Source organism: Schistosoma haematobium, chromosome 1 (genome assembly GCF_000699445.3).
Source record: "Schistosoma haematobium chromosome 1, whole genome shotgun sequence".
NCBI lineage: Eukaryota > Metazoa > Platyhelminthes > Trematoda > Strigeidida > Schistosomatidae > Schistosoma > Schistosoma haematobium.
The window spans coordinates 68,437,080-68,725,437 of record NC_067196.1 but is presented as its reverse complement, the minus strand read 5'-3'; the positions used below and the strand labels follow the sequence as shown (position 1 = coordinate 68,725,437).

At 33.2% G+C, this 288,358-nt stretch overlaps 9 protein-coding genes across 17 annotated transcripts in view; 2 read left to right on the top strand and 7 right to left on the bottom strand.

Moving 5' to 3' along the window:
- Positions 1-28,262: 28,262 nt before the first annotated feature.
- Positions 28,263-28,628, bottom strand: MS3_00010204 (uncharacterized protein; the record flags this gene model as incomplete). The annotated part of the gene is made up of 1 exon (XM_051218567.1): positions 28,263-28,628. The coding sequence occupies one exon, from the start codon at positions 28,626-28,628 to the stop codon at positions 28,263-28,265; it is 366 nt and encodes a 121-aa protein (XP_051074952.1).
- A 2,210-nt stretch (positions 28,629-30,838) lies between these two features.
- On the bottom strand, positions 30,839-31,246 carry MS3_00010205 (uncharacterized protein; the record flags this gene model as incomplete). The annotated part of the gene is made up of 1 exon (XM_051218568.1): positions 30,839-31,246. One exon carries the CDS (start codon positions 31,244-31,246, stop codon positions 30,839-30,841), a length of 408 nt encoding a protein of 135 aa, XP_051074951.1.
- Positions 31,247-31,775: 529 nt separating this feature from the next.
- Positions 31,776-32,189, bottom strand: MS3_00010202 (uncharacterized protein; the record flags this gene model as incomplete). The annotated part of the gene is made up of 1 exon (XM_051218565.1): positions 31,776-32,189. The coding sequence occupies one exon, from the start codon at positions 32,187-32,189 to the stop codon at positions 31,776-31,778; it is 414 nt and encodes a 137-aa protein (XP_051074950.1).
- A 168-nt stretch (positions 32,190-32,357) lies between these two features.
- MS3_00010203 (uncharacterized protein) lies at positions 32,358-46,391 on the bottom strand (the record flags this gene model as incomplete). The annotated part of the gene is made up of 4 exons (XM_051218566.1): positions 32,358-32,814; positions 33,085-33,487; positions 40,585-40,630; positions 46,389-46,391. The coding sequence occupies 4 exons, from the start codon at positions 46,389-46,391 to the stop codon at positions 32,358-32,360; spliced, it is 909 nt and encodes a 302-aa protein (XP_051074949.1).
- A 16,014-nt stretch (positions 46,392-62,405) lies between these two features.
- PROC1_1 (Pyrroline-5-carboxylate reductase) lies at positions 62,406-99,746 on the top strand. Of its 6 annotated transcripts, XM_051209492.1 has the most exons (9): positions 62,406-62,468; positions 65,904-66,017; positions 68,206-68,270; positions 70,747-70,825; positions 71,143-71,172; positions 77,973-78,149; positions 82,935-83,150; positions 97,300-97,443; positions 99,003-99,564. In XM_051209492.1, exons 4-9 carry the CDS (start codon positions 70,778-70,780, stop codon positions 99,135-99,137), a joined length of 750 nt encoding a protein of 249 aa, XP_051074944.1. In that variant the 5' UTR covers positions 62,406-62,468; positions 65,904-66,017; positions 68,206-68,270; positions 70,747-70,777; the 3' UTR covers positions 99,138-99,564. The 6 variants fall into 6 exon arrangements, with proteins under 6 accessions (XP_051074944.1, XP_051074945.1, XP_051074946.1 ...); XM_051209493.1 differs by lacking the exon at positions 71,143-71,172 and having other exon boundaries at positions 62,406-62,743; positions 99,003-99,563; XM_051209489.1 differs by lacking the exon at positions 70,747-70,825 and having other exon boundaries at positions 62,406-62,609; positions 99,003-99,549.
- Positions 99,747-101,898: 2,152 nt separating this feature from the next.
- On the bottom strand, positions 101,899-128,792 carry CHN2_1 (Beta-chimaerin). 2 transcript variants are annotated; one of them, XM_051209486.1, is made up of 10 exons: positions 128,680-128,792; positions 128,478-128,636; positions 118,481-118,884; positions 116,087-116,557; positions 113,344-113,937; positions 112,335-112,444; positions 110,514-110,644; positions 108,790-108,927; positions 103,515-103,626; positions 101,899-102,940 (listed from the first exon to the last, which is right to left on the bottom strand). In XM_051209486.1, exons 2-10 carry the CDS (start codon positions 128,518-128,520, stop codon positions 102,547-102,549), a joined length of 2,397 nt encoding a protein of 798 aa, XP_051074941.1. In that variant the 5' UTR covers positions 128,521-128,636; positions 128,680-128,792; the 3' UTR covers positions 101,899-102,546. The 2 variants fall into 2 exon arrangements, with proteins under 2 accessions (XP_051074941.1, XP_051074942.1); XM_051209487.1 differs by lacking the exons at positions 128,478-128,636; positions 128,680-128,792 and adding an exon at positions 118,919-119,058 and having other exon boundaries at positions 113,344-113,561; positions 113,610-113,937.
- Positions 128,793-141,627: 12,835 nt separating this feature from the next.
- Positions 141,628-151,536, bottom strand: MS3_00001959 (uncharacterized protein). Its single transcript, XM_051209485.1, has 4 exons — positions 151,354-151,536; positions 151,189-151,311; positions 142,010-142,148; positions 141,628-141,816 (listed from the first exon to the last, which is right to left on the bottom strand). The coding sequence occupies exons 1-4, from the start codon at positions 151,498-151,500 to the stop codon at positions 141,737-141,739; spliced, it is 489 nt and encodes a 162-aa protein (XP_051074940.1). The 5' UTR covers positions 151,501-151,536; the 3' UTR covers positions 141,628-141,736.
- A 9,327-nt stretch (positions 151,537-160,863) lies between these two features.
- Positions 160,864-255,138, top strand: MS3_00001958 (uncharacterized protein). Of its 3 annotated transcripts, XM_051209482.1 has the most exons (27): positions 160,864-161,188; positions 176,711-177,330; positions 177,862-179,884; positions 189,622-189,815; positions 195,539-195,634; positions 195,687-196,416; positions 198,739-198,957; positions 200,094-200,281; positions 204,990-205,118; positions 209,081-209,166; positions 209,836-210,002; positions 210,369-210,592; positions 213,651-213,830; positions 214,995-215,378; positions 216,753-216,898; positions 219,362-219,518; positions 222,695-222,867; positions 224,838-225,141; positions 229,052-229,200; positions 231,510-231,605; positions 233,042-233,277; positions 233,776-233,918; positions 237,723-238,007; positions 241,489-241,824; positions 244,791-244,900; positions 251,732-251,887; positions 253,759-255,119. In XM_051209482.1, exons 6-27 carry the CDS (start codon positions 195,857-195,859, stop codon positions 253,843-253,845), a joined length of 4,515 nt encoding a protein of 1,504 aa, XP_051074938.1. In that variant the 5' UTR covers positions 160,864-161,188; positions 176,711-177,330; positions 177,862-179,884; positions 189,622-189,815; positions 195,539-195,634; positions 195,687-195,856; the 3' UTR covers positions 253,846-255,119. The 3 variants fall into 3 exon arrangements, with proteins under 3 accessions (XP_051074938.1, XP_051074939.1, XP_051074937.1); XM_051209483.1 differs by lacking the exon at positions 195,687-196,416; XM_051209484.1 differs by lacking the exons at positions 160,864-161,188; positions 176,711-177,330; positions 177,862-179,884; ... (3 more) ...; positions 198,739-198,957; positions 200,094-200,281 and adding an exon at positions 204,355-204,808 and having other exon boundaries at positions 253,759-255,138.
- Positions 255,139-276,572: 21,434 nt separating this feature from the next.
- The window catches only part of LMX1B_1 (LIM/homeobox protein LMX-1.2), a gene marked incomplete at its 5' end in the record, with an annotated part of 12,805 nt that continues 1,019 nt past the window's right edge, over positions 276,573-288,358 (bottom strand). Inside the window, 5 exons of the mRNA XM_035733697.2 lie at positions 276,573-277,281; positions 279,457-279,616; positions 283,143-283,220; positions 284,325-284,476; positions 286,195-286,931. Coding sequence (XP_035587819.1) covers positions 276,791-277,281; positions 279,457-279,616; positions 283,143-283,220; positions 284,325-284,476; positions 286,195-286,931 — 1,618 coding nt within the window. The 3' untranslated portion in view covers positions 276,573-276,790. The remainder of the gene's footprint in view (positions 277,282-279,456; positions 279,617-283,142; positions 283,221-284,324; positions 284,477-286,194; positions 286,932-288,358) is intronic.

Below are 288,358 nucleotides of genomic sequence, written 5' to 3'. Positions count from 1 at the left end.
ATTACTTAAAAAAAAAGAAAATGTCCTAAAGTCAAATAAAGTAATCTACATTTTGTGTTTACTGAGTTTAAAGAAGCTAGGAAAGTTAAAAATAAACAACATCCTAAGAAACTATTTATTTGAAAAATGAAACTAGCTATAACACCTAACATTAATCTGTAAGTTGTACAAAAATAACTAAATAATTGAGAAATGTACTTTATGAGAGAATCGGTTATGTATAAAGTAAATTACAGCTTTTGACCAAAAAACATGAATTTACATTTTTAGAAAATTCAAATCTGTAAACGATTTTCTTTGCAGTTTCGAACATTCAGAATAACTTTAGATAATCCCTTGTAAATATATAAAACATGTATCACTTCTAGTCTTGGAATTAGGGATATATATATATTGTCAGTTAAAAGAAAGGGTAAAATAATAAGTTTCAAATCTGTAAAATGAAACAATCTAACGAAAAAATAACCAAAATCTTTATTAATAATGGAAACTAACCAACATATTCGTTAATGATAGAGATAAATTCAGACTTTACTTAACATTATGGATCTATTTGACGAATAAAATAATATCGGGTTTCATAAGCATCAACAAATCGTGTGGGTGTAATTAGGACTATTATATAATTTTAATCAAATTATGTGATTCATTGTGAAATGTCTAATATTCTAATAGGAAAAGATGTACCTTGTAATCTTTCTGTTCTGTATCACTTGAATTCAAAGAAACGTAAGCTAATTGCCAGTCTAAAAACGGTGTATTTTTCGGACGATCAGATGGCAATATTGATGAGTGCCAAAGAGGATCATTTGCGCTGTGAATAACAATAATAGATAGTATTCACCAAAATGTTGAACAATTCCAAGTACAATTTTCACATTGTAACTCAGTTTACTTATAAACACCCTAAAATATTGTCACACCTACCAGACAGTTGCAAGACCACCAGTACGATGATGCTTAGCTAATTCACAAGAGCTAGAAAAGGAATAAATACATAGAAACAAACAAATAAGAGAAAGTATTTGTTAACATCGAAATTTGTTTCTTTTAGGATTTATTCAAAAAAAGATTTGAAGAATAGATACAGATTAAGATGGACCGGCAAAAAATAACAAACATACAAATTCATTCAAAAGGCCATCTCACGAATAACACACACTAAATTGTGCAAAGTATGAAGCGCAAAACAGAAAACCATCAATATGTCTAATTAATTAGGTGAAAATTTATTTTATATAAGTAACCACAAAGTTAAAAACTCGAATGTTTAAACGATCGACTTTAATTACAAAGATTATCATTGATGACACAGACATTTCAAACAACACACAGCTAACTTTTATTATCTTACCAATATAAATAGCTCTAATATTTCCAATCAGTTGATCTCCTCTCCACTTTAATAGGATTAATAGTTATGTTTTTAGTTGTGATATAATATCATCATCCATGGAAGATGACAACCTATTCTCTCAATCATCTTTGACTTATGATAAATGTAGTCCACAAGAATAAAGGAGATAATTCAATATAAGACATGTACATTCAAATACAGTATAACTATTGAAGTCATATCAGTGGTTTAAAATATTAAATAACAGAATACACAATAAATGCTGGCTCCCGCATTTCAAATCAATCAGTTATGATGTTTACAAAGAATTTAACCCTTCAAAAAATATCAATACACATACATCAGATATCAATTTTACATACAGGAAAATAGATTGAGGTTTAAGAAAATTCTGTTACAACAGAGGTTTTCTCGTAAATTCAATCAAGAGTATGTCATATAGTCCAATAAACACATCAGTATACTAATTTAAAATTAAATTACATTGTTGATATAATTGGCGAAAAGGCAGCCTTGTTAACTACTTAATTTCTTCCTTATTAATATCCTTGTATATAGCCTAATAATGAATTGGTTGAATGCGCTATGGAGAATTATAGACTGTCATTCAACAGCCCCATAAAGGAAGATTTATTCTATTAAGATCCTATGAACACTTTGGTGAGTAAAATATCTACTCAATCATGTTAGTCAAGTAGGAATTTTCTTGTTAACCTAACGATCAATTTTCCAGTCATAATAATTGCACAATAAAATAGTCATTATTCAAAGATATATGTGCAATTATGACATTAAGTAAAGATTTACAAAAAAGAAATACAGGTAATAGAATTAACCTAATTAATAAACAAATTAATTGCCCCATGAGTTAAAAAAGACAATAAGGTGATATTATCATAAGTATATAAAAGTAAAAATAATCATATACAAACGAAAAGTACTAAACTGTTATTATTAACCTGGAAAAAGTTAAGGTACCAGGATCGCAGCCACCATCACTATTTCTCGGAGTAAATTGGAAAAAAAACTTAGAAACTAGGGTCAGCCATTAAGGTAAAAACTCTACAAGACAAAATATTTTGCAATAAAAATGGTGCTACTTGAAAATTACCAAGAATTTCGTTTAGTTTTACAGAAAAATTGCATACCTTGTAATCTACATTTGATTGTCTATTGAAATCCAAAGAAATAAAGGCATTGTGCCAGTGTTGCTTCGCAGAATAAGTCGAAGAATTATACTCCCAAATTGGGGTACTAGAACTAAATATTCAATTGAAATTTCTTAAAAACTAAAGAAAACAACTTACCAGTAAGTTCCTACACCACCTGTTAACTGTTCCCTAGTTCGTTGACAGTCCCTACGTTAGAAAATAATAGTAGCAGAACAGTAAAACTAGCTATAAAGATACATAACATGTGAAATTCAGGTGACATGCACAAAAAAATTAAAACCAACTGAAAGTTTAAGTTTGAAAGAGAAAATATAACAAAGCACACAACCATACAAAAAACAACCTACAGACATCATATCAAACAAATAAACAATCTCCACAAATCCCCATATTGATAAAATAATCAAAGTGGATAGAATATTGTAGAAAGAAGAGACTAAGACACAATTATATTTGAACCAATCACATGTTACCTAATACATTTACTAACAGAACTTGTACAAATAAACCTTAATCACTCAAACACTGCAATACTACTACTACACAACTTATTAATCTCATTAAAAACAGTATTCTCATTGCAGTTCATGTAATTTTGAACAACTAATCATTGAACACCATAAAGAACACATGATTAATTGAAAAGCTGAAAGGTCATACAAAATTACAGAAATAATGACATATTAAATTCATCAGATGTACTATTTTACTAGAGAAAATAAAGTTCATTCTAAGTTCATGTTTACTCGTTTATATATGTTTTTTGTCCAAAAAAAAACAAACCTGCATACCAATTAACTAATAACCTTATTAAATAAATAAGCAGAATAATTTATTGATTTCACCATAGGGTATGAAAGAGAAATTCTACTGTCAGGGTTTACAAAAAATCTAGAAACTATTGTAGTTGAAATTCACTAATGTCTATTCATTTATCAAAGAATATAATATATATCAATATGTTAATCAAAGGTAAAGGAACATAGAATTATCATATTTATTCTTATCCATATCAGAATAAAATTTGAAAACCTCATTCACCTATATAAAGTTATAGTTTACACTGACTAGTAGTAAATAAGACAAGAGAGTGTATTGGATTAATCTATTTTAATTTACCTTTTTCTATAAGAAAACAGTATTGTTGAAGATAATGAAATATTTATGATTGAGAATTGTATATTCCTTTCTTACTACACATGACAATAATTCCAAGCAATTACAATAAGTCGATATATTTTGGTATGTTTCGTACTATCTGTATTAATGAATACCCATTATTTAAAAAAGTATAATCAAATAAATAAACAAAACACAATGAATTTCAACATTTAACATAATGCATCGTGAATCGGTTCTCATATTAAAATTATATACCATTCAATAATAGAATAAATTAAATAAGCCGAGTCATACAATTTATTATCAGTAAATTACGTGAAAATAGTGAAATAATGAATAAATGTTATAAAACAATATTCATGTTATTACTAAAAAAAATTTAAACAGAGAGTAATCCCTAGTGTGTACATCACGAAGTGAGTGCATGGACCAATCGTTAATTTGTCCAACTTTTAACCGCTAAGTTATAGGTTCAAGTCCGGTTTCATTCACATTAATTTGGTAAGCCAACTAGTATCACTAGCTCCCATACATAACATTTGGCTTAAAGCTAAATACAAAAAGCTGTATTTGATGAGTTGCATTATCATCAACAAATATGAGATTACTCTTAAGAACTACAGACAGTTTGAACTCACTGGATAAAACTTAATGAGGAAATAGATGAAGTAATAATTCAGAACTAGACAGACAAAGCACAAATACGAGAAAAATAACTGTTATCTGGATTGCAATTTCTAATTCTAACTCTAAATCTATTTGATTCATAACAATACACACCGCTAAAATAAACAGTATAAAAAGTGCTAAGAATGAAGACAGATTATGTAATGAGTCAATGTAGGTTGGACAGATGGTGTGAAGCTGGGTTAAATAAATCAAGCAAGTTCATACATAATAAATTAATATTGAGAGGTTCTCATTGAAAAATAATTGAAATGATAATAAGATAAACATTTCATGTACACTAATTGAGAGAACAAAAGTAAATTGAGGTACGTATTTTTGTCAATCAAGTTAAATTGTTTAAATCCATAATGAGAAACATACAAGATTTATCCAAATTTACGTTCCGGTTTACTCAATCAAAACTCATTTTAATAAAACTGTAACTTAAAAAAAATTTGGTGATGTCATCGATAAGAATTCATTCATGTGAGACAGCAATTCCGGCGAACTAAGGAAATATCAGTTTGTACGATTCATATGTGAGTTATCATCATAACGAAAGTAACCGTCAATCTAAATGAGGTATACATATTCAAACGATGAGCTCTAAGATCGATTTATTTTGTGAGAAATAATGACCCTAATACACAGTACAGCTAAAATAAAATGTTGTGAACTTTGACAGTATATCAACAGCTTTGTACAAACTCCATCCTAGTATGTCACTGCATAGAAACGATTTAGAAATACTATTCAGAAAACTGAACAAACACTATGGAGCAAAACAGCACCTTAAAATCAGTAGATTTAGATGATTTTGAAACGAGATCAATCTTAACATTCATCCAATGAGAATCGAGTTCGTGATGAGAAGGTGACTGCCAAAGTTGATCATTTGAGCTATAGAAAGGAAATTCGACGTTATAAAGACTCTTTCCATAAATTAATTACCAAAATACTCCCAAAGCTCCAGTTTGTTCACGACGAATTTCTTCACAAGAACTATGATGTTTTGAACAGTAGCAAAAAGCCATTAAAATAAATAAAAATAATGATTACAAATTGTAAGTATAACAACATTTAGCGATATAGTAATCCATTATAGATTACAAGATGTAGGGTATTAAAGAAAGCACAGGAAAGTAACGAGAGGAAGGAATTTTATGTAGTGAACAAGCAAACATACACTGAACAGTTTTATTCCAATGATGACCATATTCACACAACGACTCAATTTTTCAATCAGAATAATATTTTATGCATTACACTTTTAACTTGCTTGAAAGAAGAATAATTAATTATTCTAATTTGAGCAACCAAGTACGGGTTTGCCAATTAATTGTTTTACACAAAAACTAGAGATCAATAATTTGTGTAAATTAAAGCTGAAACACCACTGTTGAGACTAGTTGACTAATAATTCAAAAAAAAATGTTTAATCGGCTAAGTCATATTTAGTTATTTATAACATGATAATAAGCAGTGAAGTGTGAAGAGTAATTTTCAATAGGAACTACGAAAACTTTATAGAATCCCAGTTATCATTGAGAAGATGAGGAAATTTCAAACAAATCCAATCTATTGTAAGATAAAACTGTTTGGTTGAACAAATAGTAATATAACCATTGAACCATAAATGAGATTTAAAAGAGCTTTACAGACATCTAAAATATTTAATACCACTCTATTGATAATTTCCAATAATTATTTTGATTAATAAAATTGTATTACGAAAAAATATACAATGATTATCCGTTTGTGTAAGATCACAAGATTAACCCATAAGGACCTTAATTAGAAGAAACAATGATAATTTACATGCATAATGAATGACATCATAAAAAAATGGTTAAGTGTAAACAAACGAAAACATTTCAAGAAAAACGAATATTTAATCACCTTATAGTCATTTTCAGAATTCAATGATATCATCGCCTTAAACCAGTCATTCGATTGTTTATGCTTAATTATTTGATGAGAAGGCAAGGTAGAATTCCAAATTGGATGATTCAAGCTTAACAAGTAAATGAGAAAGATGATGGAATAAAGAAAAAAATCCACCTACCAGAAAACTCCTTCATAACCAGTCCCTTGTTGTTTTTGATTCATACATTCTCTAAATTCAAATTGAATTTTAATCTCAAATTAAATAATAATTGCTAACAATAAAAAAATAGACTAAATCCAGATTTCGAAACAACTGAATAGAAAGATAAGAATTTCAGAAGTGGAAAAACAAAAAAATATGGAGAGGAGGTAAAGGAATGGTGTATGACGTATCAAACATACCACAACGCGTCAACATCGACATCATGCTAACAAATCATATTAAATGTTAATGAAAACTAATTAATAAACCGAATAGTAGCGTTTTATTCCCGAAGTTGAATAATTTCATAAACACAAAATACACATTATTGTCAGCATTAAACTTTCGTCAATATATTGTATTTCTATTCAAATAAACAATAAATATTCCTAATTAGAATTCAAACAAAAATTCAAATCATAAATTGACAGAGTGAACAATTTTAATAATAAAGTCAGTGGTGTGAATAAAAGGATCAGAAGTAAAACTAAATGAATTGGGGTTCGAACCTGTGATTTAGCAGTGTTAAGACTCGATCTAGTTCATATAATTACAGATGAACTATTTTGCTATATTTCCTGAAACTATTTTTATGAAATATCTACACTAGGGAAAAAGTAATACAGAAAACTTAAAATAAGGAATATATTGTAGTAGACCCTTTCGATAACAACGTTCGTTCTAACCAAAATTAGGTTTTTGATAAACAAAGACATTAGTAGTTATTAATAATTCGTTGTATGACTTCTCTCAGCTAACCTTATAATCAGACAGTGTTGACTCAGACTGATTGGTTATTTGTTGATCAAGTTGAATGAAAACAATATTCCAAATAGATTGATTCAAATCCTGTAAACTATTAGATTTCATCGATGACCAAATAGGTTTATTGGCACTGGAAAATTTAGATAAAATAAAATAATGAATATATTGATAAAATATACAAACAAAAGAAGAGAATTTATCTTGACCGAACTGACGAACAAGTAGTTTTATTTTCACCATAATGACCTTATAGCATGTTTATAAAAGAAAAAATTAGAAGATTGAATCTCAACTTAATCAACAAATTCACGGGATGAAATATACACTTCAATATATGAATAATTCTGTTAAAGATTGATAAAAATGTAATGATAGAAACACCAAATTCAGCGAAGGGATCTTTTTTCAACAATGAATCTGTTGAAAAGAGATATCTTAAATGGAAATTATAAATCTATCGAGGAATGTAATGCTTGAAAATCTGAAAAGTTTAATGCATGACTTTAACTAACAACTACATACTTGAATTCTTTAAACTGGGCTACAATAAAATGTAATACAGAACCTATGCTAACATTAGTTACCGTAATATGCAAGCGTAATGTCTCTTTATTCAACATGTTATACACAGTCACTAAGAGGAACTTTAAAAGACTAGTATCTTATTGAGAATCCCATTATTGATAGTTAATGTTTAGTCGATGAATTAATGCACTGTAAAACACATGCAAAATCAAAATTAGGTAACACCTACCATACTACAGCTGGATCTCCACGGTATGTTACACGATCACATGCTCTATAAATTAGGTAAAATTTTATATTACAAATGTAATAATTGATTATTACTACAGGTTATGCACTAATTGAGTGAAGGTGAATAATGGAAATATAATTTCAACAAAAAGGAGTAAAGAAAAGATGACGTTAAGAGGTATCGAAGAAAAAAGAATAACACAGGCACTCTTCAACCATCTTTAGGTTTTTTTCAATAAAAATCAAACAGAACGAATATAATATGTAATAAATAGTTTGTATTTTATAAAATAGGTTTTATGATTGCTTACTATTATACATTAAAACATCATAGCAGTCAATAAATGTTCACAATGATGATTTAGAAATGTATATAATGTATAATAAACTTTATACCTTTTTAATTTAGATTGTTAATATTAAAATGTGACAACCTAACTAACATGAACACAGATTTCATTGATTAAACTTTGAATAGTATAAAGAAAAATGTATTAAACACAATAATACATGAAAAGAATGTTTCATAAAAATAATCCATTTTAACCAGTGTTAAAAAATTATTTTATAACTTTTATGTATTTATAAATGTAAAAGTAAATTTTCAGAAAAACTGAAAAAAAAACTAAGTTAGTGATATAGCACAACAACTATAATTGAATTTTAATACACGTATATTTAACAATGAATTATGATTAATGTTCAGAGAAAGGAACAATTATCATTGTTTCACCTCAAAGTTAATCAATAAAAAGAAGTATAATATGAATATATAACTTTACACATATTTATGTACTGAATTATGAGTTGTAATTTTTGTGATAGTTTAAGTTCAATGGTTAAGATCATGACTCAGTTGAAGCTAGACCACCATGGAAAACCTGGAAGCACTGGATGGCCGTTTCGTCCTATTGTGGGACTCCTCAACAGTGTGCATCCACGACCTCGCCCCCTGCGAGATTCGAACTCAGGACATAATGGTTTCGTGCGCGAGCACTTAACCACTAGACCACTGAGCCGGTATCCAACGGTGTTAATGTCTAACTTCAACTAATCCACGATATTGAGCGACACATCCACCATTGTCATCAGTGAGTTTCTATCTCACATGGTGGTCTAGCTTCAACTGACTCATGATCTTAACCATTGAAATTACTACAATCTCCACAAAAACCCATTTGATAGTTTAAGTATTCATATTTATCTGACCTATATGAAAACTATGACCAATGTTTTGTAAACTCAATAAACTAGATAGTAATAACAAATTTTGATGCATATATATAATACCAGAGTATAGTTCATTTTACGAATATACCAAACGGGTTAACAACTCAGAGTACTAATAATAATAATAATAATAATAATAATAATAATAATAATAAATCCATTGAGACTTAGCAACTAGATACACAGGGATGTATAATCACTAGTGAGTGCTATTCATACTACTTAAATAATTTCAAGTTTAATGTTCTAATCACTAGTTCGACACGTCTTAGAAATAATTGGAATATCGACTATGAGAAGTTCGTTTATGATATATGATTATACAACATTAGTAAAAATTCTATTTATTAAGTGTACTTGTTTTAAGAAAAAATGGAATTCATGTAAACGAACATCAGTGGTGTTGGACAAAAAAACATGTGCATGAAGTATTTCTATACAGATGAAATCCCTTTCAACTGTCACAGATGAAATAAATTCCCAATAGTAAATGAATAAGACATGAAAACAAAGCTTTTCAATAGCTCCATATTCTGTATGTAAACCGGAAAAATTATCAACAAATGTTTGACAAAACTCGGTTCTCTTTGGTTTTAACACTTCTATTATTATTATTATTATTATTATTATTATTATTATTATTATTATTAATTTTAACGAAATATATATTTAAACAAAATAACGTATATTTCGATCAGTACGCACTTTATAACTTATGTCAGATGATACGGAAGAAGCGGGCAGATCAATTTTCGCAACAGACCATAATACGTCATTCGATATAACATTGTTCGACGCATATTTTGATGACCACAGATCAACATTTTCGCATGTGACCGATGATTTACCGAATTCTTGAGTACTATGCTTTATACATGATCTTGTAAAGTAAATAAAAATTTATTTTTTTAAACAAAAAGCCATTAACATTATACATATACTGCTTATAAGACGAAGAAAATTGAGGATAAATTGTTAGGTAATTGATAGGGTAAAATGAAGAAATAATAAATAGAAATACATACATTCAAATGACTTTCACAGACTACCATTTTGTCCATACATCATAATTAGAACTAAACGATAACACAAAGTACGGGTATATACCTGGTAAAGTAATGTACTCAAATAAGAAATAACTATAGATGTCAAAACTTCATGCAAACAATCAGAAATCACACTTGTACGCGTAAAGTATAGAATTTTAGACTTCACATATTGGTGGTTTTATTCTATGGATTTTAAAAAATCATGTTACCGTAACTTTTTTTTCCGAGAAAAGCAAAACTAGTAAAATTACATGCAGAGAATATGCTTCATTTAAGAACACTGATTCTAAATAAATGACAGACACTAGACCTTTATCAGTTTATGCATGTACTTACAAAATATGAATAAATGTTGTAATCAAAAATGTTAACAATAGATTACGTAAGTAATGAGGTAGACAAATTATGACTTCACACTTCCTAGAATACTTCTTGTAAGTAAAAAGATAAATTAACGTAAAAATGGACAGGCCTAAGAGATAGTTCGAAAATGTTAACTTTTATTTGAATGATATATACTGTGAGGTAATACTGAGGATATTTTATTCCAGGAATTATCAATAAGTGTGCATATAATAGATTTCTGAAGTTAAATGTATGGTAGTTAAGAAAAAAAATAAATTTAGATGACGTGAAGCTTAAACTACAGATGGGCCCCATTATTGCGCTAATTATTCCTTCTATAAAAAGAGAAAGAACCCATAGAAATGAAACGATTAGTGTGTGCTATAAGATACTATACGCACACATACACACCCTCACACCTTATAACTTGAATCTGTTGAAAGGATAGAATCACGTTGTTGATTTTGATGTAAATCAATTTTGGCAACAGACCATACATTTGAAGGATATATACGTGCATTATCATTTTCATTTGATGACCATAAATCATGATTTTTGCATAAAACAGCAGATTCCCCACGTTCATAAGTATTTTGCTTAACACATGAACTTTAGAAAAGAGAAAAATATAAATACAGGTTACTTTTCAACAGATTAATTCAAGAGTATACAAGAAAAATCGTAAAACAAAAGAAGTAAAAGCAAGTGAAAAGGGAGAGGAATTTGTGAATAAAGAAACAAGCAAATATAAATCACAAGGAAGATGTCAAACATAACGCAAACAATCAGAACAGTTATTAGGTAATCAGTTTCCAGATAGTCTTTAGATTGCTATAATACTTCTTTGCATTAACTAGTGAATTCGGTTGCCTGAAATTAAAATATAACTACTAAACTAGTACTCACCAGTACGGAGTAATTTTCTATTTCAATGAAGATAATGTTAAAAATAAAGACATGGGTTTTACCATTGATCAAAGCTAATTAAAAATGTTCACATACATACACACCTTGTAACTTGAATCACGCGTAGATGCAATCTCTTGTAAATCAACTCTAGCTGTTGACCACTGTTCGAAAATTTTACTCAAAGACTCTGAAGACCATAATTCTGTATTCTGACATGTTACCGAAGTTTGACGATTTTGTGAAGTACCATGCTTGATGCATGCACTTAAAAAATTAATTCGGTAAAATATATATTTATTAATTATATTAACCATAAGGAATAAAATGTAATTAAGTAAGAAGTAGTCATAAATAAAGTTTAGAAAATAAAAGGTTTTAACTCAATCATATTCACATACAACCAATCAATAAAGCAATCGCAATATTTACTGAATTGTCAGAAACTCAAGAAAATCCATGAAGCGTACCAAAGTTAATGAAAGAAACTCAGTCAGACTCACAAACAACATATATTCAATTGCTAATTACAAAGTCAGAATGGACGAATTGCCTTTTTTAAAGCTGTAAATCATTCTTCGAATCACTGAGTTTACAAAAGAACACAGAAACATAACTAGTCTATCATTCAAAGTTATACAAACTGTTTAAAATACCGGATTCATAATTTGACAAAATATGTTTTAGAATAACTGACAATAACCATTTATATGCTAAGTTACTGAACAATTCGCGAACACACACACCTTGTAACTTGAATCAGAAGATATTGTAGGCTCTTGTATTTCAATCCGAGTTGTAGACCATTCACTAGTTAAATTATTGAGAGAACCTGACGACCATAACTCCGTATTCTGACAGATAACCGAAGTTTGGCGATTTTGTGAAGTACTATGCTTTGTACAAGCACTTAAATTAAAAAATATAATTAAGAAAATGACATACTAGAAAAATGAGCATACACCTAAAAAGAAATGGATTTTTGAAGATGGAAAAAATTAAAGAAAATTAACAAAATAGTAGTAGTATTCATAGTCACGCAAACTTGACTCAATTCAATCACAATACATTGAAGTATAACCTCAACATTCTCGGGAGATAAACTAAACTAGAATAATAGTTAAACAACTGTAAATATGCTCTAGAAAAAATCAAGGTTCAATGTATTTTAAATTGAACTTATCATAATATTAGTTTATGATCACTAACATTTTGGTAGAAATGTTGAAATTAGCCTCCTACCATACACAAAAGTTATGTGAAAGGTTGTATCAGTAAGTCTTTGTATTTGTAATGAAATTCATTCGGTTCGCCATTATTATTGCGATCATTATTATCAATAATACGATTATTATTACCATGAATAGTAATAATATTGTCCGACTATTGTAACCATATAAAAAATTCTAATAAAACTTTACATGTCAAATGAGTACTTAACATAAATATTATGAGATTTGCGATAAAGTAGAATTAGTCAATTGTGAAAGCTTATACAAAACAATCAGTCAAAGAGAAGAAAGAACTCAACTGGGATCCACTTCAACACACAGAAATTTAACATTCATCCAATACCAAGGTTAATTATACGAACTCAGTATGAGAACTTTAAGTGTAAAGTGAGAATAAACTTCTTAAATAATTAATCTCTAAGAATGATATCTAAACAACAACAACAACAAAAAATTTAAACCACATAAACTAGAAGTATATAATACAAAATATTTTCGAACTAAAATACTATTTGAAGGAAATATCGCTAGTTTTGTTAGTACAGTACAAAGAGTAAAACAAATTGCGATATAGTATAAAACACTAGCAAATTATAATCAGAAATACAAAGATCATTTACTATAATGAGAACGTAAAAAACGATGAAATTACTATCCAAGTACTTAGAATTTCAAAGAGTTGTAAAGAGTCTATTCAAGAAGAAACTATCCCATAACAATATGATATAATTCATTCAAATTAACAGCTTAAGAAGAAAAAATGAACACATCAATACAAGTATACTTATTCACATGATAGTTCATTTCACAAAGTTAATTGAAATGGAAATAAATAAAATTTTGACCTGAAAAAACAATGAAAACATCTATGTACTAGGTGGAGATTAAACATGTAAATACTACCCTTAAACTTAGTCATGTTTACACTACCTTTATACAATAAATAAATAAAAAACAAAAAGAAAGTCATAATCATATAAAACTAGACCTTAATTTCATATACAAGAAGAAAAAAACAGGGGGAATAATTAACCAATCAAAAAATAATTATATAATATATATATATATATATATATATAAAATAAATTAAACATTGACCTTATAATCAGTTACAATTTGTTCATTTGAATCAATCAATGATAGAGTAATTGTTTTCCATAAAGATGTTGAGGATAACAATTCACTTTGAGTATGAAATGAATAATCTGACGTCCATAATTTTTCATTTTCACTAGAAAAATCAGTATAAATATTAATGATTTAAATAATTATAATTATGGAAATTATAATGAAAGAGTTAGCTATAAATGAATTATTATTTTATTAAGCAGACAAATATTATTTGTAAATGAATTAATGTATTTCTTTACATTTAATAAGAAGTAAAGATGTTCATTTTTGACTGGATGAAATATGAATCTTTTAATGGTAAATATCAAATGAAGACGATTATGAATATTTTAAAGACAGATAATTGAATAACTTAATAAATAGGAGCTTTATTATATATTCTGCTTGCTGTCTTATTGATTCAATCAAACTTAAACAAAGATAACACTTAATCCCGATTTACTTTCACTCTAATCTACAAACATGTATTTTCCAATTATTTGTAGTGATTCATTGAATGAACAAAATTCGTGAAACTAAGCGATGAATTCATCATCCACAATAAACAGCCGTCTATTTTTTTAGGCAGAACACGTTGGTTTTAGCAATTCACATTTGAAGATGATTCAAATGTAATCGGTGTAAAAAAAGGAAGTGAAATTAGGTTTTAAAAGTAAATAAAACAAAATTAAAAATAATAGGCGATAACACTTGGCGAACACAGTGAACATTTCAAATAATGAAGCTTTATCTCAATTTTTGACATAGAACCTAAACGTTCTTTTGAGATATTCACTGCAATTTAACTTTTCGGATATACAACAAAACAACCGATGAATTTTTTTGCAAGATACGTTTAACAGCTATGAACACTACTAAATAAGTGATTAAGTGAAATGGCAGCTCATTTATACAAACACAATAACAGAAAACATCTGAGCGAAAAATAAGTGTATAGCATACAATGAAATATTCTGTATTTGGAAGAAAGTAAATCCACTACACAGCAACCAAAGAGAAAATACAATCATTAGCAGTCTACTGTGCATCGAAACCAAAAATAGTATCTAACTAGAGGAAAAGCCAAATTCTAAGCGGAAATATTTAAAAACACACACATCTCATTTGCATAAATGATTAAATATATGGGTAAGTATGTATTTGTTTAAGACCTAAACATCCATAGTGAGTTAATAGTGTAGTGATGATGCATGTATAGAAAGTATTAGTCACACATGAATATTTCAACAAAGGTTGGAGTAAAAAACGCGATATAACGGTAAAATTATCTTTCAGTAAAGTAATGCATTATTGTTGTTGATCTACGAATGTGGATATAAATGGATACCTAAAACAAGAATCTTAGTGGGCTGACAAAACATAACAACAATGTTGTGGCGAATTTCAATCATTTACTTTCCATTGAAACCTAACTATTAACATACAGAATTGGTATGACAATGTGAAAGCAGTTGATTAATTAGTAGAGATCCGAACAACTGTTACATTATTATCCGTCATTTATTATTATCGGTAGTATGCTAATCTAAAACTATTGCAAAATCCAATCCAGAACACCAAGATCACACAAATAATACGTTGTTTGTCAGATGAATATTTAATTTTAACCCTAATGAATAGATAATGTCAACTATTCACCTACTTCAATCGGAAGGTTCGTTCCTATTATCAACACACTTAAAAATGTAATCCATAAATCTGAGAGAAGAGATAATAATAATAATCCGCCTCCTAAAGAATTTTTAAATCCATCAATTAGAACAATGAAATACTATGCAATTAAGCACTGAGAATAAAGTAAAAACGAAATCAAACTAACTACTGAGCTTATTCACTTTTTTCAAATATTACTTAGTTACTAGTATTCCAATCAAGAAAACTCCTTGACTTGAATGTATGAACAATGTTGAAAATTCCTTTGGTTTATAATAAATAATCTAGAACCTATGCAATTGTCGGGTTCAAATCTGAAGAAAAACGAAAATTTAAATGGAAACCAAGCTTTAAAGTAACTGTATAGCACATTAAGCTGTGAGAATAAAAGAAAATACCTCTCATATGTATTATTAAACAAATCCAAAGCAAACGATTTCAATGGACTCATAAAATGAAGTTATCTACGCATGAAACAAAAAACTGTTACTGGCAAAGCTTAACTAAATAGCGGAACAAACTTGAGATTTTAACCGATTTAAGTAAACAGGAGGCAGAAAAATAAATGAGTAACTTATGATGTTAGATATTAGGGACACGATACAGGTTTAGTGATGAAAACACTAAACTTAATACAGAATCTTGATTAGAATACTAATTTCTGATCATATACTGATAAATGCGTTATGATTTTGAGGTGATTCGCAGATTAGCCATTTGACTCGGCGGTATAATTCACCATTTACAGTGATTTAAATAATTTCTATTTTTCAAAAGCAAAACAAACACAGAGCACTAGCTAATACACCTTAATACAATGTAAACAAAATGCAGATAAATGAAAAAGAAATAAAAAGTAACACGATGATATTGGCTAAATAATTTTAGTTAATAAACAAAACAAATGGTAACTGGTTTCAGTTAGGTTAAGATGTATTATTTTAAGAAAAAAAATGAGGGAAAACTAAATGATAAGCAGAAAATCTAGTTATAAATAAATGAATATTTCAAACAACTTTATAATATGATAGTGGATTATTCATTCATGTGATAGACATTTTTATTTATTTATCTGTTTATCGGAAGCAGTTTAAGCTTACCACAATAATGATTCTTTTCTTCCATCTATAGTCTTTTTAGTGCATGATCTAAAATATGAAGTGATGAAATTGGAATGAGTCAAGTATAAAACTAACTATACGAATGACGACTTTTTTAGAAAATGAACATATATTGGAACGAACAGTAATTAATCAAAGAAATAAAACTAATTGGAAGATAACAATAAACATAGTTTAGTTAGAAATAAGTAAAAGGACTGAATATAGATGGGTATAATTATTTCTATTCTATTTACAGAGATTATATATATAAAACATTATGAAACAAAATTTTAGCACACACATTAAGTCACAAAACAAACATTCAATAAGCAAAGAGGCAAGTGGATGTCCACACGTAGACAATAAAAGACAAACTTTATGTATTAGAAAAAATGAGTTCTTAACCACATAGTTTGAAGTAAGTAAATTATAGAAATAGTTTAGAATTTTTAGACGGATAATGACGATTCTATGAGTAACAAACTTGTTATTATAATATAAAATGAAGATTTGTGTCAGGTTCTAGATTGCTTATGGCTGACCGATTGCATGATCTTAAGACATACATAGAAACACTACGATTAAATGAATTCTTTACGATCATGAACAATAATAAGAAAATATTTATCGTTCAAAGAAAACTGCACACCTTGTAATCTTTTGAAGGGAAACCCAATGATGACTTAAATGGAATATCCACATATATCATTTTCCATAACGCTGGATTATTCTTGTCAGTAATAGTTTGCCATAACAACTCACTTTTACTAAATCATAATATATAATTATGTATACTATCCTGCTTACCAATTTTGTGATTGCATAACAAGAGTTCCATCAACTTGCTCAGCTTGTTGAGAGCAAGCACTATATATAGAAAAAAGGGATATTTACAGAATAGGTTTTATAAAAACAAAGAAAACCGTATCATGAAATATGATACATACTGTTAATAGTGACAATAAGTGATGATCAAAGATAAGTGAAACATGGACATTATGTTTCGTCATGCATACACACATACAAACACAAATGTGCATTCATCCATCAAATGAGTACTATATTCCAACAAAACAACAAAATAAGAATGATGAAGAGGATTCACAATGTTACAGAGAGAATCATGTAAAGAATTCGAATCAAAAATATTGATACACACTTTGTCAGTATCAAAAAACAGAATAGTGAACTAAAGTAAAAAAACAGTAGACACAACTATTACGCATATTAGAATGCTATATTTACATGGAAACTTAACTTCCGAAAATTTCTACAGGTAACTGCAAATAGTCTTTTTAAATAAATTCCGTTTTTGTTGAAATTCTATGCTTATAATAACAACAACACAGAAATGTACTGCGTTGGGACATTATAACTTATCAATTTTGTTAATTATCAAGTTTATTATAAACTGTAGTGGGGGTAATTGAATATTAAAAGGTAGGTTTTTCACAAATCGCATTGCTCTAAAGTAAAAACAAGTATTCAAATATTTGGTTAGTGAAACGAAGACAATTAGAAGGTAACTGACCATCGTCATAGTCATCATGACAGATCAATAAGTAGAGATCAATCTAGAAGACTTATGATATTCACACTTATAAGTTCTACACTTTGTTATTAGAGATTTACAAATACTACCTACATAAATATAAAAAAAGTATCAGACCATTATATTTAGTTATGCAACGTTGGTTTTAACGAATTCTTAATGAAAAACTAGTCAGTCTACTACATATGAAATAAACAAAAGGTCACAACAACAACAGCAACGACAAAACATTCAATCATTAGAAAAATTCATTAGCAGGTTATATTTATGTAGGGATTTTGAGGGAAAAGCTTTGACACAAAAACAGAATAGAATAAATTTAGTTAAACAACTAATAAAATTTAGGATAAGAATTACGTGGTGAAAATATACAAACGCATCTGTTTAGTAATAAACAGTTAGGCATGCAAATAGCCCATCATTCGTCTAACCGATTCCATAAACAAACACTTTAAATATTAAATAATAATGAAAAAAATGAATGTATACATTACATGTAAAAACAAGTTGATTAGAAAGGTCGCTAACTTCAGGCATTATAATGAATCAAAAGGGATTATGAAGTGGGGTTTTTTTGTTGAAAACATGTACTGAATTCGCAGGCTTATTTTATTGATTTATCTGACCTCATACAACAATAAAGTAGGTTAAGAAATAAGGATGCCTAAACAAACAGAAAAATTTAAAATTGTAATATTCCCATATTGTAAATTTAAATTAAGCAATGAATCGATCGTCACAAGTTGAACTTAAGTGATTGCTTGCTATTTGCGAATTTGTGATTTGTAACAAAGTTTAGCTATTTAATATAACACAAGTTGAAATCATGAGCCGATTGAAGCTAGACCACCATGGAAAACCTGGAAGCACTGGACGGCCGTTTCGTCCTAGTATGGGACTCCTCAGCAGTGCGCATCTACGAACCCGCCCCCTCGGGATTCGAACCCAGGACCTACTGGCTTCGCGGCTCAGTGGTCTAATGGTTAAGTGCTCGCGCGCGAAGCCAGTAGGTCCTTGGTTCGAATCCCGCGGGGGGCGGGTTCGTGGATGAGCACTGCTGAGGAGCCCCATACTAGGACGAAACGGCCGTCCAGTGCTTCCAGGTTTTCCATGGTGGTCTAGCTTCAATCGGCTCATGATTTCAACTTGTGAAATTTCTAAAAATCTCCACAAAACCCATTCTGATAATATTTAATATAAGTTGGATAATTTGAATGTAATCGATCAGCATTCAACCGATATTTAAGGCTCCGCTAGTGAGAGCCGACTATTTGATTTGCTTTTCGTCAATATTCACCAATCATAAATCACTATTGTATTATGTGAGTCAGTAACGTCAACGTGACTCAGGATAAAACTAAATAATAGGTTAAAATACAATTCCAACAGACTGGATAAAGTAACACGATTATTTTGGCAACAGATGGAACTAAATTATGACTGCTTGACTACTGAGTAGTGACCAATGTAATGTACGTCAAGTGCTTCTTAGTACTGGTCTAATTCTATCGATGGAATTAGTGTGGTGTGTGCGACTTATATTGACATAAGTAGTAGATGATGTTAGTCGTGAACAAAATGTCTGGCAGCAGAGAGACAAGAGGATCGAACAGTAAAGAATGGAAACAGAATGCAATTTGTATGAAAATGCAAGAACAATGAAGTCTGAGTCATTAGGATACAATTGATGGACATTTTGCAAATTAAGTATTTACTATTTGATTGTTAGATTTTATTAACAAGTCCTATAAATTTGTGTCAAATACATTAGATTGTCCCCACCCGTGTTCTGTTCACTAAACTAGTACTAACGAATGAAATGAATCTATGCAACCGAATAACTAGTTATAGGTCCTTGTAGTAAGATACGGGAGCTACATAACGATGCTAAGCAATAATTTAAGTACATAATGGTCTACAACCTAACGTTAAACAAACACACAACAAGATGTAATTTGCCACACGCAGTTTATATCAGACACTAGTACACATACACACATATTTATACGCAAACATACATACAAAACTCCACAATATCAAACTAGCAACGTATAGTACTGCCTGAAACCACACCAAACTTCAACATAATTTCCATCGCACAAAACATGACGAACGACACTGCTTATTGATGTTAATCAACAAACTAATTGGGCTTCATTTAATTCAACACCTATACGAACATAAACAAACACATCCTTATATACACATGCACGTACATACAGCAAACATTTACAAACACATACAGTGAATATGAAGAGAACATCATAAAGCGACATACATAGTAACAAAAAATTATATAACAATCTAAAGATTAAAGAATAGGCCTAATTAACGTGGAAGAAAGATGATGAAATACGATATAAATCCCTATGCCTTAGATAACCTGAAAAAGATATTGAATTACACTTAACTACAACTAATAAATAAGTTGGAAACACAACAAAACAACGACAGTCATCCAACAAAGATGAAGAGTAAAAAGATTGAATATTAGAATATTGAAAATGGAAGTAAAACATCAAAGAAAAGAGGATAAGAATGAATAATATCAATTAATATATATATATATATATATATATATATATATATATATAATTCGATCCCAATTTTTGATACAGCTCACCTTCTGTATCGAAACTTATTAATTATCAATATACTCAAATGCATTGATAGTAATATGAAATAACAAAAAGTTATTAACTGAAAAAAACCACGCATATCCAGAGATGATCACTGATTGAATTACTAAAAAAACTATAAGTACAAATTCAAGAAGTTACAGTGAAGAGTGGCATTGATTTTTTTCCTGCAGGATGTTCTTTTATTACATATTACTCGGATGAAGACTATGAAGTAAATTAATCTTATTAGGATGGCAGAATAACAAGTTGCGATCCCGTCACAAGGTTGATGAATTTCGGATCCCGTCAATAAATATGATGAATGGTTATACTTCAAGACGTTTTCCTTGGAACCAACCATCAGTTGACCTGGGTCGTTGCACATAGATGACAAGAGTGGGAACATATGTACTAATAACCAGTACACAGATTGACGGACAAGAATTCTGATTTAACGCAACAAAAGAACCCTTCATTAATGACGAAATTCAGAGACTGATACTCATAATAATTCGTAGAACACACGAAAACACTTCGAACAAACCAAAAATGAAACTGCCGAATGATAAGCATCTCCTCCAATCTTACCCTGAAGAATGTCGAAGGAGAGTGAGCTGAGGGATATATCGACTGTAATTTACTGTGGGTGGCTGTATTGTTTGTTTGTTTTTACTCTCAATCATGTAAGACAACTCTAAGCATTGATAATCGATATGCGATTTCAGACGATGAAACTTATCACTCCAAAGTCGTCCAGAATAAACATCTGCAGAACTAGTATCGATTCCAAATGGAATCGATCTCTCTGTTTTTTCAGGATCCCCTTGAAATGCAGATAAAGACATACAAAGAATCCCATTCACTAAACCATGCTTAGTTTTTGAATGTTCAATTCGCCAATGAGCTTCACTATTTCGTGGGTCGGGCATCCAACGGCACATTCCAAATTTTTCAAAATCACAATTTGCAGGCGAAATGGGAGATGAATGTCCATTGAAACGCTTTTCATAGCCTTTAATCAATTAAGCAAGATACAAAGGTAATAAAGTTTAAGAAAAACTTTCAGATCACATAAATTCAAGCCGCCCAAAGGAAATAAAAGTGAATTTGAATAAGAGATAAGAGGAAGATAAACTGTACAATTATAAGTTTAAGAATTACTTAATTAGTTTACTGCTTTGAATTGAGCTGTTGCACGTTAACGAGGAAGAAACTTGGATAAAATTACATAACAGTACAAATATCTTAAATGCCCCTAAATATATCCAGTCAGATAATCCGACCTGAGAAAATATGAGGTATTTTGGTGGAGAGGTAACTATCAAGATGAAATAAAGTTATCAAAGTCGAGAAAAAACGGTTAGCCAACAACTCCTAGTCATTTGGTCGGACAAAAACTAATCCGATGAACTTCAGTGCTGCTTTTTATATTTATCATAACGATCAACTGAAGATAACACTATAAACCGATATTGAGTAATCATACTAAAAATTGTTCAAATCTCAAGAATAATAACATTTATCACCATTATCAACATGAATGAATTACATCAATGTGTGATAAAACTAAGGTTTATTTAATTGGCTAATGATATGCATTTTATGAGAACGACAGAATGTAGGTATTGACTAAACACACTAATTTGATGTTGGCACATTTTCATGTGAAACACTTTAGAATTATAAAAGTTGGAATTTTTCGTCTAACTATATAGTAAGTACCATTAATTTAACCGAACACTGGTTCATTTTAAGGAATAGAAATGAAAAGGTAATAAAAAGAATAAATATAGACGACGGCTATTCCAACTATCCAATTGTTAGCCATATTATATCTCCATGAGAAAGAAAATCAAACTTTGCTTTGTATACCGATCGATTTAAGATGAGTTTCCATTAAATGCAACTCATTTTCGACAGTTTTATTCAATAACTTTCAGTGCATGTTAGTTAGTTGATTTTCACTATGATTACTTATTTTATGACAATCACTCATTTAATATAATTCCGTAATTTATAGTCACTGAATCAATATGTAAATGAATTAGCTTTGATGCAAATCCAGTCCTTTTGGTCTCATACAATAAGATTAGTCTTTTGGAGTAGCTGGGATGAAGGGTTAGGAACAGACAAAGCTGTTGTATCGTAGAGTTGTTAGTCATCACCACATATTCTACATTTGAAACACGCCTGGAACAAAACTGAAGATAATCATCCAATTTTCCAGTAGAAAGAATCCAATAATTAGTTGAATTGAGAATTCCTTCAAACACAATACAATAATAAGTATCTGCAAAATGATTAAAGATGACTCCGTTCATCATTTGCTTTTTTTTTACTCACTTTTTACAATGTCTACATACTTTCTTCATATAACATCTAATTCTCTCGTGACTCAAATACAATTCCATGTGAACATTAGTTGTTGCGTCTGTTCTGAATCAAAATGAAGATAACAACAAGTTTTCTTAACCACAAAATCATTGCAGTGAAATCTCTAGAGATTATTGAAACGTTGTTTCGTTTGCATAGTAAAGACGATATTGTTAACCGAAAACCATGATAAATTTTTATGACTAATAATGTATTTTCTTGCTGATTCATATAAATTTTACTGAGCAGATAATTACCGAACTGCAGTATGAGTATAGAGTAGCACTTGATAAGGATAACAGATCTTACCCATCTGAATGTCTCATAATTGTTAGTCGACCTTTATGCGTTATTTTTGGTGGTATGAAATAGGTGAACTGCAGGCATTGTATCTCATGATCTTTTAGTTGCTTGCTAACACGAACATGACCACTCCATAAGCGAGCTGAAATATCTGTCTTAAATTTCAAATCAGAAACATCTTGATAAATTGATAAATCTGGATTCGGTGAAAGACACATGGCTTTTGTCTTGTAATCAAGTATATCCACCACTTGCCACAAAGCCAACACATCTCTTGGATCCATATTCCATCCACATAATGTTCCGTCTTCATAAGTACAATTTAAAGGATTACGTATAAGTTTGGACTTTGGTCGAATTAATAATGCAACTGAAAATAAAGTTGATTTAAGTCAATCTCTTTATTTTGATAGAATAGATAAGAATATTTCATTGACAAATCATCAAAATCAACAATCGCGCACAATATTGAAGCCAAGCCGAATTTCAAAAGGTAAGTTAAAAATGAAGGTATAATAAATGGAAATAGAAAATGAATTTAGAAAGGATGTAGGCGGATTTCATAATTCACTTTGATTGGTAACTTTATTATTTTAAAATTCACCAATCGAAATCGGCATGATTGTCCAATTATAAGTCAAGGATCTAAAGTAGATAAAGAACCAATAAACTTGGAAATCAGGTGAGTTTTCAGTTTTACGTTATATTTTGAAGGTATTCAGTTTATCAAAAAAACTAATCCAGTTTTTTGGAAAAGAGAGATAATTCTTTGATTTATTTGTAATAACTGACGTGAATAATCCAGTTACAAGTATGATTAACTACAGACAAATTAATAATTTATCTAAAACCGCTACACCCACAAATAGACGTTAATAAGTAACAAAAAGCAGCTTACCCTGTAGAATGTTTCATAAGAGTCAAACGTACGTGAGGAAGATGCTTATTAAATAAGACGATATATTTAAAACCAAGACACTGTATCCTATTTGTTGGATGCGAACGCACTTGGCCACTCCATAAACGAGCTGAACCTTCTACAATCAACTTATCTCCAGACTCCACAAAAAATGGACTAGTACTCAAATGTAGGCAAGCAGCATGTGTATGAAATTTAGAAAGGTGTATCACCTGCCACCAGGCTAAAACATCTCTAGGATCATCATTCCAACCACAGAAATTGCCTTCTTCAAAACTACAGTTGACAGGATCATTTAAATACCGAATATCCGGGCGGTGAGATACTACACCTATAAAATTCAACAGATGATGAAACCTTAGTGAACATTATTGAGATTAGCCGTAACTAATAGATACATAGTCAAAACCAAGCCGTCTCTAATGGAAGGAAAATAAGCAGAAGAGATGAGAAAAAGGAAGGCTTGAATAATAAAATAAATTATGAATCATTGAAACAGATAGCAGCTGATAATTCCTCAAGAGACTTTGTACAATGAAAATAGGATGGCAGTAAAAAATGTAATTTTCAAGCTGAACTGAAGCACCAGATTGCTGCATCACTAGTATATCTCCAACTTGAGGAACTGAATGACTTTGAAGCAGTTGCTATTATATTTGGGAACCTAGAATTAGTCCGTTTGAATCCACATTTAGAATGAAAGTGTGAGCGACCCGAAAGAAACATAGAAGGGAAAATATGACGTATTTTTCGTGTATTATGAAAATTAGAAATAAAGTGAGTTGAAAGATGAAGAACTGATTTTCCTTCTATTCAGGTGAATATTTCTTACCCAGAAGAATGCTTCATTAAAGTGAGCCTTGTTTTGGCAATGTGTTTAGTGGTGATCATAAACTGAAAACTTAAGCACTTTATTGAATTGTCAGGATCATGAAACACATGACCACTCCACAAACGGGCTGAAAATTCATGAAGTGATTGGACGGCCACAGTTGGTAAGATTGATCGACTAGGTGCCTTGGATGGAAAAAATATCTTGTTCAACTGCATACACATAGCATGTGTATGGTAGTCAGAGAAGTAGTAGACTTTCCATGACGCCATTTCATCACGTGGATCATCTTTCCATTTACACAGGTTTTTTTGTTCATAAGTGCAATTCACTGGGTCTAGGCCAGGAATCAAGTTACACAAACCAACTTGAATATCTGAGAAGAAAAATATGAAATGTATGATGCAGGCAAGAGGCAAAAATAATGTAACCTTCAAAAATACACATGTAATGTAATTAGTAATCGACTCTTCAATGCATTTTAATTTTGGTAACCGAATCACAATCAGTCATATGATCTAATATCACTAAATTAATATATCATCAGTTGAGAATTCCTTAAGCTGGGAAGCCTTATGAGTTATTTTCTAAAACATTCGTACTAAAGCACAGCAGTTTTGTGGACTTCCTAAACAGGAACGAAAATACGAACTGAAAATAAAGAAGACAATTAGGTATATGTTTGAGTCGTTATGAGTAGTCTTGAAATTCCTCACCCAGTAGAATGCTTTAGAAGGCTAAGATTTATAAGCGAATCATCAACTGAGTTACTAGTAGACGGGTCGACATTAGAATCGTGTAACTGGATTTTATACTGAAACTGAATACAACGTAAATCATTTTGAGGATTGTTCAATGAATATTCCATGTAATCATTGTTTTCATTAGAAGTACTAACAGGTTCGACTGTTTCACTCCACAAACGTGCTGTTAAAGAATTCTGTTGAGCACCATATATTTTTCGAAGACGATAAGTGTGTATATTTCTTGGTTGCAGACATATTATTCCATTATTTAAATCCGTAGTCATATGTTCATGCTTCCAGTGAGCTTTGTCATTTCTTGGATCACCTTGCCAGTGACAAAATTCCATTTTAGCATCATCAAAATCACAATATAACAGATTATTCCAATTAGGTTGAGGCACATTTTCATACTCTTGACTTTTTAATTTAGGGAAATTTATTCCTATAACAAAGATGTACAGAGAAGAACATTGAGATCGAGTTAGAAGCCAAATACAGAAAAAAATGACCAAGCCGCTTATCTTTAGCAAGAAAACAACAAAATTGAATAGAGCAAGATTTGTCAGTAAAGCATCAATGAAGTTGCAGAATGAACTCAATAAAACATAGTAAGTGGGAAGAAAGTGAACTGCACAAAAATAAATGTAAACTGTCAGCCATTGGTTAGCCAAATTCACAAATAAATAAGTTCAAATCCATAAGTCAAAACACTGCTTCATTGAATTTTTCAGTCACCAGGATGTTATACAATTCAAAAACAACAACAAATAAAATAATACAGCATTCTTCTAACGGTGATTTAATCGAGACTTGGTAAAACCCATTATTGTTAGAAAAAGGTTAGCGTGAAACCGATTCGTAAACAACTTCATTTTATTTCCTCACCCCATTTGACGACGTAATAACGATAGTTTCGGTAGTCTATCATCCACACCGTACATATTCAATTCTCTTCCACTCAAACTAATATGATCTCTCAATGAACCAGAAACATATTGTATGTTATATATCAACTGTATACAACTTGGTTGCTTCATAATTGATATGATTGGACTGAATAAACGAGCTGTTATATCGTAATCAGACTGATGGTTATTTGATTTTCCATGTAAGGATAAACAAACAGAATTTCTTTCTACAGTTGATATTTCACTATTTTTTGAAAAGTCTTCAGACTCAATCATCACCAGTTTCCAATTTACTGGCCAATTATTTTGATCATTACCCCAATTACAAGTGGATTTCTTGAATTCACAATCCAAATTCATATTCGTTTCTGATGAATAATCCAATGATTCAATTAGTTGAATAGCTGAAAACGTTATGAAGTAAATATGTTTATTAGTTTATTAAATGTTTGATGAGAAGTTTTGTGAAATGAAGTTGGTAGCTAGTGATAGTTGAGTTGTATTAAAAATGAATACTAAAGAAAAGTAGAATAAATTAAAAGATCGACAAGATCATTCATTGTTGCAACTCTTCTCTTGAATAATTTAAAAGTAATAGTGGTATTAGTAGCATAGTCATCCAATAAAGAGTACGTCTTACCCCATTTGACGACGTAATAATGACAATTTAGGCATAGTGGAAATTCCATCTGTTAAAATTTCTGATGAATCCATACTAGATGTACGGCTGGAAATGACGATGGTATAAACTAATTTTAAACAAAGGTTATTGAAAGTAGAGCTCATTAGTGAACTAAAAAGTCTTGCACTTAAGTCCATCGGTTGAATTGATTTAGTTGCATCTAAACAAATAAGTCCAGAACTTTCCTGATTAAAACTTGTACTGAATCTATCAGTTAATTCAAGCTCCCAGTTAACAGGCCAATTATTCTGGTCATTAGACCATTTACACATGGATGAATCAGTAAAATTGCAATCCAATAGTGACTTGTAAGACTGATAATTACTGAACACTTTTGATTGATCTGAGAGCACCAAATACGTAGATGATGAATCAACAATAGCTGTGGAAAGATTGATAATCAAGAACTTTTTGACTATAACATTCGATGGGTATTATAAGAGAAAGCGCAGAAATAAGGAATGATTTAAGCCGTAGAATTCAACAACTGATATAGGGCAAATAAATTTTAATGCAAAAAGAACACTAAAGAAATTCCTTTTGGTGTAATATCACCAGTTGAGACAAAATAGAATAGTTATTTAGGAAAAGCAGTTTTATTTACTATGAGGTTAGGGTATACAATTTGATGAATAGGAATAAAAAATCTAAATAAAAAGTATAGATTTAGATAAATTGATAGAGAATAGCTAAATAATTTAGATGGATAGATTATACAGAGGTACATGTGGGTATATATATATGATCTCACCCTTCACGACGCATTAGTACAGACAATTTAGGCTGTGACTGATTATCAGTCGGGTTTTGCAGTAAACCATTGTCTAAATGATAAGATAAACTTAAACACTTCGGTTTTTGTTGCTCAGATAATTTTCTAATTCGTATTAACTGACTCCATAGGCGAACCGTTAAATCAATCACCTCCGTAGAATCATCATTAGAATCTTCTTTATTCAACTCCAGACATAAATGTTTATCTCCTAACTGATTATGATTATCAGTAGGTGATATCCAATGTTTCCATCGTCCACGCCAATCGTTTAAATCATGTTGCCAATTGCATAAAGGTATTAAAATATTGTCGAAATCACAAGATAATGACTGGTCCATTAGTAAATAACCTTAATAAATAAGAAGATAGAAGCTGTGAATGATAGTTTTTTTTAGATAAGTTTGTAAAAAAGAAAGAAATGACAGTTATTCAGTGGGAAAGGGTTGAGATTATTTCTTGATAGTGTTAGCACAGAAAACATTTAGAAACGATAAAGGTTATAAGAATTCCAAGACTAGTTCCAGTGTTCAGTTTCCTATTCGACGAAGTTTTGATTCAATGGGTCCCACGTATATAACATTTCCCCACTGAGCCACTACTTCGTTCTCACGAAAGTCCTATTACAGCTTAAGACAATTCAATAGTTCGGATTCATAGGATGAGGTTGTATATAATAAACAAATTCGAAATCTTTATTTTTTATCTGAAAATTCACCAACTAAACATTATTACAGTCGGTACTAGTTAGACCTAAATTGAAATTCCTACATTCATATTAGTTTACTATACACATTTGATTTAGAATAAGAGGAATTTAGCTAACCAAATACACTATCTAAATTTCTTTTACCTACCCCCAAGTAAAATACGATGAATTCTGACTGGAAATACAAGTAGTAATTTCAGATTTAAATGTTTGTGAGCAGAATAACAATAGAAGTAAAAAAAGTTTTCCAAAAACTTTATAAAGAAGTAAATGCATCTATACATAACTAAATACAGTTTGATGCTAAGAAAAATTATCTACAAGAGATTAATTCTTGTCTTCGAAAATATATGATTGGAGTAATGTAACTATGAAACACTCTCAAAGTCTAAATGTAACTCTATGAATGGGATATGTAGTAGCCTAGTAAATAGGTAGCGTGGATCGATAATTCGCTGATTTAGGAGTCCAGTACTCAGCCAGTTGACCAACAAATTTAAAACACCTAGCCTAGACAAAGTTTAAAATCCAAATCGGTCAGTTAGTCATCTAACAGTACAGTGAAATGAAATTATTATAACAAACTCCAGAGAATTGGAAGTAGTAACAGTATCAGTAGTAAAAAATATCAAGCAAAAGCAATATGAGTCGAGAAGATTGAGTTTGCGGAATAAGAAGTATAAGTATTTCAAAACAAAGGGTAAATGAATAAACACCATTGCAACCGATTCGGAAACATATTAACCAACTTCTCCAAATATCGATTACGATAATCATCAGGACCCCAAGAAAGTAAGTTAACGTAAAATTTGCGAAGAAATTCACAGCATATACAATACAGTACATCGCAATATTCAGTTTTAAGCTGCTTGAAACCAGTCTAGAAAGAAGCCTCGAAGTAAATGAACCTTTTGAATTTGGGTTACAAAACCATTAGAAATCAATGAGTAATGGATAGATGTTTCGTCCTAGTATAAAATGTCTCACCGGTATGCACTCATGACCTCACTAAAGATCATAATCACAAAGCTCCAGAGTTTGCGGGAACTTTGGTTTAAGTTGAACTCAACAAAGTTCTAAGAAATAAATTTTGTGTTGGGTGAACAAATAACATTAATAACGTTTACAGGTTAACTTATAAGTTGTTCAACCAATTGCAAGAAATTATCAGATAAGAGAAATCAGACGAATATGAAAAAAAGAGTGAACAGTTGGTTTCATAATAAAGAAGGGATGACAAATTGAACCATGATTTAGAAAATTTAAAATTAACAACAAATTTCAACATGCCATTTAGTAAATAAACATCCAACTGCCATAGCTAGTAATATAAGCATACCCTCGTTGTCGTTTTAAAAGAGCAAGACTTGGAACTTGTTTGACTTGCATATTGGGGTAACCACTGAAAATATTGTATGAAAATGTAAGGCATTTAAGATCTATAACGTTCATTTTATCATTTAGACGAGGATTTCTAGATATCGAAACAACAGGTGGACTCCACAAGCGTCCCACAAATAGATCCTCATTAAGATCGTTTTGTGTTGGAGTCTGAAAACAAAGGACATCTTCTGCAAGAGCTGATGACCCTGTCATTTCCGAAGGTAATACTTCTTTCTTCCATCTCGCTTGGCCCCAGTCATTTTGATCCATTGACCATGAACACGGTTGAGTGAAGTTGCAGTTCAGAAGAAACGGTGTGGACAAATGACCTTAAAGTGATGTATATAAAAAGTATACTGATCGACAGACAAATAAACAAAGAAAACTTAAATAAATTTTTCCAAGTCGCTCCAAAACAAAGTGAAAAAAGCGAAAAAGTCAAACTAACGAAGTATCATCTCACCCTCTTTGACGTTTTAAAACAGAAAGATTTGGCACTCTCCGAACTTCCTCCGATAATGGACTGAACGCAACAATATGAGGGTAAAAGAAACGAAATGAAAAAGAAACACAACGCGGTTGTAAATCAACTGTGAGATTCATGGAAGTATCTACATCGTTCTCCGATGAAGATTCATCTAAAATGCCGATGGATGGACTCCATAAACGAGAAGTTAACGTTTCAGGTGTCTTAAGACTAGCAGATCTATGCAAACACATAGCTTGTTGTGAAACAACTTGATTATTATTCATTGACGGTAATTTATCCATACGCCATTTAAATCTACCCCAATCGTTTTGATCTACAATCCAGCTGCAGTATCCTTTGTAATCACCAGATCCACCGTAGCACTGCAGTAAATCCATATTACTATTTGATTTAGCTGCATATGGAACGGAACAAATAAATGGAACAATGTATTAATGATACTTTTCGAAAAAGCGTTGGTTGAATTCACTGAAACAAACAAGCGTAAGTAGCTACATAATCCGATCTATTCGGAAGCTATGAAATCACTTGAAAATAAAACCAAAATCGGAAAGTAAAACGAAATGATTTCGAGAAGTTAGTTCAACTTGAATGAAACACAACATATTCGGAATGACTAACACTACTAAGAAATTTATATTTTAATGAAGTGGAAGTGTGAAAAAGAGCAAACTTCACATGAAATAAGGTTAAGCACGAGGATTTTCAACAGCTAGTGACATAAAACATAATCGGCATTGCTTGTTACTCACAGGATACTGCAAAAAATCACTTGGTTGAATTCCCATCAATAGGATAAACAGTTACGACTCTAAAAAGATGAACTTGAAAACAAATTTATGGATCTCAAAGCTATTTTAGTCGGAAAAATATCAAACATATTTCCGTCTGTGTATTTTTAGTTGCTCACCCCATTTGACGACGTAATAACGATAGTTTCGGTAGTCTATCATCCACACCGTACATATTCAATTCTCTTCCACTCAAACTAATATGATCTCTCAATGAACCAGAAACATATTGTATGTTATATATCAACTGTATACAACTTGGTTGCTTCATAATTGATATGATTGGACTGAATAAACGAGCTGTTATATCGTAATCAGACTGATGGTTATTTGATTTTCCATGTAAGGATAAACAAACAGAATTTCTTTCTATAGTTGATATTTCACCATTCTTTAAAAGCTCTTCTTTAGAACTCATTGCATTTAGTCGCCAATTTACTGGCCAATTATTTGGATCATTACCCCAATTACACATTGATTCCTCGAATTCACATTCCGAATTCATATCGCTTTCAGAAGAATAATCCATCGATTTGATTACTTGAATAGCTGAAAACACCATGAAGTGAGTATATTTATCAATGGATAAGAACTGGTGTAGAAATTTAATATAAACGATAATTACAAATAGTCACGATGAAACTTCACTCTATGCTTAAAGGGTGAACATAAAAAATAAATTTATGAGAGCATCATCTCACCATCTTTGACGTTTTAAAACAGAAAGATTTGGCACTCTCCGAACTTCCTCCGATAATGGACTGAACGCAACAATATGAGGGTAAAAGAAACGAAATGAAAAAGAAACACAACGCGGTTGTAAATCAACTGTGAGATTCATGGAAGTATCTACATCGTTCTCCGATGAAGATTCATCTAAAATGCCGATGGATGGACTCCATAAACGAGAAGTTAACGTTTCAGGTGTCTTAAGACTAGCAGATCTATGCAAACACATAGCTTGTTGTGAAACAACTTGATTATTATTCATTGACGGTAATTTATCCATACGCCATTTAAATCTACCCCAATCGTTTTGATCTACAATCCAGCTGCAGTATCCTTTGTGATAATCAGATTCACCATAACAAATTAATTTATCCAAATTCAATTTTGCATTTGCTGAATACAGAAAGTAAGAAAGAAATATTGAGCTGTTAAACGGCTTACGCAAAGAACAGTACACTTTATGTGAGAAAGTTGTGGTAACTTTCATAGAGACATAAATTGAGTTCATCAGAGAAATCGAGTAGTTTATGTACAACAAGAATAATTATTTGTAAAATTACAAAGTGACAACCTCTGCACTATCAAGGTTGAATAGAAGGCTAGTCAATATTGAGTAACTAAGAACTCACACATCTTCATATCAAATAAAATAGATTATTTTAAAAGCAAATGAAGAATGCAGAATAGCAAATCACCCTTCTTGACGACGTAGCATGGCTAATGATGGTTTCTCATCTCTCTGGTTGTTTAATAACGCTTGTTTTACTCCTATATCGACGTGATACATAAAAGTGAGGCAGTGTAATTTGTGTTTTGCCTGTATTGGTGGACTCCATAATCTGGTCTGAACCGGTTTATTCATCTTTGGATTTGAAAGACTACGTAAATCTGACGGTGAAAAGCTGTTAAACCAATCGTCAGGAGTTGCTTCATTTGCATTCATGCAAAGCATACTTGTCGATAGTTGTTCATTACTACTGATTGATTGTTTATTTGTAACCAACTTCCACTGATGTTTCCAAGTGTTCATATCATTCATCCATCCGCAAAGACTTCCATCAAGTGTACAAATATGCATCGGTTTGACTTGAAAATCAGCTATGAAGCAGAGAACATACAGGAGAGTTATATGGTTCCTAAATAATACATTTTCAATTTATGTTAACAAAAATGTGCGTGAAAGAAGGTACAAAACCCAAACTTTAGGATTATTCACCCTTCACTTCTTTGTAAAACAGCTAAAGAAGCTTCCTTAGTCGAATCAGAAAAGAGATTTGAATCCTGATGATAACTTGATGACCCAAACTGAATAGAGTATACAAACGTCATGCATTTTAATCCTAATTTGGTTGGAATAGATGCACTCCATAGTCTAGAATGTATAGCTTTCTTCGTGGTAGAATCTTTCAGGTCATTTAAAAGATGAGGTTGGATAATCCATGGTGAATGTCTGACTGCCATGTTTGAACTATCTGACCCTGAATAAACAGCACTTGTAAGACAGCAATAGGACTCTTCTGATGTAGTTGGAGATACGCCATTGTTATCAGTAGTGTGCCAGTTTGGTTCTTCAATCACAGACCAATGGTTTTGCCAACTATTTGGATCGTTAGTCCAATCGCACAGATTTTTTGTGAAAGGGCAGAAATAAACTGGATCAATCGCTAGAAAAGAAAGCCGGATACATAAGACACCAAAAATCCTGACCCAATGCTAAATAGTGTCTAGATGATATACATATAATAACGATTTCAAACGAAAGCGACACCAAGAGAATACTTTAAAGAGCTGTAACAACGGATGCGTTATATTGGTCGGAATTTTCAGTTCCCAAGGCAACTATCGAACAAAATTAATCTGAGATCTTATCAGAAACAAAAAATTTACTATTATTCTTCCCAAAGCATCCTACCCATGTTGATGTGTAAGTAGTCTGAGAAAATCATTTTTTTATTGAATTTGAAGAGAACCTGACCTTGTTTGCACAAATAGATGGTAGTTTCTAGATTTTGTACACAAACACAAGACAATGAAGTTGATCTTTACTTTGAATAAGAGGAGTCCATAATTTGGCATTAATAAGCCCATTGGAGTTTAGTAAATCACTTGGTTTATCTGAACGAGATCTTTTTCATCTAATGGACTAGGAATTTTGTGTCTTAAAAGGTTTTTGCGTTATCCAAAAACAGGAAGCATTGGTTAACAGAATTTCGACTCTCATCAAATCTCAATAAGTTTCCCAACTGCTCTGATCATTTGCCCATCCACACAGATTACATTCAAATGAACACTGTTGAACAGGTTCAACTGGTCGAATTTTATTACGAGCTATGAATTTGAATAGAATATACTTTGGATAAACCTTCATTTCTATCCGGTTTTTATCATTGTATTGCATAAGATGCAATCATACAACGGAAAATATTCATGTTGTGGTAAAAGATAAGTAAAACACATTGGAAACTACTATGTTACTACCATACGATTTGACAAACAACCTTACCCCTCTGAACGACGGAGTAAATTTAATGCAGAACTAGATGACGAAGAAAAATGAGGTGAATTTTCGAATCGATACATGAACGATAAGCACTTAACGCTATCTAATGAAGTGATAGGTGGACTAATTATTCGAACAACTGAATTAATTTTCTGTGAACCAGGGAATTGACCATGATGATTACGTAGACGCGATTTAGTACGTGAATTAAATTGAGTACATAGAACTAATTGGTGTTTTTCTTTCACCGAATAGTCTCCTTTACTAGCATAAGAAGTTGGGCGCCAGTTCGCAAGCCAATTATTTGCATCGTCAATCCATTCACATGAATGATTTGATTCAAAATTACACGATAACCAGTCATTTGTAATTAGACCTGTAATAAAACTTAATCTATACGTTACCATATCTGTGACCTGATATATTTGCAATAAATTGTTAAATTTCTTAAGGACATCTTTAACACACTGTCAAACAAAATGTTTGTCTATTTTTTAAGTACATGGAGCCTTTAAAAAACTTTTACACTTTGCACTTTTCAATGATCTTTCTTAAACTGATATTTACGTCTAAAATTATTGTTTTAAATTTTCATGATCAGAGAAAGGACAAGGAGTGTTGCTGAAGAAATAATTAAAGAGTATTACAAAATCTAGTAGAACACCAATCAAAAGTTATTGATACGATCACCTTTGAATTCTGGTACACAAATCGATTCGCTAAACATTTTGATAAGTCAGTTTCTCACAATAAAATGACTACTTTTGGAATTTTTTGGATTAGATCTAGTAGCAGCGAAAACAAAAAATATGCTAAACTCTTGTATTTAATGAAAATATTGAGGTATCGGCTCATAATGCACTTCTGTCAATAAGCATTGGTCAAAGTGGATTAATCAAACCCTTATAGAATAACTAATTGTTAACAATAACACATAAGACAACTATTATCCGATTCATTTAGACTGTTCATATTTCATCAAAAATCCCACTCTTCTTAAGTGTAAACATTGATAACTGAAAGGTACTGTGCAGGATTTGTTTGGATAACACTCTATGATTGTAAGAAGTAACTAAGCAGAAAACAGGGATATATATATAGACCTTAGTGGTATTATCAATAACACCACCTTTCTGGTTCTTGTAGATGAAACACCAAAGTAACCAGTAGTGATTTCCATAGCTCATGCAACAGTAATGGTTAGCAATACATCTCCTAATAATTTTTAGTCAGAATACGGTCTCTGACACTATTTAATTAAACAACAATACAATTCCAAAAGTTCTGTGAAAGGGGAGTATCAAATATATCTATCCCTATTAATTACTAACAACCCAACAGGGAAATATAAACGTCCATGGATTCTTCCAAATAAGGATTCAGTAAAGCTATAAGTGCTAATTGTTTCTTTCGAACTACAATTGGCGTATTTCGTTTGCCACTACCACTGATAATGCTACTAAACCAATATATATGTATCATTACCAAGGTTTGATTTGATAATTTCGAATAAATTGAGCATTGGGTAGATTGTTATAAATAAATAATATATTTGTTTAAGGCACTATACTGTATACAACTCATTGAATGGCTACGTATTTAACAAATCCTACAGATACTGATTGTCAAGACTGTAAAGTCAAACTGCCAAATAATATACCCGATTACAAAATGTTTTGTCTGGTATAATAGTAAGATTGCATGTTATATAAGAATTTTCCATTTTATCTTTTCTGTTAAACATATGTATACACGTGTTAATATTAACACACATAATTCACATAAGAAATACAAATAAGGTTAGATGTACAATCATCACAGAAACTATCCGATAGAATGAAGAACACATAATAGTATTGACTTTCTGTTATCCGGTAGGAATTAGGTAGTAAATCACAAGTGTTTCCAACGTGAAACATTACAGGAGAGAAGGGAAATACACAAGCATCAGAACATGAAATATACACAGATAATAGTACACAGTAAGCATTGTCAATAAATTGGAAAATCCGTAATTGACAGAGTGTGAAGTTTAAAAGATGGCGGATATCAATATTCAATAATACCAGAATACACACTCAGTTAATTATTCTATCCCGACAGAAGCTGCTACCTTGACGCGGTGGTTGGGCTTGCCTATCGTGATGACCCAACCAAGCTATATTGGCTGGAACATATGCTCCTGTAGGTTTTACCATGCCAGGCAGGTCGATTGGAGAACGATAAGACTAAAAGCAGCAACTCAAGGTCTGAGGGCGAAGTCATACTGCTAACTGTAGAGAGGTGTGACAGCAGTAAGGTGTTTCCCTCGGACAACCAGCATCTACAGCTATGCTGCCTTCTAACAAGGAAAGAAAGGGGTTAGAAAAGGTCGACCCTACAAATGTCACACCTCACCTTACCTCACGGATTTCCGTCTCCGGCGGTAAGGCCCTTTGAAGAACGGAGCTAACACATTAAAAACCTCCCATGAAAAAGCCGTGCGCAACCGACCTCAAGCAGTTGTCCCTTGGGCTCTGCGGTCACGCTCCCAGGACCCTAAAGCCGACATTAATCCGAATTCCCTTTCAGGTTCCTCAAGAAATACCCTTCCACGGTGTGGGCAACTGGGAAGTGATATCAGCCCTCATACCCGTAACAGCACATGAGACCAAGTTGGTCACATTCAAATCCTTCCTACTCCTCTTAATACCACTTTTATCTCCATGACTAACCCTTCCTACGTCTCTTTATCACCTCGCACCGCTAGGGCAAACGATTCGAGTACGCGGAACGTTATTCCTAGTCTCCTGAAACCACGCTCTAAACTACACGAAGGAGCTGTTAACGTCCGAACACTGTGCCAAATAGGACAGCAGGCTTCCTTAGCTAAGACTTTAGAATCCCGCGCAATCGATGTGTGCTGTCTCCGAAACGCGCATACAGGATCCGAGCAGCGTCATTCATTTGACCTCACCATGCCAAAATAAAGAACCGGGTCGATTCACACTTCGTGTATCTGGAAGCCCTGATTCTGCTTCCCGTGGCCTCGCCGGCGTAGGTATAGCATTGAGTCCTAGGGCAGAACTAGCTCTCTTAGAGTGGATCCCAGTAGACAGTCGTTTGTGCGCTGTCCGACTAAACGGAACAGTAATGATCCGAAAAGATTGGAACACTCGTCGTTGCCTCTTCGTCGTCTCTGCCTATTCTTCATCAGTTGAGATGGCTGGGACACGTGTTACGTATGCCCAACGACCGACTGCCTCGGCGTGCGATGTTCAGTGGTATAGGAGTAGGTTAGACGAAAGCTAGGGGCGGCCAAACCAAAACATGGTACAAGTTCGTGAAGTCACTGACAAGTGGAATGAGTCATGTTGGTAGGTGTAGACTACGTGGTTGGGGACCGCGAGACGATAGCAACCGATGGTTAGAGACCCTAAATGACATGGCTCAAAATCGTTTGCAATGGCGCAGGTGCTAACACTCTTTGTGTTCTCCCAAATTTTGATCTCCTTATTCCTCCTTGTCTCTTTTTTTTCTCTTCCCAAATTTATTTCACTGGATTATACTCTTTAAATAACATCTCCAAACACTAATTTTCCCGATTACTGCTTATACTCTTACTACGTCTACCAATACGGGATTTGAATCGACCACTGCATCTCTGTGCTAATGTGGTGTGGCAACTCGAACTGATGTACGTACGTACGAAGTTCTACGTTGTTATTGACTGACTGACTGACTGACTGAATTATTCTATATTATGAATTTTCGTTAGTTTTCTCTATAACGTAGAATAATTGTTTTGCAAATTTTTTTAGCCATATTAAATATATATACCCACATTATATTTTTTAGATGCATGGACATACAAATTTTGAATAATACCGTCTCCTATTAAAATTTCGGTTTTATAGGACTAAGCTAAAGTAAAATACGATGACTATTCAAAACACTATAAAACTAGAACTATAAGCTACGTTTTATTCAACGCCTTATTCTCCCGAAACAAATTTGTTACTTTTATTGAAATCATGAATCTGTCGATCCTAGACCAACACTTGAACTCGGAAGCACTGAACGGTCGTTTCGTCCTCTCAGTAGTGCGCATCCACGATCCCGCACGCCGTATTCAAAGCCAGGACTATCGGTTTCGCGCACTAACGCTTAACCTCTAGACCACTGAGCCAGCATCCAACGATGTTGATTTCTAAATTCAACCAATCAACGATGTCACGCGACTATCTTCCATTGTCTTCGATAAGTAACTGCACACTTCTCAGGAGTCCCATACTAGGATGAAACGGCTGTCCAGTATTTGCAGGTTTCAATGGTGATTTAACATTGATCGGTTCATGATTTCAATGAAATTCAACAATCTCCACAACCTCAAACTGAAAATTACTGTTTTTAGAAAGTACCAAAGGCTAACTGAAGCTAATTAGAATGTTGAACATAAACAATATGTTAGATGGCTAAAGTAGGTACATAATTACATATTTTTAAAATAAGTAGACATAATTGTACCATAACACTTACACTCAACAGCTAATTTTCCTAGAAAGCTACTTCCAGTGTGATAGGTGAACGTCGGGAATATTTTGGTGGCCACATCATTAAACCGGCGAGTGAAGTAAAGGACCTAGGATTAATTTTGAATCATACATTTTTCACATGGTGACTACGTATTACATATAATAAGGCTTAAAGACTTCCGCCACTGCACATCTACACTACTGTTTTAGTTGCTGTTTTAAAAAGTAATCACTCTATTATATTCATGTAGTTAACCAATAACCCTGTGCATCCCCAAAACATATTATTTTTAATAGTCAGGAAATTAATAAAGCAGAAGTGGTTTGAAAATACGACTTAAGTATTTGTACTGCAAATAAACGAAACCGAAACATGGATTTTACACTAGTAAACGAATAATAATAACAAAATGGAAATAAACTGGAAGCTTGAAGATAAAATCTCACATAAAAGCTCTCAATTTCCATACAGAATGTCACGGATCTTTTTGATTTTTTGTGTATGACCATTGATCTGTTTCACCCTCGAAATAATGAAAACACATTCTTACAACTTTCTGGACTGAACATTTACCAGAAACAAATTTATGTACTCAATATTGCGTCACACTGTTTATATGGGGGTTAGTGATACTACTCAGGTGTTTTAACTGAATTACATAAGGTACAGTTCACACCTACAAACTAGTAGTTGAAATTCGAAGGTTCGAATCGCATTTCTGTGACAGAAATAAGTTAAATCCTATTTTCCCCTATAAAACAGAAGATACTTTGCACCAGATCATAAAATTATAAATCTCTCTGATATATACTGATTCGATGAACGAATATATACCAAAAACTGATAGAAAGTCGATTAAATATATTAAGAGAACTTAAGAATGATCTGAATATTAGGTAGACACTCTGTAGGGAGTTGATGATAAAACTACCTTTACCCTAGGGTTACAGCAGGATTATATTTTTAGGTCTACATACAGTAAAAATTATAAGTATAATAAAGTATCTGAAGCATGAAATTGAAGAAAGAAAATGGAACGTTACATAATCAACGGAACATTAAGAAATAAGAGGAAAATAGGAGCGGCTTGGCATCATTGTTTAGAATCAGAAACTTAATAATAATATCACCAAAAAATATAATAAACCTAAACTTCTACGAAAAACACTCAGTAACTTACCTTTCACTGACAAAGCAAATAGAAACAGAATGCTACAGACAATTTTCTAAAATACAAAACAGAACAAAAATATTTCGTGAATAACCAATATTCAATTATATTTGGTCAACTAGGTGAAATGATACATCAAATAACTAATAAGTTTTGAAAATAATACATCTGAAACGACTTAGTTCATGAATGAATCTAATTAATTGATCAGTTAGGTTTTCAATACTGACAACCCGTAAAATAAGTATTTGAGACCAGTATTGCAGGTTTATCCATTTATGGATATTCCGTATATATTTGGGTTTGTTTTATGTATTAAGAAAAGTTTGTATATAACTAGATATGACTATGCGGTTCCCAAACTACTTATCGAACGAAACTCCAGATGAAAGATGAAGTCCCAAGAAAAGGCAACTGATAATCACCAGCTGGATAGAAATAACGGCAGTAAAAATCATAGTTACACGCTACTTGTTGTTATTACCTCCGATGATAACTGTCGACCACCTTTATTAAACTGAGTGAATATGGATGGAAGGGACTTAGGAGAGTGATGTTTGTGTTTAAGTACTTTGCTTACAGTTAGACACGAAAACGAAAACGAACAAACATATTTCAATATTACTTTTAAACCATGAAAAATGATCTTTGGGAAGAGTCAGTATGTATCCCATTGTTTAGCAAGCTGATATCATGTTGGTTGAGCCTTCCTACCACAGTGAATCAGCAGATTTATACTAACTAGAAAACATGTTCTTTAATACTTTATCATGATAAGAAATCCAGTTTAAAACGTAAGATCAAAAGCACATTACATTACAGTTTGGATGAAATATGACTTATTTACGAGGTACAGGTTTATATCCTCAGTTTCGAGACACTTTACTTGTGTGATGGCTGGTGTAACCATTTGACAACCAAACAGAGTGAGGCAGGGTCAAAGTTTATGACAAATAGGTTGAAAGCCAAGGGCCGTAGCCATTAAGTCACTTCTTCACTCGTGACGGGTTTGATGGCAATCGTAATTATGGTTAAATACTAGGCACAGCAATAACAGAAACCTTCCCTGTGGGAAACGATAGAGAAAGCTGGTTGAAGGCCTATGCTCCTCTACGAAGAATAACAGGTGTAAGCAAGTAAGTCTCTGTGGGAAGACGAAGTTATGACATATCAGTCACTAAGAATGTTTTTGGTTCTAGGACTCTGTTCTGCCAATGTCAGAATGGAACTTTCCAGTAGCCAGTACGCTAGAACAGAACCATCCATAACTGGTCTGAAAAGATTTGAATAAAATCAAATAAGAGAACCAGATTATCGTTCTCCAGTGGTTACTGAATGGCAACTGTGAACGAATAAACTTAACTACTAGTTTTTAAAGCCCTGCGACAGATATTATTTGTCGTTTGGATGAAGCTTCAATACAACAAACTCTAAAAATACGTAAAGGTTTTGGATACTACAAGAATGTATCCATCAGAATTTTGTGATCTCTTGGATTCAGAGATTACAGCTTTAGCTTTAATCAATGTTCTTCAGTTAAGGGCAGCAGTCGACTGCTCCCAAATACCCTAGTACAGCCGAGAGTGGGGAGAGTCCTCTCTCCCTCTCGAAATGCCCTCACATGGCCACACTATACAGCCACTACCAGGGAAGTCCTACTCACTGCCTTCTCGCGGCATTACTGTTGTTTACCAAATTGAAAGAACAAGAAACGAATGTCCAGCGCTTAAACCCGGTTGGTAGGTATGAAGGATCCACCTAGAGGAGTTGGACAACCCTGATTTCAAACCAATGTTGCATATGGGCTCCGGTATCCTGAAGGAACAAATGGCGTATGAACCAATTGTCGGTCACCGGTTACCATGGGACTGCATCTTCTGACGCTGCTCCATTGCTTTGTGGATTAGACCTTTATGTCAAAGGCTCCGGAGGTGGCCCACAAGGAAACCACCTGCTTCGGTCTGAGCACCCGGGCACTATCATAGCCCACACACAAATAAATTGAAATGACAATAACTATTGGAAATGCTGTTTTTAATTCAATTAAAATTCAGATAACTGAAATCCATTTGATAAATTTTATTGTTTTTATATATACGTCACTTTTCTACTCTTTTATTTCCACTTTGTGTATCCTTATCTTTCAACTTATACAGCAGCTCGCCTATGGTGGAAATCTAGTTCTATCTAAACGATCTCGAGTCACCGACTGGTCGAAAGTTGAATGCTACCACTGAATACGAATACTGAGACATTCTTTCTGAAACCATGTATACCATTTAAACTGGCTTCCTTTAACGTTCGCACGCCCCCAAATGCCCTGGTATGGCCGAGAGTGGGGTGGGCTCCGCCCTCCCTCTCAAAATGTTCTCACACGGCCACGCGTATACAACGTCTGCCAGGGAAGTCCTACTCAATGCCTTCTCGTGGCGGGGGTGTTGTTTGCGAAAATGAGAGGACGAAAAGCGAATGTCCGGCGCTTTAACCGGATTCCAAACAAATGGTGCACATCGGCTCCAGTATCCTGAGGGAACAAATGGCGTATGAACCAATCGTTGGTCAACGGCTACCATGGGACCGCATCTCCTCACAATGCTCCACTGCCTTGTGGGTCAGACCTTTAGGTCAAAGGCTCTAGGTGTGGACCCCTAGGAAACCCACCTGCTTCGGTCTGGGCACCCGAGCAGTATCCCAGCCCTCAAACAAATCGAAGGATTTATGTGGCGCATATCTATTTGGTGCCTCCTTGTACCAATGTTTATATGTTTAAATAAATAATAAAGAAATAACGTTCGCACACTAATGCAGATCGGACAACAGATAGGGTTGGCTATGTGGAGGCCTTCTGGTTAAGGAAATGACTATTTTGTTTACAAAGGTTTGAGAGATAGAGAATGTTCCGACATCATGGAATGAGTCGATAATCGTCCCTATCTTTAGAAAGGGTTCATGTTGTTCCTGTAACAACTATCGATGGATAAGTCTATTTCCGATTGCGTCCAAACTATTAGCTTCCGTTATACTTCGTAAATTTTTCAAAACGCGAGAAAGATTGACTCGCTAGCAGTTGGCTGGTTTTGTTCTGGTCGAGGATGTATTGGTCATATCTTCACCCTCAGCCAAATGTTAGGACACCGTCATACTTATCACCGGCCAAAAATCGTAGTGTTTCTTGGCATTGAGACCGCCTTCGATTCGTTGGGCAGGACTGTTCTCTGAGATTGTCTATCAAAGAAAGGTGTGCCTGAGACGTTTATTAACATCGTAGAAGCCCTATATACAAAGGCTTCAAGCAGATTGAGGGCATACAACCACCTCTGTCTATTGTTCTATTCAAGTAGTGGAGATTAGACAGGGTTGCCCAATTTCACCATCCCTCTTCAACTTTGCTGTCGATGACGTTCTGGAAACAACTCTGATGGATGTAAGTAATGGATGTGTGAAACTGTTGCTGGAGAGAGAATTCACGACCTTGAGTATGCGGATGATATTGTCTTACTGTGCAATGACACCCAAGCCATGCAACACGCACTTGATCAGGTGGCAATTAGTGTCCGTCGGTACGGTATGTGCTTTGCACCTTCGAAGTGAAAAGTACTTTTACAAGACTGGCAGGACCTGATCCTGCACTCACCTCGGGTAGTGAGCAGATAGTAGTCGAGGAGTTCGTGTATCTGGGTAATTGCGTAAGTACTGGTGGTAGCGTGGGTGATGAAATCAATTCACGTATGGTGAAAGCCAGAGAGGCTTAGGCCAATCTGGGCCATCTTTGGCGCCTTCACGATGTTAGTCTGGTTGTAAAAGGTTGGGTGTACAACGCGTTGGCGAGAGCAGTTTTTTATGCGGATCTTAGACGACTTTCTGTGTTAGATCATCGTTGTCTCGAAAGGATTGCTGATATCTAGTGGCAACATCATGTTAGTAATGCAAAGGTTCGGCATCGCCTGTTCGGGCACAGAGACAATAATGCAATTGGTGTCACTATCTTGAAACATCGACTTCGATGGCTTGGACATGTTTTACGAATGTCGTCCCAGAAAATTCCATGTCGTGCATTATTTGGTGATTGGTTGGAAAAATCGGAGAGGTGGTCAGTGCATGACATGGTGTCGTGGCATGAAAGAAAGATGTACAGGACTGACTTTTGTTGGTCCTTCACGACTCTCTGGTTTGGGTCCTAATGATGGTACAACACAACGGCTAGAGACGTTATCAGATATGGCTCAGAACAGAAGTCAGTGGAGATCCTGTTGTACATTTATTTTACTTTCTTCATGAAAAATGTACGTAACTTCTTTAACTAGGATTCTTTCTGGTTGTACCTTTGCTAATTGAACTGCTTCACCCATTATTATTATTTCACTATCATACGCTAATTTCTGTTCGTTGTTGTCCCACTTTTTACTATAAACACCTTATATTTTTTTGTCTCTTTACATTCTCATCGTTATTGTGATACACATGTATTTGGTGCCCCTTTGTACTAATATTTACGTGTTCAAATAAATAAATAAATAAATAATAACAGTTGACTCTCAACTAATAGGTTTTGTGTTAGTGTCTGAAATGGGTATCTAGCAAATATATCATAAAACCAAAATATTATTGCTCAGACATCCGTAGTTGTATTTAAATGTACAAAACATTATCTACTTAAGCGACTATGTTGAAAAATATCCCTCACTTCCTATTCCGAAACTACATGTAGTCGTCTAAGAACATGGTAAGGTATCAATAAGTCACAAACAATGCTAACTTGAAGCATTTTTTGTCTTTGACACACACAGGAAATTTCCTTATTATGTTGTTACTAGCGCACTTTAGAAACCCAAGTGAGAAAAATATAAACCTGTTAGTCTCACCAACCAATACTGAGAGTCCAAAAAAACATTCAGCGTTTCAGGAATTGACTTCCTTCCTGAAAGCTTTCTCATCGACCTACAGTACACAAATGTTTGCAAAAGCTGGAAAATTCCCATTTTTTATTGCCTCAAGCAAAAATGCAAGCATGTCTGAAATTGGGTTTGTTTCAAAATACAAATTGCTGCTTCATGACTAGTTTGCGTCAACATCCAAACTAATCATATGGCACGAATTCGAGCAAGTCAATTCCTTTACAAATCTCAAAGGTCACATCAATCATGATAGTTCAGTAGCTGACAAACTACTGGCACAAAATTAGAAAGTTTGTTTGGCTTTTATTAACTTGCATCATCTATGGCGTAGAAATATCCGTCTGACAATTAGGGCACGAACAAACCGTCCAGCCGTTTGTTCAGTTTAACTTTATTGAAATGAAAATAGGACCTTAGAAACGGAGAATATTTGCAGGTTACTAATATTTAATCGTGGATGGCGCATGAGGGATGTAAAACTTACAGGATACAAGCATTATTAAGTGTATTATCATAGCATGACGACACAAACAATGTGCTTTTGATAGCATATTAACTGTAATAGCATATATGAACGCAGTGTGATAACCTACTTGAATGTCCTTAATCGAAGTTTGACTACTTTAAATTTAATAAAGGTATTATGAAAATTTTACTTCCGAAATCAAATTGTGCGATGCTAACATTAAGAAAATGAAAACACACAGATTTTTCGACATTAATCCATGTGCTTGAATTTTAGTCTCTGTAAACACTACATAACCAAGTACGAAAGTTAACTGTAAATATATATCCAGAACATTCTAGACTAAACAAAATAAACAAATACCTTGAAATAGGATCAGTCACTACAAAGGGTGTGCGATCTGATCACTTTTTTTTATAAACACGAATATGTATAAGGAAGAACGAACTTACCATCTTGGAGCTTAATTTGATAATTCCGCTTGACCTTAACACAAAGATCTTTTGTACAAACCGGCTTTCTTTTAAAGGCCGTCAAGGACATTGTACCGTGTTGGTGTGACAACTTATTAGGCAACCATCCTTTGACAACATAGAATTCAAACCCAGACTGAAATATAAGGAGTTCGAATTCCATAAATAATGCAGCATCGAACTTAATATGTAATTCTTTGGAGTTATTAAAGGACGAAACAAAAGTACCATTTCAGTTCTAAAGAATCTATCCTGAGCTATACGTTCGGTAGATTACTTTTTTTGAGTCTCACTATATTAAATAGTTACCTGTGGTTTTGCCTCAGCTTACTATTCGGTTTTTTTTTGTTTTTCACGTATAGACTAGTTTCAGTTTATATCACTCGTTTTGTCCATTTTTGTCTGTTTTCAGTGTGCTTTTTAGTGTTTTTTTAAAAGGCTTAGGCTCTTGCAAGCATCTATAACATAGTTTGCTTCAACACAGTCATGAAAAACTCATGCAAACGTCCGGGATGCCGTTTTGCTGTCACAACTGGCATGCAGTGCGACGACTGCAAAGGTTGGTTCCACGAAGCATGCACAGATCTGACAGCAACTTCTTACAACAAACTCAGCAAGTCAGACCAAAAGTGGGTATGTGTCACGTGCAGCACGGACGCAGTTGTCTTGCTGAGTAACATCATTGTCCTACTGACAGGTCTTCGGAACAAGTTGTCAGTTAACTTGGATAACACTAGTAAAAAATCCGGTCGACAAACAAGAGCGTGTGACGGACTCAAAAATAGGGATGTCGACAGGCATACCAACGATGGAGCATCCATCAACACTAATGACGACGTGTTGAGGCTCAGCACCATCATTACGTCGACAGTACTAGACTCCCTAAGCAAACTCGGGTCTCCCAGCTCAGGGTCCCTGGACACAACAGTGGTTCCCAAAAACCCTGTAGGTGATTCGACCCACGTTAAGAGAGCCCATAAGAACCAGGTATCACCGCCTAAGCCGAGCAACCCAAGAGTTGCTGCACGGAAAATAACTGGTAATTTAGTCGCACAGTCTACCCCCAAGACTGTTCGTCCGGTCAATAAAGAGCCCATGATTCATAAACGCACACTGACCTCCAAACAACAAGTTACTAAACCTGAACCCATCGTGAAACCTGGTAAATTAACAACAGTTCGTGACGATTCTCTCATTATCATGAACCTCGTTGACAATCCTGACCTTCCTCTCAGTCTGCAGGACAAAAACGACAGGATGCTCTGGGGTGAATTGAACAAGAAGCTTGAACTTCCTAGAATAGAGCCTTTAACGGTCACCCGGCTCACTCGAGGAAAGGATTCTAAGCATCTAAATCACCCGAGGCTTCTCCGAGTAACATTTAAGAATGCTACCGACGTAGAGGACGTCTTGCTAGCAAGTCACTTGCTGAAATCAGATGGTAACGTAAGAATATTGCCCGACATACCGTACTCTGAGCGCAATATCATACGAAACATCCCTAAAGAATCTCACGAGAAGTTTTTCCGCGGTAGAAACATAATTGTTCAAGGTATACCGGAAAATGCAGACCCTACTCAATCACATTCTGACATCAGGGAATGGAAATTCATCAAACAGTCCTTGAGGCTCAAACACATACTGACTCAGCATGTGACGAGACTAGCCAAGAAGGACGGTGATTCTAGACCCCGTCTAATGAAGATAACCTTCCCATCTTCCCACATGGCGGCTGCAGTTCTGGAAGCATTCCGTGCTAATAGACGTCGATTGCCACCTGGAATCCACATGCACCCGGATAGGCCATAGGAAGCTAGGACCAAGAACATAGGCAAGTTGGAGTTGACCATTCCACTTGTGGACTGTCTAAACGATAAAAAAACGTGTAAAGGACAGGGCCTACCACCTCGGCAAACCTCATATAGGTGGGCTACCTGTCCATTCACATAAGGTTCATACAGAAAAACAGGACGAAGCTCACGCGTTCCAAATTGAAAGCATAAACTGCTTATATATGAACGCCGCGAGTCTACCAAACAAACTGGATGAACTACGTGAACTTAGCAATGCTAATAAGGCCCATCTGATAGGAATATCTGAAACCTGGATATCTTCTCAGTTCTCGGACCAAGAGTTAGCATTACCTGGGATGGCTTTGTTCCGCAACGACAGAAAAACAGGAATTGGGGGCGGAGTAGCCATATACATAAGCTCTTGCTTGGAGGTGCACCAAGTTCACAACCTCGAGTTTAACAATCTTGAGGAATCCATATGGTGCTCTGTAAGATTGTCTAGTACTTCGAGGTGTCTAGTCGGAGTCATTTACAGAAAGCCAACTGCCGACATCGAGTACGATAGTCGTATGCTGGAAGGACTATCCCGCTCTATCCGTCTCGGTTTCACACACATCCTGATTCTAGGGGACTTTAATCTCCCTAGAGTCAACTTCGCGGAACACACGTACACTGGAGGCGACAACTCAATTGAAGCTCGGTTCTTCAACCTCATCGATAACTTGGGCTTATATGAAAATGTGAGGTCGGCAACTCGTTGGAGAAACAGTCAGACACCATCGCGCTTAGACTGTGTATTCACTAACGAAGAATTCCTAGTCGACAACCTCTCAATCCTGGCTCCTCTGGGAAAGAGCGATCATGCCGTCATAGCCTTCAGTTTTGTCATCAAAACTAAGCTAAGGTATCCCAACAATAATTTGCGTTGGAATTTTAAACGGCTGAATGTGCCAGCTCTACATGACTATCTACAACAGGTGGTTTGGGATGTTCACCCTCAACTCGATGTGGATGGTCATTGGGACTTCTTACTGCACACGCTCTTATGTGCTACAGACCATTCAGTTCCTCAAACGGTTCCCAAAAGCTGCAAGCCACCTACAGTAATCAAGAACCGTACCCTTCGCCTGCTAAGCCGCAAAAGGCACTGCTGGGCGGAATACAAACGAACTAATAACGATGGAGCGTATAGGCAATATAAACATATCAGGAACATATGCACGAAGGCTATAAGAGAAGACAGGCTTCAGTACCAGACAAAGCTTATGGACAAATTTGCCTCTAACCCTAGAAGCCTATTCCGTTATGCAGCCTCTCTTCGTCAAGCCAAAACAGGAGTTTCTCAACTGCTAGGTCTTAACGGCCCGACCAACAACGATGGCGACGCCGCTAACCTTCTGGCGGCACATTACTCTCAAACATTTCAACCGGCTGACATCAACTTTATTGACGACAGTTTCATCTGCAGTTCCACAGGACTTTCCGAAGTAGACCTAAGCGCTGACTTGGTGTTCCGGAAATTGCAGCACTTAAGATTAGACACTTCTCCTGGCCCGGATACGGTTCATCCTGCCATACTGAGAGAGGCAGCCTCAATCTTGTCAACGCCGCTTAGCGTGATGTTTTCTCACTCGCTTAGCCGAGGCAAATTACCGGAAAATTGGAAGTTGGCTCACATCACACCAATTTTCAAAGGTGGTCGACGCAATGAACCTTCAAGTTATCGGCCGGTGGCTCTTCTGTCATTACCTTCAAAACTCATAGAGTCCCTGATATGCGACGGTTTAAATGACTATCTACTGTCCTTAAATTTCTTCTCACCCCAACAGCATGGTTTCAGGAAGGGTTACTCTTGTATAACCAACCTGCTGACTGCGGTGGACAGATGGACAAGCATCCTCGATTGCAAGGGAAAGGTTGATGTCATCTACCTTGATTTCTCAAAAGCTTTTGATAAGGTTAACCACATGTGTCTTATCAACAAGCTCAAACGACTAGGTATCAAACCACCCCTAATCGATTGGCTTACTTCATACCTAAAAAATCGACACTTTAAGGTTAGGGTTAATTTCACTTTATCTCAGGCTATGGAATGTCCTAGTGGGGTCCCCCAGGGCTCAGTACTAGGGCCTCTTCTCTTCTTGATCTACATAAATGATCTTCCTCAACAGGTAACGTCAGATTTATTACTTTTTGCCGACGACGTGAAACTTTGGAGAGAGATACGCAACCAAGACGATACACAGGCACTTCAGGAGGATCTGACTCGACTTCAAAGTTGGGCAGATGATAACGGACTTACCTTTAACACTTCAAAGTGTAAAGTAGTCCATCTGCGACATGTTGCAAACTACAGTTACAACTTAGGAAACTCCTCTCTAGTAGTATCCCAAGTCGAAAAAGATTTAGGAGTCCTGGTGCCCCATGATTTGAAGTCTTACGCCAACTGTGACAAAAATGCCTTCTGAGCAAACCTTGCACTGGTAACGTTGAGGCGCATTTTTGGCCAGTTTGACGGAAGAACTTTCCACACAATCTTCAATAGTTTCATCCGTCCCCATTTAGAGTACGGAAACATAGTACTCCCCCCTCACTCCAAAAGGACAAGGTCGCTTTGGAGCGTATCCAGCGGCGAGCCACGAAATCAGTTCGAGGACTCAAATCTAAGCCTTACGAAGAACGCCTCCGTTCACTAGACCTTTACCCATTAGAATATAGGCGTCTTAGAGGTGATTTATTAATGGCTTATAGTATTCTTAACACTTCTGGACATCCTCTTAAACACCTACTTAAGCTTAGTTCGAATAACAACCTAAGGGGTAACACCCAGAAACTGGAGACACAACACAGCAAGACGGAATGTAGACACAATTTCTACTCCTTAAGAGTTGTCAAAAGCTGGAATTCGCTGCCAGCCGAGCTAGTCCAAGCGACTTCTCAGGAGTCCTTCAAGAGGCAACTTGACCTATTCTTAAGGACCAAGAACAGCATCACATTATGATTTACCAATCTCTTTTCCTCTTTTATTGTTAACATACCTAGGTTCCTGCCCAGAGGATTTGGTGATCCCCTGCTACTAGACACGGAAGCCTGTTAAGCGAAAGCTTCTTCTATTCCGTCCACAACCATTTGAACCATTTGAACTGAGTTGATTGTAGAAGAGGGCTTCATAAAAGTTTCCTAAGTACCATTGAACAAACAGCGGTGATACTGAGTCAATTTTTACAGAGCGAAAGTCACTACTGTCAAAATAGGTATATGCAATTGTATTTTCCGTAAGAATATAACGTCTCATAACATTTGTTTTCAACTTGGTTTCGTTTGTACTTCTTCAGATTGGTACCATGCATTCAAAAAACTGTTGAGAGTGTGGTTATCAAAATTTGCTCATGGTGAGTATGCAGTCATAAGTGTGGCGTTGTCACCTTCAAATAATCTGAGGGCTGATTCACATGTATAAGTTCAAGCCTATGAAACTCATATAGGCAGATAAAATTGTGATACACAACAAGGATGTTGTATGCTAAGAGCTGAAAAAGACGGGCAACAACTACCGTGTTACATGTGCTTTGACAAGTATGAGATATGCCTGTTTGTGGCGGTAAACGTCGCCCCAAAATGAATGGTTTTGTAAGTCTTCGACGTTGATCGTTACCTTCTTAGTTTAACTGAACACATCCTAGCTGAGTGTGTTCGGTCACACGTTCGTATGTAAAGGTTTTTACATCTTCTAAATCAATTGTGGTTTGATTGGTACATTTTTTATTGTGTCGGAGAATTTAGCTTTTCCCTTTATGTATGTTGAAACCTACTGCTGCTGAGGCTGCTGCTATACTGGTCGTCTCTTCCTGCATTTGTTGCTGCGAGTGCGATAGGAGGGCCAGATCATCTGCGAAGTCTAGATCGTCCAACTGCATCCTAGCTGTCCACTGTATCCCATGCTTTCCCTCAGATGTTGACATCTTCATGATCCAGTCGACCACCAGGAAAAAGAGAAAGGGTGAGAGTACGCGACCTTGCTCGACACCGGTCTTTTCATCGAACGAGTCTATCATCTGCCTACCATGCACGATTTCGCGGTTTAATCCATCATAGGAATTCTGTATGATATTGGCTATCTTCTGAGGCACTTCGTAGTGTCGAAGAAGCCTCTATAGTGGTGTCCTGTCCACACTACCAAGTGCTTTTCCGTAGTCAACGAAGTTGATGTACAGTGATGAATACCATTCAATTGGTTGTTACTCAATGATCCGTAGTTTGTATAAGCAAACATTGATAGTGGTTAGCAGCGGAATCTAGGAAGCACGTTGCGTCATATGTGGGACTAGTCAGCTGGATGTACCTGCATCCCAGAGTTGATGTTCACTCTGGAACTCGAACCCAGTACCGTTCGCTTCAGACGCCATTGCGTTATCCACTCAGCTACTGAGTCCTGATTGCTACCTGCATGTGCAGCTAATTAGTCCCAAATAGGACGAAATACGCGACCTGTATTCCACTGCTTGCAACTATCCATCTTTGCTTATAAAAGCTTGTGAATTAAGGCGATATCGAGGCATATGCACAGTATGCACATATGCCAATTACAGACTGATCAATTGCAATCTTAAACCTCAACGGGAAGGTACAAGCAAGGCAATACCAAGTGAATGATCTGTAGTGTTCCGATCTATCCTTACGGAATCCAGCCTGTTAATTTCGGAGTTGAGCGTCTACGGTATCCTTCATACTATTTAACAATATTTTGTGTGACAACTTTCCGTGATATAGAGAGAAAAGTAATGCTCTTGTAGTTATCGCACTTGCCGAGATCGTCTTTCTTTGGCATTTCGAACAGAAGTCCTTTTTTCAGTCTGTTGGTACTTGTACTCCATCTCAAATTTTGCTACGGAAAATGAGGAGTATCCTTGCAGTTGCTGCTACATCTGCTTTCAGTGGCTCTTCTGTTATGTTGTCTGGTCCTGCTGCTTTTCCGCTCCTGATTTGTCTGATGGTCATGCTAATCTCTTCAATTGTTGATGGGCCTGTAGAATTATGGCCCACTACGATATTAGTACTGCTCTAACAATAGACCTAATCCTAAAGTGGTAGATTTGTCGTGATATAACTATCTAATCTGTAAGATTAGATACACTGACTCACCGTACCGTAACAATCATCAATGCATGATGGAGAACAAGCTCAGGCTAGAGACAGAATGATATATTTGATATGAATAGAGATATAAGGTAACATTCAACAGGGACCACTGCTATAAGGCCGAGCCATACTAGCCAATCAAGTAAAATTAATTCGATTCATTGTTTCCGCCTTCCCTCATCGTTGGATTTTTCTCCGCGTTAAATATTGAATATCGATTTTCCCAAATTGTCTCATGTTAGGGACGAATGCGCCTACACTACTCTCCCACCTGGAATGTGTGGTTATGTCCCAATGCCACTACAGGCCAACATCGATTGGGGGGTCCGTGGATGCTGCTCCGAAATTGGATGGGTTCAATGGGGCTGGTCGATTCAAGAGTTCTTTGAAGTGTTCTACACACCTGTTTCGTTGTTCTTCAATGTCGGTGATTACCTTGCCTTCTTTGCTTTCCACTGGTCATTCTGGTTCACGGTGATTTTCAGAGAGTCTCTTTGTCGTATCATACAGTTGTATCATGTTTCCTTCTCTTGCATCCTTTTCACCGTCATTGCTAAATCTTTCACATATTTAAGTCTGTTAGTTCTGACGCTCCTATCCACTTCCGTGTTTACTTATGTGTATTCAGCTTCTGCCTGGGCTTTTTCTGCTCTTGTTCGACTGGTATTGATTGCTGCTTTCTTGTTCCTCCTTTCTTGAATCTTATCCAGTGTATCAACAGTGATCCATTCCTTGTGATGGTGCACCTTGTGGCCCAGACACCTCATGGCATGTTGAAGTGATTGCCTCTTTTATCCCCTTCCAGTTGCTCTCCATAGTAGTTCCCCCTCCATTGAGTGAATCGTAAAAGGCATGGAACCTATTACTGAGGACTATCTTGAATTTGTTGAGCTTGTCAGTATCCCGGAGAAAAGCCGTAGTAAACTTTTGTGATGTTGTCCGCCTCGTTGTTCGGTGGTTCTTGAGTTTCAATTTCATCTTGGCGACCAGCAAGTAATGATCTGATGCTATATCAGCTCTTCTCTTGGTTCTCACGTCTTCCATCGTCCTCCTGAACTTCTTGTTGATGTAGATATGGTCGATTTGGTTTTGCGTAATGTGATCCAGTGAAGTCCATGTGGTTTTGTGAGTGCGCTTATGTGGGAATATAGTACCGCCTATGACCAGTTTATTGAAGGCACATAGGTTTGCAAATCTCTCACCATTTTCGTTCCTTTCTCCCAGTCCGTGTCGTCCCATGACGTCTTCATATCTAGTGTTGTCCATTCCAACCTTGGCATTTAAATCTCCCATCAGAATGGTCAGGTCCTTTGTTGGGCACTTCTCCACGATTGACTGCAGCTTATTGTACAATTGGTCTTTAACATCCTCACTGTAGGCGTTGGTAGGCGCATATCATTGGATGACGTTCATTGTAGTGTCCTCTTTCTTTGTCTTGAAGGAGGCTTTAATGATCCTTGGTCAATGAGATTCCCATCCTATAAGTGCATTTTGTACTTGTTTTGATAGCATCAATGCACCTTCTTGTGTATGTGAGACATTTTCTTCTTCATGGCCAGAGTATAGCAGAAGCTACTCTCAAGCTAGCGGTCGTTGTCCAACCTGTGTTCAATGTGTTTCACTGATCCCAAACACTACCACGTTGTATCTCTTCATTTCTGCAGCAATTTGGAAGACTCTCTCAGTCTCCCACATTGTACGAGTATTCTATCTACCTAAATAAATGGTTGCTCAGGTTGTCAAAAGGGGCATCAGCCTCGTGACTACCGAAGGAACTTGGCCTTCACCGTGAGGCGTCACGACTCTTCTAAATGAAGACCTTTTAACTCCCAGGGCAGAGCTTAAGTGGTTCGAATATTTTTTCTGGTTATCTTTTTTTAGCGAGTTAGTTTTCTAGGGGGTGGGGTCGCTAACTTTGTGCCTAACCCTCCTCTTTTACCAGGGCTCGGGACCGGCAGTAGCTCAAAAGGTTCTCCAGGCGGAGTTAGCGTAAATATAGCATGAGTGTGTCAAGAACTTTATAAATGAAGGTGGTTCTAAAGAAAGTCAACAGTATTGGATTTTGTGTAGTTTCAAGGAGTATACTGATACAGAAATGGCTATCGAACTTTTTGTCAAAGCTATTTCCGCCCGTTTTTTCATTGATTTTATACAGTCATAAGCAGGCTTCATTTTTATCTAATTGTCTAGTTTTGCTTTTAATAGGATTTCTTAGTAGGAAGTGAAATTAATTCAACGTCACCGACACGATTTAAGGAGGAAGCCATAATTTAATAAAATGTTCTACCCTACAGATATAGGCGAATTGAAGTTACCTCCCCACCATCATGTTTGCTGGTCATTAACGCCATCCTCCTTCATTTTGTGGTGTTTGGCCCTCTTATGTTTGTGATGTGAATGAATATTGCTCTAATCTAAGCTCCTTGTTGGAATACACTGTCTCTACTAGTTCCATGTTACAAGAAAATCAGATGGGTAAAGCTTCTGTAATATGGGTTAGACATCCACTTAGGATATAATATATTTCTGCAAGAGCAGGTGCACGCCATTTTTACAGATATGATCTACAAACCACATTTATTTTTTCACAATATCCGTGGTAAATAAATATAATCAATAAAAGTTAATATCAGTCCATTCGTTCACATATATTGAACAGTCTTCAAAATATTTTCCAAAGTGACATCGCGTCCACGTTACACACCAGATCCAATCTCGTCATAATTGTGCTAGTGTTTTGGTCGTGCTAAGTATTTACGCAATGCAACTTTTTAAGTTTATAGATGTTATAAAGTAGATTTGTAGAGCGCTTAGTGAGAACTATGACCCTGGGAAAAATCGTACGTCTTGTTTGTTCTAGATGTTAGAAGTTACATAGCTGTGCCCTTAGAGCAAGATTCTGAAAAAAAGAGACAGAGAAGCAGCAAGGTGCTTGGATATGAACGATAAGCAATACTTAACATTTTGTAGTGGAACAAACAGACGTATGATAAATTATTAGATAAAATTCATACTAGCTCTTGTTGCTAGAGTGAAATGTGATAAGAGGCTCCGGATGGGAAAATGCAGTAATAAAGAGCAGTGAGTTGTGATGCTTATCAAGGTGGAGTAAGTTCAAATGAAGGAAGGGAAGTCAGGGTTGGGATAAGGAGGGCTGTTTGTTAGAACAGAAAGTGCATATAGAGAGTAATGTTTTAATAAAACTAATAACTAAATCTTTTATTGTCTGGTATACGTACCATTTTACAAGCTTACCAGGCATTTACAAATTATGGACTGTGGGTAAGGCATCATTTGACTACAGTATAAAGTATAGGTTGCTAATCAGAGTACAGGCTTTAATAAGGGCATACTATAGGATTGTTTTTTACCAAAGTAGGCGAAAAGGTATAGAGATATATGAGTTATAGACAAGGCAAGGAGTGGTGAAATAAAATTAATGGCAAGTCAACGTAGTAAACAGGAGAGTAGAAAGCTGATGTGGAGTAGACAAGAACGAACTCACATTAACTTGGTGCTGATGTTATTTTGTTCTGTCCTGACCGGCTGAATGGTAACAGGTTCCATAGATGCAAGACAACTGTTATTAGGCAGTCGATTATGCGGTTCTTTTGACTTTGCTATGAAGATAACTTACAGTATAAGTTGTAAAACGCAGGCAAGATTACATGTGGTTTAGAGATGATAAAGATAGATAGCAAAACAATGAATATGCAAGAGTTAAGAATTGTAAAATTTTCAGAGTAAGAAAACAAAACATTGAGCGACTCACAAGGATTTGGGATATTATGAGCATTTTGTGATCGGCCACAGTTGGTCAGCATCCATGATACTAGTTAGTCATCTGCCCTGGCAGAAATATATTATTATTACTTGTAATGGGAAAAGAGAACATGACACTTAAGAAGAATAATGCGATTTCAACCACTAGAGAGATTCAGAACCTGAAAGTGAGGAGTAGGAGCGTAAGTGCATAACTAATAATCAATGAATAATGAGAGAGGGTAAACCGTACGTTCTGTCATTTGGTTGTATTCATATTAATGACAATTGGGGTCCGTTATATTCATGATCAGTCTAGATGTTAGGCAGTCCATAATAAAGTGCCTCATTAGTGGGCGGTAGTTCACGGAATAGTTGCTGAAGCTCTTTAGTGTCAAGTAATAGTGTCGTTAGTCTTTTGAACTTGATGGTAGTGCCACAGTTATGGATAGGTATTGGCAACCTATTCCATAATAAATTATACCGTACTGTAGAAAACGTAAGACGCAATATTTTTTGGCGTTTTACTGTAAGCAATGTATATATGTTGTTTCTGAATCTGAAGGCTGGATCATGTATCATGGTTAGGTAGAAGGTTATAAATGTGAGTCCATACATTTATTTGTGATGAAAGAGTGAAACATTCGCGTCTGACGCAAAGTCGGATTACAGGGATGAAAAGAATTTAGGGAACAAAACTCCACAGCTTGTTAAAACGGAACTCGTTAAGAGGTCAGTCATTTTTCATAAATTAAGTGAATTTTTTGAGGGGAAACGAAACGTTACATTTGAACACGACCTAAGCTACATTAAATCCTTAATGTGCAAGCTATTTCCGGAAACAATAACAGGAGTTAGCATGTATAGGCTTAATAGAATAAGACAAAAAGTGAATTCTGACTATACTTGGGGAATTCGCCTCTTAAAATTTACCTTTGCCTCTGCTAAAGTGCTGATGTGCTGCAGGCTTGAATGTAAGCGGCAAGATAATGAACGTGTAGTACATGACTTTCCCCAAGACCAACTTAAATCCTGAACAAATGGGCGTAAAAGCTTTACTATAGGTGGCCTGGATGCTCCGTCAATAAATTGAAGGAGCTTGGAAGTAAGGCAATTAAAAACGTAGTTCTCTTGAAAACTGTTAGAGACTACAATCACCCGGGCTTTATACAAACATATTGGAGATCCCGCTAGATATGATCTACAAAGCTTCTCTCTCTGGGCCCTAACATAAGGTGATGATGTCAGTCAAATAACTTGCCCTTCAATTATGGAGAGAAGTGATCATGCGATCACATGATTCAAGTTTATGGCTGATATGGTCTGTCAAGCAGTTGCGACAGCCCGTCTTAATAGATGGAAGGCAGGCACGAAGGTTGTCTAATCTGCAACCTTGGCTAAAAAATGAAAAATAGTCAAAGGTACATCGATATAAGAGACAAACTCTTATTTCTGGCAGCCATATAATCAAGCAGCTCAAACAATTGTACCGAAAACAGTTCCGAAGGAGAAAAAGCAGGGCCATCCCTGGATAAACTGCGATATTTGATGTTTAATAAAACAAAAGAGAAGTGTTGGAACGTCATTATAGCTTCCGCACAGCGAACGCGATAGAACGCTACAGGTCAGCCCGAAACAAGTATATAAGCACAATCTGATAGCTCGCGGAAAATATGAAAAGTAATTATCACGGTCTGTAATGGAGCAGCTGAAGAGACAATTTTCGGGCATAAACTGCGGAACAGGTATGCAGCGTTGGATTCCCGACCTGATTATAGAAAGTGGGTCTCAAACGATAGGGAAATCAGGATAAAGCGGAGGTCATGGCAAACCACTGAGGGAGTTTTCACCCAAAAGCCTCTTCTGGACGGAGGACTATAGCTAAATAAAAAGTCTATATATCGTCTGCTAACCGTGAACTTTGATAAAGACGACGCACTCAGGACCCTTAGCACCTTAGACACGAAAAGGTTAACAGAACCGGGTGAACTACACCCTAAGATTTTGCGAAAAATTGCACAATGTACCGTATCCCCATTGACTACGACGTTTTTAAATGTCGTGTGGCCAAGGTAGATTGTCTATAAACAGAAAGGATGAAGTTGTCACTTCAATACATGTGACAGGATCATGATAACTCCAGTCAGACTACAGGCTTGTCAGCCTCATCAGTATTGTAGTTAAAATACTGGAAAGGATAATCAAAAACACCACAGTGACAATTGTAAAAATCAACCACTTGTTAAACAACGAACAACAGGGTTCCATGGAAGGATTATCTTGCGCGACAAATCTCTTTTAGCGAAAGGCAATAAATAGAGGCTCCAGATTATGGAAAATCAGCGGATGTTGTCGGCGTAGACTACAGCAAAGCATTTGACAAGGTGCCGCTAAATAGACTTCTCCTGAGGCTAGAAAATATAGGCATTACAAACCTCTCCAGAAATGGATTAATGATTTCTTAATAGGTCGCAGACAGAAAGTAAGAATAAATTCCAAACGCTTCTATTGGAAATCAGCACTTAATGGAATATCTCAAGGCTTTGCCCTTTATATTTTATACTATGTTTCAGTGAACACTCAAGTATAGTCCAGTCCCTGATGCCACTGTACACTGATGATGTTGTAGTGATCTACTTTTATGAAGAGAACGAGATTGGTGTAATAGAAACATCTATTATTATAGTCAACTGTACCACTGATTGAATTACTTTACCTTTTCGTTTAATTGTACCAAAAACAGACTTTTTTTCACTGTTTATAACCTTGAATGTACGAGCAGTAATCTCGATTGTGAACTTTGGCACGATTTCGGTATTATTTCAATACCACGAGATCACTAACAGCTATGTCCTAACTAAAATCTATAACTGTCCATCTAATATTTATCCTACGGAGGGATTTAACCTGTCAACTGAGACTCGTCAATACCATAATGTAAATATCTGGCGGTAAATAACAGGATACTCAGCTGTATGTGCATTTCAGGCGGACTTGGTCGTTCTGTTTAGCTGGTTTAAAAAATTGCTGATGCTTATAAATGCGGCCAAGTGTATCTATATGCATTAAAGGGATACAAAAGTTAAATAGGTACAGAATAGGGAAGTGCCTGTATTCGTTGTTCACTCTCACAAGGGTCTTGGAGTGACTGTGAGCCATGATCTTAAGACCACAACTCACTGAACTGAGGTCTCGGCTAAGGAGATTAGAACCCTGTGGTGACCTACTTTTATTAACATAACGCGACTGGTGTAATGGAACTAATTACTATTATAACCAATCGTACCAAGGATTGTTTTACTGTACTTGCTTGTCTTATAGCGACTCACGTGCAATTGAGTTTAGTTCAGTAAAGGCCTTTTTTGACCTATTTAATGGACAAAGTCATCCATGCTATAACAACTTGTTGTACTGTTATTATTATTGTGCTTGTATAAAATACATATGCTTGAACATTGTTTAGCGCCTACGCATGTATTCATTCTGCTAGCTTTACTATTAACTGCTTAATCTATTCGCTGACTCATCCATTTTCCTATATATATATATATATATATATATATATATATATATATATACATTTGCATCCATTCACTACTACTACTGCTACTGCTACAATCGTAGTTCACTCGCTCATTCATTTTGCCTCTCTGCTGTCTGGTCCGAATTATCTACTAAATAAACTATAGTAGCTGCTTCTTTTTGTCTTCTGATCTCAAACACCGTTGAAGAGAATACGATAACGGTTCGGGGGTGATTAGTTATCGAAGCACAGCAACTACAGTCTAAATGTACTAAGAATAAACATTCTTCCGTTTCTTGTGACCTTGCACGAATTCGTTACGCTCAGTAACCACACTTGGACTCCCTTGGCACGATCTCGATTTTCTTTCGATACCACGAGATCGCCAACAAATACATCTCGACTACAGCCATCAACTGCCTTCTGACATTTGGCCTACGGGGAATCTTATCGGTTAACTGGCAAGTAGTCTTCCTGTAGTGGTGATCATAGTCAATCGCGACTCGACGCCACACTACAACCCTGTGGGCTTTAAGACGGACATTCACGATGTTAGACACTAACATATTCACCACAGTATACACAAGCTAAGTGAGATCTAAACTTGTAAGTTTTGTTTAGGCCACGAGCCTTTGTTTACAAGGTGACTCGGATATCCCGGAAAAAATACAGAGTGCACCTACCAATGAAATTCAACAACACCGGGGTTTACTATACAAAGCGGGGCCTGAAAAGCTACATCTCTTTACTCAGTCCTAGAACAGATTAAGAGGTGATCTGATTTTTATTCATAGACCACTAACACAGATGACCTGAGTTGAATGATTGAGGGCCTACTGGAGATGGACGAGGATGGTGTGACGAACCAGCTAACTTTGAAGTCACACCTCGCAGTCAGTATCTAACTTGGATTACCCTTTCGTCGTACCAAGGTACTATGGCTGCTCTGAAAACCGTATTGCACTGTAGCGGTAAACAATTCCCCAAAATAAATAGCTCTGTAAGTTTTCGACATTGGATGCTGGCCACATTAGTTTTATTAGACTCACCTAGCTGAAGGTGCTCGGTCATGTATCCGCACCAGATCACGAGTGTGAACTCCGTGCTCAACAACCCCTGCAATCGCTAGGTAGATTAGATCAGACGATCCTCGGTATATTGATAGCCTATCAAATATGTCTTCGAACCTCTTCGCTTCTGACCTTGATTTCACTTGGTGGGTACGATTCGTATTAGAAGGTGTTACTTTTAAAGCGTTGTCAAACTCCGAATACCTGTGGCATCTTCAACACTAAGGACGTTGTTGTAGAAATATATTAGTAAAAGTGGGTACAACTAAGAGATTGCGATGAAAACCGCATGAGCCAGTCAATAGAGTGCGTTGGTTGTCCTTGAACTTGATTAGGATTCGTGAATTTTTCGATATTGAGTGACCTAACTGTCGAATTATTTGGCTAGGGTCCAGTGGCATTCCATTGGCTCTACAGATGTATGGTATGATAAGTAATGATTTTGGACCAAATATATCTTCTCTTTTTCTTCCTACAAGACTGGAACAACTCAGAGGACATAGTAGTAGAGTGGAAAAGCCAAGAGCGAACAAAATACCCATGGCATACAGGTCCTCACTCAGAGTCAGCAATTCTTGGAACCTGTTGCTGGAAGCAGTGGCGGCCCCACTTTTAATTGCATTTTTAAAGCGAAGACTGGACACTCACATAAGCTTACTAGGAAACGATTTACATAGGGTGTAGACCTTCTGTCCTTATACACGAATCTGAAAGTCTGAAGGTCAATCGTGCAAATGACCTACAGTCGGCTTGCGGTACTGTTTTGAGCTGGGTGGGTGAAGATGCCGAAATAGTGTATTGCATAGGTATTTTCACGTTCGCCTATTGTATGACCGGTTGTACTGAGTCGGAACAGCAAGATTTGGAGCGTGAATAGGATGTTTTTGAAGTTGTGGGAAAGCTTGCCCATAAGGTGCTTAAAGCTTCTTGTAGTTTTCTTAAAATGTCCGTAAAGTTCAACTACATCAACTAAGAGTTATTTTTTCCAGCTTTAATATTGCACTGTGCGAAGTTGTTTCTCGAGATGTTGACGGAGACTAAAAGTCAGTATGTCCCAAATATCTTGCCATAGTATATCCTTTTCATCTCCGTTAATTTATTTCCTGTCAATCCAAGATCTTAAATAATTAATTCTGGATAATCGTCCTGGGGTTTCACTTATTTCTGCTGTTTTCTGTACTATAGGTTAATCATTTGACCACATGTTCAACTGCTGATCAAATTCATAAATACAATATAAATTGGGGTTTATTTAGTATATAATTGTCTTTTGACTTGCAAACAGGTCAGTTTAACTGATCGATGTAGTGCAACTGACCGGAAATCCAAATTCAATACAAAACCGTTGGGAACGTAGTGAAACAGTGCAAAATTGGTCTGAAATTAAATAGCTTCATATCTGTGGTTTACACAATTTTCCCGTAGTTTTTGTAATATTCCAATCTAATTTCGGAGACCCATAATGCTACTTACACATTACCGAAATTTAACACAACCAACACATGACATTCAGTCGATCTTTATCAGCCGAAAACCTAGCAAGGATGAGCATCCAAGTCCTCACACCTCGTAGTAAAGGAGGGGGTAGGAAATCAATATCAAAAACAAAAGAAGTTAGTTTCAACTTTCATGGAAATCTAGGGCTAGGAACTACGGTTCAGAACGAACAAGCAAGACTGAAGAATGAGAAGTTAGGAATGGTATTGAATTTTAAAGCTGGCGGAAAGCAAGGGATTGACGCAACTAGATCACTGTAACTGATTCCGAGCAACTCTACTTAGCTTCTCTTACCAAGCAAAAATTATAGAAAGTCGACTGACCTATACTATACTTTTGAAGTGGCGTGAAAACAAATGTTTAGACTGAGAACGTTAACAGTGGAGATTGGTTCTCATTGAAAATTCCGTTAGAGGACTATGTCGTTGTGGGAAACAAACCTTGTACCTTCAAGCATTTGATCTCGGTATATGAGCTCCATCAGGCGGATACTTCCAAGCAAAAAATATAGCCACATAATAGCGGAGTAGCCGTACTGTTTCCAGAGCACAAACATAAAGTCATGTCACTATAAAATAGTGACCGAAACTTACAAGGTTTTCTACAGAAAAGGTATAAGTCGAATATGATCACTCTAGTTACCATACTGCAAGGTGGTTATAGGATATTTGGAAATGAACTAATTTCTGGGGTCCCGTGTCTTGGATGTGAAACTAAATAACATGTTAATGTCGCTATTAGTCTTCCAAACACAGTAAGACTTGAATCACTTTGGAACAAATGATGTGATTAACTGTGGTCTTTAATTTATGATCAGTGTGTTTCACTACTCCCTCAAAGACTAAAAGTTGGGTCATTCAACCAGAGGAGAATCGGACCATGATAAAGCTTGACCAAGAGGTTGCACCATTTCACTTTACATTGAGTAACAACGCGGATGGCCTGTACTAACTCAAAAGTTGCACTGTTATAACTCACAGGATCAATATTCATCATATATTTACACCCAGTATCGTAGACTAAAGGGTGATTGCATCCTTCCACTCTCAAATGTTTGGATCAGTTCACTGGCACATAAAATAATATCCCCAACAACCAAATGATTATGTCTGATAGTCTTGATATTATTCGTGAATGAAGAGCATCTAGGTCTTCCATGTTTAAGGTTTTGAAACTATCATTCGTTCAGTTTCTGTGGACTAATCCTGTCTTTAGGATGCTTTCAGGACATTATCTAAATTTGACGTGATCGCAAATATATCTTTTAAGGGTACTAACTGGAAATCGGGATTAACAAGGTGCATGTAGTCATTTTCTGTGTATCTCTATTAAGAAATGTTTCCCAGTTCACGGTTGAGATCCTAAATAGGAAATATTTCAACTGAAATCGTTTTGCTTTCCTGTTAACAAAGACAGCCCACTGTTTGACTTCATAAATTACTCTTTCGTTCTATATCTTTTGTTTTCATTATTTACGAACTCATTCAGTTTACTAACGTCTACAAATGATCTGGTGGGACAATAAAGTTAAAGGTTAAGATAAAACATCGACATTGTTTCAACCATGAGGAATAGGATCGGAAGTTTTAAAATTAATGTGTACGTTTTGGAGTTTGTTGCTCCCAAAGTAAATTTAAAGGTACTTCAATAGTCCTCATTGGGTTGGTCGGTATTGTGGGAAAGGATCGTAGTATCTCTAGATTTAAAATGACGTTTTAGCCATCATCGATGTGTCATGATAACCGCTTAACAAAATTTGTACTCTATGGACCTGAAATGTTTATTGAATCACGTTTTTTTACCTTTATGGATAGGTAATTATTTATGAAACAATTTGAGCGATATGTACTTTGAGTAAAATCTTTGCGGTTCACAGTGATCGTAATCATTGTGGATAAAATTTTTAAAAGGACTTTCTATTCTTCACATATGTTCAGAACACTAAGCTTTATTGGAAAAAATTGTACTGGAAGGATTGTATCACGAAACGAGAATAATATTGACTTGATTTTATCACAGCTGACTATAAACATCTCATCATTAGGTTAAAGTACTCAACCAGGATTAGAATTTATAGAAGCGAAATTCTGTTGATGAACATCCGTTTGCAGAATGTGCTCAAAACTCTTCAACATCATAGATTTGTTAGACAGTCAGTCAGTCTAAAAATAGCTATCCCGATCAATAATATTTCATTTTTATGTATCATTATTTGTAGTGACTTAACAGTGTGCATGTATACAATGATTTAATTGTATCATCAATAAAAAAATGTCATTGATTCCAAATACAATTGACCTTGGACAGTGATTTCTTTATATCCATACATATTCGTGCAAAACATGATTTGTTTATTGATCCGTATATATGTATATGATAAACATAATTAAATAAATCATTTTTTGATTGATGCACACACTTTGGCGATATACGCTAAATTAATTAAACTAGCGATTATTAGTAGTTAATCAGTTTTCAGAATAGCTTGACCATTCATTCATCCACATGATGTTGCTTAATTGTTGTATTGTTAAAAAATCTAATCTCTTCAAAAATATTATTCATACTAAACGTTATGGCAAGTCTTACATGTTAATCGTCCTTTTATATAGTGGAAGAACTTTTAAAAGTATATATGTCGACATATTATGCTCTGTATTTTCGATTATCTTCTAAATATTTAAAGTTTTTTTCATATTTTGTTTTTGAGGTAATCATAAAGCAATGTCTGCTGATATAAAAACTGTTCTGGCTTCCAAACATTACGGTTTTATGGGGTCTGGTAATATGTCTCAAGCATTGGTCAAAGGTTTTCTAGCCTCAAGTACGTTTTTTTATTTACTTTTATTATGTTTTTTTTTACATATCAATAATTTAACGTAGTTCTGTAAGCTCTGTATTTTCTTTTTTGTTCGGTTATTTGATATAGTTTATTTTGCTTTCATACGAGGATAAGATTACTAACATGCGATTTTTAGATAAAATTAACCTTTAGACTAATTGCCGAGTCTGTTCCGAAACCATCTGTTTTCTTGACTGTGAACTGTTAGTTTGTTCCCAGTAGTTATGAATGCTCTATTTCATATTGTCTGGTTATTTTCTTGCACTTTATGTATTTTGTTCTTGTTCGAAGATCAAAGTGTGTATGTTTAGAAAATATTTACTTTGGATGTCCTGATTGTCAAAATAATCAGGCCATATGAAGTGGTTTAGTTTGGTGAAGACGGTGACTAAATGCAGAGTTTTATGATCACCTTAAGCAACAATGGAAGCGTGTTTGGGATGCGGTTCTCTCCCTCCAAATGTAAAATGTAACTTCAGGATTGGGTCGCATCATCGGATGAGCTGTTGATAAGAAATGAAGTAGTTGGATGCATCGATTTCTCCACTTATCTTGGGAGTCTCGTCAGTGCTGATGGTCTGGTGTTTGACGAAATCTCAACGTAGATTCAGAAGGCTCGACTGGCTTTTGCCGAGTCGAGTCACTTGTGGTGTAGGCAACATATCCGTCTGCCAACCAATAGATGAGTTTGCTGTGTAGCAGTTCTCTCCGTTCTACCTTATGGGTATGGAACATGGCCATTCAGAAGAGAATATTCATAGGTCACTGGTATCCAGTCATAGGTGTCTTTGAAACATCGTTCGTGTACTTTGGGAACACGGAGTAAGCAGTGCCTGGGCTAGGAATAAAGTCTAAGTTAAGGATGGCAAATCGATTGAAGAGGTAGCAAATCTTCATCAACTGAGGTGTTTGGGACATATCTTACGTATTTCCAACCACCGCCTAACTTGACGGGTGACTTTTTGTGGCGTAGGAGTTGGTTGAAAGGAAGCTAGGGGTAGCCAAACCAAAATATGTCATCAGTCCATGACGTCAATGACAATTGGACTTAGACGTGCTAATAGATGTAGACTATCTGATTGGGATCGGCGTGATTGTCGTAACCATTAGTCATATACTTTGAATGACATGACTCAAAATCGTTTGTAATGGAGCAGGTGAATTCGTTCTTTGTCTTTTTCCAAACTCTTAGATTCTAAATTCCCCATAACCTTTATTTATTTTCATTTCACTAATTCATGTTTTCTCGAGTCATATCTTCGATGCCTTTACTATTCTGAGATTTGATCTGACAATTTCATTTCTCTGTGCTAATGGGGTATGACAACTCGAACTGATGTACGTACGTACCAGGATCTACGTTGTGATGATTGTTCACAAATGGGAGATATCTTCCTTATTTTCTCACTTAGCCCTCGGCATTCCAGCAAGAGAAGTTATATGTTGAGTAGAATTATTTATTAGATTGACCGAAGAATATTGATCAGATGTATAGTTATTTGTGTATAATGAAATTTACAGTATTTTTAGAAATAAGGTGGCAAAATGGTATACTAAAACAAACGAAAAAGCTGAATACTACCAACAAACCTTAAACTTGAACCCCATCAACTGCTTGTGAGTTTAATCGTTTTATGATTTAAAGTAGATTGGTGGTTTGACCGTAAAATCAATTGGCTACCAACTACTAAGTTATGGGTTTAGACCCTACCCCACCCTCATTTAGGTAATTAGATAGAATCACTAGCTCTCACACAGAATATGATCGAACACTGAGCACACGAACTTAGTTGCTAAGTTACTTTAATTAATTGTGATTAAAAATGTTTTCTCATGAAAAATTAACAGTACACAGAAAAGACGAATAAAAGGTTATTTCATCAATTCAGAAATAATATTCCTCAGTAAATTTGTACGAAGTGCCCATTTCTTCAGATATTACACTGATCACATAATTTACAAGAGGAATATAAAACATCCTATTAAATAAAGTAATGGCTGATACGTTGGATTAAGAGGGTTTTTCTACTTGTGTTTTGTAAAGTGATTCTATTACTAGTCATCGTCAGATTTTTTAATAACAAACTTGTAACATTTTCGAGTCCTTGTACTCTGTTATAAGTTTTGTGTACAATAATTTTTCGTAATGTTCTTTTTTCTGAAATTACAGATGTAATCACTGGTTCGCAAGTTACAATGACTGATCGGTATGGTTTATCATTTCCAGATGCAGAGGTATACTTTGTGTACAATATCATTCTTGTATATTTTGAAGATAACACTTTGTTAGATTAATTTATCCTTAAAGTGTAGATAACTTGTGTTTTTGATGTAGACCAATTTATTTTATAGCTTATTTCCATTGATAAAATTGTTTCAATTCAACAAAACAAACTATTAAACTTATTATTTATGTGGTTTAATAGTATGCTTTGTTTTAATTTGTGTTATTTTTCGCGAGACTAACTAATAGTGGATTTCAGATAGTTATTTTACATCCCTTTCTGATACTTGTTAACTAAATGTGTACATATTTAATGTTTTATTCAAGAACTATTTACAGTGAAGATACTTACAAACATTAATTCTATTTTTAATATCTTTGGTTAATAGGTTGAATTGTAACAATGAACGCCTCCAGGTAGTAATAGATTTTAAAGCAATTAGTCCCTTTTATAAATTTCGATAGAACAATAAGAAGACGGAGTTGATCAACTCCGTCTTCTTATAGTAATAGATTGTCAAATCTGGTAAGATCCCGAACAAGCGATTTCCAGCTTACTTTCCCAGTGACCATTTTCTGTACCAACTAAAATGAGAAATGCTGTTTGTTCTGTTCACACAACAGTTAAGTACAACACTTAGTTATATGTAGGGTAGTGGTTAGAGGTAGTCGATAGCAAACCCTGGACCTAGGTTTCGTGCTATTCGGCACTTGTTAGTAAGGTGTACCTGTAATCTTGAGGGGTTTGATGCTCCCTGGCGGACTCAAACCCAATGCCTACATTGCAATCTGGTCAGTAGAATTCGATTCGCACTAAGAAGGACTTGACACACATGACCCTGGTCACTATCCAGTGATCAATCAATTGCAAATACTTAATGATATGACTTCATGAAGTAAAAAATCAGCGAAGATTTTGGCGAGACTATAATTTATGGAAGAACCAATCAGATTTAGAATAACAAGTCTTGAATTTTGGCGCGAAATTCATCCACCCATTTGTCTAAATAGCGTTTTGGCACTTTAGGTAATGTGAGTTCGTGATGAAAAATCATAAATCTAATTCCTAACTATCAACTGTGAATCATAATCCTTATTCTTTAAACTAATTCACAACCTTCATTTACCCTTAGTAAGTAGGTAGACATTCTCAAGGTCACTTTGGCGTCGCTCAAATGTCGTCTATAAGTTATAGTCTCATCGAAATTTTCTGTCAATACAGCTATAGGGAATCTATTAAGGGAAACCTAAAAGTATCGAAAACGTGATAGACGCAACAATGTACAACATAAATTCTCAAAACAATAATCGTTTGAATCCTCAATATTTTGATAAAACAGTCAATGAGGTCTTTTTCTAGCATTTATTTGCTTCTTGAGTTTTGGTTTCATTACTCAAGAGAACACAGGATTCTTCTTGCTATTTCTCCTCAGCTTGATCTGTCCATCTTACCGTGAATAACTCTTCATTTTTTATGCTCATTCGCATAAAGATAAATGTGTTAAGCACAAACTCATTAGTCAGAACACTCGATTTTCCATCACTAAATAACAAGTTATAATCTATTTTTATCTAGTTTAGTTCAAGCAACCAGCTCGAAACGTTAATGCTCAGCCATAAAGTGTGGACCGAAAACGAGTAGGTAAACCTATACTTGTTTACTAGATTTTATCGATTAGTTATTGGTAATGTTCATTACCTTCTTAACAGATGCTGAAAATGTCAGTCAAAAAGTAAGAATCACTGCAAATCCTCTTTAGTGAATTACTGTGACTACTGGGAATTCAGCTGAGATGTTGAAATACATCAGTAACTATTAGAAAGATCTTTGTCTGCTTAAAACTGTAAAAGAATCAATCCTATAGAAAAAGCGAAACAATTGCCAGTTTTTTTCTTATAAAATATAGGTAACGAGCAAACACAATTTGAAGTTATTTACCATATAAACATTTGAGGGCTTACAGTTACTAAAACTCACCTGTTACCTGTTCAGAGTTATAGTGTGAATTAGTATGAGTATATTGTACGTTGGTCTTCATCATTTCACTTTGTTATAATTGTTTTACAGGTATTTTGTTAACAATATTTAAAAAATGTATTTAGTGATTAGATCCAAAATATGGTATAATATTGGTTTATGTTCTATGATCTACAAGAATTCATTATATCTTTAGTTCACTGTTTAATTGTTGTCATAAATGACGAGAAAAGAATGCAAATGGTTCACACTGCTTAATTCTTCAATTGATATATTTCTGGTGCAATATATCTACCACAGTTCTTTATGCTTTATACTGCATTATCTGAGCAAATCTTGATAGAGTTGACTGGGGAATATCTTACTTCCTACGGATCGATCCTGTTGATATCAAACTTTAATCTGAGTATTATGTAAGGCGTAAATTGAAAAAAAGTTAAAGGGATTTTCCCACTGTATTCTCTGACTACGCTACAAATCGATTAAATAATGATTTTTATTCTGTTTAGGGAAATAGGTTGACTTATAGAAATCAAGCACATGATAATCCCTTCCAAAAATGGTAAATGCTTGTGTACTGTTGTTAAAGTAAGTAGAAATACTAACCTTATTAATTAATGGTTCTGTGTTCAGTCGAAGCGATCTGTTTTTGTTTTTGAGTTTTCTTTAGACCTAACTATTAGCATTGTTACTTTCTTTGCAAAGCAAGCATTAATTACCGATGAACGGATGTAAAGACATCTCTTAGGAGATGGTCGGCTTTACATCAATATTTCTAATCCTTTTTATATATTGCCATGCGTAGTTAACCTTGATTGCTCATAACAACAGCTTAATATTTGAGTTCAATACTGTCTTAGTTTGTTTTGATTACCTATGTTTGTTTTCTACGCACATTTGTTTAGTTTCTGATACCGCTGAAAGCTCTATGTTCTGTAAGTTAGAAATGGCGTGGTGTGATTACATACCAGTATTTTTACTAAAAATGTGCAAACTACTGATTTCATTTTAGTAGAATAATGTAATTGTTTGCTATTTTACCAATAATTAAGCTTTTATGTGCTAACGCTAAAATTCACATTGTTTTAAGGATCTAACTACTGGTTTTTAAGGTGGTCGATTGTCCTTGACATGGAACTCAGCGCTTAAACCTTTTACTCCCGAAAATATTGTTACTTTATCGAAATAGTTGTAAATGGTATTGGCAATTGGTGTTGAAATGTAAGTTGTATCGTAAACATCTATATCTAACACCACCGTACTCCTTTTACTCGTATCATGTGTCAGGTATATGTTCCATGGTTTGAGATAACTGTCAAGACTTTGAGCTAATTTACTTCGTTCTTAGGTTGTTATTTATCGCTTATAGAATGATGGCTGGCTTCCACTAATATGTGGTGTTGCCAAGTTGTGTAATTTGAAATAATTGAATCGTTATTCACATACAGGCACATTGCCAGAAGAAAAATTAATTTCATTGCACTAAAAGTTTTTAAATAGTATTTAGTAAAACGATTATCAAGAATTAGAGAGTTAAAGATTTTACGACTAACGTTAGCTGTTTTCGTCCAAAGGCAATCTAATCTGTGACTCAAATAGTTTAGTTCAAGTGTTAAAGTTGTCATAACATTTACAATTGATCATCTACCAATACGACTGGGTAGTTACCTCTTAAGAATAAACATCTTTCCCTCTCATGCTTACCAAGCAACATTATGGTCACCGTTTTCATAGGTAGAATCAGACATATCTGTTTCTTCCATGTTGTCATGATGCTAAAATTAAAAAGGAGGGAATGTTTTATGTCATAACTTGAAACGCCGGTCGGTATTACGTGTTTAATTCACCAATCAGAATTTTAATTGAATATTTCCTATTTCACGTCTACCATTCCGTTCATAAGCTGACCCCTTAGACGACTAATTATATGTCCTAACCTGCATAGTTAACCTTAAAACCCATCCGAACTAAGCTTTTATTGGTGGTTATCTGCAAGCTTTCCCATATCGTTTATCTTGAGTTTGAAGAGTGTTCATCAGCCAGCTTCTACTAAATAATATTTCCAAGCACACGTAGGTTTATATGCAAATATACTGGATCACATCACACCATAAATTGAAAAATCACAATGAATCATCAATAAGCCAGAAGTCGCTTTGAATATGTTAAGCTGTAAATAATTCATTGGCAATAAATTAGGAATAAGAAGTAGTATAGTTAATGGGTTAAACAAGAGCTTATGACAAACTGAATATATAAACATTGTAATTCAGTCGTTTAGTGATTATACAATAAAAATGTAAATAATAGTAATCCATAAAATAGTTCCGAGAGTGATCATTTCTTCAATCTTCGTTCTGATACATTTTATTACCAAATAGAATTGTATGTTCAGTTTATACTGTTTATTACCTTCAGGGTTTATTTGCATGATTTTCGATAAGAAACTGTAACATCTATAGCTAATCCAATCAGAACTGAAATGATTACGCATCGACAATAATTACACTATCACGAAATCATTTTTTTCCTATCAGAGTTGTTTTTCGCATTCTATCAAACAATTGATTTCTGGTGATTTCGTTGTTTCTTTTCTAATCTGATATTTAAAAAAAGCATAAATAACTTATCGTATTGATCAAATTAAACAAAGTTTTCTGCCTTCGTTTTTCAATCACACAAGTAAATTGAATCTCAGTTCTTTGTTTATTGCTGTATTACCAAATATATGAATGAACAAATCTTTGATTATTAATCTTTAATTAGCATGTGGTTATTGTCTTATTTTTATGGGGGATATGATCATCAGCTTTTTAGTAGCTTTGCTTTCATTTTGTTTTTTTTAAAGAAAAACCATTATTATAATGTTTTTGTTGCATTTAAAAAATGGTGTGTATGTAAATTTTTGAACGTATAATGATCGTTAATCCTTGTTTTGGTAGATTGACGTATTTTCGGAATGAGCTAAATTACATAATACCTTGTTGCACAGTGTATTACGTTAATTCTTGCGAAAACGCAAGTGAAGGTTCTTGCACTTTTTTGTAAAAAAAATATCAACGTTGCGAGAGAAATTAGTCTTCATCGAGGTCGAAACCTTTGTCTTCTAAAGGTGTATTGTGTTCAGCTTATGAATATGTTGGTGAACATTTTTGATTACAGGTGAAATCAATCATGGTGTAGGTATTGTTGAGGTTGTACACTGTTATCTTTATCAAAGGTTACAGTACGCGTCAAGATATTTTTAAGTATCGGCTATAAACAACTCACACATGACTGAATACTTATCTTTATTAAAATACACTGAGGATATCTGACTGTTGGAAAACTAACTTTTCACAACAATACAGAATATATAGTTGGATTTTATAGTTACATGATCATTGTATATAAAAGTTATATCTATTTACAAAACGTGTATATTTATTACGTAAATGTCTGAGAACTGGATTTTATTTATTTGAACACATAAATATTGGTACAAGAGAGCGCCAATATATATGCGCCACACAAAACAATGAGAATTCGAAGAGAAAGAAAAAAGGTAAGGAGCGTGAAAAAAAAGAACAATAACGAAGAGGTTGGTGTAAGGTAGTGTAGTAATAAGAATAGTAATAATGAGGGAACGGAAAGGTACAATCAGAAGAAATCTTTCAGTTAAGGGAGACACAACCACTTTTTATGAAGAAAGTAAAAGAAGGTTACAGCAGGTTCGCCACTGGCTTCTATTCTGGGCCATATCTGATAACGTCTCTAGCCACTGTGTAGCACCATCTCTCGGACCCCAACCAGAGAGTCGTGAAGGACCGACAGAAGCCAGTCCTTTACAGCTTTCTTTCATACCACGACACCATGTCATACACTGACCACCTCTCCGCTTCTTCCAACCAGTCCCAGAGTCGGCAAATAATGCACGACGTGGAATTCTCTGGGACGACATTCGTAGAACATGTCCAAGCCACCGGAGTCGGTGTTTCAAGATGGTGACATCGATTGCATTATCATCTCTGTGACCGAACACACGATGCCGAACCTCTGCATTACTAACATGGTGTTGCCACTGAATGTCAACAATCCTTCTGAGACAGCGATGATCGAACACAGAGAGTCGTCTGACGTCCTCAACTCGGAGAGGCCAGGTTTCACAAGCATAGAGCAAAACTGCTCTCACCGACGCGTTGTAGATCCGAACTTTTACACCCAGACTAACATCAAGAAGGCGCCAAAGGTGGCCCAGATTGGCATAAGCCGCTCTGGCTTTCACTATACGTGCATTGATCTCATCACTCACACCCCCACCAGCACTTATGCAGCTACCCAGACACACGAACTTCTCGACTACGTCTATCTGCTCACCATCCAGGGTGAGCACAGGATTGGAATCCTGCCAGTCTTGTAGAAGTACTTTGCACTTGGAAGGTGCAAAGCACATACCATACCTACGGACACTGATTGCCAACTGATTAAGTGCAGATTGCATGGCTTGGGCATTATCGCACAGTAAGACAATATCGTCCGCATACTCAAGGTTGAGAAGTCTTTCTCCAAGCAACAGATCCACACCACCATTACTTACATTCATCAGAGCTGTTTCCAGAATGTCATCGATGGCAAAGTTGAAGAGGAATGGTGAGATTGGGCAACCCTGCCTAACCCCACTGCTCGAATGGAACAATGGAGAGAGGTGGTTGTATGCCCTCACTCTGCCTGAGGTGTTTGTATATAGGGCTTTTAGGATGTTGATAAACTTCTCAGGCACACCCTTCTTCAATAGACAATCCCAGAGAACAGTCCTATCCAACGAATCGAAGGCAGCCCTGATGTCAAGAAACACTACGATTGTTGGCCTTTGAAAAGTATGACGGTGTTCTAACATTTGGCGGAGGGTGGAGATATGATCAATACATCCTCGACCAGAACAAAACCCAGCCTGCTCCTCGCGAGTCAATCTTTCTCGGGTTTTGAACAACCTACGAAGTATGATGGAAGCCAATAGCTTGGACGCAATCGGAAGTAGACTTATCCCCCGATAGTTGTTACAGGAACGACATGAACCCTTTTTAAAGATAGGGACAACTATCGACTCATTCCATGACGTTGGTACACTCTCTAGTTCCCAAACCTTTGTAAACAACGTCGTCAATTCCTTAGTCAGAGAGTCACCACCATCTTTAAAAAGAGCCGGAGGTAAGTCATCTGGGCCAGGTGATTTGTAACGCTTCAAGAGTTGGAGTTCCTTGCGGACTTCCTCCTCGTTTGGTGGATCAGTCGTCACCGGCCATGGAGGGCAGGACGGTCTGACCGGTGTTGCCGGAGCAGCAGGCCAGTTGAACTGCCCTTCGAAAAATTCTGCCTATCGTCCAAGACATCGATGGATGTTAGTGATTGGCATCCCATCATCTTCGCAGATTGTTTCGCTCACACCAGACTTCTTGCCACCAGTGGCTTGGATGAGTTGGAAGAGCTTCCGGTAGTTACCAGATGCAGCTGCTGCTTCCAGCTCATTAGCACGCTTCGACCACCAGGCTTCTCGGTCCTTACGCAAGCTTTGCCCAATTTTACTACGTAACATCCTTCGTTTGTGGTCAAACTGACGGTCACTCGGAGTAGACTGTCGGGCTTCAATGAGTTGTAAGGAACCTGAAGAAACCCAGTGCTTAAAAGCGGGACGTTTCGCGAACCCACAACTGACTGTACCCACCGTTTTCATGGCGTAATGCAATTGCAACCAATGCTCATCTATACTTTTCGGTGGAATGGTAGCTAGCCTAGAAACTAGCTTGGTTCGATACTTACTTGCAACAGAAGTTGCAACCAGCTTGCTAATATCAATCCGTTGGTGGCGGTCACTTCGTTGTCCACTGAAAAGTAAGGTAAGATTGGCGCAGACCAAAGCATGGTCAGAGTCCAGATAGGTACTCCAAAAGGAGCGGCAGTCTTGTACACAACCACGCCAGCGGTAGCTGATCGCGATGTGATCAATCTGAGTCTAAGCTTGAGATACAGAGGGAGGACGCCAGGTGGCACATCGGCGATGACTGTTCCGAAAGTTAGTGCTAGCCAGAAGCAGGTTGTGGTCTGTGCACAGTTGCAGTAGACGGTCCCCGTTATCTGACCTGCGACCACCAAGTCCCCATCGGCCACATAAACGACTCTCTTCTGTGCCTAAACGCCCGACCTGAGCATTCAAGTCTCCGGCTAGTACTACAATATCTGTCGAACGCACTTTGTGGAGAAGAACAGATAACTGGTGGTAAAACTCATCCTTGATTGCATCCGAGCTGCAATCTGTCGGAGCATAGGCGGAGATGACGAAAAGACATCGTTTCTCACGTCGATTTCTTCTCACTTTGATGGAACTTTCTAATCTCACAGCGCATAAACGACTGTTAATGGGGATCCAATCTATTAGTGCTGCCTCAGCTCTAGCGCTTAGTGCGACACTAACGCCAGCAAGACCAGACGAAGATGCCACAGGGTCCCCGGATAAACGCACGTAAAACTAGCATTTCGAAGCGACAGATGGAGAGCGAATTTGTAGTACTTCACCAGAGTCTTGAACACGGGTCTTGGATAGACAGCAGACATCGATATTAAGACTTTCTAAAGACATAGCCAGCCCTATCTGTTGTCCAACCTGCATAAGTGTGCGAACGTTGAAGGTAACCAGTTTGAATGGTGCACGTGGTTTCAGAAAAACTGCTTCAGTACTCATATTCATTGGTAACATACAATTTTCAACCGGACAGTGACTCGAGAACATTTAGATACAGTCGAATTTCCATCAAAGACGAGGCGCTGTATAAGTATAAAAGAGGGTGAATAATGTGGTAAATAATAATAATCATTTGATTGTTATTCGAAGCGAGAAAAGTAGTTTCCATAGATATAGAGAGTTCATCATTTGCGTGTGGGCTGTGATACTGCCCGGGTGCCATCATTTGATGTTATTTGAGGGAAGCTTTTGATTCATGAAGGGTTCACTACACAATGCTTGTATGGACATAGATCGTAAACTATAAGTCAACAAATACGTTATTCAAAATAACGTACTAGGTAGATTTCAGTTCTATAAAGTTAAGCAGTACGATATATTCCATTTCAGTCTCTCTGTTAGTTGCTTTTTTAATAAATATGAAAAAGAAACAATGTAACGGTATTTCGAGGTTAAGTTGTTTATATAGAAAATGAACAGCTGACTTTTAAAAAATTAGTTTATTTTGTGATGTATGATTTATTTTCCATTCATCCGTTAGTGACATTCCTGACTGTTGACTAATCCAACTAGACAAAGGAAAAAAACAAGACTGTAGGAAACCGTGTTATCAAAGGTTGATATCTAAGTACATATAAATCGTCACTATTTGTAGGTAATCAGCGTGACCGGAACAGGGAAATGTGGTTGATGACTTTGGTCATATGAATAATTCACTGATCGTAACTTACCCACACTTGCATTTGATTTACTAAGCTACCTGGAGACATCATTTAATTCTTCTGGATATATCGCTCTTCAGTCTTAGAACGTATGTCCCGCTTTTCATTCAAATGAACTGTTTGATGTGGACAACTTTTGTTTAACTTATCCTAGCTATTGCCTGTTGCATTCCGGACTGATTTTTGCCAGCCTAATGTATTCAGTAGACAGTTGATAACTTTCGTCATGATGGCGAAACTAATCTTAGTAGATAACAGTTTACTTATGCTATTGAATTGTCTCATCTTTTTCGAGTAGAAATATGGAGTAGAATATATACAAACAAATGAACCAATGGTTGAAAAAAGTGATGTCGTGTTCGCCTGCGTTAAACCACACATATTACTACCAGCTTTAAAAAGTCTATCCGATCGTTTAAATGATAAACTTTTGGTTTCTATTGCTGCAGGGATTACACTAGACCAAATACAACAGGTAAGATTTCGAAAAATTCCAGTCTATATAATTTGTAGTTGTCATACTTTACATATTACATTCCTTGTATGATAATTAATAATGTGGCTCATCTTTTGAGTATAGATTTATGTGGTGAACATATGGTGCTATGGTTAGTGACAGCTAGAACAAAAATCAAACTATTGGTTGAAAGCTAAGTCCTTAACTTGCTAAGCCATTACTCTACCTTTGTGCACTTTTAATACATTGTTACATAGATAAACAGATAGATAGGACACCGTGAAACCTTATATAAAGGTACACTGGTTTACATTTTCAAAATTTGCAACCGTAAGAATAAAGGAGAAACCGATAGAGTGGGAGCAAACAGGCGTAGAGTTAGTAATGTATTTAAAATTCAATGGAAATGCATCTGCGCCAACAAGATCTGAATAACTCATTCACTTGGCCAATATATATCCAGTATTCTGTAGATTTTGATCTTTAAGTAATTGTTTGGTTTATTCATCTCATTAAGTCATGCTAATCTCAATAATCCTAACACCAAAAAAGATCGATTACATTAGGATAGAAAAAGCTGTCAGATCACCGATTTCTACAAGTTATCGTTCTGCAGTTGGTAAATAATCAATTAACCAAATTTTAGACTTGGTATGTAGTTTGAAGTAACAGAGGTTACTCAACGATCAATCTGTTTTCATTGATTTTTGGTCAGAAACATTTTGTATACCTTGTCATTATTTCCATCAACATGCCTTGCTAGCTGAAGTAGAGTTGGAATAAGGAAAGTCTTAGCATCATCAGATTAGATTATCTCATCAATCGAAAACGCTTCTAACAATTAATGTTAATCCCGTAAAAGAACTACCTGATCAGAAAACAATAAAGGTTAATGCACTTAGTATCGTTTGCTTGAATATTCCCATTGATGTTTAGGACTACAATTGATCAGTCTCTTATTAGCATATGTGCATACTGTACGTATTGCCTCGATTTTGCCTTAAGTCATTAGCATTATAAGCAAAGATGGTTGGTGGCTATCAGTGGAATTCAAGACTGCGAGGCAGCTGACGAGTCCCAAATAGGACGAAACGCGCGTCCTGGATTCTACTGCTAGCCACCATCCATCTTTGCTTATAATACTGTTTAATGTTATGTTTTTTAATTAAATCGTCTAATCATTAAACTTTCATTATCTCTCTAAATAATATTCTCATCATAGATTTTTAAAAGTAACCATGCACTAAAGGTATAAATAAATGTGAACTTGGCCACTACTCAGTGGTCAATCAATTGTATCTCAATCCCACGGAAGATCAGTCACAGTCCGAATAACTTAGTCATAACGTCCCAGACTACGTATCTGTGTAATATGGGATCGAATCGACCACGAAGCATTGGTTCCCTACAACTTATCGGCCCTTGCTTTCTGACCAGTACCGAATAGCACGAATTATAAGTTCAAGTTTTCCTGTTGATTATTTCCAAGTATCTGATATCACTAACAGCAATTATTATACTGATGAAAAATGAAGTATTGCATTTAGTTGAATGATTTATAGAGAACATTAGTTCAATTAGATATTGTTTTGTTGAAAATTTAGATCATCAAATGATCTCGTTATCTGTAAAACTGTACTTTGAATTATGTCTACTAACTGCCCGATCACAAGATCATGAGTTTGATTATTTCTCAGTGACACTGACATTTTGTTTCCGTAATCATCAATTGGAGTTAAATTAAAACTAGGTTAACTTTTTAATATGATATCAGTGACATTGTTGAACATTGAAACTGGTTACATAAATGCATTTATTTATTTATTTATTTTAACACATAGATATTGGTACACAAGGAGGCACCAAATACATATGCGCCACAAAAATCTCATTCGATATGTTTGAGGGCTGTGATACTGACCGGGTGCCCAAACCGAAGCAGGTGGTTTTCTTAGGGGGCCACACCCCGAGCCTTCGACCTGAAGGTCTGATCCACAAGGCAGTGGAGCATCGTAAGGAGATGCAGTCCCATGGAAGCCGGTGACCAACAATTGGTTCATACGCCATTTGTTCCCTCAGGATACTGGAGCCCATGTGCACCATTGGTTTGTGATCCGGTTAAAGCGCCGGACATTCGCTTTTCGTCCTCTCATTTTCGTAAACAACACCCCCGCCACGAGAAGGCAATGAGTAGGACTTCCCTGGAAGGGGCTATATACGCGTGTCCATGTGAGGGCATTTCGAAAGGGAGAGCGGACTCTCCCCACTCTTGGCCGTACCAGGGCATATATACATATATTCCCATCATAATGATATATATTAGGGGAATAAATTGGGACTGCTTTTTTGTCCATTTATTTTATTTACTAAAACAAGCTTCATTTGCTTTTTCACCATATATTCTATAATATTATATATATAATGTTCAGAATACTATGGAAAAATCAATCTATCAAACAGTTTTCTTATAAATGTGTCTAGCTAAAAAAAGGTACCCATTATTTAGATTTAGTTCTCATTCATCTTTAACATGTAATTAATAAAATAATAGTTAGTAACAATTATTTTTTCTAAAAAAAATTAAAAAATCTTATTACGTAATAAATTTACTTTAATGATGTGTTACAATAATAATAGTAATAACCAAAAATATATTTTTTTTCGATATTTAATCTTATTAATGAACAATTTTCATGTGATTATTGTTTATAACATACATTATATGTTATTCATAATGCATCATTTACATCATATTGGAAAACTATTGATTTTTTGAATAAAGTATATAAAAGTCAAAACAATAAATGAATTAATATAATTTCTAATATACAAATTTGTATAGTTGTTATGAACGAGAATATAGTTGATGGGGGGGGGGAACGACCAACTATATTCTAATATAAAATTACAGAATGTTTTGGTAAAATATGCAAACTATACATTAAACAGTTCATTGACAAATTTCCATTATTTGTTTTTCATATTCTGTATCATTCTTCTGATTCACAATTCTTTTTTATTCCGTTCCTGTTCTCTTCAAGTCACGCCTTTTGCCGCCAGGTTTTCCACTTCCGATTGGTGTTACATACTGCTTATGTCGGTCGACATAAGTAGCATACACTGTATAATCATTAAGGTTCTTTGTTAGATATTTTAAAGTGCATAGCATGGGATTATATTATTATCTACTATCTGATGATTATCACAGTTCACACTATTCTTTTTCAACTTAAAAGATATATTCGTCATGTTGGGAAGGTAATCAATAAAATTTCACCGTAAAATAGGAAAAACTAAATCATATTCACCAACATTCAATCGGTATTATGTTCATTAGATCAGCCAAGAATCACATGTGAAGTTTCCTTAAGAATAGTAAGACTCAGTAATTATTATCGCTAAATCTTACATATGTTGAGGACATATTGTTATCAACTCATAGTTTTAAAAAACCGTACCTGGCACAAACTTAGATCTTTTGAAGAAACCCTTGACTTACAGCTGTCTATCTTTTTTAGTTATTCATGGAGAAGGGAGAGTGTCTAATAATATTCGGAATGGCTAAGTTTAATAAACTAAGTGGCTAATGTGGTTATAAATCTTTCACTTACTTTAGCTCTTTTATTTTTTTTTACTTCAGAACTACCCATATTCTTACATATCGAAAACAAGTAATGGCTAGGTATCCTTTGTCGCAATATCTCAACCAATACTTGTTCAAATTTTCATCAGATTGTTGAATGTTAAGATCGTTACATGTCTTTTATTTCAGAAAAGTCTTAAAATATCGTCTTGCCTGTAGCGCATCATATTTACATCGAAAATTCTTGGTCTTTATCTTTGCATATATATATATATATATATATATATATATATATATATATATATATATATATATATATACCTATCTCGAGGTAACATAATTTCTGAATAATTATTCAGGTCTGTCAAAAGATATCATTAAAGATACCAAATGCGTCAGCATAAAACTGAAACATTCGCAATGATTCTACCGTCAAAAACTGTAATTCCCTTTATCCATATAGTGACTTCCTTCAACTTGATTTTATACCGGTGAATCTGATAAACTTACTTGTCGTATTTATGATGGTACAATCGATTTAATAAAACCATTGCAAGCGCGTGTTTCTAACTCGTCATTTATGAACTCAATCAACCCCGAAATTCAAAATGAGTGGATTTTAAAAAACCAACAGAACCATTAGTCAACTGACTAAACAAATTACAGAATTAAAGTATTTATTCATATTTCGAATAATCAGTTAAAATAGTGTGAATCAGTTACTTGTCAGATCACAAATAATTGATGAAGGGTAGAAATAAATGTTATAAAATTATCAGTACGATAGTAATCTTGTTTATCCATGTTTATCGGATACTTAATGCTGACAACTACACTGTCCTAGCATTCCCTCTTCTAATTTAAAGCTGTATTGTTTCTTGTTAGTTAATTATTTTTTAACATAGCTCTTAACAGCCAATTTTATTTAACCCAGTTTTTTTTATCGTGTTTTACACTTATAAACGGTGTTTATTATCAACTTTAATATCTGTGTTTAGTAGTTATGTAAGAGTGGTTGAATGAAAGATTTGATTATCTGGAATTCTAAATTGTTTTGTACAGTAAAATATTAATTCAAGTAACATTTATCATGATTGTTCTAAATATTACAGTTAGTGACAAAGTTATATATATATTTTTAAATAAATGATTTCAACTCCTAAAATATCTTTTCTTTATATTAAATCTTATGAATCTGGTTATATTGATATACTTTATAGGCTGTGCCGAAATCTACTCGAATTATCCGTATTATGCCTAATACACCATGTCTGGTTGGTGTTGGTACTGCAGTGTATGCACATACATCTTCTGTTACTGAAGAAGATATTAATTTGATTTCTGCCTTATGTTCATCAATCTTTCCTGTATTTGAAGCTATCCCGGAATCTTTATTTAATGCAGCTGTTGGAGTATCAGGATCATCTCCTGCTTATGTAAGTTTATTCACATAAATGATTTATCTATTCTTTTGAAATACAAAAAAGTATATTAATCACTCAGTAATTAGATTGTTATTTTCACCTACTCCAGTAATACTTTCCACTAACTATAAGATATTGTATATGCCGGCGATCGATCGCTCACTCAAAATTTATCCAATCAAAATACTAGGAAATCCAGCCCGGATACCTTGCATACTTAGTATTGGTCCGTATCATCAGATTCAAGATCTCACATGATTACATGCATAAAGTGCAAGATAACAGCTCTCCATATAGAATAAATTTCTATGAGTACAGAAGATTAGGACATCTGAAATCCATTTATAGCAAAGTAACTGTACATAAGAACTTTCGTCTAAATTTGGACGAATAGTTTCAGAATATTTGGGCGCCGAGTTAATATGAGACATTAAAGAGGAAGAATGTATTTGTAAAATCTCAGCGCAAGAATTTGAAGTAAATCCAACGTTTCGCCTGGCAATCTGGTCCAAGCTTTTTCAAGGAAAATATAATCAAACAAAAAAATTCTCGAATAACTGTACGTTAAAAACGTTAAAATATTTTGTAATAGTTAATCAGCCAAAAGTGATCTTACAATCGCGATGATATAAAATAACTTGAATTAGCTGTTTGGTAATAGAAAATTTGCAAACTAGTTTCACCCCGTTCAATAGTTGGGTAGTTTTCATCAAGAACTGGTGAAGTATATAAAATTATGGGGGACCAAATATACGTTTGATCTTAGTCTGAGACTTCTTAATGGTATACACTCACGGACCCGATATGAAGTTTGATCCACGACTAGTTAGCTTTCATAGTAAACATGATATTTTTCAGCCATTGAGTTGAAATTCGGTAGCCGAGATTCCCCAACTTTAGTCGGTCCGATATATAAATTGACCATTATTCAATCATTGTTAATAAAAGTTATATTTGAAAAAAATAATCGTCCTTTCCAACTTATAGTTGCTGAGTTTTAACACTTCCCGTTAAAAACTAACATATATTTGTGTACCTCCCTAACATATACCAACACTTAATCACTCTTCGTAATAGCTAACACTATTTGTTTACCTTGAGTTATTTTCGAAGAAACTGGGATTTTGTTTTAATACTGATTTACACACTAGACAGAAGATCCCATATTCATCACATATTCGTAACACGATTTTCATTTGTTTTATTATGTATCATTTACAAATAGTTATGAATGATGTCATTGTTAAAAGCCATAATCTTGTACTCTTATATGCTTCATTGACTTTTGTAGGTGATATATGGTTACAGTAATAATAAAATTAAATGCTCAGAATAAGTTACTATATACCATATAACAAAGTAGCAAACTACAAGTGAAAGTAACCGATCACATAGTAGTAATAGGAATAGGAATTGCAGAGAAGCCACAAAGGAATTGTTTTATTCGTTAGAACTATGGTTTAGTAGATAGAAAAAAAAACTAGATAATTCGACACCATCCTAGCATTATAGTACAACTGAATAATTCGATACAGATAAAGACCAACAATATAGTTTTATAGAATTTCTTATTCTTCACTAACTCAAAGTACCCAATCATAAAGAAATTTAAACAAAAAATTATGTATGGTCTTGTGAATCGATCATTAAGAAAGGGAGTTTTTTTCTAGCGTGAAATAATTTTGAATTCTTGCTTGAAGTTTAAATATTCCTTGTATTTAACTAATATTCTGTTGGAATTCTTTCAGAATAAAGCATTACCGACCATTAAAAATGGTTATAAATGATATTTCTCATGATTCTTGTGAGGAAAGAAAAAATACACCATATTATATGTTAGTCTCAAATAAATCTTAACAATCACGAGTGTGCTATGATGTATAATCAAAGATGGTTGTAAATTCTGACCACATAACAACTGTCAAATATCAATACAAAATTTCAATTTTTGTTTTGCTATCTATCATCTATCTGTAAGGCAACAACAACGTGTGAATTCAATTAGTAAAAAAAAGTTTTGCACAAATGTGACGAAAAATTTACTACATTTTTAAACATTTTCATCCATTTAAACTTTTGTTGTTGTACGTTTTAAAGTGAGACTAAGGGTTTATAATATGATACAGTCTTGTGTGCCTAATAGTCATTGTTCTTGTAAAGTGTAATAAAATTGAATATTTCCGTTCTAGTCATTTCATATTTAAATGTTACAGGTTTTATATTTTATGTTTTCTACTTTATATACTTAATTTTTATTGTCTGAATCTTTCAATCTTGTTTCCACTTAACACATTATGCTGTCAGTAAACGGTTGTAAAAACTGTTGAGTTTTCACATGAATTAATTGATGTTAGACCACCATTGAAAAACTGGAAGCATTGGTGACTGACTAGCTTCGAGAGGTAATTCTCGGAGGCCATAACCATTGGAGCTCATCTGTGTCGGGTAGAGACAGGTATCTACCTCAGTACAGTAGAAGATGGTAGCTGCGAGGCCGCCAAGCCCCCACATGCCCTGGTACGGTCGAGAGTGGGGAGACTCCACTCTTTCTCTCTCGAAATGCTCTCACATGGCCAAGCGTATACAACCACTACCAGGGAAGTCCTAATCACTACCTTCTCGCGGCATTACTGTTGTTTACGAAATTGAGAGGACGAAAAGCGAATATCCGGCGCTTTAACCGGGTTCGTGGACACGGAGAGTCTACCTAGCGGAGTTGAAAGTACCTGATTCCAAACCAGTGGTCCATATGGGCTCCAGTATCCTGAAGGAACAAATGGCGTATGAACTTGTCGTCACCAGCTACCATGGGACTGCGTATCCTGACGTTGCTCCACTGCCTTGTGGATCAGATCTTTAGGTCGAAGGCTCCGGGTGTAGTCCCTTAAGAAACACCTGCTTCAGTTCGGGCACCCGAGCAATATTCTAGCCGTCACATAAATCGAATGATTTATGTGGTGCATATGTATTTGGTGCCTCTTTTTACCAGTTTTTATGTGTTTAAATAAATAAATAAAGATGGTCGCGCAATGTTATGGATCGATTGAAGTTAAACGTCAACACCGTTGGATGCCGGTTCAGTGGTCTACAGGGTAATCGTTGGTTTGGGAGACCGAAGTTCCTGGGATCGAATCCCGCGTGCGAGATCGTGGGTGTGCACTGTTGAGTAGTCCCATACTATGACGAAACGACCGTTCAATGTTTCTAGACTTTCAATGATGGTCTGGCATTGATCGGTTTACGATATCAATATTATACTGTCGTTTTGTTTGAAACATTAAGACATGTATGTTTTTTTTCTATATGCGACGATTGTGATACACTAATTTTAACTCTATTTATTATTTCTGAGTTATTTTTACCTTTTTTGAATCGAAAACATTGACATCACTGGAAACCAGAGTGAACTGAACGATCATTGGTAATAAGTATGACTACCTAGTGACTAATTTAATGAAAATTTAATAGTCATATGCTGATTAGTGTTTAGCTTAAAAATAGATTGCTCAAAGTTTATATTGGAATCTATAATGTATGAAGTAAATAATATCTAGTGGTTATCATAGTGCTTCAGCTATGATTTTGAATTAGGTTTACAGTTGTATAATGAACTTACGCTGTGGAATAATTCCTAACTAGCCAATGAATTCTGATTGTTTCTTCAAATGATGTATTGATTTACAGTAAAAAAGTGCAAATGGTAATAAGTATTAAGTTGAATACGGGAATTTGTGGAGATCGTAGTATTTTCAGAGTAGAATTCACAAGTCGATCTAAGCTAGACCATCATTGAAAAGGTTGAAGCCGTTTCGTCCTAGCATGGGACTCATCAGCTATTCAATTTAAACAATATAAAAAACAACAATAATAATAGCTAATTTGAGGAATTTCATAGTTTATTCATTTATATAAATTGAACTAACTATATTCATTTCACCATCGAATATACTTCTTCCTGATCAGTCGTTAAACAATTTAATTCATCTTTCGGTCAGTGATTTATGAAATTTATCATCTGAATTTCCACCAACACCGTACTATAGTTTATACAGTTTCTTTTTCCAAGAGTTTCATTGTAGTTTTATTTATTTCAAATTGAATATATTAAAGTGTTTAGTTTGTTCTAATCAAGTGTAGTTTGTTATTTCAATCAGTTCAGTAGCGTATTGTTCATTAATGTAAATTCTAGTAGTGAATGACATAATTAAGTGTATCATCTCTACCTCTATGATTCAGAATTTTTCAAATTCACCACCATCTATTAATGTTTCTAACCATTTTATTATTTTAAAACTAACGACAGATTCAATGTTACGTCTTTCTTTCTTTCTATCGATTGATCCAACTGTTTATCTATTCATCAAGGCAACTATAGTTTGTCAATAATTTATTGCGTTGTAAAAGAATAAATATGAACATAAATAAATAAGTTGCACTTCTATGTTCTTAACACTGAATAATTTATTATTAATATTCAATGCAAAACTGTCTATTCCTTGATGCAAAAGCGACAATCATTATCGTTGTCTGGATCCGAATTTTGTTTCTTAAAAAAAAACACAATATCACCGTCTCGAACCTATGGACAAAGTAATAAAAGTAGTACCAGTAGTATGATATATATATGTTTATATATATTCAGTCTATTCTAATAATCCATTCTTTGTACCTACTAATATCCTTACTATTTTCTACTTATAAAATTCAATATTTTGGTTCTGTCAAACATATGTTTATTGTGAGACAAACGGCATTTTACGGAATTGAATATTTCCTGTGGGATTCAAAAGGAGACGGTTATTAACCTTTTCTTGCCTTGGTCGACATGTACCTCGTATTAGTTATGTGTATATGTGTGCATCATGTAAAAAGTTTACAAACCTATCTGTTTCATGATTGAATTATTGTAGTGTTAATTTCTGATTTGTATTATTTCTCCCTGTACTGTTGTATTACTAATTTACGTAGAATATTATGTGCAATTGTGTCGTTTAGAAAAAGATGAAAATTTCTGAATCCATGTAGATTTTTCAAGGAAAGGAAATGACTTTCGATAGTTAAGTTATGAATTTCAAGATAGTCGTTTTACAATGCTGTGTGTTACTGAGATGTTTTCTACACTAAAATGAAGATATCTACTCTTTTGTTCCCAACGAAAACAAACCTTTTGTAAAATCATTTTTGCACTTGTTCCAGAAATTCAGAATTCATTAACTTTCAGCTTATTTGTTCCGTTTGGTTAAATCTTCCCGTCGGTATTTAGGACTGTAATGGATTAGTCTCTTTTAACAAATATGCGTTCTATGCAGACAGCCTCGATCTTATCATTAAGTCACAGGAATTTCAATCATAATTAGGTGTTGGCTAATAACGGAATCCAGGATTTGTGCTTCGTCCATTTTGGGACTCATCAACTGTGCGCACCTGCATTCTATAGTTGATGTTCACATCGGGACTCAAATCACATAATTTGTAAGTCCATCTCCATTGCACAAGCTAGTGGCTATATCGACTTGCCAAATTCATAATGTGTTGAACGTATGAAGCGAACAGTACTGGGTTTGAGTCCCTGCGTAAAAATCAGTATTGGGATGCTGGTATATACAATTGACAAGTCCCGAATAAGTTAAAACGCGCATCGTGTATTCCATTGCTCGGCACCATCCAAATCTGCCTAGAAAATATTTTGTTTTTTGTTCAAACTAAAATTTATAATTTCATTTAGTTAAGTGTTTGGATAAGTAAAAACAGGAATTTAGTCTATTTAAGTTGGATTTACTCGAATTCTTTGGTTGAAACGAATACATATGTATTTGTTTCACTACTTAAAAACATTTAATTACTTTTATGTAAACAAAGTTTGTTGTAAATACTCAGTAAGGTTATTGATTTCAATTAAATATCTGTGTGTAGGTTACAATTAATTTTGCACTTGTTAAACAATAAGGTTTCACTAAATAGAGTAGTCTTAAATGAAAGTGAAAAAAACCATTTGACACTTTTCTTCATTTTATCAAGACACTGAAGAAGAATACCGCAACGGTTCCATAAGTTAAAAGCAAGTCTACTATAAATAAAAAGCATATCGTCTAAAATCATTGTAATAAATAAGACTAACATTCATCATATTTTGTTTAGGTTATTTGATTAGTAAATTTCATCCTATAATTTATTTGATGTTACCATATGCTTGTTTATATATAGGTTAATGCTTATACTATATAGTTTCCAAAACACCACGTTTACTAGTACAACATGTAGACAGATGTCACAAAAAGAATTTTTAATGGTTTTATTTTGTATAATATTAGCATTACCAAGTATATTCTTCATCTTGAAATTGACCCATGTTTAATTGTATAGTTAGCTCTCAGTTATTCTTCAAATGTTTCCTAGTTTATGGTAGGTATTGTCTTCCAACTGACCAGTATTTCTATGTTATAATTCACCCATACTCTTCGAATTCAATTATCATGAGACGTAGATCGAACAAGGTTTCTTGCCGAATATCTTCAACAACTTAGCAACTTGGATCCTATTGCTTAATACAAACATTATTGAATTATTTTTCCATATCATTTTCTTTTTGTTATATGTTGAAGTACCTTTAATAGAACTAACTACAATAATCTGTTTTATTAAAAAAAGCCCGAAAATCTTATCAAATGTTGCATTAATTCTATGAACGACAAAAAAGAATAAAATTTACCATAGAAATAGTTAACAGACAGTAGAATTACGTTGGTTCAGCAGAGTGATGTAAACTGTAAAATATAATAGAAGTTTTTAAGAATCAATTCAATAAATGAACACTTTATTTCGTTGACTCGTGGTTTATATCAGTCTATATTTACTGCTATCACTCAAACAATCAACACTAATAGTAAATGAAAAAGAAGGGAGTTTATTTTATTAGATAGAATAATCTAATGATATCAGTTTGAAGGAGGCTTTCGTCGAGTAATAAAATCAACTGAATAATCATTGAAAATCATGAAGTATTGGACAGTCATTTCACCGTATCTCAAGGGCTGTCTTTGATATGAAATTACGATTATTGAATACGTACTGTTTCTCAATAGTGGTTGCTGTAGGACCTCAATGTTCGGGATTCGATTACTAATATGGTCATGTTTATGCACTGCTGAAGGGTCAAACAAATTTCTCCGATTCTAATCGTTTAATAACGGATATTTTTCCGCTATATGGATTATATGTAGAATAAACTATTCTTCTTAGATTATCCAGCTAAATAATTTTGGTAATATGAATAGGTAAACAGCCTCCGCATTAAATTAGTTTATAATATTTTTCACTATCAATTAATTTGTAAATTCATCATAGCATGTTTTCACTTTTATTATCAAGTGTTTTGTGTGAATAAATCACACACTAACTTAAAAACCACTTGTTTGAATCATGAACTACAACGAATTTTCCACTCGCTATATTCATTTTGCAGAATTTACTCCTTCAGTTAAAATGTTTCCAGATAGTTTACTTTTCAAATAACCTCTGCTTATTAGTATATTAGATGTTAATTTTTAAAATAGGCTTACTAGAGTAATACTTAATGCATATAACCTGAATTATTTATTAATAACATATTCCAAGAAATAGCTTTCAACCCACCGGTCTATTGATATTTTTTTTCACAAAGATTATACCAGCTTTCTTCTTTTCCACGATTTCCTTACCCTAAATAACCAATGAACGATTACACTGCACTATATAAACTTCAAGTGGTACATAAGTTCATTTAAATTCTTTTTAGCTTTTACTTCTGAAATTCAGACCAAATCTTATTCAACCATTCATCTACACGACAATGTAACACAATCATGTGAAGTTTTTCTGCGCACTAATGGGTACTAAATTCTTAAGATTTCGTTTGTATAAATTCCTGAATCCGGTTCGACAAAACACCTATGATGCATTATTACATAGTAATCCTAATTATCCACATAATTCAGCTACACTTGTTACTCGTTTACCATTAAAAATGTCTGTTGAAACGTCATGGAAAACGCAGATTTTCTAGTAATTCTACCATTGAATAGCACTACGTATTATCTTCCAATAAAAATAAAAGTTCTCATAACATCACTATACATAGTATTCTCAGCAACCTTTCGCTCTTCATATAGTCTTCAATTAGATTATTGACCAAAATCATACATAAGACTACCATTTAATCAATCTGATGTTGACTAACGTCGAAAGAACCTGTAAACATATCCCTTCTATTCTGTTTTGTGGCCATCTTGAGGATTGCCTAATAGCGACGACAACACTAGTAGTCTAATCGCTTTACTGTGTATGATTTGCGGAAACAAAATATTTTACAAGGTATGTCTGTCATCTTATTCATTATTTGGCTTATAGGTTGAATGAAAAACAAATTTGTTTTTTAAATTTTTCCTATCACATTATTTATCCAAATATAAAACATCTTGTCCCAATTAAAGTCGGCTAAAATTTAGGAAAAAACATCAGTTGTGCCTTTTTTCAGCAATTAAAATAGGATAGACAGTATTTAAAAGGTCATAGTAACGAATAAAATCAATAATGTATTGTAATTCTTCCTTTGTTCAAGAGTTTTCTTCATACTTCATTACGGTCTTTCCCTTATTACCAAATGTAACTAAAGCAACAAACAAAAATTATGTTCATTTAGTGTATATGTGTATGTCAATCTGTACATTAGTCATTTTGATCAATATTATTTATTACAGCTTATTTATACATCGATCATGGTTGTCTTTCTTATGCATGCAAGACTTAATACCTATGATAGTATGTATTTGTATTCGAAATGATTGATAGCTTGTTGCCAGTTCTCTCTCGGTGTTATTACTTTATGTAAAATAATTGGATATATTGACTAACTTTTTTGTTAATAAATTGATGTTTAATAGTTATTATATCAAAATAAACCATTTATGATCTTGTTAGACGCAAGTTTCAATGGTTAATTAACATTATTCATATGGGTAATGAATTATAACGGTCATGATGCTTTAAATTGCTACATAGATAATATATATATATATATATATATATATATATATATATATATATATATATATATATATATATATATATATATATATATAAAAAACAGAGAACAACTTTCAATTCGGTCCACATATGTAACTACGTTTTAAAAGAGTTTTAGAGTTAGTGTAATTTTTTTAAACAAAGGTGGGTGGTGGCTAGCAGTGGGATACAGAACATGCATTTCATCCCATTTGGGACTCATCAGTTGGTATTACCTGCATCCCAGAGTTGGTGTTTACTCCCGAACTCGAACCCAGTACTATCTGCTTCAAACGCCATTGCGTTATCCACGTAACTATTGAGTCCATATTAACCAAAAGAGGGACTGATCAATTTCAGTTGTAAACGTCGACAGGAATATTCAAAAACCCAATTCATATAAATTAAAATTCACTCCATCACAGAATCCAGTGACTATTTAGACTCAGTAGCTAAGTGGACAGCGCGATAGAGTTTCGAACAAAAGGTTCTGGGTTCAAATCCCGTAGTGACAATAACTGTAGGATCCAAGTACGTTCAGTTTACAAGTCCCAAATCGGACAAACGCTCGTACTGGATTTTATTGTTAGCCACTATCCATCTCTGCTCCAAATCTTTGTGACGTAATGTCTATACCGAAGTGATCTGCACAAGATACACGTTTGTCAAAAGAGACTGGTCCATGACAGTCTATAACATCAACGGAAATATTCAAACAACCAATACATATGGTATCATTATTTACTGTTAACTTAAATTATGTGAATACTTTTAAGTTTATTGTCTTTATTTTCTAATATTCCAAATAGCATTTCCAACTGGTCTTGAAAAACATCCTATTTATACAGGAGATTGTTGACCGATTAGACATTTACTCAAAGTTAATTAACAGTTATGCACGACTCCTTAACAGTTCACCGCTGTCTTTTTAAAATTGTTCCATTTGAAATTACCTAAGCACCAAATCATTAACAAAGAGATCTTGATTTTAAATCCCACATCATTCACCTTAAGTGCAACAGTCAATCAGGGAGTGAAAATACTCTTGTTCTGACTTTATGTAAAAGTGGTATATATATATATATATATATATATATATATATGCATATGATAATCGAGTAACGGGATCGTCATTTTGTTCGACGTAATAAGTCTTTAGTATTGTATGGAGTAGGCTGCAAAATTATCTTCGAGCGATTGCACGTTCAATTTTAAACTACGAAAAAAATGTTCTCAGTTTGTCTAAATTTTACATTTTCAAACTCGTTTAAGGCATAACTAGATCTTTAAAAATAAATCTGTCAAATGTACAATACGGATTAAGTGATTTGTAAGTGACTTTAATTTAATATGTCGCTCTTTTTATGTGCTTCCAATAACTTATTCAAAGTCTGTAATCTTATTGGTAAATATCCTAAAGCCTCCTGGAAACGCATGTAATTATTATTCGTAATCAAATCTATAAACCCTAATTTTATTTGAAACTTTTTCTCCCACTGGTTAGGGTTGATTGTAGTCATAAAAATCGGTTAACACTTGTGATATTTTGTCTAAATGACATTAAAAAAACACCATGCTAATCGCGCTTGAGTTCATAATATAATTTATGCAAAGCGTAATTTGCCTTTCTTCTTTCAGTGTCTATACTATGTTAAATATTGTTTTATTTAAACTTATTTTCGTCCTACAATCTTTTTATAGAAATCATATAGCGATTGAAGGTAGTGTTTTTATCAAACAGTCATAGACGGTATCATTGGGGCGCTGATTTTCTTCTATAGGACTTGTTATATCTGTATGAAGAATAAAAGGATGATAACTGCTAGGAATTATTTATGGACTATTATTGCATATATTCTTATTCGATAACTATTAAGTAACCAGATTATATATATATATATATATATATATATATATATATTCGTACTCCTTTTATTATTAGCTTTTATTTGATCTATCGGCTACGGTTATGCGACTTGCCACTCTTAATTTGTCCCCAATTTATTAACTACAGTCTCCCATACTTACAGGCACTTTTGACTTGATCTTGTACAAATAATATTTTGCATTTTTTGATGTGGTGTGGTCTAGTTCGCTTGTGTATAAACTACGTATGTCTGAAATAAACGATTCATACAGCGGAGGCTGATATAACTCTAATGAAAGTATGTACAAAGAGTAGAATAAAACATGATATTTTGTTTCTTTTACCGACTAATATTGAATTGTAAAAATGACTGTATCACTAAAATCACTAGTTATTATACTATGGTGCTTGAGGCATCGTTTCACGTGTCCCGCCTCAAAACATCTCAAGGATACATAATTATGTTTACTATTCAAATTATTGCTTTGTTTCATTGGTTATTAAGTAGTAATTGAAAAGTATAATGTTACTTAATGTTTTGTATTTTGTATAAACTTATCTTTGCAAAAATTCATATAAAGTAACAGTCTCTTTACGCTAGTAACAGTGTAGATTTGTAGAAATTATTTAGTGATGTTTCTTATTGTCTACAATGTGATTTTATTGGAGACAATATATGATAAAGAATTCCTACGGGACTTTTTTTATATTGTAGACAGAAAGAATTATTTAAAACTGAATAGGTTATTTGATAACCTTGTAAATAATTAAATAAATGTCAATACTAACACAAAATTGAACGTATGATGGTTTATTTATATACTTGAAAAAAGATTCTTACAAATAGATATACATTTACTGGCAGTAAATTTATGTTTTCCCCATCGGTATGATTAGCATTATCAATCACATGCATAATCTTAATTACTTAACTGTATTCAAATTTCACTAGTTGAAATCATGAGTCAATTGAAGCTAGACCACCATGGAAAACCTGGAAGCACTAGACGGCCGTTTCGTCCTAGTATGGGACTCCTCCGCAGTGCTCATCCACGATCCCGCACTCCGCGAGATTCGAATCCAGAACCTATCAGGCTTAACCATCAGAACACTGAACCGGCATCCAACGGTGTTAATGTCTAACTTCATCCAATCCACGAAATTGCGCCACCGTCCACCATTGTCTTCGGTGAGCTGATATCTCACAACAGACCTGGCTGAACTCCACTGGTAACGGCTTCTCACTAGAACTCCAGGAAATGCCTCTTGAAGTCAGTCACTAGTGAGTAGCTGAGAAGTCCCATACTCGGACGAAACGGCCATCCAGGTTTTCCATGTGGTCTAGCTTCAATTGGCTCATGATTTCAACTATTGAAATGACTAAAATCTCCACAAAACCCCTTCTGTATTCAAATTGTTCGCATTTCTAAGTTCTACAAAATTCTATCAACTTTTTAAATAACTTGAGTGATTCTATTAGTTTAATTATGAGTTGATTTATAAAATTCTACTTATCGAAAAATAATTATTTCCTGTTTGTTAACGTTTTTCAAAATTATTGTATTTCGATAAAATTATCTTATTATTAGGTAATGGACAGAATGGATCTAGATAAATGATTACATAATTTAAACTATAATTCTTAGTATACTAAGGTTTATTGAAACCTTAGCTATACAGAAATTGAAACCCCATTTATGCGTTCAAAAACAATTTGTCCTTACCCTTAACCTACCCTGGTAATACTGATTTATTATCCAGAGTGGTTGTCACGTTGTTTTTGTGTACTTCATTTATTTATTTTTCTTTGTTATGGCTTACCTTTAACCCGTCTAGTTGACCTTTAATTTTCATATAAAAATGTCTTAACAAGTATATGTATGATCAGATTATTCGAAATGTATTGTGCAAATATATCTCATGATTCTGATAAACTTCGTCTTTTCATTGTATTATCGAGATTTATCAAAGGGACTAATTGTTTTAAAATTCTTAGGATAAATTGTTCACGATTTAGTTTCTTTTTCAATTAGCAAGTATTATACTTGTTATGAAAACTAATTCAACTAGTGGTATCCAATGTTTATATTAAACAAATTTAATAAACATGATATAATCATAGTACTTTTTCAGTACACTTATTAAAAACGGATTAAAAAACTATAAATATACATTTGACTTTCTACTCTTTTATGTTAGATACTTATCTTGAATGTTCTTTCTCTCCTTCTTACTGTTTCTATTTACTGCATGACAAAAACAAACACACGCAAAGTATCAACTCTACAACCGCGTGTACTATCATGTAATTTATTGATTATCATATATTCATTACAAGACATTTATTCATGATTATCTCCATCTATTTTTTCCTCCTGAAATCGTTATTTTGTCTATATTGCTAATTCAAGTAACTTTTATATTCACCATCTTCACAATTGTCACATGTTCTTTATTCGTGTCATTCTTAATCACATTGCATTCGTTTTCTAAATACAATAACATAATTTATGATTCATAAATATGCATAATTTTGTGGCCTAATAACATTTTAATAATAAAATATCAATTCATTGTTTATATAAATGTTACTTTCTCACTGTAATCGAAATTCGTTTTAGATTACTTTTTTTCACATAGTATTACATGTGTGTGTGTGCGTTTTTCTCCAGAATAATTGTCTGAAATATATCCATAAAAGTTGTTATATGCTAACTAATTTCACTATATCATGAGTTAATTTATTCTTGAAGAAAAGCCATTCATTACAGATTCTGAAAATCATTGATGAAGTAGTTTCTATTCTAAAAGTAGATAACTTTTGGATTCCTTATGATATTACGTAATGTAGTTATCGAATAGTGATATATATTGTATAGTCTTCGTCTCTAATAGTCCTCAGTTTCTAATGCTGTTGAGAGCGATTAGATGACTAAATTTTCCTTGTATTACCTTGATCCGTCGCAGGATTATGGGTATGCCTTACTGAGGAATCCTATACTAGGACGAAATATCTGTCCAGTAGTGCTTCTCACTTTTCCCATGTACCCTAACTAAGTTCAATCTGTAACAAATAAAATAATTTTCACAAAACAAGAATATGTACGTGTTATCATTGTTATTAAATTCAAATCATTATCACTTAATAATTATCCTATTCCTTTTTTCATTGATTATCCGAAACTATAATTGCATTTTGAAATGTATAATTCTTATTTGTTTGTCTACTTTTTTCCCCATCATTTCTTATTATAGATTTATATGATCACTGAAGCAATTACAGATGCTGGTGTTCTATTAGGTTTACCACGCCCAATCGCACAGAAACTAATTGTCAATACTATATTAGGCTCAGCTGTAATGATGCAAAAAACTGGCAAAAGTACAACTGAATTAAAAGTAAACTGTTGTTACATTTATTATATACATATATACATATGTACAAGTTGAAACATTGAACGTTCTTAGTCAATTAAATTATAATGGTAGCATATGTATTGACCTAGCATCATATAATAATGATTAGTGTATATCAAAACAATGTAATAAGGATACATTTTTCTTTAATGACTCAATTTATCAATACTAGTATCTTCAGAAAAGTCTTTCTTTATACCATAAATGTGGTGAAAATTTGCTTTAACAATGCCTTGATCTTTTTTTTTAAAAAAAAGTGAAAAACTGTATCACGTAATCACAACCGATTAAATACAGTTTTGTTGTCATATATAACAAAGTTTATACCAAACAATAATTAATCTACTAGAAATCATTTGAGATGATTACAAAACAGAAATCAATAATAGTAAAGTAACGTAACATTTAAAATATAATGTAAACTAGTCAAAACGATATCAGTGAGATCGATAAATAACTCATTCAGAATGGGTACTTTCAATCATCATGTAATTTGAACTGGATAGATCATTGGTTGACATTGGGGGGGGGGACTGGTTTGAGTGTTAGATTTCAATTTGGTTTTCATAACTTCTACACCTTGAATACACCAAAGACGTAACGATTATATTTTTTAATTAACTGCATTTTATATACGTTTCAATGAATAAATCTAATAGTTATGATTAATAGGCTTATTCATTTAAATGAAAATTCAATTTTCTACCGACCACCAGTTTTAAACTATTGTTGTAAAATATTTTCATTGAAATGTATTATTTTATGATTTGCATTTCATGTAGTGTATTATTGAATCTGTTTATATTACTGCTATGATTAATTTTTATAGGTTTATTCCAAATTAATAGAATCAAACTGTATGTTGTCATTTTATTGTTAAGCATCAAAAAATGAGAAAAATATTCCAGCTAAACTATTATATGTCCTAGGACTTAACAGCATGGTTGTTCCTAACGGGTAACCGGGGTAAGTTAGATTTAATTGTTCACAATGAGGAATACGTTTATGCTTCCATGGATCTCCATTAAAAGCAGTAGCGTTCAGAAAAATTATGACATATTGCAAAAATTTAGCACTAGAGAAACTTTAATTATAATCGGCATCAAGGAGTTGTGTTTCCAATCTTTACAGTCACGTTCCATAATCGATAAAACTATCAATATCAATTCTATCCTTTTAGTTATTTCAAGAAGAAATAATCTTAGATGTATGATATTAGAATGTGTCAGTCACTCACACATCTATAACACTACTGAAGTTTAACATAAATCTAGAAAGCGTTAGGGATTTCGGAAAAATGAAGGAGTTGAACAACTCAAGTATGTAGATTATCATAAGCCTCAAACAAATAATCCCATCTAATAGTGTCAAAAGAAAATCTGTTTTTTAGTGTGCCCTCTACTGACTGATGAAAAGTATTTTACAGTGGTTAATGATAAGTTTCGTTTTCAAAATTTTGCTAACTGTATTTTTAATTGTGTCGGGATGATTATATTATAGTTTTTCTTTATTAAAATATATATATCTGTGTGTTTGTACAGAATGAAGTTTGCTCACCTGGCGGGACAACAATTCAAGGTGTTTATGCTTTAGAGAAAGGTAATCTACGAGCTACACTTATGGATGCAGTGCAGAAAGTTTGTGCACGTGGAGAAGAATTAAGCAAGAAGTCCTAATGTTTTATGCACTACTTTCCATAGTTCTGTTACTCTATGAAGTGTGTGTAATATTTCTTCTATATATTATTATAAACATCATATTCAATAACAATGTTTGTTGTATTTAAAAGTGTGTATCTGGAAAATTTTTCAGTTACGATTTATTGTGGTATTAAAGATCCTTGTAAGGGAATTTTACTCAACTAATAGAGGACTTCCTTACATTCTCGGCTCTGTACACTTTTCTTTCATAATACAGTGTATATTTATTTGATAATCCTATAGATAGGCTACTTCAATCATTAATGTTATAACTCCAGTGGCTTATTTTCAGTTTTTAATTATGTATTTTTTACTGTGAATGTTTTCTTGCTGGTTAAATCAATTACTTGAACGTACATCTTGATACTAAAATTTAGAAAAAAGTGAATTCGTATTTCTCTGTTTGAATTGTTTTTCAGTACTTTACTAACTATTCTCTGTTGTTAATTAAGTTAAGTTTAAGTAGAGATTTCTGTGCACCTACTAACTTGGTTCCATTCATTTATTAGAAAAAAATGGTAAGTTGAGATGATCATTGAATTTCAATATTTTTATCGATAAAAAGACCTGAACACAATATAAGTATCAGCAGTCTTAGTTGGATAGAACATTAATGACTAACTAGTTGGTTATAAGGTAATTAATATTAAGATGAATAGAATTATTAATTCAAAAAGAGCACCATTGTTAATTGTGACCAGGTCAAATTATTAACTCAGCTGATTATATACGTTATCATGTCAGAGTGACTATGCATATATAATATTGTTATTTGTAAGCAATGATGGATAGCAGTGGAATCCAGGACGCGCGTTTCGTCCTATTTGGGACTCGTCAGCTGGATGTACTTGCATCTCAGAGAGTTGATGTTCACTTTGGGACTAAAACCCAGTACCATTCGCTTCAAACGCCATCGCGTTATCCACTCAGCTACTGAGTCCTGATAGCCACTTGCTTGTGCAATGGGGTGAATTTGAGTTCACTTGTTATTGGAAACGCGCGTCCTGGATTCCACTGCTAGCCACTATCCATCATTGCTTACAAATAGCTTGTGAATTAAGGTAATATCGAGGCATACGCACAGTATGCACATATACCAATAACAGACTGATCAATTGCAGTCTTAAACCTCAATGGGAAGATACAAGCAAAATAATACCAAGTGAATATTGTTATTTGCAAATCATAGTATATTTAAACGAACTCTTTGTTTTCTTATAAACTAAGACAACAAACAGTTCGTAGAAAGTAAAAAACTATCAAGAGATTGTCAGGTTGATTGATCGAAGCTTAAAATTCGTTATGCCATAGTTTTGTGATAATAAATTATAGTCACTAGGTTATTTTGGTGTGTAGTTCTATGAAATAGAAATTCTGAATGATATTCAATTCTTGAAATAATAATAAATTAGGCTTTTTGTCTAAAACGTGTTTTTACCTCGGGTTATACTGTTTCTGTCCATGGATGTGCTGATATAGAGGTATTGATTTACGTTATCAATCACATAATAACCAGATGTACATTAGGTTCGAAGTCAAATGAATCGATCGAGTTGGTTACTTATAAAAAATATGTAGGGTAAACACTGTCGAACTTTAATATGAATGTACAGGAATTAATTGGTCTTTCAGACTCCACATACGTCCAACCAGTTATTCAATGGATGCAGATATACTTTATTATAGTTTGCTGCATACATCGTCAAGTTTTAAGGCTTATGTTGTAAAAAGCATATTCCACATTGTCATATGACTCATATATATAAGCAAAAAATATGGTGCCTGTAAGACATCGATTTACAAAACTAATAAATAACTTTGTCTAGTATGTTCAGGAAAACAATCGGTAATTTTTTGTTTAACAAGAGAAAAATATCTTGATGTCAAACAGTGATTATTCAAATACAGTGAAAATTTTTCATCCGTTTGTTGCTTGGGTTTAATTTTATTTACAGCTGGTGTATGCTGTTTACAACATAATCGAATAAAAATTCACTTTTTTAGAAAGAAGAAATGATTGTGAATAAATTACAGCTGTTAACATCATACACGATAGAGAACACACTGGTAACTTTCAAAAGGCACAACTGTTTGCAAATTTCAGAAAATTGAAATTATTTTTAGACGGTTTCATACAAACAAAAAGATACCACGAAACTGGAATTATAATGACTATACTTGTTTAAAGAACGTATAGTAGAAGTATGGAGAAACAGTTAGTACAATGAAATATGGGCAATATGAAGAATTTTTTCTACTATCATATAACCGGTGACTTTTACGTTTGCCTGACAAAATAACTTACTGAACGTTATACAGATGACCGACACTAACTAATAACTGCTAATGTTTATTTTGTTCTAAGTAATTCATAGGTCAAAGTCATTTCAAGTTTCCTACAGTCATTCTCAAAGTTAATAAGCAATGCTCTGCAAAAAAAGTCAAGCTGAGACTGTGCATAAAACCTGCGTAAAACAGTCAACATATAATTGTTCTTTTTTGGGTTCGCTCATCTACATTTATATTTGAACTAGTAACCCAGAAATCATAAACATTATCACTGACTCACTAAACATATCTACCATACGACTGTTAACGGTATCACTTCACCGTTCAGAAATAAGTTGACAGGAAAGATGTGAACAAAGTAAACATGACGAGCTATGGACTCAAAAACAGATTTAACCTTCACTATTTAATAACCCATCAGGTAATGAGCTATTTTTATAAAACACAGTTTAATAATACAGATATATGTATATGTACAAAGTGTTATTTCGTTTTCTTGTCTTGCACTGTCAGTCCTATTTATAAAAATCAAATAAAAATGGTACCATCATATAAGTTTATCAATAAATAATGTTTAAAGATGTCTCAGCATAATCCCCACATAATAAGAGCTGGACAACAAGCATATATTCAAAGGTAGTGAGTTGAACAATAAGATAAGATAGAAATACACAATCAGATGTTAGAAACACGCTATATTTATATAAATAAGCTTTTAAGTGATCATATAAACTCGAGATTATACTGCTTGCATTTAAATGTTTTAAAGTAAATAAAAGAAAAGAAACTGGAAGACAATAAAAGTATCACTTATGAATGATTTCTCTAAAACAAGCACATACATTATGGAGTTCAAGAAATGAGTAAATATATGTGTACAAGTTTGTTAAGAACGTTTTGTGAAATGCAAAAATGGACACAATCAAAAAGTTATATAAAAAAATGGTGGAATGTGTTAACAAATATTTATTGATACAGAACAATCAGAGAATAATATAATGGTAAGATAGGTAGTAAAAAATATGACATTTCACAATAATTTATTTATACTGACACAAAGAGATACAGAACGAGATCGATAATTGTTCATCCAATTTCATGGGATAGGTGATAAAGTTGGCACTGTACGAGTATCTGTGGATGATCGACTTCTTAAAAAATTCCATTTCTTATAAGATGGTATACTAGGTGGTGATACCGTAGTGACCGGTGGAATAAAATTATTATTGGTAATGATTTGACTATGACGATGGGATGGTGAATGGATTGCATTGTCTGCTAATTCAGTAGGTCTACTAGCTAACCATCGTCCGCTTGATGGAAGTAAGTAAGTACAATGTTTTATAAGTAATTCTATTAAGGTATGTTCAAAAAGTGTTCCAGCTAAACAACTTATAGGATCAGTATAAGATGAACTCAGTAGAGTAGGTGATAGGACAATAGCCAAATTAGCTGCAGTCATCATATTCACATCTTGCTTTTCAGCCACTCTGTAAAAAATATTTTAAAAATGAATATTTCAACATCAAACTTTTAATTATGTGTCAATTGGAAAAAAACTATATTACTAATGAGAGTTCAATATACACTCCTTGAATAATTTCAACGTATAAGCAAACTTAATTACGTATTTTGGCAGCTAATATTTTTCTGTACTTTTCGGATTGTATATTAGATACAAATTTCCTCGCAGAGCTATGTAATCCAGCTTCCTTCATGTTAAGTTGTGCTTCATTTCAACAGACAGCTGTTCGTTAGTAACCTCATTCAGACAATTAATGACAAAACATACTGATGAGGACAACTAATAAGTGAAAATACGAGTAGTTTGTACTGAAAGCCTTAGTTTTGATAAAACTCTCTCATTTTCCATAATACAATGAAAACAAGAAGGCTATCCATGCTTGTAGGATTTTGAGGTGGTGACAAGGTGAAAAAAGAATATGATATGATCAATAAGTGATTAATACATCAAAAAAGCTCGAAAATATATTAAGTGATTGAAACCTGGTATCATTACAATACTAACAATTTAAACATTTAAAAAAGTTTATTTATTATTACCTGTGTATATGGTTTATAAAATAACGCAAACTTTCATAATGTGCACCGGGTAAGCGAGCAAATATTTTTCTTAACAAATCTAATTTCTCTTGTTCATTCAGTCGATCATCTCCTACAAATGAAGTGTATATACAAAATTATTATCAAAGTTGGTATATCTGTAAAACTGAATAAAAACAACAGCTTGATCTAGTTGGATTCCGAATAGATAAAATAATTATCAATTGACCGAATTCAAACAAATTATCTACTACTGATTAGCACACTCCAGCAAGAAATAGAATTTTAAAAACTTATAAAAATAAATAATGATGATGTATAAAATTTCTAAACCTACATTTTATGTGTACAGGTTGGAAAACCCTGAACCCAGAAGACTGAACAGGCTACGAAACCATGACTTAATGATTAACGCCCTGATATAAACACTAAATCATTGATGAGAAGAGCGTTTTATGGCAACTGATAAAGATTACCGCTTTTGTCTAACTATTCAGTCATTATGATGTTTGGTTTTAGAATGTGAAATTTTATTTCTACAATTTGCCTAATTAATAGGAAGTTTATATAACACCAAAGATGACAGCAAAAAACAATCTAGGGGGAATCGATCAATTAGAAACTAATGTGAATTCTTAAAGCTCATGACTCTATTCTACCAGGAATCTGTTAAAAATCAGTTGAAAATGTTGTAAATCTTCATTGGTTGAGGTTGTTAGAACAAGTATTATGTATGCCTGATCACTGCTACCTCGAACGGCGACGCCTTTTAGTCCGAAGGTAGGCTGCAAGAGACCTTGAGGCAGCCTAACCAAAACAGCATCGGTTCATGAAAACTGACTAGCAGTAGACAACTTGGTTAAGGTCTGTGTGATAACAGCGACCAGTGCTTGGAGATTTTAGGAGACCTTGTTTGAATTTGTTTACAGTTACAGTCACTGATTAAAATTCAACTAAATTCTGCACCAGGAAATTGGAAATGAGCTAGTGATACTACTCGGTTGCTTAAACTGCAGTAGGTGGAGCGGTGTTCAGTCCAGGAACTTAGTGGCCAACGTTTGAATGCCTTAACCATTAGGCCATAGCTCGATGCAGTCATTTTGTAAAACTCAACAGAATACCTTTAAATCAACTGAAGGTTGCATGCACTAACATTCTTACTATAAGAAAACATAACAAATTTTAAAGCTGACAGTGTATTATTAAATCACTTAAAATATGTTATGATTTTTAAAAAATTCGATTAAAAAAATCGGCTTATTAGATTTGTGTGTTTTGGTTTATTCATAACCTTTTAATTGTGTGAGTGAAAACTTCCTGACGCATAAACAGAAAACTTTTAACAGAATATATTTTTTCCAAAAAAAACTTAAGGGAAATAATGAACGAAGGGAAAGGTTGATAAACATGCTATTCTTCATACTAGTAAAACAGTATAAAAAAGATATGGAGACGCAGACACACACAGACACACGAGCAAAAATACATTCAAATTAGACTGTTTTTTTTCTTAAATTTCTCGCTTCAAACAGCACGAAGACAAAATATTATTTTTAGACTAATTATTTTTCGAAAAACAAAGAAATCCGTTTTCATAGAAGAGGTACACACAAAGATAGATTGAAAGGAGCTAAACTTACTGATATGTGCAAAAAGTAACAGAAGAAAACACTAAAATAGTTTTGCATTTGGTTTCATATATAGTTAAGTCAAAAGTAATAACAAAGTTGATTGATGAATGGGTCCTGTCTAGTATCCAAAGGAATCAAAAAAATATTGTGGTACAAATGTGAATTGTATAGAATAAAGACTACTATTCTCATATATACATACTTTTAAAGTATGCATTACCACCACTTCATTTAGAGAATTGAAGTAAAAGATGCAAAATACGAAAATTCTAAATACAAAAAGAATACATGTAGACACATACTTGGACAGAATCTAATTGCTCTTCATCTTTCTCAGGTATGCAAGCGCATATATAAATGTTCTCGTCATTAATCAAACATAATAATACTATCAAACCAAATTACTTATGGAAAATGTATAAAACCGAATTATCTGTTATTAATTTATAATTGTTTATATGGTCATTGAAAGTGATGACGAATTCGACAGATCTAAGTGAACCAATGATAGGAGGATGCGCAGAATATGCGTCAACAAAGTACAATCGCCAGAAAAACAAAATTGTTAACTTGCCTCAATTATCAATATTTGTTATGTATTAACAGAATTATTAGACAAACACTCAGTGTCAATAAAACAAATGTCTCGGTGTTAATTCGGTATATTATATCAGAAGTAAACTAAAACGTCGACGATGATCTAGTTAATTCAAAGTCACATACATACTGTAGAAACATTACTACAGACCCAAATTTGTATACGTTAACTAGAAATAAATTAATTTTATCAGATTTGTTGAAGAAAAGAGATGATGGCTAACAATGGAGTCCAGGACGCAAGTTTTGTCCGATCTACAACTTGTCAGATAAACGTACCTAAATCCTACAGTTGATGCTTACTTTGCGGCTCGAATCCAATACCGTTTGTTTTAAACAGCGTCACATTACCCATTTAGCAACTGAGATAAAACCAATTTACTGTTTAATGCAAAATTACTGAGTGATTTCGCAAAATATGAATACCATACATTGAGTACATCATTTGGACATCTTCCTTTAGCTGCCCTTTACGTGTCTCATGATTCTTTCAATTCTGTTTTTATTTTAATTGCTCTCTGTTTTCTTTCCTGTTCTCTTCAATTCAATCTTCTGCAGGCAGGCATTCCACTTCCGACTGCTGTTACTTACTAATATTTGTCAACATAAGTGGTATGCACCACGATACTACTGTTAGTCTAAATCTATTTATCTTTGAAAAAACTTGTGACCAAATAGCTATTCTAAATAAGACCTATATATGCCAATAAAGGCTGATCAAAATTCAGTCATGAATATCAACAACTTCATAATTCAAACCCTTTCTGATGGTAATATGTAAAAGCATGTCTGAATTGTTTTTAACTATGCATTCCACCTTAACATTACTAGTTTATTATTGAATCAAATTTTTCATATACAAATATCATTGAATAAACAACTAAATAAAAATGATCTAAGATTAAAATGGGAAAATATTTTCCACAGATGATATCGATTTATTCGTCCATAAAAAACCCGAAAAACGCTAAACTTTTAGTAATTTTGCCTATTTTTTATTTTTAAAAAAAAATCAAGAGCACATGATATAGGCATAAAATGTAGAGCAGAAAACAAACGAAAAAAATAGACTACAATTTCTTTATACAGGGAATCTCGGAAGTCACAAGATCATGTCTGAAAATATTAGTTGTCTATGAATATCTATGTTGCATTACAAAAAGATATAAATGATGCAAATATGAGGAATTAGAATATTGAAAACCAAAGGTATGAGTATGTTCATTTAAACTCTATAATAGATATGCAGAGGTTAAGCCAGTTTTATCAGTCATTAGCCAAAAAACAGAATAGTTTATAAGAGTAAGAAAAACTCAAATAACAAAGTAGGACGATCAACTAAAAGATGTTTTAAAACATCTTTTCCTGCACTCTACAGTAATAATCAGCAGGTCAAAGACCACTCTAAGAGAAGTACATTCATTAAAAGCCACAAAAAACAAATGAATGATTAAGCTCACTGGTAGTCTAAATGGTCATTTAATTAGACGAGTGATTAGAAGAAATGACGGGAGATCTTGTGTGATGCAAAGGCAGCTTGGTTTTACTAAATACCACAATATTAAAAATCAGTATCTAGTATTAGCTAGTAACACACTAACACAGATCTACTCCAGAAGTACCTATATTCTAAATGAATACAAGTACGTTTACTAACTGTGCGGGTTGAAACATTTATTTAAAAACATAAACATTAGTAAAAGGAGGCACCAAATACATATGCACCACACAAATCATTTGATTCGTGTGACGGCTGAAATAGTTCCCGGGTGCCCAGACCGAAGCAGGTGGTTTTCTTAGCGGACCACACCTGGAGCCTTCGACCTGAAGGTCTGATCCACAAGGCAGTGGAGCAACGTCAGGATATGCAGTCCCATGGTAGCCGGTGACCAACAATAGGTTAATACGCAATTTGTTGCCTTAGGATCCTGGAGCCCATGTGCACCATTGGTTTGAAATCAGTGTTTTCCAACTCCCCTATGTGGGACCCTCCATATCCACCAACCCGGTTAAAGCGCCGGACATTCGCTTCTCGTCTTCTCAATTTCGTGAACAACAGTAATGTCACAAGAAGGTAATGAGTAGAAGTTCCCTGGTAGTGGTTGTATACGCGTGGCAATGTGAGAGCTCTCTCGACTCTTGGTCGTACCAGAGCATCTGGGGGCCGATTGAAACATGTTTTATCAGTATACCTTTTTGTGTACGGTACTTTGTTACGATAAGAACAACAAAGAAGTAATAGGATAAAATCATTAACTGACAAGTATTTAAGAGAGCAGGTTCAGTTTGTAATAAGTTTATATCAGTCATTAAACTCGTTTAGTATTGCATTTTAGAACAATGTTTTATTCACTAATGAAAATGCTTCAGATAATATTGAAAATTTCAATAAATCACATCAACTTAGGTCTTGGGAATTTGATGTTACTTAATGTTGTATTTACTTTTTCCTCTATTGATGATGTTGGATTCTCGCTAGCTGGAAGGTTCGATTGAGAATATTGCATCGTTGTTCTCAACAACAACTTCTTTCCTTTCTAGTTAGTTAACATGTAAAGTTAAAACAAAGCGAACCGTATCATTTAGCGAAAAACCAACAAGGCATTACTCTCAAACATTTATTTCTTGTCATTGCTTTGATGTTTAAATTGTATAGAACTAATTGGGAGCAAGAACAAATTGGGACCGAAAGTAAAAAGACAAACACGTATTGAAATTTTATCCATTCAATTCATTAAATGAATTTAGCTGGGGAATAAAAATCAATGATATATAACCAAGTAAGCAACAAGATTAGTCATTGATATTTAAAATGAACTTCAGTGTCCATTAAGAAGACCTAGTAAATCAGACGTATATCATATAAATATACACTTCTGACAAAGTCATGATTAAATTGTTTCGGTTTTTAAACAAAAAATTCTATCTAACAGTTTTCTCTACTGAATACGATTGAAGTGACGAACAAACAAAAATCAAAGTAATATTTGTATATATTACTGATTCATTGCAAGATTAAAATATCATGTAACTTTGTTTTTACTTACTAACAACATCCAGTAAATCTGGATATGCTTCATAGGTGATTAATGGAACAGGCAATTGACGCAGAAATGATTTAATCAAACTTGTCAAAACATTGATATCTCGAACACGTGCCTCAGATACATTTGCCAATTCCGGATCTGAGAGAAAGACATTTAAACAAGTAAATATGATATATATAACTAATAAATAGCATCTTTGATCCTGAAACCAATGTGATTCAAATTTAGAAGACGAACATACAATCCCATAATAATCATGCTAATATTTGACACACACAAATTTAGTGAATTAAAAATAAACTACTTAATTCATAGACATATATTTGCGCAGAAGTAAGATTTAAATTAACCACCAATTTTGGAAATTTTCTCCGAGTTATATCGACTAAATTACGTACAGGTCAAACAATTACATGACAAATTTCAAGAGTATGCTGAAACAGTAAAATAAAACTACTGCGTTGACTCATACATTGTTTCATCTTCTCTCGCTAAAACAAAATTTTTAGTCTTGCACACTTTAGTCATATCAGTACGATATTTTGAACTGTACTTGATCAGTAGATAAACGATGACGAGATGTGAGGTGAACCACTACTGCATCATATGATTAGTGTTCAATAGTTTTTATTGAAAAACACTAGAATTGAAGTAACATATTCGCTCTACGAAAAATGAAATGGTCTTTACTTATCACGTCAAATTTACAAATGAAGTATATTAACCGAGTTGCGTCAAACGCGTTATAATTAATGTCATGTTAGGTATTTAGATAAAGTAGTACATACCTATTCTTTTAAATAATTCGTATCGATTTCAAGATGTTGATAAATCACATTTTGGATTAGACTCAACAACCTTTCTGTGCTTTATGGAAAAATCAGAGTACATTTATTTGCCAAACAATAAACAGAAACGCATACACTACGAAAAAACGATTGTCTAGTGTTTTCTGGTGTTTAATAGTTGTCTAACTTCGTTTAGTGTGAGATGTGAACCAAATAATTCACAAAATTCACACAGCCGTATGTCAATAATAATCAGTTGTAATTAAAGTGGAGTCTATGAAAAATGTGTATCGGCTTGAAGCGTTATGGATACCATGAAGTAGTTGCTATCAGATGAGGTAAAAAAAACCTCAGGGAATCGGAATAATAACAATTGACATAAAACGTGACCACTACAAAACCTTAGGATCTCGCCGTGGACTTAATCGGCGGTCCGCTTGGATTATCTGCTCATACCATCTAGATATTTCAACAAATTACCTGTCTCTTGTTTGTTTCAACACATCACATGAACTATTCAGGTGCGTTTACGACCTTTCGGTGTGAAAGTTACGAAAAATTACAATCAGAGACATCGTGTTGGCTGGTAATATGCGTTGGAAAGAATGAACATTATTCAGATGTCGATTCCTGAGCTGCTAACATCTGACTGGCGGTCACTCAATATTTATCGTCAGGATCAATCAAGAAATAAGAAAAGGAAATAATTTGCACTGAGAATTGTATTTTGTACCGAAAATATAATATCGAATAAAACCATTAATAATAATAATAATAATAATAATAATAATAATAATAATAATAATATCATAAGAATTGCCAATACTTCTTTATTTGCATTTGTGCAAAAATACATCTCTGGATTGACAGTGCAAGAAAAATAAAATATGAAAGATGAATAATTCATAAAACGTTATTTTGTTCGAATAAACTAACCTTTATCGAATTCAGTACGTAATTCTTCCACAAGATCATAATTTCCAGGAATACGATAAAGGCCTTCACAACGCAAACCATCTCGACGTTCTACTTCTTGAATGCATTTAATTAGCAGAGTTGGCACAGTCCTACAATAAAAATATCAGGGTTGAATGGATATCTACGAAAAACAAAGATTGATCTTCACTGCAGAATAGTTTTTCCTTTGTTGCAACTTCTACTAGTCATAAATATGATAATATATCAAAATATATCAAAAATATTGATAAAATTAAAGTTACTTAATTTATGGTTGGTATGTGATATTCATGCAAAATTAACCCAAGTAGAAAATAATAACACAGGATAAAATTTGAGCATAAAAAAAACTAAAATCGATGGACGAAAATTTAGGAATAATACTCAACTTGAGATCTAGAAGAATACATGGAATCAATATATGGAAGTAAATACATCAAGATATCAAGATAAATGTTTACGCTCACGAAGGATAGCAAAAAGAAAAAAGGGTTATGTTAATACTACATGTAAGTTAACTACAGAATCCAAGAAGAATGATAGTCTCTTTTACTAAACAGTAGGCTTTGTTGACAAACATTACCACACAAATTCTAACAATTGAGTTATCTAAACATAATTGATGATTTCTATTATCTGTTTACTTTATAAAATTATAAATTGAAATAACTAAATAGTCGTAGGCACAGAAATACCATAGTCAAACTTTTTAATAAGCTGTGAAATAACGGTTAAAGCGAAAGCATGCTGACATGAGTGTGCATCTGTTTATATTATTCAGCAACAAAATTTAAATCATCTGGATAAATGATCAATACGCAATTATACATATAATGATGAAAGATAGAATGGAATTATGATGTATGGATACTTCATATAATACACATTTCTTAAGAAACCAAGAACGAGAGCACCTTTATGCAAAAAAGTGGAGTGGTTTGTGATAACTATGTATGAGAAATATTGATCAGTCAGCAATCATATTGTTATCAATTTAAATGTACGAATTATATAAGATGTATATTTCCAGGGTATGACCCACATCTATTTCTCTAAAATAGTTACATTTTCGACCTACCAAGTAAAAACTCATTAACAATATATATATATATATACTGGAGCCATCGTCAACAAAGGTTCTGCAAATAGATTTGTTTGAGATGGTGGAGAAGATTTGTAGCCCAAGTGGATGATTTTGATGGATTTTTACCCTACTCAGCTGGACAGGGAAGAAGAGGATAAAAGTAGTCTTGTCCACTATATTGAAGTCAGAGTTGCGAAACATTGGTACAGAGCACGAACGTATCAGGTTCCGAACACTTTATTCTGGTAGAAACGGTTTGGTATATCGTTGATGGAAAACTTCTTAGTCTGTTAGCACGCTTTCTGATTCTCTAAAATTACTCTTGAGTCTCATTTTCAATAAACCTTTTAGATCTTTCGTCAGGACTCTCTCAACCAACGACGTGCTAGAGTGCAGTTAATCAGTTGGTTTCACAAGATGAGATGCCCATAACACACAAACAATTAATAAGGTGAGATATGTTCATGAAGAGCAGGTTTATGTGCTTCGTCTTGAGCCCCACTTTATGTGTCAGGACTTTAGACCATCCGAGAGCTCGAATCTAGAGATCAGTGATTAACAGTTGAATGTGTTAACGACTGGCAATCACTCAATAAATACTTCAGTCCCTAATATAAACACATGGAATACGATTATTGGAGTGATATAAATTACTCTTCAGTTTAATGACAAACAAAAATCCATTTTTGAGTAGCACAAATATGCTGAAAACTTACTTGTTTTCAGCTCTTGCCAAATTAGTCAAGTCCACACCGAACACTCGCTTCATTTGTTTAATATCTGGTACACAGTCACACGGTACAAGATCAGCACATCGTTTATGAGCCTTATGAAAAATAGAGAGTAGATCAACCGTGAATATATACAAATATATGAAGCGAAAAAATGAAATGAGTGGAAAATGAACTGTACGAGTATGAAGAAACAATGAACATAAACAAGTTTGAAAAATGCTAAAAGTCCTACTGATAAAATTAAAGATAGTGATTAAAGTAGATGAATTTGCTCTTTTAAAATGCTTTTATTGACTAGTCGTTCGCTGTTTTATTTCTGATTTACTCTAGATGTTTAATCTTCTTGATATGCATTTAATAGTGTCAACTTTACTTGGATTTTGTAATGAATTTGTAGACAGGTGACTACGGTTTCTTGAGTGCACGTCTACTGAAAACGACAGAACAGACTTCAGCAAACTTCGTCGGTAAACTTGAACGACTACCATATCATCGCAGACATTTATTTACACTACCTAAGACTTCTGCTCACCTACAAAGCATGCACTTCCCTTTCAGTAGTCTACTTTTTTTTAATCATAATTAGCTGGAAGTCATCACACCTATTCCTCATCCTACGATGAAAGTTTTCATGCATTTTAGTACAGTATATTCACCTACAAGTGAAATTAATTCTAGTCATGACTTTTGTCACATAAAGTATATACACAGTTTTTTTACTGGTCAATACTATTGATTCTAGCTTGTAAACAGGTGAAGAGAATTCGCGAAATAAATGAACTCATATGATTCCAATACGCCAAATTTAACAATAGACAGAAATGTATGAAATACTAGATTTTTAGATTTTAATTCAACTGCTGAAACAACAACAATCAGATGTCTTATTTGCAACTCTACTGATACTTCAGATAATATGGTTTCGTCTTATCAAACATGAACACTCTATTTACCTTGGAAGTTATCCAAGTTAGATTAAAAAGTAGCGTACCTGAAATCCACAATCTACACATTTCATGCCCTGAGCAACGAGCCCCCATATAAAATGAGTACAATAATCGCACCAATGAGGTCCACGATAAGTATGAATCCTAAAATTATGTGGTTTGACATTTGAAATAAAAGTACATGGATCAGGTAAACAAGCCATAGGCAAGTTATATCGTTCCTGAAGATTACGCATAGCATCATTTTGTGCATAGTCAGAATCTGTAAAGGATAAATCATTTAGCTGTTGTTTTGGAGAAGTTGACGTACTCCCATTAAGTTTGGAACTTTGAAATGAAACTCCGTTTGAAAAATAGTGGTCAGATAAATTACTACCAAATGAAATATGTCTTGGACCAAATGATTCGGAAGAAAATTCAGATTCCAACTCATATGACTGAGCACTCGGTAGAAGACCCATGTGACTACTAGAACTACTATTTGTACAAGAACTTAAACTGCTTGATTCCCCAGAAAAACAAGTGGCAAGAGGTGCTTGAATTAAAACTGAATTAACCGAAGAACATTGGTCACTTGAAGAAATAGTTTTAACAACGGTCGCACAGCTAGTTGCTGTTACTGTACTACAACTGGAAGCCTGAAAAAGTTAGCAAATTATGATTTCATTATAAAATGAAAATATAACGACAGAGAAGTATTAAACAATGGGTATTCACGAAAGGTGAAAACAACTGTCCCTACAGTTATGTCGACACCCATTTATCTACCAAAAACAGGTTTGTGTCAGTCAGTCAGCTATAACGTAGGACCAGGCATATATATGTATTGATTCAAGTTGCCACAACTCATTAGCACAACATGATCACCAAATTCATAGAGGTAGTTACTTCCATGATAGTAATATATAAAAGAAAGACTGTGTATAAGGATATAGTACAAAAAGAAAGACTTAGTTGATAAAAAGAAAGATATAAGGCAATTTTAATCTCACGGTTTAAGGAAAGACAAAGAGTGTATACACCTACGCCATTGTGGTCAATTCTGAGCCATGTCACCCAGAGTCTCCAGCCATTGGTTATGATAGTCGTACGGACCCCAACCAAGTATTCTGCATCTACCGACATGGATCAAACTAGAAGTTAGTGACATCAAGGACTGATGCCACGTTTCGGTTTGGCCGCCCTTAACTCTCTTCTAACTATCTCCAACACAGGTTTGTGTACTTGACTTTAAGCCACTTTTGTGCATAAGGATTAGGGGTACTTCTCTGATATTTAAATCGAAGACAGAATGAAGTTCGAAATGTTACATAATTTATGCTTTTCTGTAAAATGATTGTAGATGGGTACAGTCTTTAATTTATGATATTTATCTGATAATAATACCAGTGATCAACAATGTAGGCAATACAAATAAGACAGGGAGTTGAAAGTAAACAATGACCTTATATTCGAGACTTAAAAGAAATAATGAATGCATCAGTATTGTTGTTGATTTTAAAACTTGTCATTTAGTCTTCAACCAACGATTATGGCCACTACAAGGACCATATGCACGAGGTTTTCACTTTCCTAAATGGCTCAAAAGAGGTCAGTTATTTCACACACTGACGCTATGACTTGGAAAAGTATACCACAGATTTGTTATGAAACCAATACTCATATCCGTCATTATAATACAGAATAATCATTGATTAAGATCAGTCAGTAGGAACTGTATCTAACGAAACTAGCCTCAATAATACTTTACATTGTTTGATTGATGGATATCGCCCTTGATTCTCGAAAACCACTACTTCCCTTGTTGTAGTTGACTGAGTTCCCTTGTTATATCTCAATCCATTTAAATCGGCCAGACTTTAGATTTATTAAATATTGGAGAAACTATATTAACCACCTGAAGGCTACTGGTAGATGATGACTAACTTCAGTATTTCATCTACCGTTTCTGTTGACTACTTCGGATGTATTGCAAATTTATAGTTATTTATAAGATTCATATTGAGGTGGTCTTTAAGGGTAGTCTCAATACTGTTTACTGTAACCTATGGTCCGTAACCTTTTCTTTGTTCCATTTATTACATATGAATATAAAGGATTTTTGGGTTTGGACAATCCTTTTTAAATCCTGTTCTATAATGTAAATTTTACCATCCTTAATACCACTATTATTCTAATCCATTTATTGTTAATCCCGTTAATACCATCTCGCTTTTTAAATTTGATGTGACAACCCAAGTTAGTATACATTTGTGCTAGGTTCTACACTGATTAGATTCCCATCAGAACTTATCTTTTATTTCTCTTGAGTGCTAGTGGAAGCGTAAGCGATTTACACTTTATGGTTCCCTACATCGTGAAGGGTTTTCTTCTGGAGACTGAAAATATAACTAGAGGCACGACAGCAAACTACATATGAAAACAGTTTGAAGTTACTTAAATAAAAATATCCTAGGTGCTAAACAACTATTAGGCAAGGCTATAAGTAGTGATGAAGTCGGGTGTAGCTGGATCTAACTGATGACGTTTCCAGAAAGATCCGAAAGTAGATAAAGGATTGCAGCTGACTTCTTCAAAGGAAGATACTGTACTTCGAGTTAAAAGCGTCCCCTATAGTTTGGGATATTGTTCGGTTTGCTTTATACAATGTACATGAGTAGCACTCAACCAATTATCAAATGAACAATTAACTTAAATTGATTGAAGGGCAAAGACGACAGTTGAAAGGCATAATGTCCATATTCAGAAATATGTATAGAAGTATTTAAAACATTGTCATACACTAACTTGTGTTGTGTGAGATGAAGTAACTCCAGAGAAAGACTGTGTGCTGCTCACAACTTCATGCATATCTCCTTGTGGTCCCAACCTTAGATGAGAAAAACCTACTTCAAAAGTAGAGGTGGTAGTTATTGGGTCAGTTTGTTGTTGTATTGGGCTACAAGCATTAGACTGTTGAACAGCCAGAGGGGGATAATTCCGGTAATTTTTGAACCCATTTTTATCATCAGGCCAGTCACGAATAAGTGGTTTCGTAAAAACGACGGACTGATATTTGGAACGGCTATCAAGATGACTTGCATCCATAGACTGACGACGACAAGATAACTGTTTGGAAGTGTTTGCATAGCGTTGAGAAGCTTGGAGGTGTTTTAACGGAGAAGGAAGAGGACGTTCGTTATTCATCACTTTGTTTTCAGAGGACTTTATGCTAAGGCATGCTTCTACTGCCTGAGAGTTGAAAGTGTGATAACGAACCTGAAATGAAAAAAGAGAAAGATAATAAAACTATAGTCACTTCTATGAATTTATATAGCGAGATGAAGCTTACTTCAAAATATGTCTCTAGAATAAATGTCAACATTATTGACTGAGAGTTTCAATTTATTTTTATTATCCATAATGAACTGGTCTTGATAGAATCGGTTCACAAAATCCCTCTACGGATAAAAAAACACTAAAGGTAACGAGAACTACTTTTTTGCTGAGATGAAGGTAAGAACGTGTAAACCAGTCAGTCAGTCATACGCGACGTATAACCTGGTACATGTATACATTGTTTCAAGTTACCATACCATATTAGCACAGTGAAATGAAATTGTTAGAGCAAAGCCCATAGTAGAGTTAGTAACAGTATTATTGGTGGTAGAAACGATTAGGCATAGAAGAAATGAATCGAGAACAAAATATGGATTAGCAGATTAACAATAATAATAATTTATAAGGAATTCAAAAACTTTGAATCTAACGAAAGACAAAGTGAATGCACGTGCGCCAATGCCGACGATTTTAGGATATGTCACTCAGTCTCTAACCATTGGTTGCGATAATCGCGCGAACCCCGACCAGGCAGTCTGTACCTACCTACATAGCTCGATTCAACAACCAGTGTTTTCATGGACTGGCCCTAAGTTTTGGTTCCGCCCCCCCCCCCTAGATTTCTTCTGAACTTATCTTACACCACCCATTATCACTCGTCGAGGTAGTCAATGAATGAGCATGGATAATACATGTTTTGACCATATCAGTTGAAGACCTATCATCTCATCAATCGATTTGCAACCCATATGTGGTAACTTGCGTCTAGCTCCAAATTGCGAAACCTATGGCCCCGATATACATGAGCAATGCTTCGAAGATATATGTGATCGAATATTAGTAACCTACGAATACATTTTAAGGGCCACATTTTGCGGCCATAAAATATGACAGTGAACTGCCTTAAATACCCTGGTACGGCTAAGAGTGGAGAGTCAGCCCTTCTTCTCGAAATGGTCTCATATGACCACGCGTATCTATCCGCTGCCAGGGAACCCCCACTCACTACCTTCTCGCGGCATTACTGTTGTTTACGAAACTGATAGGATGAAGAGCGAATGTCCGGCGGTTTAGCCGAGTTGGTGGATATGGAGGGTCCACATAGGAGAGTTTGAAAACACTGATTCCAAACCAATAGTGCACATGGGCTCCAGAATCCTAAGGAAACAGATGGCGTATTGATCTATTGTTGGTCACCGGCTACCATGGGACTGCATATCCTGACGTTGCTCCACTGCCTTGTGAATCAGACCTTTAGGTCTAAGACTCTGTGAGTGGTCCGCTAAGAAAACCACCCGCTTCGGTCTGGACACCCGGGCAGTATCACAGCCCACACACAAATCAAGTGACTTATGTGACGCATATGGATTCGGTGCTCCTTTGTATCAATATTTATGTGTTAAAATAAATAAATAGAATAAAGCATACGTAGTATATATTTAAACTAACTCGACGAAGGATCGAGAAATAAGACGAGTGATGTACTACCTCTATTCAGGAATGCAAACCTGACATCATATAATATAAGTGTAGGTTGGATATCTTTTAACGACACACGATCAACTACTAGCAACTCTTCACAAGTCTTTTACTTTCAAAGACTATGCTTCACGAAATCATAAAATTGCGGTAGCCTAACATAAACTGAGAAATAGCAAGCTATCCAACTAGAAACAACTAGTACATGAAGTCCCCATGGGTAGTCTTGAAATCAGTGCTCTCTATTTTACACTAAGGTGATCATATTACCTAGATGTATGTATGATCAGCAAACGATATAAAGATGTGAGGTAAAAAAAAAGGGAAGTACATTGGCGGGATTTGTAATTACCTGCCCAACGGCTGGGTTAAGAGACAACATACCTTATAAAACGGCGTCTTTTGATAAATGTTGGCTTCTGCAATTCTCTTAAGAACATCTGCTCCGCGTGTTTCCACATAAAAATGAATAAGGCCATCAGCGACAAGGAGTTCTACAGTGTCAAATTTAGTTTCTCCAACAAAGTGCTGCTTGGTTATGGGATCAAAATACAACTTGAAGTTTTTTGCCACTTTATCGAACCAAATGACCAAGGTATAGGCGTTTTCGGCACGTTGACTGTCTCTGATAAGATAAGAGCCATCATGTGCATTAGAAAGCAGCTCTTCGGTTTCCTGACGCGATATTGGGCCATGATATTCAACACCATACTGGGGTGGGCAATGATTTAAAACTCGATTGCAGGGTATTACATGTGGCGAAGGAGCTTCACGCTGCAAATTGTATACTAAACAATAGTTAACTGTGGTTTGATAACTTACACTTATTTTTCCAGATTCGAAGTTCAAGACCTCTATCTGACATCACATCTTATTTCACAGGTAGAACCATTAGTTATCACAAAATTATAGCGGACCGAGACTAACATATGCACCGGAACATTCGACCGGCCGCTTAAATTGTTCAAAACCCTCGCGTCTCTTATTGACAACAGTCATGTGGAGATATGCATGACAAGCTTACTTTGTAAATAGTTTTTTGATTTTATTTATATTTATTCTGTTAGTTCTTCATAGCCTGTACATTTACCAATAAATGATTGTACGTGTTGTTTAAGTGTATGACCTTGAACACGCTTTCTTCCTTCGTGTTGCACCCATAGCATGGCACACGCTGTTACCTACTAACAAATACACTGCTATTTACATACCTCTTGTTCTTCATTGCTCATGACTGTGTTAACTTAACTCTAAATCAACTACCGTCTACATTTATAGGCTAAAACCATATTATACCGTTTTATACGTTTGGTTATATCACTGGAAAGACATCAATCTTACTGGAATCTTCAGTAATCTATAATTGTGGATCTTGGTACCAAACTCAACCGGAACACGCAAAAACCTGCTGAATTAAGTAACGACTCTAATTTTTGTTGTTTTTCGAACATAAAACTGGTATATACTTACATTACAGTTTGTACTTAATAACTTTTGGAGTTCATATATTATTTGGCCCACCACAGTTACATAGTGTAACTAATATCTATTACTGTGGGATATTTACCACTTATAAACTCAAAACCTGTGCAAAAGAAGTAACGAATTCCTTGTTTTGCTACACAGAGCACGGCGTGATCGACACACGTGCACAATTCCTCGCAGTAGTCAAGGCACTACCGCGGGAATTCAACAGGCACGTAACACCTAATATGTTTACTAGTGATGATTTTGGACACTAAGAAACAGTGAAAAGATCTATCCTTAAACGCAGAGACCTAACCGATCGACAAAGGTTAAACCAACTCCTCAATAACATAGACCTGCAGCACGGTTCTGCGACGGACATGTTGCAAGGGATGAGAGAGTTATAGGCCCAAGAACTTTCGACGAAGGCCTATTCAAACAACTTTTCTTGTCTCAATTTCCCCAACAGGTGCAAGCGGTTCTGGTCTCGTTTCAGAACAACACCTAAGACGAGCTGGCTGCATCTGCCGATCGTATCTTAGAAATTACGAAATCTTCTACTACCAAGGTATTTTCAGTCAAAGAAAGGCCTCACACGACTCAGAATGACATAACAGAAACAACTCAGGAAACTTCCAAGCTGGCACGTGTTAACGGCAACAGTAGCCGGCGAACATAGCCGTCTGCTATACGTTACAGATGTGACGACGAGAGTTCGCTACCTCATCGACACTGGCGCAGAAGTTAGCGTTCTCCCAGCGAATCCCAACGACCGGCTTAACGAATCGGCTCTAAACTTACAGGCGGCAAACGGAAAACCGATCGCTACGTATGGCAAAAGGTACGTTTACCGTAACGTGGGTTTACGCAAACCCATCCACTGGATCTTCGTTGTTGCAGATGTTTCTATGCCAATCATTGGTATGGACCTTCTACAACACCATAATCTAATCATCGATACGCGCAAACGGAGGCTAGTAGACGGAAACACTAATTTATCCGTTTGCGTAACTTCTTTTCTGGTTGCAGATTATCCCCAGTCACAATCAAGCATACGATAGACCCACTTTATCAACCACTTCTCGATAAGTATCCTGGGATTCACCAAACAGTGGCCCGCACCTTCGTCGAACGATGGGTAGTAAACTTCGGCTGCCCTTCAACCATCACTACAGATCGCGGACGTCAGTTTGAATCTGAACTTTTCCGTCGTCTGACCACACTTCTAGGAACCACTCGCTTCCGAACGACCGCCTACCATCCACAAGCAAACGGGTTGGTAGAACGTTTTCACCGACAACTAAAAGCTTCACTATCAGCTGCAAACGTTTCACAGTGGACCGACGCTCTTCCACTCGTCTTACTAGGTATCCGCAATGCAGTGAAAGCTGACATTGGATACACTGCAGCTCAACTCGTTTATGGAACGACACTTCGACTTCCAGGAGAATTCGTGGATCCTTCATCCTTTTCAATGAACATGGATCTAACCTCCTACACGAACAGGCTTACAAACGCAATGCGTTCAGTTAAACCTGCTTCCACTCGACCCCAATCAACTGATGTTTTCGTTCAACCTGACTTACGATATAGTACACACGTTTTCGTTCGTCGAGATTGGCATCGACGACCATTCGAATCAGCATACGAAGGACCCTTCAACGTGAATCTACGTACTATATAGTCGATAAGAACGGAACAAACGATAGCATCAGCATAGATCGCCTAAAAGCAGCGTATTTAGAAGGAAATCCTATTCACGTCGATTTCCCTTCGGTACAGTCGAACGACACGACTCCTACACTTATAATTCCTCAACCGACAACCGACACTAGCAATGATGCTCCGAATGTATCTGAAAATAAACTTAAGACGACGCGTTCTGGAAGAAGAGTAAGATTTCCATAACATTTAAATGACTATTGCACGTAAGACACTAGTTAACATTTTGTTTCATCTCGATTTTCCATGGCATTATGTATAACATAAGAAACATTTTTGATATTGTTGCTTGAGCGATAAGTTCCTTAACTGTGAAGAATGCTTTTCGTGCGGTGTCGTCCAGATTGATGGATTTCTCATGTCCACGAAGTTGATCGGTAAGAGGCTTCATAAGTAATGCGCATTTAAGTATGAAACGTCTATAGAAACTTACCAGGCCGTTGAACGTGCGTAATTGCTTGACGGTGGTCGGTTCTGGGTAATCCAGAATGTCCGCCCACTTTGTTTCTATGGGGTCGGATACCTTGCACATCTATAGTGTGTTCGAGGAAGTCTAATGAATCAGTTCCGACTTGGCATTTCTGAATGGATTTGGTTATACGCTTTAACCAAGTCGATTTTCGAAAAGACAGTTGTACCTTTCAAGGTAGCTGTCAAATCGTGAATATGAGGCAACGGGTAACGATCGGGAATGGTTTTTGCATTCAATCGCCGGTAATCGCCAGTTGGATGCCAATCGTTGCTGTCCTTTTTAGGGACCATGTGCAACGGAGATGCATATGGGCTATTTGACGGTCGCATGATTCCTAAGTCTATCATGTGATCGAACTCGTTTTTCGCCAACCTTAGCTTCTCAGGGGCTAGTCGTCGTGCTTTAGAGAATACAGGTGGTCCTGTAGTCGTGATGTGGTGTGTAACGTTGCTGGTTACACACGGTAGTTTCGGTTGCGTTTGGTGAATCCCGGGATACTTATCGAGAAGTGGTTGATAAAGTGGGTCTATCGTATGCTTGATTGTGACTGGGGATAATCTGCAACCAGAAAAAGAAGTTACGCAAACGGATAAATTAGTGTTTCCGTCTACTAGCCTCCGTTTGCGCGTATCGATGATTAGATTATGGTGTTGTAGAAGGTCCATACCAATGATTGGCATAGAAACATCTGCAACAACGAAGATCCAGTGGATGGGTTTGCGTAAACCCACGTTACGGTAAACGTACCTTTTGCCATACGTAGCGATCGGTTTTCCGTTTGCCGCCTGTAAGTTTAGAGCCGATTCGTTAAGCCGGTCGTTGGGATTCGCTGGGAGAACGCTAACTTCTGCGCCAGTGTCGATGAGGTAGCGAACTCTCGTCGTCACATCTGTAACGTATAGCAGACGGCTATGTTCGCCGGCTACTGTTGCCGTTAACACGTGCCAGCTTGGAAGTTTCCTGAGTTGTTTCTGTTATGTCATTCTGAGTCGTGTGAGGCCTTTCTTTGACTGAAAATACCTTGGTAGTAGAAGATTTCGTAATTTCTAAGATACGATCGGCAGATGCAGCCAGCTCGTCTTAGGTGTTGTTCTGAAACGAGACCAGAACCGCTTGCACCTGTTGGGGAAATTGAGACAAGAAAAGTTGTTTGAATAGGCCTTCGTCGAAAGTTCTTGGGCCTATAACCTCTCTCATCCCTTGCAACATGTCCGTCGCAGAACCGTGCTGCAGGTCTATGTTATTGAGGAGTTGGTTTAACCTTTGTCGATCGGTTAGGTCTCTGCGTTTAAGGATAGATCTTTTCACTGTTTCTTAGTGTCCAAAATCATCACTAGTAAACATATTAGGTGTTACGTGCCTGTTGAATTCCCGCGGTAGTGCCTTGACTACTGCGAGGAATTGTGCACGTGTGTCGATCACGCTGTGCTCGTGGAATTCGGCTTCTGCGTATCAGAACCAGGCCTCGATATTGTTGTGCCAGAATGGCATGAGTTGGAACGAGGTTGAGGACATGGTTTTAATCTTAAATACCCTAGGAATCTGTTCAGTTATAGGGGAATATTAAGTATAATAATACGAGGGAAAAATATAGATATCCTGAGACACGGAGAAAAATTTCACACTGTATAAAAATTAATAAAATTAAGGCAATAAGATATAAAAATCCCAAAAGGAACAGACTCACAGTTGCAATTAAGTGTACCAGATCACGTCGGTCTCACCAATGATGATGACGCAGGTATTCAGTGTTTGACAACGCTTTTACCAGCAACACCTTTTAATATAATTTGTACCCAGCGAGAGAAGTCAAGAGACAGAGTCGAGGAGATCGGAAGAGTGTATTTGGCGATCACCAATATATCGGAATTCTCTGATCTAATCTGGCTAGCGATTGCGGTAGATGTTGAGCACAGCGTTACCACACGTGATCTGGTGCGGATGTATGGCCGAGCGCCTTCAGCTAGATGAGTCCACTAAAATATATGGTCAGCATCCAATGTCGAAAACTTACAGGGCTATTTATTTTAGGGATTTATTTACCGCTACAAAACTGATGTGTGGTGACAAAAATGCTTTTAATAGCTGATAAACAACGACGTCCAAAATACTCGATAACATGCTACATCTGCGAAAAACTCGTAGCTTGAATTTTTTACCGTCCCGTTTTAAACTCAAACTGTACGTAAATTATTCTTTTACCAAAGTTGAGAAGGAATCTGTGCTCTTTGAGGTCACCACTATTTGTTCTGTAATCAGTAAACATCCAATTTTCAGTTTATCTCTAAGATAATTAGAAGTATTCGAATTAATGTAATAACTAGGAATTCCCGAAATAGTATCAGTTATTTCAGATAGAAATAGGTGAGCACAAACGAACACATCATATTTGTAATTCGTAACTAGCGGGCCATCAAATACAAAAGAATCATTAGTTTGTACAAGTATCACAATCTCTCAGCTTATTAATTCTTGGAAGAATCTTGTTTCCCTTTATAAAACGACGATATAATCTGTTTTGCCATTGAATCAACCTTGCGTCTATTCTAACGAGTGAGTGACTCAATAACTATAGAAGAAAACTGAATCGTCCCCTCAAATAAACTTTTAAACATAATTGTTTCTACGCTTAATCGCTAGACGTTAAACAATTTACAGAAGAACGTCAGGGTTGCGGATGATTAATAATGATATTTAGATCGTAGGGGATGGTTCGTCCATGAAGGTGTGACCCCACATTGTTTCTCTTTTGTCTTGATATCAAACATATATTAACGGTAGGATCTAGCTGTATTTGCATGTTATACATTCATAAAACCGGTAAACTTAACTGGGGTAACAGGAATGGTTAGGGTAGATAAGGTTGTGACTTCGATTTGTGATCATGTAGATGAGACAGTCATGCCATGAGGATTTTAAGAAATTAAACCGAATCTATTATTGTTGTAGCGTAAATAAGTGCTTCGATGGCTTTTATAGTCCTAAATGTATTCCTTCGGACTGAATATCTTCCCCATTTTTAGAGTGAATTTTCCAATGAGTCTATTTTGCAGTCCTGCTTCTGATCATTTGTAATATGAGTCATTAATAACTGAAGTATGATACCAGTTTAAAAATGGGTCACAGAAGTTGAGAGTGATTACGATGCCATAACCCACAAGGTCGAAGTAATCTGACTTTCAATGTTTTGAACAACTTAGTGATCTCCCTAATTATAAGGTGTACCATTTATTCTCTCACACTTTCTAACTACTTTTATGCCATCAATCTATAGATCGTTACGTTTTAAGAGTCGAAACATTTGTTAATATATCATACTGAGAAAAACACTGGTCAATAGGTTTCTGCTTCCGTACATGTTTGGAGTGGAAGTTTTCTCATTTTCAAAGGATCAATGCTAATCTGAAACAACGTAATATCAATCAACAATGAGCATAGCCTTACTGCCTTTAGGGGTTATATCTTGATCTTCATAAGAACTAATTGGTTACTTGTTCAAGTGACACGGAACACATCATAACATGTGTGAACACAATGTCCAAGTATATATTATGAAAAGTGGTGGGACGAAAAGCTTGTAAAGCTAACTTGAGTAACTTTACTACTAAATAAATTTTAAAAATTTAACATTTGAAACTGTTAGTCAAATAAATTACATTACTGTTCATCTATGAACTAAAATATTGTTAGCGCTCTTCAATAAAGATTTTGATTACATATTTAAGGAATGCTAGGAAGAAGTGTAAATTATTAAAGCTACCATCGCATTGCAAATACTACTGGTCTAAATAGGTAGATCCGGTACAGTATGAGTTTCAGAATTTATTGAATATAATCGCATGATGAATGACTTTTCATTTGTAAATCTTAAATAAATTTTAGTTTTGAATCAGATTTTTAGAAGAAATAAACAATCGTCTCCCGCCCGCAACTCAGAAACCAAATACAAAATCCACTGTTAAGAGTTTTCCTCTAAAAATTTAAATAATTTTTGAAATGATTAAATTACCTTTCATTAGATTCAACCTCTGATGTTCAATTTGCATTAATTTGTATGCCATTTGATCTACATTGTGAAAATCAATAGTCATATCGTTTTATTGTCGGCATTTTAGTGAAATTAAGATATGAATATGTAATAAACTCTTTACTGAAACTGGTTAAGAAATCTTAAAAACATAACTATGTTTATGAAATGAGTAAGAATGATTTCACTTTCTATGTTACAACCAGGACATAATAAATTGCTATCTTCCATATACAGTACCTAAGATAGGTACACACTTACAGACTGAATCACAAAATGTCAATAAGCACGAAAGTCACAGGAAATTAACAACCACTATGCTTTGTTTAAACCACTGTTAATTGAAGAATATGATTTTATATGTACTTCACTTGGTAATTAGTTTGGATAGATAAAACCTATTTTTTTCACTGAACCAATCAATATCAATTAACCGATTAGTCAAGATGTTTAGCTGAAATGTAACTTTATGGGGATCAACTCAAACTTAAAAATTAATGTATGGTAATTATTCACTTCATTCCTTCCATAGTTTATTGGACATACAAAGAAGTACTTACTTGTTTCATGACATTTTAAAGCAAGATATGTACACTTAGTATTAATGTTGTAGATGAGTGGTGTTCGTGGATTGGAGTTGCAAGCTACAGTGCTTTACACTCACTCCAAATGAACACTGATATTATCCTAAAAGGTGTTTCTTTCATTCCCACTCATAACTTTTCTATACTTTTATCTATTCGATAATGGTAGTGCTATTTCTCTTTCGACTGTCCAGTGCAAGTAATAATCAAAAGTCTTAAACGGTGTACAATGTATCGGAATGAACATTTACTGACGAAAAACTCAATTAAATGATTATACACAAAATTCACTTACATATGGCTTGGTTTAGATCATGACTAGCGCGATTAGATCTTTCGGAGTTGCTCATTATTATTATTATCCTCTAGAGATAGTTGGCGTAAGTTAAGTAGACGAATCCAGTTTTAATTCTTTTGACTTTTCCATTCATCCTAATTCTGTAAGCACTTCTGAATTAACAATTCTAATGATACTCGCTTTATTTAATACAATGTGTTTGATTGTATTGAAGATTTTTCAGCTCAAAATATGTACTATTACATTAAGATTGTAGTTTAATAACAATTTAACTTGTGAGAATCAGCTGTCGTCTATATTCATCCCCAGGTCTTCACGACCAGTTTCTCTACCATAACATTTTTTCATTGCTAAATATATATAATTTATGAATTCTATGGGAATCATCTCATTTCTGCAATGGGCAGATGACAGAGAATATATGGGGACCACCAGACGATACTTTTTGATTTTCTCAGTAATTTAATTCGTTATAGGTTGTAAACATTTCGTGAATGCCTAAGTACACCCGGTTAGCAGACATAAACAATAACTTAATTAAAACGAATCTAAAACAGGAAAATTTATGGCGATAAATGCACGTTCGAAGAAATAGGTACTCTAGGAGTTGGAACAGGCTGTCGATATTCAGATGAATAGGGCTTGTATAAATGTGAATTCTGAGTCTCTAAAAAATTCTACATACTTGCGAAGAGACCAATAGTTAAATATGAAATTTTGAAGGAGATATAAGATATTTTGGGTGTGGTGAACAACTTTTCCAATTACTGAAAAATTTAATGATTAACTGTCATTTACTTCTATTTGTCCTGTGCGCTTATAATACACAGCTGTGCGATTACATCGAACACTGTCTTGGACGTCTTTTCTTCTCTGGATTTGATTTACTTATTAGCTATTCTTAATATTATGAGTTCCAAATTATTCCTGATAAAAAAGGTTCTCATGAAGAATCAGAAATATATATTTGACTCGTTATGAGTGTGTTAGTTCACAGTGGTTTTTTTATCTTCTCAGTAGTATAGAGCCTTAATTAGAAAAACATTTTGGTTTATCCTCCGTTCATTTCATTCCGGCTCCTTCATTTTAGTGTATTAATTTATACAACTTACAGATATTTAAGTTTATGCCATTATCAAACAATTTGGAACGCTTGACTTGTGCTGCTTCTTTATTGATAGGTATTTCTATTCATAAGCATTTAAATGTATCTCTCACATTTTGACATATTTCCTGGCTGTCACAAAAATTCCCTTTCATTCCCATTGCTTTGACTTCATTATATGTTATGGGGCCCATTATTTTGTTGTCATTTAGATCAGACGGTGTTATCGAAAGGACTCACCACTTTAGTGACCCGAGACCTGACTCCAATTTGACCATATGAATGATTATTATCCCCTATCCTCGTGTATAGTCATCGACTTAAATCGCGTTAGTCAGTAACGAAATTAAATAAGTCAAATAACGAGAATGGACTTTTGAGTACATGGAAAGTCCGAATAATGTGGGAGACCGGGAAGAGAAGTCAAATAGCAACGGAAATGAGAAGATACAATTTGGCAGTACTGGGAATCAGAGAAACCCACTGGACACAAGCTGGACAGAAAAGGCTAGCTACGGGAGAGATGCTGCTATACTCTGGTCACGAAGAGGAAAATGCTCCACACACTCAGGGAGTCGCTCTTATGCTGTCCAAAGTGGGGTGGGCAATTATTTAAAACTCGATTGCAGGGTATTACATGTGGCGAAGGAGCTTCACGCTGCAAATTGTATACTAAACAATAGTTAACTGTGGTTTGATAACTTACACTTATTTTTCCAGATTCGAAGTTCAAGACCTCTATCTGACATCACATCTTATTTCACAGGTAGAACCATTAGTTATCACAAAATTATAGCGGACCGAGACTAACATATGCACCGGAACATTCGACCGGCCGCTTAAATTGTTCAAAACCCTCGCGTCTCTTATTGACAACAGTCATGTGGAGATATGCATGACAAGCTTACTTTGTAAATAGTTTTTTGATTTTATTTATATTTATTCTGTTAGTTCTTCATAGCCTGTACATTTACCAATAAATGATTGTACGTGTTGTTTAAGTGTATGACCTTGAACACGCTTTCTTCCTTCGTGTTGCACCCATAGCATGGCACACGCTGTTACCTACTAACAAATACACTGCTATTTACATACCTCTTGTTCTTCATTGCTCATGACTGTGTTAACTTAACTCTAAATCAACTACCGTCTACATTTATAGGCTAAAACCATATTATACCGTTTTATACGTTTGGTTATATCACTGGAAAGACATCAATCTTACTGGAATCTTCAGTAATCTATAATTGTGGATCTTGGTACCAAACTCAACCGGAACACGCACAAACCTGCTGAATTAAGTAACGACTCTAATTTTTGTTGTTTTTCGAACATAAAACTGGTATATACTTACATTACAGTTTGTACTTAATAACTTTTGGAGTTCATATATTATTTGGCCCACCACAGTTACATAGTGTGACTAATATCTATTACTGTGGGATATTTACCACTTATAAACTCAAAACCTGTGCAAAAGAAGTAACGAATTCCTTGTTTTGCTACACAGAGCACGGCGTGATCGACACACGTGCACAATTCCTCGCAGTAGTCAAGGCACTACCGCGGGAATTCAACAGGCACGTAACACCTAATATGTTTACTAGTGATGATTTTGGACACTAAGAAACAGTGAAAAGATCTATCCTTAAACGCAGAGACCTAACCGATCGACAAAGGTTAAACCAACTCCTCAATAACATAGACCTGCAGCACGGTTCTGCGACGGACATGTTGCAAGGGATGAGAGAGGTTATAGGCCCAAGAACTTTCGACGAAGGCCTATTCAAACAACTTTTCTTGTCTCAATTTCCCCAACAGGTGCAAGCGGTTCTGGTCTCGTTTCAGAACAACACCTAAGACGAGCTGGCTGCATCTGCCGATCGTATCTTAGAAATTACGAAATCTTCTACTACCAAGGTATTTTCAGTCAAAGAAAGGCCTCACACGACTCAGAATGACATAACAGAAACAACTCAGGAAACTTCCAAGCTGGCACGTGTTAACGGCAACAGTAGCCGGCGAACATAGCCGTCTGCTATACGTTACAGATGTGACGACGAGTTCGCTACCTCATCGACACTGGCGCAGAAGTTAGCGTTCTCCCAGCGAATCCCAACGACCGGCTTAACGAATCGGCTCTAAACTTACAGGCGGCAAACGGAAAACCGATCGCTACGTATGGCAAAGGTACGTTTACCGTAACGTGGGTTTACGCAAACCCATCCACTGGATCTTCGTTGTTGCAGATGTTTCTATGCCAATCATTGGTATGGACCTTCTACAACACCATAATCTAATCATCGATACGCGCAAACGGAGGCTAGTAGACGGAAACACTAATTTATCCGTTTGCGTAACTTCTTTTTCTGGTTGCAGATTATCCCCAGTCACAATCAAGCATACGATAGACCCACTTTATCAACCACTTCTCGATAAGTATCCTGGGATTCACCAAACAGTGGCCCGCACCTTCGTCGAACGATGGGTAGTAAACTTCGGCTGCCCTTCAACCATCACTACAGATCGCGGACGTCAGTTTGAATCTGAACTTTTCCGTCGTCTGACCACACTTCTAGGAACCACTCGCTTCCGAACGACCGCCTACCATCCACAAGCAAACGGGTTGGTAGAACGTTTTCACCGACAACTAAAAGCTTCACTATCAGCTGCAAACGTTTCACAGTGGACCGACGCTCTTCCACTCGTCTTACTAGGTATCCGCAATGCAGTGAAAGCTGACATTGGATACACTGCAGCTCAACTCGTTTATGGAACGACACTTCGACTTCCAGGAGAATTCGTGGATCCTTCATCCTTTTCAATGAACATGGATCTAACCTCCTACACGAACAGGCTTACAAACGCAATGCGTTCAGTTAAACCTGCTTCCACTCGACCCCAATCAACTGATGTTTTCGTTCAACCTGACTTACGATATAGTACACACGTTTTCGTTCGTCGAGATTGGCATCGACGACCATTCGAATCAGCATACGAAGGACCCTTCAACGTGAATCTACGTACTATATAGTCGATAAGAACGGAACAAACGATAGCATCAGCATAGATCGCCTAAAAGCAGCGTATTTAGAAGGAAATCCTATTCACGTCGATTTCCCTTCGGTACAGTCGAACGACACGACTCCTACACTTATAATTCCTCAACCGACAACCGACACTAGCAATGATGCTCCGAATGTATCTGAAAATAAACTTAAGACGACGCGTTCTGGAAGAAGAGTAAGATTTCCATAACATTTAAATGACTATTGCACGTAAGACACTAGTTAACATTTTGTTTCATCTCGATTTTCCATGGCATTATGTATAACATAAGAAACATTTTTGATATTGTTGCTTGAGCGATAAGTTCCTTAACTGTGAAGAATGCTTTTCGTGCGGTGTCGTCCAGATTGATGGATTTCTCATGTCCACGAAGTTGATCGGTAAGAGGCTTTAATGCGCATTTAAGTATGAAACGTCTATAGAAACTTACCAGGTCGTTAAACGCTCGTAATTGCTTGACGGTGGTCGGTTCTGGGTAATCCAGAATGTCCGCCCACTTTGTTTCTATGGGGTCGGATACCTTGCACATCTATAGTGTGTTCGAGGAAGTCTAATGAATCAGTTCCGACTTGGCATTTCTGAATGGATTTGGTTATACGCTTTAACCAAGTCGATTTTCGAAAAGACAGTTGTACCTTTCAAGGTAGCTGTCAAATCGTGAATATGAGGCAACGGGTAACGATCGGGAATGGTTTTGCATTCAATCGCCGGTAATCGCCAGTTGGATGCCAATCGTTGCTGTCCTTTTTAGGGACCATGTGCAACGGAGATGCATATGGGCTATTTGACGGTCGCATGATTCCTAAGTCTATCATGTGATCGAACTCGTTTTTCGCCAACCTTAGCTTCTCAGGGGCTAGTCGTCGTGCTTTAGAGAATACAGGTGGTCCTGAAGTCGTGATGTGATGTGTAACGTTGCTGGTTACACACGGTAGTTTCGGTTGCGTTTGGTGAATCCCAGGATACTTATCGAGAAGTGGTTGATAAAGTGGGTCTATCGTATGCTTGATTGTGACTGGGGATAATCTGCAACCAGAAAAGAAGTTACGCAAACGGATAAATTAGTGTTTCCGTCTACTAGCCTCCGTTTGCGCGTATCGATGATTAGATTATGGTGTTGTAGAAGGTCCATACCAATGATTGGCATAGAAACATCTGCAACAACGAAGATCCAGTGGATGGGTTTGCGTAAACCCACGTTACGGTAAACGTACCTTTTGCCATACGTAGCGATCGGTTTTCCGTTTGCCGCCTGTAAGTTTAGAGCCGATTCGTTAAGCCGGTCGTTGGGATTCGCTGGGAGAACGCTAACTTCTGCGCCAGTGTCGATGAGGTAGCGAACTCTCGTCGTCACATCTGTAACGTATAGCAGACGGCTATGTTCGCCGGCTACTGTTGCCGTTAACACGTGCCAGCTTGGAAGTTTCCTGAGTTGTTTCTGTTATGTCATTCTGAGTCGTGTGAGGCCTTTCTTTGACTGAAAATACCTTGGTAGTAGAAGATTTCGTAATTTCTAAGATACGATCGGCAGATGCAGCCAGCTCGTCTTAGGTGTTGTTCTGAAACGAGACCAGAACCGCTTGCACCTGTTGGGGAAATTGAGACAAGAAAAGTTGTTTGAATAGGCCTTCGTCGAAAGTTCTTGGGCCTATAACCTCTCTCATCCCTTGCAACATGTCCGTCGCAGAACCGTGCTGCAGGTCTATGTTATTGAGGAGTTGGTTTAACCTTTGTCGATCGGTTAGGTCTCTGCGTTTAAGGATAGATCTTTTCACTGTTTCTTAGTGTCCAAAATCATCACTAGTAAACATATTAGGTGTTACGTGCCTGTTGAATTCCCGCGGTAGTGCCTTGACTACTGCGAGGAATTGTGCACGTGTGTCGATCACGCTGTGCTCGTGGAATTCGGCTTCTGCGTATCAGAACCAGGCCTCGATATTGTTGTGCCAGAATGGCATGAGTTGGAACGAGGTTGAGGACATGGTTTTAATCTTAAATACCCTAGGAATCTGTTCAGTTATAGGGGAATATTAAGTATAATAATACGAGGGAAAAATATAGATATCCTGAGACACGGAGAAAAATTTCACACTGTATAAAAATTAATAAAATTAAGGCAATAAGATATAAAAATCCCAAAAAGGAACAGACTCACAGTTGCAATTAAGTGTACCAGATCACGTCGGTCTCACCAATGATGATGACGCAGGTATTCAGTGTTTGACAACGCTTTTACCAGCAACACCTTTTAATATAATTTGTACCCAGCGAGAGAAGTCAAGAGACAGAGTCGAGGAGATCGGAAGAGTGTATTTGGCGATCACCAATATATCGGAATTCTCTGATCTAATCTGGCTAGCGATTGCGGTAGATGTTGAGCACAGCGTTACCACACGTGATCTGGTGCGGATGTATGGCCGAGCGCCTTCAGCTAGATGAGTCCACTAAAATATATGATCAGCATCCAATGTCGAAAACTTACAGGGCTATTTATTTTAGGGATTTATTTACCGCTACAAAACTGATGTGTGGTGACAAAAATGCTTTTAATAGCTGATAAACAACGACGTCCAAAATACTCGATAACATGCTACATCTGCGAAAAACTCGTAGCTTGAATTTTTTACCGTCCCGTTTTAAACTCAAACTGTACGTAAATTATTCTTTTACCAAAGTTGAGAAGGAATCTGTGCTCTTTGAGGTCACCACTATTTGTTCTGTAATCAGTAAACATCCAATTTTCAGTTTATCTCTAAGATAATTAGAAGTATTCGAATTAATGTAATAACTAGGAATTCCCGAAATAGTATCAGTTATTTCAGATAGAAATAGGTGAGCACAAACGAACACATCATATTTGTAATTCGTAACTAGCGGGCCATCAAATACAAAAGAATCATTAGTTTGTACAAGTATCACAATCTCTCAGCTTATTAATTCTTGGAAGAATCTTGTTTCCCTTTATAAAACGACGATATAATCTGTTTTGCCATTGAATCAACCTTGCGTCTATTCTAACGAGTGAGTGACTCAATAACTATAGAAGAAAACTGAATCGTCCCCTCAAATAAACTTTTAAACATAATTGTTTCTACGCTTAATCGCTAGACGTTAAACAATTTACAGAAGAACGTCAGGGTTGCGGATGATTAATAATGATATTTAGATCGTAGGGGATGGTTCGTCCATGAAGGTGTGACCCCACATTGTTTCTCTTTTGTCTTGATATCAAACATATATTAACGGTAGGATCTAGCTGTATTTGCATGTTATACATTCATAAAACCGGTAAACTTAACTGGGGTAACAGGAATGGTTAGGGTAGATAAGGTTGTGACTTCGATTTGTGATCATGTAGATGAGACAGTCATGCCATGAGGATTTTAAGAAATTAAACCGAATCTATTATTGTTGTAGCGTAAATAAGTGCTTCGATGGCTTTTATAGTCCTAAATGTATTCCTTCGGACTGAATATCTTCCCCATTTTTAGAGTGAATTTTCCAATGAGTCTATTTTGCAGTCCTGCTTCTGATCATTTGTAATATGAGTCATTAATAACTGAAGTATGATACCAGTTTAAAAATGGGTCACAGAAGTTGAGAGTGATTACGATGCCATAACCCACAAGGTCGAAGTAATCTGACTTTCAATGTTTTGAACAACTTAGTGATCTCCCTAATTATAAGGTGTACCATTTATTCTCTCACACTTTCTAACTACTTTTATGCCATCAATCTATAGATCGTTACGTTTTAAGAGTCGAAACATTTGTTAATATATCATACTGAGAAAAACACTGGTCAATAGGTTTCTGCTTCCGTACATGTTTGGAGTGGAAGTTTTCTCATTTTCAAAGGATCAATGCTAATCTGAAACAACGTAATATCAATCAACAATGAGCATAGCCTTACTGCCTTTAGGGGTTATATCTTGATCTTCATAAGAACTAATTGGTTACTTGTTCAAGTGACACGGAACACATCATAACATGTGTGAACACAATGTCCAAGTATATATTATGAAAAGTGGTGGGACGAAAAGCTTGTAAAGCTAACTTGAGTAACTTTACTACTAAATAAATTTTAAAAAATTTAACATTTGAAACTGTTAGTCAAATAAATTACATTACTGTTCATCTATGAACTAAAATATTGTTAGCGCTCTTCAATAAAGATTTTGATTACATATTTAAGGAATGCTAGGAAGAAGTGTAAATTATTAAAGCTACCATCGCATTGCAAATACTACTGGTCTAAATAGGTAGATCCGGTACAGTATGAGTTTCAGAATTTATTGAATATAATCGCATGATGAATGACTTTTCATTTGTAAATCTTAAATAAATTTTAGTTTTGAATCAGATTTTTAGAAGAAATAAACAATCGTCTCCCGCCCGCAACTCAGAAACCAAATACAAAATCCACTGTTAAGAGTTTTCCTCTAAAAATTTAAATAATTTTTGAAATGATTAAATTACCTTTCATTAGATTCAACCTCTGATGTTCAATTTGCATTAATTTGTATGCCATTTGATCTACATTGTGAAAATCAATAGTCATATCGTTTTATTGTCGGCATTTTAGTGAAATTAAGATATGAATATGTAATAAACTCTTTACTGAAACTGGTTAAGAAATCTTAAAAACATAACTATGTTTATGAAATGAGTAAGAATGATTTCACTTTCTATGTTACAACCAGGACATAATAAATTGCTATCTTCCATATACAGTACCTAAGATAGGTACACACTTACAGACTGAATCACAAAATGTCAATAAGCACGAAAGTCACAGGAAATTAACAACCACTATGCTTTGTTTAAACCACTGTTAATTGAAGAATATGATTTTATATGTACTTCACTTGGTAATTAGTTTGGATAGATAAAACCTATTTTTTTCACTGAACCAATCAATATCAATTAACCGATTAGTCAAGATGTTTAGCTGAAATGTAACTTTATGGGGATCAACTCAAACTTAAAAATTAATGTATGGTAATTATTCACTTCATTCCTTCCATAGTTTATTGGACATACAAAGAAGTACTTACTTGTTTCATGACATTTTAAAGCAAGATATGTACACTTAGTATTAATGTTGTAGATGAGTGGTGTTCGTGGATTGGAGTTGCAAGCTACAGTGCTTTACACTCACTCCAAATGAACACTGATATTATCCTAAAAGGTGTTTCTTTCATTCCCACTCATAACTTTTCTATACTTTTATCTATTCGATAATGGTAGTGCTATTTCTCTTTCGACTGTCCAGTGCAAGTAATAATCAAAAGTCTTAAACGGTGTACAATGTATCGGAATGAACATTTACTGACGAAAAACTCAATTAAATGATTATACACAAAATTCACTTACATATGGCTTGGTTTAGATCATGACTAGCGCGATTAGATCTTTCGGAGTTGCTCATTATTATTATTATCCTCTAGAGATAGTTGGCGTAAGTTAAGTAGACGAATCCAGTTTTAATTCTTTTGACTTTTCCATTCATCCTAATTCTGTAAGCACTTCTGAATTAACAATTCTAATGATACTCGCTTTATTTAATACAATGTGTTTGATTGTATTGAAGATTTTTCAGCTCAAAATATGTACTATTACATTAAGATTGTAGTTTAATAACAATTTAACTTGTGAGAATCAGCTGTCGTCTATATTCATCCCCAGGTCTTCACGACCAGTTTCTCTACCATAACATTTTTTCATTGCTAAATATATATAATTTATGAATTCTATGGGAATCATCTCATTTCTGCAATGGGCAGATGACAGAGAATATATGGGGACCACCAGACGATACTTTTTGATTTTCTCAGTAATTTAATTCGTTATAGGTTGTAAACATTTCGTGAATGCCTAAGTACACCCGGTTAGCAGACATAAACAATAACTTAATTAAAACGAATCTAAAACAGGAAAATTTATGGCGATAAATGCACGTTCGAAGAAATAGGTACTCTAGGAGTTGGAACAGGCTGTCGATATTCAGATGAATAAGGCTTGTATAAATGTGAATTCTGAGTCTCTAAAAAATTCTACATACTTGCGAAGAGACCAATAGTTAAATATGAAATTTTGAAGGAGATATAAGATATTTTGGGTGTGGTGAACAACTTTTCCAATTACTGAAAAATTTAATGATTAACTGTCATTTACTTCTATTTGTCCTGTGCGCTTATAATACACAGCTGTGCGATTACATCGAACACTGTCTTGGACGTCTTTTCTTCTCTGGATTTGATTTACTTATTAGCTATTCTTAATATTATGAGTTCCAAATTATTCCTGATAAAAAGGTTCTCATGAAGAATCAGAAATATATATTTGACTCGTTATGAGTGTGTTAGTTCACAGTGGTTTTTATCTTCTCAGTAGTATAGAGCCTTAATTAGAAAAACATTTTGGTTTATCCTCCGTTCATTTCATTCCGGCTCCTTCATTTTAGTGTATTAATTTATACAACTTACAGATATTTAAGTTTATGCCATTATCAAACAATTTGGAACGCTTGACTTGTGCTGCTTCTTTATTGATAGGTATTTCTATTCATAAGCATTTAAATGTATCTCTCACATTTTGACATATTTCCTGGCTGTCACAAAAATTCCCTTTCATTCCCATTGCTTTGACTTCATTATATGTTATGGGGCCCATTATTTTGTTGTCATTTAGATCAGACGGTGTTATCGAAAGGACTCACCACTTTAGTGACCCGAGACCTGACTCCAATTTGACCATATGAATGATTATTATCCCCTATCCTCGTGTATAGTCATCGACTTAAATCGCGTTAGTCAGTAACGAAATTAAATAAGTCAAATAACGAGAATGGACTTTTGAGTACATGGAAAGTCCGAATAATGTGGGAGACCGGGAAGAGAAGTCAAATAGCAACGGAAATGAGAAGATACAATTTGGCAGTACTGGGAATCAGAGAAACCCACTGGACCCAAGCTGGACAGAAAAGGCTAGCTACGGGAGAGATGCTGCTATACTCTGGTCACGAAGAGGAAAATGCTCCACACACTCAGGGAGTCGCTCTTATGCTGTCCAAAGTAGCACGAAATGCACTTGTAGGATGGGAATCTCACGGATCCAGAATCATCAAAGCATCATTCAAAACAAAAAAGAAGGGGATCACAATGAATATTATCCAATGTTATGCACCCACCAATGATAGCAACGACGACATTAAAGATCGATTCTATGAGCGGCTGTAATCAGTCACAGAGAAGTGCCCAAGAAAGGACCTCACCATTCTGATGGGAGATCTAAACGCCAAAGTCGGAATAGACAATACCGGATATGAAGATATCATGGGACGACATAGACTGGGAGAGAGGACGAAAATGGGGAAAGATTTGCAAATCTGTGTGCATTCAACAAATTGGTCATAGGCGACACAATATTTCCACACAAACGTATACACAAAGCTACATGGATCTCACCGGACCACACCACAGAGAACCAGATAGATCATATTTGCATCAATAAAAAGTTCCGAAAAACAATGGAAGATGTGAGAACCAGGAGAGGAACTGACATAGCTTCAGATCACCACCTAGTTGTGGCCAATTTAAAACTGGAGCTAAAGAAGAACTGGACAAACAGCACTACAAAGGTTCAATACAGCCTTCCTTCGAGATACTGACAAACTCAATAAATTCAAGATAGCTCTCAACAACAGGTTTCAAGTCTTACAGGATCTACTGAAGGAGGAAGAAACTACTATGGAGGACAACTGGAAAGGTACCAAAGAAGCATTAACTTCAACATGTCAAGAGGTTCTGGGCCTCAAGTAGCATCATTATAAGGAATGGATCTCTATAGAAACACTGGACAGGATCAAAGAAAGGAAGAACAAGACAGCAATTAACAACAGCCGAACACGAGCAGAGAAGGTCCAAGCACAAGCTGAATACATAGAAGCAAACAAACAAGTGAAGAAGAGCATTAGAGCCAATAAGCAGAAATACGTGGAAGAACTAGCAACGACGGAGGAAAAAGCTGCAAGAGAAGGAAATATGAAACAGCTTTACAATACAACTAAGAAACGTGCAGGGAAATATAGTAAACCAGGGAGACCGGTCAAAGACAAAGAAGGCAGGCAAATCACTGAAATTCAACAACAGCGGAACAGATGGGTAGAGTATTTCGAGGAACTCCTGGATAGGCAGGCTCCAATGAATCCACCGGACATCGAGGCAGCACACACAGATCTTCCTATAGATGTCAATCCACCAACGACGGAAGAAATCAGGATGGCCATCAGATAAATCAAGAGCGGGGAAGCAGCAGGACCCGACAATATTACCAGCTGAAGCACTGAAGTCAGACATCGAAGTAACTACAAACATGCTTCACCTTCTATTCAAAAAGATTTGGGAGGAACAAGTGCCGATGGACTGGAAAGAAAGACACCTCATCAAGATTCCAAAGAAAGGAGATCTGAGCAAATGTGAAAACTACAGAGGCATTACACTACTGTCAGTACCAAGAACAGTTTTCAACAGAGTGTTGTTGAACCGGATGAAAGATGCAGTAGACGCCCAACTTCGAAATCAACAAGCTGGATTCCGGAAGGATCGGTCGTGCACAGACCAAATTGCGACACTACGGATTATCGTTGAACAATCAATTGAGTGTAACTCGTCATTGTACATCAACTTCATTGATTATGAAAAGGCATTTGACAGTGTAGATAGGAGAACGTTATGGAAACTTCTTCGACACTACGGAGTTGCTGAGATTGTCAACATTATCCGGAACTCATACGACGGACTACAATGCAAAGTCGTGCATGGAGGACAGCTGACAGATGCGTTCCAAGTAAGGACCGGAGTCAGACAAGGCTGTTTACTCTCTCCCTTCCTCTTTCTTCTGGTGGTCGACTGAATTATGAAGAACTCGACATCTGACGGAAAACACGGAATACAATGGACAGCTCAGAACTAATTAGACGATTTGGACTTTGCAGATGACCTAGCCCTCCTATCGCATACACATGAACAAATGCAGATAAAGACAGCCAATGTAGTAGCAGTCTCTTGTGGAGGCCCGTTATTTTGTCGTCATTTAGATCGAACCATGTTGTCGTAAGGGCTCTCCACTTTAGAGGCCCGAAATCTGACTCCAATTAGATCGTAATGATGATTGTTGTCGAAATATATATGTCGCCTATCCTCGTATATAATCATCGACTTTAATCGCGTTAGTCAATAACGGATCTAGATAAGTCAAATAACAGAATGGACTTTTGAATACATATATTTTGTATATGAAGTGAATGGAATAGAGAGAAGAGAAACGACGCGGAGTGGAGATGGTTGGTAAGCCAACTCCCGTTTAACCAAGCGCCATTCCTACACTTCAAGAACATATGGAACTCAAAACAACTGTCTGAAAACCAACATCAAAGTCACAATCTTCAATACAAATGTCAAGGCAGTTCTACTGTACGGAGCTGAAACTTGGAGAACTACAACAACCATCATCAAGAAGGTACAAGTATTTATAAATGGTTGTCTACGCAAGATACTCAGCATCCATTGGCCGGATACCATCAGCAACAACCTTCTCTAGGAGAGAACAAACCAGCTTCCAGCTGAAGAAATTATGAAAAGACGATGGAAATGGATAGGACATACATTACGCAAATCATCAAACTGCATCACGAGGCAAGCCCTAACCTGGAATCCTGAAGAGAAGAGAAAAACAGGAAGGCCAAAGAACACACTACGTCGGGAAATCGAAGCAGTTATGAAAAGGATGAATAATTACTGTAAGGAGCTGAGAAGGATTTCGCAGGACAGGGTTGGATGGAGAATGCTGGTGAGCGGTTTATGCTCCTTCATGAGGAGTAACAGGTGTAAGTATATATATATATATATATATATATATATATATATATATATATATATATAAGGTGATAGGATAGTTTTCTCTTCTCCGCCCTCAAAGCCATTCAATCACAATCAGACTCACGCATTGCTAGCTTCAGTGTTGTACTAAACAGCCTACCGCGTCAAAGCCTTAAACTAGATTGAGACAAATTCTCTTTTGTATGTAAGTGGGTAGACCGACGAAGGATGTAACAATGCGAAACTTGCTATCCCATATGCTTGTTTTCCAAAGAATTAAGCACCTGATTAGCATATTCAATAACTTTATACATCACTGAAAATAACCTAAAATACTGATTCCATGATTCTCAATGATAACCACGGATACACTGAAATCACTGGACAGAAACTATTTTTGAATGTGTATCAAAATCATACAAGCGGAAATACAAACATATGCTGAACGGAAACTCTAAGATTCAATCTACAGTTAATCAAATCGACTGATTTCATAACTGAGACAATTCAGCTACAATGCAGAAAGAGAGAATATGGTACTGTGGTGTGTGCTTCTGATGTCGACAGATACAAGTAGTATGTATCATCAATCGAAAGTGAAATACCTGGCAGCAGAAGGTTAGGAAGATCGAAGAAAAGAGAATGAGAATGGTTGCTGTGGAAATGAAGGAACAGTGACGTCTGAGACGACTGACTGACATTTTGTAAATTAAGTATTTACTGCATGGTTCTCAGATTTTACTAAGATGTTCTGCAAGTTTGTGTTTAAATACATTCGATTGTCCCCACTCGTATTCTCGTTCACTACAACACTTTCAAAGCAACACGAACAAATCTAGGAAATTAATTAGTGAAACCAAACTGTTACGAGTAGTACAGTTTTTGGAAAGTCAAAATCAATACGACGTAATTTGAAAAAAGATTTATTTATCTAAAAAAGGGCACATGAGGTGAGAAGGCAGGTGATCATACAGTTATGCAAATGTCCAAATCAAAAAGATGTATAAAATGAAATGTTATTTTTTAATTGTCAGCTTTAACATATCTTCGGTGCATTCAGATAATTGTTCAGACAAAGCGTTAACCGTGGAATTATCTAAAAGAAAAATTACATGAGTATAACTTTAAGAACGTAATCTAATCAAGCTTATTTATACATAAACTCATAATCAGTTGTAATGGTTAACTTCCATCAGTCCAAAATCCATAACCGTCTAAGTGAGGAAGGGAAGCATATCCTTTCCTTATTAAACATAATACAGATAGGAATCGTACAATAGATAACTCACACTTTGAATATCTTCGCGTCATACGATTAGTACTTTCAGGAGTCTCTTCGACTAACACAACAACTTTTCGAGTAAGCACTTCAGGTGACTTCAAAGGGAACAAGGGACAGGACTTCTGTTTTTTGAGAGAAGATATCGACTAAACAGGGAGAAATCAATTAAATCAGAAAACAGATGATGTAAATCTACTTCAACAAAAATACTTTTTACATTACTAATATTTAAAACTACGTAGTAAAATAGTAAAATTAGGAGAACAGTCCGTCAATGATGACGTAGGACCTGAAACGAATGTGTATTGATGCAAAATGTCACATATTACGTCACCTCAGAAAGAAAATGGACAAAGTGAAAAGCAGCAGGGGAAATAAGACCCGAAATAAAAAGTTGAATTCAGAAACATGGTTCAGATTGAGTAAATCAGATCAAAGAATGAAGGGATACGATGATACAACTCGAAATATATTGGAATACAGAAACTGAATCCAGGTGCAGTATTAGGAACCGATTCTAAGCCAAGTTATCCAACGTATTTGACATTTGACTGAGATTATTAAGAGACCTCAATCAAGAAATCTGTGCCTACCGACAGCCAGCGATTTTACACGTTGACAGAACATCATCCTCAGCCTGCCAACTAGGATTTTAAAGTTGTTAATCGGCTTTTATGTTTAAGACAGAATTACGTGAAATATATCTGTTAATATGATTGGCAAATACAATATGCAAGGTAGCTCAAGTATACGTGATTTTGCATAACTTATATTAACCATTTTGTAAGTTCAGTGGCCCCCAAATGCCCTAGTACGGCCGAGAGTAGGGAGAGTCTGCTCTCCCTCTAGGAATTCTCACATGGCCACGCGTATATAGCCTCTGCCAGGGAAGTCCTACTCACTGCCTTGTCGTGGCGGGGGTGTTGTTTACTAAACTTAGAGGACGAAAAGCGAATGGCCGGCGCTTTAACCGGGTTGGTGGACATGGAGACTCCACCTGGGGGAGTTGGGAGACCCTCATTCCAAACTAATAGTGGACATGGGCTCCAGTATCCTGAAGGAACAAATTACGTATGAACCAATCGTTGGTCACCGGCCACCATGGGAATGCATCTCCTGACGTTGCTCAGACCTTCAGGTCGAAGGCTCCGGGTGTGATCCCCCAAGAAAACCACCTGCTTCGGTTTGAGCACTCGGGCAGTATAACAGTCTTTACACATATTAAATGAGATCTGTGTGGCACATTTGTATTTGGTGCCTCCTTGTACCAATATCTATATGTTAAAATAAATAAATAAATATGTTCAGTGGCAACATCACTTCAAACTTATTTTAAAAACAATGGTTCCAGTTAAACTGATATTACTCCGGTTTGTGTGTCTACATAAATTCCCCTGGACGGATATTATATATATACCGAAACATTCACCTAGTAAACTGAAAATATTGCTTTTTTATTATGTAGTGTTGACAGACATTTGAATGATATCATAATTGCATGTGGAAAAATTTTCGGAATAATCATGTTATAATATAAAAAACAAAGGACCACATATCCATTAAGAGAGGATATTCGTAGGTGTTTTCAAAACATTTCTCGTGTAAGGAATAGGGTACTAGGTAAAGATGGCAAGTCGGCTAATGAGCTAGTAAATCTTTATCAAATAAGGTGGTTGGGACGAGTTTTACGTATTCTCAACCACTGTCTACCTCAACGGGAGTTGTCTGGTGTACGAGTAGGTCATAAGAAAGCCGTGGGCAGCCAGACCAAAATATGGCACCAGTTCATGAAGTCATCGACAAATAACTTGAGCCATTCTAATAGGTGTAGAGCACCTGGTTTGGGTTTGCGTGATTATCGTAACCAGTGGTTAGAGACCTTGAATGACATGGCAGGTGCATCCATTCTTTGTCTTCTCCCAGATTCTAAGCTGGATTCTCCAAAATATTTCCTTGAATCGTATATTTGATACCTAACTTTTTTTCTATTACCACTAATACAGTTACTACGTCTACTACTCTGGAATTTGTCTACGCAATTTCATTTCTCTGTTGTAATGGGATATGGCAACTTGAAGCGATGTAAATACGTACCAGGTTCTACGTTGCGTTTGTCTGGTTGATCACAACCCAACAAATAAGTAAGAAACAAAATGCTATGTTAGATCTATGTACAACCGTTTCATGAAAAACAGATAAGTCTTACGTGAACCTACTAAAAATTCATCAGAAAACGAACAAATTTATTATTAATACTATTGTTATTATTTTTAAACATAAATTTGAGCAAGTTATCTAATGTTTTTATCAGGGAGATTCGAATTGCTGAAAATAAAGTAAAATCCAGATCGACAGGTGTGACGCAATGATACAATGTGATCAAGCGATAACTGATCAGAGGACCGGATAACTGGCATACACTTACATACGAACTGCTAACAGGGAAATAAATATGATTCGATATCAAAAGCAAATAGAGGACATCGGTTTTATAGGTCTCTCACTCTACACTGAAACGAGACCTGACAGTTAGGCTAAATTCCTGTTCATCATATCAATTGGTGACACTTCACAAGGGTAATAAATCGCCAAAACTGTGAATATAGCCAATTTTTAGTTGTGCTTTATGAGAGAAATTTTCAACAATGGTAAAAGTTAAGTACTCTTCATTGATATATGACGAATTTCTGAAAAATCCTAATTGATTCACGGGCACTATTTAAAAAAAGTGGCATTTTCCCTCGCTGAGTTAAATCTATCGTTTTGATCGTTTATTATGCATCAAGACTACTGTTTTCACTTAAATTGGATTAATTCCAGTAAAAGTAACATCAACAGTATCGTTCTTGACAAAAGTAATTTTGCATCTGCACTTATATTGAGCACATCAGTTTTTCTTATTTGTTGCATTTTTGAACTTAACAGATCACTTTTTTCTGGTTACCAGCTTTTGTTTCAACGTTTTTTTGTTTCTAGGTCATTTGAATACCTTTGACTGGTGACTCGACAGCACAAACGAGGCGACTGCCAACGCCCAGGCTGTCGATAACCCGTGGAAAATGGCATGCAGCGTGATGAAGGCAAAGGATGGAACAATGAAGTTTACACGAATTTAACACCCACGGCTTTCAAGCGGTTGAGTAAAAATGGGTGAGTGTGGTTATGCCAGAAATGCTGCTCGGATGCTCAGAGGTTGCTATTCGAAGCCAATGCTATGGTGAACGATGCTAAAACGTATATTAAGAAGCGCAACCGATATGGATATAATGGTGATCGCTCTTTCGATACACGAATCGATGTGAAGTTGTCCCAAATAATCTCAGAAATGATTGACTTAAATAGGCCGTAGGAGGGAAGAAAGGCTACAAAGAGGTCTGTCAGAAGTAAAAACTCAAGAAAGGAGGTCTTTTGGTGCCCTGTTCTCCAAGTAGTAGCAGTAACGAAACACCTAGAAAACCCAGTCATATGGTTAGGTCCATTTCTAGAAGGAAAAACAAAAGCCGGACCACCCAAGTCATCTACAATCATTTAAAACCCCAAACTGTGGGTAACGCAACTGTAACTGCTCCTCCAGTGAAAACTGATGAATGAGTACAAATCAAGAATAAGAAACGACCTAATGTCGTTGAACAAAAGCTAGTTTCCCTGACAGTAGTTGGGAGATCGAAGGCTGATCACAGTGATAGGTCAGTCACCGTTTATAGAGTCAAGGAGGGCGAAATCTCTGGGCCTAGAACTCGCTTTGAGCTTGACAGTGGGTTAATAAAAGGTACACATAAGTTCAACTCCCAGGGGTTGAACTTCTACCAGGAGATTCACTTGTTGACTTAGAATATGCCGATGACATAGTTCTATTTGGTGAAGACGACGACAAAATGCAGTCTTCTGACCACTCTAAGCAACAATGCAAGCATGTTCGGGATGCGATTCTCCCCCTCGAAATGCAAAATGTTGCTTCAGGATTGGGTTGCATTGACACCCGAACTATTGGTAAGGAGTGAAGTAGTTGAGCATGTCGACTGCTTCACTTATCTTGAGAGTTTCATCAGCCCTTGTGGTCTGGTGTGTGACGAAATCTCAGCACGGATACAGAAGGCTCGACTAGCTTTTGCCAACTTGCGTCATTTATGGCGTAGGCGAGATATCCGTCTACCAACCAAAGGACGAGTTTGCTGTGCAGCAGTTCGTCCCGTCCTACTTTTATGGCAGTGAAACATGGCCGGTACGAGTAGAGGATATTCGTAGGTTACTAGTATTTGATTATAAGTGTCTTCGAAACATTGCTCGTATATCCTGGGACCACAGAGTAAGTAATGGAGTTGTTAGGAAACGGGTACTAGGTACAGATAGCAAGTCAATTGATGAAGTAGTGAAACTTCATCAGTTGAGATGGCTGGGACATGTGTTACGTATGCCCAACCACCGACTACCTCGACGTGCGATGTTCAATGGTATAGGAGTAGGTTGGAAGAAAGCTAGGGGCGGCCAGACCAAAACATGGCACAAATCCATGAAGTCACTGACAAGTGGACTGTCATGTTGGTAGTTGTAGACTACCTGGTTGGGATCCGCGAGATGATAGCAACCGATGGTTAGAGACCTTGAATGACATGGCTCAAAATCGTTTGCAATGGCGCAGGTGCATCCACTCTTTGTGTTCTCCCAAATTCTAATCTTCTGAATTCTTCATGTCCTTTTCTTTTTTATCTCTTCCAAAATTTATTTCACTGTATTATACTCCTTGAATAACATCTTCAAACCCTAATCTCTCCGATTACTGCTTATACTCTTACTACCTCTACCACTACGGGATATGAATGGACAACTGCATCTCTGTGATAATGTGGTATGGCAACTCGAACTGATGTACGTACGTACGAAGTTCTACGTTGTTACTGACTGACTGGCACTTAACCCTATAATGGATCAAGATATCTCTGGAGTCACCTTGCTGAAGGTTTGTAGATTAGGTATCCAAATGGACTTGAAACAGAACCAAAACAGGCTGCTCAAATTAGTATTTAAACCTCCCAATGAAAAACTTAATACCACAGAATACATATAAACTAAAGGGATCAAGAGATTTTGTCCGTAAAAACTTGACGCACGCGGACTGTATAAAAAGACGAGAGGCCAAAAAAGAACTAAAATTAAGGTGAGATGCTGGAGCGAAGAACCTTCAGATTGTGAACTTTCAGGTGGTGAAGCTTTGACAGGGAACTATCCTAAAGCCACTTTGGGTGCAGTACGAGACCATTTAAATGGTCTTCAGATCTGTTACATAAATGCCCGTAGCTTGCTCAACAAGCGATCCGAGCTAGATGTACAGATACTCTACCAAAAGGGAAGTTAACGCAGTCATAGAAACTTGGCTGACACAGTCTACAGACAATATGGAACTTGATTTTGAAACTCACATTAGTAAGAGTCGACCCAGAAGTGTAGAGGAGCAGGAGAATCTCTGTTCACTGGAAACACTATCCCATTTACCGTTATTGATAACATATCCCATGAAAATGGGACGTGCGAATTAGTTATTTGACGCTTGAAATGTAAAGGATAAGAGCTGTCGATCGGTTTGGTCTAATGAAGTTCAAACGATGAAGCGAATGAGGTCTTGCTAAAAGAATTCAACACTTGGTCTTAGCAGACTCTTGTTATGACTTCTCTTATTACAATACAGTGACTCTTATTGCTTAGTACTCTTGGACACTACTTCACTCAACAAGTCCTCAAATCAGAACGCGGTTGGATGGAAGTAGGAATCACAATAAGAAAAAACTTACTATATTTATAATTTTTACGTAAGATTCTAGAGTCTCCAAGTATCCTCAAGCGCTGTACCGAACGCGCTTTAGTCCAATCTACATCCCGCGAACACCTCCCCTTTGAGCAGATTCGCGGGATCTGGTGTTATGGTTCGCCTGCAACCGTATGACTGCTCTGTGCTTTTGATTTGTCCACCTTCTAGGCAATAAAAAAGTGGTACTACTCTTTGCTTGCACAGAGACTGGCCCGTACTTCGGGTGTTTTGATTTGAAAGGTGTCCAGAAGAACATCAAGAGGTATTCTACGTCGGGTCTCGTTGCTGACAACTGAAGCTGCTTTCAATTGGTTGGCATGACTCACCCAAACTTCTGGGCCAACTAACACTTCGTAAACCACACTTTCTTTCTTTTGTGAGATTCGACTAGCTATTCACGTAGGATGTTTGTCACGATAGTCCATAACAAGTACGTTTTGACCCACAGTGAACGGTCGTCTATGTTCCCCATGATGTTGATTGAATTGCTTCTTCATCGATGTTTCGTTGAGGCTCAAGATCTGGTGTCGGACCAATGGTATCAAAATGTGCTCTTATTTTTCTGCGAAGTAAAGCTTCTGCTGGAGATATCAGAATTCAACTGTATTCCATCGTCGCCAACTATTAGTTATGAAACCGCGAGACGATCAAATAATTGACGTTGTTTTTTGAATGAGCAGCTCGCAGTTGGATGTTCCACGAGAAACATTTCTGGACACTTGTTGTATGCATCAACTACCAGAAGTTAAGTTTGTCCATGATGTGGATCAGCGAAGCAAAAGTGTATACACTGCCACGGTGACTGTAGCATTGGCCATGATTGCAGCTCTGCCTTCCGCGGTATTTTTGTTGTTAATGAGCATTTGGTACACGAACTGGTTAGCTTCTCCAGTTGAGTGTCTAAATGCGGTCAGTATACATAACTTCGTGCTAGAGCTTTCATGCGATTTATTCCAGGATGTCCTGCATGCAACTGTTCAAGAACCGTTGGCTGCAGTTTCTTTGGGATTATGACACGTTTAGGTTCGAGAACCCTATGATCAATATGGAGGGCCTTTAGCCATGTCGACGCTAAAACCTTCTTGACTTTGCATAATGTTTACGCGTCATAAACTCAAGTATTGCACACAAACAGCTAACCCCTACCTTAGAAAAAGACGGTGAGTTGTTGGAAAAAATCCGAAGAACCGCAACTAAGCTGACTCCCAGAATCACAAAGTCCCATATGACGATGGACTGGCTAAACTAGACCTATTTCCATAGTCATATAGAAGGACCAGAGGCAACTTGTTCATAGTTTTTTTAAATTACTGAGTGATAAGTTCGATTCTGATATGCTCTCAGTTTTCTTGTCTTCCAAAGAAGAGAATTTAGGAAAACACTATAAAAGTTTACAGGCTCAGAACAAATTACTTCTCAGTTGAATATCGACTTTCCCATCGAATTATCAATGACTGAAACTCGTTACACCAACACGTGATCGAATTCTTAATCGTCGACGCACTCAAAAGGGATGCGGAACAACTGGGAGACTACCATTGACAGGACTAACATAGGCCACCCAACCTCCTGTCTTTTGCAAACTGAAAATGAGTGTATTGTTCATCCAGACAATAGTTCGACACAATCTAAATGACTGGACAAACCTAAGGTAGTTTATTTCGTACAGCGCTTAAAGACAAAGACTCTCGAAACCAGGTTTAGTCCTGCTTATTTGTGTAAAATTATCGGAATTCCTAACACCACATGAGTTACATAAAAACAATATATGTCAGCTTATGATGATTGCAGCTAATTTTAAATCGTCTTAACACTAAATGTAATGATAATTAGGTTGTCTATTAGCAATTTTATTAATATACCAGATATATAGAGCTCATACTTTCAATAATTCTTGTGATTACGGAATTCGAAATATAAATTATTCGGAAGGTATTTAAAAGTCCAGATAATAACCTATTACCCATGAAGAGATTATTCGTATCCCATAAATACGAAAAATGGATGAAATAAGCTTGTTTGTAAGAGCAAAAACTCGAGTGGCTCACCCAAGAACCTTATGCAATACCAAATAGAGATTTTATACTCGGCCAACCAGCAGCTTGTTAAACGGCGAACAACATGGTCCCAGAAAAGGATTATCGTGCACAACAAACCTTATAGCAATAGAGAAATGGACAGTTTCTAGATATTGGAAAATCAGTTACTGCTGTCTACACAGACTTCAGCAAAGAACTGGTGAGGTGCCAAAAATTATACTACTCTTGGAGCTGGACAACCTAGGAATTCCCTGAACTCTCCTAAAGTGGGTCTAGGGTTTCTTCGTAAGTCGAAAACAAAAAGTAATTAAGAATAAATTCTAAATTCTCCTCCTGAGAACCAGTACACAGTGCAATATTGAAAGGCGCTGTCCTAGGTCCTTTACATTTTATACTGTGTAAGTCAGCCTTCAAGCATAGCTGGGTTCCCAATGCTCCATTGCTCTGACGATGTAGAAATTTGGCGAGAAATAACACGAACACAAGCATATGTACTTGAAGCAGTTTTGAAATTCTGGTTAGGTAATCCAAAACATGGCTGATACCTATCAGCGCGGTCAAGTGTGCTCACACACACATAGGGGACACAAAGTTAAATACGTACAACATAGGGAGTCAATGCCTATCGTCTGGTCTTGCAATGATCTTGTGGTAAAAGTGAGCCATGATCTAAAGACCATGGTTTACTGCCACGCGGTTGCAAAAGGATTCAGAATCCTATGGGTTTCAAAACAAATGTTTACCAAGTTGTACACTAATATGTTTACTACAGTATATACAATCTCAGTGAGATCCAGAACTGAAAACTGGATTCAGGCTGATAGCCCCTATTTAAAAGGTAGCTCGAATAACTTGGAAAGGGTATTAAGAGCAGCTATTCTTGCGATTACAGAACTACAAGGTTCAGCATACACAGCGGCTTGAGAAGTTAGACCTCATCACTGTTCTACCGCAAATTAAGAGATGATCTGATTTTGATGTATAGAATATTGAGAAGTGATTCTGGATCTCATATATCCTTTTATTCTTACTAGATCAGGATAACTTAAGACGTAGCAAGCCGGTACAAAAGTCAAGAACGAAAAAATACACGTGGTATACAAGTTTTCGCACCGAGTCATCAAAACCTAGAACCTCTTACCAGAAGAAATGGTGTCTGCACTTTTAACCGGCTTGCTCAGAAGCTTGCTAGAAAAGGACGAACAAGCTCTAGGCTGACTAACATTAATACACAAATCCGAATCTAAAAAGTTGTTACAGCTCATTGATAATACAACATAACTATCAGTGAGCTTTCTTTGAAGTAATTTAATGATTAATTTCAAAAACAAAAAGGAAACGTACATTAATCGGAATTGGCCCATTTAATAAAAATTGTAACTCTGGTAAATGTTGACGGGGACTCGAAGTACTCCTACTTATTGGTCGCTTCTTTTCAACTTTTACAGTTTTAAAGCATGGTTCAAACTATGATAAAAAGAATCTTTATATTCAAGAGATTCGACTAACCCAAAAGTAAGCATCATTGGTAGGCGCTCTTTTTACTTCCGGATAAACCTCAGAGCATGTTTTATACACAGTCTCGCCTTTCGGTTTGGAAAAAGGTACATTGATAAACTCTAAAGGGAGTCGATTTGGCTTCTTCGGCCTTGGCATTCGAGGCTAATGACCTTAAGGGTTCATAATTCCCACTCTTAACACAATAACGTTATTTCGTGAAACTGAGTACAATTACTCATATCAGTTTTATAATCTAATCTAAAAGGAGGCTATTCTGAATCATAGATTCTATTTAAAAGTGTCTTCAGTTATTTGTTACTCGAAAACCACTGGTAACCAAAAGGTTGGTGTTTCTACCCAGAAAAGCTTGAATGTTTAAATGTTGACGAAACAAATCGCTAGTCAGTTGTACAGGAATTATCACACCTCAGCTTTACCTAAAGCTTTTTCTTGATGTCATCCAGAAAAACAATGAAAGCCGATGACTAAATTATCCAGGTCACAGAACTTGTTATGAACAGTATCTAAAACGTCGTTTTGCTAGATGCGATGTATTCTTATCAGATAACGTATCTGTTCGTCATGAAACGAATCCCAACAGTAGTCAGCGTAGTGGATATACAACAATATACCCTAACCTTATATCCTCTTGATACGCTGCCAAGGTGTAAGCTGACCCGAACAAGAGTTCTTATTTTTGAAAGTAGGAAGGTGCTATGAAGACCCGAAAAATTCCCCTAAAAATGCCCATAGGGGCTCTAAAATGCTGGGAAAAATTTAAATGGAAGTGATTAAAAAACATCTAGAAAGTAAATAGTCACGTGTCACATTTCTGACTGGATAATTACCTATCCTGCTACCATGTTTAGTGGGGTTAAGAAAATTTCCAGAAGCCCAAGACCATCTGAAACTATAACTTTCCTCAATGTTCTGTACAGAAAATAACCTTAGAGTAAAGCGTTTTTTTCTAAATATTTCGTGCTTTTTCTTTCGTGTTCAAGTTGCGGTGTAGAGTTAGGCTGGTGTTATTACATGAGCTTAGGAAACCGACTCCAGATTATTTACCAAAAAATCATTTAGTTAAGGAGTTGTCGATTGACCACAACAAAAATGTTTATCATTCCATAATTAAATAAACCGATTCCATAATTACAAAAAACACTATGAGTAATTAAATCCATTTGAGGTTTTTGGAAATAGTGAAATGTAAGCCAATATAAATTAGCACTGGGTTATAGATTTTATTATGATGGAATTAATAGTTAAAATATGATTAAAGTTTCGATAGTGCAATAGGAAAACATTGTTAATCTGAAAGATGTAAAGCATTTGTGTAATACATTTTGAACATTCTGGCGATACAAATTCTCTAAAATTCATGGTGTATATACATCACATTTTTCAACCCAGCTACACTCACACATTACACTATCCAGATTTCTAAAAGGGGTTTATCGTATTACTGAAGTTTTGACGAATTAGTATATCTTTTTGGATTCCTAGTCACAATTTTTGTTAAGCTTACTAATTTATGTGAACAAATTCCAAAAATCTTACTGAATAGAAGCATAACATCAACGATAAAGTTAACAACACTAACAATATGCAATTTAAGTATTACTGAATAGTATTTATATTTATAACATAGGACACAAAAATGCGTGAAAATGGTATTTCTCTTTTTGTGATTAATCTCTATTTCAGATTCGTTTAGTATTAAATCATAAGATGATTAGTTAAGTTATCGTTAATAATGATCTATTTGTTCCTCATTTGACATCTTCCTCGATATTCGCGTAGAAGATTTGAACATATTCAAAAAGTATATTTGAATATATTACAAAAACAATTTTTATGGATCTTTCACGTTTTAAAACTGCTAGTTTCATTAAATACAAAATAATGATATAACCATTGAAAAATCAGCTTATTAATTAGGAATATAATTGCTGAAATGAACTTTTTGGCGTTCGATTTGAATAAAGCCAAAATATCAGTTGGGGCAGAAGAATATAAATTAATCTTATTTCGCGGTTTCTCGGCAGATACTTAAAAACGTATTCGTGTGATATTAAGATAATGACATAATATGGAGTAATAGACACTGATGACGGGAAGAATTGGGATAATAATTATTATCAATCATAACTATATGTATACATATATGCAAATAAGATTGTATGAAGTCATTAAAAGATGGAATTCAGAAACTCGGAGAAGATGAAACAATAATTATACAGAGACTGTAAACCAATAAGATGACTTTTGTTGTAATCATAGAAGAATCGAAGAGTTTATGTAAGTTTAAGATCCTTCGAAAACATATAAAATGATGAGCAAATCACAATATTCTATCTTAATTGCTTTATCTGAGCTGGATGGTTTGTTGTTTATATGGAAAACGAATATATGTATCATTCTTCAAAGGCCCTAAGAATAATATCATTTGTTTTTTTTTAATGAAACAAAGATTTATTAAAATAAGCCATTGTGTCATTGAATAAAATTAGAGAGAACTCAGCGAAGAAAATCTCCTTTTCGATGAAATCATTTAATTAAGCTGCATATTCACATTTATAGTTCTATGATAAATATATGTCCATTGAAGGATAGAAAATATTGAATCATAAATTGATTCAGGACTCTTATTATCAAATGAGATTACGCAATAATCAAGGGGTAAGAGAAGAATGGACGGCTGTAAATAATTGACGGGATTGAATTATGAAAGATTATTGTCTAATTTAGTAGTTGAATTCATCAGTCAATTGAAACTAGACCACCATGGAAAATCTGGAAGCATAGGACGGCCGATTCATCCAAGTATGGGACTCCTCAGGAGTGTGCATCCCCGATCCCGTCTGCAGGATCCGAACCCAGGACCTGTCAGTCTCGCGTGTGAGCGCTTAACCTCTAGACCACTGAGCCGGCATCGAATGGTGTTACTGTGTAACCTCAGCCATCTAGGACGAAATAGCCGTCAATCGCTTCCAGGTTATCCATAGTGGCCTAGCTCTAATTGACACATGAATTCGACTATTAAGTTACTAGAATCTCCAAAAAACCCTATTGAAAATAATTGCCTAACTGATATATATGAAGGAAAATAGACAATAGAAAAACTGAATAATAATCAATAAAAATTGTTTAAAGGTAATAATAGCTAAGTTGAAGTAGTTCACCATCCATTTTGTCAGCAGAACATACTCGCCTGATCCTTGAGAATAAAGAGTGAATTAAGTTCCTCTTTCTACTCAGTGGGACCCAGATATGTAATTTCGTGTACTGACCATTCCATGTCAGTTTTCTATGTGTAGATCTCTGGGAAAACCTTCTGACCTTCTTTTCAATTGGACATCAAGAAAATGAAATTCCTTGTTTGCCTCTGCTTTCAATGTGAACTGAATTGAGGGGTGACAATTAATGAAACGATTCAAAATTTTATCGAGATCCGTATCTCCTTCACAAATAATGAAAGTATCATCCATAAATCTCTTATATAAATGAAACCCTCAATTAGTGACCGAAGAAACATATCTTTCAGATTGGCCATGAGACGATAAGCCAAGAGGGGACACAATGGAGAACCCATTACAACTCCATTTGTTAGTCTACAGAGGTCGTAATTGAATCTGAATCGCACATTGAGAGTACATCGTACAAGTAGCTCTTTTAGATAATTTTTTGGGACATAAATATCAAGGTTATTGTTTTCAATATAGTCACATAAAAACATATAGTTTCTATGAGAGGAACATTTATAAAGAAGTGAGATCCAATGAGATCACTTTTCAACCATTTACATTGATATTTCTTATTGAGTTGACAAAGTTAAAGGAATCAAGAGAGTCGTATCTATTGGTGTGATTTCAAACGGGTTTTAAAATATCAGCTAACCAAATAGCAATCAGGTGGTACGGAGAGTTGTTCATATCAAGTATAGGACGTAGGGGAACATTCTTCTTATGAAATTTCGGGAGTCCGTATAGTTTCGGTTTAACGGAACCCAACGGTCTAAGAGATTCATAGAGTCTGTAATATCAGTTATTATGCTAAGCCCATATACCTTATTCTAGCTTTCGGACATCCCATTCTATTCATTCTACTTGAGCCATACTTTGACCTTGTTATTTATTCGCTTATCAATCTAGACTGTTTTATATGAGCGTATATGTGTGTACCCTTTTTATCCCATTAATCACATGTCTGTAGTTTATTTTTGTCTGACTATAAATGTTGAGTAACGCTTGACTAAAAATGGAGTTGGCTTCCCAGCCATCTTCCCTGCGTGTCATTTTGCTTTGTTATGTTTTATTTGCTTCATATTCAAAATATATGTATTCTCAAGTCAATTCTCGTTATTCGACTTATTTAATTCCGTTATTGACTGTCGCGATTTAAGTCGACGATTATACACGAGAATAGGCGATAGTAAACATTTATACGCTCTAAATAGGAGTCAGATCCACGGGCCGCTAAAATGGTGAGCCCTTCAACGAATATCGTCGATCTAACTGAGGACAAAATCAAACTACGGGCCTCCACCAGAAGTCCACAATTGATAATAAACTTATCTTTCATCTTCCTTAGAATTTTAATTAGCATCTGTTCCGTTTTCTCAGTTGCATCTTTTTGAATGGTTTCTTTGGAGAATTCGACAAGATCAGACAATATCGAAGATAGTTTGGTGACATAGTCAAGACGATCCATAAAGATAATTCCTGTACTCTTGTTTGGGTAACACAACACTAAAACCTGGTTTCTCCGAAGATCAGATAATTGAGATTTATGCTGTTTTGGGAGTAATCGATTAATTATAGGTATTGTGTTTACATATTGATTACAACAGTCCACGAGAGTTGTTTTGAAATGCTCATGATCTTTGTCAAGTACTGTAATAAGGTAATTTGTCTGACGAATGAGGCTTTCAAGCTAGATTTTAGCGTTGAGTTCATTAATGTTAATAGACGTACTACAAAATTTAGGACCAAGAGATAATGCTGGAGTAATTGAAAACGTATTTCTCTGACGTTTCCGAAAAAGAGGCTCGAGTTTCGGTCGGTTTTAAACTTTTTATTAATTTCAAGATCACATCTGTACAATTTCTGGCTACAATATCAATGTGATCTTTGAGTTTGGAACGTTCATCTTCTGAAAATTCATATAATGTATGTATTCGTAATGAAATGTTCCGTTCCATATCTGGTATTCTAGACTTAATTTCATCGAAATAATTCAAGGTGAGACGTTTCAAAGAACGATGATTTGGATGGATGTGGTTTCAGCGTAATGATTTGAAAAATGGTCTCGGATATTCACGTTTGTCTATACAGCTTTTCAGAAAATTGATTCTTCCATTCTCTATAGCCCGAACTTTGCGTGAAAAACGATATATCCAACCTCCAATCCCTTCTTGGCCCTAACTGCCTTTCGTAATGTGTTTCAATTTCTTTCCCATTTTTTTTCTCTATTTTTATTTATTTATTTATTATTAGTTTTTTGAATTAGTAGTTTGTAATTTTAGATTGTAATTAGTTATTATTACCCTTGAACAATTTTTCTTTATTATTATTCAGTTTTTATTATTATGACCTTTATGTTTGTCATTTTTTTCCTTCATATCTGTCAATTGGACAATTATCTTTCATAATTCAATCCCGTCAATTATTTACAGCCGTCCATTCTTCTCTTACCCCTTGATTATTGCGTAATCTCATTTGATAATAAGAGTCCTGAATCAATTTATGATTCAATATTTTCTATCCTTCAATGGACATATATTTATCATAGAACTATAAATGTGAATATGCAGCTTAATTAAATGATTTCATCGAAAAGGAGATTTTCTTCGTTGAATTTTCTTTATTTTTATTAAACAAAATTTGTGTTCTTCACTGATAACAAACGTTTGTTACTTAATCTATTCGATACAACGTTCGTGACATCACTTAAAGTATAGAAAATTCATTATAACATTTGTACAATCGGGAGATATGTCTGCGAATAATTACCAGGCCCTTGATTATTACATTCGGATATATGTCTTATTATAAAAATATATTTCTTCTACTGCATGCAATGAAGCTATTTTTACAAATCAATTAGGATATGTTAAATGTTGTTACAATGATAAAACCTACAAGTTGGATGGATTTTTTAAACTGAATGAATAATGAAATTTGACTGTTTCTAAATTGTACAATCGTCTTAATTTATGTAATTGTTCTCTTTTTATTTACTAGATTTCAATAGTATACCATAGGTTTTCTAAAAAAAATATGAAATAATTCTGGTAATATCTATTTTGCTGGTAATAAAATGGTGGATGTGTCGCTTAATTTCGTGGATTGGTTGAAGTTAAACATGAACACCATTGGATGTCTACTCATTGGTCTAGAGGTTAGGCGCTCGCGCGCGAGATTGATAGGTTCTGGGTTCGAATCTTGCTGGGTGGGATCGTGGGTGCGCACTGTTGAGGAGTCCCATCCAGTGCTTGCACGTTTTCCATAGTAGTCTAGCTTCAATTGACTCATGATCTCAACCATTACTATAATATCCACAAAAAAACCTTCTAATAATAAAATATTGCCAATAAATGAACGGCTTAAAAGAATCACTGTTATTAGTGGGAGAGGAAAAATAACTGATTAAGTACAGTATATAAAAAGTCTTAGTTTTATATTTATCTATATACACAGATCAAATTAAATATTACTTTCAGTTAATTTATTAAAATATCCGGTATGTTGAAAAAACATAAATAAATAAACTGGACAGAAATGTACTTTTCATTTATTTATTTCTTTGTTCCATACAAAGTTCATCAGAATGATAATAATAATAATAATAATAATAATAATAATAATGAATATATTGTTTATTTAAATATTTACGAACATTGTTTTGGTCGACAATTAATAGTTGATTCTTTACCACGCAAACTGAACATAACACATGATGAACATTGTTGCATATCATTACAGGTTATCTATTTCACAATTAGGGAAAAAAAAGACTTATATCCATCAGTTTACTGAACAAAAAACAAGTAAAAAGGTTTAGAAATTGTCTAGTAGGATAGAATCGATAGACTGTCATTCATATTTTGACTAGTCTAGAACATCATATTGTGTTGTAAATTTAATTAATGTATATATTTGTGTGACTAAAAATTTGCATAATACATTTATCTGTCAAAGTAACAGCAAATAAACATCACTTTGTTAGGAATTACATGTTATTAAATGCAGTAGAAATGATAAAAAGTTTTACGTGAGGTTTTTTATGTCGATTAGAAAGTAAGATTATTGACGTTCATTACTAGTTTCTTTTTATCCGGGTTAAAACCTAATCTGTCGCTACAATTACATGTAATTCAACTGTACGTTTATAAGTTTTTCAAATTACAATACTCGATATCCAGCCCAAATTTTGACAAATATGCCATTTTACAATAATTGATCATTTTATTATAAAATAAGTTGTCTAATTTATTTGATTACTGGTGCAAACATACAGTTGTATTAGAGAAGTGAAATCTTGTACATGTAAGACCACAGTGAAAATTATTTGGACTGTTGTAGTTTCTCTGACGATAATTTACCCAGTAATATTAGTAGCATAACCATTGAAAACCGGAGAGCAATAGACTTCAGCACATGACTTCTCAACAGTATAGATTCACAACTTCAATTGAGACCAAGCCCACAACCTTCAATTAATCTTTATTTTACTGAATTGGGATCGAATGGTCTAAATGTCTGACTTCAGTGTATCAAGGATACTGAATAACGGAAACAGTGAAAATTCCTGTTAACAACGAATCAACCAAAGAAAATTAGTTTGGTTTTTATGCATAGAATCCTAAGAATTATTTAAAGCATTTACTTGGTTGTCTGAGTCATTTACTCTAATACACATTATATATTTCCGTAGACTATAATACTTAGCTTAAGTTGAATAAATTTATATTAATTAAGTCTGATCATTTATATTCAGAAAATATTTTCAAAATGTAAGAATTCGAATTCATTATCGATGAAACTCTTCACTATTTCTACAATATCTATCAATTAATTGAAGAAAAAACAATGCCTCTTTGCATTCTTATTATAAAATTTAGTTCAATATCTTACGCATAAATAATTTACTGATAACTTGATGCAACTGCAGAATACATGTGTTCTGAGATTATTTATTTATTTACGCTTGTTACCCCTTTTCTAGGAGCATAGGCCACCCACCATCATTCTCTATCCAACACTGTCCTAGCCCATCTTTTCCAGTTCTTCCCAGTTGCTAATTTACGTCATCATATTTCGAACTTTATAATATTTCGTTATAAAATTATAGTAAGATCGTTTTATTTTGTATATATTATGGAGAAAAAAAGACAACAGCATTTGAATAATGATTTGACTTTGAGCTATTATAAATTGGAATTCATTTTGAAAATTTTTATTTCTTTTACATTGTTTATCACTATTTATATCTATCTGGAAAGAACTGTAAAAGATTGCCCAGGACATTGTTACTATTACTACGACTGGTTTTTAATTTTAAAAACCTTCTCTGTTGTAAATTACTGAATATTTTCCCCAACTTGTTGGGTATGAAATCAAGCTCATAAAATGCTTGAAATTTTGGAATACTGGTTGCATATTCAAGTTTCAGTCTAGTACTAATTAAGTAAAAATGAAAAATATAGTAGATACAAGCATTACTTGGACTAAAAATGTTCATTGTCATTCCGATATTACATCATGGATCATATTTTCTATATATATAGCCAAGAAGATAAATCTAATACTACATTTATGCATTATGATGTAATAGACTTTTTAACATTGATTACACATAAAAATCTTAGTATTAGAAAAAACTTGTATTGTTATTCTTAATTTTAAAAATAAATCTGGCTGTATCCAATCATGTAACTGAGTGTTTATGAATCATACCCAAATAAGGTGAATATCAATGGTCAGGAAAACTTATAATTTATTATTAAATTAACCAATCAAATAAAAGGAACAATATAGAGGTGCAGACAAATGGTTAACACTAAACACATCAAGAATGTAAACACAAATTCATAAAACTAATCAATAGTATACGTAATTTCTCCTAAATATTTTTATCTTTCATCCAGTAGGGAATATTCTGTTTGTGTAACACTAATAAATTCTATATGTTTGTTGTGTATTGTAGAAAAGGTGAAATAAAATAATAATTTTTATAGAAATAGACAGACATACATGTAACAGGGAAAATTTCATCTAAGCATGATACAAATTGAACTAATCTAATCTATAAAAAAAATATTCCAAAAAAATTTTTTTTTGTTGTTGTTGTTATGAAATAAAATGCCTACATTGATTTTTTTGTTTCACTAAAAGAAAGATTATACCTCCTAAAGTGTTGCTTATTTCGTTTAGAGTATTGTTTCATGAGGTGACTATTTTCTGTATTGATCATTTATAAATTTTACAGAAATACAATAAGTATATAATCAGTTTTCCTTGAAAGAGAATCAACTATCAGCAAAGAGAATAATAAACATAGAATTATCATGGAAATAATAATATAAAACTATTACTCTTTTTAAACAAACTATTTTGATTGTTTAAAGATCCCCATCATATTAAAAGACTAGTATTTGAATGAAGCATATTGTTTTCGATAAATTCTCTTCAGATTCTACAATTATATATTGAAATTAATAATCCCAATCGTTATTATATACATGGACAATTGTTCACGACAAACTTTTGATGTAATTGACCAAATTATTTATATAGACTGATATTTAACCAATGGATATCACAAAAACTTCATCACAACGAAAGTAAGTAACGGTTATTTTTAAATTTCTTATTGGTTCGTGAACAGTTTTGTGATTTGCACGTTATTGAACTGTTGAAATTTATAGAATGTTTGATAGGTATCAAATTCCAATAGCTACCCGAGCTCCCAATTTTGGGGAGAATTCGACCCTTTTTGGGAAGCCACTATCGTAAACTTTGGGGAAGTAGCACAAAAACCCCGAAATTTCCCTAAATTTAGGATCTTTCCCCAAAATTTTTACAAACTTTGGTGAAGGTCATTTGACTTTGAAGATTTCCCCATAATTTCCCAAAATTTACTCGAAATTCCTTGAATGAATAGATCGGGCCGTCCGAAAGCTAGAATAAGATATATGGGTTTAACATAATAACCGACACTACAAGTATGATAAGAAGGGAGGTATTCAAAGGTTTTTAATAAGTTCTCACGAGATATCACGTTTTAATGGTGTTTATTTTTAGAACAACATTTTGCAAATTTGAAGACTTGTGATAAACTAAGATTCCAGAAGTGTTTTGTTGTTAGAGATAGATGATTTAATCGTCTTTCAAGACAACAGTTAAAATGAGAGATCATTATCGGGAGGTCATTATAGTAGGAGATTAAAAACCTACGTGGATAAAAGAAGTATAGTTGTGAATAAAAATCTATAAAACTCCATTTTGACCGGACATGTTGTTTATCACTTATGAAGAAACTGTTGAAACTGAAGATTGACTATTCACCACTAAATTTTAATCTGTTCATTTAAACATGTAAGTGGTTAACTTCATTTTACTGTAATCTTTTTCTCTATTGGAAGTAAATAAGTTTTTCTTTTGACGAGACCCAGTACTGTTTGCTCATATTTCTTGAAAAAAATTGTTTTCTTCCATTTCAGTGATTTATAAACTTTCATGTTAGTAAGAATCTTATGATTTGATAGAGTTCATTGAACTGTATAGTTAAAATCGGTTGATCCACAACAATACTATACAATGGATAGTGTTAAGTGTTAAGTCAATAAAATTAAATTAATTTAGAAAGTTATCTCATAAGAAAAACGTCATTTAACATGTTTATACTCTTATTCTTTTCTGTAATGCTCCTCTCAGTGAAACTTCATAGATGGTTTTCAGGCTTCTAACTGGACTTGAATAGTTTTATGCGCTTCATTTGTAAATGAAAAAAGAAACTGAATAATGATTACTCAATAATCTTAACAACAGCTTTATATCGATCAATTATTGGCATACATGAAGACATATATTAATTTCTCATAGTATAGTGACTAAACTTGATATATTAATTGTTGGAGTTAAATTTCATTTATATTAGGGTTGTCATTGCAGATAATATTGAGATCATAAATTAAACAACAGAATGCTTTAATAATAACAGCTGAATGTTAAACATAAGTATATAATAAACAATTATGGTATGTTTAATAGTTGAGACAATGAGTCAGTTGAAGCTAGACCATCATGAAAAACCTGGAAGTATTAGACGGCCGTTTCATTCTAGTATGGGACTCCTCAGCAGTGTGCATCCATAATCTCGCTCGCGAGATTCGAACCCACGACGAAACGGCTATCGAATGCTTTCAGGTTTTCAATGGTAGTCTAGCTTCAATTGACTCATGAATGCAACTATTAAATTACTTAAATTTCCACAAAACCCTCTTCTGATAGACATTAATAATTTTGTTGAATGACATAACACACCTTTATTAATTATGGATTATTACATGTAAAACTAACCCTAAGTATAAATGAAGAAAATGGCATAATCAAAGAGAAAATTCTTTTTACTGAATTGTCTTTATTTCTTCTTTGATTAAATGATGGGTTTATTTTGTTATTTCTTCCTAATCGATTTCAAATAATTATTCAGTAATCCAATGCCAGAATTTAAAACTGTATTTCACCCAATGTGGTCGGTTTAGCAGGTTATGGCTTCCTATTAAAACCTTGGTAAATTCATTTCATTATAATCAGTGATCTCTTCATTAGTACTTATTCAACTGTTTTTGTGAAGTAAATAAACTTGGGTTAATTTTGATTTGGTTATTTATTCATTGAAGAAGTGGCTTACACTGAGTCACGGAACGTCAGAAAATCTGATTTTTCTACTTGTTGGGATATTACAATTATTTTATTATAATTGTAATAATCTACCCAAAATTCAATTTATTTAAACGTATCACGTCGAACCTAGGTAATGGTTTCATGAAGTTTTGTTGTCACCTAAAAATTCTCTCCCTGGAGAAGGTTTTGAATTCAACTATATACATACTTTACATATTATATACAAGTGAATTCTAATCATTCTGTACACAAGCTCATGTAAATGTTTCTTCCTCTAACTCTGTATATTCACTGAAACAAAACAGTATTAAAACTTTTTGTTACTTACCAACAACATTATCAATTTTTATTGAGATCACGAACCGATCAACGCCAGACCATCATTAAGAGCTTGAAAACACTGAACATCCTTTACATCCTAATTTGGGACTCCTCAGCAGTGCGCATCCACGACGTCGCAGCCAGGGCTCGAACCTGGGAACTTTGATCTTGCTCAAACTTAATCTCCAAACCACTGAGTCAACATCCAGTAGTGTTAATGCTCAACTTCAACCAATCCACGATGTTGTGCGACAATCCTTCATTATCAATAAAAGAAAGCTTGTAGCAAGAGTGATCAGAACAGAAAGATATGGTAGGAAGTTTCTATGATTTACAGACAAATCATAGAAAAAGGTCATCTAATACACAGATATAAAAATGTGGACGGATAACAAATTAAAATTCCCCTTTTTGCACAAACACAGGCTCATTCACTATTAATAGGAGTAATGTATTTGTTATATCTCAGTGAGTAGAAAAATTACATTTCCTGATGTTTCGTGACTCAGTGTAAGCACCTTTCTTCAGATAATAAGTAAACAAAGTGAATCTACCCATGTTCAAACAGTACAAAGGAACAAAGGAACAAAGGAAAAATATTTAGTACGATATATGAAAAACAGATCTAACTAAGTCAATATCATGTCACTCCAGAAAAGGTGATTTATTTAAGCCATGCTTGTGTATTTGTATGTATGCTATTGAATGAAAAATGTGACATTTGTAATGCAAAAGGAGAGTTCTTCACTATTATTTTTGAACTAAATTTTTAAGGATTTTCTGTATATTCAAGTACCTCTGACTGCCATAAGTGTCTTTATAAATGAGAAGAATTGTACGTTGTTAGAATCGTTTAAACGAAATAAGGTCCTAGCATGAAACTTCTCAGTAGTGCAAATCCACGACCTCACAGCCCAAGATTAATCCAAGAACATTCAAATTTCTCGACGAAACTAGTATCTTTAAGCAACCTAGTTACCATCAGTGGTGTACTTGTCTAAATTCAATCAGTTGACGAAATCTAGTGGATGTTTTCCATACAATTCCACATTGTCTACAAATAGCCTATATCAATACTCATCTTGCGTTCACTCATTAAGATTTTAATGCAATTACAAAAGTTACAGTGCAAGGCTGTGACCAGTAGAGTTCAACCACTTTGTGTATTAGATGGTTATCCACCCCAGGCAGTAGAAGATCATCGCATAAATATAGCAAATTGATTGAAGTCAGGCATTATACTATTAGTTTCTAACTTGGCTATCCCGAGGTTAAGCGTTTGTTGTGGTGTAATTATGGGAGTGCCTTGCTAAAAAGTCATATATTAGATCGAAGCATCTGTCTAATGCTTTCTGATTTCATTGGGCTTAAAAATAAAGTCGGTGAGTGATGTTAGAATTATTAGTTTATAATAAAGAATGTTCTCACAATTCATTTTGATGGATAGTAAGCACAATTTTTACTCTAAACCCTTAGTTGTTTTTGCATAACTAATATTGTATGGAGACAAATGAATGATAACCACATCCTGTCCAAAACAACATGTTCTTTGACACAATCAAATGTCGATAGGTATCCCTTTCATGTTACCACCAACTGTGTATGCAAATTTACATGTGTGACACGAAGTCGATACATTAAAGTCCTTCAAGGTGATTAACAAACGATCAAACTCCAATCTTTTGAAATTTCCCGAAGCGATAGCAATCAAACGTCTAAGACCAAATCTATGTATACAAAAAGAGACAGTAATAAATCTTCTTTTGCCCTTGTAACATTAAACACTCCTTTTTATTTATTACGTCATTCATTATTCCAACTCTTTCTTAAGTTTAAATTACATCATTCATAACTGGGAGATTTCATATCTTTCTTTATTACTATTAATCTATTTTCAGTTACTTAATTACACAATCATGTAATGTTTATTAACTCCATGAGTTCTAATCACTATTTCAATGTTCTGGAACTTTCCCTCCCGAACTTTATTTATTCAAAACAAAATTATTATGACCTCATTAACTCTATCGGAATCTTCACTACATCATGATACATATATTCATCCTTAATCACCCTCTTATGTACAAGTATGTTAATATCTGTAATAACGCTGATTTTTAATTATTCTAGGTTGTAAACAGCTGATGTGAACCTAACGAAATAAAATGAATTCATATTATTCTGCACCAATCTTTCTTCTTTCTCTCTTTAAGTTAACAAATGAACCTAACGAAAAAAATGTTCTACTTTTTAGTAAGCATAGATTTCTAGATAAATAGCAATATATATAATCATCTCGGTAATATATGAGTTTAGAGAATCGGTTTGATTAAACGCAAAGCCATTGCAATCCATTCTCATAAACCTAACCTTTGCATCCAAAAGAAGTTTGGACAACTAATTTCACTATCTTGACTATCGGTATAGGGGCGTTTGTAGCAGAACATTGATAAACTATTTTCTTAGTTCTTCCATTTTTGTTTCTTAGATTTTTGAACTTGACTTATTCTCAACACTGATCACTAGATTCTGGCATGACTACTATTCTACTGACCATTTATCAAAATACTCTGTTCTTTCTTGATTTTCGAATAATTACTTTGAATATTAATAATCCTCTTTCTCCCAATTACTCAATGTTAATTTATAATCGAAATGTCATCATGTAATTATTACGTAACGTATCCACTTGACGAGTATTATTTCATTATTGTAAATCATATATATTTATATTAGTGTAGATCCATGATGAGAAACTAACTAAAAAGAAATTTCTTCGCTCGATTCGTCCCTTCTTTAATTTACGAAATGTCAAAATGGGAATTTTCACTACATATATATAATAAGAATATCAAAATGGAAAGTACATTACAACCCTGGTAGTAATAAGTATAAATCAATATAATAATACTTGTTTTAGTAAAACATTGATATTCATTTGACAATAATCAAATATATTTTATAATCATATGACTTAAATATTCTTTACAAACAATCGTTCATTTTGTTTAGTTTTATGCTTAAATGTTATTGAGAAAAAACAAAAAAAATACTTTTACATTTGATAAAAATACCTGCATAATTGTAAACATGAAATGATACTTATCTATATTTAAAACTTGACTTTTAATTCAATCATACTCTAATATAACTAAATAATATTTATTCTTTCAATTATTTATATAAGCCAAGTATTCTGATAAAAGTGTTTCATATATATATCATTATATTACTTAAGAAATTATTAGTATAAAGGTGTTTATGTCTTAGAAAAGTATTTCTGGAACATTTTATTTTATTCATGATTTCAATCAGTGAAATTTCTAAAATCTCCACAAAACCCCTCCCGTTACTAGTGGAGTTCAATCAGGTCTGTTGTGAGATATCAACTCACTGAAGACAATGGTGTATGGTGGCGTAGCTTCGCGGATTGGTTGAAGTTAGACATTAACGCCGTTGGATGTCGGCTCAGTGGTCTAGTTGGTTAAGCGCCTGGCGCGAGACTGATGGGTCCTGGGTTCGAATCGGGATCGTGGACGCGCACTGCTGGGGAGTCCCATACTGGGACGAAACGACCGTGCAGTGCTTCCAGATTTTCCATGGTGGTCTAGTTTCAATTGACTCATGATTTCAATCAGTGAAATTTCCAAAATCTCCACAAAACCCCTTCTGACATTTTATTCATGTTTGAATTATGATATTGGATTTTTAAAAAAAACATTTATTTTTATAACTAATGAGTTAAAATAACAAAATTTCATTTTATCCATAAGAAAACACAATGATATTTATAGATGATTTGGAAAGAAAATAATAAAATTTAATTCATTTTGCATAGTTTGTACTAGTTAGTGACTATCACAACTCAGGAGCTAATTGAATAACTAAATGGCATTTGAGGCGAATGGTACTGGGTTCGAGTTGTGAAGTGAACATCAAGTCTGGGATGCAGGTATATCCAGCTGGTGAGTCCCAAGTAGGATGAAACGCGCGTCCTTGATTCCATCACTAGTCACCGTCCATATATGATAATAAAATTTAACGTTACTTTAGAAATCACAGAGGATTGGACAACAATGAATTACATGCATATATATATATATATATATATATATATATTCAGGAGTGTACAAATATTGTTCTCATTTTGACTATACTTAAACATTTAAGAAACCTCCATTAGGTGACATGTTTTGTTGTAGATAACCTATGATTAAATCACTCATAGAAAATGACATTTTAATGATCTATCTGATGTATTCAATGAGACATGTTTTGCAGTTAATGAAATCTTCAACTTAAAATATTCTTCTAATATGTTCTCCTAACACTTCGTACAGCTGATAAGTTCAAAATAGGATGAAACATGCATGTTGGATTTCACTGTTAACCATGATCTAGAAATATTACAAAGTTTGCCACTACATATATTAATACCTTAATCTATGTTCAGGGTGTGGATATGTTAGCAGAAACTGAACAAATGAAATCCTGAATGCCAATAACAGCAAAACACAAAAACTTACAAAAATGCTACTTTTGATCTTACGTACCGTTTTTAAACTTTGAACTATATTTCTTTAATTTTGTCTAAACCTTCTGCATTTCAAGTTTAAACGATGATGTACAGATTAACACACTTAAGATATGCGTCATAAAATTTCCACAATATATTTCAATGATCATTCGATTGTAGTTCCTGAAGTTAAATGATGGTTTCTTCACTGAGATCAGAACGATAACAGCTTCCATTTTGTTCTGATAATAAACGTAGCCTGTCAATTTATAAAATACTAAGGTAAATGTATTTGGAAATTCCCTGATTTGTAAGCCATAAAGATTCCTTGTTTTCTTTAAACATTTCTGCCTAGGATTTAGGGCTTAATATTAACAGCGCTTTTATTATAGATATCTCCAAACTATACTCAGTGCATTTGAACAAATATGATTCTATCTATTTGTCTATAAAAGTAAAGCCGATTGCGCAGTAAAAATCACTATGGGATTTTATATCAATACAAACTGTGAATCAGTGGTTAACCCTTAGTATATTAAAAACCATTATTTCTAAGGTGAAAAAGTCTCATTTCGCTTATTCAGTCATTTATGATGACACAGATATTTCAATATTATTATATGATCTAAACCAGGCGATTTATTTCAATGGTTTGTTAGCACTATGACTGGAATATTAAGAGATAAAATGAAGGATTTGTGTGATGAAGTACTTACAGTCTTGTTAACTGATGGTTACCTAGTAAACTGAATGCACTATGAAATAAGTTTACGATGTATAGTATGCTCTTCTAGAAAGAACTGGGCAGTTTTTATGAGGTGGATATAAAGAGATAATTCAAAAATTTCGTTCAGATTACCTACCACTCAAGTCAAAAGGGTCAATGAAAATGATATGATAATATTTATTAACTGGTGTCTTCGTTGTACTCTGTGAGACAAACTATGTGACAGTATCTTAGGTATACTTTATCACAGATATCTTACTATAATCCCTCATTAAAGTCTCTCTTTTAACAGGTACAGAAAATGCTGATCATGTAACATTGAGTTATACAAGAATCTAACATTTCACTGTTTTGTGTTTGATAAGAACTTAAATGAATCATTCAATCAGATATACAGTTCACGGAAAAAGAAATAGAATGGTTTATTATCAAGCGGAAAATATGATCTTACTCAATTCAGGTGTTTAAGTCAAACAGCCAAGATTGTGTATCTATGTGAAAGCATTAAAAAATACTGAGTATATTAAGCTGAAGTTACTAGTAATGGAAATTTCAGTAATAAAGAAGTCATTATATTTATTACAAGATCATAAGAAACGGCATTGGTCAAAACAAATTGGAAGTCGAACCGATAGTACTGTCCTGTTAATTGTCTGTTTCTATTACTTGCCACATCAGTGGCTTGCTCCTCATGATTTCGTCATCACTTTTTATCTCTATTTCTATGTTATCTATCAAATCGTCAAAGTGACAGAATTTTTAAAAGATTCTCACCTTTTGGAAATTAATTAATTGCATTTTTTTCTATATAACCAGTAAAATACAAGTAGATTAATATTGGGATGAACAGTGGAAAATCAGTTTGCTGAAACGTTAATCGTGCTCCACACATAAAGTAGCTTATGACAATATCTGAGGATACAGATAATTTTCAGTGGTGATCTAGCTCTGTGAATATAATCAATTCTCTTAAATAGTTGCTAGCCTAAACAACAAGACTTACTTTAACCATTATCGATCACTGAAAAAAATCTATTTATTAAGTAGTCTACCAGATCTCATGTTAAAAAATTGTAATTTTTTTCTCCCTGATAATTCAATCTCTTTTTTACAGTTTTGTTCATTATTATCAGTTATCAAAATTACATATACTTGTGTGTGTGCCTATCTATAAAACCAAATAGATTGATAGAATTATTAGGAAAATTTACTATTAACAATATAGTCATATTATAGTGTGCGCTACTTATAAACACATAAGTAGTATATAACGTTAGTCAGGAATGGAATGTATTTCAGTAGAAGATCGAAAAGGAAAGAACGGAAACGGAAAGCATTTGGTTTGAAAATGCAAGAACAATGAAATCTGAGACGATGGACTGATATTTACAAAAGAAACAGTCAAGTTTGAGACAACTGATTGATATATTGCAAATTATCTATTTACTGTATGGTTCTCAGATTTTAGTGAGATATTCTGTAATTTCGTGATCAAATACTTCCGATTGTCCCCTCTCGTGCTCTTGTTCACTACAATATCAGTAGAGAAAAAGATTTAATGAACTTACTTTATGTTCAGGCTAAGATAGACAGTTTTTCCTAATTGTACATTTAGAAATTGGGATCGACGTTATATATGAAGAAAAGTTATGTAATTCAAGTGCACAAAAACAATTAGTTGTTCGTCTTAAATTGGAAAATTATGTAAATACTTCAACGTGATAAACTTAGAATGACTTGAGAAATAAAGAAAGAAATGAAAATTGGGGATTGAATAGTTGACTGTATCAATCCATTTTTAGGTATTCGCTATACATCACTATTTTACATAAAAACAGTCAAACCCTTTTTTAAGTGAAAACTTTTTTATTACTTCGAAGCCACACATAAGAGTAATGTTCATGTATCCTTTAAAAAAAAACTATCAGCCAAATAGAAGAGAAACTTTGGTTAGGGTCTTTGAAATTCGAGGTGTATTCACTATTAATTTTTTTTCATGAGGGCAGAAAAGAAGATTCATTCCTTTTGTTCTATATAAAATCTGGCCCCCACATTCCCTGGTACGGCCGAGAGTGAGGAGAGTCCGCTCTTCCTCTCGAAATGCTCTAACATAGCCACGCGTATATAGCCTCTCCCAGGAAAGTCCTAATCACTGCTTTCTAGCAGCGGGGCTGTTGTTTACAAAATGGAGAGGACGAAAAGTGAATGTCCGGCGCTATAATCGGATTGGTGGAGACGGATGGTTTATCTAGGGCTCCAGTATCCTGAGGGAACATATGGCGTATGAACCAATCGTTGGTCACCGACTACCATGAGACTGCATAACCTGACGTTGCTCCACTGCCTTGTAGATCAGAACTTTAGGTCGAAGGCTCCAGGTGTGATCCATTAAGAAAACCACCTGCTTCGGTCTGGGCACCTGAGAAGTATTTCAGCCGGTCACATAAATCGAATGATTTATGTGGTGCATTTGTATTTGGTGCCCCCTTGTACCAATATCTATGTGTTCAAATAAACAATAATATAAAATCTGACACACTATCAAGATTCGAACATAAAATGATCTGTTTCCATATTAGACAACTGATTTTCCTCTTAAAGAAAAGTAGTGGTAACCTGGAATCGGAGTGTTTTGATCATCATGACCCAGTTTGAGCAATAGAGTAGTTATACTTGAATATCCTGTGTTTTTAAAGCAAGTGATTTCAATGAATAAATATCTCAGGAAAGTTCTAAGTAACTGAGAAATATAGTGTTTTCCGTAGCACAAACAATCAAGAGACATAAATCTCATATAATTTCACATGATTATTTTCGAATCGATGGATAAATACCTAGATCGACATGAATTACCTAACAACAAAGTGATTAACAAAACTGTATAAGTTATGAATGATAGTTCACTAAAATATAAAAGTGTTGCGTAATGCCAAAATGTAATTCAAACGATTAGTAGATATAATAAATTTTGAAGGTAAACCTAGGCGGCAAATATACATGAAAGAAGTTAGAATATAATTTCAACCATGAGTAGAACATTTTCGATGACATCAGTTTCTGTTGTGAAACAGTTACTCACTAAAGACAATCATGGTTAGTCGCACAATATAGTGAATTGGTTTAATTTAGACATTAACACTGTTGGACGCTGAATCAGTGGTCTAGAGATTAAGAGTTCAAGCAAGATCAAAGGTCCTAGGTTTGAGTCCTGCCTGCGAGATCGTGGATGCGCACTCTTGAGGAAAAAAATGGTCGTCCAGTGCTTGTAGGTTTTCAGTGATAATCTAACATTCATCCAATCATGATATCAGTTTAAACTGAACAATCTCCAAAACCCTAAACTGATAATAAAAATATGTTTCCAATAAAAAAATCACTCCAAATGTATTAACGTAATAAGTTACTAATCCTATTAGTTCATATGTGTAAATTTATATATTGAATAAATTTTTTGTATTACATTGAACAGCTGCTCTTAATTTAAATAACATGTTCCTATTTAGAACAACACTAAAATGATTATATTACAACAAAGTTAGATGTAGAATTAATACTATCAGGTTAATGCTTTCCACTGGTGGTAAACATAATGTAACCTTAGAATAAATTAGTCTGTAAGACATAATTACGAGTCATATTAGATAATATCTAATTTTGGAATTGTATGTGTTGTCTGATAAAAACTGTTGAATTTGGTGATAGAAACCTGTTCATATTATATTCTACACATTTGGTGGATGTCAGTAGATCATTAATCTCAACGTGAAGTTTCTTAACTTGAGAGGAAAATCACAAAGTTAAAGGTAAGTTTAGAATATTCAAGTTTAATTTCACGAGTATATATTAATCTAAGTAATTCAATGTTAGCATAATCATCAAGAAATCACCATTCTACTCTACTGGCTGAACTAATTTAATGGAGTTTGAGACACTCAACTATGGTGAATTCTTCTTTTATATTCAATATCATCGATACGGTTTCCAATTCGAGTCCTAAACTCATCTTTTTCGTTCTTATTTCATAAAGATAAAAAGTTCCTGGGAAGAAAATAAGTCCCTACATACAACTAATTAACTTCTGGACTAAAAATATAAACAGCTACTTCATAGGTTCTCATTTATTTGATACTACAGAGGATTACCACGTATGTAATTGGGATTAATGTCTTACTGTTCATTGTCAGTTCACAAATATCCATATGACGTTTAATAAATCTAAGTATCTCAAAGTAGAAAAAAGTGTCTTCAAACACTATCTCTCAACTCTTTCTCAATAACTTTGACCATTTTTAAACGTTGAAAAAGTGCGTATCATCATCTTAATAAAAGTTTGAATCCATGACATTCAGCTTTTGTCGAAAGTATGTTTTCATGATGTTATTAAACTCATGTACAATGATTCAGATATTTTAGCTTCACTTAAAACAAGGTATTAGACTTCTAGTATTAATATTACCGTATAACCGTAGTATTTCCAGCTATATCTTTGAATTCCTAAAATACCTAACAACTTACCAAGGTTTTCTAATAAATAATTCAGTGTTTAATTCAAAATATATAACTTCCTTGTCTATTCTAATTGGTTAAATGTTACCATTATAGAAGCCAATTAAGTTAGTGCAAACACTTTTGATAAAACTCCATTTCACTGTGAAGAGTATTGACGAACAACTTGCATTCAATTAGCAGGCAGTGAAACAACTAGTCTAACAGAAGAAACGTCTCTTCAATCAAACCCACATAAAACAATTACACTATGCATTATTCCATAATTAATGTGTATATATTTGTGCATTTACACCACTGAATAGTGACCAGTGTTATATATGTCAAGTCCTTCTTTAGTGTTGATTGCATTTTGTTGACCATTAGCGAATAGAGAGAAATGTAGTTCCGAGACTTTCTGTCGGGTACCCCCAACCAACATTTCATATATTTGCCCAGCTAAAACGGGTATATTACATACATAACAGTATTCCCTGTTAGTGACTGAATAATGATTTACATGCTCCTCTTTATCACTTCAAGCATATCACTCTCTTTATGAAAAAAATTGTGAAGATAGGCTAAATTTCTAAATAATAAAAGCCTCGAATTATGGAATTTCATTGATTAGATTTTTTATTCAATTATCACATGTCGTTTTACAATCAAATCAGTCGATAAAATATTTTCAATATCTATCTATTGATAGAAGTATCCCCAATGGATTTGAAATGTATAACACACAACTTAGATGAATATGTTGAAATTCTTGGTGATGCATTATTTGTTTGAAGCATTAGTAATATAGTTAATCTAATGTCAATAAATCTTAATTTTACCATAAATCATTATGTATCCATTACACTTGTGAATATAAACACTTTCATATGTTTCTATGTGATATTACTCAGAATATTGATAATTTCTTTAAACCATGTGACACAAGTTTTTCTTTATGTCATATGATCGCGATAAAAAAATATTTGGAAAAAACCCTTATTCCGTTGTTTAATTGATCCAGTTCACATTCATATACTGAACTAATCAATTTTTTTATATTTAATTTTGTTTCTTTTTTTGTTAACTCTTATAGTTTTTCTTTCATCTGTTATAAATTTAATCATAAAACAACTTAAAAATAAGTGAATAAACCAACGTAGATAGTAGTCAATTCATGGTTATACAACATTGCCTGCACCTATATTCTTGAAATAATCTCTGGCTATAGGAATTCGAGCCAACAATCCAAGTCTTTGTGTTCATAAGAAATTTGTTACACCCTTATCTCTCTCTTGGCCTTAATAAATGATTTTATTTCAATGGTTGAAATCATGAGCCAACTGAAGCTAGACCACCATGGAAAACCTGGAAACACTAGACGGCCGTACCGTCCTGTTGTGGGACTCCTCAACAGTGCGCATCCACGATCCCGCCTGCGGGATCCAAACCCAGGACCTATCAGTCTCGCGCGCGAACGCTCAACCTCTAGACCACTGAGCTGGCATCCAACGGTGTTAGTGCTTAACTTCAACCAATCCACAAAATCGAACCACCGTCCACCATTGTCTTCAATGAGTTACTATCTCACAACAGACCCGGTTGGATTCCACTGGCCACTGTTTTTCATCAGCATTTTCCATTTCCTTTTTATGTCGTCATCATGAACACTTGGAATATATTTGAAAGCAATCATTGACGGAACAACGAGAAAAGTAATTGTAATCTTAAAATATAATTTGATTGTAACATTGACTTTGATGGTTTCTCAGCTTTTATAAAAAATATCTGAGTATTGTAATGAATAATCCTCTTATTATGTGTATATACTTAGCTTAATAAATATGTTAATTACATCTTTCAAACCAATTGATTGTCTAAAATTGAAAACCAGGACTGTACTGTCAAAAAGTGTTGATCTAAGATGGTGGTTGGAGGTAGTCAACAGGAAACCCTGGACCTAGGTTTTGTGCTACTTGGCCTCTCGTAGGACTGAGATGTATTTACCATTGATTGATCACTGGGTGGTGATCAATGTCATATATGTCAGGTCCTTCTTTGTGCAGATTGAATCCTATCGATCAAGTGTTGATCAACTAAATTTTAAAATAATTTTAATTTTATTATATTCTACTATTATCTAATGTTTACATGAATACTTCGATTTCTTACTACATTTCATCATGTGTATTTATTACTACGAAATGTTTCGCATACCTTTTACCATTCACCATTGATTATACTTAAGCGAATATTCTATTTATATGAATAAAATAAATATCTACCGTTCATAATTCTATTTGTAACGAATGACTTCTTACAGTTGTATAGTTTTCAGAATAAACTAGTTGAATTAGATTGTTTCAATTAAACTAACCGTTCTAAAACTTAATCAGTCTTTTTACATTCTGTCTCCCGTTCTCCATCTACGTATATTTATTTTTAAGTAGGTCACTGTAAGATTTTTGTTATGAATTCATGTACTGCCTAATAGATTGGTATTAGGTTAGCAATCTATTTATCAATGTAACTATTTAATAATCTAATCAACTGATTTAATTATGTAGGTAATATTCATAAATGCATTAGTTCTCATGACGATTACATCATTGATTAAATAGCAAATCTAATATGAAGACTACACTTTTATATTTACTTGGTATTGTTTTGCTAAGAATATTTGAAATTCTATATATTTAGTGAAATGTGTAAACAAATATTATTAGCTGATGTGAAAAGTATCAAGAGTCATGTGAATATTTGCACCAGAGATATACTAAAAAAGAAAACAAAATGGTTTATACACCAAGAGAATCAAATGAATGTCATTGTTTTTGCAGTTTGATTACTTCAGGTTGAACTGTATCCGTTGTTACTATTGCATGTTCTTAGTTGGATTCTACGTGAAATTATGGATGCTGATGTATCTTCTAAATTAAGGTGAAACAAATGTTTGGGTATATTTCAATTTTCAACAGTTCTCTGGATGATTTTACGTTGTGAAGCAAAAATCATTATCATGTGTTTGATTAATTTGTGAATTGAATCGTCGAGTTAAACATGCATAAACGGTTTAGAAATAAAGATTACTGCTAAGGTACTCTAAGAGTAATGTATTTCTATAAAACATTTAAAAAGAATAATATTGGTATGTCCTTTTACAAATCATTGTGTATACTTATGCGAACTGTAATTAGAAATTGTTTTAGGAAACAAGAACATGGATGTTTAATTCTAAACTAATATGTTAAAGGAAAATAAAAATTTTTAGTTGATTATGCAATTCATCTTTGGTTCATTCAGCAGTAATTTCACTGATATTAAAATAAAGGAATTCCTTTGAAAACTACAGATTACTCTGTTATAGTTTATAAAGAAATTCATATAGTTTTAATGCTTTTTCTTGCCTAGATTTCGACAGATCATTCAACCACATGAGCACAACTTTTCTGTTCCGTCATTTGGATATGATTTTCGGAATACTTTCAAAATGAATGAGAAAAACACAATTCAACAACAGCTGCCTACTGATACAAATTCCGAATTTAAAAAATCAGTGAAAATGGCCTTAGCAACAGTTAACCAACCAAAACCTCTAAATTCTGTTATTGCCGAAACTGGTCCATCGGTAGATCAAACAGCTGATTTCAAATATGCTTCAAGACCTCAACTCAGAGATATGCATAAGGAACTACAAACAACAAGTAGTCTACGACGACAAAATTTTAATGAAAGACAGGTAAAACTGAATGAAAGTTCAGTGCCTGCTACCCTATCAACTAAATCATCAACTTACAGACCAGGTTCAATGTACTTACCAAAATCAAAAAATGACCACGTTTTTACTGAACAAAATATGAATTCTCAACAAGCTGGGCTATCACAACTGCCAGAGTCTAAACAACTGTATACCGACACAGGATATGCAGTTGGTACAGGAGGTCAATTTGATCATTCCTCATTGCAAAGAGCTTCATCTTTAGGCAGAAATTCACACAAATCCGTACCTGCTTTTAACCCAGTGTTGCCACGTAAGTAACATCTTAGAATTTCATCCGTTTGTTCTGATTGTATCAAATCGTTTTCATGGTCAAATAACCGATTGCAATGTTCAGTAGCTGTTTGAATAGTTTAGTTGAAATACCTAGTGTACCAAAAAGTGATGGGACATAGTGATTAAGTCCTGAAAAATTTTGTAAATTTTGTTTCAAAACTGTATAACTTGTGTAATATATATAAAACACACTAGAATACAAAACATTCTCTATTACGAAGTTTAACGAAGTTACTCGTACTCGATATAATTAAATAATATTTCCTGTGTCCTAGTGTAATTTGAGGCAGATTCAAAATTTGAGAGTACTAAGAGTTTTGAGTCCGAGAAGGTTATTTGTTAGTATGAATCAAAAAAATTCTTGATAGTCGTCTCTTAACATCAATACTTATATAACAGACCAATAAATTAGCCTTGATTTCATGAATACTAACATTTTTTGTAAGCTTTGAATTCCCCGTTACACTGGTTTACATTCTGTCTTTTATATTGAATAAATAAATTACAGACTCCGGACTCCCTGGTATTTTCGAAAACTCAACTGTTAATGAACAATCTAAACCTGATTTACAATATTCACACCAAATGACAACCCAAATGGATTATCCGCAATGGTATCATCATCAACAACAACGTCTACAGCCGTCACAGCCACAAGAAACAATAAGTCAACCAGTTCAACAGATTCACTCTCTACATTCTAGTGGGTGGATTTTTCCACAGAATACTGTGGCTTCATCTCAGGTTCATTCATCAGCTCCAAATAATCAAACGAGTTGCTATAATTCATCTTCATATAATCCCGCTAATAACGCAGGAGAATTTATGTTTACTGTTCCTCCAACAGTCGCAAATATTGGAGGTACAAGTAACCAACAAGGTGTTATTCCGCAAAGTTATATCCTTACTCCTGATATAGCTTCGTTTACCCATTCACAGACTTCAGAAAGAGTTAGTGGTCCATTAACTCAGCCAGTCCACCAGTCTCAGTTATTAGCTGGCACCACTGTACTTCAGCCACAAGTTGCCATAGTTACAGTTGACCCAGAAATTTTGAGGGCTATACTTTCCGGTGCATTCAATACACAAGCTCTTTTTCAGTCGGTAAATATGAGCTCTAATAGTAAACCAAATATAAATATGACATCTTCCGTCAATTTGCCAACACAAAAGTTGGATAATTCGAACATTGACGCATTTCCTTTGTCACTGACTAAAAATTACTGTCAACCTTCAGAAACTCAGAATGTTTTTGTTCCTGAATCAAGTATTTCCACCGACACAAACAAAGAAGATCAAAATTTGGAGAACTTGTGTTGTCTGAATGATACAGAAAGCCAAAACTCAACATTTTTCCATAATAAAACTAAAGACAAATCCAATGACAATCAAGAGCTGGTCAGATACTCGAACGGTATACAACCCATACACAACTCTTCAGACGATAAACCACGAGAATCAGCACCTAGGATTGGAAATCCTCCAAGAACACTTAGGTTTTTAGAAAAGACAGAGTCGTGTGAACCTGGTGGCCAAACCGAAGATAGTCATCATAGTGGACTGACTAGTGGTCGAGAGCCTAGAAAACTTAAACCATCCAGTTTTATCTTTGGATCCCGAAAAGCATCAACAGATGAACCACCCAATCTTCACAAAAATGAGACAAATGAAAATTTAGGGAAACCAAAAGCTGATAACACCGACATGATTGATCAACGTCAAGAAGTTTCTTCAATAAGCGCTTATTATGAACAACTGAAACGTCGGAACTCCAGACCGCTTAGTGCATGCAAATTAACAGCCGGAACACAGTTTCAACCACCTGCAGACCCATCTTTACTTAAAACGTCGGAATGTCCTCCTAATTTTGAAAGTAGCCCTATGAATTGTCGGTCAGCTCATCAGTTGACGAGAGGTTATACTGTTGCATCAAGCAAACCAGATCATCCTGGTTTATCAACCGGGTTTTCTAAAGAAAGAACACAATTAAAGGAAACTGATCCATCGATAATGACTGTGGCCGAACGTGCAAAGCAGTGGTTGTTAGCACAATCAAGTGGTTGTCGTGAAATACAACGTTACTCTACCTCTGGTTTCATTGATCAAGATTTAGTTGACTGTCAAGATTTAGTACCCGTTGAAGATAGAGTAAAAATGTTTGATATTGGTGCATCTTTAGGCCATCAAATTGAAAAACGTCCAGAAGTGAAATCAGAACTACAAGAACTTTGTAAAAAAAAGCAAGTGAAGTTCGGTGAAACTAATCTACAAAAACCAGATTCTTCTAAATCTATAAACTTGACAAACAAATCAGTCACTTCTGTAACTCTTCAGACTTTAAGGCCAAATCATATAAATTCAAGAAGACCTCATTCTAGCGTAAACTTACATAGAATCAAGCAAGAATCTCCACAAATGGGAGTGACCCAACCAGCAATTAAAACTTCTCAAGGTGTAAACTTTATCAATTCAAGTTTAAAAATTGCTCCAGTCAAAGGAGTACAACAATCAAACGGGGATGAATTAACCAGGTAAGCTATTCAAATTCTAACTGTTTTAATCATACTAACTTCCAAACGTAGATACTCAATAACATACAATAGTAGGGAAATCCTACGACAATGAAGTTAATTAATGCACTACGCTGACAGATTATTAAACACAAACAAAACAATTACTAGAAAGATATGAGTTTTTGATGACAACTAACTTATGAAAAGCTTGTTGTCAAAACACCCCATTTCTAAAAATGGTTTAATAGAGATTCAGTCATTTGGTGTCAACATCTGTTGTTTTCGAATTTTATCGATCTTCCATTATAGAACAATATTTATGAGTCAATGACTATATAGGACAATGTTTCAGCTAACCTCCTAAACACGAAAACCTGATTAGCAATTTAATTGGTAATATTATGATAATGAAAAAGACTGCTTATTTTGTCTAAACAACTTAGGCAAAAGGTTCTGTTAGTGAAAAGTTATTGAAATCTGTTTAGTTTTCAGACTTCAATGGACAACCTTTTAAGTTACAGATTAGGCTAATCCTTCATGATAGCTTACAATCAGACTTTTGTCATATCTTCCAAAAGAACTGGCATGTGTATTGCGTTGAAACCCATGGGGTTAAATGGTTATTAAGAGGGCAGTGGTATTGTTCAATCTGATTATTGATTAGTCTTCTATATGGCTTTAGAACCAATGATCTTCTTTTCTACCAGTGAACAGCGATTAAAACTCTAACACTGAGCTACTTTCAAACCAGTGTTCAATCAAAAGACGTAATTAACCAGCAACCTCTATTATGTAGCCGTTCTGTTGTATGAATAAACTTAATAATATAGAGTAATTTCACTACCTTACACCAACATAAATAGGTAGTTACAATACTGTATATGTAATTCGATCAGTCGAAAAAACATTCGTTATAACTATACTAACTGTGATTGTAATCATAATTCAATGAAAAGCAAGAAGAATGCACCTCAAGTTAACTGGAAATGCTTTGTTATTTTTTACGACGAACTGAGAGCAGTTACTTCTAAATCGTTTCATTGAAATACTTGAGAATAATTCAAGATGCTCCGATTTTTATCAGATTGAGACTAACGAAGAAATATTTTTAAATCATTCTTATAACACTTAATTCATGAGCTAAAAAGGAAAAGAACGATAGCTTACTGTTGTGAGGTTGTTTACAAAAAAGTATCCAGCTTATATCAGTTATTAAATGTTGTACCAGGGAGGTCTAATAACCTATACTAAGAAATATTTTCATGGTTAACTAATGTAATAAACTCAAGTTGAAAACATATCTTTCATTCAGTCAAATTCTAGATGGTGGTACCGATTATTTGAAATATAAAAATATCATTATACGTAACAATCATTTACAGCTCAATTAAATCTTTCACTATTGCACTTACATGTAGCTTAGTTACTGATAATAAAGTATGTGTTTTTCAGATCACGTTTCGAATGAATGCGTAATTCATGGTAGTGTTTTGTGATGTCTAACTCAGGTCATTCAATCACTAATTTTAAAATTTATATGTTTGTCAAAACAACTGAATGTTTTAGCTACTTTACCCCAACTCTGATAAAAATGAAATACTGATATTTTAAATGCATTTATATATAATTCCCATCAGCCAACATTATACCCTACAGATTTTAGTTATCTGTATTGAAAAATTAGCCACTAATTAATCCAGGGACGTTATTTATCAGTTAATGTCAGTTCAAATGTCCGTATAACAACAAGTTGATTTCTTACTAGGTCATTTTCTGCTAGCATTTTGAATAAAATTCTAGCTTAGCACTCAGTCAAAGTGTAATTGTTTCAATACTTGTTAAACATATTTACAAAATACAATGATGATCTAACTATCATCAGGGTACTGACTAATCAGTTTTAGGTGACTGAAACTAATAACCAGATATTTGTGTGTTATTTGAATCCGAGACATTCGGTTTCAAAATCAGAGACGTATCATCCCCCTCAGGATTAAGTTATTTCCACCAATTAAATATTCAGTAGTGGTGACTATAATGTTATCAATTTTCTGATTTAACTAGGAGACTCATAGAAGTAGCGAAAATGAGACAAAGTATCATTGGCTAACATTCTGCTACCATTTAATATTTACAGTTTACTCATTGATTCATCACATTTCTTTTGTCAACATAATTATATAGACTTTCTTGATAAGTGAAATACATATTCACTTCGATTAAATTCAATAAATTCGGCAGAAATCTCTGAATACAATAAATTTATATGTTACCTATCATTAAGTTATCTTTCGGGTACTTGCTACTGTTTAATAGTTTATCTATAGTCTATTCGGAAAAAATGACCTTTCGAAATCTTTAAAACAGAATTTTACAATTCAGCTAGTAAGTATGATCTATTAAGTAATATCGGAATGACAATGAACATTTTTGGTCTAATTAATGCTTCTGTCTATTATATTTTTCATTTTTACTTAATTAGTGTCAGAGTGAAACTTTGATGTGCAATGAGTGTCTCAAAATTTCAAGCATTTTGTGAGCTTGATTTCATACCCAACAAGTTGGGGAAAATATTCGGTAATTTACAACAAAGAAGGTTTTTAAAATTAAAAACCAGTCGTAGTAATAGTAAATGACTGACATAAAATTTTGTATAAGGATTCAGTTTTTGAACACCTTCTATTTGAAGCCCTGAAATATTTGGTAGCTATAAGAGAAGGATTACATTTGTAGTCAGTCAGTTTAAATCGAGATATTCTTTCTTATTGCATATTCAACGTCTGTTAATTTAATTATACACTTTTTACGTGCTGTAGATCACTCATACTAATTATAACTCAACGATCAGAATATACAAAAGTTTTGTTAAAGGAAGCTATGTGAAACCTTTTTGATTATATCGAATGTTTCACAGATCCTTCTAAATTTGATTGCAACAACTTACCTTCTTAAGTTATTTGACCTCTTGATCAACTTGTTTACTTTATATCTATCAAATATTAATTAGTCAATCATAATATAAATATATTAACTAATATCTGAATATAAAACTGTGGAAATAATATCTGAAAACGTTCAAAAGATTATTTAAATCAGAGAAGGGTTTTGTGAATATTATAAATATTTAATAATTGAATTCATAAGTTAATTCAAGCTAGACCACCATAGAAAATATTGAAGCACTAGACGGCCGTTTTCTCCTAGTATGGGATTCCTCAGCAGTGTGCATCCACGATCCCGACTCGAACACAAAACCTAACGATCTCGCACGCGAACGCTTAACCTCTAGACCATTGAGCCAGCATCCAACGGTTCGAAATTAATTTTCTTTATTCCAATTATGACAGATTAATTCAAAATCAGTTTGTGTATTTCATCAAGAATAAATTAAGATGTTTTCTTTAAATTGAATAAAAACAAAAATAATTTATGGACGAACCAATAAGGTATAAGATAATTGGCCTCGGATATTGGCGCGAAATTCACTCATTCAACTTAGTTAAATAAAGTTTTGGCATTATAGCTGATGTCAGTTTGTGATGAAAACCCAAAATCTAATTCTTAACGTTAATCATCAACTGTAAAACACAATTCGAATTCCTCATTTGGTCATAGCAATTAGTTGGACACTCTCATGATCAGTCTAGCTTAGTTCAAAGGTTGTCCATAAATTATAGTCTCACCAGAATTTTTTTTCTATTGAATTCAAGAACATATTTCATATGATTTTCACTAGATAATATTGATAATGATACTGATAATGACATAGATTGTGGTAGATCTCAATTAACTTTCCACTATACAATTAATAAATTAATTTTAAATCTTTTCGAAAATATTTTTAGAAAAATGTCTACTTACATATATATTATACATTGAATATTGTTTTACTAAACTATGCCATTGTAATAACATGAAGTTGCACAAGTGCATTCAATGACTATAGAATATTTTTAACCTTATTTTTTTCCAAAAAAATCAAACTTTCTCCATAATTTTGTATGATAATAATAATAATACTTATTATTATTATTATTATAGTAATAATAGTAGTAACTACGTTCCATAGAAATGGTAGCAATATAAACTTTAACAATAACATATATATGTACACACACACATAAAGGCTTTATAAATAAATAAAACTCTCCTATGTAATTCATTCATTTATAATGCTACAAAAATATACAATAATGAAAGTACATTTTATAAGTAATATATTTAAGTAAACTATGAGTAGTGAAATGATTTATGTAAAAATAAATGAATTCACGTGTTCAATAAATTAATTATTAATAGTACAATTGAATTTGTTAAAAAAAAATTATTAATAATAATTAATTACTTAATAGAAATAATAAATTCTGTTTTAATTAATCATTTACAGTGTACTAGTAATTTCATACATATAGTTCCCTTTATCATTTTGAAAAAGAACAAGAACAAAGTTTCTTAGAAAATTAGCATAAATTAATTTTATTTCGTAGGTTCTCGCATCAAAAACCTAACTTGTGTGTCCAAAAGGAGATGGTTATTAATCTTTTGTTGCCTTGGTGATAAATATCCCTTCGCTGCATTAAAAGAATTTCTTTTCTTTTTACTCTTTCTTGTATTTATTACATTATTGAGTTTTATTTCGACTATCTTCCAAATTCATTATTTTATTTTATCAACTGAGCTCTATTCATTTTATTTCTATCAATGTTTACTCATTATATAATCACTTGTTTCTGGCCCATTGAACTGTTGTCACAATCAATGTTGTAGAATGTTCTTTTACATAAGGTATATATTTACAATATTCAGTCTATTCAACATACTTTTAAACTCTTACTATACTATACTAATATGTCTTCAGTATAACTTCCAACCAAACCCTCTCATGCAAGTAATTTAAATCCATTATTTAATTATGATTTTAAATATCACAGGTTGTAATTAGCTGACGAGAACCTACGAAATAAAAGGAGTTCATGCTATTCTGCTAGAATCTTTATATTAGTAATTTACTTTAAAGAATAAACTAGAAAATCTATAAAAATTATATCTACTTTAATAATTAAGTCTTAAATAATGAATAGATCCTTACTTATGAAATTTATATCTGATCTAATAATTCAAAGGTGAATGATTCATCCAGTAATATAAGTGTTGTGAATATAATTCACCTAAACAATAACCATAATATGAGAAACAGTTTATTCAATTGTTTTGTTAATTATCCTTCATTTTTCTATAGTTTTATGAAACTATTTTTCTACATGGATCATGACTTCTTGAAGAATATACTTCAATCTTGACTGTAATTTAGTGCCTGAGCTAGAGTTCAATTAATTAGAAAAACAAAGGCTATATTATAAGAACTTGGCAATTATTTTAATATAAGTAGATTGAGCCTTACAAGAGTGTACTAATCGATGTATAGTACTTCACTGAGTTGTGAAAAGTTTAATGTTGCTGTTCACTTAAAAATTCTTACCAGTGAGCTACATAGCTCGACATTAAAAAACAACTCAATGAATAATTAATTAAAATAAACAGTAGCAAACAGAATCTTTGTCACTCTTAAAATAAGTGCTGCTATTGTTATTTTTAAAGATTTGTAATTTTATGTAGCTGAATTTTAGGACTGTACTTTATCAGTCTCTTTTGGGATATGAGGACTCCACATCAACCGAAACTACAAATCAATTATATTTTAAATATTAGCTAGAAACAAAATCTAAGACGGACGTATCCGAGTATTAAGGACTCATCAACTCAATATATTAGTGTTTCATCTACCGCCAATGTAGCCAAGTGTCAAAAGCGACTGATAAAATGAGGTAATAACGAGAGTCCTGACAAATATTAATAGATACTATACACTGTAAACATCAGCACTAGCGAGAAGTCACATCACAACTAACATATACTGCAGTGAACAGAACACCAGCGGGGACAATCTAATGTATTTGAGTACAAAATTACAGAGCATCTCACTAAAATCTGAGAACCATACAGTAAATACTTAATTTGCAGAATATCAATCCATCGTCTCAAACTTCACTGTTCCTTTGCAAATATCAGTCGATTGTCTTGGATTTCATTGTTCATGCGTTTTCACACCAATTGCATTCTGTTTCCGTTCTTTCCTTATCGATCTTCTACTGAAATACATGCTATGCCTGGCCACTGTTACATACTACTTATATGGATATAAGTAGGCCACACCACAATAGTAATATGGAAAAAGCACACATCTTGAATTAGCTGCAAACCTTAAATTTGCTAAATATGATATCGCAATAAGTTCTCAACAGCTCTGCATTTGTGTTTTTATTTTTTATTTGCTTTCAGCTGATCCAATTTCGAGGAAATTATTCGAGATTTTCACTAAGTTATCCAGAAAAATGATCATCTATTTGAATAGGTTCTTGTTATTCTTATGAAGTAAATACATAATTAATCAGCTTCATATTAATTATTATCATCATTTGTTAGTAGACAGCTTCAATTAACAGTTTAACATCATGTTGTTCTATTGGGCTCATATACAAAAGTTTTTATTTATTTTAGGTTGAAGTAAAATTTGATTTCTTCAGTATTCAAAAATTAACTTTCGAATATATCTTAGGTATTCTACGATAAAGGAACTTGATTCTTGGACGGTACTATTTTAACACTTCCTAGTAGAACACCATGTGATGTCAATTTGTAATACTTTATGTATCGTTTGTGTAGAAAATGAGTTCAATCGTTAATAAACAAACCCAGCTACCAGTTAGTGACTCTACATAAACCAAATCTCTATCTATTTGTGTTACATTAATTGTGTAGTACTTGCATTAAATTAATAGTTTTGGATAATAGCATGATAGGGTCACTGATTCAATGTGGATTTTCGAATGTCATTGATGGCAAATTGAAGAAGGAAAGGAAATCCATGGCCCACATCTGAGTTCAAAACGGAAAATCAAGTGTATGACTAAATCTACTAATTGCTGTAGTGAAACTACGAGGAATAATGTCGTAGAGTTTTACTCACTATACAAATTTTCCGGATATTTCCGATAAATTAAAATCGTGCAGTTGTATTACATCTGAATGACCTGATTTAATCGTTACCTGTATATTATACATTCATTCAAATCGATCGAATTTTTTGCAACCACCTAAAATAGGGATTATTAAATTCACCATAAAAAACCATAGTCTATAACAAACCATAAATTTGAATTAGTTAACCATATGGAAAAAAAATCGATAGCAGTTTCCGATTGTATATCCATTTTCTGTGGTTGAAATATTCATCTGCGATCATCCGATTTGAATAAGTTGATCCAGTTCCATTAAAATTCATGACAGAGTTGAATTCTAACTAAAGAGATACTATTTATGTTGGAAACTATACCCTTTTTTAACGATCAATTATTAACTAAAGAATTTTGATTGAACACAATTATGATAAAATTAATTCGATATATTTCTACTTCATTCATTCACAACCACAATGTATCATTAATTATAATACTAATAATAACATTGTCTAACAAAATACCTGTGAATTGTATTATTTATCTTAACAATGAGTTGAAAAAACACAATGGGAATATCTAATTATTGCTTATTTTACTGATACTAGTGAGTAAATGTTTGTTACTTTACAATCAAATACAAAAGCTATAGTATAGATATAAGTGAATGCTTCAAGGAAATCATTATATAAAATTATGTGTATCACATGATAAAAGGGGTTACTCATTCACACTAATGAGCAATATTACTATTTTTCTAACTAGCTAGTAATTAAATTCACTTGGTATTGTTTGCTTATGTCTTCATATTGTTGTTTAGGACTGCAATTGACCAGTATCTTGTTGGGATATGTTCATCCTGTGTGGATTGCCTCGATATTGCTTCAAGTTACTAAGTTTATGAGCAAAGATGGATAGTGGTTAGCAGTGGAGTCCAGGACACGCGTTTCATCCTACTTGTCGTTTGAAGCGAACGGTACTGAGTTCGAGTCCCGGAGTGAACATGAACTCTTCGATGCATGTACATCCAGCTGACGAGACCCAAAAATGATGGAACGCGCGTCCTGGATCCCACTGCTAGCGACTATCCATCTTTGCTTAATAACAAATTAAGTTTTATACTTTTGATTTGTAAACCGATTTCATCTAATTACTTTTCTTTAACCTTTTTAAATATTATACAATCAGTTTATGGAAGTTGAAATTTCCAAACATGTACTTAGAAAATAGTTTTCTAGTTTTAGCCAATAGACTACTATATCTGTTAAGTAGTTAATAAATACATTTGTACAGCTTCAGTAGATGATTGTGGAAAACCTTTCTTTGTAATACTAGGTTTTATATGGTGGTTGGAGGTAGTCAACATTGCCACATACCACATTGCAACATGATCGATAGCATTCGATGTGCACTAATAAGGACTAGACAAGCATGATATTGATCACCACCCAGTGATCAATCAATTGTGACTAGGTTTTATTCTTTCATTTTTAAACATTCATATGTGCTTATAAGTTAATAAATGGACTTGATTTTTATTAAAGAAACCCTGTTCTAAGTAAAGAAAACTAATTTAAACAATATATTAAACAGTTTACCGATTTCTTCTCTTTTTAAATCACAGTTCAATTTATATAAAAGACTAGGTTTGTAACTGTTGAGTCTATACGCTCTTCTCCACAGTCTAACGTGGATTATACTGACATACTGACTGATCTAGATTCGACCATCTGATTTTGAATCAAATGGTAGAATAGAGCACAAATGTGTCTCTCAGTGATCCAATCCGTTTACTGTCATCAAAGTAAACTGTTTTCCCTTTATAAATTAGACAACACAAAAGTTAAATCATGTAAACGCATTTCATAATATAACTTTTATCTAATTCAGTATATAAAGTAAACTATTACAATTTGAAGTGGTTTAAATTATCTCGTTGTTAATATTTGATCAGTCTCGGTTGGTATATGGGCGTCCTGTGACGATTGCCACGATGTAGCCATTATGACACAAGTTAATATAGACTAAATGGAATATAGTTAGCAGTGAAATCCAGAACACGAGTTTTCTCCTCACAGGATGCTTATATACCAACCAAAACTGATCAAATTCAACTCGAAAATGTCAATAACGGGATAATACAGACCAGTTCAAACTGAATTAAGTCTCATACCCATTGTACAAGTGAGCGATTATTCGGGCTCAGTAACTAAATGCATAACGAGATAGTGTTCAAAGCAAACAGTACTGGGTTTGAGTCTCACGGTGAACAACTTTAGGATACAGGTACATTCGACTGATGAATTCCAGATAGGACGAAATCTGAGTCTTGGATTACACTATTAACCATATTCGATTTAGTCTATATAAACAACTGCAGTTTCAAACTTGATTTAAAATATTTTTTACTCATTTTAATCTAATCAAATTTCATAACCATGTTAAAGTGTTGTATATAGGTTTGTGTGTTTATCTATCCATCTATCCTCTCGCCAATAACGTGTTAATACTGTATGCTCTTTACATTCAAACACACCAGCATGAATGGAGACTTAATTTTATTGTAAAAGAATTTCACTGATTTAAACTATTTATGATCAAATAAAATATAAGTGTGCTAATCATGCATGTTGAAAATTGATTTTTGTTTGTTTGTTTGTTTCACAATTTTCACAATTTGAAAATGAAAACAATGTTGACGACAATGTTTTTTTATTAATACTATGGTTGTTATTACAGATTAAGTTTGAATGAGAAACGAAATTTATTTAATCAACGATTTCAACAAAGACAATCAAGTTTAACAAATAAATCATTTAGTGGTGCATCTGAACCAAAACGTGTAATACGTCGTAAAACTCAACCGATTACATTGGATGATTTAGCTAAAGCAAATCAACTTATTTTAGAAAGATATTATGGTAAACATTTAGGTAAGCAATATGATTGTTAAAATAATGAATTATTGTTAATGTTTTAATATTATTGTATATATTTACGTGGTTTCAGTTTTGAGATTAAGTTGATTATCATAAGAAAGTGAAATCAATTAAAACTGCTGAGGAGTCCTACAATCGGATGAAACGGCCGTCCAGTGCTTTCAGGTTTTCCATGGTGGTCTAGCTTTAACTGACTTATGATCTCAACTATTGAAATTACTATAATATCTACAAAACCCTTCTGATATAAAACAAAAAGGTTAAGCACATTTTTTAATTCAAGGTATCCGGACTGTACACATTACATACATACCAACTCATTTGGACTCTAAGAACTGTTAAGTTTGGACTTCTTTTAGATCACTAGATAGTAAACCCAAAGTCTTACTTTTCAACTCTAAACACCACGATATAAAATGATGTTCATCTTATTATTGCCTTAAAAAACTGTTTGAAATAAGTTGAACAAAACTAGAAAAACAAGGTAGCGCCAATACAATAAGCAAAATTAAATATATTAAAGAGAAAATTATAATTGGCAAATATTAATAATATCATCTGAACTATATATACTATATTGGCCATAGAGAATATATTGTACTAACAAACGTATATTGTGTTATGTCACGAATTAACTGATGTCGGAAATTCAAACCGTCGGCTATCATCAAATTAGTCTTGTGACATTATTACATCTAAGGGACATAAATATTCATTCTAGTGTAAGACTTTAGATACACACTGGTGAAATCTTCAGGATTCCAGTGAAACAGGTACCAAGCATTGTCTAGTTTTCAATTATTAATTAAACCGTATGAACTTACATAGCGATTAGATCATTGACATGATCTAATGAAATGGCTGAAATAGAATAAAGAATGAGTCTTTAAATTTTTAACTCTAAAGAACTTCTAGTTTAAGCAAGTTCACTTCTTTATTAACTGTTTTCCAACCTTCGTCAATAAGTTTTACATTTCTCTTTGATTTCTCCCTCAACAATTCCCTTTAACGGTTTTCAACACTCAGCAGTTACCATGAGAGAAATCATTGGAAACCTAGGATCGCATAACGATTGTCTTGCTCTATTTCGACCATAGAAAGTTGAGGATAGTCACTGTTGAACAAATATGTACTACATGATTTTGAATGACTAGTTTGAAGAAACCAAATCTAAGTTTGATGACGTCTAATAGATTTATCGCTGATTTCAGTTCAGGAAAAATACCGAAAATAAGTTTATCTGACAACAGTCAAATATTAGTCTATACAATTCAAAAGGTAGAAGGATAACGTAATTGTCATCTGTTCCTTTGTATTGTTCAGTGTTTTTTTCTCAAAATGTACTATTTTGCGGCAATTCGTTTCTTTAACTAACTGTATATGGCACTAATCACACCAATGATTTCGTGTATTTTGACATTTTAATGATTTTTTCAAACTACTCAAACAACCATAAAACATGATAATTTGCAGTTACTAAGTTATTTCCATACTAGTTTAATATGATTGTTTTCTACAAATTTATTTAGTTGATTGAATAACTGAATTAATGCATAGATTAGTTAATATTAGCACTTCTAATAACAAATGGCAGGTTTTGCTAGTATTATCTCTTTATAAAATATGATTGTATGTGCTCTAGCAAAAATAATATAGTACATAAACATTTAAATAACATATGAATGATCTAATGTGAGCCATCAGTTGCTTTATTATTACAGATATTACTTGCTAAGAATCTCCAAATTGCACGAGACCTAGTTCTAGGGCCTCGTGATGATGGCTTTCAACCATCTATTAGTTAAACATTGTGAATACAACATCAAATTATTTATAATGGTGGATACATTGTAACACCATCGATGGGTTTTTTCAATATTTAACAAGCTATTGCTTAATCATTCTAGAAAGCGAGTTACCTAGTTTCTGCATTTAACATCAACAACTATTCTTTTTGGCTTCAGATGAAATTGTGAAGTAAATTTGTTCATATTAAATTTTCCAAGTATATATTAAATCTGCAAACTGATTTAATATGAAACAAATAATTTAATTATAATATAAGTTCAAATGATATACATTATCCGAATATCCAAGCAGCTATCTGATAGTAATAATCAGTCAGTTGATTTGTTTTTGTACCGCTATATTCCTTGCGTTCATTTATACCATTTATTCAAGCTGTTTTTTGTTGATAACCTTTATATTTATTTTTCATTCAGCAACAGTTTTCATAAATTTTATAATAGTATCTACGCTTGTATGTGGATTTTTTTTTAATTCAGTCAAATCAATTTAAGCAATATGTACTCTTGATTACTATTAATGATTCTCAGTTATGGGTATACCAGGAAAAAATTCAGTAGCTTAGTAAAATGTCCGACTAGAAAATAAGTAGGGATAATTGCTTGAATATTCACAAAATATTAAGTATCAGGATAATTTGAACCTTTAAAATAGGTTTATAGCGAAATATAATTCAATTAAATGAAGTTATAGAAACTTCTGTGATCAGCGGGAGGTTATACATCTAATTTACACTGTTTGATAAGTAATTTTTCAGTCCACTTAGTAGGTGATTTCTAGATACAAGACTATAATTTACACTGTAAGTGTTTTCCAAAAATCTAAATCTATCCAAATCTATTCACTTTAAACATCTCAGTATAGAACAGCCTAACTTGCTGGAAAAAGAACACAAATATCATGAAAATTGAGCCTTCAAATGAAATCTCCTGTGAAAATTTCACAATTATATGCAATATTCACAAACAAAATAGTAAGAAAAATACCTGAAAATCCATGTTTTTGTACTCTTATTGAACATCTGAAAATGAATGGACGAGCTTATTAAGCATATGATTAGATATATTTAGTGTTGTGAGTATATATTCAAGAAAATCATAACGTTTTTCTAAACTTTATATAAGTTGATAACTAAATCACATTCCAAGTAAAAGTGATGATATTAATGTATCTATGATCCTTATTTATTGCTTGATGTATTCAAGTAGCCATAAAATAAGGATCCATAGTCAAAGGTTATTTTGATTAGGAAATCTGTACCTTTTCTGGGTATAATTTTCAGTATTTTATTGATTGATGAAAATTAGTCATGATTTCGTGGTTTCATAGAGTAACGGTGTAAATAAGTGTGAAAGTGAAAGAATTTCTGTATTAATATCAGATGTGAATAGCGAAAGTTTCACGAAATTTCTTAATTATATTTATATAATAAAAATAAAGTATACATAATTTATTAATCACCTCATCATCATCATCATCATCATCATCATCATCATCATCATCATCATCATCATCATCATCATCATCATCATCATCATCATCATCATCATCATCATCATCATCATCATCATCATCATCATCATCATCATCATCATCATCATCATCATCATCATCATCATCATCATCATCATCATCATCATCATCATCATCATCATCATCATCATCATCATCATCATCATCATCATCATCATCATCATCATCATCATCATCATCATCATCATCATCATCATCATCATCATCATCATCATCATCATCATCATCATCATCATCATCATCATCATCATCATCATCATCATCATCATCATCATCATCATCATCATCATCATCATCATCATCATCATCATCATCATCATCATCATCATCATCATCATCATCATCATCATCATCATCATCATCATCATCATCATCATCATCATCATCATCATCATCATCATCATCATCATCATCATCATCATCATCATCATCATCATCATCATCATCATCATCATCATCATCATCATCATCATCATCATCATCATCATCATCATCATCATCATCATCATCATCATCATCATCATCATCATCATCATCATCATCATCATCATCATCATCATCATCATCATCATCATCATCATCATCATCATCATCATCATCATCATCATCATCATCATCATCATCATCATCATCATCATCATCATCATCATCATCATCATCATCATCATCATCATCATCATCATCATCATCATCATCATCATCATCATCATCATCATCATCATCATCATCATCATCATCATCATCATCATCATCATCATCATCATCATCATCATCATCATTATTATTATTATTATTATTATTATTATTATTATTATTGACATTATTTTTATTATGTTATCACCAATTAAAACCTCTTTCATGAATTTATGTTCTTTGTGATATTTGATTTATGTAACATTTAAGATATTACATCAATTGATAATTTACAAAAAATGCCATTTATAAGTAAGCCAAGTTGAACAGTTAGAAGTACATACATTCCTTGTTATTGTTACGCATTTAACCTTGAAACAAAGTAACTGCGAATTCAATGACACTTAATGACTAAAATAAAATACTCTGAGTGTAATGACCTTATGATCAAGAATTTGCTATTTACGAAAGTGAATTCTGTATTATATAATATATTGTGTGTTTTTCTGTATCAAGAATAATTATCTGTGAAGTATGTTTACATCAATGTTATTTTTGAATCAGAGTTATCTTGTCTATCATAATCTTTTGACGGTGGCAAGTCTTTTGTTGTCTAAATTTCTACGTGTGAAATAATTTCGATGAAACCATTGATAAATGATTACTTGTTTTCAAAGATTTTCTTGATGATATCAGTTTGTATAGAAAATTTGGCTCAAATTGTTAATCCGATTTCATGATAAGCCAATATCTCAACTGATAAGCTTCTTTTACTCAGAATCCATTATTTTACAACACTTTGTGTCTTGTTATTTATCATTTACTATCTCTTCTGACGAATAAATAAATTCTAAAAAGTTCTGTGTATTGTGAATAATCAGATAAAAACACTCTTCAAAATTATATGTTCTAAGTTGAGACTTGATAACGAAACACTTAAACTTTGAAACTTAGAAAATTGTTGATAGCTGCTCGAAGTTCTCATATCCCGAGTTTAAGAAACGGCCTTAATCTATTTACAAAGGCTGATGAAACAACTAATATCCTACAACGCATATTTTGATCATCCGTTTGAAACTACTTATTAGTAGTTAAATTTTATCGTACTAAAATAATATGGAATGGTTACTTTGTTCGTTGTGAACAGAAGATCTCATTTTATCGTTTTCATCACAAACGCTAAGCAGAATATTTAATAGTTCTTTTAAAAGTTTAGTAGCGAGAAGCTTCTATTCACTGGATACTAGTAGACTAAATTTTTATCGTCATCAGTTCAAATAAATAAAATCAAATGACTTAATAAAAGCATATAATAAACATCCAACTTCCTCCATTGCCAAATACATACTTGAAACAGATCATAAGATTGATTTTAATTTGACTTCTGTGGTGTTGTACAAAAGTCTTAGAGAGCGTATACTATGGTTCATCGAAGTTTTAGCCAAACGAAAATTCAAACTCTCTTTATGTATTCAAAAGCAGTTTGTTCTCACCTTAAACCTCTACTGGTAATACCAGTTTATTATCCGGAAAACTGCAAATTTAAAGTGAGCAGAATTGTCTACTTTTGATTGTCAGTAATTTTAAATAATCTCATATGTTACTTATTATACAACAGTAGTATGCAATGATACATACTGAATCCTAAAGCAAATATAAAGTTTTCTTAATCCCACATGACATATTTATTTCTAAACTGTTAGCTAAGGTAAACGTTTTTAATAATTAAACTTTTTTAATTTTAGAATCACCTTTCGGTAGTGTAAAAGGAGATGAACAAGATTCATTTGGCTTCCATGAGTATGATTCACAATTATCAACTCCGGAAGCCAGTTTAATCAGTAAGTTACCATTATCATTATGCCAATATATCATAATTGAAATTTTCTTCAGGTTAATATAACGAAAATTCATCATTAATTGATTGAGTAAACTTGAAAATAATTATTAAAATCTTCAAATTTTTTTTCTATTGCATGTGCATGTGAAGGATTATCTTTGTGTTTACGGCTCCAGAAGATAATACAAATTATTGATTTTTCTGGATAAATATTTACAAAAAAATGGAGAATAGACATAACAAACCAAATCCATCCTCTGTAATTTGTTTGAATAGATCGAAATATTTCTATACTAATTTCAGCATGACTACAGATGAGTCCAAAGATGCTTATAATGATTTCTATAACAGGTCTTTCATTAATCGAAATAATTGTTATAGCAATAAATATGGTAGATGCGAAAATTATATGGAATCAATGATCAAGACAAATAATGAGTTCCCTAGAAATCAAAGACAAGAAACACATGATAACAGATTGAAAAATCCGTCTAAATCATTCCGTTTAGATCCACATCATGATAAATATGAACTTTATTCATCGGACAAAAACATTTATAATTATGATAAAAATGAATATTCAAAGAATATCTATCGTAGTAATAGTTGTAAACATAACCATACTAATGATAATTATGGACCATTTACACCAGAATTGAACAGAGAAATATCAGCAAGGAAATCATCCAAAATAAATCATCTTGTAAATTTATTGTATAGAAATTCAGAAGAACGAAATAAGCAACATATCATAACTAATAATAATGCTGGTAATAACAGCAGGTAAATAAAATAGAAATCATTGAATAATAATAATATTAATAACGAAATTTCATTGCCTCGGTTTTATGTGTCAAGACTATTAATTGATTAATCGAATGTAAGAAATGTCATCTCATCTAGCGAATTTCATTGGTTAATAAAAATATCTATGATTTACTGAGGAAAAAAGGCTGATAGTTTGTGTTAGTCTTTTTTTAGTGAGCTGCTAGGAACGTCGATTCTTATACTGAATAAGTCAGTTAAGAATAAAAGTAAAAAAATTTCTTCCTGTGTACCAAGCTGAACTTGTCAGATTCTCAACGTTTTCCTGATTTACCTGGAAGCATGAGAGAGGATACATCAAATTCAAATTCATTTCTTAGTATCCTACACATCAAAACTGGATCACTTCTTATTCAGCGAAAACACATAAAAAAGAGGTATAACGTTTTAAGACACACATTAGCAAACAGTTGTTTAATTTTGAAATCTGGGTTTGAATCACTTAAATATGTATCATGTGTATATGACAACATTTCCAAAACCCTCTTAACCACAAAGGTCGAAACAACCTGACAGTATACATCTCTCTTAGAAATTCAATGTTAGCTTCGTCACTACGTATGACTGTCAAGTAAGAGTGAGTGTAAATTGTTATTTATTAATCTTATAATATTTTAATTCAAACAAGATGGTTTTGAAGTTTTACTACATTCAAACTTTAGTGAATTCACCAGTGAGCGAACAATAATGAACCATTCGTAAGTCAGCCACATACTTTGCATAGGAACATTGACAGGATAAGATTGTAATTTCAGAAATAGTGTGAGGGTGTAAGTTTATGATTATTGAATTGATATTGTCTCATAAAAACCCTCTTCAGTATGACACTTCGGGATATTTCCAATTAGTGTTTGAATTCACACTAGGTTAGTCCACCAAAACGTAGACTACATGAGATTTCTTTAGAAAAAAGGTAGTGTTCAATATTCTTTGCAAGATTCCCATATTTTCATATCACCTGTCTCCTCTATTAAAATTGAATAAAACATGTATCTTTTTGTTTTTCTCTGAGTTCATATTTCCCGATTCACTAACTAGCTGTTTATACGTGTTTGTGTTATCCTGTTGTCGGTATCACGAGCTGCTATTGATCAGTCCTTTTCGGTATTCGAGTATCGTTAAAAAAAGTTGCCCTAAAAATCGTCTTTAATTGCAAGTTTTTCTAGACTTGAATAGTAGCTGTTTGTGCAGTCTAGGATGTGCAACCTGTTCACGACTCTGATTCCGGATGTACAATCTAGAGAATGTATGGACTCAATGGATCAGTCGATACTCCGCTAATCGTTTGAATTAAGAGCTAGTCGATGCGAATTTCGTTATGAACATTAATGCTGGGATTCAGGTATATTAACTTAATGAGTCTCAAACAGTATGAAACGCGTGTACTCAATCCCACTGTTAGTAACTATCCATCAAAAAACTCTTGGTTAGTGATGTGACTAGTGTCTCTGTTACCAATGACACTCAGCTATCAAAAAATAGTGAGTAACGTTAATCATTCGTATTATTTATTATATGGGTAGTGAAACATTTCTGTTTGAAGACATTTTCATGTTACAAATTCAGGTGTATGTGACTGGATAGACGTCGAAAACTGCTCTTAAATATAATTCACAATATATATTTATTTAAAGAAAAAGACCAGATATGATAAATGTACTTCAAAACAAACTAAAAAATCGTCAATTAGTAGATAATCTTTCATTCACAGTTTTGAAGTTCGAGAACACTATGTCTAACAATGACTGAATGTCATACTAAATTTCAGTGCATTTAAATAGCTTTTGTTCATCTTATAAATTAACTAAACTGTACAATATGTTTAACTTTTATGAGAGTTTATGAATTAAGTTAAACTACTCACTATAATTAGATGTAATGTATATTCTTTGTTTGTAACTTCTCTGCATACCTATCATGACATATTCAACTATAAAAGCCACATCATATGACAAGTATCAACAAGCATTTTGCCACTATGATTATTGTCTGGTTAGATACAAATTGTATCGTAATATTCAGTAGCCTTTATTGGACATTATATTTCAATTGTGCTTTGAAATATCATTATCATAAATTTGCTTATAACAGTCCACACAATACATATACATACAAATGATTGGTTAATATGAAGGTCATTTGAAGATAACTAATCACATTTAAAGTTATAGATTAACTACAAACCAATCAGGTATCTTCTTTGTAGAATCAACATTGAACATATTTCATTTTAACTGTTATTCACCAACAAAATGTTTTCTTCAATTAATTTGAATTTAGGCCCATAAATTCATTAGAACAAAGTGGTTTACCAGAGGGTAATCAAATAAAAATTCAAAATAAATCATTTTCCGGGAAACTACCTAGAACAATCAACTATTCATTTAATTTACATCAAAATAATAAACAAGTCGAAAATACCATATTAAATAATAGTATTATTATTCAAAAAGAAAATAACAGTGAAGAGAGTTATCCACAAATGTCAATTAGAGAAAGGTAATGATAATCTTTTACAATACTTCTATGTTGTTATACAATATTGACAATGAACTATTTGTTCAACTATAGATACTTAAATTGTTGTTGTTGTTGTTTTATTGTCCTTAAGACGTGTATATACAAGTTAAATATTGTCTGATTATATGCAATTTGTTTACTGAATTCAAAGTATGTAAATATAGTCCATTCTAGTCAGTTTTGATATATTCAGTTTCTAATAGATTTGTCCTGAATAAACTAAAGATTTGAAAACATTGTTTAATGTGTAGCTAATTTTCTACCATGTACTGATATCAGATGAAGAATTAGTGGAAACTAGTAAGCATCTGACACTTTTTGTTTTTCATTTAGGTTTATCAATCTATAGTATTGCAAATCAAAATGTTGACTACATTTAAAACTGTAGATCAGTTAACAATGAATTATGTCGAGAGATTTCCAAGGGTATTATATGTATAATTGTCATTTTCGATTATCGTCACAATTTTATCTTTTTTTTTAAATGTTGGATCAATTTACAACTCATTTGTACAGGTTCTTAGAAGTCTAACAACCAAATGAAACAGTTATAAGTGTCAAGACTCTATGGAACCCAAACACTAACAAACTAATTTATTCAGTTATCAAGCACCATGTGAAAAGTAGTTTCTTACTTTCAATACAGTCTAAATACTTTGGACACCTGAAATTGAATTAAGCCCCTATGAATTTCACGAACTTTGTAATGGAACATTATCTACAAGTAATCATCAAAACTATTTTATACAATTATCTTTCTTCATACCATCTATAAACTATCTGTACAATAATGGAAACTGATTTAGTTAGTAAATACGCGTGATTCTCTGTTTCATAGTTATTTTGAACTAGACAAATATTTAATATGAATATAAATATCGGTTAACCAATCAATTGTATAAATGTAGAGAATAACAATATTAGCTTTTGACAATGACCTTCAAAGAAAGATAGTTTCTTCTTATGATATCAGTAAACATAATAATATAGTTTACTAAATTTACCTAATACATTATGATTTTGTGTAAAAAAAACTATTATTATATTTCCACCGTAGTACTGACGATACATTTTTAAAAAATCTTTCTTTCCTATCATTTTAACCACTTAAACAGGATTGCTTGTATTAGACAGAATACTTTAAATTGGAGAGAGCGCGTTGAAAAAGAAGAACCAAATGTAGATAGATCATGTGATATCAATAAAATTCGATTATCACTAGTTGAGAAACAAGAATCTTGGAAACAACGTGTTGATTATAAAAATGATTATGATTTTCCAATATTTGAACGAAATAAAAAAAGTTAGTGTGTGTAATACAATGTGATCTATTTTATTCTGTATTCAAATTTTACTCTTAAAAAGAATAAATTTCAATAGAATAACACAATACATAAAGATGATACGACAAATAGAACCATACATTTTAGTTTAGTCAATTAATTATGTATTTGAATTAGTAACTATTGTTATGTTGAATGGTGCTTAGTACTGACTGAATTCCATTTTAGTCCTACACCAGGTTATACAAAACATGAATAGTTTGTTAATAAATCCTTTGATTATGACACCAGCTGATGATAGTAAGAATCCAATACTAAATATTGATCCCCTGAAAATTGTAGATACCCGTTGCTGTTCAGGGATTCAAACTATTAGGAAATTCGGTTATGGAGCTTCACAGTCAGAAACGGCACTACTGAGGTATTTGGGAGACGACTGACATTTAAAACTGAGATGCAATTGACCGATCATTGATCATTGACCAATGTCATGTATGCCAAATTCTTTGCGCTGATCAAAATCTATCTATTAGGTCACAGTGGAGCTACTGGTCTAGGTGGCTTGAAATCAGTGGTAACATCTCTGACTGTGAAGATGTGTGACACGGGTTAAATCCATCAAAGAGCATCAGTTTTCTCAAGATTACAGATATATCTTGCAGACAACTGCCAAATAGAACAAAACTCAGGTCTAGCGTTTCCTGTTAACTACCTCTAACCAGCACTTTGCATCTCTAGATGGTGCACGCGTTGTCGGGTCACTGAGACTAACGGCCATATCACAACTTGATCGATAGAATTCGATCAACACTAAGAACGACATGATGTTCATCAGATTGGTCACTATCTAGTGATCAATCAACTGTAAAGAAATTATTTTAAATTTCAAATAAAAGTATCTACTAATATAACCAATGTGCTTTATGAACGTATTTGTTTTTAAATAAACATAAGGTCAGCAAGATATTTCCAACTTATTTATTTTCCAAATTTTCTAATATCATTTTCATGATGAATAATGTATAATGTGTTGTTGAAGTGATTTAAGTGAGTCAAATGGGTGTGTCCTACATGTGATCTAAAGAGAAATTAATGACCATATAATAAACATATATGATTTTTATCCTTAGGTCATAACTGCATTAGTTGCGTTAATTGACTCATTCATAAATAAGTTGCCTTGGCATTTGATTGATAAAAGTTTACAAACTGTTTTGTAAGGAATATTCCTTAGTAAACGGAATACACCCACTGATACATTAAATAAGAAAGATTGTTCCAGCAAAGAGTTCTCTTTCCAGAGAATTCATTTCCAATATTTTTGATTTGCATTGTGCTTTATTCATATTAAAATTACTTACTTACTTACTTGAACCTATTACCCCTCACGGAGTAGCATATGTCGCCCATCAACACTCTTCATCAAACTCTGACCTGAACAATCCTTTCAGTTGTTTCCTCTTCATCTGGGAGCTAGTTTGTTCTCTCACATAGTAGACTTTTGAGGATGGTATCAGGCCAACGAACATTCAGTATCCTACGTAGAAAATTGTCTATAAATACTTGTACCTTTTTGTTGATGGTTGTGGTAGTTCTCCAAGTTTCAGCTCCGTACAGTAAAACTATCTTGACGTTCGTATCGAAGATTCTGATTTTGATATTGTTATTAAAATTACTACTGATATGATTAATTTTTAAATTTTGTTGAGAGATTAGAACGTTAGTTTACATATTTACATGCATACTGAATCACTGCTTTTATAAGCACATAAATAGTATGTTATTATTGATTCATTACTTCTTAGTAAAATACGCAATTAATACGTTGAATATTCAAATTTAGGAGTGAAATACACACATATATCATAGTGACTAAATCAACTAGATTGAAGCAAGTGACTAACTATAGGACATTCTTAGCTTTGCTTATTATTCCATTCATAAATAATTGACTTCAAATCTATTTTATTAACGCTCAACCCGGTTCACATAACAATCTAACATATTCAAATACTTATGTTAAAATTAAAATGATAACAGTCAATTAGAAACAAATTATTTGAAAGATATCAAGTTGAAGTCTTTCTAATAATTTATGACATACTACTTTTAGAAAAAATCTCTTTAAAGTTAAGTAGTTGAGTTGACTAAAGTTGAAACAAAGTGTTCAGTGTACTTTTTCAAAGAATAATAATTGAATTATTCCAAAACTTGACATTCTTGAGTTAGTTAACTTTTCAATGATATTTTTAGCTTATATGAGAATTAAATTAAAACGACTGTCATCAATTTTAATATAAACGTTATGGATTTAACAAATAAGTGTTTGAATAGGGGTTGTGGAGATTATTAGGTTTTTGATTGAGATCATGAACCGATTGATGTTAGACCACCAGTGAAAACCTGGAAGCACTGAACGGCCGTTTCATCCTACTGTGGGACACCTTAGCAGTGTGCATCCACGATCCCGCTCATGGGATTCGAACCATGGGCCTTCAGTCTCACGCGTGAACGCTCAACCTACTGTACTACTGAGCCAGCATCTAGTGGTTTTAATGTCTAACCTCAACCAGTCCATGAGGTTGCGCGACTATCTTCCATTATAAGGAGGTGGATACCTGTCTCTACCCGACACGAATTAGCTACACTGGCCACGGCTTCTCACTAGAACTCCGAGAATTCCAGCGCTTCCAGGTTTTCAGTGGTGGTCTAACATCAATCTCAATCTAAAAGTGTCTGAATTTATTCACAATTAAATAATTATGGTCACATTAGTGTTTTTGGGATACAATCTAACACAGTATTATAAAATACTTTAAAAACTTTTCTAAGATCTTGGGTTGCTCTTTAGCTATGTATTATATGAATGGAATTCATAACCTTTATTTGATTACTTCCATACAAAAGTCAGTTGATACCATATTTGATTGTGTGAAAACTACTGAAATGTAAGATATTTTAATCGAGGCCTTGTAGTTTTTTAGATATTCATGAATTATTAATGCTGTCAAAAAATAATTAAATTGTATGATATTTATGACCATAATAATTTATATCCAAAAATTACAGGTTTTTTCTGCCTGATTTGTAACGATGGTGGTTAGAGACAATTTATTTATGATTCAGTGTATTACATCTAGAGGTTAGACTCTTGATATAACGCGTACAACTTGAGCACTCGAACACTAGAACCCTCCAAGTCTCGAATGAGAAGACTGAAGATAAATGGAAAGAATGTTATTCCAAACAGTGTTAAATATGGTACAAACCTCTCAGGTATTATTCGTATTTATAGTAAAAACGAAATCATCATTATGCTCATCCAATCCGCATACAGGTATCTTTAGCATTTGTCCAGTAGGGAAGATATACGTAGAGATTCTGAAGTATTTTTTCAAGGTATGATCGAATGGAGTGTTTCCGGCTCTTTCGGAGCTTTTTTGAGCTTCGTCGAGTCCACCTGTGGACCATCCCTACAGAATGCAAAATTAATTCATAATTAATTAGGATTTCCCGTTATATCTTTACTAAACATGTTAGATACATAAACGTATGTTTCAATATAAGGAAATGTATCTGTTGTTAGAATGATATTCCATTTTGTGATATCTATTCACTCTATTTGTTGGGGTACTTTTAACAAAAAAAGTGATTAGCAGTGTAAAAGTGAGTGCTAAACTATGAAATGCCATCCAATGCTTCCCGATTTTCAATGGTGATCTTCCTTAAATCGACTCATGAATTTAACTAATTAAATTACTACAATCTACACAAAAAACCCCATTCTGATTGTGATCAATGAATTTTAGAATTTCAGATCGATAACCTAAATGTTAATCAGAAGATGTAGAGAATATAATTATTTATAAAAAAGGCTGTTCATACTGTTGATTATATATTTGTTAGGATAGTCGGAAAAATATACCAATAATTATCGTGTTAAGTCTGTGGTGGCCTTGGACCTTAAATGTACATTGCCTATTGGTCGATGTTTATTTCACTTGTAAAATATTGTGTAAATGTTGTTTCCTATTTTATGGTACGATGTGGTTTGTTTGCTTGGTATATAAATAGAGTATGTTTGAAATACAATAATTCATAACTCAGAGGCTGTGACTTTTGTTCTTGACTCAACTGGCTGGGACAGACAGCGAAGCAGGGCCAATCAGGGCACTAGGTCGTCCCTTACGTGTATTACGTGTCACTGTCACAGAAGCGATCGATAAATAAACGCTGCGCATCTATCCTGCAGTCACACACGTTACAACAATATTTAAATTAACTTGTAGTTTCAGTGGATCCGGATTATGACCAGCAGTGAAATCCAAGACTCATCATCTGGTTGTACCTACTAAGACTCGCTCCTAATATATGTTGCTACTAGTGCATTGGTATCTGATGTGATGGACACTGGGTTTGAGTGTCGTTGTGATGATCAACACTAGGAAGCATTTACATTAAATTGAGAAGTCTACGATAAGACGAAAAATATAACTTGGATTCCTTTGCAGCTCACAATCCAAATATACTGAAAATTTTGATCAAAAGTAATTTTTAGATAGTTTACCCAGTGTTTTACATGAATGAATGAGTATAAACTAATTGGGGAGCTAAGTTTAAACAGTTTATATCCATTCACTTTTCATCATCTAATTTCTTTATAGATCAATATTGCAATTACTAAAACGTTTAACTATAATCTCAGATTTTATTCTTCTGTCCTTGTAGCAAATGACTATACTAGTCTAGAACCTCTTCCATCGAAATGTCCTCATTCACAAGATCTAACAACAAACACATCGAAATGTTTACCAGTTGAACCAATAATACGCAATACTAGCAAAGAAAATCGTTCAGGTAAATGATAATTTTTTTATTTACTAATGAAATAATAAAATAATTTACGAATTAATTGATCCAATAAAGCTGTCAGTTACAAATAGAACGTGACTTATTGTAATAACAACTTGATATTGTTGATGTTGGTGAAACCTGAGACTTCGAACAATTATGTTTATAATCCGTTTAACTTACAGTTTAATAAGAAGGAAGGAAAGATGAACCAGATGTTTGTGTTTGTTAGCACCAAGTAATGAGTTTTGATTTTGACACTCATGCTAGAATTTTGAATTTCACCAGTTTTAGTAAATAATGTAAGATATTACTAATTATAAAAAGGATTTAACTGTTATTTACTCTCTGAGTAACATCGGCTAGTTATAAATGAGAAATTCTTCAATTATCTGATATGTATTCAAAGAACAAGATACCTTTATTCGTTATGAATCGGTCCTACTGGAGCATTTCAATTAATTTATTACATTGTAATGACAAACGTTATTGATTTGTACTGGTAAAGATATAAGAAAACTTTATCTTTTAAATACAAAGCTTGAATTTTCCCAGAGGCCACGGTTAAATTCAGTACAATTGTATGGAATAGTAAACTTTTTAACTTAATCTTATTCTTTTAGTTCCGACAACATATACTTTCATTAGTTACTTGTTAGGTGAACTATTCAATAGTGTTATATATTAGAATATTAAACTCAATTACAAGATGAAATTCTATAAATAATTAAAAAAACAGACGTTTTGAAGCAGTTAACTGAAATTGAAATTCATGAATCCGGTCTGTAATTTTCATAGGGTTAGTTCCTAGAATCAAATGTTTCAAAAGTAAATAATTATCATAGGATCACTCCATTTGGCGTCTTCTAATAACTTTATAAATTAGATGTTTAGTAAAAGTAGTTTATGGGAGGAAAGTGTATAAATGAATTCGGTTTATTGATGAAGCTAAATAAACACTTTCTACAAGTACAAGAATGTTATATAAATAGAACTAGAATAAGCCAATGAATTCGTGATGCCATCAGCCATAAAACACATACATGAAAGCTGTTAACAATATTTATTATAACCATCATGATTACTTCACGTCTGTATTTTCTTCTAATTATTACAAATTTCCATATTTTCAAATAACATGGTAACACAAATTTGTGTCTTATGACGTCATAATCGTTTCGAACAAAAAAATATTTTGATAAATCGAACTTGTTTGGTTGTGAAAAGGGTTCATAATCATTTAGATCAGATGACGTACAAGTGTACACAAACTGGTATCAGCTAGTGAGCCATTAAAAAATTGAAAGGATACTGTTCTAATTTTGCTATTTTTCACACTTATGTCTCTTTAAAGAATCGAATAAGTGGTTTTAAGTCTTATTATTAGTATTAACAAATTACTAATGCATAATTTAATAGTTTACCTTTTCAATTTAAGCTATAATTTAGATATATCACTCAACCGTTGTCAATTTTTATTGGTGATGTCTGTCTTATTCCAGTACTGGTTGAACACAGTCAAATACGACTTCTGTCTAGAATTTCGTAACTTATTTTTGAAATCAGCCAGTAATGAGCACAACTTATCCATAAAATTTATGAACATTTATGGCTAGTTCAGTGTACACAAAAATTGAGCGGATTCAATGTATTTTACTATGATTTATGTTCTTAATAAAAAGGAGAGTTGTTAAATATATGTTTCAGTAGTTGAAATCATGAGTCAATTGAAGCTAGACCACCTTTGGAAATCTGGAAGCACTAGATGGCCATTTCGTCCTATTGTGAGACTCCCCAGCAGTGAGCATCCACGATCCTGCTCGCAGGATTCGAACCCAGGGCCTTCGGTCTCGCGCGAGCGGGGTTTCCAAAGGTGGTCCAACATCAATCGGTTCATGATCTCAATCATTTGATGTAGTCAGTGAAAATGGCAATTCAGCACAAATTCAAAACTAACAATGCTCACTAGATAGATACATTTTCGTGATAATCTTTTCAAATGCAAAAGATATAACAAGATTAATTTATTGGTCGCTTCACATGTCAACTTCAAGATGAAGAAAGGCGGTAAATCTTTCAGAACTTAATAAAACTTAAACATTAATCAGACAAACCCATTCTCAATGTAAAATGTTTGTTAATTAAATAGTAAGTAGTATTACTTTTAAGGAGATAAAATTAATTGCAACTATATGACTTGCTATTTACTGTAAAATTATAATTCTTGGTAAAATTTGAAAGAAGCAAGTTATAATAACTCGGTATTTTTAGACTGATAGTTTTATAAGCCATTTTAAATTTTAAAATTATCAGTTTGTTATTACTAATAAGTCGACTGGCCATAGAACCGTCTAAAATAACTTTCCTTATTTACAGTTTTTTTTAACTCCATGCCCAACCCTCTTCTTTTACCTGGGTTTTGAATCGGCCGTAACTGTCGAAGAATTTCATCAGGAATTGATCATAGAAGTGATATTATAAAATAATTCTTTTATAAGAAAACTGGCCATGTTTAATTCTGGAGACCAATAATAGATTATGCTAATTAATTAACTAATATTATCATTATATGTGAAAATTATATTTGAAATAATCTCAGCAATAATTTCAACGTTTCATCCTGAAAACTTGTCTGAACTTCTTCAGGGTAATATTCAAAATCAAAATCATCAAACAAAAATATATAGCGTATAACAATTACGATTATTACTCTGAAGAAGTCTGGACAAGTTTACTAGACGAAACGTCGGAATTATTTTAAATTACAATAACTGAGATTATTTCAAATACAATTTTCATATATAATGACTTTTCTATACTCAACGCTCAATTTTAATCAAACTATTCGTTAGAATACTGACGAATATTCGTATTACCTAATGTTATGTTACTTCAGTTACAATTTGAAACTAGCCACTGATGAGACACTGGCTATATTGCTTATCTGAACTAATTAAATGCATCTGAGGAATAATTGAAATTTCACTTTAAATTTATCTTACAATGATGATGATGAGGGGGAGTAAGAATGTGACAATTTCTATTTATTTATTCCATTAACTTTTAGTCTGTTAGAAAAGTTTAAGAGGAACCCTGACAATTAAGTGGATGTATTGGCGATTTGTGAATATGAAACTTTACTGATTATATCCTGTAATCAATTATTCTATGGAGATTTTACTCAATCATAAAAATATTTCCGAAATTTTCGATGACCAAATTACTGAATACGTGCAATAATTGACGAAATGGTACATTATTACAAATTAAATTGTCCCTTTTATGAAATCACATTAAATGTGGAAATTATAGGCTTAAACTAATTCTTTCCCGTTATAATTTAAGAGACTATATAAAATAATATTTGGAACTGATGATGTTTGATATGAATATACAAACGTTGTACTATACATACTTAACATCTGTCACTTAATCAAACATAAATTTTTGTATTGCCTGATAGGATTCTCCACTAATTTAGTACAGCAACCAGGATTTTTCTGAAGTATATGGAAAACTCCTTGAATAGCTCAGTGATAATATCTTTGGCCTTGCTACAGGTTTGAACTCGCTGGATAGCATTCATTCTGTTCAGATCCCAAATATACCTAGTAATAAGTATCAGTTATTGTAAGATCTAGGTCGAGGGCTTCTTGCAAGTTGGATCTAATCACCTAACATGTAGGAAGACACCAGATTGCACATTAGTAGAACTGCCTATTGTTAGTTTCCTGGTCCGTATTATAGATTTGACCCCATTATATTCATTTATATTGTCTTGAATGTTCTGTAAGTGTATACTGAACATCGGATGAGATCTACTAATAGCCCTACTTCATACAGTGAAATATTTATAACCTGTATTTCCTAATTTCTCTTCAACAAACTTTATGTTGGAAAACTTATTGCTAGTAAATATTATTCCTGTATCTGAATTTACGTGGAATGTTAATTTTATCTTTTTGAAGAAGTCAAACATCAAGAATCATTTACGACAGCCGATCCCATCAATAAACCTACTACCATAACGAAGCCAAGCCCACTTGTTAGACAGGTGAGATTTTCTCTTCTTATCCCATTTATCACTTTGATGGTTACATATTTTTACTGCTGAATAACGTCAATAATTAGCTAGTCAACTGACTTTATTTAGAAAGTAATTTTCGCTTTCAATTATCAAGTACACTTGTTGATGTTGGCCTATAATATAAACCGTAACAATACGGAACAAATTAAACTCGATCCTTTCTCACCATAAAGGTCACATATTTTTCATCCTTAACAGAGCACACTTACATATACACGAATTTGCATACATCTCGTTTATGAATCACCTTGACCGAAATGACATGACATTGATTTATTCAGACCTGTTTTTGATTGATCACATTTATCACTACGTAAACTTGGATTAATTTCGATGTAGTTATTTATTCTCTGAAGAAGTAGCCTACACTAAGTCACGAAACGTCAGAAAATCTAATTTTTCTACTCATCGGGATATTAAAAATATATTATTTATCTAGTACGGAATATTGTTCATTTGTTGAAAATTTTCCTCGAAATTATAAGAACAAAACTTAAAACTGTTTGATCAAGGTGAACAGTTTAAATCATGATACAGAGAAGTTAAACACAAATAAAGCAACCTGGAATTTATGTACTTGTGTTTTACTTCATGACCATACCATATTTTAAGCATGATGTCATTTTACTTTTTAAGGCATTTCATATTTCCAAAAATGTTAGCGTACCTACTATGGAAGATAAAGAATTAACAGATTTCTTCACCAGTAAAACGACTATAGAAACAACTAGTGCAGTTGGACCAGTTAAGCTTCCGACTTTGCCTTCGCAACCAAATAAAGATTTAAACAACGTGTATGAAAGGTAAGAGATTGTAATATTTAACAAAAATATAATTAATGTTTTATTATGACACTTACTGTTAACTACTTATTATTATCATCATTACGGTTAATAACGTATATTGAACCTTTGATTGACTGGAAAAATTTGACCATTAACTACTAATGAAGAGAGAGTTACGCTTACATTATTAATCTATTAGCCTTAACTATATGTCAGATTTTCGCCAGTCACATTTCATTATAATGCAGAAATAGATGAAAACGATAAGGCTTAATCATAAATCTATAATATGGAATATCCAAATATTTAAGAAAAATATGTTCCATATTTACAAATGAAACATACAATGACGTTTTAAATTTATATTCAATTGTATTTTTAAAGGATAGCTGATGCACGACGTGCTGCTAGACCAGAAAAACGTAAACCTCCACGGGACTTAAAAAATCCTTTAAAAGCTTTAGAACAGAGAGAAAACATAAAATCGAACTATGAAGAAATTCGTACACCTTTGGAAGCTATTTCAACAGATCAAGAATCTGGTAAACATATCACACCGTTTAAAACATTATTACGTACAGTGGATCCATCTGTTAGAACTGACCTAGGTAAATTACTTTTTGCAGAATAATAACCATATTATTTATTGATATTTTAGTTAAATATGCTTATTCAATGGAACGTAATTACTAAATAGTTGTAACATATTCCAGTGCTAAAACATACAATACGTTAAAGTTTACTTTTTTTCAAATTCAGGACATATATGAATTGTTCTGGTCTATACACTATTAGTTTGCTAAGCCATTTTCAGATGTTAATAAAGTCCGTTTCTCTAGATCCAGCTACCAGAAATCAAAGAAGGTACACTTTACTTTGTGTTTCCAATCTGAAATACGAATTTATATGTAGTGTGTTAACTTTCTCGTACACCTACTGTAAACATTTTTTTCTTCTTACAAAAATTAATCTTTCTACTACTGCTGACATTATTATTGTCGTGAACAAGCACATGGATGGGCACAACCAAATGTGTTCGGACACTAAATTACAGAATCTCTTAGTAAAATCTGAGAACTATACAGTAAATACTTCATTTGAAAAATGTCTATCAATTGTCTTAGACTTCATTGTTTCCACACCGATCATTCTCGGTTCCCGTTATGTTTTCTTCGATCTTCTTGACCTGTTACTGTCATATATTTCACTTCCTATTGATGATACATACTTTATATATCTGTCGACATCAATAGCACACACTACACCATATTACTACTTCTACTATTTTGAGCTTTGTGTTGATAACTTTATATCACTGGGTTAATTTGTTGTGTCAAATTTAACTGCCTCTCATGTGTTTATCCAGTCCTAATTTGATTTGACTGACTTGTGACTAAGTTACTTCTAAGTTGTTTTCGGTTAAATTAATTTGAGGGAAGAAACACAGAAAACATATGAATATCTTACTTACTACTTACTTACGCCTGTTACTCCAAATGGAGCATAAGCCGCCGACCAGCATTCTCAAACCCGCCTTGTCCTGGGCGTATGCATGTCAATAGTTAATAAAAGTTTATGATAACTTCAAGGCTATAGGAATGGCAATTTAAAAACTAAAGTTAAACAATCACTTCCAGAAAGAAATAAAACTCGTTTTAACTAGATAAAAAACTTAGAAACTGAAAAGTTCTCATACGTTTCTACAAGAATCCACTTTAGTTTTGTTTACATTAGATAAATAAAATTGAAGAAACAAGTGTTTAACAAAACAAAAATGAACAATTCAGCTTAACTTACTGTATTATTTCACTATAATGTTGATGTTTAGATAATGTGTCTCATAAACAAAGTATCTTTTACTAAAGTAATCTGATTTTTTTTATATGTCAAAAAAAAGATGAAATATGCTCATTTATCTTTTGTTTTTGGTTCAATAAGGAATATGATCTAGTTTTTATACTGTTTATTGTTTGTTGAACATATTGAACAGTTTGCATTGTCGACCAAGAAATTAATACAGTTAGCCTGCATATTTCGATGTAATCAAATGTCAGTTAGATAAAAATGCATAGAACACACAAATATACTTTTAATGGAGTCACTAAAACCTGACATCAGGCTCACTATAGGTAATAGATGCAATCAATAACTTGATGTAATTTAATAACTGAACCAATCTATTTAAGCAAAGTATAACAGGAGAAATGTTATAAAAAACAAGTGTTTTTACTTAATTCTTATCACATTATACATACATATGGATGAAATAATGTTTATTTATTGATATAACCAAAAGTTATCTACCAGTATACAGGTTGTGGAGATTACTGGGCGTTTGGTTGAGATCATGAACCGATTGATGTTAGACCATCAGTGAAAACCTGGAAGCACTGAACGACCTTTTCGTCCTATTGTGGGACACCTTAGCAGCGTGATCCACGATCCTGCTCATGGGATTCGAACCAAGGGCCTTCAGTCTCGCGCGTGAACCCTTAGCCTACTGGACCATTGAGCCGGCATCCAATGGTTTTACTGTCGAACCTCAACCAATCCATGAAATTGCGCGACCATCTTCCATTATAACAAGGTAGATACTGGTCTCTACCCGACACGGATTAGCAACACTGGTCACGGCTTCTCACTAGAACTCCGAGAAGTTGTCTGCTGTCCATATTTCAAATTAAGTTAGTCAATACCTTGAAGAGGCCATCAGATTAGTAGTAGTTATTACTACACATATAATTCAAAATGGTGAAAATCGGAAGACTAGACAATGTAGAAACTGATACTTATGAAACATATGTACACTTAATATCTGTACGTACTTTTATCTATGAATGATTTTGTTATCAACTTTTGTGTAGTCATGAATAGTGTTATAACTAGGAAGTGAATATGAATCCGATGCAATCGTTAACCTATTTTCATAATTAAAAGTTAGTTTGCATTTCGATATAGTAGTCAAATACTGTGTTGTACTAAAATCATATAATTCGGACTAATTATTGGCGGACTTAATACATGATTAACTGGTTCTTTCTTCTGAGTTTCATTAAAAATACAACTAGTGCATCAAACGTGACGAATTTCTGGGGCTTTTGCTAAAAGATATTCAAACCTGTTCGGGCCACTTCAAAACTATTTTAGTACAACCTTAATTTCCCAGAAGTTCAAGTGGTTTAAGCCGTATGAATCGTTTAACATGATACTTAGTATATATACTGTTACAGTAAATATTAAAACCCTTCAATAAGTTGATAGGACCATCAGAAATGTTGAAGTCGAAATGTGTGATGATTATTCTAACTAGTTTACATGTCCTAACTAACTACTTATAACACAGAAATCTAAGGATTTTTAATACTTTTTAACAAGTCATGGAAATACTGAAAGATAATTAATCATTGATAAAGTGATATCAAATTCTGTTGTGAGCCTTTTCTTGCATTAAGAACTACTTATTAACGATGGACGATCAACACGTATCTTACTAGTAAAACATAAAACGTGTATTCCTTATTCTTGAATTAATCTTATTAATTAGTCAATCAACTGTGTGTAGACTTTTATTTTACTAAACACGATTCAACTGTAAACAAGTGGTATTTACTTATTAGAAAATCATTTATCTTTTAACAACTTTGTCCCTATTTTACTGACTTTCAGATTTTGCTGCAAAAAACTCAATTCTAGCCGATTCAGCTAAAGCTGGTCTCGCATGCTCTGAGGACATAAATGAGGCCAAAGGTAATCTACGTTCAGTCCAAGAAGGACAATCTCTTCGTAACTCTTCAACCCAAAGACAACTTTTACCTTACAAACCAATCATGTTGTTGCATATCAAAGGTCAGTGTACATTATCGATACCTGCTGTAACTCAGTCAAAGTGCTATAGGAATGGTTAAACGGAAAAATTAGTAGTTTGTAGCAAAATACTCACACTTTATTATTAATCATTTGAAACTTTAATAATGTGAATCTAGCAATTAAGCTGAAGTTTGACAGTAGCATGGTCTCTAAATGTTACAGATAATTTATAAACTGGAAAGATGGAAACTTATGAAAGATTTACTACATTTGTAATATCTTCAAGAATGAAGACAAATTTTTTTTAGATTACTCTTTGCCATACATTGTTCAGATGTTGTTATTAATAAAAATGACAGGTCTTTTCTCTAAGATTAGTTAAGCAATCATAATTTCCTTTCTTCTCAATATTTAACTGGATTTGTAGATACTTATTTACTAATCGTTTAAATTTGCTTAATTTATAATACTTCTTTAAAGTATGTGAAGGTAGTAATTGTCTCCGGCAAGCTCTGCCGTTCATTGTTTAGTCTATTTTCATCAAACAATTACATGATCTGAAATCAAGGAAGTTTTAGAACATTTTTGACACCATAGCATCCGTGAAGTACCTATGCATAACATTTGTCAATATCAGAACAGATGATTTTGAATTTCATCAAAAGCATTCAGAACTAAAATCGATTCGCTATTAAAAGAATACGGTCAGTTTTACTTCAAATATATACCAACGTGTGACCACCTCTTAGTAAACATCAATTTCAAAACAGAATATCGTATGCAAGCTGATTAACTGAGAACCGAAATGTAATCAATAAAAACTATTTGGCCACTCTTTTTTGAATACATCTGGTTATATGTTAAATTAGTTGCAATTAAAACTAAGATATTTGAGTCATAATCTAAATGGAATGAATCTTGACACTTTACAGAAATGACGTTTCTGGAAGCCACATATCGTCCTTGCCGATAAATCCTAACAAGTAAGGTCAAAGCTATATGACTTCTGACTGTTAGTCTCCAGTACGAGCAGTTTCGCATCATACACAAAATTTTCAGTCTGGCAAACTGAATTTTGTACTTGTATTTTATAACATAAAGATTTCACCTATGTCATATAATAAAAATGCTTGTACATATAATCAGACAATAATAAGAGATTTTATACTGCTATTTCTCACTTATACTGTTTATATACTAAAGGTCGACGTCATGTTCAAGTTCGTTTAGTTGCCCCTTCAGCCAAATCTATGAATTCCGGTGACTGTTTTATTCTTATCACAACTGATTCAGTATTCGCTTGGTTTGGTGAATCCGCCAATATTGTTGAAGTGAATAAAACTCGAGAGTTAGCATCATGGATTCACAAAAAGCATGAATTGTCATATACTGGGAATTTAGGTGAAGCAGCACAAAATTTCGGTGATGGTTATATTGCAATACATGAAAATACTGATTCTTACAATGTTGCTGGCTGTTTGGATAATGAGAATCAAAATAACACAACTGGTAGTTCTAATCAGCACTATTCTTCAGCTTTAAAGTTTTGGAAAGCTCTAGGTTATAATTCACCACAAATGGTTCATCGTAAGTTATGAGACTAATAAATTATTTTTAGTCCCTTTAATTGATGATTTTCTGACATTTTAATAGTCCGATTCAAATGAACTGTTATTAGCTCTATATTTTTGGTACAATATAAAATTCTCAGCCCAAAGTATTACGGTGAGTTTCCGTTTCTTATTTCTTGATCGATACTGACGATAACTATTGAGTGATCGCCAACTAGAAATTAGCATTTCAGAAGTCACCATCTGAATAATATTCATTCTTTTCAACTCATATTGTCAGCCATCAAGATGTCTCCGATTGTACATTTTTGTAACTTGTATAACGAAAAGTTGTAAACTTTCACAAACGCACCTGAATAGTTTATGCAATTAATTCACATAATGAACTTTTAAAGCAAACAAGGAAACAGACAACTTGTTGAAATATTTAGATGGCAGGAAAAGGTATTCAAGCAGACCGAATATTAATGATTGATAGTTAAATTAAGAGGAAAACTAGAAAAAAGTCTTAAATAAGCTTCATTGATCTCTGGTGATAGAGAAAATGTCTCAATTGCGTTCATTATGAAATGGTAAATTGTCTAAACGAACTAATTATCTGTATCGGATCCATCTACAACTGTCCAGATTCATAAAGAGTTTTATATACATTATTAATAATGGAATTTAGTCCAACTTAACATCATAATGTGATGTAGAATTTATAAAATGGGAAATAAATTGAGTTTTTGAATAAATATTACCAAAACCATCGTTAAGTATTAACTTCTACAAATGGATGTCAACTAATGATATAAATATATAAAAGAAATATCACTCGATAAACAATAGTTTACTTTGGGAGCTATTCAATAACTAAATAACTGATGTTGAATGTCTATATGTCATCCTAATGTAGCACAAAACCATATGAAGAGATTTTGTCTAAATATGTATTGAGATATGTTAATCATATACTTTCTTGAAGATGACTTTCTAATATGAGAATGAGCAACTGATAACTATAATATTCCAAAAGCATCTTTTTTAGTTTTGAAACAAAAATGGAAGATTAAACATGGACAACAGGCAAGAGGTCTTGATGTAAAAGTTGATGCTAGCTGGAGTTCGTCAACGAGACATATCCACAGTTCTCTTAGGAATCGATGCTTATCGTAACATTCAAAACGATCTAACTCAGTCTTACAATTTATTTAATAGATTCTATTCAGTCGTAATTAAGCACTAGACTAACTATTATGACAATGGTTATTCATTACTAGAATATGATCTTACCTCATATTTCTTAAATCAGTCAATTAAGTTATCTTTGTGTTGCAGAAAAGTAAAATATAAAAGTTGTTGCTACAACTAAGTGATCTTTTCTGTTTCAAAAATTATATCCTATTAGACGCTGGACCACCTGAAGAAGACGAACGCTATGAACTAATGATTCAGCACACTAATCGTGTGTATCGTGTTACTTTAGATGGCTTAATACCATGTGAAGAGTGTTGGGGTAACCCAGTGAAATATCATATCTTACAATCAGATCAGGTTTGTTTATGAATTAATTAATATACTATAGATTTAACGTTTAATATTCAACGATGTTTTTGCCAATAATAGACTTGTAATCAAATGTAATACAGTGTATAAACTCTTTAAGGGTTTTAAAAATGTAACTGCTACAGTTGTTATTGCTTACAGTTTCCTCACAAAGATATCAATTGTCTATACACTACTCTGAAAGGTCACTTTTTTAACAAAATGATCGTGAATTGTGTTATCAAAAGTATCATAAAAAGCAAATAAGAATGTAATAAACAAATTAAACACTTTACAGTTTTCCTAGAAAAATTCTACACTCATGATGTATCTGTTAGTTTACATTGTTTACGACAGTTTATTGTTAAGAGTGATCAAATATTTCAAGTTATGTTTAGGTGAATCTTAACTATGCATACGATTTCACTATATATCAACAAAAGCTTGACTGTAAACAAAGCTTATAATCAAGAAAAATTAATCAGTGATCATTCATTTACGTCCAGTATATTAAATATTTATGTGAATGATTAATCTATCAGATTCTTAAAGTTCAATATTTAGATCTAGTGGTATTGTGTATTTCATGTATTTTGTTCTTACTGACTTAATTGTTTGGTGCCTTCAAGTGATGAGTGTTAAAAAAACATTGAAATTTGTTTCTTTCACTTCAGTGTTATTTATAACATTTATTCAGTGAACAAATGTGTCTTTTACTCAATAGCCTACGACTCCAATAAATGTTTTTTTTGTCATACATTTCATGTATCGCACGTATACGTAAAGAAAGATACCTTCAGATGATGGAGAAGATTTGTAGTTCAGGTGGATGATTTTGATGGATTTCTGTTCTCTGAGCTGGATGGTTTGGTCGTGGAGCTTTGATCGTTCTTCTAAACGACATCATCAACGTTCAGAAGAACGATGAAAGCTCCACGACCAAACCATCCAGCTCAGAGAACAGAAATCCATCAAAAAAAGATACCCTCAACATGAAATAATACCTCATAACATGGTATAGCTTAAAACTTTGTAATATTTCAACAACAAAACACTTTCAAAGAAAAACATCAATTTACAATTAAATAATATATAAGCTACATGTTTTTATATCACTGGCAAAACAAGTTGATTATCACTGATACCCTTCATTTACCACTGGTTGTAATGTTTTGTTATATACACATATATAAATCAACATTTTGTAAAATTGCACTTTTAACAAAAGTTTCATTGCACGTATAAAATGTGCAAGAAATAAATCAATTCAAATGTTCTATTTCAGATAAAAATCGATTACCTTAACCATGTGTTACACGTGATCTGTGTTGTTCTTTGAAATTTTTTATTTACATTCATCCAATTCAATACATATTCTATCTATGTAATTTTATATTTGATATTTTAATGATTGTGAATTGTTAGTACTATGTTCAAAAGTATTAGGATAATACTGTCTCCTGTATTTTAATTTCAGTAAATTGTATTGACTCCTAGTCTCTTATCAAAATGCCTAACAGTTAAGAAAAAAGCGAATTGAAGGTTAACTAAAATTTAAACAGAGTGATTAACAATGTAATACAGAATACCCATTTTATACTGTTGAAATTTTGATTAAAGATTGTTAGTTCAGTCTAATTTGACAGTTGACTAGTATGTAGGTTCAAATTTAAAACTATCCATCTATTAATCTCTTGTTTGATTGGTTGAGATCATGAGTTAATTGAAGCTAGACCATCATGAAAAATACTTGGAAGCACCGGACGGTCGTTTCGTCCTATCGTAAGACCCCGATCCTGCCTCGCGAGATTCAAACCCAGGACCGGTAGGTATCGCTCAGTTTCATGGATTAGTTGAGGTTAGATACTAACACTGTTGGATGCTGGCTCCGTGGTCTAATGGTTAAGCGAGTCTTGGGTTCGGATCTTGAGAGGTGGTACCGTGGACGCGCACTGCTGAGGAGTCTAACAATAGGACGAAACGGCCGTCCAGTGCTTCCAGGTTTTCTATGGTGGTCTAGTTGCCATTGACTTATGATCTCAACTATTGAGATTACTATAATATCCACAAAACCCCTCCTGATACTAATCTTTTATTACAAATTAGTGAGTAAGTGTTCGAAATTCAACAACTCTTTAAGCCGATTCTATGTTTTATTGTAAAAACATTATTTTTAGTGCTGTTTTCTTTACTCATTGATACAAGCTGAACCAGTTTTTACTTAAAAGCGGTCAACAACAAGCTTTTACTCTAATTTTCTACCTTTTAGATCTTACTAGAATTATCCTTATTTCAAGATATACTAATACATGAAAAAGTGTTCTGACGTACACATTATTGTTATGGTATATAAGCTTATATAGAAGAATACTATGAATTCCCCTAATAATTTTCTCTTCTGATCATGTTACTTTTAAATCTTTCGCAAATGATCAATTTATTTGTTAAAACTGTTCTTTCAATTAATTATAGGCATTCGTTTTTGACTTTGGATCTGAAATGTATTTATGGACCGGTAAACAAATTACTTCTGAACTCCGTCAAGCTGGTATTGAATTAGCCCATAAGGCATACAACATGAATTATGATTTTGGTCAGTGTAAATTAAACCCACTGGATCCATTAAACTGTAAGTAATAGTACTTGTCTTGACTTCTTAATTAATCAGACTATCGATTTTCGATTTAATCATTTCAATGAAATTATTCAGTTCTAAATAGCCAGTATCTGTTTATTATTCATATTGTTGTACCATGTGAATGCATATCATAAATTAAGATTATCATCATTAACGTGTGTAGTAAACAAAACTGATCAGACCATTTATGTAACCTTTAAGTGGTCCAATTATTTTTGAGACAAGCTATTTTCTCTCCCATTTTAAATATTACATTGTTTAATTAAACAGATTTTTAGGTCCTGTATGAGAATTTAAAGATTGAAGTGAAAATTTATTTGGTTTTCGACATGACCATATTCGGTTTGATTATTTACTACTTTACTTAGTAAGGCGTAATTCTGTTATAATTCTAATTGGAAAGCTTATAGAGAATGGTAAAAGAGACAACGTCATTTTCAGTGAAGATTTTATTATTTCTTTGTAATAAATCTTGTCTAATCTAGTGTTTTATGGAAAATATTTTCCTTTGACGATAGTTTACATCATGGAAAAACATTGCCTGGGCATTCACAGATTTCTAGGAAGCACTAGACAGCTGTTTTAGCTTGGAGGTATTCTCTAGTGACCATTTACTACTCAACATGCCTCCGAATTGAGGAGCATAAGATGTTGCAGGGAGTGCCAGCATCATTTGACCGCTGTGAAGGAATTCAGTAGTTCATATCTATTTACTAACATCAATGACAGACTAACTTATAGAAAATGTAGTAAATAATCAACAAAATGATTACTTCAAACCATCAAAGACTGATACAATAAGATTTGGAATCCGAGTTTTGGATTTCAGCTTCAACAATAGAATGCCATTAATCTTGTATCAACTGATCAAATAAAATACCGCTTCTAACGGCAGTGTATTCTAGTTGCTTATAACGTAGGAAAACCTGTACTTCACGGAAATATGGTTAGTTCTTGAGTTCTGAACTCACCAGTTTCGTTCTACTGGTTGGAAGAAAAGAGAAGTCATATCAGATGTAATGTCATTATTTAATACGATATGCGTCATTAAAAACATCTCTTAATTTATGGCATGATAAATTAAAGACATATAAATGCTGAAGTCACTCGCTATGAGGTGAATCAATCATCACCAGAGTTGCATAGATAATTGTTTTCTGCACTCGTTTTACGAGCACATACAATAAAGTAACTGGCTATTGACTCGCCTTCTGCGGAAGCTATTACACAAAGAAATAAGAATCATAAACAAGTTGAGGTTCTCATTAGCTAAACTTTGTTTTAAACCTGGTTTATTATCCACTATTATGGCTAAGATAGTAAAACAGTTTATTAGCGAAATAGATGAAAGTCATTGTTTTGATAGTATTGGTGGTACGAAACGTTATGAAATTCTCCCCTTATATATGATGTTTCAAGACATGTGCTGTAATGATAAGCGGATTGATTTTTATTATAAAATATCGTGTTGATATAGTTATTTTTCCTGTTGCAAACTGCCTAAACACCAAAATAAAAATCCTTTTGTTTCAAAGACAATATTTAGTAGACTATATTTCAAAGAGGATTCATCAGAGGATATAGTAATAAGTAACAAAGAAACCCTGATGGTTGAAATAACGTTTATAAATTTTAATAAAGATTGAAGCATTAAAAGTCACCGACAACTATAATGTTGTCGACGAATATAACTTCAATTCTTGTTTAATGAGAAAAAGGTGTTTGCGATTATGATTTTAAACAGTTTGTCTATCGTATTAGTAAAAGCTTCTATACGGTTAGTTTGACAGTCAGTTATCTCACTTATCTGATCCATATTTAATGCAGGATTCCTTAATGGTGGCAGGTACTTACGATTTTTTGTGCCACTGAAATGAATTACTTAATCTATGTTTCTAACAATAAATCAGCATAATTACATCTGATTTATATAAGTAGTATTTACATGGAAGATTCAGTGTATACATGTCAAAGTAAAATTCGTTTCACCCCCAAAATGCTACCTCTTTTGTTCAATGTTCGGATTTAATCTAATTGTAATTGAATATTTAATAGTGGAAATGTAAAATTTGAAGTAGATCTCAATGTATTGATTTAACTCTGGACTGTAATACTATCAGTTGAATTTGAGCAAATCTAAATTAGACTTCTGTGATTTGATATCGATTATGTATTTTTGGCTATTATCATGTACACTGACAATAAACATCGTTATAAATATCATTTTATTTATAACAAACTAATTATTTCACCATACTTTATCTGCTACATGACTGACACTATTTAGTAACCTTTTACTGTTTTTAGTTGTGTTTTTTTTTCCTTTCTTTCGAAGTACGACAGTAGTTTAATGTACTGAACTTATTGGTATATCAATATTTGACTTAAATGAATGATTGACAGACAAACTAAATGATTAGTTTTTCACTTTACTTATGCTATGTATTTCAAGCATCTTAAATCGACTGAATTGATAAAACCAAGCGAATGTTATTTTTCAACAGTCCTATGTATCTAATTACATATTTTTGTCGAAGAATTAGGAGAAGTGTATATGATATGTTATCATGAATTGAAATGGCTCAATATACTTCATTTAACATTGTAGATATTCAGAACAATTTCAAAAAGGAAAAAAAACTGTCACAGAATGATTTACATTATCAATAAATAAAAAAAAGGATAAGGAAGTGATTTTTTAGTTCTTGAAACCTTCATAAAGTGTACTTGTTGTTATATTTTTTTATGACATTGTGTAACTGTATGTAAAGATAAATGACATTAAACCCGATTAATTTATACACTGGTTGATGAATCTATGTATACGTCTATGTCAAACGATTCTGTATTTAAATAGTTTGTTTCGGAAAAAAAAATGTTACTTATTTTTCATAAGCTGAATAAAGTCGTATTCATCAATTGATTCAACTGGAAACGTTGTTTTTATTCGATGATTGTGACTTTAATTTCTCGATTATTGGATTACTCATTATCAGCTGATGTTGATTATTAACTCGAAGGATTTGAATTTTCTTCAGTGAAAACTACAAGTACAATTTTGTTTAACTAATATACATACGTTTAAAACAATTTTATTCAACAAAATGAAGAATCTTTTTGATCTGTAGTAAGTGCATCCTATTATTTTTAAAAAAAAATTGTTTTAGCACACACCAGTGATATATTAGCTTCTGGATGTAAACGACCAGAATGGACTTTATTAGGCAAAGTAACGGATAGAGGTGAAACAGTCTTATTTAAAGAGAAATTCTTTGATTGGCCTGATACTTCAAGAATTCAAATAAAATCATTGAAACCTGGAAAATCAATCTCCACGGAGGTAGGTATAAATATATTTATTTGTTAGTTTCATGTAATTAGACTTTTTTTTAAAAATTCACTTACACAAACCATAAATCAACTATGATGTATACTTATTCTACTAATTTTGTAGTATACCATTTTTTTGTTCTAAAGTATGGTATGTAATTCTATTACAACTAAGTAATGATAAATCTATAATTCAATGGTTTCTAGGTAGCAAATTCTAGAATCTTCTTTACTATATTTAATTTCTTAACACATTTATAATATTATTATCTCAGTTATGACAACAGAATAATAATAATAACCAAGTATTCACATTTATTTAATTTACTAAACTATAGTAAGACATACGTTCTAATTAGTTGTACAAAGAATATAATTTAGTAAATTATTATAAAATGAATATTTACTAAGTAAAAGTACTAATAGACAATTTGTATTGGATATTTATTATTATTATTATTTTATTGAATGAATCCAATGAAACAATTAAGATCAATTTGTCGGTATAGTTTTATCTTTATAACTTTTATAATCTGTAAAATGCTGAGAAATTCATGATAATTTCAATGTTTGAGATCATGAGTCAATTGAAGCCAGACCAACATGGAAAACCCGGAAACACTGGAAGGCTGTTTCGTCTTAGTATGGGACTCCTCAGCAGTGCCCGCCCACGATCCCCCCACCGCGAGATTCGAACCCACGACCTATAACTCTCGCGCGCAAGCGCTTAACCACTAGACTACTGGGCCGGCATCCAACAATGTTAATGTCTAACTTCAACTAGTCCACTAAATTGGGCGACATATCCACCATTATCTTTAGTGAGCCGATATCTCACAACGGACCGGGTTGACCTTCACTGGTCACTGTTTCTCACTAGAACTCCGGAATATATCTCTTGAAACCAGTCACTAGTGAGCATATGTTGATTAATATCAGAAAGGGTTTTGTAAACATTATAGTAATTGCAATGATCTCAACTATTGGAATTACTATAGTGTCCACAAAACCCCTTCTCAAATATGATAATGTTGATTTTCTCCTTAGATCAATAATTTAACATTTATCAGTTAATAGATAGAAAAAAAGACCTAGATCAGTGTAAACTGTTTTAATTTATATTAAATAAGTTATTCACAAAGATGGATAGTGGATAGCAGTAGAATCTAGGATATAGGTTTCGTCATATTTGGGACTCGTCAGATGGATGTACCTGTATCTCAGGGGTGATGTTCATTATAGAAATTGGACTCAGTACCGTTCGTTTCAAACGCCATCGTGTTGCCTAGTTAGCTGCCGAGTCCTGACAGTCACTTGCTTGTGAAATGGGGTGAAGTTTAAGTTTACTCGGTATTGTTTACTTGGATCTTCGCATTGATGTTTAGGACTGCAATTGATCAGTCTGTTATTGGCGTATGTCCATATTGTGCGTATTGCCTAGATATTGCCCAAGTGAACATCAACTATGAGATGCAGGTACATACAGTTAATGTATCCCAAATAAGATGAAACGTGCGTCCTGGATTCCACTGCTAACCACTATCCATCTTTGCCCAGAATGTTTATGAATTATAGCAATATTGAGACAATTCGCACAGAATGCACGTATGCCAATAATAGACTGATCAATTGCAGCCCTAAAAATCAATGGGAAGCTTCAAGTAAACAGTACCAAGTGAATTAAAGAATTGTTCACATTTATGTACCTTTCAATAATTAATATTTCAAAACTCATTTACAAGCTTGATTAACAAATGATAGTCATTTTACATAGTATCTATTCATAAATTCATGATTCATGTAAACAGATGATTGTGTCAGTGTACGCAGTATATAAGTTGTCCAATTCGTTTCTAAAGTTTATAGAATGGGCAGTATTCTTAGATGGTAGGTGAATTTTGTGTAAAATATATTTCACAATAAATGTTCATATTTGTAAACACAGTTTTCCTAATTACTTTCTTGATGAATATTTTAAAGAGTTCTCCTGCTATAGCTTCATTGACTATGGAACCATATTCAGCTAATGAACTCTATGAAACTGCAATTAATAATCCACCACCTCCTCCAAATCTACTAACACTTGAAGGACGTTACATTGGTCGTGGTGGTAAAGTATGTCGTTATGAAGATGGTATAATAAGACAGTTTTGGGTAGAAACAAATGAACTTCGTGTATGGCATATTTCCGAATTTGCTAGGTACGAAATACCTTTAACAAGTCATGGACAATTTCATAGAGAAGATACTTATGTCATCAGATGGTCATATAAAATTGCTTATAGTAAGTATATATTTTCGTTTATAATTGTTGAAAGTAATATGTTGATGGTGACTTTGACGACGAAAAGATTTTAACGTCATTGCAGCATCTATTTCCGACAAACATTTATGGTAATTGACCATAAAATCGTAGACTAACATTTCATTTCTATCCACTACAGAAGTATGAGAGCAGAGTTATTTAAAGTATGTCCTCGTTGGATCATGTCATGAAGTCGCATCTGTAAATAACCCATAGTCCTTCAGTCTGAGGCTTTACATATGAAGTGTATTAAGCTAACTCAAGTGTATCTCAATGTTCTCATATTTTTGTACTGAAATTAAATGACAAGTTGCAGAGTTGCAAATTTATTTATTTCCTCTTTGTAGTTAACTGATCAATATATTGTTCTTAGAAAAATTGATACATAGAAATTTTAATATATAAAATGTTCTCAGTGTAATATATCACCAATTGCATAGGCTTAATTTTCATCTATTTAATAAAGATGGAAATGATTTTTGCCTCATTTTCTTCAGGCTTACAGAAAGCAAAACCTGAAGTACTTTTCATCGTGTTTAAAATCATTTAGCATTAAGATTTAGTTATGTTATTTTCATGCACCTAAGAATACTTAGATTGAATGTTTAGTATTCTAACGAAACTGTAGCGTAATATCTTCGGTACACATAAATTGTGGTTAAATGTACAAATTCCTATGGCTTCAGCTATATGTAGGAGATGGGAATGAACTTCGTTGGGAAATAATGGAGGTATACGATAGATCACTCGAAGCGCTTCCGATTTATCTACATTATGACCGCTATCAATAAGATGTGCCAAGATAGAACTGTGTTTTGTTTTTATCTAGCTACTTATAAACCAAGCTGGTAGATGTTCACTCATTCGTTGGTTAAGTTACCTGGTAGTACGCCCGATATAGCTATCGCCACAGGAGCAGCTGAATTTGTAGATGCACATTGAGGAGACCAACTGAGGTAACTTATCCTTCGTTTGAGTAGACATCACTGGTTGACTCGAGAAGATCAACGCAAGATTGGTTGCGTAGAATGTCGTGCCAATTACTTTCGTTAACCTATCTTTCAGAGTATCACTAGACACATCCCCGTTGAATTGTAGTTTCATGTATAATTTAAATGATGAATTTATTAATCTAAGTTGTGATCTTTTAGTTAAGAGATAACAGTTGATATTGAACATTGTGGTGATTAAAAAACGTTAACTGTATGAATGAATACGTACGGATTTTCATAACTTGATTCATTTCACATAAAATTAACATATAAAAGGCCATAATTACTTACTTACCTTATACTCCTCGTGGAGGAGCATAGACCGTCCACTAGCACTCGTTATCCAAACCATAATTGGTCACCACAAATAAACCTTACAACTAACATTGTTATGTTTATTACAAATGTCTAAAAATATCACTGATGCTCTAACTTATTAGTTCATCGTTTCTGCTTACAAAATGATATTATCAACAAATGTTAGATGAGTATTGTTGAAATTACAAGTAAAAGGAGGCTACCTGCATCGGCAACATTCTTCAAGCTTTTTAGTCTAACTCTTCCGATTAAATCATTCACAATATGTACATTGTAGACATATAATTAATCTACTTTTTAATAATATTTCATTCAATGATTCGACAAATTATAAATTATTTTGAATGATAGTTTTAAATGAAACCTAAAATATGGACAGAATTTATTTCAAATCTACAGCTGTTCACTAATTAATTACCGGTGTTATGTTGTTTTAAATCATTTGAACTAGTTTAATGGACAAAAATTAAATGAAACCTACTGTATATTCCCAATGTTATAGTTAAGTTACTTTTTTTATACTGAAATATAAAATTGCTTATTAGCTATATTTCTTGCAGGTAGCAAACTAATAATTGTCCATTATCACGACCATAGTCAATTAATCTTGTTCTTCATTTCATAGATAAGTCGATGCAAGATACCAAAGTGTTCACATATATATATATACATATTGTAAACTAAGAACACATTTGGAAACAGTTGTGTTTGGTGTATTAAAACTGATCAAATTAAAAATATCACATTTAAACTCTAACGCATTAACCTTTTTGAACTGTGGCAACCATATTGATAAACGACTAAATGATAAGTTATCTGTACAAATAATAGTTGTATTATTCGTATGTTTATTTAATACAACATAAATACTATCTTTAATGGACAAATTCAAATTAGAAGCATTGACAATTACTAATCATATAGATATGAATAATAGTATCAGTCAGTCATTCATATGAAAATTAGAACTAGACACATATGTACATAGATTCAAGTTGTTATATGACATTTACACAGCGTGATTCTGGAGTATTTTGGCTATTAACAATATTAGTGGTTGTAAAAGACAATACATACAGAAGATATGATTCCAGAAGAAAATATGAATTCCTGGAATATAAAAGATTACTAGGTTAATTTTTTTTTAAAAACTGAAGATCTAAATGAAAATAAAGTGCCAATTTAAAGGATTCTTTACTAGGTATCTTTATCAAGCTTTGACTTGATAATTCTAAATAAATTTAGCAATGGGTAGATTGTTATTAACATCTCATTGAGCAGAAAAATTAAATTTTCTGACGTTTCATGACTCAGTGTAAGCCATTTTCTTTTTCAGAGAAAAAAAGCAAATAAAATTAACTCAATTTTAATTAGTACAAAGGAAGGAAGGAAAAATATTTAGAATAGCCAATAAAAAAACAGGTCGGGCCAAGCCAATGTCATATCATTCTGAGCTAAATCATCCAAAGCCTCTGACTACTGATTAATGATAATCACGTAAAAACTAACCTATTAGTCTACACCTAATTACTCAGTTCAACTTAACAGTTATTGATTTCATGACTGATGCCACGTTTCGGTCTCGCCACTATTTTCTTTAAAATCACTCCTGCACTAACTATCATTACTCTTCGAGGGATTATATAAAAAAACGATTGATATAATATATATCGCTCGTAAAGAAGTATGAAGTGACTTTATAGGCATTTCCATACTCATTTCTACCATTCAACTTATAATAATATGTGTTAGATATCAAGTGTACATACAGTTCTGTTGATGAAAACAAACACTCATGTTTTAAATGTCTAATTCTTATTGATTACTAAATGAAGTATTTTCAAAGCTTGAAAATTTTAAATTATTATTTGCTTACATATTTATAAAGAAAATGAAGAGTTCTAGTAAAACCTTTCCAAAATATTTTTATGGGAAATATTCTTCTCACTATGTTTATGGTTCACAGCTTGTCCTGTACCACATATGGAGAAGTTCAAACATTTCACTTCTACCTAAAGTTTGCGCTGGTGACGTCGTTCAGAAGAATGATGAAAACCCCGCGATCAAACCATTCAGCTCAAGGAACAAAAATCCATCAATATACATGACTTTTTTCGATGAAAAATAATTCAAAGATATGTGTGGCTAGAAAAAAACAATAAAAAAGAAATCACAGTATCAATCGTTTAGTCATTATCCGTAATATTATTTTAATTAACATCAATGTCTAGTTACTAGCCCCCTCCCCTTTCGAATTAACCAGAAATTACTAGTATAGGGGTTGTTGAGATTATTAAGTTTTTAATTGAGATCATGAACCGATTGATGTTAGACCAGTGCTTCCAGGTTTCCAAAAGTGATCTAACATCATTCGGTTCATGATCTCAATCAATAACCAGAAATTATTCACCTATCACATGAAAATTCATAATATTGGCTTATAATTACTTTTTATTGAGTAAATCAAACTTTTGTATTAAACCTCTAATTCATCACTAAACATTAGATTCAATATCATTGATCTTTTGCCTTACTTATTATTGAATCTCATTTTTTTTATTAATTTATTTCATTATCAGCTAGTTTACAAAATAGCAATAAACGTCCAACTGAAAATGTTCGTGAACATTGTGCTTATTTCTATTGGCAAGGATCACGAAGTAAAATAACAGAAAAAGGGGCAGCTGCATTAATGACTATTGAATTAGATGAAGAAAGAGGTCCACAGGTTAATTATTTTTCTTTATAATAATATTTCAATTTATTATATAAATTAAATTAATTGATATCGGTTAGACAATGTAGACATTATCACTAGTGTCAATATTACTAGTTTTACTGTTAAACAAATTCGAAATGGACATAAAATGATAACAGACTAGGAGTTTATTTTTTATCATATTCACTTGAACCTCAGTGAATAGGCATGAACGAAATACCCCTAAACACCGATCTTTATTTCAATATATGAGTCAAACTGATTCATCAATGAATCACATATATCTATTTTCTTCATACACACCGCCTACTGATTAGGCAGCATCACTGATGAACATGGTGGATCTGATGATGATGTGGAGTCGCGAATCGGTAAAGCAAAAGCAACAATATCTACAATTGAAGAATATCTGCAACTCAAAGCAACTGTCAACCAACACCAAACTCACAATTTTCAATACAAATGTCAAAACAGTTCTACTGTATGTGGCGGAAACTTGGAGAACTACCAAAGCCATCATCCAGAAGATACAGGTGTTTATTAACTGTTGTCTACACAAAATACTTCGGATCCGTTGGCCATACACTATCAGCAACAACTTATTGTGGGAGAGAACAAACCAGATCTCAGAGGAGGAAGAAATCAGGAAGAAGCGCTGGAAATGGATAGGACACATATTGAAGAAAGCAACCAACTTCGTCACTATACAAGCCCTCACTTGGAATCCTCAAGGACAAAGGAAAAGAGGAAGACCAAAGAACATGTTACGCCGAGAAGTGGAGACAGATATGAGAAAAATAAACAAGAATTGGATAGAACTAGAAAGGAAGATCGAGAACAGAGTGGGTTTGAGAATGTTTGTCGGTGGCCTATGTTTCATTGGGAGTAGCAGGCGTAAGTAACTAACTTACTCGTCCTATTCAACAGTTAGAACGAAATTAGGAGTTTAAATATTGAAAATCTCATATCGTAATTCAAATAATTAATAATTCGTTTTAAAGTAAAATTTTAAATAATTGTTTGACTGTATGGCATAAATGAGAATGTGCATACCTCATTCATTTTCGTATTAGTTATTTGAAGTCCCAGAGTGAACATCAAAGCTCTGGGATGCAAGTACATCCAGTTGATGAGTCCAAAATAAGACGAAACGCGCGTTCCTAATTCCACTGCTAACAAATGTTTATTTCTGTATATAATATTTTCATACTGTTCATATTATTAAAGCGATACTAAAGTTAGTAGGCACTTTCAGCTGTGTTTATTATAGAGAAAAAAACTGGTTATTAATTTATTGTACAATATATTTTATTTTAATAATAATAATGAACAAAGCAAAAAACTGCATGATTTACAACAGTAACAAAATAAGTAACAGTTCAATGTTTCTTATTACATGTAAACAGGTTAATACTACAACGAATGAAATGATTGAAAAAAAGGTTTGATATATATTTTAGTTAATGAAATTGAAACAGAAATATGGCATAAAACAGTTGGTTATAGGGATAACATTTTATAAGCATTCTTTTCATTATCTAATTTAAAGGTGTCATATCTTATGGCCTTTTTTCCCCATTCAATATATGACGTATTGATACCGCCAATTAGAGAACAGTGAATTATCAACTGTACCAATGACGCGTAAAACCCGTACGAGCAGTCTATAGACTTTATCGTATCGTATTGGTCCATAGATAATTCTCAAGTGTTACCATTCATAATTCTTGTCGGGATATAACAAAAAAACTTCAGTATGTTCACTTGTTTAAAATAGAATCTAGTCAGGCAGTTTTCACAAAAGACTGATAATAGCTGAGGGACTAGTGAAAGTAACTGACCATTGTACAGCTGAGTCACGTTTAATTAAGATGAACTAGTTGTCTAGCGCTCCATGGTTTTCGATGGTTTTTTAGATGGTTTCAATTTGAGAGGAAACTATAATCATTTTACCAATCGCTCATAATTTATTTGAGAATCATAAATAATAATTGGGATTTTCAAAGTAATTGAGTAGCCAGTGATACGAATTTCTGGTAATGGTAGTGGCATTCCTCTAGGACATTCCTTTTTATTTGGATTTAGGACTGATAATGTAGTTCAACATAACAATAGAAGCTAGCTCTGAGAAAGCAGCAATGTAAATATCTCAGAATAAATGATATTTTGTAAGACATATGGTGGGTAAAAAGTCCTTTTTTAACAAAAGTCTGAATTTTATCCACTTGATGGCATCATTCTTTTCCTAATAATAAAAAATCCTCAGAGTAAAAAAACACACAATATTTCCTTAATTTTATATTTGTAACAATAATTAGATAAGAGTGATCGAAGGAAGAGAACCACCAGTATTTTGTTATCTATTCAACGGTCGAATGATTACGCATGAAGGAAAAAGAACTGCACAAAAAGAAGTAAGTTCTGAGAATTTATTTCAAGGGTAAAATTTCATTTTGATTGCTACATGATTACAGTAATGGGAAATTTAAACTTAACTTGTTTTCACTTTTCAAATAATTTCATAGTTAACGCTAAGGAAAACGAATATTCAGGCCTATTAGGATTAAAATCTACACACAACCCCTTCTGATAATAAACATCTGCACACTAGTGACTGACTTCAAGAGGCATTTCCTGAAGTTCTAGTGAGAAGCCGTGACCAGTGAAGTTCAACCAGGTCTGTTGTGAGATATCAGCTCACTGAAGACAATGGTGTACGGTGGAGCAACTTCGGGGATTGGTTGAAGTTAGACATTAACACTGTTGGATGCCGGCTCAGTGTTCTAGTTGGTTAAACGCGTGGCGCGAGACTGATAGGTTGTGGGTTCGAATCTCACTGGGGTGGGTGGGATCGTGGATGCGCAATGCTGAGGCGTCCCATACTAGAACGAAACGGCCGTCCAGTTCTTCCAGGTTTCCCATGGTGGTCTAGCTTCGATTGATTCATGATTTCAACCATTAGAATGAATTAAAAGATAATTTATGAGTAAACTTATTAACGTTAAATTACATTTTGTTTTGTTTAAAACCAGTTACCAATGGATAAGTTTATCAGTTTTAATGAATGTTAACCATCGAACAAGAATACATTTTCATATCACAAATGATATTGGATTTCCACCGATTAGAAATACTTTTTTGACTCATTAAGAAACATGTATTGTCACCTGTTGTAGTTGAGATATAACTATAACCTCTAATCAATCAGAAATCATAATCAAACTAATAATTTTTAATAGTCATTTGTTTATTCAATTACTTTTAAAACAGTGAAACCGTATTTCCTTGTTGTTTTTTTTGGGGGGGGGGTTGCACATGATATTGCCAACTTTAGTTAGTTAATTATATTTCTGATATTATTTCTCTTTCCATGTTAAATATCAAGTTTTGAATTAAAATAAAACAGTTATACAATGTCAACTAATTTCAGTATCTGTTGTTAAATGGAAAGCAACTAATGTGTAAACCATTGATTCGTTTGTCATAGTATAAAATACTAAATAATATTCGAATAATTAGTCTTTGTTATTGACTCTTAGGTGTTTGATCTTCTTTCATAAGCAAATGAAACAGTTTTCATCTTAAAATTAGATAATATCCATACTTTTATTCATAATCTACTAGTGGCTAATCCAACGATAAAACTCAAGATTTCGATGTGCGTTAGAAAATGAGTTTCTATTCAACTAGTAGAGTGGGTAAGATCAGATTCCAGTCGTAGTATGTTAGTGATATAAACCATATTGTTTTGATTCAATTAAATTCATAATTATATTCGTGCAGAAATTTATGATAAATGTATTTGACTGCATATTTCTGAATCAAACTTTGCATTTATTCCCATTTCAAGTTCACTACACGTATGTTCATTGTCCGTGGTGAAGTTATGGAAGAAGGTCATCTCATTGAAGTTCCAGTTCAGTTAAATTCATTACGTCCACAAGGTGTCTTATTATTAGTGCAATATACCAAATATCCAATGACAGATTCTGCTGAAATTATTAGAGCATTTTGTTGGATTGGTCAGTTAGTACCACCTAGTTATTTAACAACAGCAAAATATGTTCTCAACCAATTAAAGAAATGGTGAGTTTAAAATAAATAATCTCTGTCTAGTAATTAATATTATATTGACTAGTCTTTAGGATTAATTGGATCCTATCAATCAAGTTGCAGTGTATCCACTAGTTTAAGGAACTGCATATCTTAGTGATTTAAGTCTGTTGTCAAGTAATCTTAGAAAATTATCAAGTGGATATCACCCTGGGTTTTGTACTAGCATTTACTTGACAAACATTGCCTTACAAATACGATTCGAGTTCGAATCACCTAGTGATTAAATTGATTTACAGAATTAAACCAATTGTATATTTGATTCATCAATCCTCCAGTTCACAAATCTATGAATGCTAACCGATTACTAAACTATAATAAACCTCTTTATCAGTTGAATATATTCGATTCAGATTATAATGTTTATACACCTCTAATTTATTGTCATACAGTGTATGATGTATATATTTATAAAATTTACAATGGACAGTAACAATAATGTTTGTTTTTTACTTGTAATTTTTTGTAAAGTTGTCCACCAGAACTTGGCAAACAATTAAATCTGATTTATGAAATTCATCAACATGATAGAAATGAACTATCTAAAGAATTTTTAAATATACTCAATTCTGAAGATCAATTATCGAGTCCATTATGCTTAGATTCAATAAAATGTAAGAGTAATGTATTATAAACAATTCTGTTTATCGATTTATGTATTAAAAATATTTAAAAACAATTATATTAGCTAATTAATGCATATTCTTTTAATGTTTGTATTTCTTTACAACTTATAACTTCAACAACTGAAACTTTGGAAATATTAATGCTAGTTTGGTCGTATGCATCGACTAGTCAAATATCCCTGTTCTCAACTTCTCTATAATGAGTTACTATATATATATATATATCTTCGTTTTTTGGGAAGCTACGACTGCATTATTTTCCATTTTCTTACCTCACTGCATTGAGGCATGTCCCATGCAATCAAAATTGATCAAATAATGTCAACATCAGCCTACATAATTTACTACATACTTACTTACTTACTTCCGCCTGTTACTCCTAATGGAGCATAGGCCGCCTATCAGCATTCTCCAACTCACTCTGTCATGGGCCTTCTTTTCTAATTCCATCCAATTTTCGTTCATTTTTCTCATGTCTATCTCCATTTCCCGGCGTAATGTGTTCTTTGGTCTTCCACTTCCCTTTCGGCCTTGAGGATTCCATGTGAGGGCTTGTCTTGTGACGCAGTTGGGTGTTTTACTCAATGTGTGTCCTATCCAATTCTAGTGCTTCTTCTTAATTTCTTCCTCCATTGGGATCTGGTTTTGTTCTCTCCCACAGTTGGTTGTTGCTAATAGTGTCTGGCCAACGGATCCGAAGTATTTTGTGTAGACAACAGTTAATAAACAGTAGAACTGTTTTGACATTTGTATTGAAAATTGTGAGTTTGGTGTTGGTTGACAGTTGTTTTGAGTTGCAGATATTCTTCAAATGTAGATGTGCTGCTCTTGGTTTACCAATCCGCGCCTTCACATTAGCATCAGATCCACCATGTTTATCAATGATGCTGCCCAAATATGTAAAGTTTTTGACATCTTCCAAATCTTCTCCGTCAATTGTGATTGTATTGTTGCATGCTGTGTTGTATGTGAGAATCTTGCTTTTCCCTTTGTGTATATTGAGACCTACTGCTGCTGAGGCTGCTGCTACACTGGTCGTTTTTTCCTGCATTTATTATTGCGTGTGCGATAGAAGAGCCAGATCATCTGCGATGTCTAGATCGTCCAGCTGCATCCTAGATGTCCACTGTATCCTGTGCTTCCCTTCAGATGTTGACATCTTCATGATCCAGTCGATCACCAAGAGAAAGAGAAAGGTTTATTGAGTGAGCAACTTTGCTTGACACCGGTCTTTACTTCGAACGAGTTTGTGAGCTGTCCTCCATGCACGATTTTGCAGTTTAATCCATCTGTTCTGGCATTAAACACTTGTGTTTAACACTTCTTAGTAATATATATATTGTTCGTGATAACACTAAAACACATCATTTGCAACGTTTTTGATTTCAGTCACTAAAAAATGAACCAAAAAAAACACGTTTTATCGATGATTTTCAAAAACGATGAACATGTAGTTTAGACTATAGCCACTGTACTTCTAGAATCGTTTTTTTTGTTTTTGTTTGGATGTATGAATTGTTAAGTGATCAATCGATTTCATTGATATTTCTATTCTAATCTGAAAGATTTTCTAGTCCCATTTCAAACTTTCATTGCTAATTAATTCCTGAATTTCATCGAATGATTGATATGAGTTTTATACTTATTGATGAAAACAAAGTTTATTGATTAATTTTATCAACTGCTTAGTTTGAAAATTGATTTTTCTCTTTTTTTTTCTTGAATGTTATTGTTAAACATAACACAGTGCAAAACTATCCACATGGAAACATGAACATACATGGATTAAATGAAAATTACTAAAGGCTTTGTAATTAAGCTCCACATCAAATTTCACATGTCAAAATGAATTTAGCTTCTGTTTTTATTTTAACGTTTCTTTCTTTATCTTTTCATAGTTTATGAGTGTTAGTTCATATCTATTTGAGCTTACTTAAAAATGGTATTACTGATGAATACGTCTAAGGCTGTTCAGCTTCTCATTCTTCGTATATGAAAGTTATTTCTAATTACTTATGTTGTCCGAAGAGTGTACTTGTTTGGCTGTGAAGTAGTCGGGAGTAGAAGTTGGAAATTTATCTGCTTATTAGTTGAAGCCTTATATTCTTTAGACTTGATATTTTCCAATCTGTTATCATATCGAACCTGTAAATAATAATTAAAACCTATTTATATTTTAACATTATTAGTATCCATTCAGGTAACTTCTTAAGAGTAGATTACATGTGAAGAATTATTAAAAGTCAGTTTAGGATTGATTTTGCCAACATGTTCCACAAAATTGTAGAAACTTAGTTTGTGCATCACTGTAGTCAAAGCAAGTGAAAATTGGTCTTTAAAACTACATTTTTTTAGATACGTAAATTATTGTACATATAATCAGTCAAAAAAATCGAGGGTGAAACACGTATAACAAACATTAGTGGGACGTGCAATGAATAAATACTTATTAATGAAATTCGTACTTATTAGACGATTCCAATTTGATTGACTAGTAATTACATAAAATCGGACTACACAAAGGTTAGATATACTTGGAGTACTGAACCTTTAAGATCTCACATAATGAGTCACTTTGATTGTGAGCATAACTAACAATCATTAAGGATCAAATGTATATCTTGCTCAAATTTAAGAGTCAATTGTGTATGTTTGTTACCCTAAGAAAGACAGCTACAGTGAAAATACCATCGGATCACAGTTTAGTGGTCTGAAAAAATTACATTCCTCATAGCCTGTGAGTAAGGAGTTCAACTCTCTGTACTTGTCTTGGTGCACACTTCTTAGAATTTCTAAAGAAATTTAAATAATCTATATGTTACTTCTTGGTTTTCAAAACTTTCCTAGCAGGATTCAGTTTTCATAATAATAATTATGTTGGTTTTTAAGATTTTCTGGGACAAATGTAGTTAAATGTCAAGCTGACAATGATTCTTCGTTTCTCCTGTATTATCCCAGTTTTTTTGACATTGACAACAAAGTATTTTCTTGGCAACCTGAATTGTTTATTAATCTTGTTACTTACTTACTTGTGGAGTATATGTTACCCACTAACATACTCTGTCCTGGGCTCTCCTAGTTTTTTCCAATTTCTATTCATTCTTCTGATATCTGCCCCCAATTCCCGGCGTAATGTATCCTTTGGTCTGCCACTTTTTATTTTGCTTTGATAATTTCAAGCTAGGGCTTGTTTGGTGAAGGAGTTTGATGATTTCCTCAATGTGCGCACTATTCACCTCCACCGCCTTTTAGTAATTTCCTCTTCAGTTGGAAGTCAGACTATTCTATAACACAACAGGATGTTGCTTATGTTGTCAGACCAATGGATCTGATTATATTATCTAACTACATGAATATCTTATTTGATTAACTTTCTACCTACATAACAATCAACTGACCATCAACTTTTAAAACGTATTCTATTAATCTTGCTTATTTTGGTTGAAAATATGAGAATAAACAAAACAAATCGAAATAGAAATGTATGACGTTTTTTATCAAGGGTTTGGGTAACAGTCTGACAAAGAAAATGATTATGGCGTATTACAATTCACAGCATTCAATGTTCTTATCTTGTAAAATTCAGTGAATTTCCATATCTTATTCGTTTCTTTTTGGTTGCTTATATTCTTATTTCCTTTAGTGTATTGATCGATAATTATTAAAAAATATAGATATATTTACTCTAAGTTCTTACGTTTGCAAACTGAGTGTAATTGAACGTGAGAAAATATTTAAATTTTCAAAATTAATTTACTCATATGGTAACTTGTTTTCCGTCCTTCATATTAGCTCATAGTCGAATGGTTATCTGGCAATTTACACACCATAAAGGACGCAAACTAGGTGTGGAACGATTAAATTATACTCTTCAGCCAGATCCGGCAAGTTTACCATTTGATGAGACATTGATCAAAACTAATACTAATAGTGTATCGCCATCATCACAATCTACTGAAGGAGTTACTGAACGATTTTTAGCATCACAAAACTTAATAACTGCCCACTTATCTCAGTCTCCTATAGAGCCGGCTTTTCCATTCCTACTTGGAGATTTATACTCTGTACCACAACCATGTAAGTGTGTAAATATTTATTTATTTTCCTCTGAAATGATAAATTGAAACCAATGCAAATTTATGTTCCCGTTCGAATACACATTTAGCCGTAAAATAACATAAACTAAGGATTACTTTTTGTAACTAGTTGTGATCTATTAAAGAAGTACTAGACAGCTGTGTATTGCTCTGTTTTTCAGTTATTATTTAACTAAGGTCAGTCAGTGATGCATACATGTTCACGTAAACACCCTAAGTTAACCATCATATAAGACAATAATCATTTCAAACAATATCTTAGCTTCAGGATAGATTTCCTGGAGTTCAAGTGAGAAGCCGTGACCAGTGGAGTTCAATCCGCGTCGGGTGGAGACAGTTATTCACTTCAGGCAATAGATGAAGGGTTGAGCAAGATCGTGGATCAACTGAAGTTAGACATTAACACTGTTGGATGTATGCTTAGTGGTCTAAAGGTTAATCGTTCGCACGTGAAACCGAAAGTCTTAGGTTCAAGTCTTGCGTATACGATCGTGGATGAGTACTGCTGAGGAGTTCCATATTAGGATGAAATGCTCGTGTACACTATTTTATTATTCTTTTCCACTTGGCTTTTCACTAAACTATCATATTCCTCTTTCCTTCGTGTGTGCGCTAATTTTTATGTGGTTTAAAGATTACATGCTTGTTTAATAAAATTTGTTTAAATCGTTAAATATTAAAAATATTTCCATAATTTTATTGAACTTCATCTTCAACACTAAAGAATCATTTATTTAACTAACAAGAATTAAATTTAAATCATTTTGATGGGCTGAATGCTTTCACTATTTGTCTAAATACTTTGTTTATTCACTATACTTATATTAAGTAGTATCTATTTTGAAAATCATTGTGTTAAAAGGTATATATTATTTTCAGTATACTATTTATTTATGTAATGCCATTCGTTAACAATTCATCCCTTTAATAAATTGATCATTTAGAAGTTATGTAATTTGTTGGTCAGGTAATAGACGGTAAATACGGTGTATTAGTTTGTATGTATTCATGTACGTTTTATGTAGTTGCTGCGAACAATCGATTTTGTTTATGTACATTCTAATATCCATTTTATATAATACAATAATCATAATAATAATTTTGATTTAATGCTAAACAGAAATTTTGTTAGATATTTAAAGATTTAAAGATGTAAGCATACTATGAAGTTAACTAGGTACTGACTATCTAGCTGTTGTATTCTGCTTCTGAATTGCTAGAACAATGAGAAAAATAATCTTTCTCATAACTGAACTTAAGCTTTTTAGTTTAAGAGATGAATATCTATTAGTAAAAGGTTATAGAGATTGATGAGTTTTAATTGAAATCATGAATCGATCAGTGTTAGACCATCATTGTAAGCCTGGAAGCAGTAGACGGCTGTTTAATCTTATTATAAAACTCCTCAACAATGCGCATTCATGATCCGAATATCCATTAATATTCAAAACAATATTTGATGTAATGTGATGTATCTATGACTCTAGATATGTGAGTATAGAAGAAATGCGATTTTCCAATTGCATCTACAGAACTATGAAAACATGCCTAGATTTTTTAGTATACACATGGAATTATACATAATATTATGATCATTTAGAAAGGAGATCTATTGAAACCCATTGAAACCTCATAGCCGTAATAAATTTTTTTCGTAACATCTCGTAACCGTCCTACTGCGTTTCTTGAATTTATAGCTTTTGTGGAGCATTTACTCCTTCAAAGCTTCTAAAAAGACTATTAGGAAATCTGAGTTTGAAATTCTGTTTCGCTTCTGGTCACCTAACAGCTACTGTGTGTAAACTGAGATATTGTAGGCTCCTCTACTAGTGATGAACACCGGTGTCGTAAGGAATTTGGTCATAAATGATTACAAATAAATTATGTCACTGAATTGACTCATTATATTTTGAATAAAACCAGTGTATCATTAAATCAGTTTAAGAAGATATACAGCCAGTGAAAGGTTTCTGAAAGAGAATATGTAGGCTTGTTACTAATTATAGAAGACATTATATGATGGACGACATGACAAGCTGAGTCATATATGATGAAATTCGAACACTTCACTTCTACCTGAAGTTCGTGCTGATGACGTTATTCAGAAGAACAATGAAATCTCCATAACCAAACCATCCAGCTCAGAGAACGAAACTCCACCCAAGAGATTTTAATTTACATCATACCTACGACTTTTATCAACATTTAGTAAGTAACCGACTTAAAAGTCTCTTATAGCAACCAGTAGTAGTTTAACATTTTTAAGGTCATACTAAGACATTTTCATTTCTTCTTAATTATACCTTACACAATTACTTGTAATATTATTAACTAGATGAAGTCATCACCTAATTAGTTCTTTGAGTAGAAGATAGTTTTCAAATCATGTTATACCATAAACATTAGTGAATTCCTACATATAATTAAATTGTACTGTATATTATTACTACTTTTAATAATACTGATCTTCTTATATAATAACAAGTTCATTATCCATATATATTTTGAGTTATTTATATCAACATATTTCACACTGTTCTTATGATGCTGTCATGCTGTAATAATACAAAATATGACATGAAAATAAACATATGAACTAATTAGAAAAATATATACCTTCCTTATTTATTCACTTGATATTTTCATATGAAGTTTGACTTATAGGTGAGAAAAGCTGGATGGTTTGGTCATGGAGCTTTCATCGTTCTTCTGAACGACATTCCAAAAACACCAGAGAATTTTTAGAAGCCTGGCACTCAGGTCAATCAGCAATCAACAAGCATATTGAAATCAACCCAATTTATCAACCAATCAGAAAAATCATGCATAAATATAGGAACAAAAATCAAACCAATGGGAGACACAACCAAAATAAGGAAGTAAACAATGATAAATTTAAGGTCAATAAGAACCAATCAACACCGAGGTGTACAGAACAATTTGTGAAACGAACATGGAGGAATTCGAACACTTAACTTCTATCTGAAGTTTGTGCTGATGATGTCGTTCAGAAGAACGATGAAAGCTCCACGACCAAACCATCCAGCTCAGAGAACAAAATTTCATCAAAATCATCCACCTGAACTACAAATCTTCTCCATCACCCTTAACCAAAGGTTATAAAACTGTAAGAAAAGTTTACAACTTCATATCAGTTAGTTAATAAGTGATCATAATTTTGAAAAGAATTGAGTAGAACTGTTCAAAAATCAAATAATAGATCCGTTTTTTTGTCGACTCCTTTCAACTACTATTTGTTAGCAGAGTATTTCGTTTAAATTATTGGTCACACTGATATTCTTGAATGAAATATTATACTCAGTAATACTTGTTAGTCTACCAGTGCTTAAAGTTTTATAATAAGTAATAATGAAAAAAGATCATTAATGCTGAAAACAATATTGGCTTATTGAGTTTGTAATTTTTATTCATTCAATCATTTTTATATTATGATATTTCAGCCCTGTTTCTCATCATAACTCGAATACCGTCTGTTTATATTTGGGAAGGATGGTGGCCTATATCTACTTTAACAAGATCTCGGTTTATGTCACAAAAGTTATCGAGATCTTTTTCAACTTATAGCAAGTCTCCTTCTATTCCAGGAGATCAAACAGATGATTATAGATGGAGTACATCATTAGATGAATGTTTTGAATTTAGTCCACAAAATTCAGCCGATGGATCTTTTGATTTTGAAGAAAATGAACAACCAGCTTTGACGGGAACAGGTCGTGCTCGATTTTGTGCTGTACGCAAAGCTGCAATGCATACCGCTAAAGCTCTAGCAGATAAATGTAAGTTGCCTATTACAATTCATTTCTGTCTAACCAAACAAAAATGTTTTAAATTACTTACGCTAACGATAAAGACGATGTTATATTGTATGTTATACTTCTGTAAACTGATTATTTAATGCATAATTATTACCAGAAAACTAGAAATATCTAAACCTTAATTTGAGGTTCCTGAGATCTATTACAGATAAAGTCTGAATGAACTCATCGATGACAGCATTGATAGTATAATAACAGTTTGGTGTACAATCTGAAGAGTTATGAAATCAGTTATCATAGTATCCATGAGTAAAATATAATATCAATTCGAAATCAGTATATGGGGAATGATAATCCATGAGTTAAAAAAACCCAATTTTTTTCTTGTAAATAATCAGAAATTAAGTTATAAGAAGTGAATTATTCGCTAACAAATGCATCCTCCAATCGCTCTGAATCATGTTTTATAAATTTAGGTTTGGATAACTAACTAGTTAAAGTCACCAGCATATTCACACATAATGTCTAGGTTAACGACTAGTTTATGAATTCATACATGGTTAGTTATTCCCATTTCATTATTAATCAATAATCAGATAAACACAAATGATAATTCAAAACGTGAAAGTGATAAATTTATTGACTAGATATATCATTTATATCAGAAGGGGTTTTGTGGAGATTTTTAGAAATTTCACAGGTTGAAATCATGAGTCAATTGAAGCTAGACCACCATGGAAAACCTGAAAGCACTGGACGGCCGTTTCGTCCTAGTTTGGGACTCCTCAGCAGTGCACATCCACGGTCCCGCACTCCACGGGATTCGAACCCAGGACCTACTGGTTTCGCGCGCGAGCACTTAACCACCAGACCACTGAGCCGGCATCCAATGGTGTTAATGTCTAACTTCAACTGATCCACGAAATTGAGCGACACATCCACCATTGTCATCAGTGAGTTACTATCTCGCTTGGTGCGAGACTGACAGGTCCTGAGTCCCATAATAGGAAGTAAAGATCGTCCAGTGCTTCCAGCTTTTCCATGGTGGTCTAGCTTCAATTGGCTCATGATCTCAACTATATCATTTATAAATGAAAAGGTAAATTCTCATATAAGCCTTAATTCCCAATGTTTTGTTATGGCTAAAAATTAAGGTTAACTATAAAGACTACTTTCACATATGATTCTATTTCAATCAGTATATGTTAATTATTATGGAATGCAGTTGGAGTACTTCAGTACAGCTTTATTTGTTAAACATTTATTTATATTCTTTTTTATATTCTCGTAATCTAATAGATGGTATTGTCATACATATCATGCCATTGAATAAAGTGGAAATATGCTGGTTAAAGCTTATTTTAAGCAATATACATAATAAGCATTTACTTATGTTATCTCATTAGCTTCATCTAGGGTACAAACAATATGAAATAATTTGTTAATTCATAGGTTGAATTCATTTTGTTTTTTAGTAAATATCAAATGTCATAACATTATAGTATACGGAATATTAACTATTACTATGTTAGAAATACTTAAAGTTTTCTATTTACATATATCACATGATCTGATCTGTTGATTAAGACCATCTAACGACTTCAGTTAAAGCTATCCTTATGGATGACTTTTTGTTATCTAGAAGATAATTAGTGGGTTTAATTCGTTTTTATGTTGGTTGCTTGAATCTTCTCATTGATTTTCAGGATTGTAATTCGTCAGTCTCTTATTAATATGTGTACAACCTGTGCGGATTACCTTGATATTGTCTGAAGTTACAATCATTATAAGCAGATATGGGTGGTAGCTAGGAGTAGAATCGAGGATGAAGGTTTCATCCTATTTGGGACTCGTCATTTGGATGTACCTAAATCTCAGTTTTGATTTTCACTCCAGGACTCGAGCCCAATGCTGTTGTGGAAAGTCAAACAGCCAATACAGGGGTGAATTAAACTTCACCCCATCGCACATGCTAGTAGTTATCTGAACTCAAAAGCTAAGTGGATAACGCGATGGTATTTGCAGCGAACAGTACTGGGTTTGAGTCTCAAAGTAAACATCAAAATTCTGAAATGCAGGTGCATCCATCTGAAGAGTCCCAAAAAGGATGAAACGCTCGTCCTCGATTCTACTGCTACCCACTTTCATTTCTATTCACTTGGTATTGTTTTGCTTGTATCTTCCCATTGAGGTTTAAGACTGAAATTGATCAGTCTGTTATTGGCATATGTGCATACTGTGCGTATGCCTCAATATTGCCTTAATTCACAAGCTTTTTTAGGCAATGATGGATAGTGGCCAGCAGTGGAATCCAAGACGTGCGTTTCGTCCTATTTGGGACTCGTCAGCTGGATGTACCTGCACCTCAACATTGATGTTCACTCTGGGACTCGAACGCAGTACCGTTCACTACAAATGCCATCGCGTTATCCACTTAGCTACTGAGTCTTGACAGCCACTTGCTTGTGCAATAGGGTGAAGTTGAAATTCACTTGATATTGTTTACTTGGATCTTCCCATGGATGTTTAGGACTGCAACTGGATTGTTACTAAAGATAATTAAAAAGTTTCATTATGACGGTGCGTTCACTAAATAAAACTATGCGGTCTTCACAGTTGATAAGTCAACCTACTAGTAAGAGATTAATCGCCGAAAAACTAGATGATTAAAATGTTATTTCTAGGAAATCAGCTATAACAGAAATAAACATATAGGAGTTGTCTACTATCCTTCTTTGAGTATTACGAGATCGATGTACCTGCGGGTACACCCAGCTGACGAGTCCCAAATAGGACGAAACGCGCGTCCTGGACTCCACTGCTAGCCACTATCCATCACCATCATTTCTGTTTATAATTAATATGTTTAGAAAGATATTCACTGAATTTAAGCATCTACTTTTAAAACTTCTATTCTATTTACGAACACGTTTCCATTGACTAATAATGTTTTCCCTTCTTAAATTTGTATTCTTCACAAATTTCAGTAGGTACAAAAGCTTATTTAATCTACGCTGGCTTAGAACCACCGGAATTTTTAGTTTTATTCCCTCCTCATGTTAGATCGACAGATGCAATAGCTTATCATCAATTCGAAGTAAGTAATATGAACAAAAAAATGGCATTATTTTGTACTTCATTTATGTCTACATATTTATTTGAATTACATAAAATTTCTCATCTTTGTATTCTTTTATAATAAGTGATTGCTTAATCTTATCTTACGGTTATCTTACCTGGCTAATTGGACCCTATCTGTAAATGATGGATTGAAAGTTTTTGTTCTATAACAAAATGTAGGGTAGTTCCAGACACTTTAAACATCATTGTTCATCAATAATCTAGTCTGTTTTAATACATTGACTCATGTGTGCAAAAATGTACTACTTTAATATTAAGTTTCGGATCTTTATATATAGCACTTACAAATGATAAAATAAAGAAAACAGGTTTTCTAATGTGAAAATGTTATATGTTGCTAATATGAATCAAAATGTGTTTCTTTATTCTGAATGTGATCTGAAATTTCAACATTTTATTATTGAACAAGTTAACAGTGACTACTCATATACCATTCGATTGTGTTAGAAATATACTATCTAGTAAGATAGTTCTTCTATAAGTTATAATACGATATCAGTCCCTAAAACTATATACTCAAGGATATTTTAATTACTCTTAACAAACTATCAGTCGACTGAATGTAGAACATCGTTTCTAAGTGGGGTAATGTGATTTCACGTTTAGTTTCTTACATTCATAATGAAACTATTGTTATCAATATCAATTGGTAATCAGGTAAACTAGTTTAGATGGAATACCATTCTCTTCTGAACGTTAACTACTAATCATTGTACTTTAAGAGAAGTTCAATCGAAGCATTTATAACACCTAGGGATATTTAACCTAAATTTATAATTTAATCAAATGTTATTTTTATTATTTTAATTATTATGCATATATCAGCTGTTTGGTTGCACACACTAAAGAAACTGAAAACCACTTAAATGGATTATCAAGTCAGTCATTTATTCAAATGACCTCAAACTTTTATTTAATCGGATGTATACCCTCTTTATCTTCCCTTAAATTGTGAGATTAAAATCACTTCGTATCTTTCTTTCTACAAACTAATTCTTTCTTTCTGTACTATATCTTTACATAAAATCTTTCCTTTATGTATTACACCACTGAGTTAACTGCTTCTATGAATCCGGTGTTTTCACCTTGCTGTGCTAATAAAGTGTGGCAACTTGGACCGATGCATGTATTTGCCTGGCCCTACGTTGTAATTGATTGACTGTTTGAATTTGTAGTCAAATGGTGTTATCGAACTTCTGGTGTGTATTCAGAATGTTATTTTACTTTGAAAGTTCAAGATACATTATTGTTTGTACTGAGCATATTATTGTTATCATTACGTTAAACAACATTTTTAGAGCTTTATTTAACTATATTTCTGAAAGTTTCCCAGCGAAATCATTTAAACAGAAGAAAGCACGATTAAACGTCAAAGGTAAAGTGTAACCTTTTTTTAAAAAGAAGGTCTAGTTAGAAAAAATAATCAGATGAAAATGACCAGCTGATGCCACATTGTCAGAATGCATAGATGAAAATAGGCAAGCTTAATTTTGGGCTTTCAACTTTCATACAACTTTAATATAGTTTATGGTTAAAGTTATTAAATTTAGATCTATTGAAATGAAGGTTGATATTTAGCTAGTACTATGGAACCTAGTGGTCGAGATTTCTATTTGATATGTAACACAATGTGAAGATTTATAATTTATGTCAGCCCAGTGTATTTAATATTTTAAATTTTTAACTCACAAAATGTGAATATTTTAATAAATAGGTTTGTCAGAAATACATTCTTTGAACTAAAAACTTTGGCATTTGTTTAGAAAAGGTGTCTTCAGTTCAATGACATCTCACTGGTTATCATCCTTTGGGTTTGCTTTGTAAAGTATACCTAGAGAAATTAACCCATATTAACATATCTAGACTTGTTCGACTGAAAAACTACAGATACTGTAGTTAAAAACGGAGATAATTTTCTGAAACTGCTTTTTTGTTAAGCAAAAGTTTCATTCCAAACGAAACAGCTGTCTAATGCTGCCCTTTCATTTTCACTGATTATCCAGTCACTTCGTGATGCGAATTACTCTTAGATTGATTGATTTCCACAAACATTATTAAATTTAAGTTTATTATTAGGCTGAGAGATATTATCCAGGAATATTGATAATGCATAGTAAGGAATCGAGTCAATAAAACATTTATCCAAAGTATTAGTTAATTTCTTGATTAAAAAACACATTTATTCACAATATCACTAAAATAATATCCCACGGAACATGTGCAGACACCTTTATAGACAACTTCATTTTCTACGCTGTCAAATCGCTTGCTACTATAATATGATTAATATTTAATTCGCTAGCTGAACCGTTGCATTTGAATCTCAACTAAAACATCAGCTCCCTAATGACTACAAATTTCAATTAGTTCTAAGTCTAAGACTCCTGTCAGTTCTCCTGCAACCACCTAACGTTTGACATAGTACACCTCTAGACGTAGAGCCATGGTATAAGTGGTCACACCGCTACTGGGTTAATAGAAGACAGTCAGCACTAAAAGTTAGACAATATGACATTAATCCACACTCTGTAACGATTAATGTTGAAAATTCATCCGTATTCTTGGATACCTGTTTATCCCTTAATCTGTCTGTTAAATTAGAAAGAGCTAATGGATTTTAAAACATCTAACCAAACCATATTAATCACTTTTTTTCATTGATTTAAGTCAAGGAAAAGACTTTTGGGGTTTAATGTTAAAATTTTTCTCATTCATTTAAATACCATTTCAATGAAGTTAAAACTTCAAGCATCAAATTTCACCAGTATGAAAAGCAAAATCTACTTATTAAACAAATGATCTTATAAATTTCATATTATATTTCTTGAATATTAAATCCCAATATCTGCGTTTTGCATTAATTGTATTCATAACAACAAGATAAATGTTGAAACTTTGATATACAAATGTTCATTTGTATACAAAACTCAATACAAAAAAATTACATAAGCTTAAATCACTTTGAACATGGTTTGTAATTTATGCAACTAACATTAACAACAAAGTCATTACTTACTTTTTGCTTAGTTTCATCAAAGTAGTATTGTTTTATCACGCCCATTTTGTGATTGTCTTCATTTTCATTGTGTTTCATTTTATTGGTCCGAGTCTCTTTCATTCACCTAGTTAACGGATATCAGAGTATTTTAGTGAAATATTCAATACATGAGTGGAATTGCGTTAATCCTTCCTACTTTTGCTTGTTACTCCTCGTGGAGGAGCATAGGCCACCCACGGTACATTGTTTTAATACAAACAATGGTTATCCCATGAGAATATTAAACATTACCTTACAAAAAAACAAAAAAGAGGAAAGTGCTTTGTATGTTGCAGCTTATGTATATTTGGTTAAGCTAATTATTGCTAATAACAAAAAGTAGCATCTCATTTCGAAACTGATAGTCTAAATGTTTTAACTGTGATATTATAGGGTATAGTTTAACCGATCTTTAGAGACGCTTGTACTTATATATCTGTAAAATCTAGTTACATGGAAGTTAATAACTAACTGTTGTTGTGGTGTGTGCTATTGATGTCGAGGGATATAAGTAGTAAGTATCATCAGTCGAAAGTGAAATGTCTGTCGACAGGAGGTTAAGAATATCAGAGAAAAGAGAACGAGAACAAAGAATGATTCGTGTGGAAACGAAAGAACAATGAAGTCTTAGATGACTGACTGATATTTGCAAAGGACCAGTCAAGTTTGAGACAATTGATTGACATTGCAAATGAAGTATTTTCTGTATGGTTCTCAGATTTTACTAAGATGTTCTGTAATTTTGTATTCAAATATATTCGATAATTACATGATCCTAAAAACCTCGAAGAACAGAGTTAGACTGAAGTCTATTAATTGTTCTTCGTTTCATATTTTTCAATGAAACCTCAGTGGATGATAGTTACCAATAAAAATTTCTTGAAAAACAAAATAGTTTTTTTTATAACGTACAGCCCTTACCCATAGAGACTAAGCGGACTTTAAAAAGAATACATCTCATATTTACCGAAATTATTATCACATTAATTTCCCGTTCACTAAGTAAGAGGACTAAGTATGTTTAATTTCAATTAGAATGTTCTTTCAATCTAATTAATAGATTAGAAGTAGTAGAAAACTTGCAGTTTATACAGCTGAAGCATCTGTATGTTTTTCCACTACTTTCTAAGCAATCAATAGAAATGTATGGATTAGGTGAAATACCGTAGAAATTATATGTAGATGTTAAGATAAAGGTTTATGAACAATATGTTCACTTCTTGTTCTTCTTTATGGATCTTCTGATAAATGATAACAGCAATAAAGTTCATAACCAAGATTTTCTACCACCAGTAAAATATGTTCTAAGATCTAAAGCTATGAGTCAGTGTATTGTGTCACTTAAATTAAAAGATTGTATCTTATTAGTTATTCTTCATTATTACACGACAAAACGTTTTTATATCCGTATATCTGAGCTATTCACTGATTTATCATTATATTTAAGTGGTATTTTACTTGACTTAAAATTTAAGTATCAGCCAATTAATTTCCTGGGTAATTTTTTTGAAATATTATTGGTAAAATAATATCAGAAGAGTTTTTGTGGATATTATTGTAATTTCAGTGGTTGAGATCATAAGTCAATTGAAGCTAGACCACCATGGAAAACCTGAACTGATAGGTCCTGGGTTCGAATCTCGCGAGGTGGGATCATGGATGCGTACTTCTGAGGAGTCCCACGATAGGACGAAACGGCTGTCCAGTGCTTCCAGGTTTTCCATGGTTGTCTAGCTTCAATTGACTCATGACTTCAACCATTGAAATTACAAATAATTGAATTTAACTCTCAGAATTTTTTTCTACTCAACAAAATTCGGAGAAACTATAATTTATGGACGAATCAATCAGGTGTAAGATAACAGGTCTCGTATCTTTGCGCGAAATTCACCCATCCATTTGGCTAAATATAGTTTTGGCATTATAGTTGATGTCAGTTCGTGATGAAAACTCTAAATCTAATTCCTAACCCTAATCATCAACTGTAAACCATAATTCTAATTCCTCACACTGGCTTATAACCCTTATTTGGTCCTGGTTATTAGGTGAACACTCTCATAGTCAATTTAGTGCCTCTCAAAGATTGTCGATAAATTATAGTCTCACCCAAAATTCATTCCTCTAATGTTTAAAGACATGTAAAGTAAATAAGAATCATAGACAATTTTGATATGATATCATGTTGAATTAGAATAAATTCACTTGTTTTTATTCATATAGGATATTTATAAATTATGTAATGAACTTTTCTTTATATAGCAGATATGATAAGTATAAAATAATCTTTGACAGATTTATGTCAGTTTTTAAATAAGAAATTTAATCGTTGCTGAAGGAAGTTAAGAGTTAATTAGACTGTTACTATCATATCACTGAATGCTTTATACTGGTTTCGAGTTTATTCTTTAGTGAACATATATCTTAGCGTGAATATGAAGATTCATATTATTGATGGAATAATATTAATAATATCATAGCTATAAGATATTTGTCGTGCATGGTGGACAGCTGACAAATGCATTCCAAATATGGACCGGAGTCAGACAAGACTGTCTACTCTCCCACTTCCTCTTTCTTCTAGCGGTCGACTGGATTATGAAGACCTCGATATCTGAGGGAAAACACGGCATACAACGGACAGCTCAGAACCAATCAGACGATTTGGACTTCGCAGATGACCTAGCCCTCATCATATACAGACAAACAAATGCAGATGAAGACAACTCGCGTGGCAGCAGTCTCTGTATCAGTAGGCCTCAACATGCACAAGGGGAAAACCAAGGTCCTCAAATACAACATGGAGAACAGCAATCCAACCACACTTGATTGAGAAACTCTTGGAGATGTAGAATCCTTCACGTGTTTGGGAAGCGTCATCGATGAACAAGGAAGATCAGGTGCAGACGTGAAGGCAAGGATTGGCAGAGCAAGGGTCGTACTCCCACAATTGAAGAACATGTGGAAGTCAAAACAACTTTCAACCAATATCAAAGTGAGAATCTTCAATACGAAAGTCAACACAGTTCTACTGTATGGAGCTGAAACGTGAACAACTGTCATAATCATCATCAATAAAGTGCGACTATTTATAAACAGTTGTCTACGTAAGACACTCAACATCCATTGGCCGGATACTATCGGCAAGAGCCTTCTGTGGGAGAGAACAAACCAGTTACCAGCTGAAAAGGAAATTATGAACAGACGATGGAGATGGATAGGACATACATTACGCAAATCATCGAACTGTATCACGAGACAAGCGTTAACATGGAATCCAGAAGGGAAGCAGAAATGAGAGAGGCCAAAGAACACATTACGTCAGGAAATAGAATCAGATATGAAAGGGGTGAATAACAACTGGAAAGAGTTAGAAAGAATTGCCCAGGAAAGGGTTGGATCGAGAGTGCTGGTGGGCGGCCTATGCTCCTCCGTGAGGAGTAACAACAGTAAGTAAATACAATATATTTCATATTATCCATAAGTAACCAAAAGGCAATTTATAAAATACACAGTTCCACAGTCACAAATGGGTTGAATTGATGAGTTTATTAAAATCTTTACCTTAGTATTATAACTGATAGGTTAAGTTGTTTGAATATGAAACGAGTTTTTAAAAAAAAAGTAATTCATTGCATATTATCATTTCTGTTATCACCAAGATTCTGTCAACAGATAAGTATACTAACTATTTAATTAGTTTGTTTTCTATTTTCTTCATATATTTTAATCTATTTTTCACATATTATTCAGGATGGTAAAACTGATGGTCAAAAAGATTTAATTGACAGTTTACTATCATCATATACCTTGGCTTCATATACATTGAGTGATCTTCAACAACGTCCTCTCCCGCCTGAATTGGATGCAACCTGTTTAGAAACGTATTTGGATGATAAGACTTTCGAAGTAAGCTATACAAATACTCATTTGTAGTTTTTTTCTTTCTTGATTGATTCAAAAAATTATTTTGTTAAGTGTTGTAAAAGAGTTTAACAAACGCAGAATTTTTACTAATCGTTCTGATCCATTCTATGAGTTATCCCTCTGTATAAAACTCAATTATATTAATAAATGAAAGTAATACATTTGTAATCAAAATCTTCGGACAAAGACTACTCGGTGAGTTGATAATTACAAGAAAAACTGAATGAAAGATCTTTTCAAAACGCTTTTTACTGTTTATATGTGTAGAATTGTATGTAATAGACACTGAAATGTCTCTTCGAGAATTTAAATAATAAGGTATAGTAATGGCTTGAATGTGAAGAACAATATTTATCTAGTGTATTCTTGTAGGTGTGTTTTGTACCTTTATTCAGTGCAGTCCATCATGGTGAAGTACTGTGTAAGTATAATACCTCATATATATATATATATATATATATATATATATATATATATATATATATATATATATATATATATATAGTATATATTGTTTAAATTAAGTAGACAATTGTGTGAACGTTTTTCCCTTTGCCTACTTCTGTTCATCCCTTCGGTGGAAAAAAGAAATGACAAGAAAACTGAGCTTTTACCAGAATAATTCCTCATATGACAATGACTTACTGAATATTTCACTTAGATGGTTAGGTGTAATCTATTAAATTCAAATTCTATTTCATTATACATAAATATCAAATGAATAAACTGAGCGGCATAAAACCGCCTTCACCGAAAAACAAACATTTATCATTATGAAATACAATTGAATACTGACAATGATTGGGCTATATTTTAACCCTTGAATTTCAATTCAATATTCTATTTATTTATACTTATAATAATCTCAGTAATCGAAATTGAAAATAACTCCAACATAACTTTTAACAGTCTGCCTTGTGCTTCTCCAAGCTAATGGTTTTGAATTTCAATTACGTAGATGTTTACAAATATCATTTCCTATAAAATGAATTCGAATTTATTGCAACTCTATATATCATCATAGTCGATGATTAGGTTCTCATCAATGAAGAATAATATCATAATAAATTGTTAGTTTGACTTTATTTAGTCTAATACCAGGCTTAAAACTTTATACCAAATTGTATTACTAGTTTATTTGTCAAAAACTGTGATAATCCAACAATTTGATAACAAAAACTGGATTCCCATATAACAATGTACAAATTAATTTCACATTGAGTTTATTAGCCGATCAATTTTAGACCATCAGTGATAACCTGGAAGAAGTTGGCGGCTGTTTCGTCCCAGGATAGGACTCCTTAGCAGTGTACATACACAGTCCTGCACACGAGTGCTTAAGTTCTAGACTACTGACCCGACGTTCAACGATGTGAACGTCTAACTTTAACCAATCCACGACATTTAGCGATTATCTTTCATTGCCTTCGGTGGGTAACTGCCTCTCACTCGACATGGTTGACGTCCACTAGTTACCATGGGTTTGTGTACGAGACCGAAGGTCTCGGGATCGAGTCGTGCGTATGGGATCGTCGATATGCACTGCTGTGGAGTACTAAACTAGGACGAATCGTCCTCCTAGTTCTTCCGGTTTTTCACTGGTGGTCTAACATTGATCAGTTTATGACCTTAATTAAAACTCAATCGTCTCCACAACCCTGTACTGTTGATAAACATAGTTTTACAAAACAAAGTAAACAATATGAATAATTATCAATAAACTGACATTATTTAAATAATCGATATAATGTAACATAACGATCAAGGGATAACTATGAAATACTGATCTAACTAACAAATCCAGGAGTTTTATGATTTAATTTTTTCTTTAAACTTTTGATTTTCAATTACAGGAAATATTTTCAATGTCTAGAGAAGATTTCAATAAATTACCAATATGGAAACAGGCAGAAATGAAAAAGTATTCAGGTTTATTCTAACTGAATTCTCGACTTGTTTAAATTATTCAAATATATGTGTATGCATATATATGTATAAGCCCATGCACAATCTCACATAAAGATATACACATATTATTACAACATTCACAGTATTATACTGAATTGCATCATATACACATGAAGACGAAGAGATTCTTTGAGTTACATATTATTATTTCACATTTTTGTGAATACATATACCAGATAATACATATAATTGTATAAATACAATACCATCAAACAATCCCGGAAGTGATGACCTTGAATTTATCGAATATTATCATACCCTCTGGAATGTAAACCAACTTTAGTTTGAAAAAACAAGATTCATATACATATATATAGATACATATATATAGACATTTTTATCTCATTGACTGACTTAATTTTGCTACTGTTTGAAAGGTATAAACTTATTTTATGCAACTATTTTTTATACACTATGGCTACTTGTGAAATAAAAAGAGTTATAGGCTGATTCATGTTACTACTATCATTATTATTACCACTGTTATTACTAACTATGTAACTGCATAAAACATAATTTTCATCATTCAGTTTGTTTATTTTTCTCACACTTATCCATTGTCCATATTTATGAATGCCTTATTCTCAACTTCAATATACTATGCATGTATTAAACACTTTATATGATCTATCATCCATTCTGTGTTAGGGTTAAAAACAGAATACTCGAATAAGTAAATTCGTTATTGGCTTTCAACAGTGATATACCATATTCTTTCTTTTTCTCTTTAATTCAAACAAACAAAAACCTATTACTCATACATAGAGATAGATCTAAAACATAATATAAATAAAATCAATGGCACAATCATAAGAATTCATTTGCATAACTTTCATATTCATTGTCTTTCATAGTTTATGTACAACATATATATATATATATAGATAGATAGGTAAACACATTCAGTTTTAGTTTGTTTGTATTGCTTATATCATTCTATGTCTTTCTATCAATCAAGAGATATTGACATTTCAGCTACTTTTGTTCTGTATTCTTCTTCTTCTTCTTCTTCTACTACTACTTCTTCAATGAATATCAATTACAAGAAAAGTATATTGAAGTTTATAAAAAAAAGATAAAAAAATATCATTATAATCAATCATAATTGTGCCTTTGTCACTATACTTACCATTATATCGATTACTATTATTATTAATGTTGTTTTCATTGTCAATGTTTATCTGCCACTAATTTGTTTCAGATCATTTAATAAACTGAATTATTTTCATCATAATTAATAAACATTTACTTCTGTTACAAAATAGATTTTCATAGTTCTTTTCAGTTGTGCAAGATAATCGAATTTTAAAAAGCTTGATTCATACTTTAGTTGAATTCATGAGTCAATTAAAGCAAGACCACCGAGGAACACCTGGAAGCACTAGGCGGCCGTTTCATCCTAGTATGGGACTTCTCAGCAGTGTGCACCCACGATACCTCCCCTCGAGGTTTGAACCCAGGACTTATCAATCTTGCACGCGAACGCTTAAACTCTAGACCACTGAGCCGGCATACAACGGTGATAATGTCTTCATTAAGTTAATGTCTCACAACAGACCCGGTTGAACTCCAGTGGTCACTGCTTCCCACTAGAACTCCAGGAAATACCTCTTGAAGCCAGTCACTAGCGAGCGTACGATGATTATTATCAAAAGGAGTTTTGTGGAGATTTTAGCAATTTTATAGTTGAATTCATGAGTCGATTTTTTGTCAGGTCAAGATAATCAGTCTACAGTCTGGAATGCAAGATTTTATAGGGCTTTCATTAATCTAACAGGAAAGTATAAGTGGTTTTTGATCACCAGTATTTTAGTCAGATCATATCATTTCAGTGGTTAAAAAATTAAGTGCTGGGTCCCTAGCAAGATAGAAACAATCCACCTTCTTACTACTAGTCTTGTACTATCGGTTAAGCGATTATACAACGATTCTCTTCAATCCTGAGTTTCTACTTGTAACTTCAAACTTTATGGTTGTGAAACGAGAAAACCTTTGAGTTTTTCATTGATAACATTACTTGATCCAATGAAATGATTGTATTTCATATACTTGAGGTAAACAGCTAATTAGCAATATTATTGTTCTATGTAATCACATTGTGAAATATATTGATAATATATCAGTATTCAAGTTGAAGTTGATGAGTATAAAGGAGAAAATAATCATCGGATGTTTTATTTGAATATACACCAATTAATTCAGGTATTTTGATTTCTTCTCTTATAAAAGTTACTGATTAGCTGAAACATAAGATCATTTGTTTCAACAACAACAAAAAAAAAGATGAAAGAATTAGAAACATTTCCATTCTAATAAAATAATGGCATACCAAGTAAAGGTGTTTTTAAGTTTAGTTTAGTTTTTGTTAGCTGATATGTATAGAATTACATTGAATACAACTGTTTTCCGTATACTGAACGCTAGTTAAACATAAGATAGTCACGTATCTCTGAAGATAATTAGTTTCACTAACTTGTGTACGTTTTACTTATTTTGAATAAATTAAAAACAGTAATATTCTTCATAATAAATAATGTATATGAATAGCATCGTGCTTCTTGTTTTTGGTTTGGCACATAGTTTTGAGGGTATAATCCAAGAAAACACAACTGAGGTTAGTCTCATAGTTTTGTATACTAGTTATCACATGTACTTGTAAATTCTTAAACTCATTCAATGGCCAAAATTTATGCTGTGCTTTAATAGTCTATTTGACATCCGACTATGAAAAATTTCTGGCTAGTAATACTTCGTTGTGGAATCAACTAAGTCAATTTTGCTCTGTATCAGACGTTCAACATCTTGCTACACTTATTTTCTATAAAGGCTATCGTTATAATAAGTTTACCTCAGTTAATCTACTGAGGATAAGTTTATTACCCTACTAAGAAGCATCTTGACTAAATCATGTATTTGAAGCAACGTTCAACTGACGAATCTTTCGTATTTCGCTGACTACAATCATGATTTATTTTTATAACGAAATCAGGAACGTATAATTGAATATTATGGATATGGAGAAATTTAAGTTTGATGATGGAATATTCATAGTCAAAATTAATAAATAGTTTTGCCATCAACGTATCTCAGTAAATACCATATTCCTATGGTTACTGAAAACTACTGTGCATGTTGACTATAGTCTGAAAATGTTAAGTAAAGCATACTCCAAGTGACAGACTTATGATCGCTTCATATCTTCTGTCTGTTAAGATGTGTGCGGAGCTGATGCTAAACATTTCTTCAAAGTAGTGGTACATATCATTTGTTAAATGACTGAAAAACTTTAAAGACCAACTCTTTAACAATGTTGTTCCATTCACTTGTATATATATAATAAGAGGAACAGTTCCTGAAATTTCAACTTTATTGAAGGTCATACATAAGGAGTTTCAGCGAAAACTGAAAGCAATATTTTTAGTGTAAATTCATGCGAACAGACGTTTTGGTAGACAATAATCTACATTTCATATATAAAGCAAAATGGGTGGTAATAACTATTTTTTTTATTCACATCTGTAAACTATCTCTTCTCATTCAGAATTAAACCTCTTATGAACAATTTATTTCAAAATTTAAACTCTTTTGAAACAAACTTGCTGGGTGATATTTTTGTAACCTAGATGTGTTAGTAACTTGTACTATCACTTAATGCTACTTCAGAAATAGATCAGTAAACAAGTGCAATTTTCTATGTGAATGTTAGCAAAAGTAGCTGAATTGAATATTTAAGCTTAGCTCAATTAAAGTTAAGTGTACGATTTGATTGTGGCTCGATTTCGAAAATATCCAAATATATTTCGACTTAGAGCAATCAAAGCAATTTATTATTACTGTGTAACAATGCAAATACTGTATGAACATTATCATCTTGTTTGTTGATGAGGGTGCTACTTTTCATCAAAGTGTACAGTGCTTTTAAATAGTTATGAGAAATTTATGTCAATTCCGATCGTCAAAACCACATAGATATAAGAGGATACATATTGCTAGTAAATATATTTTTACCATTGTCAGCAGATGCATGAACCAGAACCAAGAAATAAAAGACAACAACAGTAAAATGTGTCTAGCTCTCAATCTACGAGTATGCAACTCTTCTGCAATCTGGAGTACGTAATCTCCAAGATGTTGATTTTAAAGATTCTCAATGTTCTGGTGTAGATACGTTTGTAGAGTTTCCCAGATTAATTTGCTGTTTAGTGCTCCGAGAGATAAAGAATAGTAAATAATGGTTCCTTATATATCGTTGTGTCTAGTAGTCCTGTCTGATATCAGATATACTGTAAGATTTGAAAAGATGAAAAATGTTTTGTCGTTTGCCAAAATATTGGCGTACATAAAATAAGTGCTGAAGCTTTTAGACGGTAACTTATGTGACTTCATGCTTTCTCTTAATTGAAGACTGCAATTTTTTTCTTCATCTCTCACATTTCCCTATTCTAATTATTAATAACTCCTAATACTTATGATCGGGTTTAAAAATGAGCTTTGGAATGAAAATATCACATATAATTGATCACTGACACTTTGTGGTGTACGAATCCATATGATTATATAAGATATTCGCGTATTCACCATGTACTTCTCAAATAAGTTCCTTTTCAAACAATAATATCCTTACTTATGATGGCAACAATATTTCTCATCTATAGATATTTTGTGCTTTTATCTTAACTACTTATGAGTAGTTAAACTTTATTTTTTAAATAGTGTTATGAAATAAGCCAAAGATAAATTCATACTAGGATAACACAGCTTAAGTTATTTAGAGAATTTTCAGCCTTTTGAGAGTTTCAAGAAAGTTTTGATGGCTGTTTCTACTCATTGTACATCAAATAATGTAATTTGCGATCTCTATTCACTTGGGATAACTGAACTTACAGGTAACTCTCCTGATTGAACTTCATTTTCATTAAGACCAAAAGGAAATATTATTGGTTGATACAAGGGCCTCGTTCATATACGACCAGCTATTCAATACCATAAGGTAACCAAAAAAGGTTGAAGTGTTATAGAACACATCTGGATAGTGAAGATTTAGTCTTAGTCTCCATAAATATAATCGGTTGTAAATAAAAGTAATCAAAATAACAATCAATTCAAACAATATCTAGACCTTTTTTGAAGATATTATTCTCTGTTTTCGCGAAATGTTAGTCTGAAAAAGAGTTTCAAAATGAACGAAAATAACTTCAAGCCCCTAATACAGTAAGGAAGCTAAATAAACCTAATCATTTTCCCATGAAACTTGACAATGCACGAAATTTTTGGACTATTACGAATACCTGCGGATTACTGAGGAGCATTTATATTCAATCAGAAGCAAAGAACCTAGAGCTTTCTGGAATAAATTAGAAAAGCGCAACTCATTCACACGTGAAAAATATCTGAAAACTGCATTACATTGGCAATTTGTAGAACATACACTTCTTTTGAAATTAAGTTGGTGAAGTGATCAAGGGATAGTCTATAAAAGCCCTACTGATAAGTTAAATAAGTGAGACTAATTTCTACAAGCTCTGACCACTTTCGGTCAATAATTGTCTGAAAGTCACTATCTAGGTGTCACATCACCTAAATCATCAACCAGGGTGCAAAACTGTAAAGATAAAATGCCTAAATAAACCACATCAGTCAAGAAACCTACTTCCTGTCAAGCTGAATTCAATGATAATGTTAAAACAATAAACAAATGTATAACCACACTGACCAGAAACTAACTGGCAATTAAGCTGATTATCCAGAACAAAATATTACGTTCTTTACTCAAATCATAAGTCGATATGTACCCCATTTCGTGTTACCGCCAACTGCGAATATATAAATTTACATGCACCTGTCAAAGCAATAACATTAGTAAAACATAAAAAGAGACCTATGTTCAATTCTAAGGACATATTCCAAATGTTTTAGGTCAATGGGATTACGGGCAAAGCATCTCCGTGACTTAGGACATCAAGTAGATAAACTGAAATCTTTCAGCATTATCAATGGATAATAAAGTTCCATTCTTCTCAAATTCGCTGAAGCTATAGCCATCAAACGTCTCAAGCCGGAATTAAGTATCCAAAAGGAAATAGTTGTAAATCTTTCGATACCATGATGACTTTATCATCAGTTTATTACATCATTCTTGCAAATCTTTTCTCTTTCTTATTTTAATTAAATCAATCCTTTAAAATTCATAACTTGATTTTTAACAGACTGATCTCAACTCATGTTATTCTTAATTGCTATTAATTCATGTTGAACTATTTCACTATATAATTAATTATTTGATCGCTATGATCTCTTGTTACTATGTTCAATGGTCCAGAATATTCCCTCACATATCATAGTGGTTTGACAACACTTTATATATCTTTACTGTCATTACTACTGTTATAAGTAATATAAACTATATAGTAATTTCGATTTTGAAATATATTATAGATTGTGGGCAGCCAATAAATTCACCTTAGTCTGCTTAATTCTTTGTTTTGGTTAGTTTGTCATTTCTGATAAATTGTCAATAAGATATTCATTTGAAATTATGATTCCCTCATCCTAGATACAGGCAACTACTTGCCAAAAAGCCACTAGTGATTACTGGACTTTTGCTCCTAAGGAATTTCAGCTTAAGATTTGTGTTATGTGATAAGATGGTGGTTGGAGGTAGTCAATAGGAAACCCTGGACCTAGGTTTCGTGTTACTTGGCACTCCTCAGCAAAGTGTATCCGTAGCCTTAAGGGAACTGATGCTCCCTGACAGGTTCGATCCCGTGTCACCCAGCTTCATTTGGTGGTGATCGATGTCGTATATGTCAGGTCCTTCTTAATGTAGACCGAATCCTATAGTTCATTTACTGACTATAACCTATCATACATAGAAATGTAAAACTTTGTTTAATAATCTGACGTCAAAAAATTCTAGTAAATCCTTGTAGATAGTAATTGAAGATCCCTAAACGTAGAATAAGAAACTAATGCTTCCCGGTTATTTCAATTCTGCCTATTTAGTACTCTAGTCAAAAATTTTATTACAATACCATTCTTATTGACTAATTCTTTCATCCTGAAATTTTGATTTTCATTTTATCTTCAGTAAGATTACTTGAAGTTTGTCCAGTTTACTTATTGATTGATGGATCTTTTTTTTTTTGGAGTAAATAACAATTAAAGTGATTATATTTTGATCAACTGAATTGAATACTTTAACTTAAACAATGAAACAACATCATTCACATCAACAGTATGTTAGTACTTCCCATGGAATGTAAAACAAATTACATACTCATACTGTTATACATCAATTCTTCATTTCAAATGAATATGAGCACTTCAAACAAAAAAGAGCCTATTTAAAATGAAGTTGAGAAATTAATAAACCTGTTAACTTAAACAAATACAACATTTGATGTTCACTTTAAAAAAATATATAAATCATAAATGATTATCTAGACAGTAATTATTTTCTCTTTATGATAACTATTAGATCAGTCAATCAGTCTAATATTGAGCTTTGAAATAACTAACAAAATACATTGGAGAAACATTGAATTTTTGTTTGTTTGTTTTTATTGTTGTTATTGAATAATAATTTAGTTTCAATATTGAAGATCAAATAATGAATTGAATTGGTAGCTGAGGTGATGATGAATGAGTATGTATGTATATATATAAGTATGATTTTATTGAACAGCTGACTATAGTGTAATATAAATTCTCACATGTGTTGTTGTTGTTGTTTTTCTTGTTTTAATTGTAAATAAGCATGTCTATCATTTGCTTAGGTCAACTATTGTGTTTCACGATCGAATAGATAGAATATTTATCAATTAATTTCTATATGATTCTATATAAGGCTTGGTTAAACTTTTGAGATATGATTATTGTGGATATTATTAAGCAATAGGAAAGGATTTCTAGAAGTGTAGCGAAGGCGAACACAGGTGAGGACAACCGAATTATATTTAGCACAAAATTACAGAGCTACTTGGTAAAATAGAAAAACCATACTTAATTTACAAAACATTCAATAATTCTCTCGAACTTCGTTGTTCTTGCATTTCCTTACTAATTGCTTTCCATTCCCATTCTTCTTTTCTTGATCTTCCCCATCTTCTGCTGCCAGACATTGCACTCCTGACTCGCGTCATATACTACTTATATCAATATAAGTAGCATGAACCACAGACGGTAGTAGGATGTAAAAGAGATATTTTTTCTGAATGTTTCACTTTATTCCCATTTGTTCCAGTATCAATATATTTTGCATACATAAAATGAAATATAAAATTTTCAGATCTATGTAAAGAAAGTCAATAGTCAGAAAGTTCTTAAATGTAAATGTGTTCTATTCATTGATGAATGGTAGAACAACAATTATTCAACGAATAAAGATACTACTTTTAATCCATTTCATAGTTCCAATTTATAATAAAAAAAAAGATATACATTAGTAGTACCTCTTCGTCGACTAAGACATGAAAAATAGAAAGTTTTATTTTTAACATGTTTACTTTGGTTTATTTCTGTCAATTATGAAATAAAGAAGAAAAGAAAAATGGATTGTCAAAACTGTGAATTAAAATCCTGGTTGATAGAATATTAAAATTAAAAATTAAAAAAAAATAAATTTTAAGAAAGTCCATCGCCGAATTTCTTATATGAAAAATATTGATTTTGTTGTTGTTGAAAATAATGAAACAAATAAGTAAGTAACATACCCGTATTAAAATAGAAAATAAAATCCATGGTCAAAGTAATTCCTTTTTCCTCTGTGTAGTTTTTCTTTTCTTTTCTTTTCTGATCAGCTTCAAATTTTTATTCTGGATAGTAACATCTATATTTTGAATGAAAAATTTTTTAAATTTTAAGTCTAAGGGTGTTCTAATTCACCAATCTCATCTCAATTATATATATATATATATATATATATATATATATATATATATATGAAAACAATTGATTGAGTAATAATACAACACATGGTACATAGCAACTTAAAATAACTATTAAGAAAATGAATTAAGATTTACTATTGATTTATACTGGGTTTCTGTCACGAAACTAAAGGAAAATAGAAGTATGGAAGATGCGACAATATATAATGTACTCATAAGCCCGTACATATTATATATATATATATACAGACAATGTCGAGTAATGTACGTGGCCAACTATACAACTATATTAGAATAATCTATTTTGTTAAAAATAATAAAATTTATTGTCGATTTCTTTGTTTTAAACTTCCTTTTTTTCTTTTAACCAAAGGTTAGACTAGTGATAATAATTATCTCATTATTATTATTATTATTATTATTATTACTATTATTATTATTATAAAAACCAGACAACTATCGTTAAATAAAAAAAAAAATGAACGGTGTTGCATATGTTACGTTATGTAGAAAACATGAGAACTTCTTTTTCTTTTCTTTTTTCTACATAATGTTCACAATAAAGGATAAAAAGAAGAGAACAAAGTAAAATCTGAGGTTAAAATTTATTTTTCAATAATTAACACTAACTGATGAATTGCTTAGAAACATGGACTACTTGATAGAAACTATATAGTAATACGAAACTTGTTATTAGAATGAATATCTATGAACTGATAAGGGCTTAAATCTAAAATCTTCAGATGTTAAAATGAGCTTATTGTCTATAAACTAAGAAATAAGAATCATGTTGTTAATATTTTGAGTTTCAGTCACTGAATGATGTACTTGCTTACTTATGCCTGTTAATCCCAATGGAGAATAGGCCGCCGACCAGCATTCTCCAACCCACTCTGTCCTCGACCTTCTTTTCTAGTTCTATCCAATTCTTGTTCATTTTCATCATGCCTATCTCCATTTCTCAAAGTAATGTGTTCTTTGGTCTTCCTCTTTTCCTTTGGCCTTGAGGATTCCAAGTGAGGGCTTGTATAGTGACGAAGTTGGTTGCTTTCTTCAATGTGTGTCCTATCCATTTCCAGAGCTTCTTCCTGATTTCTTCCTCCGCTAGGATCTGGTTTGTTCTCTCTCACAGTGGGTTGTTGCTGATAGTGTCTGGCCAACGGATCCGAAGCATTTTGTGTAGACAACAGTTAATGAACACTTGTATCTTCTGGATGATGGCTTTGGTAGTTCTCCAAGTTTCCGCCACATACAGTAGGACTGTCTTGACATTTGTATTGAAAATTCTGACTTTGGTGTTTGTTGACAATTGTTTTGAGTTGCAGATGTTCTTCAGTTGTAAATATGCTGCTCTTGGTTTGTCGATTCCCGCCTTCACATCTGCAACAGATCCACCATGTTCATAGATGATGCTAACCAGATATGTAAAGGTTTTTGCATCTTCCAAATCGCGTGTGAGATAGAAGAGCCAAATCATCTGCGAAGTCTAGATCGTTCAACTGCATCCTAGCTGTCCACTGTATCCCATGCTTCTCCCTGGATGTTGACGTTTGCATGATCCAGTCGAGAATAATCCAGTGGAACCTATAATAGTTGTCTTATGGTAGAATTCTATGAGTTATTTTTTACTATAACTTCCAGAATTTATCTCAAAGTTAGTTTTTAATTCGCATACTATTGCTGTATATTTAGTTTAAATGATGTAATTTTTCATTGCAGACTAATTTCAGCTGCCTAAATGTTTAAAATCAACAAGCTGGAATCAGTCTGTGAAGAAAAGCAGATCAATTTAACCAACCAAATAAGTGAAAACGTGAGTAACTTTCATTCTCTTTATAATCATGATACCGTAGTATATTATTAATTTAAATGAGAAGAAAATCATTACCATCCGAAGTTCCAAATATGAGTTATTATTAGTTTTCACATCTTTTAAAGCTCCTGTAACCCAATCACACTTGATGGATAAACTCTGGAAGATATGAAAACTTTTATGAACCCAGTCAGCATCATTGGTGAACAAGGAGGATCAGATGCGGACGTCAAGGGTTTGCAAAGTAAGAACAGCATTCCTACAGATGAAGCACAACTGCAAACCAACATAAAAGTCACTATCTCCAACACGAACGTCAACACAGTTCTACAGTATGGAGCTGAAACTTGAATAACTATCACAACCATCATCAATAAAGTAAAACTATTTATAAACAGTTGTCTACACAAAATACTCAATGTCTGTTGGCCGGATATAATCAGCAATAGCCAAACTACATCACGAAACAAGCCCTAACATGGAATCCAGAAGGGAAGCAGAAATGAGGAAGGCCAAAGAACACATTACGTCAGGAAATGGAAGCGGATATGAAAGGGATGAATAACAACTGGAAAGAGCTGTGAAGGATTGCTCATTACAGAGTTGGACAGAGAATGCTGGTAAGAGGCCTATGCTCGTTTATGAGGGTAACGTCATATCCTCGGGGATAACAAAACAGAACATTTATTACGTTGTAGTAATTACTGTCCCAAGAGTTGGTTTAGTGCAATGTAATCAGCGTGGCCAGTATTCGGAAAAACAAAACGTATTATCGGCATATAAACCGTTACGTCATATTTATTAACCAATTTACATGCATATGTAGATACACAACATAGGCAGGAAAAATAGTGGCTTCTAATTAATGTTAACTTATGACGTAACCAAATGACCACAAAAACAAATATATTTAAATCACCCAACATGACCAGATAATATACATCCATTTTACTATACTATCAAACATAAAATTGAAACAGATCATAGAAGTGATCTCCATCCAACCTTTGTAGTGTTAGATAAAGTAGTCTGCTAAGTATGCTAAGATCAAAAACTGAAAATTTATCATAATGTGGTTCATGAATTCAAATATTACTTCATTTTATCATTCATAAAGCTTAGAAATGAAATTTTAAGTTGTTTAAAGTATACGAGTTGAAACACATCTACTTCCACTACTGTTTGTCGCTTGACAGTTACCTAAGATATTTACAAAAAAATATTATCCATACATACATCAAAGTGATAATAGACCATATGAGTATTAAACTAGTGCACAAGAATATAGTCCTCAACTCATCTTAGTAACCAGTAATAATAATAATATAAAGTGTAAACTGATACTAAACAGTTTGAAAGGATTAATCTATGTACTTTTCTACATAAACCAAATGACAAGAAGAATATTGAATAGTTTCTCTTTTCTCACTTTTTAACCTTTTCAATATAGATTGTAATAATGACAGTAGATCAATTGATGAGTTAGTTAGAATAATCAAACCTGATGAAATATAATCTTCCAAATTTAATTCTTTTTCTTGTTTTTTCCTTGCAAAACAAATAAAATATGCGGGTGATATTGATGTTAAACCAGTCTCATTTCGAAAATAATCTTTGTCTTATAAACAAATGTGAAACACTTGATAAATCAATTAACAACTAGTGATTACATACATATATGTGTTGTTGAGTGACTTTTTTTATATTTACCGTATATATACATCTGTTAAGAGGATAATTATTATTTATTATGCTATATATAATATTTTAGATGCTAACTTATTTCCTCTATATTTGTTGAGTATATGTAATAAGTTAAACCGGAGATTAAAAATTTGTTACCAATAAAAGTAATCACATATGACACTATTGTTGATCACTTAATCTATAAATGATTAATTAATCAGTTCTTTTCTTATAATTAGTTTTATTACGTTATTTATATACATTTAGATATTTTATTTATAAACAATAGTAGAATGTGTTTGTTCATATTCACTAAGTGATTTATGAGAAGTGATTGATGTCAGTTTTTCATTTAGCCTTCTGTGGAAAATTAATATTTTTATTAAGTTTTACTTTCAACTACAGTCTTTGTAGATCGTTGGTAATGAGCTTTGACTCCATCATCCGAAATATATATAAAGTATTCATTGAAGAGTAAGATATTGTTGTAGGGTATTTATCAACAATGAATAATTTACAAGTAAATATGGATAGTGGTTAGCAGTGGAATCCAGGATGCGCGTTTCATCATATTTGGAACTCATCAGCTGGATGTACCTGTATCTGAGTTGATGTCCACTTCGGGACTCGAACCTAGTACCGTTCGCTTCAAACACTATCGAGTTATCCACTTAGCTACTGAGTCCTGATAGTCACTTGCTTATGCAATAGGTTGAAGTTTAAATTTCCCTTGGTATTGTTTAATTGAATCTTCCCATTAATGATTAGGATTACAGTTGACTAGTCTCATAATGGCATTTGTGCATACTGTGAACTAAGGCAATATCGAGGCAATACGCACAGTATTCACATATGTCAATAAGTGACTGATCAATTACAATCCTAATCATCAATAGGAAGATTCAAGTAAACAATACTAAGTATAATTTAATGAATGACAGTAGGCTTCTGTTTATCAGCTTAAGTTCATAACCAAAATTTATTGCTACATTTAAACAAAAGTTAGCTGTATTGCAGCTGAAATAATCACAAAATACTAGCAGGAGATTGAAATAAGAGTAAAGCACGATGAATTCCAATGCGTTCATAAATGTATGCATATATATAATAATTGTCTTTATTATGAACTACAAGACACTGGGAAAAAAGCCAGGAAAGCATTAGATTACAAACCAGAAGTTTCTCACTAATGAAATCATTAACAGGAACTAATATCAAAATCCATTTTCATATGGAAATGAAACTTTTAAGTCTTTCATTGAAAAAAAACTTAAAATGATTATCAGCAAATAAGCATTCGAGAGTTTGGATATTTTCTAATGTATACATATTTTCAGAGTAGTACAATATATATATCACCCTCCCCAATCTTACATGTTCCCATTTATAGTTAGTTGATTGAAAACAGCTATGATTCATTGCCAACGGTCAATATTTCCTTAATCAATCATCTCTCACGTTCTCTCTCTCTCTCTCTCTCTATATATATATATATATATATATATACATATATATATAGAGAGAGAGAAAGAGAGAGAATTGTAGCACACCCAAGTTATTTTACTTCACAGTCTGTTTTATGATAACCGATTCAACAAACAGAGACAATGTCAGAAAAAGTAAACAATGAGTTGTTTTCATTTCAACGGGTTAAAATTATGAAGCTTAAAGCTAATTTTTCCTTCAACTTCCTCATTGTGAATGATCATGAGTAGAAATTTAAGTAGTCAATGACGGATTACTTTAATCAAAAATAGCTTGTTATATGTTTACATCATAATTTAATTCACTCGGCATAATTTTATTTCAATTACCATTGAAAATTAGTGAACATAATACTTTTCTATAAATTAATCAAATGTCAACTGTGTTCATTCAAGTGAGATACTAATGAACATAATGAATTATATTGTTAGCTGTTGTTTGTTTTGTAACTTTATTAGAGTATTTTAACTCTTTAACATTAATAAACTTAGTTATTCTTTGATTTTTCGGAGACATTTGGACGAAAATTATTGATTATTTTCGAATTATTATTAAGATTCTCAAGTTCAATAGTAATAAATGTAGTTATATATAGTGACTACCAATAGTAAGTAATCTGAGTTGACAGTAGTTTAAAACGACCAATATATATATTATCGCTTTCTGTAAACTCTATGATTTATGCATCGATGTGAATATATGACCTGTAAGATGAAGAACAGTTGGTTGAAAGTTGAGTTACTATTGTTGTCTGGGGAAGTAATCAGTACTTCAAGACTAAAATATCGATATGTAGTCAAACTATTCAACTCGACAAAAGAACTCTTAGATTTTATTTCACTGATTTCAAATTATTACTAACTTCATCTTGTTCAAAGCTGAATATCAGTTACCTGCAGTTACTTAGCTTTAGTGATTTTTGGGCTGGCGTCAGTTGAGATTTCATTATAGATTCAAAAACCCCACTCCTATTTTACCAGTTCAGATTACTTGTAACGTAGGCAAGATATCCATCTTCCAACCATAGGACAAGTATAGTGAGCAGACGCTACGTCTTTTTCGCAATCTGGTTGAGGAATGTGGCCTCTAAAAGTGGGAGATATTCCTAGGTTGCAAATATCCAATCATAACTGTCTTCAAAACATTGATTGTTTATTCGGACCACCAAAGCAACAATCTCGGGGTTACACACAAAGTGTTGGTCACACATTGTGAGTAGGTTGGTACGGTTGTGGTATCAATTTTGATGATCTCATTTTGTTGTCCTGGTATGTTATGGGGACCTAACTAATAAAATTTGCATTAAGTCTTACACTGCTCATGACCGAACAACTGTTCGTTATTTAAAATAAATGAAATGTGAAGTAAAATGGTTTTACATGTACTGGAACCTTAAGGTCCATTAATGTTACTTGTTTATAAATGTACATCTATTTTTGACTACTATAAGCAACATCTGTCTGATATATTTATGAGAAAGTGTTGATTTTTATATGATCATGATCAGTTATACGAATGGAATCCAATTATGCACAGTCCTAAAATGAAACGTGATATTGGTCAAGAAAGCTATCCATTAGCGTATCATCTCAGTATTCTGTTGGTTATTATGCGAATAATCGATGTTTAATTTACAGAGAACTTACACCGATCATCCAATATAACTTACTACGGTAAAATTATTTGAGACATCATATGTTTCAACATGGGAAATTTATAAATAAATTTCCAAAGGATACTCTCCAGCACATTATCTAATTTTTGAAATAAGAGAAGAATTAATATTTGATGGGTTACCAGGCGATTTTAATTGAGAATGAAACTTATTCTAAAACTGTGGAAATTCTTATGAATGTCATCTAAATTAAGTACCTATACTTCATTATATTTTTGCAGGGTAATTGACACATAAGACTAGACACTTAGTCCTAAGTATATAAAGATGTGGAGAATTACTTTTGAAAACTCGTACCGCAGTACCAACGATAGTAATTCTGAGTACTGAGGAAATATCGTAAATTAACAGCCGAACTTATGCATTACTAGAATTTATGACTTTGTTTATAGGTATGAACATCAGTTTATGAACTTAAATAATACTTCCAGACAATATCCCAATGGGATAATACTTATTTTTTAGGCTGTTTTAAATTAATTATGAAATATGGTTGAACTCATAAAATTTTTGCTTCATAATGTTGCCATTTATCATTTGATTATTATGAGATTATAATTTGTACCGATTATGTGCCAGCCCAGATAGAGATGAAATTAATAAGATGAATGTGTAAGACAAAGGGTTAATTATCATTTTAGAAAAATCTTACCACAGTAGATATAATTTTAAAGAAACACATAAGTTAGGAGAATGAAAACTTCAAATTCAGAAAGTAAAAAATTGAATATGACTGCATTACCGTTACCAATTTTGCTCTATCACTAAATATCTCAATTATGACTGATATTCTCCAACTATATCCAGATAGTTTATCTAATAATATAAGATATTGATTTGGTAGTAAACAGTTAATTCTACAATCAAAGACGGATAATGGTTAGTAGTGGAATCTAGGATGCGCATTTAATCATATTTGTAACTCATCAGCTGGATGTACCTGGATCTCAGAGTTGATGTTCACTCTGAGACTCGAACTCTGTACCATTCGCTACAAATGCTATCGCGTTATCCACTTAACTACTGAGTCCTGATAGTCACTTGCTTGTGCAATGTGATGCATATTGCCTCGATATTGCTTGAGTTCACAATATGCATATATGTCAATAGGAGACTGATTAATTGTAATCCTAAACATCAATAGGAAGATTCAAACAAACAATACCAAGTGAATTAATTCTATACTCATTTGTATAAATTACACATTAATAATTTTATTTAGTTTTATTAAACGGGATTACATTTTAATGAACAAATCCATTGTGTTGGATTGTTTGCTTACAGATAAAGTATTAAAAAGCAACACATCATATTTCATATTTAATCATTCAATCCACTCCAATTCATCTCTCCCCCTCCCCCTCACTGTGTGTGTGTGTCATTATAATGAAGGTGATAAATTCGGTTTGTTCTTCAAATGACACTTATTAATTATGATTAGTTGGAAGAAAAAAAATATATCGAAACTAAAAAAGACACAACAACAATAACCTAAATTTCTTGGTATGATTTTCTCATATCCCCTCTCTAGTTGACTCTTGCTCTCAAGAAATATGTTTTTTTGTTGTTGTAGACACAATGATAATATTCCCTCTTTCTATAAAATTTATGATGAAAACATGTTTTAAAAAAATAAAGATAAGTGTGTTACGTAACATATAGGTTGTTTCTTTCTCTCTTTCTCTCTCTATATGCAGAAACATCTTGTTTTGAAGATTAAAACAAGCGAATTAATCGTTTTGACTTTTGATGTGAAAATTAAGAAGCATTTTGAAATTTGATCATATACGTACCATTGAAATCAACTCGTGTACATAACGAAACTTTCAAAACAATGTTAGTAGGTATGAATTATGATTAAAAGTGTCTTAATCTTTTAGAATTTTTAACACTTATTAGATTCAATAGTTGAGATCATGAATCAATTGAAGCTAGACCACTATGGAAAACTTGGAAGCACTGAATGGCAGTTTCGTCCTATTGTCGGACTTATGAGATCAATTGTTTTCTATATTATTTTTGAACAATATTTAAGTTTCCGTTCGTGCAATTTTAGTTTCTTATAATAGGATGAAATGGACATTCATTGCTTCCAGGTTTTCAATAGTGGTTTAGCTAAGATTTGTTTTTGATTTAAACTATGAAAGTTTTGCAATTTTTGATATCACTTCCTACTATCTTGATTTTCATACAGTTCGTTCATTGGATTGGTTTTTCATTCAGTTATTTTGATAACTATTAACTCTAAATCAAATGGAAAAAAAACGCATCAACGACATGTACATGGGGTTGACAATACCTAATTGACAACTGAAGCGCAACAACTTAGTTATTAAAAAGTTTATGATCCACTTTTAAAAATCATTCATTTTAGGGTTTCGAGACAACGTTTAGCTATAGATATTATCATTTGCTTTAAAGCTTTAGACAAACGAATAGAGTTCTAATTAAGTAGCTGACTTTTACATATTCTGAAGTGCCATTTCTCTGCTCTGAAGTTTTTGTTATGTTATATTAATTTACGTTGAATAATTTATTGTCGTTTCAGCTTCAGCCAGAGTTAACCAAAAGTCAGCTGACAATTCTGCAGTTGATGGTCATCAGTATATAAATTAGTTATCTTCTTAATATGAAACGTGACTTTCCTTACTAATTTATCTCTCGATTTCAGGACAAGCACTCTACACATAAAAAATAACTGTGAGTTTTTCAGTTGAGCGTTCTCTACGATTTGCTATGTAATCTATGAATTAACGTTTTACCGTGTATATCACTTCTAATTTATAAACTCATACTACACTACTTGCACATTCTTAAGTGTCACACAGCTCTTACAACATTAAATTTTCTAAAAGTTTTATATGAACCATTCAGTTACTTTTCAACCGAACTCACACATTACCTAACCATCATTTTTTAACGAAGTATTTAACAGATTTAGTCCGTAGTTCAGAAACAGAAACATCTAACCAAAAAATTTTCTGTTGTAATTCTCAGTTACTTGTATTGCTCACATTCCTTGTTTAGAAGTTAAGCACTGTAACAACAACTTTATCTTTACGTTTCACCTGACTTACTGTCTTAATGATCAATGTACATCATCATATTGTCTAAGATATTCTAAATAACTGGTTACGTTTCAGAAAGTGATATATATATAGTTGGTGTTTTAGTACCATTTAAGTTTTTTGGACGAATTTGATACAAATTTTAATGTTTTAATATTTATTTTCATGTACTGGAATAGTGATTAACGGTACTGCGTTTAAAAATCCCAATGATTTATTAATTACTCATTCCCTCTCCATAAAGTTTTCTCTGAAATAAACAGAATATCAAAGATCTGATAGATACCATGGAGTATGATCTCGATTTGTATAGGAACCACGACAAATAAAGTGGAAAATGCAAATTTTTCTAAGCAAACACTATTTATTCATACCACATACTCAAATTTATTACTCTCTGATATCAAAGCAGATTTTAATGCATCAGAAGGACTAGACTTTCGTTAACTTTTACATAGCACTATGTATCTATTCATTGTCGTACAGTCCTATCAATAATCTTTTTCAGTATCCCAAAATTAACGAACGCATTACAGCTTATGTTCATTTCTCTTTAATTGATTTTTTTAGTAGAAAACCAATTAAGAAATAAATGAGTCCTCAAGAGAATCACTTATGAAGTAACTAGAAATACTAACGCCTGAACTTATTTAAAATCAATATTTGACGTTTTGAGAGATGCTATCATATATCGTTGGGTACTGAACATTTATTTTATATTGTTTAATATTTCCTCAAAGGCACATACACTCAGCATCGAATCAGAAATTTGATCTTAAGTATATAAACTCAATTAGAATTGGATTGAATTGTAAACTGATGCATCATATTTTGGTATGTACTAATTACAATTAATGAGTTCTCTAGTAAACATTCTATTGATATTGGGTAAGATGACCAGAATAGCTATTTTCTATTCTAGTTACATGTTAAGAAATAAAATAAGAAATAACCCACGAGTTACCGGAGTTTCAAAGTCCTGATGTTGATATTTACTAGGAAGTTGTATAACACTCCATTGGAAGAAATATAATTTGATTTCCTTCAATATTATTAATAATAATTTTAAGCTTATTTTTGTTAAGTGGATTGGATTAGAAGAAATAATGTTTTCGAGTGTCTCCTTAAGAAATAAAAAATGAAAATCAGTATAGAAAAATGAAAAATCACACCCCTGATTATGATCGAAATTCAATTGGATTAACGCAAATAAGAACTTAAAAAGTCAACTAAACATTTTCGAGTGTTAAGACACCTACGGTGGTGTACATTAATATTGAATGGACTGGTTAATAGAGGGGAATAAGGGATAAAAATTGTGTTTTAGATCGGTGAAATTTTCCTACCCTATCCCACTTTCGGAAAAATAATATTCAATATTCAAAGAGAAACAGGAATCTAATAGATAATATTATACTTTCTCACCATACTCGTTTATAATTCATATCTTTTCACTACTTGAAAGTGTTTTAACGAAATAAATATTCAGTTAATCTTAGCTATCTACTTGACAAGTCGATGCACACAGTAACCTAATTCAACAAAATGTGTAATAATTGTCCTGATTAAAGTCGCCATTGAAGTGAATATGAAAACAGTTGATAAGAAAGCTGTTACTGAGGCGCTTTATATATAACATAAAAGAAGTTTATTTTGAATAATGATTAATAACGTGAACATTGAGCTCGATTCACTTTGAATAGCAGTTAATAATGATACTATCAATCTATTTAAACTTTATTCCAAAGAAACTGATCATGATTTACGAGTATATCATCAGTTGACATTCATTGATCAGTTTTATGCAAAGCTATGACAGTGTAATGATGGTTTGCATGAATGAGTCTATAATTCTTCGCAAACAAATGAAAGTTTTGCAAACTACTGACAAGCCAGGTCAACTATTGTGAACTGGCACAATAGCAGGTTGACCAATAATTACGAACATCTAGTAAATACCAGCAAAAAATGGTTTTTACTGTTCATTTTTGTTATTTTACCGAATAACGGCAGGTTGTACTCATTCGAAGTAAGTAACCAGGTTTTTTAGAACAATATAGATTCTCTCTTATCTACCAAAAGTAACCTGTTGACAGTTGTAAGTTCATTCAAATCAGTGTAAGATTATTGAGTATAATTTATCCTTTATAGATATATCAGTCTTTGTTTACACTAAATGTTACACATGTAACTTTATCAATTTAACGCAACCGGTAGTTTAATAATGTGATAAGCTTCATCATCTCATTATTCAATCTAAACTTAATAAAAGAACCAATCGTTTTTAAAGAAAAAGCGTTCTGAAATCGATGGATATTTAGAATTATCATCAGAATGCGTTTTATGGAGATTTTTAAAAAATTTCACTAGTTGAAATCATGAGTCAGTTGAAGCTAGACCACCATGGAAAATCTCCGCAAAACCCATTCTGATAATAATCACCTGCTCACTAGTGACTGACTTCAGGAGATACTCTTGGAGTTCTAGTGAGAAGCCGTTACCAGTTGAATTCAACCAGGTCTGTTGTGAGATAGGAACTCACTGAAGACAATGGTGTACGGTTGCGCAACTTCGTGGATTGGTTGAAGTTAGACATTAACACTGTTGGATGCCGGCTCAGTGGTCTAGTTGGATAAGCGGCTGGTGCGAGACATAGATCATGGGTTCGAATCTCACAGGGTGCGAGATGGTGGATACGCACTGCTGAGGGGTCCCATACTAAGATGAATCGGCCGTCCAGTGCTTCCAGGTTTTCCATGGTGGTCTAGCTTCAATTGACTCATGATTTCAACCAGTGAAATTTAGAAATATTAAATATTTTGTTAATTTCCCATCATATAAAAATTCCATTCAATATTCTTTTCAGAACCAGAAAGTTGTAAAGTGACTAGGATCAAAGTAAGACTGAAAAAATAGTAGATCATGGCATTTTGTTGTAAAGATGGTAGGATCTTGTCAATATTTTCTCTGTCTTCTAATTTATAGAAATTTCCAAACTATGGTATCGAAAGTTTATGCTTTAGATAATCAAAAGATATATGCACTTCATCGTTTTCAAGTATAAACATACTAAAACACTATAGAATCATAGTCACATAGATTGAATGCTATTATATGTGACCATGAAATGAACAGTTGATTTGAAGTACAAAAAAAAGGCTTATGCCTGAAATGACAAATTATCAAACCCAGTACTTAGGATATCTTTCATGTGGTTATTTTAAAAGTAACCAACAATGTGTATATTATTTTACAACTTCAAATTGTATTAACATTATGGATAAAATGCATCTATAAGTTAACCTGATTGTCAGTCAGCTGAGAAGTTTGCGATTTTCAATATACTATCACAACCAATGCACTTTTAAGTGTTTCATTTAAGTAATGGTGTTAAAATGGAACAAACTTTTGGTAACATCCTGTTAATCCAGATTTTGTGTCAATAAATACTCATTACCAAGATTTACGTGTAATCTACAATGAGCCAGTACTGAGTTAAATACTGAAATCTATGTTATTCATCGCAGCTATTATTTTATTGATGACCTAAAACAACATTCGTTTTCTCATTCAATTTGGGACACAAACCGTTGAGTGCTTTGAAAATCAGACTAAATTATGATGTCGAACTCCATATCCTATCTATATTTCTTTGAGTAATTCTAGTCCATTATAAAATTGTTCTTCTTCAGCCAATATTTGAGGAACTCATTTCCTAATAATTACTTACTTTACTTACTTACGCCTGTTACTCCTAATCGATCATAGGCCACCGACAAGCATTCTCCAACCCACTCTGTCATGGGCCTTCCTTTCTAGTTCTATTCTATTTTTGTTCATTCTTCTCATATCTGTCTTCATTTTTTAGTCTAATGATTAACCTTATAAAAATTTAAAATTTGCTAACAAGAGCTATAATGATTCTTTCGATTTACATAAGATCAACTAGTGTCTTTTGGTCAGTAATTATACATAAAAAGAAATATATTCTGTATTTATTATAAGAAAATAATGAAACAGGAAGGTGATGGAAGAAATCAATAAAATTAGGAATAAACACAACAGTATTCGAATAGTATACTCTGCTATAAACAATTTTATAAACAAATCTTTGAGTGTTCATTTATGTAAATGCTCTATCAATGTAAATGAGAATGAATTCCAGTTAGAAAGTTATCTGAAACATTAACATGAAATAGTTTGAACTGTACACAAGTGTTATTTTATAACATTGATGAAATAAATAAAGATAGTTCTATTATACATAAGAAGAAATGAAATAAAATTAAAGTATTCATAAGATTACATAAAATAAGATTGATGCATTGAATACAATTTGTTGATTGATGTATCAAATGTTGATGAACCGTTAGTAGTACTGTTGTTTTCGACACTATTATTATTACTATTATTATTATGAATATTGTCATTATTGTTATTATCATTTATCACAAGACCAGATGAAGTAATCGGAGTGAATGCTACTTCAGATAATAATGTACTTGATTTCGAATTGGTACAAACTGGATTTAAACAAGGAAATAATTCATGTGTTGAAAATGTTAATGGCGAGTTTTCCATAGCCTTACTAGTTGTTGAAATATATGAGATATTTGCAGGATATGGATTTTCTATTTGATTCGCTTGAGGTATATGAATGAATGGTGGTGAACAGGAAGTGGCTAAAGAAATCATTCTTTTTCTGAGAATTTCATCTGGATCATTTTCATTTATTGGTTCATTTTGAAGCGATGTTATGTCTTGACAATTATCAACTGTTTTATATAAGTAGGCTAAATTAAAATAATAAAAGAATCAACTCATTTCAGTTTTGTTTAAGTTTGTAAATGAAAACAACAAGTAAAAGTTAGCAATACTAACAAAAACAAATTTAGATATTAGTTAATTGCAATAGATGTGTAAAGATAACTAGACGTCGTACTAGTCGACACTCGTCACCCAAGTGTATTTTCAGTAATGAATCATTTAAACTAGTGATGACATTACAATTTGACCGGCTGAAATTGTAAACTAGATAATCCGATATTGGTTCCTACTGATCAATCAGTTGATATTCAAAAAAGTAAATTTCACAAGTTTATTTGAATAGAAAAAGTGATGCTTCTTTTTTACGCACGAAATTTGTAATTTGAAATGCAAAACTTGTTCTATTCACAAATTAGTATCTTCTGTTCAGATAAACTACAATTTCTTAACCTGTACTGTTAAGTCACTTTATGAGTAACACTTATCCAACAAAAAAATTCACATTTTCCAAGCACATATCATAATGAAATAACGTGACATAGTATCTAACTGATTGAAGTTATCCTATCTATGAATAACAGGAAATATAAAAACAAGATTTTGTCACAGAATCATAAATCATACAATAGAATTGAATTATCAATATCCAATGATAAATCAATGAATATAGGCGTGGTGGATGAATCGATTTTCAGCCATATAAATTACTGTTGTAACTTATTAATATTACTACATAAATGTCTGCAGATAGTGATATCCAGATGATAGAACACTATCAATAACTTTTAGCAGTTTCAGACATAAACGCCGAACAAATATGAAGTTAAATGAAGATTCCATAGTCAGAATGTTACAGTTATATTATTATTATTTATTTGAACACACAGATATTGGTACAAGGGGGCACCAGATACATATGCGCCATACTAATCTCATTTGATTCGTGCGAGAACTGTGATACTGCCCGGATGCCCAAACCGAAGCAAGTGGTTATCTTAGGGAGCCACATCCCAAGCCTTCGACCTAACGGTCTGATCCACAAGGCAGTGGAGTATCGTAAAGAGATGCAGTCCCATGGTGAGTAGGACTTCCGTGGCAGAGGCTACATACGCGTGGTCATGTGAGAGCATTTCGAGAGGAAGAGCGAACTCTCCCCACTCTCAGCTATACCAGGGCATAAGAGCATTTGTTAACAATTTGAAGTTATATGTTTACAAAATAATCTAACAAAACTTATAGTTGTTATATCGAAACATTGGATGAATATTTTCATTAATGATATAACAAATATGAATAATATTTTTAAGAGAGGATTGTTTATTCAACATGTATTATTATCTGAGAAAGTTGATTGACTACAGCATTATATACAAATAATAACAATAATATTACAATAATAACCTTTCATTTATTGTTTAAATTTAAGCAGATGTAGAACATGATGTTAATTATTCATAATGGTAATTAATTGGTCCAACGTTATATATATATATATATATATATATATATATATATATATATATATATATATATATGAGAAAAGGGTAAGAACTCTTTGGAATATTTCAAAATTGATCAGCAATATTATACATAAATGACAATCAAAGTTCATTTCAATAGTTTAGTTGAACACAGCTGTATGAATAAATTAAATATTTAGATCTGGTTAAATTTTTAATCATTCGAATAAGTTGAATCTATATTGTTGTTAACTAATCTACTTTTGATAGACAATGTTTATGAAGTTTGTGTCGTTTTGTTTTATAAATAATAGAAACATGAGAAAGAGAGGTAAAAAGTTAATAGATACTTTATGAAAGAGAACGAAAAATATCTTCATTATTTAAAAACACTATTCTACTGATAAGAATAAGCGGTAAGATGTAGAATGATTGAGTAATTCAAAATTATAAACCATAGTTATTAAGGAATGATTTGAATAGTAGTTGTTCCTTAAAGAATCTCTGTAGTATACCACATTGACAGTGATTGAACACAAGTATTGAACAACTTGTTTCATATTATAAATGGGCTTAAGAGTTGAAACTTATAAAGAGTTTCTAATTTGGAATCCCGATATCATCTTTCAAAGAAATAAATCTACCACAAAAGTGTAAAATTAAGTAGTTTTAGTACATTTCAAACATTCTACTTCTTTTCAATACAATTGTAATATTAGACTTAAGTTTACATTAACTTACGTATATCTGATATTGTAGGATTTCTTAGATTAAATAACATAGAGTTTGGTGATTGAATTCTAATCATTGGTTCATTATTAATCATGGGATTGTTAATTAACATTCTACGATTTGATTGTTGTCGAGATTCTTGTGCATGTCGACGAGCTAATTTTTTAATCTAAAAATAGTAATAAATATATCAAATGTAAATATTGTTATCTTTAATGAAATATCAAAATCTACCAAACATTTAGATTAGTTTAGAGAAGAAAAAGAAACCTTCACAATTGATTGATCACTGGGTGGTGATCAATGTCATGTGTGTCAAGTACTTATTTAGTGCAGAACGAATGCTATCGACCATGTTGCAATGTGGCCATCAGTCTAGGTGATTCGACACTGCGTGCACTATATATTGAGATTAGCTGGTGGTTGGAGGTAGTCAACAGGAAACCCTGAACCCGGGTTTCGTGCTACTTGGCACTCGTCAGAACTAAATAAGGTCTTGACACACATGACATTGATCACCACTCAGTGATCAATCAATTGTGTTTAAGTCTCAGTCCTACAGGAGGTCGGTCGTGGCCCGGATAGCCCAGTGGTAACGTCTCTGACTGTGAAGTTGGGTGACACGAGATCGAGTCCGCCAGGGAACGCCAGTTCCCTCAAGATTGAAAGTACACCTCGCTGACGAGTGCCAAGTAGCACGAGACCAGGGTCCAGGGTTTCCTGTTGACTACCTCCAACTATCATCTAATCTCAAAAAGAAACCTTATTTGTTGACATTATATGTGAAAATTATATTTGAAATAATCTCAACGATTGAAAATTAAACAATTCCAACGTTTCGTCCATCTAACTTGTCTGAACGTCTTCAGGGTAATAATCAAAATCAAAGTCATCAAAGAAATACATAGTTTCTTAACAATCAAAACTATACTGTGTTAACTTATTTGTTGACATCATTATATAAAAATTAAGACAATCTTGAATTTACCCTAGTAATATTTAAGTCATTCTATGGTCTAGGATAACGCAAAAATTTCTTATTCTTTCTATATGATGTAAAACTGTTACTCTCCTCTTTGTTACCTTTTTTACTTGAATTTTCATTTAATTGGCCTTTATTAATTTTCATATAATAAATGCTCTGACATGTATATGTGTGACCAGATTGTTCGAAATGTATAGAGCAAATACATCACATTTTTTAGATCAACTTCATCTTCTCATTGTTCTATCAAAATTTATAAAAGGAACTAATTGCTTTAAGATGAATTGGTTGGAAAGTAAAGTTTGTGAAACCCTGAAATAAATAAAGTTATTTAAAGGAAATAATTTTGTAATTTCCTTAGTAATCAGTGATTAGATGATCATTGAATTAACTGATTAGGTTGTATGACTGATGAGTAATTTGTTGTTAATTCTGTGAAATTCTGTATAGAAATCGGTAACAGCTTTCTGTGAAGTTGAACTTAACAAATCAGTCCATCATCGGCTAAATTCAATTATTATTGTAGTAGAATATTCGGTAATCTACGATTTGAAGAGTGTGTGTTGCAAAACAGGGAACTACAGTTATCCTTATGAAACATATTGATAAAACTCAGTAGCCAAGTGGATAACGCAATGGCGTTTGAAGTGAACGGTACTGGGTTCGAGCCTCAGAGTGAACATCAACTCAGAAGCAGGTACATCCAGCTGATGAGCCCCAAACAGGACGAGACGCGCATCCTGGATTCCACGGCTAGCCACTATCCATCTTTGCTTATATTGATTGTTTGTTTACAATTTATGTTATTTTGTACGTCAAGTGCGAATCAGTCAGTCAACTTAGTGGATATTATTATTATAAGTTAACACTTTTCTGCGACTCAAAATAAACCAAATTTACCTTAAAGATAAATGTTTTTGTAAGCCTGACATTAGATTTTGAGTACGCTTTACAAAAATGGGTCTTTTTATATAAACAATGGGTTATAATTAGGCTGATTAACATTTGTTTTTCATGCGAAATGGTTGCCCACTACTCATTATTAATCATAAATCTTGTTGCTCCTAGGGTTTTTCTTCCAGTCAACCAAATTACAAATAAAGAACATGATAAAAAAGTGGAATTATTAAATCTTAAAATGTTTATAGACAAGCGATTTGTGTGATTTTTAAAGGTAGTAGATAAACATTGAAATGATTAAGTTTATATCATATTCTGATAATATTCATGACCCTCCATTGATTCTATCTTATTAGCAGTTTATCTCTAGTTTGCCTACGGACTAAACATTTGTTTTCGATACTAAGTGTCCTATTCTGAATTAATAATACTACAAGGATCAATTAACCTATCAAACTGAGTGATTGTTGCATATGCAAATTTCCGTTTGTATTCTTGATACTTTCAGTAGTAATACCGAATAAATAGTGCCTATGTTAGGAATATTGTATTTTATTATGTTGTTCTCAAATGGTACTCAATGACATACAGAATACTTCATTTTGTTTTTACCGTTTTAATGAAATTGATCAATAGTTCGCTTTTAAATCTTTTACAAATGAATACTATGAATGTATAGGTATTGATTACAAAGTAATCACAGTGACACTTTACTCAGTGTTCTAAATCCCAAGGTAGCTTAGACAAGTAATTTTTGTTTATATTCAGACTATTTTAGTCACCTTTATTTAATTAACTACTTTGAGAGTAACTCTAATTCAGCGAATACTCTATCCACATATTTAACTGAAAGAGTGATCTTTTGATTACCCGTCAAGTTCGTGTCTAACTCAATAGATCAAACAAAAATCTTTGGTCAGCTAATTTGAATAAAACTATATGTTAGATATTCATTGAAATTTGTAACACTTCTACACCAATCTGTTGATTTATCAATGAAATACACAATAGCGATTCAAACAAATGTCGGTTATTGCCAAAATAATTAAATTTGTCACCTATAACTTTTGAAAGAGAGAAATTCAATGAAAAGTTTTATACTTAATTATTATTAAACATATGCTTGATTATTAAATACTGTCGGTGATGGTTGATATTTGTCACCTTAACCAAACTGTAAAGTACATTCATTTACAGTTATGTGAGTGAAAGAACTCCATGAAAGAGTCCATAACATTTTGTTAACAAACCTTGTAAAAATTGAGGAAAATTCTTCAAAATAAATGTGATATAACAATTTACCAAGGAAACATAACTGTTGTAGTGAACTTAGGGATTTATTCAAGATTAATATGCTTCATTATGATTAATTTGCAAAGCTAGTTAGCAGTGACTTTCAAACTTTCGAAGTTCTTAATAAGAAAGTTTAAAGATCTGTACATACCGCTAGCCAGTAGTTAACAACTTTAAAAATTCATTACTTTTTCATTAATTGACATGAACAGCATTTTTCCAACCTTATTCAACTTTATCCAACGTACTATATAGATCCAACTAGTAGATAGAACACTTAACTAATGGCAAAGAAAATTTGATCAGTTTATGTGCTCATTCTCACTTACTGATTCAGATGTCTTACACACAGTTCATTATAAAGTATTTATCCAAACACAAGTTCATAACATTCGTTTTTAGACTAAATATCTGGTTTTCAGGTTACATATTTATATTCAAAAAGACATAATTCCTTTCAGACAGAAATAATTAATGAATATCATTGAATATTATCATAAATAACAGAAATAACCACCTTTGCACGCTGATTTTGAAACCACACTTGTACTACACGAATATTTAGACCAGTTTCTGTTGCCAAAGCTTCACGTATCTAAATTATTCAACGAATTATTTGTAAAAAGAAAAAAAGAATTTTGAATGCCTTTTCTAATGATAGACAACATGTAAATCAGATATAAGTTATTCAACCTTCATATAAAGACGAATATATAGTTTTATGTCTGGCGTTTTCTGTGCACTATTCAAATAGATTCTTATGTATATCATTATAAAGTCTAATGAGATTTTCTCTAAAACAGATCTGTAACAACTAATAGACCAAGGTATTATATTCAAACAGTTCGTTATATGAATCATATATTTCATATTACTTTCCCTGAATTTAGGTATCTAAGGCGTATCAATAGTACATCAAAGTGAGATAAAACATTTGAATACTACAATATTCACAAATAACAATTAGGTTTTCTATAACTTAATATTCTCTCCACTATATTTTCGATGGTGAATTTTCTATCCTTAGGCTAGTTAATTGGGTATAGGATAAATGTACCCATAAGTAAATCATGTTACTTGATCATTCTTCGCTTCTGGAAATAAATCACTTCATTATGAAGTTTAATTTGATTAGATCTTATAATCAATTGTTAAGTAAATCACTATGAAGTGAAAACTCAATAGATACAGAATGATGATATGTTGTTCCTAAATAATAAATAAAAAATTAATATGAATATTCATTATTGATTAAATGAATTGTTTGACAAAAACTGGGTGCTGAATATACCGAAGATACTGAATGTGAAAAATATATTCAAGAGTCTTAGCGATTGAAATTGAAGTAAGTTCAACGTTTCATCCATCAACTCTATCTTGACTTCTATAAGGTAATAATCAAAATCAAGGTTGTTAGAGGTAAGAATATTTCAAACATAAATTCCACATTCAATGTTTTTACTAAGATTATATCAGTCTCATAGAAGGAAATGTCAGTCCCAATTAAAATTTTTAAAAATTTTGGGTTACATGTTGACTTCGCGACTATTTTTGTTAGAGTTTAACAGCTAAATGATTATGAATCGAAAACAAAGACATAAGGTCAATTAGTTTCTTTACAAAATAACAGTAAAATGACTTAAAATAAATGGTACTCGTGCTAATTACAAATACTAATTTAGCTAACGAGTTAGTTTACCTTACGTGTTGGTTTTGGATTGAATTCAAATACAGCTTTGAATCTACGACGTTGATTAGCTGTCAAGATTGTACGTGGTCTTTTAGAATTTTTCCCAGATTCAGAATCACTATCCATTTCATACAGTTCATCATCATCCATCCTGTCTCCATCTAAATATTAAAAAATATATTCAAATAATTAACTATATTATTCTGTAAATTTGTACATAAATTTATATCATAAGATTTACATTCAAAAACTATTGAAGACATGGATTAATAATTACAGCTTTACGAAATAAGCTAAGTGAACGAGTATTCGGTTAGTAACAATAATTATATGAAACTACTCTAAATATCTCTAGAAATTTACCATTAATTAACTATGCTTGATGTTGAATCATATTGTCTTGTAAACTATGATACTGAATGAGTAATATTATAGTCATTGTAAAAACATCAGTTCTTGTTGTACTTTTGACTAAAGTTATTTATGATTCAAAATAAGCAAGTAATCCATATCAAATAAGAAAGATTAGTTCGGCGAATTAGTCGAAAAGAGAACTCTTCACCGGACTAGTCTTTCTTATTTAATGTCTTAATGGGTGTATTCCGTTTACTAAAAAACTAATCCATATCACACAATTGTTATCATTTATATAATGGAAATAATATTTACATTTCTAGTATTTGATAGAAGGAACAAAAAAGTGTCGTTCATCATCGTAATGATATACAAATAAATTCACAATTACTCAACACATTGAATGTATTGTTAGTTGTGAATAACTTCCAAAATGAATATAGTAAGTGTTTAACTTGTGATATAAATCATTATGTATATTATTAAAAGCAATACCGAATGAGTTAACATAGTAGATTGTATATTTACTCTGAAGAATTGAATAAACCCTGTAAGATTTGAAAGCATCTAGAAAATGTTGATACAACACAAATTGTTTTAACTGTTGATAAGCATTGAAAAATGTTCGGTATTAGTAATGTTTTATGTGCATGTAAATGATGAAAATCTATTTCCAGTTAATGATAAACAACTACTAGTACTTATCTTGATAACATCATTAGTAGTCGTGATATAAAGTATAATTATCTTCGATCTTTCACGAAATACAAAAGTAACTAAACTGCTTATGCATTTCTGATCTTTTTTTTAATAGTATACTAACCAAGTAGAAAAAAGAAAATTTTCAGCAACGAAAAGTGATGTGTTATAAAGGTTTTTAAAATTTCTAGTGGATTAATCCTGTCTGATTTCTTCTTGAATTAATAAGTGGACTAATTCTATCAGCAACAACCTATTGTGAGAGAAAACAAAGCAGATAACAGTGGAGGAAAAAATCAGGAAGAAGAGCTGGAAGTGGATAGGACACACATTGAGGATATCATCGAACTGCGTTACAAGACAAGCCCTCACATGGAATCCTCAACGACAAAAGAGAAGTGTAAGACCAGAGAACAGGTTACGCCGAGAAATGGAGATAGACATGACAATAATGAACAAGAATTGGATAGAACTACAAATGAAGGCCAATGACAGAGGGAGTTGGAGAATGCTGGTCGGCGGCCTGTGCTCGATTGCGAATAACAGGCGTAAGTAAGTAAGAAAAAGTGGACTAATTGTTATGGAGTTAACAATATTGCTACTTCATAATGTTTATCAGTCATCAACATTTATTCCATTCATAATAACAGAGTGATGTTATGTTGTTTATGACTTCAATTAACCCTAATATAACAATTCTCCCAACTAAAATGAGCTCACTGAGAATTCGAATAATTACTATAGTATTAAGAAACAACATTCATACTTTAAATTTAAATATTTTTAAATATCTGTGCATTAAATATATATTAAAACAAAATCTTACCTTTACTTGAATCATCACTGGAATTCGGTGCAGATATATTGATATCTGATAAAAGAACTGAATCATTCAATAAACTTGTATCAATAGTACTACTAGTTGACTTATCATAATTTCCAATCTCTGATTTTATATCAATGGTCATCAATCGATTAGATTCTTTACAATTCAAATCTGTATCATTTGATTCTTCATTAGAATATCTTTCTTGTTGTTCATTCATTCTGTTATCTTCATTATTTGTGTCATTAGAATAATTATCATTCACGTCTTGTGTACACTTCTCATATTGTATTGATTGTCTAAAAGATTCTTGTAATCTTGTACAAATATTTTGTGATTCTTTATCAAGTAAATATTTCTCATAATCCATTATACATAATGGCATACCATTTTTTATTGTATACTCTTCTCCAGGAGTTAATAAACGATTACAATCACAACATTTAAAACAATCTACATGAAAATAATGAATTAAAACAGATAAATCAAATGAATCTTTTGTAGTATCAGCTTCGTCATTTGCAAGATTTAATTCATATTTATTTGGTGTTGATATATTAATCTTAGTTGTATTGGTAGAGGTAACAATAGATGACTGGAGTTCAAGTATGTTTTGTTTTTCAATGAAATCATTTTGTATTGATGTTGACTTTATACTTTTATATGTGTATAATCTTAGGACAGAATCATCTGATTGAATTAATTGATTGCAACCTTTACAACGAATTCCGAATTGCCTATTAAAGTGAAAATAAATAGTTAAAATGATGAAATGTATAAAGTATGTATATTAAAATGAGATAAGAGATGAGGTCTAATTCCATAGAAGTTTATTATATAATTAAGGAATTAAGGAATCAATCCATTAAGCACAATTGGTGTCACTTAGTCATAAAAATGATACTTTCTTATAGAACTCAATCATCAAAAATCATCAATCTATAGTCAAAGTACGAAACGTTCAACGTCACTTTCAAGACGCCTATTTTGATATTTTCAAGAACCGACTAATGATGAATGTATATTTATGTTTTCTTTTGACGATCACACACAGACATTGTGAATGTATGTACCAAGCCATTAAGTCCAATACAGGGATCCAAATTAACATCTGACAAATGACATATATATAGACTAAATAAAATATGATGTCAAGTTGTTATTAGTTAATGCAACTGACATACATTTAAACTTATTTCCATGAGAACGAATTATTATTAGGTTCAAAATTAAAGCACTCAAATTTATCGGAAACAACATATTCACAATATACACTATAATGTTCTCTATAATAATGATCGATAAATATAAAACAATGGTTAGACAATTATATTGTTTCGGATTGACTTCCTTGAAATACTTCCAGATTTCTGTTAAGAAATGCTGAATATGGAATAAGGAACCAAACTGATATTGGAAAAGCAAACATTTTTTTAAAGTAAATAATAACCAATCATATTAAACCAAAGAAAATTTTACAGATGATATATCTATATAAGATACCTGATATTATACATAATTAAGCATCTATTGTGTTCAAAACTTGTTAAGTTATCTATATATTTAGATAAATATGAAAAGAATAAAAAGGCTCAGTTAACTGACCATCAGAATATACCTTTGAATATTCTATTATTTACATTCTGTTTAATTACCTAATCATCTAATAGAATGTATTTATCTTTTTGTGTGTTATTAGTGTACGTTGATAAAATCAGTCAAAGTAGTATAGTTCTATTCATGCCATAAACTATTCTATGAAACCTACATTGACATAAGTTTCTTATCAAGAAAATCTGATATTCTTTTTTGTTTTATAAAAATAATTAAGATTTAAAGACAGTACATGATTGTAAGTTCCCTAACTGGTATTTCAATGTTGAAAGTATATACTTTTAAGAAGAATTAAAATAAACATGAATTGTTGTAAAGTAAACATACAAAATATGAGTTGATTCTAGAGAAGCAAATATTAAATACTCATACTTTAGAATACAACAAATACATCCCGAGTTCGAATTTCCTGAGGCGGAATCATGGATGCGCATCGATGAAGAGTCCCATACTTGAACAAAACGGCCGTTCAGTGTTTCCAGTTTTTCCATGATGGTCTGGTATTAACTGATTCATGATCTCAACCACTGAAATTACTATGATATCCACA

Excerpts from the sequence above, each read along its gene's own strand:
- PROC1_1 (XM_051209489.1), top strand. The coding sequence starts at position 65,918 with ATGTCTGCTGATATAAAAACTGTTCTGGCTTCCAAACATTACGGTTTT. Across the intron at positions 71,173-77,972 it reads CGCTGAAAGCTCTATGTTCT|AAATATGGAGTAGAATATAT; the intron begins GTAAGTTAGAAA and ends TTTTTCGAGTAG. Across the intron at positions 83,151-97,299 it reads CAGGATCATCTCCTGCTTAT|ATTTATATGATCACTGAAGC; the intron begins GTAAGTTTATTC and ends TTCTTATTATAG.
- CHN2_1 (XM_051209486.1), bottom strand. The coding sequence starts at position 128,520 with ATGTCAGATAGAGGTCTTGAACTTCGAATCTGGAAAAATAAGT. Across the intron at positions 112,445-113,343 it reads GTGTAGATTGTGGATTTCAG|GCTCATAAACGATGTGCTGA; the intron begins GTACGCTACTTT and ends ATTTTTCATAAG. Across the intron at positions 110,645-112,334 it reads TTGGCAAGAGCTGAAAACAA|GACTGTGCCAACTCTGCTAA; the intron begins GTAAGTTTTCAG and ends TTTTTATTGTAG.
- MS3_00001959 (XM_051209485.1), bottom strand. The coding sequence starts at position 151,500 with ATGCCAAGGCCGAAGAAGCCAAATCGACTCCCTTTAGAGTTTATCAAT. Across the intron at positions 151,312-151,353 it reads CCAATGATGCTTACTTTTGG|TTTGAACCATGCTTTAAAAC; the intron begins GTTAGTCGAATC and ends TTTTTATCATAG. Across the intron at positions 142,149-151,188 it reads ATGGGCCAATTCCGATTAAT|TCGATATCTTCTCTCAAAAA; the intron begins GTACGTTTCCTT and ends CTCCCTGTTTAG.
- MS3_00001958 (XM_051209482.1), top strand. The coding sequence starts at position 195,857 with ATGGAGAATAGACATAACAAACCAAATCCATCCTCTGTAATTTGTTTG. Across the intron at positions 198,958-200,093 it reads CAAATGTCAATTAGAGAAAG|GATTGCTTGTATTAGACAGA; the intron begins GTAATGATAATC and ends CCACTTAAACAG. Across the intron at positions 205,119-209,080 it reads TAGCAAAGAAAATCGTTCAG|AAGTCAAACATCAAGAATCA; the intron begins GTAAATGATAAT and ends ATCTTTTTGAAG.